This window comes from Eptesicus fuscus, chromosome 3 (genome assembly GCF_027574615.1).
Source record: "Eptesicus fuscus isolate TK198812 chromosome 3, DD_ASM_mEF_20220401, whole genome shotgun sequence".
Taxonomy (NCBI): Eukaryota; Metazoa; Chordata; class Mammalia; order Chiroptera; family Vespertilionidae; genus Eptesicus; species Eptesicus fuscus.
The window spans coordinates 47,300,803-47,589,160 of record NC_072475.1 but is presented as its reverse complement, the minus strand read 5'-3'; the positions used below and the strand labels follow the sequence as shown (position 1 = coordinate 47,589,160).

General features: G+C 39.4%; 1 protein-coding gene and 1 pseudogene across 6 annotated transcripts; both read right to left on the bottom strand.

Annotated features, from left to right (window-relative positions):
- Positions 1-147,805: 147,805 nt before the first annotated feature.
- TPRG1 (tumor protein p63 regulated 1) lies at positions 147,806-283,396 on the bottom strand. Of its 6 annotated transcripts, XM_054713825.1 has the most exons (8): positions 283,271-283,396; positions 279,107-279,290; positions 276,826-276,923; positions 240,005-240,228; positions 235,324-235,415; positions 213,688-213,864; positions 161,386-161,539; positions 147,806-148,052 (listed from the first exon to the last, which is right to left on the bottom strand). In XM_054713825.1, the coding sequence occupies exons 4-8, from the start codon at positions 240,224-240,226 to the stop codon at positions 147,858-147,860; spliced, it is 840 nt and encodes a 279-aa protein (XP_054569800.1). In that variant the 5' UTR covers positions 240,227-240,228; positions 276,826-276,923; positions 279,107-279,290; positions 283,271-283,396; the 3' UTR covers positions 147,806-147,857. The 6 variants fall into 6 exon arrangements, with proteins under 6 accessions (XP_054569800.1, XP_054569799.1, XP_054569801.1 ...); XM_054713824.1 differs by lacking the exon at positions 276,826-276,923; XM_054713826.1 differs by lacking the exons at positions 276,826-276,923; positions 279,107-279,290; positions 283,271-283,396 and adding exons at positions 267,312-267,364; positions 273,428-273,615.
- Positions 190,238-190,894, bottom strand: LOC114235159 (ORM1-like protein 2; annotated as a pseudogene).
- Positions 283,397-288,358: the final 4,962 nt, after the last annotated feature.

Sequence of the window (288,358 nt, the reverse complement as noted above, 5' to 3'; positions counted from 1 at the left end):
AGGAAACTAAACAATTCACCACATTTCTGTGTAGGTGAAAGTAAACAAAATTAATGTTCATTCCTAGACTATTAATGATGTCTGCTTGCATTCTCTGAAACTTATATTAATGGAGTAAAAAGAGTGCAATGGTCTAAGAATGAAGAACCTGGGTTTGAGTCTGCTCTGGCGCTTTGCATACTCTCTGATTCTTAGGTCACTACCAGTTTCTGAGTTCAGTTTCTTAATCTGTAAAATTAGGTAGAATCTACTAAATTATTCAACTCTCCCGATAAGTCACGGATCTTTCAATGAACACCAAAAGGTTTAGGAGATGGCACAATTAAATTCCTTCTACACTCCCACACACCTGTGAATGACTTAGCAGCAGAAAATAGACAAGTTCCTTTCCATGTGGATTTAGCTTCTTCCAGCTCCAAGCAGCTGGGCAAACAAGCAAATGTATCTGTGCTACTACAAAAGAAAATAATAAGTTTTCTGTATTTCTCCATGTTTCATGGAGAGATAACTTAAAATATTTCACTTCCATATTCGAGTATTCCCTAAACCCTGCCAATTTGCAAGTGCATTGCATTCTTGTGGCGGTCTACTTCCTCCTTCTTGCACTCAGCCAAAGCAGGATTCAAATCTTCAGTCTCTCTGACCTGAATCACTGCAATAGCCTTCTGATCCATGCTTAGCTTTCCTCTCCCTCTAGCTACTCCTTGTCCTAAGTTAATCTACCTAGAACAAAATCAGATCACATTTTTAATTATTTGAGGAAACTCCATACTGTTCTCCACAGTGGCTGCACCAGTCTGCATTCCCACCAGCAGTGCACGAGGGTTCCTTTTTTCTCCACATCCTCACCAACATTTGTCCTTTGTTAGTTTGTTGTTGATAACCATTCTGACAGGTGTGAGATGGTACCTCCTTATCATTTTGATTTGCATCTCTCAGATGATTAGTGGCTTTGAGCATGTTTTCATATGTCTCTTGGCCTTCTGTATGTCCTCTTTTGAAAAGTATCTATTTAGATCCTTTGCCCATTTTTTGATTGGATTGTTTATTTTCCGTTTGTTAAGTTGTATGAGTTCCCTATAAATTTTGGAGATTACTAGTAAACCCTTATCAGATATAACATTGGCAAATATGTTCTCCCATGCAATGGGCTTTCTTGTTGTTTTGATGATGGTTTCTTTGGCTGTGCAGAAGCTTTTTATTTTGATGTAGTCCCATTTGTTTATTTTCTCCTTAGTTTCCACTGTCCTAGGAGCTGTATCAGTAAAGATATTGCTATGACATATGTCTGATATTTTCTAAAAAACTACTGATTCTTCTAAGATTCTTATGGTTCTCTGTGTTACATTTAAGTCCATTTTGAGTTTATTTTTGTGTATGGTGTAAGTTCGTGGTCTAGTATGAAGTTTCCTCAAAAAAATTAAAAATGGAATTCCCATTTGACCCAGTAATCCCACTTCTAGGAATATATCCCAAGAAATCAGAAATACCATTCAGAAAGGATATATTCACCCCTATGTTCATAACAGTACAATTTACAATAGCTAACATTTGGAAACAGCCTAAGTGCCCATCAGCAGATGAGTGGATTAAAAAACAGTGGTACATCTACTATTACATAATGGAATACAATGCTGCTGTAAAAAAGAAGGAAATTTTATCATTTGCAACAGCATAAATGGACCTGGAGAGCATTATGCTAAGTGAAATAAACCAGTCAGAGAAAGATAAATATCACATGATCTCACTCATTTGTGGAATATAATGAACAACATAAACTGATGAACAAAAATAGAGCCAGAGACATAGAAGCATCGAATAGACTGTCCAACCTCAGAGGGAAGGCGGGGGATGAGGGTGGTAATAGATCAGCTAAAGGACTTGTGTGCATACATATAAGCATAACCCATGGACACATATAGTAGGGGGGTAAGGACATATGCTGGGGGTTGGGAACAGCTCCCTCTCCTCTCTCATTCACACACCCTATACTCTATCCCAAGAAAACATGTGTTTCTCTAGACTAGAACAACATCAGACAATATTTACTGAGCATTCTCAAAGTGCCAGGTGCTTTTATATACATTATTTTATTTAATTAAATAATACACTTCAAGATAAGTATTATCTTAATTTTCAAGAGAGGTTGAATAACTTGTGCAAGGTTTCTCAGCTATCAGAGGGTGAGCTGCTCAAACTCAGGTGTCTGCATCTTCATGTTCTTTCCACTTGCCTATACTGCTTTCCCAAAGACAGCTTATACTTTCTTTTCTTCACACATACTCTTTCCATTCTGAAATGTTCTTTCCATTTCTACCTGTTAGAAACACACTCATTCCTGAGACCCATCTAAAATGTCAGATCACCTATAAATATTTTTTATATTCGGCTAATGGAATATTCTCTTCTCTTTGCTACATAATTTTGCTTATAGACACATATAACATTATGGATAATAGTAGAGACATTTGTGTGCGTGCCTTACACTCCTAGAAAATGTAAGTTCCTGGAGGTCAAAGGCCATATTAACCCCATACCTGGCATTTAGTACAATGCCTGAATTTCAGTAGGTATTCATTAAATGTCTTTTGGAATAAATGAATACATAAATAAGCAAATAAAAAATTATTTTATCTGTATTATGCTCATTTGATATATTTAGATCTGATAGACGTATAGCAAAATCGACTAAACACTCCATGGTACTAGGCCGTGAAAGAACACTTACACAGAAAGAACACTTACAAAAGAGCAGAGCTCAGATTTTAAAAATAACTAATTTGTATTCAGAAATGTTATACTACTCATGACAAAACTGATTACTGCTAAAATAAAATGTAATCATTTTCTTGTAAGTTTCTAAAAAACTACTGATACTGTGGTTAAAAATAGCCATTGTGTCTAAATTGCTCAAACATGAGTCGGCTTCCAATCTTGGAGCAAAATGAAATTTCCAGTCTTTCTGTGAGGATAGGTGGTGATGATTTCTCACATAAACTCACAGCTAGGCAGAGGGTTGGGTGTGCTCCAGAGTGAGTGCCACATTTTTAGTTTATTACAACAAGGATGACAATTAGCAAGATACAAGCACATGGCCCATCTAAGGCTTTTGTGGAAAGCATTACTGCAGTCACACAACAAGACTTTCCAGATTTAGTCAGATGTGCTTACTTATCCATTGAGGAAAGGAAATGTCTGAGCAATTTAACATGCCAAGAAGATAAAATTTGTGCAGAACCTGCGAACTATTTTAAAGAAGGTAAATACCAGGGAATCAATGCTAGCAAACTGTGTTATACATCTTTGAGATGGCATTAGAGAAAGATAAGGCTTTCTCTTGGAGCATGTGTTAAATACAGAGAGCCACAAGTCTCATTTCCCCTCCACAATGTCACTCCTCTCTAATAGAGAGGGAACTGCTCCCATCATAATCTTCCAACCTATTCTTTGTCACTTTAGGGCCAAAATAACACTACTAAAACACAGTTTGTGTAATGCTATAAATTTTCATCTGAATCTGAAACACCTCTGCCATCTAGAATAGTGCAACAAGGGTTCAAGATTTACCTCACTTCAAGCTGGAATGCCCTCTCCTACCCACAAGAGCAGAAACTCTGTCTTACTTATTTCTGTATCTTGTAAAGCATTATGAAGTGGTTAATCAAATATAATTTTATGATTACTGAATTAGTGGCTAAAAAACAAATAAGATTTTTTGCAGTTAAACATAGGAAAGACTTAAGCATAACTGCCTTTTTCTCATAGAAAAATTTATGATCAAAAGTATAGTCTTAATAAAGAAAATTTTAGTCAGGTGGTAGAGAAATATCATGGAGCTACAAACATTAAGAAGAAAAAAATCATATCATTCCAATGGACCACCTTCATGGTTCCAAATGTAGTTTGTACTCTGCTGGTTCTTGGTGTCCTGTCCAAATCTAATTTTAGAAATTCAGCAGGCAAATCTTATAAAGATTAAAAAATAACAGGATATGAAGAAAAGATGAACTTGGGTAGTGATATCATTAAAAGTGGTTGCTGTTAAAATGCTTTTCAAAATGGTACTTTCTCTTCCTATTTCTCAAAATCTTTTGGAAGCATAGTATACTCAGTATTTCAGGTTATAGTTGAAGAAACAAGTGCATAGAAATTAGCTGACCCAAGTCCATGGGGCAGTAAGGGGTAGATAAACAATATGAAAACAGGAGTTTGACATTGGAGTTTGACATTGAATTTGTGTTATGATGCCTTGACTATGCCACTCTTCCAGTTGCCTCTTCTGTGAAACAAGATTATTTATCTGTTTTCTTTGCTCCTGTCATAAGTAATCTAAAAAGAAAGCTTAAGACTAGTCCCCAATCTTACAGCCTGTGCAAGGGCCTATAATTCTGAAATGTATTCTTGGGTTTTGAGATAACATTTCATATCTGTGAAATCTGCCTTCTTCAAGATGTATTTTAACTTGAGCTCATTTTTTTTTTACCAGTAAATAACAACATCCTAATTTTGCAATAGCTCATTATATTTATTTACTCTCCATCAAAGGAATTGAATATTTATAGGTTATTTTTAAAAATCACTGATATGAAAAATTAACAACTATCTTCCTCAAACTATTCCAAAAAAATCAAGAGGAAGGAATACTTCCATGCTCTTTTTATGAGGCTAGGATTAGCATAATTCCAAAATGAGATAAAGACACTACAAAGAAAGAGAATTTCAGTCCAATATCCCTAATGAACATAGATGCTAAAATCCTCAATAAAATATTATCAAATCAAATCCCGCAATAAAAAAGATCATACATCATGATCAAGTGGGATTTATTCCAGGGAATAAAGGCTGGTACAATATTTGCAAATCAATAAATGTGATACATCAAAAAAAACTGGAAGACAAAAATCACATGATCATATCAATTGACACAGAAAAAGCATTGGACAAAATCCAACACCATTTTTTTGATAAAAACTCTCAGCAAAATGGGACTAGAGGGATCATACCTCAACATATTAAAGGCCATATATGACAAACCTACAGCCAACATCATACTCAATGGGAAAACACTAAAACCATTTCCCCTAAGAACAGGAACATGACAGGGATGTCTGCTATTGTCACTATTATTCAATGTAATACTGGAACTACTATCCTCAGTGATCAGACAAGAAGAAAAAATAAAAGGCACCCAAAGTGGAAAGGAGGAAGTAAAACTGTCATTATACACAGATGACATAATATTGCACATAGAAAACCCTAAAGACTCCACCAAAAAACTACTAGATTTAATAAATGAATTTAGCAACATAGCAGGATACAAAATTAACACCCAAAAAATCAATGGCATTTTTATACACCAATAATTAACTCTCAGAGAGAGAAACTAAAAAAAAAAATTCCCATTTACCATTGCAACAAAATTTTTTTAAAAAATATTTAAGAATAAACTCAACCAAGGAGGCAAAATAACCTGTACTTGGAAAACTGTAGGACATTGAAAAAAAAAGGTAGAGGAAGATATAAAAGTAGAAGAAAATACTATGCTTATGGATTGAATTGATAGAATCAAAATCATGAAAATGTCTATACTACCCAAAGCAATCTATAGATGCAATGAAATCCCTGTTAAAATACAAGTGGCATATTTCACAGATCTAGAACAAACACTACAAAAATTTATGTGGGACCAAGAAAGACTCTGAATATCTGCAACAATCTTGAGAAAGAAGAACAAAATTGTAGAAATCACAATACCAGATATCAAGTTATACTGTAAAGCCACTGTATTGAAAACAGCCTGGTACTGGCACAAGAACAGGCATATAGGTCAATGGAACAGAACAGAGACCCCAGAAATTGACCCAAGCCATTATGTTCAATTAATATTGGACAAAGGAGGCAAGAGCATACAATGGAGTCAAGACAGTCCCCTCAATAAATGGTGCTGGAAAAACTGGACAGGTACATGAAAAAAAAAAAAAAGAAACTAGACCACCAACTAACTAGACCACCAACTTACACCATATACAAGAATAAACTCAAAATGGATAAAAGACCTACTTGTAAGTTGTGAAACCATAAAAATCTTAGAACTCATGGGCAGCGAAATCTCAGATGTCTCTCATTGCAATATGAGTAAACATATTTTCTTCTAGGGCAAAGGAAATGAAGGAGAAAATAAACAAATGGGACTACATCAAAATAAAAAGCATCTTCACAACAAAACAAACCATCAACCAAGTGAAAAGGAAGCCCATTACATGGGAAAACATATTTGCCAATGGTACATCTAATAAGAGTTAACTTCCAAAATATATAAGGAACTAATACAACTTAACAAAAGGAAGACAAACAATCCAATTAAAAAATGGGCAAAGGACCTAAATAGACACTTCTCCAAAGTGGATATATAGAAGTCCAAGAGGCATATGAAAAAATGCTCAAAGTCACTAATCATTCAAGAGCTGCAATGTAAATCGACAATGAGGTATCACCTCACACTTGTCAGAATGGCTATCATCAACAAACAAGTGTTGAAAAAGATGTGAGAAAAGGTAACCCTAGTACACTGCTGGTAGGAATGCAGACTGGTGCAATAACTACAGAAAACAGTATGGAGTTTCCTCAAAAAATTAAAAATGGAACTTCCATTTGATCCAACAATCCCACTTTTAGGAATATATCCTAAAAAATCTGAAACACCAATCAGAAAGAATATGTGCACCCCTGTGTTCATAGCAGTGCAATTTACAATAGCTAAGATTTGGAAACAGCTCAAGTGCCTGTCAGCAGATGAGTGGATAACAAAAGCTGTGGTACATTTATACAATAGAATACTACAGGGCTGTTAAAAATAAAAAGAACTCTTACAATTTGCAACAGCATGGATGGATCTGGAGAGTATTATGGTAAGCAAATATCATGATCTCACTCATATGTGGAATCTAATGAACAAAATAAACTGATGAGCAAAATTAAAAAAAAATCACTGATTTGAGAAGGAAAGGAAGCCAGAAGTTAGGCCTGACTGTGGATATTCCCCCAAGACAGTTTTCAGTGGAGCTAGAAGAATCCATGCCATTTAAGACTGAAGATCAAAAGCTATTAATTTCAAAGAGCAATGTTACCAATTCTATTTACTAAGTTGATTTTTTTCTCTGTTTCCCAATTCATTGGTATTTGATTTTATCTTTGTTTAATCCTTCCTAGTACTTTTTGAGTTCACTTTATAGATGTCCTTTTAATTTCTTATCTTTTATGCTTGGTTACTTTCTTGATTTACAATCAAACATTATAAATGATCTGCCTTTTAGTGTAATATTGGCTCTGAATCATGAATAAATTAATATAGTTATTGTCAGATATAAATAAATGATAATATATCTGCATGATGTAATATTATGCAACTCTTAAAATGCTTCTAAATGATTCTTATCACATGAAAAAGTTATACCATTTTATGCAGTATTATCTCAATGTTTAATGTGTTTTTATGCTTAAAATAGTTCAAGGAGACTTACTGGTATTTAGCTCTAAATGATGGTATTATACCTGTATTTTGTTTCTTCCTGTGTCTTTATACTTTTCTATTTTAAAAAAATTAAGACAATAATTAACATGCATAGAAAATGTAAGTATATAAAAGCCCAGTGACCAGAGCAGCAGAACCATCAGCACTGCAGCAGCCAACCAGCCTGATCTGGGCTCTGATCACCACCCTGCCCCCCTCCCTCGGCTGGCACCGGCCCAGCCCCCGAGGGGTCCCCAACACCCTAATCAGGGATAGGGCCAGCCAGCCAACTGCCCATTGCCCCTCCCCCTCCACTGGCCCGGTCCAATGGTCCCCCATCAGAGTGGGCTGGCCGGACCCCACCCATGCATGAATTCGTGCACTTGGCCTCTAGTGCTATGATATTAAGTTAAAAACACTATTAAATGTGTTATGATCATAAACCTAGAAAATTTAACTACACAGAAAAATAAACACATGAGTAAATGGACAGAAATATAAAGTACTTTGTTCTTAGCCCACATGACCTTTAGGCTGTTCAAAGAGAATTCCAACTGTTCTCCTGGACTCTTTTCTTGTGTGTCTTCCATTCTATTCTCCACAATGCTGACAGGTCCCTAAGAATCACTCGCTACCTATGAGATGGAGTTTGAAAATTTGACATCAGCAAGCAAGCTCTCCACTTCCTATTCTGTGAGTGTATGTCTATGCTTATACTATTTTTTTTTTCTCTAAACAAATTCTACATTCAGGTCAAACTGAATGACAAATTTGACTTCCTGCTTGTAAGGTCTTGAGTCCTTACAAGAATAATATGGTCTTGTGTATAATATCATTCCCCACATTTCATGTATCAAAATGTAATCAAAACTTCTCAGATCCTCCCTGATCACCTCAGCTGGAAAAATCAACTTGCTTTTACCTTTCATGGCCCCTACCTTATACTGTATATTGCCTTCAGTTATAGTCATTCTTGTTATTGGTACATACTGAGTGTCCATATAAACAGAATTCAGGACATGTATATGGCCCTATAAGTAATCTTCAAAGCCCTGTGTCTTTTAAAAATACATGTATTTTTATTGATTTCAAAGAGAAAGGGAGTGGGAGAGAGAGAGATAGAAACATCAATGATGGGAGATAATTGTTAATGGACTGCCTCCTGCATGCCCCACACTGGGTGATCGAGTCCACAACCCTGGCATGTGCCATGACCTCCTGGTTCATAGGTTGACACTCAACTACTGAGCCATGCCAGCTGGGCTAAAGTCCTGTGTCTTATTCAGCTCTTTCTGCTCTCTGTCTCCATTGCCTGGTGAGAGCTTGCATATAGTACGTTCTTAGCAAGAGAGGATTGAACAGATTTATTAGATAACGCTGTTCTTTCCTAAGATATGATGATCTGATATACCAGAAATCTAGGTTGTTAATTTTGTTTTCTGTATTTTTTGAACATATAAGCATCAGAAATATATAACACTCTTCCTTGTTTGACAGCTGTGAGGAATGAATCCATTCCACGAAGCCATAACTGATAGAAAAGTATGGGTGACAGTTGAGTGTGTGTTTGGGGGAAGGGTGTGTCTATTTAATGAATCACTCTGAGCAAATTAACACTATAAGGAAAGAGGACAGAGCCTAGTGGTAGAGACTAGAGAGAAATAGGCAGTAGGACACTGGTAAGTCTGAAGTCTAACCCTCAGCAAATACCCAAGAGAAGTGCTACTGCCCATGGCTGCTTTTCACATGTCCCCATGAAATGAGATGAAGAAGACTTAGCAACACTTAGAGGGCCAATGACAATGTGGTCCTTTCACATTTATTCTCTCTCTCTCTCTCTCTCTCTCTCTCTCTCTCTCTCTCTCTCTTGGATATTATTAATGAGAGGTATGTAGTTTTTAAGCTTAGTAGAATAGACAGAGGGGAGGGATGTGGGTGCACAGGAAAAGATTAACCAAAGATCATATATGCATACTAGAGGCGTGATGCACGAAAATTCATGCAATAGTAGGCTTTCTTTCCCCTGGCTGCCAGCACCAGCTTCCCTCCAGTCCCCGGGACCCGGGCTTCCCTCCTCTGGCCACTGGCAGGCACCTGGGACCTAGGCTGGCTTCCCTCCAGCTGCCCACAGGCACTCAGGACCCGGGCTGGGGCTGGCTTTCCTCTGGCCCTGGCTTCATCAGGAAGGACATCTGGAAGATGTCCAGTCTAATTAACATATTACCCTTTTATTATTATAGATATGCATAGCCTATGAATATAGACAATAATGTGGTGAAGGCCCTTGGGGGGAGGGTGCTGAGTACAGGGGGTTAAAAGGGAGAAAAATGGGGGGCATCTGTAATAGTGTCAACAATTAAAAAAAAAGTGTACTGGAACAGTTTTCAGTAAGACTCAGTTGAATTAAAGCAGTTCTGTTCTTGGAATTCAAATATATCTTATAAAATTTTGAAATCTTGAGAGTCAACACAAAAAATAAATTACAAAGGCATTTGATTAAAAATATCACACATCAAAATGGAAAGGAATAGCTGAGTAGCATACTGCATTGGTCATCCTGACCTGTCTCACAGTATCTGTTTGCAGATATTGAAGGAACATATTTCTCTAAAAGTCTGGGAACTTCTACATAGAAGCCAACATGAATTTAGTACAAGAGAACTCCAGACCCCTAAGTTCCATGGGATCGGTGATGGATAAGTGATGGCAGAGGGTAAGATGGATCCTAGGGAAACCCTAAGGGTCTCCAGAGACTGTGCAAAGGAATATATTAGCAGCTTCATAGGTAGTAACAACTTCAATGGTGCTAGAACAGGAAAAAAAAAACCAACAATGACAGGTATGTTGTGATGAAGGCCAGCCATGTTCATGAACACAAACAAGTAATTGTCCTGGGAGGTTCCCAGAAATAATGGGGGAGAACTCTGGAAAGATCATATATACTAGAGATAGCAAGAGTCAATGATTAGCGGTGGTATCATTAGGCATCTGTTAAAAGTTAATGATTTGGAGCCAAAGAGACTGACTTTGAAAAATGCTTCCTGGCCATGTGGTAATAGACTAGATATTTCACCTTATTAAGCTGTAGTTTTCTCCTCTGTGAAATAGGGAAAGGGGACACATACACTGTATATGTCTCTGTTCTCTGGGTTCACTAATTTGCCTGGCCCATAGTGTGGGCAGCTTCATTTCCACCCTTGCTTCACAGTTCATTGTCTGACCTCACTGGAGCCTTCCGAAGGAGCAGGGATTGTTCATCTAATTGCTCATAACCTGAGAGGGTCACTGGGAAGAACGACATCTTAAAGTCAGATTTCATGACCCTTTTTTCCACTCTTGGAATCCCTTTAGGAAGATGATCACACTCTGTGCTTTGTTCTAGCTTCTCGTCAAGCTGAAGGCTAGGTGAGTCGACATTGGGTGTGTTTCTCCTAAGCCTCAGGCATAGCTGTGTTCTGCATTTCTATTTCATAAGAGTTTTCCTTTGTGAGCTTTCCCAAACATTAATAAAATCAGCAGTTTCCTTCCCATTTGGCTGCTGATTCCTCAGTGAATATGCTGTTTGGCTGGGAACTATTGAGAAGAGAAGGGATAAAAGGTAAGATTTAGGCACCACACCAGCCGCACCCTAAACCACACCCAGAATGCATCGTGGTGCCATTTCATAGGATTTTGGAAGGATTAAATAAGAGAATGCATGTAAAATGCTAAGCACAGTCCCTGGCATATAGTACCAACTCAATAAATGTTAATTATTGTTAAAAATATGTATGGATCCAAAATATTTATTACTGGCTATCTGTACCTGAGCAGTTATCTCCCAGGTTTTGGGAAAATTGCTCTTTGGCTGGACACCTAAATATTTGATTGACAGAAACCAGATATAAGTTTACTGTGAATTTTCTCCTTGTGGTTCAATAAAGAAATACTGTGGGGGTTTTTGTTTGTTTGCTTGCTTGTTTGTTTGTTTTGTTTTTGTTTTGAGGCAGCAACTCTCTCTTCTGGGAGAGTTCACTCTGTGGAGTGTTCTGGTGATGCACATAAGTACCTACTCTTTCGTCTTTTCAATACTGGCAAAGGGATCTGAATGCAAATTTCTCAGACCTGCCTTTACAGGCTTAACTTAATGAATCATGAAAGGTGGGGGTGGTGTATCTTCTCAAAGATTTTTTCTTTACATTAACAATTCCTTTTATATTTCTTCTTGAAGGACTGAAGGCCAGAGTCGAAAGTAAGGGACTGATACCCAGGGAAAGGATCTGGTAGAAACAGCTCTGAAGAGTAGGTCCTCACAATGTGATGGAAGGCCAGGCGCTGAAGAGGGATACAGGCAGTCATAGCAAACCTTTGGTGTTATGGCAGGTAGGCTTCAGAAAGTATTGTTGTCTAATATCTAATATTTAGTTTTCCATCATGGCTTTCTAATTCCCTGTTGCTGTCTTCACCTCTTTGGTAAATATTTTGAGCCTCATGTTTAATGCTTGGGGACTGCCAGAAGAGGCACATCCATCATTAGGGGAATCAACAGAGGGAGAGGACAAGTTGTCCACCAAAGTGGCTAGGAGTCTGCATACATGAATCCAAGAGTTGGCTCTAGCCATCATTTGGATAATTACAACACATAATTTTTTCTAAACAATGCTCAGCAGTACTTCTAGAAGGGGAGACTTCCTCAACAATGTAGATTAGGGCATCCTTTATTACCTTTAGATATAACCAAACAGATGATTTAAAAGGATAGAGAACTTGAGCATTACAGTAGAAATCCAGAATTGAGCAGTGCAGACGAGCCTTTGGAGAACTGGTTCTGCTCCTGCATCTTACTTTTTCTGACCTTGAATATGTCCTCTTCACACTCTAAGCTTCAGTGCCTTCCTCAGTAAGATGAGGGTCAAGGTACATTATCTTTAGATAGCTTTGACTCTCAGTAACACTGACTACATTATTTTACATTCAATCAATCAAGCATCCAATCAAATATTTCTGTTTACCATGTTCAGGTACCAGAAAACATAAGGATGAGTAAGACATAATTCCTGAGTGATGCATAAATAGATTATTTAAATACAATGTAAATATGTGCAGAGGGTTCAGAGAACATATGGGGAAGAAGGAACAATCCCAGATCGAAGATGTTAGGTATAGTTTTCTAGAGATGACATGCAAACTGATTTTCAAAGCTACCTCCAATTGATTATTTGATCCATTCACCCCATTTCCTCATTTAATAGAGTATGTTGTGTACAAGAGAGAATTATTTTTGCTAAAGGCCTCTCTGGCACAACAACAAATTAGAAACGAACAGAATGTTAAGCAGTAGGAGCTGCAGAAATTTATCTGTGGAGTCCAAGAGATAGCATAGTGAAAGGCAATGGGCTGGTTTTCAGTAGACTTAAAGTCTAATTCTGACTTATTTTGCTGTGTAATCTTGGACAATTCAGGAAACTGCTCTAAACCTTATTTCCTTCATCAGTAAGAATAAAATAATGTCCTTGACTGCCTCCCTCAGAAGGCTGCCATGAGGAACCAATGAAGCTCTGGATAGGAAGGTGCTTTATAAGTGAGTTTCCTCATTGGTGGGAAATATACTCTGAAGAGCCTGGCCCTCCTTTAAAGGCACAAGGAGAATGGCAGGTATAGGTGGGCCTCTTGCAGAGAGGCAAGCAGTGTTTTACTGAATTCAGCATTTTACTGAACAGGTGGGACACTGCAGTCCTAGGACAAGGATCATAGAGAATGATTTCCCCTCAAGCAGTTCCAATGAACTGTATGCCATCAGTGTGTATGTGGAATGGGGACAGCAGTGGGTGAAAGACAAGAAGGAAGGACATTGTCAGCAAAGATCAGGGTGTCACACACCAGTCACAGTGACAGCTGCCAAGGCTCAGAGGGCTACAGTGCGTGATGGAAAGGCCACTGGATTGGATTCGGACACATTCCCCAGCCTTTGCATCACACACCCAGGAAGGTGGTCTTTGCTCATCTAAGCTCATTCTCAGCCTCCCGAACGTGTGCTTTCCAGGCTGCTGGATCTGCTTTCCTCCCAGAAAGGATGACTCATCTGTACTCTCAACACCAGGGAAAGCATCTGCCACCCTGTTGGACCACAGGATCTCCAGACCCACTGGTTATGAAACACAGAAACTCCACAGGCAGATTCCCTGGAAAGCAGACAGGGCCTGTGTGGCATGTCCCTCACACCCCCAGTGTACCTAACACTCATGTTTTTCTTATAGATATTTAGAGAAGCAGAAAACATGCTAGGAAGGGTGCTGGGTTTTGAACCATTCACCTCAAATCACCCGAATGGATGGGGTAGTAACTCATCTTGTAACTACAAGTTGCTGGGTGCTTCCAGATTTTTTAAATTGACCCTCAGAGCCATGCAGTTTAGATCATGGAACTGAGGTATTGAAAGGCCAGGCAACTTGCCCAGGGTCCCCCAGGGATTGAGTATTGAAACTAGAAATCGAACCCAAAGCAGGGCCACCACAAAGTGCATACTCTTGACCTCATCCTCATCTAAATAAGGAGAGTGACCATGGTGCCTGTGGTCCCTTCTATGTCCTAAATTCTATGATCCTTTTAAGCCACAGGCTCTGAGAGTAAATTGTTTCCTTTTTTTTTTTTTTGTAAGAACTTTTAATACCTTACTATATGGTGTGTCTTCTCTTCTTATGATACATTAGGTGCTTAAAAATATTAGTTGAAATTAATTGAGCGATTTTCAAAACCTCATTCACTTTTCTTCATTCTATAATGATAACGGTCTCTGAATCATTAGTCCCAATAGATTTTTATGAGGCTCAAATGAAATCCTGTGTTTGGAAGCACTTTTTTGAAATGTTTTATTATAGTATTGTATGAAATATATTATTGTATTATCTATAATAATAAAAGCGTAATATGTTAATTAGACCAGACAGCCGAACGACCTTCCAGACATCATTCTGCATGTCCTTCTGGACAAAACCACAGAGGCAGGGGCCGAGGCAGAAGCGGTTCGGGGTGATCGGCAGCAGGCAAAGTGGTTGGGGGTGATCAGGTAGGCAGGCAGGAGAGCAGTTAGGAGCCAGTGGTCCTGGGGGTGATCAGGTAAGCAGGCAGGAGAGCAGTTAGGAGCCAGTGGTCCTGGATTGTGAGAGGGATATCCAACTGCCCGTTTAGGCCTGATCCTGCAGAGATCCCTGTGGGATTGGGCCTAAACCAGCAGTGGGACATCCCTGAGAGGTCCCGGATTGCGAGAGGGTGCAGGCCGGCCTGAGGTCCCCTATCCCCATGCACAAATTTCATGTACTGGGCCTCCAGTACCACAATAAACATTCAGATACAGAACAAGAGACAGAATATTACCAAAATTCCAGAAATCTACTTTTTCCTTTCAGTCACTACCCTCTTAGCCCAATGATAACCACACCCTCACGATAAAGATAAATATTCTTGGCTTTTGTACTAAACTTAACCCTTTGCACTCACTGGCTTTTTTCTTGATTCCTTTATTCTACTCGGGATTTAATGCTAACCTTGTCGAGTCACACTCGACATCCAAGTGCAAAAGGTTAAAAAGAATACCATATATGCCTTCTTGTGTCTGGCTTTTTTCATTCAATAACCTGTTTGTGATTCACCCTTAGTTTTGGATGTAATTTTACATCATTATTTCCCATCCTACCTAATAAAAGGGTAATATGCAAATAACCATCACTCCGCTATGCCCACAATTGGGCCAGAGGGAGGCTGGGGGGCGGGACTCAGGGTGGCCTATCTGGCTGTTGAGAAGATCAAGATGGCGGTGCCCAGTCCTCTTAGTTCCGGGGGTCCCTGGGAAGATCGCCACCCCGGGGAGGTGAGGCCGGCTGCCCATCGGCTCCCGGGAGTCCCTGGGGAGATCAGCAACCCGGGGAGGTAAGGCAGGACCCGCCCAGCCACTCCCGGGGTCCCTGGAAACATTGCATGCAGGGGGTTGCTGAGACCCAGACCAGGCCTCTGGCCACAGATTCATAGCTTTGCAGAGAACTAAGGCAGGGATCCGCCTCATCTGCAGAGAGACAGAGGTTCTGCAGTGCCCCCAAGATGTGGGTGGGCCCAGCCAGGGACCAAGGGGCATGGAAGGACTCCTGGAAGAGGGGCAAGGATCCTCACCCCTGAGGCGGGGGTTGAGAGGTGGTGCCACCTCAGTGGAGTGGTGCTGCACTGCAGGGTACTGGACTGACTGATGTGATTCCGAGAAGTTCCCAGTGCTAACAGGCCTTGTTCAGGCGGCCTTCACACTTCAGAGGCAGTGGCTCCTGCTCCTGCCTTGACCCAAAAGCAAGCCTGGGGTGCCCTGCCCCATGGCAGAGCATGCCTAGGCAGTGAGTGCGAAGCCTTCCACCTGCTCTGGAGAAGCCGGGGCAGTAAAGAATGGGGGGCAAGGGACGGGGAGAGGAAAGAATGTGGAGCATCCGCAATGAAGAGGTGCTCGAGAAAGAGGCTCGGAAGCCTGACTGGAAGGTTTGTTCTGTTTGCCGGGCGACTGCCCCTTAGGAAGCGCAAAGAGCATGGCTCTGAGGGCTTCCTGTGTGCTGAGTCAAGTTCCACAGCCAACTGGAATTGGCCTCAGTTTCCTGGTCTATAAAATGGATTAAGCGTGTCCCAGTGCCTTCACTGAGCTTTGATGGCCAATTGAGATACTATATAAAGAAAATGAGGGAAGAAGTGAGAAAGAAAAGGAAGGACGAGCAACACAAAAGAAAGACTGAAAGGAACCTGTAAACTCATTGTCACTTAAATAGGGAATATAGTCAATAGTGTTGTAATGATGCCAGGTGGGTACTAGAAATATCGGGGAACACTTTGTAAAGTATATGATTTTCTAACCACTATTCTGTAACTAATATAAAACCTGAAACCAATACAAAATAATGTTGAATGTAAAGAAATGAAAATTGGAGTGAAATTTTTATAAATTTCAAATTTTAAATAAAAGCTGTAAAGGAAGGAAGGGGAGAATAAAAATAGTGTTTTTCATTTTGCCACTTCATTAAAAAGACAGTTGTCTTTATATGGTGCTTTTATATTTTACCAAGTCATTATCTCATTTTAATTTCCGGGCAACTTAAAGACAAGATAATTATTCCCTCCACTATTCAAAGAAAGGAAATCTTGGTGTCTGGTCCTAATGATTCAATCGTCAAGCCCTTATTGTAAAGCAGGGTTAGTAAAATTTTCTGTGCAGGGTCATATCTATACCAATAAAATCTTGGGGGTGACTAGGCCAGCAGGGAGGGTATTTGGGGGCAATCAGGCCTGCAGAGGAGCAGTTACGGGGCAATCAGGCCAGCAAGGGATCAGTTAGGGGGCAATCAGGCAGGTAGGTGAGCGGATAGGAGCCAGCGGTCCCGGATTGTGAGAGGGACGTCCAACTGCAGGTTTAGGCCTGATTCAACAGGTATCAGGCCTAAACTTGCAGTTGGACATCCCCCGAAGGGTCCCATATTAGAGAGGGCGCAAGCTGGGCTGAGGGTCACCCTCCCCAGTGCACGAATTTCGTGCATCAGGCCTCTAGTCCTCTCTAATAATAGACAAATATGCAAATTGACCATACCTCCGACACACCCGCAAGCCACGCCCACAAGCCACGCCCACCATCCAATCAGAGCGAGTATGCAAATTAACCCAAACCAAGATGGCTACAGCCACAGAGAGCAAGGTTTCCTAGGTAACAGAGGAAGCCAAGCTTTCTGCCAGCAGTTGCAGGCCTAAGCCTCCACTCAAGCTACAAAGTTTCAATTATAGAAGGTAAACAAATTCAAACAAACGGTGGCAGAATGGAGCTTGAGAGAACAGGCCAGGGTTGCCGTCGGCAACAGGGGAAGCAAAGCTTTCCGCACACCCTGGCCGGGCCCACCCGCTTAAGGCAACAAAGTTTCAATTATAACCCCAACACAAATGGCTTCAGGCCTCGGAGGGAGCCCCAGGCTTGGCTCCACTCCAGGCTACAAAGTTTCAATTGTAGAAGGTAAATAAATTCCAGATACCAGGGCCTCCGCTTGGGTTGCCAGGGGGCATGGCCGGCCTGCAAACCACCACAGGCCCCTCACTCAGGCCGCCCCACACCCCAAGGGAACCCCCACCTGATCCGGGACACCCTTCAGGGAAAACCAGCTGGCCCCCACCCCTGTACCAGGCCTCTATCCTATCTAATAAAAGAGTAATATGCAGATTGATCATCACTGCAACACACAATATAGCTGCCCCCATGTGGTCAAAGATCCTGCCCCCATGTGGACACAAGATGGCCACCACAAGATGGCCAGCAGGAGAGGGCCAGCAGTTGGGAGGCACCTGGCCTGCAAGGGAGGGCAGTTGGGAGGCACCAGGCCTGCAAGGGAGGGCAGTTGGAGGTGATCAACCCTGCAGGAGAGGGCAGTTAGGGGTAACCAGGCTGGCAGAGGAGGGAAGTCGGGGGCAAACAGGTTGGCAGCAGAGTGGTTAGGGGTGATCAGGCTGGCAGGCAGAAGTGGTTAGGGGCAATCAGGAAGGCAGGCAGGCAAGCAGTTGGGAGCCAGCAGTCCTGGATTGTGAGAGGGATGTCCGACTGCCCGTTTAGGCCCGATGGGATCGTTGGACATCCCTTGAGGGGTCCCATATTGGAGAGGGTACAGGCTGGGCTGAGGGACAACCCCCCTCCGTGCACGAATTTTGTGCACTGGGCCTCTAGTCTCTATATATAAAAGCCTAAGTGACCGTTACAACCAGATGATGGGCCAGTAGCTATGACATGCACTGACCACCAGGGGGCAGATGCTCAATGCAGGAGCTGCTCCCTGATGGTCAATGCACTCCCACAGCCAACCTCCTGCAGCCGGCCAACCTCCCACAGTCCCACCTCCCTGGCCAGCCTGCCCAATTGGGACTGGGCGAGAAGGCCCTGATCACCTGCCAGGCCAAGGGACCCCACCATGTACAAATTCGTGCACTGGTCCTCTAGTTGATATATAATATTCCATTGTGAGACTGTACCACAATTTATTTACACAGTCTACTGATAGGCATTTTCAATATTTGACTATTACAAATAGTGCCTCTACGAGGATTTTACTACCTGCCTTTCTTTTAGTGATGTATAAATGCATTTCAATTAAGTGAATCCCTAGAGAAATATCTATATCTATATCTATATCTAATCTATATCTATATCTATATCTATATCTATATCTATGTCTATGTCTATGTCTATGTCTATGTCTATGTCTATGTCTATATCTATGACTATATCTATATCTATATCTATATCTATATCTATATCTGTATCTATATCTATATCTATATCTATATCTATATCTATCTATCTCTATATATATGGTATATATATTTTCCAAAAAATCATCCAAAGTATTTGTAACAATAAGAATTTGTAGTCCAACTAGAAGTTTGATAATTGAACAATATTAAAATTAAGAACATTTATTCATCATAAGACACCACCAGGAGAATGAAAGCCTACTCACAAATGGGAGAAAATATTACAAATAAATATATTTGGCAAAAGACTCATATCCAGAATATATAGAGAACTTCTGCAATTCAATAAGAAAAAGGCAGAAAGCCTTTAGTCTCAGGACAGTCCCAGGAAGGTCTGAGCTGAGAGCATTTAGCTGCCAACACTCTCAGAACCCAGGGGATTGCGTGCTTTAGTCCTCAAGGGTGGCAGAAGGGCACAGTGAGAGACATCACAGCATCTGTGACAACTGTTAACTTTTATACAAATGAGTCTTCCACAGTAATCTTTACAAATGATTCAATCACTGGAGATTTCTGAAACTGGATTAGAAATGCAGGTCAAACTTGTGCCAGGTCCCTTGACGACCTTAACTTTCTCTGGCTATCTTTGCAGGTGACATCTCCAGCAGGTTCACTAGAGGCAGCTTGACCCCTCATCCCTGACACTGAGGGAAGAGTTAAAACTTTTGTAAAAGGAATAACAAAATCACAAACTCCCAGAACAAAATTCATAGTGACTTCCTTTGAAAATATCCTCCCTGATGCCTCTGTTGTGGTAGCCCAAGTTTTCAGAAAGAACAAGAGGGAATGCATTTCAGGATGGATTTTGAAATGGTGTGATTTCTTTCAACAAAACCAAAATTTAAAATTTAAATAAAAAAGACAAAAACTATATATTAAAAAAGTTGATTACATGGAGGTTTGATAGATTATTTCAGCTATTGCCCATTTTAGTTGTCTTAATCATCTCTTAAATCTGAGAAGGAATTTAACTCAGCTATTTTGCTGAAGATTGTTTTCTAGCTTCTATTTTTTTGATAAGGACACTAACGTTATGATACCACAGAAAGGCACATCTAGAAAGAAACTTAGATGTTATCAAGTTCCATCCCCCATGTGCAGATGAGGAAATTGTGACCTAGATGATGGCATCACTTGCCAATTCTAGTCCCAGAATCGAGAGCAGAAATTGGCACGCCCTTTCTTCCTGGAACTCTTGACTACTTTTATGTCAAAGGTATTCATAATACATACATATGCATAATATATATATTATGAATCAGCATTCTGAATCAGCATTAGGTATAGAAAGAAGTTTGTCATCTAAATAAAAGATTAAGAGTTTGTGTAAGAATACTTCAAATATATTAATGTGCTTCTATTTCTGTATTGATATTCTTTTAATTTTTAAAATTTGATTTTCTTTAATTTAAATTCTTTATGGTTTAAATTATTACACGTCTCCTTTTTCCCCCATTGACCTCTCTCCAGCCACTTCTACACGCCCCCCCGAGCACATGCCCTTCACCCCCTGCTGTCTGTGTTCATTGGTTATGCTTATATGCATGCATAGAAGTCCTTTGGTTGATCTCTTATACCCCTCCCCCCAGCCCACCCTCTGAGGTTTGGCAGTCTGTTCAATGCTTCTGTGTCACTGGATCTATTTTTGTTCATTATAGTCCACAAATGAGTGAGATCATGTGAGAGTTATCTTTCTCTGACTGGCTTATTTCGCTTAGCATAATGCTATCCAGGTCCATACATGCTGTTGCGAATAATAAGAGTTCTTTCTTTTTTACAGCAGCATAGTATTCCATTGTGTATAGATGTACCACTGTTTTTAATCCACTCATCTGCTAGTGGGCACTTAGGCTTTTTCCAAATCTTAGCTATTGTAAATTGTGCTGCTATGAACACAGGGGTACATCCTTTCTGATTTATTGGGTTATATTCCTAGAAGTGGGATTACTGGGTCAAATGGGAGTTCCATTTTTAGTTTGTTGAGGAAACTCCATATTGTTTTCCACAGTGGTTGCACTAGTCTGCACTCCCATCAGCAGTGCATTAGGGTTCCTTTTTCTCCACATCCTCACCAGCATTTGTCATTTGTTGATTTGTTGATGATAGGTATTCTGACAGGTGTGAGATGATACCTCATTGTTGTTTTGATTTGCATCTCTCAGGTGATTAGTGACTTTGAGCATGTTTTCATATGCCTCTTGGCCTTCTGTATATCCACTTTTGAAAAGTATCTATATAGGTCCTTTGCCCATTTTTTTTATTAGATTGTTTATCTTCCTTTTGTTAAGTTGTTTGAGTTCCCTATAAATGTTGGAGCTTAAACCCTTATCGGATGTAACATTGGTAAATATGTTCTCCCATGCAGTGGGCTCTCTTTTTGTTTTGTTGATGGTTTATTTTCCTATGCAGAAACTTTTTATTTTGATGTAGTCCAATTTGTTTATTTTCTCCTTAATTTCCATTGTCCTAGGAGCTGTATCAGTAAAGATATTGCTACTACATATATCTGATATTTTGCTGCCTATGGGTTCTTCTAAGATTTTTATAGTTTCCCATCTTATGTTTAAGTCATTTATCCACTTTGAGTTTATTTTTTTGTGTATGGTGTAAGTTGGTGATCTAGTTTCATTTTTTTGCATGCATCTGTTCAATTTTCCTGACACCATTTATTGAAGAGACTGTCTTGACTCCATTGTATGTTCATGCCTCCTTTGTCAAATATGAATTGATTATAATGACGCAGTCAATTTCTGGGTTTTCTGTTCTGTTCCATTGGTCTATATGTCTGCTCTTGTGCCAGTACCAGACAGTTTTGAGAACAGTGGCTTTGTAATATCTGATATTGTGATCCCTCCAACTTTGTTCTTCTTTCTCAGGATTGCTATGGCTATTCGGGATCTTTTTTTATTCCATATGAATTTATAGAGAGTTTGTTCTAGGTCTGTGAAATATGCTATTGGTATTTTAACGGGGATTGCATTGAATCTACAGATTGCTTTGGGTAGTATGGGCATTTTAATGATGCTGATTCTACCAATCCATGAACACGGTATATTCTTCCATTTGTTTATGTCTTCCTCTATCTCTTTTTTTAACATCCTGTAGTTTTCCGAGTACAGGTCTTTTACCTACTTAGTTGTTTATTCCTAGGTATCTTATTATTTTTGGTGCAATGGTAAATGGGACTGTTTTTTTAGTTTCTCTTTCTGTGAGCTTATTATTGGTGTATAAAAAAAGCCATAGATTTCTGGGTGTTAATTTTGTATCCTGCTACATTGCCAAATTCATTTAGTTTTTTGATACAGTCTTTAAGGTTTTCTATGTACAATATCATGTCATCTGTGAATAATGACAGTTTTACTTCTTCTTTTATAATTTGGATGCTTTTTATTTCTTTTTCTTGTCTGATTGCTATGGCTAGCACTTCCAGTACTATGTTGAACAGGAGTGGTGAAAGTGGTCATTCTTGTCTTGTTCCTGTTCTTACAGAAAATGATTTTAGTTTTTGCCCATTGAGTATGATGTTGGCTGTAGGTTTGTCATATAAGGTATTTATTGATTTTTTACCTATTTTTCTGAAGGCATTCACTTATCTCAGGGTGTTAGGGGAGATAAAGTGCTACTAGAAAACTAAAAGTAATTTTTTGTTGTTTCTGATTTCTAAAATTTAAACCAACATTATTAAGGTATACTTTGTTAACAATAAAATACATGCACTTTCACTATATAGCTCAATGAATTTTGACAAATGTATATCTCACAGGACCACAATCATTAAGATGTAGAATATTTCCAACATAACAGATAATTCCCTAGTGCCCAGTCAATGACCCTCACCACAACTTGGCCTCAAGCAATTATTGATTTGCTTTCTGTGACTAAAAATTTGCCTTTCATAGAATTATGTATAAAGGAGTCATAAAATACATAGCCTTATATATGACTTTTTTCATTTTACATAATGTCTTGAGATTCATTCTTCTTGTTGTGTGTATTAACATTTTGTTCTTTTTATTGCTGAGTAGTATTCCATAGTATAGGCTTACCATAATTTGTTTCCTGCCCATCAGTTGATGGATATTTAGGTTGTTCCCAGTTTGGTTGAGGCTATTACACTGTTAAGAGTATTTACATATGTGTATCTGTGTGAATTTATGTTTTACATATGTGTAGAATTATTGTACTATATATATATATATATATATATATATATATATATATATATATATAGAGAGAGAGAGAGAGAGAGAGAGAGAGAGAGAGAGAGAGAGAAAGAGAGGGGAGGGGAGAGGGGCCCGGTTCACGAATTCATGCACCAGTGAGGTCCCTTGGCCTGGCCTGTGGGATTGGGCCAAAACCAACTCTCCGACATCCCCCGAGGGGTCCCGGATTTGAGAGGGCACAGGCTAGGCTGAGGGTCCCCACCAGTGACAATCGGGGCTGGGAAGGGACCCAGGAGGTTGGCCAGCCGCGGAGGGACTGTGGGAGGGCTCCAGGGCATGTCTGGCCCATCTCGCTCAGTCCTGATTGGCCAGACCCCAGCAGTAAGCTAACCTACTAGGTGGAGCATCTTCCCCCCAGGTTGTCAGTGGGTCAGTGCACATCTTAGTGAGTGGTTGAGAGGCCTTAGCATATCATTAGCATATTACGCTTTGATTGGTTGAATGGATGACTGGGCAACTGGACAACCAGACACTTAGCATATTAGGCTTTTATTATATAAGATATATATAAAACTTTATAAGATACTACCATAAAGTGACTGCATCACTTTACATTCTCACTAGCGTATAAGAAAATTCCAGTTATTATTCTCACCAAGATAGTATGGTCAGTCATTTTACCTAGAATTTATTTATTTCATCAAAGTCAGTAAACTTATTGCCCTAAACTTGTTTCCAGTATTCCCTAGTATACTTTTGCCTTTAGTATTGAACCATATTTCATGTTGATATCTGTACACTATCACTTTTCCTTCTCTTTATTAGTAATGCTATAAATCAATTATTTTATTGGCATTTTTGCTTTATTTTTGTATTGTTTGTTTTTTACATCACTATTTTCCACTTTGTATATTTCCTTCTATCTATTTACTTTGGTTTCATTATTATGTTTCCAGTTTCTTGTGGACACTTATACAGTGCCTTTCTTCTTTTATAATTTAAGCATTTTGAGCAAGACATTTCCCTGTAATGCTGTTTTTATTAGATCCCACCCATTTTTACATTGTGTTTTTGTTTTCATGTTTAAAATATTTAAAAGTTTTCATTGTGATTTTTATGATTATAGTATGGTTTCACATGACTACAGGGTTATGAATCTTGGAGAAGAATACCACATAGGTGAAGTGTGCTTTTCAAGTATAGTACAATAGGAAGTAAATAATAGTAACATAACTTATCATTGGTGATACTAACATTGATAACTTGATTAAGTTGGAGTTTGCCAGGTATTCCCTGTAAAGTTACTATTTTTCTTTCCATACTCCATTATTTGGAAGCAAACTCCTCAATTCAGCCCACACTCATATCTTCACTACCCTATTGCCCCTGTCCAGGGGCTATGCCTATAAGCATATAAGTTCTTTGGTTTATCTCTTCTCGTCCCCCCTGACCCCACATTGAGGTATGTCAGTCAGTTCCATGTCTCCATGCTTCAGGTCTTATTTTGTTGGTCAATTCATTATGCTAATTAGATTCCACAAATAAGTGAGATCATGTTATATTTGTCTTTCTTAGATTGGCTTATTTCACTTAACATAATATTTTTCAGGTCCACCCATGCTGCCTTGTTCCTTGATAAAGGTTTTCCGCCACCACCTCCTTGTTCTTTCAAGACTTTCTCTTTTCCTTTGGTTTTCTGAATTTGAATATAATATGCTTAGAGATGTGTTTTGATATATGTTTGTGTGTTTCTTTATTTTTTATTCTGTTTGGGATTCTCTGAAGTTTCTTAGTCTATAGTTTGGTATGCCTGTCATTAATTTTAGAATGTTTTCAGTCATTATTATTACATCATGTTTTATTTTCTATTCTCTGTTATTTTTCTCTGGTATTTCAAATAGTATCCCACAGTTCGTGATTATTCAATTATTGTCTTCCTTCCTTCCTTCCTTCCTTCCTTCCTTCCTTCCTTCCTTCCTTCCTTCCTTCCTTCCTTCTTTCCTTCCCTCCTTCCTTCCATAATTTTCTTTCCCTTTGAATTTCAGTTTGGGAAGTTTTTATTATTGCCTGTCTTGAAGTTCATTGATTTGTGAGCAATGTCAATTTTACTAATAAGCCATCAAAGGCATTTTTTATTCCTGGTACAGTGTTATTTTATTTCTAGAAATTCCTTTTAATTCTTAATGTGCTCATCTCTCTGTTTGTATTTCCCATCTGTCCTTGCATGTTGTCTGCTTTTTCCTTAGAGCCCTTAGCATATTACTCATAATTATTTTATATTTCTTATGTGATAATGTCACTATCTGTGTCATATCTGAGGATGGTTCTGAGGATGATTTGTCTCTTCAGGTTGTGTTTTTTCTTGCCTTTTGGCATGCTTTGAAAGCTGAATATGTTTTATTGGGTAATAGAGACTGAGATAAATAGGCCTTTAGTATGAGGATTTATGTTAATCTGCCTAGGAGTTGGGCTGTGTTTAATGTTTGCAGTATCTATAAGTGCCAGAAGATTCAAATTCCATTAGTATCATTGTTTTTGTCTCCTTTCTTGATGTTGGGCTTCCTTAAGTATTCCTCTTAAGAGATTCTGTGTCTTACGGCTTTTTAAGTTGTAATCCACTGTTATTATACTGAGGCCTATGGTGTGGTGATACAGTATGTGGTTGGGGATGGGGGAGTGTTTGATAATTCTCTGATTAAAATCTTAGTCTTTTAGTGGGACTGTGACTTTCATAAAGGTTTCCCCAGTGGTATTGTTTTCCCCCTGTATCCCCTACTGCCATCCTTGACCACAGCATTTTCAAACTATTCTCTTAAAGCCATCCTCTTTACTGAACATGTTTTATTACTTACCTCTTAAGTGAGACAGAAGCCTAGAAAGGGATGGTGGAAGGAATTCCCTTATCTGAGTTAGAATAAGGCTCTGGAAAATTCCTTTCTTCTGAATAGTAAACTTTTGTTATGAGGGCTTGGGGCCTATTTCACAATTATTACTGTTACAAGTTGAATTGTGTTCCCCTAAAGGGATATGTTGACTTCCTAATATCTAGTACCTATTAATGGGGCCTTTTTGGAAAAATGGTCTTTGCGTATTTAATCAAGTTAAAATGAGATCATTAGGGTGGGTCTTAATCCATTAAGATTGGTATCCTTAAGAAAAGGAAAATTTAGACACAGACATGCAGACAGAATACCATGTGATGCCAGAGGCAGAGATCGGAGCAATGTAGCCACAAGTCAAGGAAACCAAGGATTGATGCCAGTACCAGAAGCTAGGAAGGGGCAAAAAAGTCTTCCCTATAGGTTTCAGGAAGAGAATGACCTTGTGGCCACCTAGTTTTATACACCTAGCCTCCATAATTCTGAGAGAATAATTTCTGTTGTTTTAAGCCATACTCACATGTGGTACTTTGTTATGGCAGCCCTAGAAAACTAATACAATTACTCTTTCCCTTCCCTTGACAAACCCATGAAAGGACCTTTCTTGAATCTTCACTATGAGTATCTGTTTGAGTTTTTGGATGTAAAGCTCACAAAAGTGTTTAGGTCCCCTTAGGATAGCAAGGCCCAAGAGTTTCTTACTTTAATGCTATTCCACAGTCAGCCTACAGAAGTCCATCAAAATGAACAGTTAATGGTTTCTACAAGTGTATGGCTCCATGGGCTTCTGCTCCAGGTAAATGGATCTTAGCTGCTTCTCTCTGGCATGTACCAGTCTCCAAATATCAGAGTGTACCATCAGAGTGGTACTTAGCATGTACCAGTCTCCAAATATCAGAGTGGTGGATTGTCCTGTTATCTTAGTTCTCTAATGGGTCCAAGAAAAGCTATTAAGTTTCAGTTTTCACAGTTTTTGTTGTTGCTGTGATGATGGAGTGATAACTTCTAAGCTCTTTACATGTCATAACTAAAATAGAAAGTTTATTTAGACCAGAATGCAAGATGTGCCTATTACTACTGGTTAACACTGGTTCTAGGACATCTCAATGGATATATAGCTAGAAAATATATGCATATATACTGCTCCCATGTATACATGCATGGGAGCAGTATATATAAGGTGTGTGTCTTATAGGCAGCATGTATTTGGTTCTCATTTTTTTAAATCTGGACAAATAGTCTTTGCTCTTTAATAGGAGTCTTTATACCATTTGTTTTAATATTATTATTAATTGATGGATTTTAAGTCTATTACCTTGCTATTTGTGGTGGTTTTTTTTTTCATATTTTGATTTCTCTACCTTCCTATAGATTAATTGTATTCCTTCTTATTTGTATTATTGATCTATTAGGTATACTTCTGTTTTGCTTGTTTGTTTATTTTAGTAGTTGCTCTTGGATTTCAACATACATTTTTTTAAGATGGATATTTTTTTTCTTTATTTATTAAGGTATTACATATGTGTCCTTATCCCCCCGTTGCCTCCCCCCCCCACCCCTGCTGGTGCCCTCACCCCCCTGGTGTCTGTGTCCATTGATTATGCTTATATGCATGCATACATTCCTTTGGTTGATCTCTCTCCCTTTACCCCACCCACCCCTGTCTTCCCTCTGAGGTTTGAAGGTCTGATCTATGCAATGCTTCTCTGTCTGTGGGTCTGTTTTTGTTCATCAGTTTAAGTTGTTCATTATATTCCACAAATGAATGAGATCATGTGATATTTATCTTTATCTGACTTATTTCGTTTAGCATAATGCTCTCTAGGTCCATTCATGCTGTTGCAAATGGTAGGAGTTCCTTCCTTTTTACAGCAGTGTAGTATGCATTGTGTAGATGTACCACAGTTTTTTAATCCACTCATCTGCTGATGGGCACTTAGGCTGTTTCCAAATCTTACCTATTGTAAATTGTGCTTCTATGAACATAGAGATGCATATATCCTTTATGATTGGTATTTCTAGTTTCTTGGAATATATTCATAGAAGTGGGATCACTGGGTCAAATGGGAGTTCTGTTTTTAGTTTTTAGTTCCATACTGTTCTCCACAGTGGCTGCACCAGTCTGCATTTCCACCAGCAGTGAACGAGGGTTCCTTTTTCTCTGCATCCTCGTCAGCACTTGTCATTTGCTGATTTGTTGATGATAGCCATTCTGACAAGTGTGAGATGGTATCTCATTGTCATTTTGTTTTGTATCTCTCAGATGATTAGTGACTTTAAGCATGTTTTCATATGTTTCTTGGCCTTCTGTATGTCCGCTTTCAAAAAGTATGTATTTAGGTCCATTGCCCATTTTTTTTATTGGATTGTTTAATTGTATGAGTTCCCTGTAAATGTTGGAGATTAAACACAATGTTATCAGAGATAACATTGGCAAATATGTTCTCCCATGTGGTGGGCTTTCTTATTTCCTTTGCTGTGCAGAAGCTTTATTAAAAAAAAGACCCCAAATAGCTGCAGCAATCCTGAGAAAGAAAAACAAAGTAGGAGGGATCTCAATACCAGATATCAAGCTATATTACAAAGCCACTGTTCTCAAAACTGTCTGGTACTGGCACAAGAGCAGACATATAGACCAATGGAATAGAATAGAGAACACAGAAATTGATCCGAACCACTATGCTCAATTAATATTTGACAAAGGAGGCAAGAGCATACAATGGAGTCAAGAGAGTCTCTTCAATAAATGGTGTAGGGAAAACTGGACAGATACATGCAAAAAAATGAAACTAGACCTTCAACTTACACCATACACAAAAACAAACTCAAAATGGATAAAGGACTTAAATATAAGATGGAAAACCATAAAAATCTTAGAGGAACCCATAGGCAGAAAAATCTCAGACATATGCTGAAGCAATATCTTCAGTGATACGGCTCCTAGGGCAATGGAAGCTAAAGAGAAAATAAACAAATGGGACTGCATCAATATACATTTTTAATACAATAGTCTATCCTTAACCAACAATATATATAATACATCCATTGTGTGGCCCTCGATATGTTATTCTTCTGTGTCATCCCATGCTATTGTTTTTAAACATTGTATTTCCACATGTTTTACAACTCTTCAATATATTGTTATTATATCCCCTTTAAAGAATAATTTTCTTTAGAATAATTTAGAAATTATAAAAATTATGTTTATCATGTTTATTATTTGTGGACTCTTTATTACTTTGTATGGATCCAAATGTCCATCTGTCTATAATTATTTTGCCTTCAGAATCTCCATTAATATTTCTTGTAGTACAGATCTGCTGACAATAAATTCTCTCATTTCTGTTTGGCTAAAAAATCAGTCATATTTCCCCTTTATTTTAAAGGATTTTGAAATAGATATAAAATTCTAGATTGAGTTTTTTAAATTCTGTTGCTCAGCACTTAAATGTAATTTTACTGTTCTCTAGTGTCAATTATTATTATTATTATTATTAATTATTATTATTATTTAAAATATATTTTAATGATTTCAGAGAGGAAGGAAGAGTGATAGAAAGATAGAAACATCAATGATGAGAGAGAATCATTGGCTGGCTGCCTCCTGCATGACCCAAACTGGGGGTCAAGCCCGCAACCCAGGCATGTGCCCTCCTGACCAGGAATCGAACCCTGACCTCGTGGTTCATAGGTCGATGCTCAACCACTGAGCCTCGCCAGGTGGGCTCTATTATTTTTGCAGAAATTTTTATCTTTGGTCTTTTGTATATAAATATATCTTTTCCTCTCACTTTTTGGAATTTTCCTTTTTATCATTGTTTTTTAGCAATTTAATTTTGATGTTTCTTGCTGTGGTTTTCTTTTGTTAATGATGCTTGGGTGCTTATTGATTTTATTAACTCTGTAGCTTTACGGATTTCATCAAATTTCAGAACGTTTTAGCCATTATTTCTTCAAGTATTTTGTGTACCACCTCCCCCCCACACACACACACATACACACTTGCTCATTTGGCATTGAAGTTACATGTGTTTTAGTTTTATTTACATGCCTCATAACTCACTAATGCCCTAATTTTCTTCAATCTATTTATTTTTATGCTCCAGCTTAGAAAATTTCTATTGCTTTGTCCTTAAGTTCATTGATCTTTTCTTCTAAAGTACCTAAACAGCTATTGTACTTTTCAGCTCTGCAATTTTAATTTGGCTCTTTGTTCTTCCATTTCTTTCTTCATTGTACTCATGTTTTTGTTTTATAAATTCTTGAATATTTATGATAAGTATCTTAAAACATCTCTTTTATATATATGTACATATACACATATATAAAGATATATACATATAAACAGGTATATACAGTATAACAGATGTTTTAAGATACTTACCTAATAATTCCATAATCTCTGTCATGTTGGTGTCTTTCTTATTGACTGATTTATTCATCTGGTGATTGCTTACATTCCTCTGCTTCTTTATGTGTCTATTAATTTCTATTTTAATCTCAAACATTATAAATACTATATGCATGAATGTTTGAATTTTGCCATCTTTAAAGAGCTAAAGTTTGTTTTGGAATGCAGTTAACTTATTTGTGAATCATTTTGATCCTTTTAAGAATTATTTTTAAGCATTTTTAGGACAATTCTAGAGTACCCTTTATTCTGGTACTAGTTTAATTTTACTACTAAGCCATGACATTTCTGTGATTTCTGATAAATGGGCAAAGTGTTCACTTTGGCTGGCTGGATATTGAACAACTCTTAGCTTTCCCTGATTTTTTCCCCACAGAGCCTGAATAAGCTTTTCAAGCCCCAAGGGGTTTCACCCTACAAATGTAAAGCTGCAGACTTAAGAAGATTCTGATGAATATTTCTAGAGTGCTTTTCCTTTTTTTTGTTTTTTTTTGTGTTTTGTTTTTTGTTAATTCTTTCTCTAGGATATTTTTCCATTGATTTTTAGGGAGAGTGGAAGAGAGAGGAAAGACAGAGAGAAACACATAGATGTGAGAGAAACACATCAATTGGTTGCTTCCTGAATGAGCCTCCACCAGGGCCCGGGCTGGGAAAGAGCCTGCAACCAAGGTATGTTGACTGGAATCAAACCTGAAACCCTTTGGTCCACAGGCCAACGCTCTATCCATTGAGCCAGAATGGCTAGGCTAGAGTGTTTTTCTTTGATAAATTTATCCTACCTAGTAATCTGATCCACAAATTCTAGATACCTCAGTGCTCCAGAACTCCAATGTTTTTCTCAACTCAGTAAGATTGCTCTCTATTTAGGTCTTCTCTCCTTTGCACCATGGTTTCATATGGCCTTACCATGGCTTACTATATTTGTTTTCTCTCTCTCAGAGTCACATTCCTATGATTTCTGTGATCTAAAGTCTGAAAATAATTGTTTCATGTATTTCATTTGGTTTTATAGTTGATTATGAAAAAAAGGCAAATATACTAGTTACTTCTTTGAAGCTGGAAAAAAAAATCTCCAAAATAGAATTTTCATGGCAAGAAAATAGTCATAAATTCAAGTGTTGAGAAAGTAACCTTTTGCATATGTCTTGAGGTTTAGTGCTCTATTTACAAAAAAAAAAAAAAAAAAGGAAAAGAAAGAGAAAAACTCTCAACCAAAGGAATTTTGTGAAGAAGAAAGGAGATAAGAGATATGAAGGCAAGTACCAATGTTCTTGTTTTATTTTGTTTTTGATATTACTGTAAGAACCTACAATTTAGTAGTAATCATTAAAAGTTTAGAAACATTCCAGGAAGATGGAGGAACCTAAGAACAGGGAAGCTTCTCAAATATGCCTTCAAAGAACATGGAGTGGGTAAAGACTCCTAAAAGGACTCAAGCCATCAGCTAAGCATCCCTTCAATATTGTACATGTAAGTATAGGACCAATGGCATGGAGGGACTATCCAATATTTTAAAGAAAAGAGATCTTGAGCAAGGTTCTTGCTTCTTCAATCTCTGAGGGAAGAGTTTTCCTACCTTGGGAATGAGACCCAGTGGTATCAAGAGGAAATTAAATAGATAGTGGCCTGATCCTTAGACACCATCATGTAACCCCATTGAAAAACAAAATAAACAGGACAAGTTATACTTCAAGTATCACCAGTCCAAAGAACAGTACAAACCATCTGACTTCATTGACCATGTCATGAATATAGAAAATGCCACATCTAGTTGTACCTCTTTTATAGCATGGGGTTATTTAAGTTACTATTTCCCCTCCACACCTCCAAATGTCTTTTTGGAGAGAAGCCAGGTGGGAGTCGCCTATCTTATCCACACTCAAGGAGTTGGGATTACCTAAGGGCATGAACACTAGGATCAGGGATCATGGTGGGATGTCTCAGAAACTGTCCATCACTCAAGGACACTGTTAAGAATCTTAAATATATTATTTAAATCAATCCTTACAAAAAAGCTATAATAAACAATAAAGGAGAATTATACTTCAAATAAATTTTATTGTATGCTTCATGCATAGATATTATCAATCATGTAAAACACATGATAGCTTTACATTTTAACTTATATTTTTGATAATTGATTAATAAATTTGATACTACATTCTGTTATTTCTATGTCAGTGAAGATGTGCATGGGTTGTCTAGCTTTTCTACAGTGTAATGCCCAGGGATAAAAAAAAAAAAATCCAGCTTTGTTTTTTTTTCTACTTATAATTATACCTCCATTAACTAAAATATTATTTTAATACTGAAAATTTTGAGATATGAAAATATTAAGTAAATTTTTCAAGGTCATTCAGTTAGCAAATAATGGAGTTGAAAGCCAAATGCAAGTCTGTCTGTTTTCAACCACTATGAACACAGCACCTCTAAATATTATATTTTTCAGTGAGAGATAATTATGCAACAATACCCTTTAGGAAGATTAACCTGGAAAGGTGTTTAAAAAAAGGCATTGGACATATGGAAGACAAAGACTATGAACTTCACAAAAGCAGAAACCATAAAGGTTTTGCTCACCACTGACTTCTATGTGCAATGTGTAGGCAGTATAGAATAGTTTTCAAAGAATACATATCAAAGAAAGTAAGAAAATAAGGGAAACAATTGAGAAGGAGAGAAGGTAATAGTTATGTGTGGCAGTGTGAGTTGTTTAGTAGGACATGCTGATACAGCTCTTTTGAGCAATCCTAGAAAGGAGAGTTAACCAAAACTTAAAATGCTAGTCTTGATTACCAAATAATATGCACAATATACTTTATTCCAGCCAAGCCCTGATAGTAGCCTAAGTATAATAACCAGAAAGGGAATAAGTCTGAGTTATGGAGGCAGGAGGTAATGGAGACAGCTATGTGCATTTCTAACTTACAATGCTTTCCTTTCTTAATGATATATCAAATACCCAGCCAGAAGACAAAACTTTTTTAATTTCTACAACAGCTATAGTGGTTATCTGAATAACTTTTAGCAATCTATAATAATAAAAGTGTAATATGCTAATTAGACCAGACATCATTCCGGATGTCCTTCCAGGACTAAGCCAGGGCTGCAGCTGCAGGATCCAGGCAGCCGCCCGTGCCTGCGAGGGAGAGATTGAGGCAGCCGCAGCTCCAAAGGCCTACTTTTTTACAAATTTCATGCATCGGGCCTCTAATGACATATAAGTAAGAGATGTTGAAAAGGATTTATTGGAAGTTTCCATAAAGGGAAGACAGACAGACATTTGGGAAAATACCCTATTTTTCCTTTTTTTTTTTTTTTTTTCTCAGCCTGCAATCTGGATAAAAGGTAGATAATCTAGCAGTTTCTATTCTGTTAATCTGTGAGATTTAGAGGTTGTTGTTACAGTACTTAGCCCACAATGACTAATTCAGCTGAATTCAAATAGTAGCATCAGAGTCAAACTACTGTGCAAACCAGAAGCATATCAAGTGCATTAGTGGGAAATCTAAACTCTGAAATTAATACTACAACCTAGGAGATAAAAACTTAATTTCTCTTATTTTTAATTTCATCCTTGGCAAAATGGGGGAAACATCACTTACACTAGAGGATTATTGAAAAGACTAATCATTTTTATGCAAACCTTAAGCAATTATAGAAAAATTTGCTGCTAACAGTATAAGAAGTGGAAATGAGAACCTGAGCAAAGGACAGTAGTCCAGGGAATGGAAAAGAGGTGGTGCACTGAAAACTTATTGCAAAGGCAGGTTGGCCTATTTAAACTACCCTAATGTAATTTACTCATGGGTTCATTCTGCTTGAATTCTATTAGAGAGAAAAAAAGTTTTCTGGCTGACAGCCTTTTACTTCTCTGGCTTTCTCTTAAAGACATTTAGGGAGTAATTAAATATGATCTCACATGATTTGGCTGTTCCAGGAAATGCTGCAGGTTGCAAGCATCAAAGCATCTTTTGGCACATGCATGCTCAGGTATAGACAATGCAGCCTAAAATGGATGTGCTGATTCCCCGGTAACTATGGCAAAGTCATATTGATTACTAAATATTGGCAATGGCCAGGGAAATGAATGAGAATATTCATCAAATTCAGAATACTGTCTCTTCTCTTTGGTGATACCTACCTGCAAACAATGTATCATTGCCCTCAGAATGTGAATGATGGCAAAGAGAGACATTTTAAGTGATATATTACTTGAAACCCAGGGTCTTTGGGTAATGAAAACAGGTTGAATAGCATATTATTTTCAACTCTATAAAATAGCAAAAAGGAGGTATATTAGTCAGGTTTCTCAATACAAACAGAATTAATTATATATACAAATAAAGACAGCAACAACAAAAGCCTAAAAAAGGAGAGGTCTGCTGGATTAGAGACTGGGGACCTTTTGTTTTCTGATAAAAGGGAACAAATCCAAGAGGAGAGTGTATGACCCATCTTCTTCTCTCCCCTTTTTTTCTAGTAAATATTTAAGTGATATAGTGACAGGCATTTTGCAACCATAAGATGATTAGAATAGGCAGAAAAGACAACATACCTAGGATAATACAACAGAAAAATGGCTGAATCTAAGTTTCTTGATTACATTGATGATTTGCAAAACCAATGCTAGAAACTACAACTCAAAACTTCACACTTCTCATGAGAAAAATAAGCCTCAATTATGTAATCACTGTTATCAATAATTCTTTTGATTTCCGTCAAACCAACATCATACTATTCTAATTTCTAAAAAAAGAACTGCAAATTAAACATCAATTACTTTTAATTCCCCTTCCAATATATTGACAAAATTAAAAAGTTGATAATGCCAAAAGTGAAGCAGAAAGGGCAAATGGATTCTTATGTTGCATAAGTGGGTTTGCAAATTGGCACAATCACTTTGAAGAATAACTTAACAACATTTAATAAAGTTTATAGTCATGTATGTCCTAAAATATAAAGGTTAATCCTCAGTTCTCTAAGGAAATATGTATATTTATGTAAGGATTTATGCAAAAGGATGTTTATTACAGTAATTTGCTTAAGATTAAAAAATTGGAAACCTTCTATATATCCGTAAGTAAAAGAAAAGTTTAAGTAAATTCTAGCATAGTCCTACAGTATGATAGCATTCAACAGTTAAAATAAATGAACTAGATCTATATGTGTCAGCATAGGTAAATCTTGAAAACTAATTTTGAGTAACAAAAAGTAATATCAGAAAGATGCATGTAGAAAGGTACCATGCTTGTAAATTCTTACAGCACATATTTATTATATACTAGAGGCCCGTTGCAGGAAGATTCCTGCAAGAAGAGGGCTCCCTTCTCCTCTGCCTCACTCCCATCCATCTCTGCTGCCTCACTCCCACCCATCTCCACTGCCTCATTCCCTCCCATCTCCACTGCCTTGCTCCTTCCCATCTCTGCTGCCTCGCTCCCTCCCTCCTCTTCTGCCTCACTCCCTTCTCTGCCGCTTCGCTCCCTTCTGCAGTGCTTGGCTTCCTTCTATGCTGTCTTCAGTCTTCACTCCGAGCCTGCATATGCAAATTAACCACCATCTTTGTTAGGTTAATTTGCATACTTGCTCCTGATTGGCTGGTGGGTGTAGCGGAGGGATGGTTAATTTGCATGTTTCTCTTTTATTAGTGTAGACTAGAGGCCTGGTGCATGAAAATTCATGCACTGGAGCGGGGGGTCCCTCAGCCCAGCTTACCCCCTCTCACAGTCTGGGAGCCCTCAGGGGTGGGAGGCGACCCAGGTATCAGGGGAAGGTTACGGCCCCATCATACCTCTGCTGCTGTCACTGCCAGCAGCGCAAGCCTCGGCCGGCCCTGGTTACCTGAGCCTCGGGTGGCCCTGGGCAGCTGGGCAGCTGCCATCCAAGGCTTGCCTGCACTTCTGGCTGGCCCTGGGTGGCTAGGGGGCTGAGGGGACTGGGGACTCCAGAGGCAGGCATCCAGGCGGGGCTGAGGGGACTGGGCGCCGCTATCTTGTGGCTGTGGGCGCTGTCATCTTTGAGGGCATGGCAGTCAATTAGCATATTCCCTCCTTATTGACTATGGGTGTCACCATCTTTGAGGGCGTGACAGTCAATTAGTATATTCCCTCCTTATTGGCTGTGGGCACCAACATCTTTGGAACGGTGTGAGGGTCAATTAGCATATTCCCTCTTTATTAAATTGGATAATTTATGGACACACAGATAACATTGAATTGCTAGTTTTTCCCCAAATTTATTCTTCCTACTTCACAGTAAAATTAATTTTAGCTGGTATGACCACCAATAGACACTAAATTTTTTTAATCTTTACTATTTAGAACCTCAAAGAGCTTTTATTTACATTGGAATACTTATTGATATTTATCATATTCAAAATTAAAACATCAAAATATATTTATTTCATTAAAGTATAATGTTTGATTAACATTATTTTATGAAAAATAACTTCAAAATAAATTTAGTAAAAGTGTAACATTATTATATTTAAAAATTTTTTTAATGTTTGATTTTATTCAAGACAAATAGAATCTTCTATTTCTGCTTTCAGTGTACATTAATTTTTGTTGGTGGTGTTCATGAAGAAAATTTGGCCTCACATAGATATATAGTTGGAAAAAGGGAGAGGCTAGCCTGGCTGGCATGGCTCAGTGGTTGAGTGTCCACCTATGAACCAGGAGGTCACTGTTCAAGTCTCAGTCAAGGCACATGCCCAGATTAAGGGCTTGATCCCACTGTGTGGTGTACAGGAGGCAGCCGATCAATAATTATCTCTCATCATTGATGTTTCTATCTCTCTACTTCTCTCTGTGAAATCAATAAAAATATATTTAAAAAGAAAGAAAGACAAAGGAGGAGGCTACAGGCACCTCGAAAGAATCTCAAGGCCTCCGGGAGCTCTCAGATCTTATGCTGAAAACTGCTGCCTTAAGAGATGGTGAAAGAACAAAATCTCATGGATCACAGAGATGGGCCCTCCATCTCCTTATGAACTGTTATGTGAGAGAGAAATAAACTCCAACTTCATTTGAGCCACTGTATTTTGACAACTCCTGGTTAGAGAAGCATAATTAATACTTTACATCATGCCAACTGAGATAAGCAAAGCATAAAATATGATCTGGAAATTTATACACCCAACACAAAATGTGAATTGGAAAATGTACAAAGGGACTTCAAATTTTTGTAATATTTTATTCTAAAAATTATAGTTAAAAATATGGAAAATAATCTTTGTTAAATAAGCACTGTTGGTGTTTGGTGATTATTATGTTACTTTGGGTAAATTTGAACATTTTTGTGAAATAAATAAATGTTTTATTGGGAGCCCAGAATAAAACATCCGAGTCTGTACTTACTGCATTTGTCATTATGCTCTCAAAGGGTAGAGATGAAGATCTCAAAATGTTTCTTTATAAACATGAGTTCACTGAGCCTTATTAAGTAATATAATTCTTAAAATTACACCTGGCTTTTGAGAGAAATTAATTAAGACAATGAAAATGAAGTAAGTACACATAAATAAAAGCATGGAAATAATTTTATACGTTATTATATTTATCTTAAGCTTCTTTAAATAAGAAGCATATTTTCCTAAGATTGTCATGTTAGTACATATTCTCATGGTACCACTGATTTAGTGCATATCTATTTTAATCTAAGTATTTTAGAGTAATTTTCAATTAATAGTAATCATGTACATATTATAGGCACTTACAATTTAGAAATCATATTAGCATCCATAATTCTATAATACTAACAATAATTCTGTTAATTAGACAGGGCAAGAATGATTAACACAATGGGAAAACAGACCTAGAAAGATAGATTCAATGACAAGCTCAAAGCTTACATAGCAAGTTATTTTCTCCATGTAGATGTCAAATTTATTTTTCATATTACATTAAGTCTCCAGCTCTTTCATCTGAAATTCCCCAACACATTTTCCTTCACTTTCCATTAGCCACAACAGGGTTGCATGCCAAAACAAAAAAAGAAATTATGTTAATAAAAAAAAAAAAAGGAAATGGCTGGTGGATGGGGAATCTAACAGTGTCTTCCACCACAACTGTAATGTGCCTCTACTTCATGTGAACCTTTCCTTTGCGCTAGATGATCTCAGGTAGAAGAATAGTCCTGTGATGCAGATGTTGCCTTCTAAATATGCTAATGAGAGGGTATCACTCTTCCCTCAACTGCTCGAATATTGTTCAACTTTCTTTAGCTCTTTTGAACACATATACCAGTTTGTATTTTATACATACTATTGTGGCTAGGATTGGCATGAAAATGGCAGATATACTCACCTTGTGCTCAGTTAAATTTTATCCCTTGATTGTAAATTCTTTGATGCCAGAAATTTAGTCTATTTTTTTCTTTTTTTTTTCTTTTTTTCCAATTTTTTTTATTAAGGTATTATATGTGTACATATTTTACCATTGCCACCCCCCACCCCATAGTCTATTTTTTTCATCATTTATTCCTAAAGTCACAGGCAGTACATTACACATAATATGTGGTCAACATGTCTTCTAAATTGTTAAACTTGCTATTTGTCATCTTCAATTAACCCCCACCCCAAGTGTGTCTCCTCTGAAATTATCTCTTTTAGACAGAAAGCTCTGTTTCTTCATAAAATGTCAAATAACCAATCCTTATCTAGCATTGATTTTGTGGCAAGCACACTTCCATTTTGTTAAATTTATCATAATAGTCATCCAGAAAAACCCTAGCCATGTCCAAGTTGGAAATCATGAAGTCTCTATATTCCTTGCATCCTTAAATTTGGAGCTAGCTATCAAAGAAGAAAACAAAACACCCTACTAAAAACCCTGCATACATATTCCTATCTTAGTGAGCAGACAATACAAAATAGAGATGAATATTATTAAGAAAGATTGGCACCTCAATCCATAAACCCTGGAACCTACCCCTTCACCAAATGATTTGTGTCCAGAGAACACAGTGGGCCAGGCAGAGTTACCTCACACCAGACACAGGACACCCATGGCTGTGGAAAGTCCCCTGAAGTCACTGGAACATACACAAGAGTATGTGTCTGTGGATATAAATATAAAATGCTTCATTCACCTCAGCCCCCAAATCTGACCTTATTTGTCGGTGCTACCTTGGCTGGGTTTGGAGGGCAAGGAGAGAACATCTTGACCAGCTGATGCTTTGACAGATGCAGAAGAAGCATATGCTGGAGATGTGGTGAGAACTGGCATGTTTTCCTGCATCTTGACCTTTGATGCCCTCTTAGTGTAGAAGCTGATGAAGCCTTCCTGGCTCATGTGGCATCTCTCTCCAGGTTGTCCCAAACACTTTCCGTTCTTGTCTTTTTCTCTAGCATAATTGTTCCTTGTAAAAATAACATGATCTCAATTTTTTAAATGGAAACTAGAGAAGAAAAAGGAAATACTAATCTTTACTACCTACCACAATTATTTTAGCACCTCAAAAATTATTTAAAGTATTTTCACTATACTTTTAAATATTCAATTATGTTTTGTCTCTGTTGCTTGTTCTGGACTTTAATATTTTTTAAATAATTTTTATTGACTTCTGAGCAGAAGGGAAAGGGAGAGAGAGATAGAAATATCAATGATGAGAGAGAATAATTGATCGGCTGCCTCCTGCATGCCCCCAAATGGGGATGGAGCCTGCAACCTGGGCATGTGCCCTTGACCAGAATCAAACCCAGGACCCATCAGTCCACAGGCTAATGCTCCTTCCACTGGGCCAAACCAGCTAGGACTCTTGTTCTGGACAATAAATAGCAATATGGAAAAATGCCCATGCTGTATCTAAGGGGATCATATAATATGTTCAATCCAGAATAATTTTGAGAATAAGAGGGAAGCAAAAGTTAACTATACAAAATTCTGAAAGTTTTATTTATTGACTGGTAAATTGTTTAGATGATACTGAGGCATATAATATTGATGTAAAATAGTACTCTTCAAAACCTATTTTTAAAAATAAAATTCACAAAAATTTAAGTAACTTATATCTACTTTCATTAAAACATTTAGTTACATTTGAAGTTTTTGTTTAATTTTTTATATTAATTATCTGAACTCAACAATCTACCTGAGTAATCAGTATGTAAGTTTATAAACTTTACTAATTTTAGAAGTTGCATTTCTTTCTAATATTATGACAAGTTTCTTTTAAATGCAGTTTTTTTTCAGATAGCTGACAAACTCTAAGTTGAATATTACAATTAATAAATTTGAAATTATTGACATTTTTAGTTGAATCTTCTCTATAGACTAATTTTATTGAGAAAATATTCTCTTCTTGGCAGTTGAAATATTTAATAAGCTCAGTGCAAAGTTTGTAAATATAAAATATTTTCTATTCTATTTCATATAAAAATGTGCAAATATCTCAGCTCAAATATTGCCAAGATACTGTCTTCTGCTTCTTTTTAGAATATCTTTCTTTAATAAATATTTTGATAAGTGAAAACTCATTTAAATAATTGTTTGGTTTTGTATTTATTTGAAAGTTTCACCAAACATAGGTACTACAAAATAAAAGGTCTTTTATATTTTCTATCATTCAAGAACAAAATATAAATTTATGCAACGTAGAGAAGAGTTTCACTAAAAATCTTTTCCACAAGTTTACATATTCCAAAACACAACTAAATTCTGACACAGTGAACTTTCTTCATTTAATTTATTTTGTTCCTCTTTTGTTTTTATAAGGAAAAAGTTAATATCTTCCTGTTTGTAAGCTTTATTTTCAATAATTGCATTTACCTAAAAATTTGAAGTTAAAAATTTTATTGTGCTATTTCCTGGATACTTAAATTAAAAATTTCCAACTTATTTGGAATGAAATGCAAACAAAGCCTCATTTACAAAAAGTTTAATGTAATTGCAGGACACAGGTTTGTTTGCAAAATAGATCTTAAAGATTCAAATTTCACAAAAATCAATGAATGATAGTAGCTCAGATTATCATGCTACTATATTTGTTATATTCAATGTCAATTTACTCACAAAATTCTCTGTCAGGAGTGGATACTTAAATTTATAAACATTCATTTGTTATTTGACCTGGAGGCTATGGGAACATTGTTGCAATGGACAGATCTGCGTTCCCCATTTCATCTTCATTGCTTGCACAGTCTTGAAGGTGGCACTGAGCTGAAGGCTGGAATTCTTTAGTACTTTAGGTTCCAGCATGCTATGAATATGAAAGCAGGCCATTGTCCCAGTAGTCTTTGGGCTTTCCCATGCTCATTTGGCTATTTCTAAAATATCCCATCTCTGCACACATCAATAGAGCTGGCACCAGGGGAAGTAAAACCTGGTACCTGATCTCAATTTCACTTCCTCTTCTCACAATCGTCATACTGACAAGAATGAGCTGTCAGCTTTTTCTTTCCACATGACCAGTACCCTCTTTAAAAAAATGAGCTATGACAGAGTCTTTCAGGCTTTAAAGTTAAATTAGGAGATGGGACATTCAGAAAAAAATCTTTCTCTTTGTTAACAAGCTTTGCTTTAAATCTCCTTATAATTCTGTGGACATACAATTCCTATGTTGGTTGCCAGAAACTAAATATTAACTTTTTCTCTTTGCATTCCTGTTATGCCAGTCCTGACTACTCTCTGTACTTCTCCACTTTGTATCCCCCTCCTAGAGCATAAATGAGTGCTTCAGGCTGATGTGGGTGGAAGTCAGGTATTATGAATGAGGATGCAAAAATGCATATGAGATATGTATATTAATATTTCCAAAATGACCACTTCCTCTTATAATACATAACTAAAGAAACAATTAGTGGATCAGAAGTATGTCTGGAAGAGCATTGTCATCTGCTAACATTGACAACTTGAATTACAAAGAACTTGCTACTGCCACAAGTGCTATATGAGAGCACAGGTTTCACTGTATCCTTGAAATGATTGCTAACTTAATAATCAAAGAATAATCAAGGAATAATTTTCAGATTTTTTTAGTTTTAATTTTTATTATAACTTCTCTAATTCCACATGGCAAGTAAACTTGAATTTATGAGAGAGGCAACTTAATAACTTGATCTAAGGCTGTCAAAGGGCAAGGCGTTGTACAAAATCAGGACGGAGAGATTTTTGTTACTGAGATCAACAACTTTCAAATTTCATTTTTATTTTAAAGCAGAATTTAGTTACCTTGGCCACTAGTCTGGCTATTTAGTAATTTAATAATAATTTAGATTTACTTAGCTCATTGTTCCACATTTCCAAAGCTGTTTTATATTTGTGAATTTAATTTTTCATGAATGCTATAAAGTATAATTAATTCCATTTTACAGCCAAACTGAGACCCAGAGATTTTAAATTATTTGCTCAAAGTGGATGGAAAGAGTAGAGAGGTGTAGTAGAAGGTCACTCTGTATTAGAATTCTGATTCTATCACTGACTGGTTCTGTTACGATGAAGAATTTCCTAACATCCCTAAGCTGTTTCCTTGTCTACCAATCAAAATTAGCAAAGTTCACTTCAGATATATAAGAAATTAGTCCTTGGCCTGGTAGCTCATTTGGTTAAAGCAATGCCCCTATACACCAAGGTTTTGGGTTCAGTCTCCAGTCAGGGTATATACAAGAAGCAACCAATGAATGCACAAATAAGTGGAACAATAAATTGATGTTTTGCTCACTCCCTCTCTTTCTCTACAATCAATCAATCAATTAATTAAATTAATATCTCAGTATTTATAAGGAACTTTTTCATTCAGAGCTTAGAAGGTAACAGCCAGTTAATAAATTATTATTCTCATTGAATAATCACTGCAGTGCTTTTTTTTCTCTTATATTCTACTGTTTTAAAAAGATAAATATAAGTTTAGAACAATAACTGCAGGACCAGCAGAGATTAAAAAAAGAGAGACATTAAATCAATAGATATTTTACATTTAAATTTACCCTATGAAATAATAGAATCATAAAAAGCAAGAACAACATATATTAACCCCTCTAACTGTCTACAGAAACACAAGTGTGGAAGGCGAAAGGCCTGATCAGAGTTCCACAGGGAGTAAATTGAAGGTCTGCATTTCTTTTAGAGCCCTGGTCTCTAAAATCAGATCCAAGGCTTTCAACACAATGTGTATTTTATCCTCCTCAAAGTGAGGAATAAGAACCATAGATTTAACCAATGAAAAATAAAGAGGCCTGCCAAAATTCCAGCCAGTCCTGCACACTTACTGGGCATCTACTGAGTGCCAGGGCCTGTGCCAAGTGCTCTGGGGGATAGGGTTGAGTAAGGCATGGTCATTGCTCTCTCGTCAAGTGGCGGAAGCAGGCACACACACACAAGTAACTTGACTCCAAGGCAGACTGTGGTAACTGTTATCTTAGATCAGTGGAGGAGACAGGTCACACGACTGGAATAGCATGAAGTCAGGCCTGAGGCTGAGGCCATGCTGTTATTTAAGAACCCTATCAGGTTCATCTCCCAGCTTGGCAATGCTCCAAAAGCCCTGTGGCCTTCTGTCCTGGGTGTGCTGGGTCGTAGGATGCTTCCACTGCCTCTCCCTGAGTCTACTGTTAAGGCTACTGAAGTCTGGGAGTGTATGAAGGCAGGTGAAGAGAGAGATTTATTTTACCTTTTAAACTAAATGTTCTGAGAATGCCTGGAACTATTCAAAAGTAGCCTGCTTCAAGATTTCCTCTTTCCTTCCCTAGAATGTTGGGAAGTACCAAACATCATAAATGTCAGTTTTCTATCCATTCAGGAAGTGAATAAAACAAAAAATATGAAATTTATTTATTTTCCTAGGACAATTCCATCTCATTCTGATGCTTAAGCTGTTTGCATGTCTGTCTCCCCCATAAGGATTGTGAGATGCTGGAGGACAGAGCCCCCCTGACTCTACTTTAACACCCATAGCACTGGGAAAGCTTTATTGTATTAAATAATCAAGTTCAGTTCAATTGAATTGAACCTGCTGATATTTCTTAAGCTCTTCCACATTTTCCAACTTCTAGGCCCTCAAACTCAGAATTACAATGGAAAGGAAAGAAATGAGATCTTTCTCAACTGAGTCTTGCATTGTGTTAAATAGATTGCAAAAAAAGCCAGGGTGGGGAGAATTAACTTGGATGAGACAACAAAAGAGGCCTTGACTAGAAGCCCAGAGGTCTGAGCTCTGCCTTTGGCTCTGTCTCACCTCAAGCAAGCTGTTCCCCCCTCTGAGCCTCAATGTCCTCGACGGACAAATAAGAAGGCTGAATAGATTTATTGCCAAGACTTTTTATTTTGAGTGATCTTCATTTTAATTATGGTTATTTCTTATACCATGAATAACGGTATAACTTACAATTTGAAAATCACTTATAGATGCATTATTCTCATATATGAAAGTGTGCTTTCAATATTACAACCTATAATTAGGACCTTCCTATAGTGAAGAGAGGGCAAGTTGAGCTGAGGAGTCCTTCACTCCATGCTCTCTCTGAAGCAGAGTTGACCTCTAGAGCTTACTCTGGCAGAGAGCAGATTCCTGTGGTCACACTCTGATCCAAACCAACTGTTGGGGCTTTGGAATGTCCTACTCACTTGTGTCACTGTATCCAGGAAACCCACAAATCTGTGCTTCTACACGTGCTGGCCAGACCACCAACCAGAGCTCAAGGAAGGCTTCAGGCAAGAGGAGTCTATCTCTCATGCACACTCAGAGTTTCAATCACCACCTAACAATGATAATTACCAACTCAGGAATTATAACCTGAACTAGGGTCTCAGCTTATAACCCACTTTTCTAACTAACTAACAAGGCCTGTACTATGTCCTTGAAGCCAGTGTAGTCTACCCTGCCTTTATTATCTTTCATCATGAATGCATGTCTTCCTGACCTCTCTGGCTCTTACAACATCTACTTGTTAACTTGACTCAGAATTTCCAATTTAGCTCTGATTTCTTTTCTTGGACATCTATTGCTAATCACTGACTGAGTCCAGCAGATTTTCCCCATTGTAATATCTACGGCTATGTTAATGGCTTATACTTAGACAAATACTTAACTGTTTAAAGTATTCTTCTGAGCTATTTCACTATGCCATGCCTATAATGAGAAACATTCAGAGGTTCTCTATTGCCTACTGTACAGGCCCTTTTTTTTTTAAACTCTGGTGTCCAAGGTCTTTCATGATCTGGCACAATCAGCAGCTCCTGTCACATGTCCTACCATTCAGTAAACTGCATGTCTCCGCACCCTACCCTCCCCACAGTGCATATACCTTTGTAATATTAAGTTGTTCAGTATGCCCTGCCCTATTTCTTCACTCCATTCTTATTAAAACATTATTCCATTGTCTAAAGTGAAGCTTGAATGAGCCCTCTCCCATTACACTGTTCTTAAGCTAGACTTTCAGTAACCAGCAGGCAAGGTTTGCACTTCACTCACTAGCACGTTCCAAGGTGAATGAGAGTGAATTGGGCTGGACCAGAAGCAAACCTAATAAATGGCACAGAGTCAAGAAGGAGGAAATGGGACAGAAAATCAAAGGGCAAATAGCTTTGTCAAGCCAGCTTCTGAGTTCTTGGTGTACTTGTGGGAGCACACTTCAAGAATTAATTTTGTTCTTCCAGGCTGCATGTCAGTGAGCATTGCTGGGGAACTTGACAAAGAAAAGAGCTTAATACAGCTTAGATTGAATGGAGTTGCAGTGAGGAATAAAAAAAAAAAAAAAAAAAAAGGAACAAGAAAGAGAGGAAAGAATTCAAGGGCCATCATGGTCTTTTATCTATGATTTATTCTATGATTTCAGCTGAGAAGACAGTTGTAACATGGCTACCTTTCACTGACTTTCACAAAAATGCTGCTTTCCTGACAATCAGAAAAAGGCAAGAACTGGTTAGAGCTTAAGAAAAAATGAAATTCAGTGCAAGGGAATATCAAACCACAGCACAAAACTTAGCAGCTAACCCAGAACTTGGACCATTTACCTTAGTATTTAGAGTAACATGTATCTATTTTTCTTTTAGTTACCTTCTTTTTTTAAAAAAAAATATTTATTGTTGAAAGTATTACATATGTCCCCTTTTCTATCTATCTTCTTACTGGTTATCTACATAAAAATGCAGAAGGCCAGAGTGTCTATATTAAGTAGTATATATTTGGAACAATGGGTGACTGATTGAATCCAGAAAGCTCACCCTAGCCTCCCTTCGCTGTTGTTAAATCATCTGAGGCTTAGCTATTTGTATGTCTAATTCCCAGGCAGCAACTGGAAGGTCCTGAAGGACAGAACCCCTCTGACTCACCTATTTTACCTTATAGTACCTAGAAGGTGCTTTGTCTTATTAAATACCCAATCAATGATCAATTGAACTGATATAAATAATCTTCTGCTATTCCATAGTTCTTTCCCATGCCCCAGTTTTTACTATATTCACTAAAAGGTCTCTGACTTGAACTTGCCAGGTGAAATTCCTCTTGCAAAATAGTTAATTTGCTCCACACATTCCTAATAGTTATTCAACCCTACAGCACAAGAATCTGGCTTTTCAACCTTAAAACTCTGGCTGGTAGACACAAAATGATCACACTGTGTATAGCCAGCCCTCTGCACAGGGACAGTGTGTGCCTTGGCCAGGGCCTGGCCTTCTACCCCAGCAGCTGCACCCTGAGCCGGAGGACCAGGCACATGGCCACCTGGTGCTGATCCCTTCATTCCACCTGACAGGAAGATGGTTTAAACTTTCTCTTGCACAATGCACTAGAGGCGGAGGAGGAAGGCAGACAAAAGGAATGGGTCAGGTTGATTTCATCAGCAGCTCCTCAATATTTCTTTGAGTAAAGATGTTGGCAGCTTAAGCACAGCATGCTCAGGCAGATTCCATTTAACAGGACATATGAGCGGTCCTCAGCCTCCTCCTTCCCTCTTTATCCTGGCCCTCGACAAGAATTGTTTTCTTTTCTTGCGGGGGGGGGGGGGTAGGGTTTATAAATCAGATGTTAACAGAGTCTCTAGATTTAAACTCAATTCACATACACTTCTCTTCAATACCGAGTTCTCAATAGTAGATCTTTAGAAATAGGTATTCTTTATATGCATCCCCCTCCCTTTAAAAAATGTTTGTGTGGTGTGTGTTTTTGTGATACAAAAGTAATATGCTCACTGTAGAAATTTCAGAAATTTTATTATGTATGTGTATACGTATGCATATACATAAATATACCTACATTTAATGGATCCTTGATATAAGCAATCTATTTAAGCAAATTTTTAAATAAATACACATTCAAATATTTTTTTCATGTTAGTAAATTTTCATTCACAGCATGATTACTTGGTCACATAGTACTATATTATAGAGCTATCACAAAATTTATTTAGTTCTATACTGTTGGATATTAGGGTTTGTTTCTTGATTACTATATACAGCACAGTGATACATGTCTTGTACAAAATCTTCTGTTGTGCATATTTCTATGATTTTCTTAGAATGAATTCTCTTTCTACTTTGTGAGATAAGGAACTGATCTGCTTTCTCACATTTAGCCAACAGATCCAATACTGGATTATGGAAGGTTTGGAAAGCACAGGGAGAGTGAAAAAGTAAAGAACTGAATCTGCAATTGTCAGTTCTCTGGGCTCATTACAGCCCACAGTTTTCTGTTGCCAAAATTCCTGCTTACTAAACAGCCTGCCCCAAGATTCTCTCAGACTTTAATTGATCTATAGTTTCACTCATCCCTTTAATTACCGTCCCGCAGCACATAGAGACCCAAGCAGCTCAGCACATGAGCCATGTGATGTTCAACCAGTAGAGTTCAACAGGTGAAAGTAATAAAAGGGATTTCAATCTTTACTTTTCACTGTATATGTATTGCTGGTGGAAATGATGTTCTTTTAGAGAATCATGAAAAAAGCATTTCAGGAGACTAATGCGTGAGAAGTTGAGGTTTCATGGTAAGATTCACTGTAGAAGCAAAATAAAAGGACTGGCCCTGGATTCCCAGTGTCTAATCTCTATCTGCCCCGCCATGGAAAAGGTCCAACTTTGTTTTCATCAGCCTCAGAAATAGGGCCAGTGGTGTCCTGACATTTTGCACCATTGGTCCAGTCCATGTTATAACTTAGTTCAATCTTTGTCTGTCCCCATCTGGCTGGCTATGTCTGTTCTCCGCTGCACTCTGGCTGGTGCAGTACCCAGGCCTTTGAGGTCTGCCTGGCCCAGATGGCTGCGAGGGCCTCATGGTAGCTGTGAAGAGAAAACAGGTAAACAAATGTGTGAGCATGTATTACCAGGTGAGATAGAGAGAGTGCTTTGTTAAGCTTGGCTTATATAATCTTGGACTTGGGAAAGACCAGGTACTCTTTCAAAATAACCAATCGCCCTAGTAGGTTTGGCTCAGTTGGTTGTAGCTCTGTTCAGTGCAGTGGAAGGTCATGGTTTTGATTTCCAGTCAGGGCACATACTTAGGTTGTGGGTTTGATCCCTGATTGGGCGCATGTGGGAGGCAGCCAGTCAATGTGTTTCTCTCACATGAATGTTTCTCCTTAACTTTCTCTCCTTTCCTCCCTCTCTAAAATCAAATAAAAAAAAATAACCAACCAACTTTCCAATCTTTTGGGGGCTTGCACTGGATCTTCCCCCTAATTAATTGATTTCCTAGATCTTTCTGGTTTTGTGTCCCTTATCCAATTAGATCCTTTGCCCAGACTAGACTAACAGGTCATTATGGTCACCATATTGGTTTCCATTCTGCATACCTCAGAGTAAAAGGACCTCCCTCTGCACCATCTTGACTTCTACTGGGCATGCACCAGCAGAGGAATTTCCCCTCCTCTTTCCCTCACCAGCCAGCAGTTCCTCTGGGGAGAGAGGAGTGTTAATCCCCTTTGCTGGGCAATGCTGCCATGGCCTGGGAAGTGGGGGAAGCTGTAGCTTCTTAGTGAAGCAGACTCAACATTGGATTCATTTTCCCAGTTCATTAGGCTCTTTAATGTCTAGTTCTCTTTACTGCCTTCTTTTATTAATATCTAGCTACCTATGCTAACATATGCACTTTTTAAAGGGGCCCAAATAACCTAGCTATATAAACATTTAACCAAAATTTGGTGACTTTCCTTAATCTTGCAATTAATATGACACCATTCTCTTTGGCCCTTTAACAACTTATGGTAATCTCCTTCTCAGCAAGAAGAATCTTTCCTCATAAGAACAGGAAAATGGGAAAGAAAGTAGAGGGTTCTATTTGGTGAACTAGGGTGAAAACTGAATGTTAGCAATTTTTGCTTGTTACATCATCATTCCTCAAATGTTTCCTAAAACTAGATGAACCAGAAACTGTATTAGTTCCTAGAGGGAATATGACTTGAAGAAAAAAAATCTTTACTATTCAGAAGTAGTACTAGTTGAGGAGGCTAGCAAATAGTGAACTGAACTATCTGACGTGAGGACTGGTCTTCCATTATATAAAGACAGGGAAGATTGGTTATTGGTTGTTTCTGTTGATTCAGATCAGTATGTGGATGAGTCCCAGATCTTGAATGTCATAAATATTAAGTTATTTAATAATATGAACAAGAAAATCCCTTTGGAGGGTGCAAACACATTTAAATTCCTAAGTCTAACCTTCAGGAATTTAAAATCTAGTTAGAGAAATGATAGACTTATACATGAAATGGTGAATAAGCAGTTATTAAAGGAATTAACATTTTAAAACAGAAAGAGGGATGGCCTAGGAGGATATCAGGAAGGCATATGGGAGTAAACTATACATTGAAGGATTTTTTCTTCCTTGTATGTAGTTCAAATAGATTTACTAGGGGATATAGAATTGGAGTTGCAAGAATAATCTTAAGGTAACACCACATAATACAATAAACTTAGACTTCACCTAGTCTTTTTACTTCATAAATATTTGGTGAGTATCTATGATGAGTAAGAAAATATGTCAAATTACAGTGATACAAAGATTCATAAGACATAGAATTATACTCAAGTTATAGTGAGAGAAAGATAACTACTTTTGCATTATACTTCAGATTCAAAAGTTTATTCACATTATTATTTCAGCTCAAAAAACTGTGTGGGGTTGATATTACTGTCTTTCTCTTACCCATAAATAGGAAGCATACCACACCAAAAAATATACAAAAACACAAAACAAACCAAAAAACTGAGTCAGAGTTTGTTGATTGCTCTAAATTACACAGGGCTGCAAACCACTTTATTTATTCTATACTACAACTCCTGCTGTGGAATGCTTTCTACAAATTAGTGTTAGGCCTGATCATCCATGACTAGTTCTTCAGCTTAGTAATTGCACTGATCATTTTCATAGTTGATTTCTTAGATATTTGTCTTTTCCATATTTTAGAAATGTATTGCTCCAACAGTTAGGTAACAGGGATCCCAGCATCTGGGAATAAATTATCTGTTTTCTGTGACATTTACTAAGAGTCAAGGATTTGGCCTAACTCATTAGTCAGCTCTGCATAATTTTCCATGTATTTTCATTACATTTTGTACTAAAACCTTCATTTTAATTTTTTCAACATTAATAACTTTAAATAAGCTTTAATCTATTATTTTGATATTATTAAAACATATAAAATGTATTATTATACAGTATTTATTAATATTATCTATAATAAAATATATTTATTAATATATTATAATATCCTATTGTTTGTTACAATGTTTCTGAGTTATTTAATTTTAAATATATACTTTTATTAATGTCTGATAGAAATTGAAAGACTATAAATACATTTTCCATCCTATATAATAAAAACCTAATATGCTAAGTGTTCAGTCATCTGGTCAGCCATTCAACCAATCAAAGCATAATATGCTAATGATATGCTAAGGCCACTCAACCACTCGCTATGAAGTGCACTGATCACCAGGGGGCAGACACTCCGATTGGTAGGTTAGCTTGCTGCTGGTGTCTGGCCAATCGGGACTGAGTGAGACAGGCCAGACATGCCCTGGAGCCCTTCCATAGTCCCTCCCCGGCTGGCCAACCTCCTGTGTCTCTCCCCGGCCCTGATTGTGCACCAGTGGGGTCCCTCACAATCCTGGCTTAGGGACCACCCCTTGAGTGCACGAATTTCATGGACCAGGCCTCTAGTATTTATATAAAAAGTTAATAAGATCTATGATCTCCAAAGATCTGGCAGTTGCTATAACATTTGAAAATGGACAGCAACACAACTTTTAGGAAATATTTTTGGAAAAAAACATTATATACCAGGTGTTGTATTGGGCACTTTTGCATATCTTTTTGCATATAATTTTCAAAACAAACCTCTAAGTTGAAGTACTTCTCCCTATTTTACAGATGAAGAAAAGTTCTCAGAAATATTTATAAGCTCAGCTAGTGTTATATCTGGCAAATGAGAGAACCAGGATGTGTCTAAAGGAATGACTTCTATCCCAGAATTGGGAGGTGGGAAAAAGGCATCCATGACATTATTTTTTTATGATGCTTAAGTTGCTCACTATGATCAGCCTAGCATTATGAATGACATGTTCACAAATCTGACGTCTTTTTTGCTTATTTGCTGATGGAGCTCAGATGTAGAAGAACATTATGGTAAAAGAATAAATCCATTGCCATTATAACAAACTTCATTTTTCTTCTTGATGGATTTGCCTTAACTTTGCAACTGATTTCAGCTGTTCTTATTCAAATGTGTAGTCTTATTTTGTCTCATTATCTAGACCACCAACCACCAGTAACCCTCTCCTCTCACTCTCTTACAATTTCCACCCCACACTGCATTTATTTTCCTTAAAAACAATTGTTTTAACAGAAGGTACTTTTGAGAACTCCATCCCAAATAATATTGCCATTTGAAAAAAAAAATGACATTGTTCTTCTAGTGAAAGTAAAGGATTCTTGCAAACATTGTTAATAACAGTACAACCTCACATACTACTTAGAACATAAACTAGAAGACATAACATCTACCACTTATTAAGCGTACCCTATACATTTCAGGCACTTCTCTTAATCCTCTCAACTGGGCATCTCCAAAAAGACAAGGAAAGGAAACTAAGTCTGGACTGAGAAGTAACTTGCCCAAAGTCATACAACTAATTAGTGGTAGAACCAGATGCAATGTCTGATGCTAAGTTAGAGAACCACCTGCTATTAGTAAGGGCTTAAGGTAAGGCTATTGCTTATTTTTACCCAAATTGCAACTTCTTCCCTTTAAATGAGGGCTTTTAATAGCTGTCCTGCCTACTCTGCAAGCTGTTTGAGGAGATCAAAGGAATTACTGGATGGAAGTGAGACTATTTTGCACAAAGTATAAAACTACAGAAATACAAGGTTTTGTCAGTCTGTCTAATGCATCTCCCTTTTTTATTGAATAGATGTTTATTAAGCACTTGTTTGCAGTAGGAATGTTCTAGACTTTGAAAGTTTGCTCAAAGATAATCAAATATATAATTATCGGTACAATTTATACAAAAACGTTTGAAATTTTCAAAGATGAACATGGAGGAGTATGATTGACATCTAACACAGTTATGAAGGTTTGTATGTATTCCAGTTGTCTTCCAGTGTGGCTTCCCTTTCTTGTGGAGAGAAGAAAACCAAAACAAGATGTCTCCAACTTATTTTCATCTGGTGATCCAAGTTAGATTCAAGTTCCACAGCAGATACAATTACATGAGACATGCAATTTGAACTGAGATAAGGGGATAATGGACGTAGAGTTTATCAATTTGGATTATAGCAAATTGGCATGGTTCTGGAAACAAACTCTCTGAGGCTTGCTGGTTTAGGAGAAATGGCTTCTTGATAGGAGAAAAGGTGGCATGATGTTGGACACTAAAGCTATCATGACCACTTCCTGAATTTACACATTAAGTTTTCTGATTGGAGGACAGTGATGCTGTTCTGGAACCAGTAACTGTATTTAGCAGATCAGACTGAGGCAGTCCTATATTCATATTGCGTAATAGGGGATGCCTCCTGATATGACAATCAGCTTTCTGATCATGGCAGGAGAAGCGACTCCATTGGCAGCCTGGTTCTTCAGTATAGACTTGAGAATAGATACTGGAATCTCATCCTATAGGTTTATATTTAACCTATTAATAATTCTGATATGTTCTAAAAGATCCTTTCATTCAAATTTTTTTCAGTGAAATCTGTTCTCTGCCTCAGAATCTTAAATCAATAAAAAACCCCAAAGAAAACATATAGAGCACAGAAAATAAATGGTTTTTGAAGGCTATTTTAAAAAGTAAATTCAGTGATTGATTAGAATAATAATTGACCCTGTTATATCTCCTATTGTGAGTTCTTCCTTTTTCACTCCTAGTTATTATCTTCTTTCTTATCTATTCCTCATGTGTTGTCTTGTCATTCAGAGGAAAAGTAAGAGTAGACTGTACATCCAGATATAACATCTGCAAGGAAATGTTCTTTTGAAATACAATGTCATATTTTAAAATTGAATTTTTTTAATTCTTCCTCAATATGGTGCAAATATTTTTATTCAAGTCAAAGTCATTTTTCACTTTAGCCTCAAATATACATTCTCTCTTTCTCTCTCTCTCTCTCTCTCTCTCTCTCTCTACTTAAAAATCATTACTGGTAGAGCATCTATCTTTTAATTGTATAGTGGCTTTACAAAGCAGTGGTTTTATTTTTCTTTGATACAGTCACATACCTTTCAAAACAACTCAAAACAGCATTGGGACTATCGACTAGTTTCTAGCTCAGAATAAGGGCAAACAACAATGTATAATTAGTCTTTGGTGTGTCTTATATACCTGTCCCATCCTACTCACAGTGGCCAATCTTGAATGAGGTGGTTATATTTTTCCAAACTAAGAACATTCAGTGTTTTCCACAATCTATATAATAAAAGCCTAAGCGACCTTTACTGCGAAACTACTGAATGACTGGTCGCTATGATGCGCACTGACCACCAGGGGCAGATGCTCAATGCAGGTGCTGCCCCCTGGTTGTCAGTGTGCTCCCACAGGGGGAGCACCACTGAGCCAGAAGCCAGGCTCACAGCTGGCAAGTGCAACAGCAGTGGTGGGAGCCCCTCCTGCCTCCGCAGCAGCGCTAAGGAACAATGAGCCAAGCAGTAAGGAGCAATCAGGTGGGCAGTAAGGAGTGAGAGATCCCAGATTGTGAGAGGGATGTCTGCTGAGGGGTCCTGGACTGTGAGAGGGTACCGGCCAGGCTGAGGGTCCCCCCCCCCCCAGTGCACATATTTTGTACACTGGGCCTCTAGTTTAATATAAGTATATACCACTAACCTCACTCTCATAGGAGATGGTGTTTTAGAGAAGCATTTCTTGTATAATTTGAAAATGGTATAAAGAGACTTGGACTATCAGAAAGTACACTGTAAGAGTCAAAACTTAAATTCTGTACATGGCTTTGCTACTAACTAGTTGTTAGAACAGAATTATCATCTTTCTGGGCCTCGTTTTTCTCATCTACAAAATGAGAAGCTTGGACTGGAAAATTCGTGTGCATGGTTATTTAACCACCATTTGTTGAAACCAACCAAATGCAAAGATATATGCTTACAGTTGCTGCTATAGAGATGGATGAGATGATGATCCCTGCTTTAAGAATTACAACATCTGTTTAATAATAATAACTCATAATGATCACTAATTACTCTCTCAATTATGAGTCAAATAAACATGTTCCTCTTTTCTTCATAATGTATGTTTGTGTGCATGCGTGTGCTTCTGCACACACACAACCATCCTCTTACAGGAGCAAGTTAATTGTAGAAAAGTTCAAACAAAGACAGACTTCACAGAGATAACTTTTAATTTAAAAAGGTCTATCACAGAAGATAAAAGATGATGATTTACTCATTGCATTTCATTTGCATTTACTTTGTCCTTTTGGAGAGAGGTTAACTGTGAGAAGCTTATGAAAGCCTTGATGAAACTGAGTAAATTATAGAGAAAAAATATTTCCACTTAGTTTTGTAGTTAATGGGTCATTACTGAAGTCAACTATATTCTCATGCAGAACTCTGCTCTGGGACATCTCCCACTTACACAGCAACCAAGGAGTTGACTTTCCTTGATGATTGATTTTCTGGGTTGCAGGAGAAAATTTGAGAATTCTTGGAAAAAACGTCACATAGGAGGATGTCAAAACCAAGGATTCAGACTCAGAATCTCTAAGCTGAGTGCTACCTCTGTAACTTACTAAGTACATGTTTGATCTAATAAATGACCCTAGGTAACTTAGTCCCTCTGGGCAACATTTTTTTTAAGTGGTGACCACTTTTGTCTACCTCATAGGAGGATTGAGAAATTCAAAATGGTTCTATTTGCAGTCTTTAAAGATGGTCACACATGTTAGATGGGAGGGTATATTTTTGTAGGTAAAATGGAAAGAGTGGTAATTGTTGGAAATGGGAAGTTACAATAGGTAACAGCCATTCAGTTCAGAATTCTATTGGCTTTAGAGATGACTTAGTTCCATATTCTTACTATATGAATGACAAAGAAAACCCATTAAAAAAACTATTAAGTAAGATGTGTGTCATATTAAACTTTCACATAGTTTAGCTAACTAAAAATTAGCAGTAACAATTAGTCATATAGGTATTTTATGAGTTCAGAAATCTTCAGGACAGTGACTTTTTAAATGATTTTTGTTTTGTGTTTTGATATTTCTACTGTGAATATGTACATATCAACTAAGTCACTAGACAATTCTAGATTTCTAGAGTTAGTTTTATGCTCTAAATGTATACTCTCTCAAGGCAAGCTATCTCTCAGAGAAAAAAGGCATAACATTAAAAAAAAATCTTTAAACTTTAAATCTGTAAATATATGTTTTAGAAATATCCAGGCTTCTGAATTCCGATTGCTGTAGATTGCCTCCCGCTTCCTCTAAGCTTTTGCCCTTGGAAGATGGATATCTTGGCTATGTTTAGGAAAAGAGCCTGCCTCTAAACCAAATGACGCATTTCCAACCTGCCCTCACTTGCTCTATTTATTCAGAGATAATTTCAAGATAGAAAAGTTGCAGTGGTTGTTAAAAGACAATTACCATGGGTCCCCCGCATTTCTGTACTTCCTCTGAGCTGAGACAGTAATTACCCTTTATTCCAGAATGTTCATGTGGTGAAGAGCCCTGGAAGATTGTGATAGTGTCTCTTTTTCAACAAAAAGATAGGCTTATGGTTATTATCAAATATCCAGATTTCCTTAGGGTTTCTTTCCTGTAATGTGTCAGAGTGTGTGCAGACGTCACTTGGCACTATTTTTGCTGTCCTTTGGGAATCAGGCCTTAGGGAACCAGTGCAAACTTGCTCACCCTCAGGTTGCTTCTTTTAGTTGCTGACCTACTAATAGTCTTGTGTCTTCTACCAACAGCCATACACTATGGCAGGCAAACATGTTATCTTGCAAGTAAATTCTCACTCTTCCTAGCTCTTGGCAGTGATTATGGTACCTTATTCACAAGACTCTTTCCATCAAAGAGAATTAATTTAATCCCATTCCTATTTGATAAAGATTGCTTTACAAATATGCATGTGATGCCAAACTAGCCAAGGCAATGTGAGGGTAAGTATGGGAGAAGGCTTCCTAGATCTTCATAAATCAAAGAGGAAGAGAAGCCATGTATGACCCTTGCAAGCATTTCATCCATCCTGCTTCAACCCTGGGGATGACAAAAAACACACATGGAAAAATAAGAGAACAAAACCAGAGAAAAAGACACAACCCTGTCTCTAGCTATAGCCAAGCCACTCAACTGCTACTTCATTGGAGAATGTACTTCCTTATTGTTTAAGGCAATTTGATTCAAGTTCTTTGGATTACTTTTATCCAAATTGACTCAGTTGATACTGTAGCCTATGAGCCATGTCACCATGTACTCCCTCTGGGACCCACTACAATGACATAGATCTCCAAACACTTATTTCATTTAGTTTTCTTTTTTATTATAATATACACACAGAAGACAGCATAAAAATTATAAGTACAATACAAATCATCACTTACATTAAGTAATAAAATATTGACAGTATCCCACACAAGGAACTCTTCATAACCACAACTCTCCCCTGTCCCTCTAGAGATAATTACTTTTCAGAATTTTGTCATAAACATTTTCCTGCCTTTTTAAAAACAGCTTCACCTCCTAAATATGCATCCCTAAAGAATATAATTTAGCTTTGCCTGCTTTTGAACTGTATATAAATGGAATCATACTCTATGTATTATTTTTTGTCTAGCTTCTTTGTTGATTTCTATGTGACTTCTATCAATTTGCAAAGCTTCCATTTTTTTCTTTTTGTTGCATACTATTGCATTGCATAAATATGTCAGTATTTATTTATACATGATACTGGCATTTGGTTGTTGTTTTTCTCTGGAACAAAGAACAAAAATTATGACATACACATCCTTATACTGATATCTTGGTACCTACCTCCAAGATATTATCTAGGTTATATACCTAAAGAAAAATTTTTGTATCATAGAATGTACATATTTTCAAATTTATCATGTAATGCCAATTTTTTTTTTTTTTTTTAGTATTTATATTCCCAGCAAAAGTATAGGAGATTACCCATGATAATAAATTCTGGTGTTATCCAACTTTTTAACTTTTGCTAAACAATTGAGAACTTAATCTCATTGTGTTTTTAATTTGCATTTTTTATGATTGCTAATTGAGGACCTTTTAATATGTTTGTTAGACCCCGTGGCTATGTTCTGCTGAGATTTACATGTACAGATATTTTGCCCATTTCTTTATTGTGTTGCCAGATTTTTAAAGTTTATTTGTTGGATTGCTTTATATATTCTAGGTACTAGTTTCAGATACTGTGGAACCAATATCTTCTTCCAACATCAGTAACTTCCTTTCATTTCTTTATAGTATTTGAATGACTTAAGTTTAAAATATTAAAACCATCAAATGCATCACTTTTTTTTTTTTTAAATATGTTTTATTGATTTTTCACAGAGAGGAAGGGAGAGGGATAGAGAGCCAGAAACATCGATGAGAGAGAGACATCGACCAGCCGCCTCCTGCACATCCCCCACGGGGGATGTGCCCGCAACCAATGTACATGCCCTTGACTGGAATCGAACCTGGGACCCTCCAGTCCGCAGACCGACGCTCTATCCACTGAGCCAAACCGGTTTCGGCTGCATCACTTTTTTTATGGTACTACTTTTAGGTCATGAAGATGTTCTACATTACCTTAGAAAAACTTTAAAACTTTGACTTTTACAAGTAAGATTTTAATTCACATGAAATTCATTTTTGCATGCTGTATAATAAAGGTCAGCCTTTTGCCTCAGCAAATTCATTCCTCACTCACCTATGATTCCATCACAATAATAAATCAAGTGTCCACTTCTGTGGCAACCTGTTTCTAAATTCATCACATATTTAATCAAAGGATAATGAGATGATCGCTCAGTATAAAATAAAAACACAAAGCTGTCCTTATTGTTTACCAGAGTAAGGGAGAGGTCTGCACACCAAGAACAGTCTCTGAGGAGAAAGACAGCTGACCATATTTGAGTTTCTGGGGAAGCATGCATTTTCAGAAATCTAATGGAACTGGCATAATCTAGACTTGTGGTTAACTCAGATAAGACTGTTACTGATTGACACTGGGAAGTGGGTTCATTGGTGTCGGTCTGTCACGGATTGGCTGATTTTCAGAAGAGAGGGGTGATACTGATTTTTTGGCTTACAAAAGTGTGTTCACTAAGACAAGTTATTGTTCTTTATTTAACAAGCTTACAACTGGTTCAGACAATGACTTGTGACTATGACTAACGAATAATCAATCTTTTCCTACCTTTGTGGGGACTTTTTAAAACATCAGTTTTTTTTTTGGTCTATTTGTCTAACCAGGTACCAATTTCATTCTGTTTTAATTACTATAACTTTATGATGAGTCTTAATATTTGGTACGATATGTTCGCCCACTTTATTTTTTCCCCCCAAGACAGTCTTAGGTATTCTCATCTATTTCACTTCTTTATAAATTTTAGAAACTGATTTTTAAATTATAAACACACAAACTTGTGATTTTGTTTGTATTGCATTGAATCATCAGATCAATATTAGAGAATTTATGTCTCTACTAGAGGCCCGGTTCATGAAATTCGTGCACGGGTGGGGGGGGGGGGGGGTGTCTCTCAGCCCAACTTGCACCCTCTCCAATCTGAGACCCCTTGGGGGATGTCTGACTGCCTGTTTAGGCCTGATGCATGGGCAAATTAACCCAAACCAAGATGGCTACAGCCACAGAGAGCAAGGTTTCCTAGGTAACAGAGGAAGCCAAGCTTTCTGCCTGCCCTTGCCAGGCCTAAGCCTCCACTCAAGCAACAAAGTTTCAATTATAGAAGGTAAACAAATTCAAACAAATGGGGGCAGAATGGAGCTTGAGAGAGCAGGCCAGGGTTGCTGCTGGCAACAGGGGAAGCAAAGCTTTCTGCACACCCTGGCCAGGCCCACCCGCTTAAGGCAACAAAGTTTCAATTATAACCCCAACACAAATGGCTGCCAGCCTCAGAGGGAGCCCCAGGCTTGGCTCCGCTCCAGGCTATAAAGTTTCAATTATAGAAGGAAAATAAATTCCAGATACCAGGGCCTCCACTTGGGTTGCCAGGGGGCATGGCCGGCCTGCAAACCACCACAGGCCCCTCGCTCAGGCCGCCCCACACCCCAAGGGAACCCCCACCTGATCCAGGACGCCCTTCAGGGCAAACCAGCTGGCCCCCACCCCTGTACCAGGCCTCTATCCTATCTAATAAAAGAGTAATATGCAGATTGACCATCACTGCAACACACAATATAGCTGCCCCCATGTGGACACCAGATGGCCACCACAAGATGGCCAGCAGGAGAGGGCAGTTGGGAGGCACCCGGCCTGCAAGGGAGGGCAGTTGAGAGGGACCAAACCTGCAAGGGAGGGCAGTTGGAGGTGATCAACCCTGCAGGAGAGGGCAGTTAGGGGTGACCAGGCTGGCAGAGGAGGGAAGTTGGGGGCAAACAGGCTGGCAGCAGAGTGGTTAGGGGGTGATCAGGCTGGCAGGCAGAAGTGGTTAGGGGCAATCAGGAAGGCAGGCAGGCAAGCAGCTGGGAGCCAGCAGTCCTGGATTGTGAGAGGGATGTCCGACTGCCCGTTTAGGCCCGATCCCACTGGGCAGTAGGACATGCCTCAAGGGGTCCCATATTGGAGAGGGTACAAGCTGGGCTGAGGGACAACGCCACTCCTTGTACGAATTTCGTGCACCGGGCCTCTAGTAAAATATGTATTATAAAAAAAGAAACATTTAAGATTCCTCCATATCTGCCTGGCTGGTGTGACTCAATGGTTGAGACCCCAGGCTGCCACTTCTGGAGGGGTTCAGGCCCTGGCCAGGCTGAGATCCCTGCCCAGACTGCCATCTTATCCTGGCTGCAGATAGCCCGGTGGGTGCCTTCCCTGGCCTGAAGATCGCGCATTGGGGGTGCACTGTGCTGCCGGCCCCAAGCCCCGCGGCCCGCTTCGCCCTGGATCGCGCACAGCTCGGGGGTGACCAGCCGGACACCCCGGACTGCCGCTGCTGGGCAGACTTGGGGACTCCGCTGGGGCTCAGGGCTAAGAGGACTGGGTGCCGCCATCTTGTGGCCATGGGCACCGCCATTTTGTTGTGGAGTGATGTTTAATTTGCATATTACCCTTTTATTAGATAGGATAATATTGACTCTTCTAATCTAAGAATATAGAGCACTCTTTTCACTTCTTCATGTTTTTTTCATGTCACTCAAAACATTTTAGCATTTTCTATATCTTGTACATCTTTTACTAGCTTTATTTCTAGGTACATCATATTATTTTATAGTATCATGAATGGCATATTTAATTTCTAACTACTTATTTCTTGTAGTGTTTAATTTTTTTCTGTATAATTAGTTTGTATCTATAACATTATTAAATTTTCTTACTTATTTTCCTCATTTATCAATATAATATTTTTGAATTTGCAATGTAGGCAATAATGCAATCTCTTTTGTTTCTTTCCTATTCTTTTACTTTTTATTTCTATCCCTTGTTGTTTACTTTACTAACTACACTTTTTGTAAAATATTGAATAGAAGTTTTGATATCTAGAATTCCTCTGGCCACATTTTAGACATTTTCAAGCTTCTTTTTGAAATTGCAGGTGGATATATGACTAAATCCTTATCAATGGAATTTGGGAGAAATGCATAATACTTCCAGCACTTATCTATCAAATAATTACACGTTATCCTTCATTTCTTTCCTCCCCTATACTATTTACCAAATGGAGAAGACTCTGAGAGCCTACAGGAGAGCAAACTACAAGATGAGGGAAGCCTAGTTAGCTAAATGCCATATTGTTTTCTACCACGTAAGAGCTACTCACACTGCGCTGTCACTTAAGTAAGGGTTGAATTTTATTAAGTTACTTAGCATTTGGATTTATCTGGTACATCAACTGGAAAGCATACATTTACTTCATTAATTTCAGTCTTTCTTCCTCTCTAATATAAGCATTTTAAGGATAAAAATTTATTTATAAATACTGCTTTAGCTGCATCCCACAAGTTTTGCTTTGTAATGTATTTATTTACTTAGGTCAAAATATTTTGTATTTTCCATTAAATTTCTTCTTTAATTTCTAATATATCTATGTCTTTTTTTCTCTTCAAACATGAGTATTCTCTAGAGAGAGAAGGGAGAGAGAGAGAGAAAGAGAAAGATCTACAAGAGAGAGGAACATTGATCAGTTGTCTCTCAATGGGCCTAACCCAGGCCCGCAACTCAGCTGACTGGGATGAGCAGTCCCACAGCGGGCTGATCCCCGCAGGCCACATCCCCCACCAGTGCACAAATCTGTGCACCGGCCTCTAGTTGAAGATAAAAGGAGTATCTGAGGAAGAAGCTGTGGCTGGACCTATGGGAAAGGACTTTACATTGCATATTAATGCCCACCAGAGAGCACCTATTATAGAACAGTCAGTAACAACCAAGTACTGTATTTTTCCTTGTATAAGATGCCCCCATGTATAAGATGCCCCCTACTTTTCCAACCCAAAATTAAGAAATCAATATTTTAAATATTTTGCTGATTTTCCTTTTAAGGCCTTTTTTTTTTTAATCTTAAGGAGTTGTTTTTCCTATTTTCTCCACTGTTTGATCATACACTCAGTGGGAGGAGGTCCAAATTGTCTCTCTGCAGCTCTGTTTCCATGCTCTTTTACATAGCTGATTACATCCAGTTTGAATTTTGCAGAGTAAGACTATCACTTACCGGTATTTATCTTTTTATTTTTTGACATCTTCATGGGCTCAGAACGCTCTGGTCCCTGTTGCATCTGTGCACTCTCCACCTCCAACTTCAATTACAGCATCAGCTGAGGTCAGTAACAATAAAGCTTGTGATTGATGGAAGCCTGTTTGACAAGGTATGGGCACCCACTTGGCTCCCTCCTCGATTGATTTCCATGTATAAGATACCCCTGAATTTTCAGTCTAATGATTTTAGAAAAAAATAGTGCCTTATACATGAAAAAATATGGTAGGTAAAAATCACCTGGCCAGTTGATGTCAGTCAGGGTCATTCATTGACCCTCCTGACCCTGCCCAGTTGCACAATGGGTTCTTAGAAAAAAAAATAAAAATGGAAGTAGGCTTGAAACCAATAGCTAGACAATATGTTCTTCCACTAGTATGGTCTCTTCTGCACCAAGGCCAATTAAAGCTGAACTCTAAATAGAACTGCATCCCTTCAGGAAGCCAAGTCATCACTTAGTGGTGATTCATTTGGAAAAGTCAATTTCATATTGGTTGGAATGGACATATGTGCAAGGATATGTTGTTTGTTTGTTTTCCACCAGCATCACTAACTAAGGGCTTACAGAGCATCCGATACACTGATACAGGATCCCTCAGAGCATCAAATTATTAAGGACCCAAGGATAAATATTTGTAACAAATGAAGTGCAGCAATGGGCACATGGTCAATGCTCCTGTGACATACTGCATGACCCAAACACTGATGGTATGATGGGATAATGAAACAGTGTTTTGAAGACATGGCTGATACATCAACTTAGAGATGGTTATCTCTAAAGTTGGGATGGCATCCTTCAGAAAGTAGTACACCTAAATAAATTACCATTATATGGTACTGTCTCCAGTAGGTAGAATACACAGTATAGGAACCAGGAGTAGAAATAAGAGTGATCTCATTCAGCATCACTGTCAGTAACACACTTGGGGAATTTGTGCTTTATGTTTCTGCAGCATTAATCTCTGTAAGTCTAAAGATTCTGTTTGGTGTCCAACAAGTTGCTATATGAAGGAAATGTTAGACACAGAAGATAGTATCTCTCACAGTATGTTAATAATAATAGCAGTATAGTTATGAAAGCATGAAGAGGCTCCTACATCAAATAGAAGTTTTATTTATTTATTTATTTATTTATTTATTTATTTATTTATTTATTTTTGTGGTCAAGGATGAGATAAGAATTCAAAGTGAATTAGGAATGACAGAGAATACTTTCAGGGAGTGGTAGTGATGGAATTGGATTTTACAGGAAAGAAAGCAGTTAATCAGGCATATGTGTGGGTGAAAGTCATTTAGGCAAAAGGCATAAAAATTTACATGAAGACTAGGTGATGTACAGACTTCTAATTCCAGTAAGTGGAATGGAGTTTCAGAGGGAAAGGAATGTGCCAGAAGGTCAGGCTGTAGTGGCAGACAGAAAACAAAGCAGAAGCCTTTAATGCCACAGATGCCTGGGGGCAGTAGGAAGTCATCAAAGGGTTTTAATCAGGAGAATGAGGCTATTCCATGTGTACTGAGCAAATTAAACTGAGGACATCCATTCTTGTGTACCTTGTCCTCCGCCCATTCAGAAAAGAAAAATCCTCCTTTTGGCAACAAGCTCATATCTTCAGAAGATTTATAGCCTTCTGGAGAAATTTCAGTGTAATATTCCAAGTTCAGCGCCAACTGTTCTTTTGGGAGAAAGAAAGAAAAAAAACAAACACACACACACACACACCGTCACTTTTTGAGTGTGTGTGTGTGTGTGTGTGTGTGTGTTTTACTTTTTTGTGGGGAAAGGAATAACTTTAGATTTTTGCAAAATCAGGCCCTGATTACAGAGACAGAGGGTATAATTTACTTCAATGATGAGTTGTCTTGGGAAACAGAATATCCATTTAGAAAAAGGGACAAAGAAGCACTCTAAGGAAATCCTCCTGAGCCGGAACACTGTGTTTCAGTTCTGTACAGAATCACATATTAGTTAAATCAGGGGCAACGTTTTGCTAAGAGATAACTCTCAGAAAAGTTGAAATAAATTGAATTGCTGAATGTACTTGGTAATTAGGCCTCAGTTAAAAGGACTCCATTTGGGCAGCCATTAAGAAAGATTTCAGATTTAAAGTCCAGGATGCATTAAAAACCTTGTTCCACTGAATATGTATTCTTCTCTACCTGCACCTACTTCCCTTTGGACTTGACTTTTATAGTTATCATAAATTGCTCCTGTCTTGGTGCTCACGTAACACCTTTTCACAGACAATTTGTGTGTGTGTCTTAATACAGGAAGTTGTGAATACACTAATCATTGACTCTTCTGTAAATTATACGAAACATGAAATTTTAGTCAGAGGGACTTTACAATGCCGGTGTCCAGAGGCAATGGAACCTCAATGGGTCTCAATTTTCTCATCTATGAATCTGTGATACAAGGCCTCTGATGAGGTGATTTGTGTTCCTTGAACAAATTATCTTTGGCCCATCCCAGACATTAGAATGACTTGGAGAAGCTTTTTTAAAAAAGATCTTTCACAGGTCCCCATCTTCAGAGATTCTGATTTAATGGACGAGGGCATTGGTATTTCCCTTAACCCTTTGCACTCGCTTGCTTTTTTCTCAATTCCTTTATTCTACTTGGGATTTAATTTTTTAAATACCCCAGATTTTACAAAGCGCAGCAGTAGAATAAAAAACTGGAGTTTCTTTTCATACAAACTTATTTATTTGGATTTTTTTTATATTTCAAATTATTGATACATTCAAAGAGTATAAAAAGAGCTGCTACCGATGCTAACCATGTCGAGTCACACTCGACATCCGAGCGCAAAAGTGATTCAACCTCCCCAAGTGATTCAAATATCTAAGCATAGCGGATAGCCACGGCCTTAAACCAAGCCACCCCAACTGCATCCGAGGGAAACAGTGCAGAATAAACCAGATATAAGGCTTCAGTGCACAGCTCTTCACACCGACCTGGCTCACAGCTCATCGAGTTAGGTGAGAGTCTCCTTAGTCAGCCTGTTGAAGGCATTAGAATGGGTGGAGAGGGGCATGTCCATCTCTGACTAGCAAAGCTTTATTAACCTGAGAAAAGACTATGAGAATCAGAGTAGGGAAGGAGCCTATCCTTCCCTTCATGTGTGGGGGTAAAACCCTGTGAAGAATAGCAAAAGGCTCAGAACTGCTACCCCACCCACCTTTCTTCAAAAACTGACCTCTGGCAAGAAGTGTTTCCTTTTCCCTGGAGGCCTGGAAAAGCATCCCATAGTCAGAAAAGGAACAAATGTCTTGTGAATGTTTATTAGGTGCTGAGAATTGTGCTAAACACATGACTGTGAGTAGGCCTCCCAGGTGGGCCAGTGAAAGGGACGCAGCCAACTCTCAATGGAATTGAGAGGATTTGAAGGTGAAGCAGGAGACTGGAAACAGACCTCTTCCAGTGCCACAGACTCTGTCTCCCAGCTGCCGGACCACTCTTGTCCAAGTGGTGCTCAGACTTAGTTTGCATCACAACTACATGGGAGACTGATAATTCCCCATAACCCACAGCAATAACTTGAATAAGTTTTAAAAGGCAGAAATAAAAAGAGATAATGTTAAACAACACAATGCAAAATATAAGCTTGTAGAAATGTAAAAATTCAAATTAATTATAGGCTCTGAATCTCACTTCAGAATTCCTGGTTCAGTAGGTCTGCGGAGGGCTCAATAATTTGTACTTCCGACAAGTCCATGTCCTCGGATGAGGCTGGTCTGCTGGTCTGAGGACCACACTTTGAGACCCGCTCTTCTAACACAGCAGAGTTCCCTCCACGGAACTATCAAGATAATGATGTTTGCTCCCAGATCTGTTTTTTATTCTCTTTAATGTAATTCAATAAAATATTAGGTACCTAACAATACTCAAATGCAAATAAGGGTTTGTTCTGTTTTCCTCTGATAGCTAAGTAGGGTATTTTGTAAAATCCCATAAGGAGTGTTGCTTTTTAAAATTGTCACCCTGCCGTTGGCTCAGTTGGTTGGAGTGTCATCCCATACACCAAAAACTTGTGGGTTCAATTCCCAGTCAGGGCACATACCTAGGTTGTGGATTCAGTCCCTGGTAGGGGTGCATACAGGAGGCAATTGATTGATATTTATCTCTCACATTGATGTTTCTCTCTCAAATAAATAAATATATCCTTGGGTAAGGATTAAGTAATTAAAAAATGTTGTCAAACTAATTGCGTTCAGTGAGAACATGAAAGATTGATGTTGGGGGTGGGAAGAGAAAATTATAAAACCTTTAACCTCTGTATTCAGTGTGTGAGAATAAACAAGTCATCTTTTCTGTCAAAGAACAGTTTAGACAGCCGCCATGCTGGCCACATGACTTGTAGCTCCCCTGGGGGCCACCATCTTGAAATGGCAAAGGCCAACCCCTCCCTTTGAATTAGCCAATCACAAAAGACTGTGAGCCTGAGCTCCAATCAAGAGTAAGGGACAGGTCACATGCATCAAGATTAAAAAGCTGAGCAGACCACCTGATTGGTGAGTGTATGCTCCCAGACCATGTGCTTGTGCACCCTTCTACAGAAGTAAAGATATTTGCCTTGTTGCCTGGCTCCCAAGTATGCTTTGCATTCTACCAGGACCCCTGAACTTGGGGGCTCACCTTATTTTTTTACAAGTGTGCTTTGCAAGTGTTTTATAATTTCTTTGCTTCACTTTAAAGATATTAAAACTGGAAATGGAATTGGAACTACATCAACATGCCAGAGCTAAAAATGAGTTAGAACATACTAAATTCCTAGGCCAGTGTCAGGACACCAGTAGGTCAGAGAAGTATAAGCATTAGCAAATCCATCAGGAATGCCAAAATAAGGTTTCACCCTGGAGCAGATGTTGTCTGCCCTTGCTCCATAGGTGGGCCATGGGTCTCAAACTAAAGGAGATTCAGCCTTCTCAGGGGCATCATACTCCTGCTCCTGAGGTAGTGTTCACAGTGGCATGGACCTTGTTCTGCAGATCCTTAGGCCGTGTTCTCAGTGGCATGGACCCTGTTCTGCAGATCCTTGGAAAGACATCTGGTGACCATGGGCCTGGGAAGACCAAGCACCCTGGTCCCTCCAGGGAACAAAATAAAGGTTATCTCTGATTGTAGCTGTCCAGGGAGTTTGGGTGTGAATTGACCCAAACTCCCTGAAGGTAAGATATTATTTACATAAATAAAGGTCTGTGGCTACAAATTGAGACAGGAATACAACTAAAATGAAACCTTAAGAGAACACCCCTATTGTCCAAAAGATATATTTGCCATGAAGTAATCAATATCTTTTTGAAAATGATTTATTTAATAACCATTTGTCCAGCATTTAGTATGCAAAAGGCATTGCTCTAAGAGAGCTATACACATTAATCCATTTAACCCTCATAACAAACAAGTGAGAGATATTCTGTTATTACCCACATTTCACTGATGTCCTTAGTACCTTTCCAGGGCCACTCAGATATAAGTGCTAAAACTCTAATTCAAACCCAGATAATCCAACTCTGAAATCTGTTGTTTGAGCTGCTAAGCTCACCTGACTCTCTCACCATACCAAAGGAGAGATGCCAAATCAATATTATATTTAATACAACTTTACATAAGTATAGCATCATTTTAAATTTACATAAAGCACTCACAGTGATTAGCCACAGATTTTCACCATAGTGCCAGGAAGCAGATAAAACTATTATTAATTCTCCTTTTACATAAGAAGAAATTGAGGCTCAGAGAATCAAAGTAACATATCTGAAGTTCAGATCCTAGTTATTTGACTACTGATCCATTATTCTTTCCTTCACTCCCCACTAGTTTTCTCAATTCTCTATTTTCCCTTAGGGAGAATTTAAAATAAGATTTTTTTCCCCTTTTCATTCCCTCCAAAGATTGGTAGGGTGATTAGGTGATTAAATCAAAGAGATGAACTTTTAGAAAGAAACAAACAACGCTGAACATTAAGCAATCCTCAAAATTACTAGGAATGTTTGATTTCAATCTTTTTAGGTAACCCATTTACTTATTAAGAAGCAGGAGGGCTTTTGAAGCTCGGCACACTGTACAGGATGACTGGGTAGAACATGGCAGTCCCTTTTCCCCCTTCATCTTCAGCCAAAACATTGGATTACTCCTTTGCCAGTTAGTGAGGCAGGCATGTTGAGACAGTGTAGAGGCAGGAACTAAAAGTTTGGTAGGGAAAACTCTGGGGATGCAAGATGGGGACCTGGGTTCAAGTCCCATATGAATTCAGGACACACTGGGGGAGCCTCAGGAAATCACTTACGACTTTAAGCCTCAGTTCTCTCATCTGTTGAACTTTGGACTAAGTAATTATTGAGGTGCCTTCAAACTTCCTACCTCCTTTAGTGGTCTGAGTTCTTCCTCTCTTTTCATGTGATTTTTAATATGTTGGGCTTTAATTGCCTCATCTGTAAACTAAGAGTAATAATATTTATCATGATTATCTTTCTAGATTGATAAATGCATCAAATGGAATTCTAAATACACACTATGCTTTCAAATAGGCAAAGAGTACCATTAACTAAGTCGGAAAAGTTAATATTTCAGCAAGTAAAAACATTGCTGCTTATCTTCCTAGAGGCCTTAGTGGGTTAAATGCTTGGACATCTGGTGAAATACTAGCCTCAGCTGTTTAGGTGACATCTTCTTGGGTCAAATTTCTCTTCTCTGTCCAGTCCATCTGCTCACAGCTTGTCATAATAAACACTTCTGAGTTACAAAGCAAAGAGTACACAGCAACAAGAGAGGGACAGCATCTTGGATCTTAACTACACAATATTATCCCAAGAAAGACAGCACCCAGTCATCTAACTTTTCACTCCCCCAACCACACCTCACATAGTCTACCCATCTCTGCTCCTATTGTTCTTTGCTTCATGTGTCATAGCCACCTGTTAGGTTGGGCACAAGCTGAAGGTAAGACATCAAAGCTGCCCAGCCCGCATGGCTCAGTGGTTGAGTGTCAACCTATGAACCAGGAGGTCATGGTTTGATTCTGGTCAAGGGTACATGCCCTGGTTGCTGGCTCAATACCCAGTGGGGGGCGAGCAGGAGGCAGTTGATCAATGATTCTCATCATTGATGTTTCTCTCTCTTTCACTCCCTTCCTCAACTTATTTATTTATATTTAATCTAAGCCATCCAGGAGGGACTGAAGAGAACAGACAAACTTAATGGGTAACAATAATCAATAATGCCAGGTAGAAACTCAGGGTGTCACTTGCCCTTGGTTCCATGAAACAGAATGTGATATGTGGTTGATACTGCCTAGAAGAGAATTAATCAAACATGTAGTGTTTTTTTCTGAGACTTTGGGAAAAAAAATAGCTGAATATTCAGCCTGTTTCCTCATTTGTAAAATAGGTTGTTATTTGGTGGCAGCAATAAACAACTACATCACAGTTGTCATTAGTAAAGTAAAAAAAGTTTCTGACAGAGCTTGGAACATAGTGAGTAGCAAACTTTCTTTAAATATATATTTTAATTGATTTCAGAGAGGAAGAGAGAGGGAGAGAGAGATAGAAACATCAATGATCATAAAGAATCATTGATCAGCTGCCTCCTGCACACCCCCCACTGAGGATCAAGGCCATAATCCAGACATGTGCCCTTGACTAAAATCGAACCCTGGACACTTCAGTCTGCAGGCCAATGCTCTAACCACTGAGCAAAACCAGCTAAGGTGAGTAGCAAACTTTTTATTGACTCTGAATCTGGTACACTGGAACAAACACTATACTAAGAAGTTCAAGCATGTCCAACTGAGGACTTGGCCCTTTCAACTCATTAGGAATGATCTGAGGTTTCAGAGCAAGGGAAGGCCATATCAGAGTTGGGGATCATATTCTTGGCTCTGTTTCCTCTTATAGAAAACTAGAGGCCCAGTGCACAAATTCGTGCACAGGTGGGGGTCTGTCGGCATGGCCTGTGGGGATTGGGTTGAAACCAGCAGTCCAACACTCCTGCCTGCCGCTCCTGTTCATCTCGGCCACATTGCACCTGCCACATCTAGCACCCAATCAGTCCTGATCAGGAGAGATGCACGCCACCGCAGTGGCAATTGCCAGCCATGAGCCCTAAATCTGACACCCATCTCAAGGGGGTTGAGGAGGGGGAGGATGAGATCAGCCCTCCTGGCAGGCAGTGGGATGCCCTAGCTGGCCTGGGATCTGGATCCATCCCGCTTATGTTTGAGTCAGTTGTCTGGAGCCATCTGGCGGCCAGTTTTATATCATTTCTTCCTTGTGGAGCATCTAAGGAGGGGGGAGGGGAAGCGGCCCAAGGCCAACTTCCAGGAGGCTGGCAGCACTGTCAGGTTCGTGCCGGCAGCGCCAGTCCATCAGTGCCTAGCCAATTCTCTGGAGATTTGACCTACAGGACTACTGAGGGAGTGAGTGGTTGCCACCAGGCTGGTGGGCCGCCTGGATGGGTCAGTCAGCTGAGCAGCACTCCCACTGTGGGAGTGCACTGACCACCAGGGACAGCTCCTGCATTAAGTATCTGCCCCCAGTGGTCAGTGCACTTCATAGTGACTGGTCGACTGGTTGTTTGGTCACTTAGGCTTTTACATATATAGACTAGAGGCCCGATGCACGAAATTTGAGCATGGGGAGGGTATTCCCTCAGCCCGGCCTGCACCCTCTCCAATCCAAGATCCCTCTTGCAATCCGGAACCACTGGCTCTTAACTGCTCACCTGCCTGCCTGCCTGATGCCGCCAACTGCTCTCCACTGCTGGCCTGATCCCACAAACTGCCTAACTGCTCTCCCCTGCCATCCTGATCCCCCTAACTGCCTAACTGCCACCTTCTCCCTTCTCCCTTCTCCCGCAGCGCTGGCCTTCTCCCTTCTGCCTTCTCGCATGGGTGCTGGCCTTCTCACCTTCTCCCTTCTCATGGGGTGCCAGCCTTCTCCCTTCTCCCTTCTCCCTTCTCCTGCGGCACCACCTTCTCCCTTCTGCCTTCTCCCTTCTGCCTTCTCCTGCAGCGCCTTCTCCAGCGGCCTCTGCAAAAGGGACCGTGACACTGGACCAGTTCTCACAGCTGCTGCAGCTGCATGCTCTCAGCCCTTGCAGTCACTGTGGCTTTGTCTGGAAGGATGTCCAGGAAGACTTCCGGAAGGATGTCTGGAAGACATCCTGTCTAATTAGCATATTACCCTTTTATTAGTATAGATGAGGGAATTGTTTAAATGTTCTGAAATTCTTTCCTTGAACTGATATTCTGAAAATCCATGCTGCTGCCTTGAATGTCTGATTAATTTTAAAACCAAAAAAGTTGTGTTATTACATATGCATTCTGTGTGAATAAGCACACTCCCAAAAGCTACTTCCTCCAACATTGATGTCAATAACATCAAAATGATCTCAGTAATAGACAGATTTTGGTACAGCCATACAATGCTTCTAGTGGTTATTTCATAATGGAACAAATTCAGATGATATTTTTTTTAATTTATTGGGGTGACATTTTAAATAAGATTATACAGGTTTGAAGTGTACATTTCTATGACACCTGACCTTCATATTGCATTGTGTTCCTACCACCCAAACTAAAATCACCTTCCTTCACCATATATTTGACACCTTTTACCCGTTAGTCCCCTCACCCCATTCCCTTTGATAACCACTATACTGTTGTCTATGTCCGAGCTTTTGTTTGTTTTTCTTGTTTGTTCATTTGTTGCTTTCAGTTTTCTATCCCAAATATGAGTGAAATCATATAGATCTTAACTTTTTATGTCTTACAATTAAAAAATATATATCATTTACTACAGTTTATTATTCATCTTTCAAAAACATAAATCCCTTATGTACTAATGATAAAAGAGAGAGTGTATTGTCCAAGCCAGGAGTAAAGGAAGGAATGATGATAGCAAGAGGCAGAGCACAAGCTGGAAATTGACTCAGCATTTATCATATTGGGTGTAAAATGTAATTTTGCCTTTGAAGGCATTCTTTATTAATAAGGTCATCAGTCTCCTCCCATTGAAAGAAAAAGTATGTGTATTCTATAGCAATCCCTAAAAAAATCTGCATCCTCTTTCTCTAGATTTGCTTCAGCATAAGATCTCCTCATTCATTCATCTGTCTGAATTATTGTTACAGAGTACCCACCATGTGTCAAGTGTTGTGTTATGGGATTAGGACACATAAATAAATAAAATGGCTTCTGTTTTCAAAGATATGAAGTAATGGACATTGTCACACACTGCTGTGGGAGAATAAGTTGGCATACCCATTTTGGAAAACAGTTCGCTTAGTTGGTACACTTAAGATGTGACTGCATTTTTTTAGGATTCAGCATTTTCACACCTAAATGAAGTTTTTAAACACATCTAAGTATTGCATGTATGCAACTAGCACTCACATACAAGCATGTTCATAGCAGTATTGTTTGTAATAGAAATGAATAGAAACACCCAAACATACATATGAATGAACTACAGCTGTGTAGATCAATACTAATTAATTTCAACATCATAATGTTGAGTGGAAAATAAGTCACAGGACCTGGAGATTATTATGCTAAGCAAAATAAGCCAGTCAGAGGAAGACAAATGATCTCACTTCTATGTGGAATCTAATGAACAAAAGAAACTGATGAACAAAATGGGTGCAGAGGCATGGATACTTGGAACAGACCGACAGATCTCAGAATGGAGGGGGGTGGGGGGACGGGAAGAGAATAACCAAAGAACATATATGCATATACGCATAGTCCATGGACATAGACAATAATAATGTGGTGAAGGTTTGGGGTGGGGTGGGGGCTAGTGAAGGGGGGCAAAGGGGAGAAAGTGGGGGACGTCTGTAATACTGTCAATAATAAAAATTTAAAAATAAAAAATAGAAATTGTAAAAACAAAAAAAGAAAAGCAGTCAAAGAAAACCATGTATAATGTGATTTCATTTATTTAAAGTCAAGAGTCAAAACTAAGCAATATATGATTAGGGATACATATATCTGTGGCAAACTATAAAAAAAGCCAGAGAATAAAGAATTTAATTAAAATTCAGGATACTGGTTACCTCTGAGAATGGGGGAATGAGATTATTTTATAGAGGAAGAATACTGGGGAAATTTCAAGGGAATTGAGTATATAATAGATAAATGAGTATTAGTTATACTGATATTCTTTAAGCTATAAAATGTTTATAGTCTTTGTATGTATAATAACATTTTAATTTAAAAAGTGTACACAAGTGTGACAAAATGCCCCCTCCCAAATTTCTCTTATCTGAAAAGCCCAAATTAATTATTTCCTGTTTCATTGAGTCCCTCCTTACTTCACTGATATTTCCCCTCTCTCTTTTGATTGCACTTCATATTTTTTTTATTATATTTGTATTTCTATAGGTTTTAATTTCTACTCTATGTGGCCATAGTTTAGGTCCAATCTTATCTTGCAGACATCTTGAGGATAAAATCTGTGTCTCACTATCTCTGCTTTATCACAGCAGCTATCTTAGGAGTCAGTTGTGGTATCGACCAAGAATACAGGGATTTCCCCTCAAGAGCTTTGACTTTAAATCCTGGTTTTATGATGTAAAACTTAGGAGATATTGCAAAAGAAGTATCCACCTTTGTGAAATGCTATTAACCTCCATCTATTAACATTTAGGATTTTTCTGAGTCTTTATTGAGATATTTTTTGCTACATTGCATTATGAAACATTACATAACTATTTATTGGGGGACCTTGAACATTGAAGGTTTTCAAGAAGTAGTTGTTAAATGATTTGCTACAGTCTGTCTTTATTATCTTTCAGGCTCCTAATCACTATATAGGGAAGAAACATGCCTTGCAAAGGGTGAACTGAGTCATTTAAGGAAAGGAAAGCACAGAGTCACTCAGAAAAGACCCGCCCAGGAATACCCTCTTCACTAAAAGAAGTGAGTGGAAATTTTTCAACATTGAACCTTATGAGCTAAAAGGGATTATTGACTACTTTGTTTCCAAATCCTTTATGAGAGGAGAACTGTCAAGGCCCACACTTTGGTGTTATATGTCAATGTAAAGTATACTTTAAGACATAAAGAACAACTATGATAAATATGTATAGCAATTAAAATAGCAGAAGTTGCTTTTACCTTGAAATGAAGTAATTAAGTGTCAACACTTTTCTTAACAAAATTGAACCTTTTTAGACTCATTCTACATAGCATTAGAAAAATTTGAAAGTTGCCTACCAGTTTGTTGAAAATATTTTAAAATATGTTCTAAAGGTATTTATGAATGATTTTCTGAAAAACAAAACTGTTGAAGAAAATCAGTGGAGTGGAGATGACTTGTATTTACTTTATTTGGGATCTATACATATTAATATGTCTATTTTAACATTTTCTTATTTCCAAAATGCTTTAAGATATTATTGTTTTATTTAAACAGTTTGAAGGAAATATTATAAATCCCATTTGACACAAGAAAGATCTGAGGTGTAGAAAATAATTGGCAGAGCCAGTTAAAAAACTAAGTTTGCTGACTCTAGATCCCAGGCATTTTCTGCATCACTACATTTGCTACACATTTGCCCTCAACATTTACCCTGGGTAGATCACTTTTGTCTTTGACATGCAAATATCTTCTTCAAATGTGAAAACTATGCATAACATAAGGTAGGCATGCAATACTTAATAATTGAATAAATAAACTGATTTCCCACTCAACATCTTCAAATACCTACAACACTGTGCTGGACACAAGCAGAAAAACAGACTGTCCTTACGCTCACAGATACAGCATCATTTTCACCTTTTGTGTTTATCCTCTATCAGCAACAAACTACTCAGCTAGGTAAGATTTCAAAGGTAAGATGTAAGTTTTAGTTTTCACCTAGAAGTTGGGCTGTTTCATTTATTCCATTCTGCAAAGGCAAGCCTACCAATTTAGCAGATGTAAATAGGAAATTATAAATGACTTTCTTGCCTTTTTAAAAATGTAACTATCTCTAAATGTAAATTAAAACATATTATTCTTCACATCCTCAAATATCTACTACCACGTCTGGATAGTAAATGCTTCACAAATATTTGTGGAAGGAGTTGACAATACTGATAAAATGGCCAAGCTCAAGGAATAAAACAAAGGAAATTGAAATGTGTGTGTGTGTGTGTGTGTGTGTGTGTGTGTGTGTGTGTGTGAAACTTTATGTTGAGGAAGTAATTTTAGATTTAAAGAGAAGTTGCAACAATAGTATACAGTTGCCATATACCTCTCACGTAGGTTCTCCTAATGTTGATATCTTACATATTTGTCAAAACTGAAAACCAACATTTAATACATTAATTACCATCAGCTATACTTATGACATTATTGGATTATACATTAATATCTGTGTTCTGTTCCAAGCCCAACTTAGGATACTACATTGTATTTAGGAATTTCTTATTTACAGGAATGACTTTATAATGTGAAGAAAGTTTCCATTATATGAAGCCTGTTGATGCACTGAGTAATGTTCATCAACCCCTAATATCAGACCCACACGAAGAGAAATTTCCATCAGGTTGGGGAAAGATGACAGTGGACTGGTCTCAACTGTAAGTGGCAAAGCTTAAAGGAAAAACACATGTCAATTAGTTTTCAACAAGACTGGAGAAAAAAAATAAAAATACTTGAACTATATATATGTTCTGAACCACATTTTCAGGCTCAATCTCAGTATAACTACACAAATATATGAGTGTGTAATTATTTATTAAACAGAAAAATTATTTTAAGTAGTCTGATTTTTTAATATAAAATATTACAAACATGAAATAGTACCTTCTCTACTCCTCACCCTACAAATAGCACCATAAAAGGATCCCGAAAGCCTCTGGTAGTTTCACTCAGCTTCCTGTTCAACAGTAACCAGGACACATGCACACCTTTCTTTCCATGGAGATTCTGTTCAATTATAGCACAGCAATGAAAACAAATGGCAAAGTCACAATAGCAAGACAAATGCTGAGGGATGGGTTATTTTAACAAATTTCTTATAAGTGGATGCATAAAAAGCAGACAAAACTCTGACCATGTGGGAGACTGTTTCCCTGGGAGAAGCTAGAAGGTTCTAGGCCAGAAGTTTCAGAGATGAAAACTCTCTTATTAACTACTTTGAGTATGAATCTTAGCCAAAAATTTGAGAGCAATTCTCCTAAGGAAAATGAATACCTGAAATAGCAACAGCCTCCAAAAATGAGTGCTATTTAACCCAGAGTAAGAGCCTCTTTATTCCTGCATTTGGAAATTCTCAGTTAAAAGGCACACTTCTGACCTACTACCTGAATGTAAGATTTGCAATTTATAAACATTTCCAAGTGCACTGAACTTTCTCTTGGTCTCCCATTTAGAGAGAAACCTGTCAGGAAAATAACCTATGTTCACAAAAGCAGGAGAATTCCATATACCTGAATAACCAAATGAATGCTAATTGAATCCTTCATGTTTATCTATGAAAAAAAAAAAAAAAAAAAAAAAGCACAAGACCTATGGGAAACACCATCAAATAAAAGTCAAAGATGAACAAAAATGACATAGGAAATAAGTGTAATCTTTATATTACAACTATATTGTCAGAGTGATCTGAGAAGATATTTTAATCTATAAAATAAGAATTAAGGCAAAAAAATAAGTCAACAATCAAACAAATTAAAAATTTATTTGTGGGAATCAAGCTTAATAAAAGTATTTGAAGAGTAGTTTGAGAAAAAAATATCAAGATGCAAAAGTAAAGAATTAGAGATAGAAAATACTAGTGACATAGCAAGACAATCAGAATGTATAATATCCTCCAAAGAATTTTCAGAAAGAGAAAATAAAGGACTTGTATGCATGCACATGAGCATAACCAATGGACACAGATGAGGGGATGGGGGTGAGGGCATGTGCTGGGGGTGGGGGAAGCCAGGGAGAGGTCAATGGGGGGAAAAATGAGACTTATGTAATACTTTAAATAATAAAGGCTTTAAATTAAAGAAAATAAATAATGGGAACAAAATATAAAATAAACTACAGAATTATAACTTCAAAGTTGTAAGGGAAGATTATTTTAACACTAGAGGCCTGGTGCATAAAATTAGTGCATGGGGGGGTCCCCTCAGCCCAGCCTGTACCCTATCCAATCCGGGAACCCTTGGGGGATGTCCGACTGCCAGTTTAGGCTCAATACCCAGGGAAATGGCCTAAACCGGCAGTCAGACATCCCTATCACAATCCTGGACTGCTGGCTCTTAATCGCTCACCTGCCTGCCAGCCTGGTCACCCCTAACTGCCCCCTCTGCCAGCCAGGTTGCCCCCAACTACCCCCTCCCCACTGGCCTGATTGCTCCTAACTCCCCACCCCCGCTGGCCTGGTCACCCCTTACTGCCCCCCCTGCTGGCCTGGTCACCCCAACTGCCCCTTCTGCCAGCCTGGTCACCCCTAACTGCCCCCCTCCTGATGGCCTGGTTGCCCCCAACTGTCCCCTGGGAGCCTAGTTGCTCATCACTGCCCCCCCCTGACAGTTTAATTGCCCCCAACTGCCCCCCTGCCAGCCTGGTTGCCTCTTACTGCCCCCCCTGCTGGCCTGGTCACCCCCAACTGCCCACCAGCCAGCCTGGTCACCCTAATGGCCCCCCTGCTGGCCTGGTCACTCCACGCAGCCTGCTGTTCAGTCATTTGGTTGTCCCTCACTAATCCCCCTGCCAGCCTGGTCATAGGCAGCCATCTTGTGAGGGTGTGAGAGTTAATTTGCATATTACCTCTTTATTATATAGGATTAACATAGAATTCTATATTCTGAGAAGCTGTTAGTTTACTGTTGCTACAAAATACATATATTTTTCACTGTTGAATTTGGGTCATAAAATATTTAAAATACACCAAAACAGTCAAGTCAAGGGCATGTACCTTGGTCACAAGCTTGATCCCCAGCCCCAGTTGGGGCGCTTGTGGAAGGCCACCAATTGATGTGTCTTTCTCACATCGATGTTTCTCTCTCTCCTCCCCTCCTCCCTCCCATTCACTTTCTCTCTTAAAAAAAAAAATTACAGACATTCATATAAATATATACCAACCAGATATATATGTTGTTTATATTTTTCCATGTTGGCTTCAGAATTTTAAAACACATACTTTTGGAGACAAGAGATAACAAATGCTGGCATGGATGTGGAGAAAAGAGAACACTTGTGTGCTGTTGGTGGGTATGTAAATTGGTGCAGCCACTATGGAAAACAGTATAGTATGGATGATCTTCAAAGAAATTAAAGATAGAAGTACCATATGACTTAGCAATTCCATTTCTGATATATTCCAAGGTACTGAAAACTTAAAAAGTCATCTACAACCCCATGTTCATCACAGCTTTATTTACAATAGACAAGCAAGAAAACAAATCAAGTTCCCACCGATGGATGAATAATATATATGTAATATTATTAAGCCATTAAAAATGAGGAAATCCTATCATTTGAAACAACATGGATGGACATTGAAGGGTTTATACTTCATAAAGTAAAATAAGTTGGAGAAAGACAAATACTATACTGTATGATCTCACTTATATATCAAATCTTTAAATATATATATATATATATAAACTGAAAAAGAAACCAGACTTGAGGGAGAGGGAACTGGAGGAAAGTGGTCCAAAGGTACAAATATCTAATTATAAGATGAATGAACAGTAGGGATATAATGTACAACATGGTGACTATAGCAAACACTGTTCATTGTATGATGTATAGGAAAGTTAAGAGAGTAGATCCAAAAAGATTTCTTCATAAAAATAAAATATTTTTACTTTATTTGTTCTTCTTCCTTTTCTATTTATTGTATCTATATGAGAAGATGGATATTACTGGATCTATTGTGGTAATTACTTCACAATATATATAAATCAAACCATCATGCTGTATGCCTTAAACTTTTACAGTGATGTATGTCAAGTATTTTTCAATAAAACTAGAAAACAACATATTTTGTGAGAAAATGTACAATCATTCTTTAGGAAATAAAACATATTTTCTAAAACATAAAAATACTGAAAAATGAAAAGTTCATGATACAAATGTACCCAATAGTTAGAGAACTAAACCAGTCAGAGAAGACAAGTATCCCACAGTATCACTCATATGTGGAATATAATGAACAAAATAAACTGATGAACAAAAAAGATCCAAGGACATAGAAGCATGGGACACACTGTTGAATCTCAGAGGAAAGATGGGGGTGGGTGGGTGGGAGGGAGGAGATTAACCAAATAACTTGTATGCATATATGCATAACCCATGGACACAGACAATAGGGTAGTGAAGGCCTGGGGTAGGAGTAGGAGGTGGGCTAGAAGGGATCAATGGGAGGAAAAGGGGGAACAAATGTAATACTTTTCAATAATAAATATTTTAAAAACACACATAAAATACTGAGAAATACAAAGTTCATGATACAATTGTATCCTATACCTTCATAAAATTCTATTCTCCTTCTCCCCAAAGATTATATCTGTTCTGTTGTCCACATATATCTTCCTTATTATATGCTCTATAAGTTTAATACATCCCTAAGCATTTAAAAACTAAAAAATAATAAAAATAAAAACATTATTTTGTTGTAATTATTTTTAAAATTTTAAATGATACTGTATTGTATAAATCCAATCCTACATAATAAAGAGGTAATATGCAAATTGACCATCATTCCAACACACAAGATGGCCGCCCCCATGTGGACACAAGATGACCATCAGGGGAGGGCAGTTGTGGGCAATCAAGCCAGCAGGAAAGGGCAGTTGGGAGGGACCAGGCCTGAAAGGGAGGGCAGTTGGAGGCAACCAGACCAGCAGGGTAGGGCAATTAGGGGTGACCGTGCCAGCAGGGGAGGGCAGTTGGGGGCAACCAGGCTTGCAGGGGGGGACAGTTAGGGGCAATCAGGCTGACAGGGGAGCAGTTAAGTGTCAATCAGGCTGGCAGAGGAGTGGTTAGGGGGTGATCAGGCTGGCAGGCAGAAGCAGTTAGGGGCAATCAGGCAGGAAAGCAGGCAAGAGGTTGGGAGCCAGCAGTCCTGGATTGTGAGAAGGATGTCAGTGGGATCGGGCCTAAACAGGCAGTTAGACATCCCTCGAGGGGTCCCAGATTGGAGAGGGTGCAGGCTGGGCTGAGGGACACACACACACACACACACACACACACACACACACACACACACACACACCGTGCACAAATTTCGTGCACCGGGCCTCTAGATATATATGTATTTTACCTTCAACATTATGTTTCTGATACTTACTTATCTTGATACATAAAGATTAAATTAATTTATTTTAATTGCTGCCTAGAACTTCACTGTGTTCATATACCAATTCTCCTGTTGATGGATGTTTAAGTTATCCCAACTTTCGTCTTATGAATTCTAGCAGAATGATCCTTCCTGAGCATATTTATTCATGTAGATATGAGAGTTACTCTAAGTAATATTCCTAAAAATTGATTTCTCAGTCATAAGGTATGGCCTTTTTAAATTTACTTGATGTCAAATTGTGCTCCTAAGTGATTTTCCCAGTTTACTCTCTACAGCCTTTTACTACATCCCCATCAAGCTTTGATATTTTCATAGTTTTTAATTTGCTAGTCCAGTGGTTGGCAAACCACGGGTCATGAGCCACATGAGGCTCTTTGGCCCCTTGAGTGTCCTAATGCCACTTCTTCAAAATAGACTCTCCCAGGCCGAAAACCGACTTCTGCACATGGGCCACAAAGTTTCAATCACACTGTACGTGCGTGCCCGAACATGGTATTTTGTGGAAGAGCCACACTCAAGGGACCAAAGAGCCGCATGTGGCTCGTGAGCCGCGGTTTGCTGACCACTGTGCTAGTCTGATGCCTGTGATTTTAATTACTATTTTTTTGATTGATTGAGGGGTTCATATAGTATTTATTGGCTTCTCAGATTTCCCTTTCTTCAAAATTCCAGTATTTAACATCTATTTAGGTTTCTATTGAGTTATATGAGATTTTCTCATAAATTTTAGGAGTTCTTTATAAATTCTGGACAAATTTTTATTATTAATTTTCATTTATTTGAGTTGCAAGAATCTTCTTCCAGGTTTTTACTTGCTCTTAAATTCACAGTGTCTTGTCATAAAGAGAGCATAATACCATGTGAAATAAGACAGAGAAAGTCTCATACAGATGTACTCATATATGGAATCTAAAAACAAACCAATTTTTTAAAGTCATGGGCATGGAGAAAAGTGTGGAGAGGGGTTGAAGGAAGGGGAAAATGGGTGAAGAGCATCAGGAGATAACAGACTTCCAATTGTGAAATGAATAAGGCATGTACATGTTGTGTGTGGCATAGTGACTAAAGTCAATGGTATTGTAGAGCACATTTGAAGGTTGCTGGGAGAGTAGATCTTGAAAGTTTTCATCACAAGAAAAATAAACTTTTTGTAATTTTGTATGATTATGGATGGTGATCATTTCACAGTGTATATGTGTGTCATATCATTACATTGTACACCTGAAACTAATATAGTATATGTCAATATACCTCAATTAAAAAAAAAGTTTTATGTAGTCAACGTTATCAATATTATTCTTTCACAGTTTATGCTTTTGGGGGGTTTATGATATCCTTCCGAATTCTCATATCATTAATATATTCTGTTTTTTCTAATTTTTTAAAGTTCTGAGTTTCATATTTGAATTTTTATAAAATATTTTTATTTCTTATTTCTATGATGAATACCACTTTCAAAGTGACAAAAAAGTAAAAATTATGCATCATTTTAGCCCCCAGAAACCAAGTACTATTAATATTTATTCTATTCTAGTTTTATTTCTGTATGCATATCCTTTTGTTATATAAGTGAGATGATACATGACCTATATTTTATACAAATTTTTTATTGAATATCACTTAATATTAAAAAAAAAAAACTATAGTAATTCACAAAAAGAGGGGTTGAGGCTGGGGAATCCAGAGATACAAAGTTTAGAGAGAGAATTTGTATGAAAATTTTTCTTTTGCAGTATGAATTTGTAAAATATGCAACCCAAAACAAGTAATCAATTAGCAATTTTTGGTTTTTTCATGGTCTCTATGTGCCCCTTCATTGTGGAAACTTATATAATCTTCCTAGCAATTGTTACTCATATGTCTATTTCCTTCACTGAACCATATATATAACCCTTTAGGTATGGACAGATCGCATTCATTTTTGTATCCCTATTTGGATCAAGCAAATAGTACATGCTTAAGAAATGTAAAAATGACAGTGGTGAAGTGAACATTAAATTAGGAGTGAGGACACCTAGGTTCTAATTCAGAAAGTAGCAAATTTGAATAAATTTCTTCTAAGACTCAGTCTTTTATTCTGCAAATGGAGAAAAGGGGATTAAATGACCTGTAAGTTTCCTACCTCTTCTGACATTCCAGACTCTCTGATTCTTAAAAAAAAAAGAAAGAAAGAAGAAAGAAAGAAAAATTATGGGGTCCATAAATATTATTTAAAATACTTGTATTACATGAGAATATTATGTAGCATAGTCTTTTAACAACCTATGACATCTAACACTAACAGGTGTTTACTCAAACACAGATGGAAATTGTGGTCTCTTAAGGCTGCCAAATTTTCAGTAGAGATGTCCTTGCAGGTTTGGATGGATGAGCTGTTTTCTGGTATCAAAATATCAGCGAGTGAGCTAAACATAAGATACCCATTGGTGCTCTCTTACCATCGAGATTTCTGGCAGAATATAGGACCATGTCATTTCCTGGCTACTTTGCCTTTCCATCTGTCCCATGGATTCCAACCGATTACACAGACTTTGTGATTACATCTCCCTCTAGTGACTACAACCTTTGCATAATGCAAAGCTTTTGGTGGCACATGAAAAAATAATATTTGACAACAAGATATAAATAAAATGATAATAGTCCTTTGATAATCCAAAGAACAGTCTCTCACTGTCTCTTTGTGGGAGTAGCAAAGTTTATCATGTACTCCACTTTGCATTGAGAGAACTAAAACTCAGGAGGAATTTTTCTGAGTGCATCTGAGGACCAAATATTCAGGAATTTGTCCCGTAAATATAATGCACTAGATTAACTGTCAACTGAAGTCTCACATAAATATATGATAGGATAATCTCCAGTGAAAATATACCAAAAAAATATATTCATTCTGTGTATGCTTACCACAAAACGGGTTCTGGTTGAAGCAGCTTTGAGTATTTTTAATACTAAGGAAATAAAAATACCAGGAATACAAATTTTAAGCCAATAACATACATTTATAAAAGAAATTAATAATAGCCAAGGTTAATTCCAAATCAATAGCTTGAGAAGTAAGATAAGCCATAGTGAAGACAATTCATCTTTGAGGACTATAAGTCACCCCAAGAACCCTGGTAGAAATGGCATCATTTGTATTTGTACCATTCCTTCTGCAATAGTTCAATGTGGTTCAAGGGAAAATATTAGGCAAACAAATAGCTGTTTGTTTTCTCCTTGTTTGGTTTTTTATAAGTACTGCTGTGATTGCCCAGTACTTATCACAAGCAAAATAAGGAGATCTCTGCATTGGCATAGAACTTGCTTGAAGTCTCATAAGTAAGAGGCCAAGCCAGTGATATCACCTTGGGACATCTCACCTTTCACACCAAATACCCTAATCCCCCTATTCAGTACAACTTCAGGTCAAGGGATTAGAATGTCCTGGACCTTAAAGAATGTATTTGTCATCACAAACAGGCTCATGTCAGGAGCCTACTATTCATTAAAACTGTTACATCTGAAATGGAAGCTAGAAACTGGGCTCTGGGAAAGAAGGGATTTTCACCCGCTCACTGGGAAGTCCCTCTGGTTTCTAAGTCCATTTTTTCAGTTCATTTTATGAAGCTCTTAATATAGCTGGCCCTGTCATTTTAAACCACCATAGTCAGTTTTGCTTTTTCATCATTGACCTTGAAGATAGACAATAGAGTAAGTCAAGTCTGTAATTTCTATACAGTTACAGTCACTGGATTGGCCTGGTCATTAGATCCTAATCTGTTAAACTTCTTAATTATACAGCACAGAAATCAAAGGCCTAGACTGGGTAAAAGCATTCCCAAAAATCACACAGAAACCAGATCTCAAGATTTCAAGGACAGTGTCTTTTGCATCATGCTACAGTTTTTTATATATTTTAAGCTAGAAATTACATATGCGAATAAATGTAGATTCACTTTTTGTCTATTCAGAATAGTCTCAGATATGCTACTATTAATCAAAATGTATTTAGAAATCCTCTTTGGGCATTATACCTAGTTTGGGCACATTATTAGTGATTTCTTTAACTACCAGATTGCTAGTTCATTAAGAGCTCAGTTTGTTTAATTTTGCCTGTCTCTCTAGCACTTAGCATAATACTTGGCACATGATAGGTCATCACAAATATTTTTTGAATACAACTTGTCAATATTCATCTTTTGTTAGAAGATTTTACTACTAGAAATATCCAGTATTATAAAAAAAAAATCAAGTACATAAAGTCACTTGTTGATTTGGATATTATGCATCATATTATTCAGAGTCCCTGACTCTCCCATAGTGTAATTCCAGCACAGAGACCATGTATTCACCTCAAAACCTCACAGCACTGGTCCTAATCCTACCTAATAAAATAGTAATATGCAAATTGACCGCACATTCGCTATGCCCAAGCCACGCCCACCAGCCACGCCCACCATCCAATCAGGGTGAGTATGCAAATTACCCAACAAAGATGGCTGGTTAATTTGCATACACTGAGGGAGGGAGGAGTGAAAACTGAAGATAACTTAGAAGGAAGAGGGAGGAAAAGTGGAAAGCAAGGTGGCTGCCAGAGGGAAAGCCCGGGTGGGGCGGGGCGGGGCAGAGTTGGGCGGAGCGGGGCAGGCGGCAGAGGCCCATGGGTGCAGGCGTGGCAGCCGCAGCAGCCGCATCGGCGGCTGCAGCGACAGCGGCAGCGCACACCCGCTTGCAGGATTCTTCCTGCAAATGGGCTACTAGTTATTGTATAAAAAGATAACTCTTCTAGATATTCAATAAATGATTGATGAATAATGGACCAATGGGTATGAATTTGTATGAAGATAGAGACCATTTGTTTACAGGTTACTGAAGCAAAAATATAATGGTAATATTTCTTCATTGGAAAATAAAAGTTAGTGTGGCTTATTGTCAAAACCCTCAGGTAGCCACTTGGAACAGTGACCTTAGATAAAAACTCATTGTATGTACAATAGATTGTACTAGGAGTTGGCATCCAAATATCTTTAAATGTCAACATACTAATCCAAAAGTATTAATAAAGACACTAAGTTTTTGCTAGTAAAAACATCTCTTCCTGTTCCTTCTAGGATAAAATAAGTACTCATTATCAGCAAGAATTATTCATTATATAAGGAGCACTTATAACTATAACTAAGTTCTCTGATACTTGTTGGTGCTGGTTGTGTTTAGTATACATATACTAGTATTTATGTTTACCTGGGATGTCAATCTATTAACAAATGGCACCGAGGAATAATGAACCATGGGATATTTCCAGGAAAAACAACAACATTCATACACTTAAGTAATCAAAGGCTGTTTAATAAATGTGCTTGGGTAAAACTATGACACCTAGCTACACATAGACATCTCTTTTTAAATCCATGGCAGAATGATGAAACTCATCCCATATTTCTATCTGATTATATCTTCTTATAGAAATAAGATTTAAAAACCTTATCTTTTAACCACACACTATCTTGGGTAGAGGTAGAAGTTAATTAATCCTGAGAATAAATAAATTTCAGGGTTTTGAGATTCCATGAAGCTTAATTAAAAGTATAAAAAATAACTTCAACTTGGATGTACCTATCAGGATAGTTAACAGTACCCTGGATGTTTTCTCACCATCCAAAATGTTTTTTTCTTAATGGAAGAATACACTTGTAATATTTTGTCTTGTTCCTTAAAAAGGATCTCTCCTATTTGAGATTCTTAATATAGTCTAGTTTAACATGCAGGACTTATTTTTTACAAGGTGTTTTTTTTCTATTGAACTAGTGTGTCAAGGAAACCAAGAGCTATTGTGTTCAATCCTACCCACATACAAATATGGATGTTTGGTTGGGGAGGGTAGGAATGTTGCCTTCCACATTGATTTTTTCTTTCTAGTTGTCCTGACTAACTCTCAATCAAGAGTGCTTATAAATATTCTGTCACGTTAAAATAAGTGTCCAAACATGGGGCAAGTCAGATAATGACTGAGCAAAATGTCAGCAAAATGTTGAATTGCCTGTGGGGCAACTTGCTGGCTGCTGTCTTGTCAGCTAGAAGCCAAGAAGAAAAACAGGTGAGAAAATTCTTCTATCTGGGCAATGTATGTTCTTCATTCTAACAAATATCTAGTGAGTAGCTGTGGCTCTGATTTTATTCCCATGTGGCTTCTGAGCCCAGGCCAGCAAAGGCCTTGTCTGGAATGTGTGTGAAGGTCTTTGGCTGCTGGTGCTGCTACTTTCTGTGCCACTCAAGAACAATCCCTCTCTCCCCAGGACCTACTAGCTCCCTGCTCACAACATCAACATAGTCTCTCTTTTTCTGCACCACTCAAGGGAGCTGTTCAAGTATCCAGAATGGAAAGCATTTGTCTTCCTTCTAGCCATGTTCTTTCTAATCTGATTTTAAGCACACAAATCTTACCCAACTCCTCTGAAATTAAGACTTTCAAAACTGAAAAGTCATAGAATAACTCTATTTTTTATTTTAATTCTGCAATGTCATCCCTTCTTTGAAGCAAAACAAAGAATGTCTACTTGGATTAATGGTGGAGTCGAAGAGAAAACATTAGGAGTAAACATCACATTGTAATAAGCCAAAATATTATCTCATGATAACTTGTACATGCACGGAAAGAGGAAAAAGAGATTGAGCTCAGAGAAGCCCATTAGTAGCTTGTTATTTTAAGACTATGGAGGCAAACAGAGATCACCTTGCTTATTGTTCCATTTATTGTGTGAGATAATTATGATCCAGAGAAAGAAAGTGACTTGCTCAAGTGACACTTTTAGTTATTGGGGAGAAATGGGATTTTTGGACACTTTTATCAATTCAGTTTACAGAAAAGAATACAGACTTTACTTCTAATTTATATTTTAATTCATAACTGAAAGGGATTTAAAAATTAGAATATTAAATTAATAAATTTTGTTATGTATTAACATGTGTGATCTTTGACAATTATCAAACATCTGTAAGGGTAATCTGTAAGTGAAGATAACATTAAACTTTGTAAATTGGTTATAATCAAACTATGTGAAGTATTGAAATTCTTGGCACATACTAGATGCTTAACAATTCATAGCTACAGTATGTAGCAAAATGTTATCATTTTATATTTATAGATATACTAGAGTAGAGGCCCAGTGCATGAAATCCATGCACTGGGTGGGCATGTCCCTCACTCCAGCCTGCACCCTCTCCAATCTGGGACATTCCTCTCACAATCCGGGACTGCTGGCTCTCAACTGCTCTCCTGCCTGCCTGATTGCCCCTTACTGCTTCTGCCTGCTAGCCTGATACCCCCTAACCACTCCCCTGACAGCCTGATCGATGCCTAACTGTTCCCCTGCCGGCCCGATTGCCCCCCAACTTCCCTTCCCTGCCAGCCCAGTCACTCCTAACTGCCCTCCCCTGCTGGCCTGATCGCCCACAACTGCCCTCCTCTGCTGGCCATCTTGTGACCACATGGGGGCGGCCATCTTGTGCGAGGGTGTGATGGTCAATTGCATATTACCGCTTTATTATATAGGATTATATAGGATATTATTATATAACTAAAGGCCTGGTGCATGAAATTCATGCATGGGGGGGGGGGGGTGTCTCTCAGCCCAACCTGCACCCTCTCCAATCTGGGACCCCTTGGGGGATGCCTTTCACAATCTAGGACTGCTGTCTCCCAACTACTTGCCTGCCTGCCTTCCTGATTGCCCCTAACCGCTCTGCCTGCCAGCCTGATCACGCCCTAACCACTCCCCTGCCAGCCCGATCAATGCCTAACTGCCCTCCCCTGATACCCCGGTCACCCCCAAATGCCCTCCCTTGTATATTCCCTCTTTATTAGATAGGGTTTTTTCTTGAGCATATTGGACAGTCCTAACTGGTTTGGCTCAGTGGATAGAGCATTGGCCTGCAGAATCAAGGGTCCTAGGTTCGATTCTGGTCAAGGGCATGTACCTTGGTTGGGGGCACATACCCAGTGGGGAGTGTGCAGGAGGCAGCTGATCGATGTTTCTCTCTCATAGATGTTTCTAGCTCTCTATCCCTTTCCCTTCCTCTCTGTAAAAAATCAATAAAATATATATTATTAAAAAAAAACACATTTAAGATTCCTCCATATCTGCCTGGCTAGTGTGACTCAATAGTTGAGACCCCAGGCTGCCACCACTGGAAGGGGATCGAGCCCTGGCCAGGCTGAGACCCCAGCCCAGGCTGCCACCTCAGCCAAGCCAGGCTGAGATCCCTGCCCAGGCTGCCATCTCAGCCTGGCTGGAGATAGCCTGGTGGGGGTGCACGGCTCCAGCCCAGGCTGCCTTCGCTGGCCTGAAGATAGCATGGTGGGGGTGCACCGCCCTCCCAGCCTGAGACCCCAGCCCAGGCTGCTGCCACTGGCTGGGTGATCATGCAGTGGGGGTGCCCGGCCCTGCAGGCATGAGACCCCAGCCCAGGCAGCCAGCCCGGCCAGGGGATCCTGCGGCTTGGGTGCCGGGCCCTGCAGGCCTGAGACCCCAGCCCAAGCTGTCCTTATAGCCAGGGGATCCTGCAGCTTGGGGGCAGCTGAGACCCCCATCCCCAAGCTGCCCCGGCTTGCCAGTGGATCCTGCGGCTTGCCAGGGGATCCTTCGGCTTGGGGGCGGCTGAGACCTCTGCCCCCAAGCTGCCCCGCTTTGCCAAGGGATCCTGCAGCTTGGGGGCGGGGGTCTCAGCCGGGCTTGCCAGGGGATCCTGCAGGTTGAGGGTGGCTGAGACCCCCACCCCAAACCTCCCCGGCTTGCCAGGGGATCCTGCGGCTTGGGGCAGCTGAGACCCCCGACCCCAAGCTGCCCCAACTTGCCAGGGGATCATGAGGATTTGGGGCGGGGGTTTCAGCTGGGCTTGCCAGGGGATCCTGCAGCTTAGGGGCAGCTGAGACCCCCAACCCCAAGCCACCCCAACTTGCCAGGGGATCCTGCTGCTTGGGGGCGGCTAAGACCCCCGCCCCCAAGCCGCCCTGGTTTGCCAGGGTATCCTGCGGCTTGGGGGTGGGGGTCTCAGCCCGGCTTGCCAGGGGATCCTGCAGCTTGGGGGCAGCTGAGACCCCCGCCCCCAAACCGCCGCCACTTGCCAGTGATCCCACGGTTCACGCTGGGCGCTGGTACCTCCCAGCTGGACACCCTGGACTGCTGCTACTGGGCGGACTCTGCTGGGGCTAAGAGGACTGGGCACCACCATCTTGATCTTCTCAACGGCCGATTGGCCACCCCAAGTCCCACCCCCCAGCCTCCCGCAGGCCCAATCGTGGGCATAGTGGAGTCATGGTTATTTGCATATTACCCTTTTATTAGGTAGGATTGTGTAGGCAAAAGATGATAGCTAGATTATAAATAACATTGAATAATATGCTATTTTGAAGGCTAGACTATCCCCTATCAGGCAAAATTGAATCGAAATACTTTTGAACCTCTATAATTCACTTCTAAAGTGTATGACAGAAATTAGAATCATTGAAACATTCCCATACAGGATTTTCTGACATTTAACTCAAACAATTCAGCTAATCAGAATAGTTGTCGGTTGAAAAGGAGAAGAATATAAAACATGGTTTAAATGTCTAGTATTTTTTTACACAAGAAAACAACCCTATAATGGGGAAAATTACTTTCTCAAGGTAACAGAGTTGGCCCTTACAGTGTTAGCTTTAGAATCCTAAACTCAGGTGTCTAAACTGTGTCCCATTACACTCTCCATCACATTTGTAATTTAACAGTTAGGAAACATAAATCTCAAACTTAAAAACTCAGCTCCTGACACTACAAGAGTTGTGATTAGGAAAAGAGAATACGTTTTGTTTTCTGAATAAGAATATGCCTTTATCAGAATCAAGACTCTTTCTCTGCCTTCATACTACATCCTATATCAACTATCAGATGCCCTGCAAGTGGCCTTGTATAACTCTTCAGACTTACTCCACATGAACAAAACACAGACTATAAGAGACAGATCTGACTGCCCCAAGCTTCTTGTCAATAGATTCCTTATTTCCATAAGCCCTTTTATAAAATCCCCAATGCCTTCTAAAACTACCTTGCTATTGACACATTATTTTAAAATCTCAAAGCAATGATTTTGCTTTACTGTACTCCCACAATTCTACTTATTTGGTATTTGCTCATTTTTATTTGTCCATATCCTAATTAAGAGAAAAAAAGGGGGGGGGGGGGAACTGGTTGCTTTCTCAGAATTTACTACCTATTACTAAAATAAAGAAGACTCATTTTCTGATCACTTCCTTTACTTACACAAATTGAAAAGCTAAAAATAAACAAATGCAGGAGTGATTCAGAGGTAATAATGGAATTTTTAACTAAACAATCTCAATCACAAAGACACCACAATACTAGTTAAACACACAGAACAGAAGAAGGACATTAAGAATGGCTTTTATCACAGACACACCTGAAACATATTCTCAAACCAGTCACATGGATTTTATAATAGCTTAAAAAAATACTGTGTTTGTTTTTTTATAAAGATTTCTTGAAAATTAAACCCCACCCATTTATAATTCATATAAACAGACTTAAGGACAAAACACAAAACTCTGAGTATCAGTATCCTGGTGAAAGTACAGTAACAGAACAAGTGAAATGCCAACAGTGAAACTCAGAAACAGGTTCAAGCACCATAAACTCAGCTCCTGACACTACAAGAGTTGTGATTAGGAAAAGAGAATACGTTTTGTTTTCTGAATAAGAATATGCCTTTATCAGAATGAAAAATAAACATTTTAATAAATGTTTTTGATATGACAACACAGCAGAGAATTTGCAGGGCGAGGAGGAACTGTGTGACTGACTATTTTCGTGTTTACATCTTCCAATTTTTCCAAATACATTTTTCTGTGTGAATTTGGTTTTATCACTTAACCTTCTTCATTCTACCCAATCTTAAAATAAAACTGAAACAATATCAACCTTTCTTGTCATTGGGTATACATTTAAAAAAAAGGTCAACTGAGTTTCTTAAAAGACCATACTTAAAGGTAAGAGAAAAAGAGGTGTCAGAAATAACTTCAAGATATTTAGGCTGAGGGTCTGGAAGAATGCCATTTTCATCATGTGAGTTGGGAAAGCCTGTGGGGGAAGCAGGTGTGCGATACACACTCCACCAGCAGACATTTGGCCCAGCTCATTGACCACCTTTAACAGAGAAAGCCTAGAAATTTGAAGGCGTTAGAATTCTGTGCAATCTATTATTTAGCTCAGGCCTAACACACATGAGTATGCTGCTCAAGATATATCAATATTATAGGAGCTTATTTATAAGAAAGTTCTTTATCTCCAAATAAGATTACCTGGAGAAAAGTGGGTCACAGTTATCTAAGTGATAGACTATTTCATGGGATACTTGCATTTCCTAACTATTTTATTATTTAATACCTTTTATACTTGTAGGGAGAGAAATTATTATTATATATTGGAAATCATATCTAAAATATTGGTGTGTTTTTTGAATGTCATAGACTTTTAGACATAATCAGAAGAAAAAAAAATCCAGCATTGAGGATTTAGTGATTAAATAACCAAGGTCAAAAACATTTTAACATGTTTAAAATTTCCAATCCTTCTAAAACTACCTAGCTATTGATATATTATTTTAAAATCTTCTTAAAGCAATTATTTTTCTATTAATAATTGTAAGAATTCACAGCCCTTTTCTGGCTGATAAATTCCTTTCCTTAGGAAATATAGGGGGGTTACATTATTCATCTTTCCTATTGGGACGTCAATTCAATGGATATATAAAATGTATAATAAAAGAAATAGGAATTGCAGTCTATTACTTAGAATTATAAAAGTATCTAGCAGAACAACAAAAATTATTATTCATAAATCTGTGAGACAGTGTTGACAGGAAGTATAATTTTTATAAGAGGAAGTCCTTAGGTACTATGTCAGTTGGACTCTGAGCAGAAAATAGATGGCACACTGTTGTTGAAGAGTGTTTAATAAAAAGTAATTTACAAAGCGGTGGACCATGTTTATGTAAAACTATATGAGATTAAAAAGTACTCAGATTCTATCAGGGGGTGGGGGAAAGAAGCAATTAGCAGTGCCAGGAGTGCCCTATAGCTGTATGGAAAGGTTACTCACAGGAATTGGGGCTGACAGGAGTTGTAGCCATAGATGGGAGCCATTGTGCAGCCATCACCCAACAGAAAGCTATCTAGTGGGACAAATACCGTCCCCTACTTTAATCTCCTATTGATACCATTGGTCAAACCCATTTGGAAGATACAGGGCATGGGACCTGGACAGTGACATCTAGCCTCCCAGGTCACAGTGCAGGGTGGAGAATGGTGGGTAGTGGAGTCAGCAGAGCACACAAAACTCTAGCACAGATATTCACTAATATGGGAATCTTGAACATATTAAAGTTGCATTGGACATCACATAGATGACTACAAAGAAACTCAATATTTTTTAACACAGAAAAGTTGGAAAATAAAGCTAAAAATAATTATTATTACTCAGAAATAACCATTGTTTATACATTATTTAAAATCATTTTGACCTCTCTAGATAGATAGATAATCAAGATCAATAAATATGTACATAGACTGATAGAAAACATTAAAATATTAATTATAATTTCTTATAAAGAGTACTTACTAAATAAATGGAGTTTAGATCAAAGATATTTAAAGTATAATTAAAGGGAATTCAATGATTTACCAATACATATTTCTTTACCACAACTTTGATAAGTATAACATTTATAACATGTGCCTTAGCACATTTTACCTTTTTAAAAATGTATACTTTATGTGACTTATTAAGCTTTCCATTTATGATTTATCTATGTATGTATGGAGTCATAGATTTTTATCTTATTCTATGGCTATAATATTATTTTATCAATATTTATTGGGGCACTTATAGAATCTCAGATTTGTCCAGAAGGGGCCCCTTTAAGCTGGTTTATTTGTCTTTTTGATGTGTCATGATAATTCTAAGAGTAGCTCCTTACTTTCCAGCATTACAAAATGTCCCAGGCTCTTCTTGTGCTTTCCCTGCCCAAGCCCTGAAAACAGCCATTTCCTCAAGAATCCCTGGCTCCTTTCAGTTGAGAATTTTATTTCAAAACCAAAATCTAAGTTATAATTATGCTTATTGATATGAATGTATCACTGCTCCCAAGCAATGAGATAGAGAATGCACTCAAACACACCTATTTAAACATATGTGTTTAAATCACTAACAGTGAAACACTTCTCTAACAGTGAAACACTTAACTACCATTAAACTTACTGGTTTTGCTAATTTGATTAACACCCCTGTATCCCACAACACAGAAAATCTCCACACTCCTCTTGGGCTCCAACACCCTGTTCTGGGCTCCAAAACATGAACTTGTACACCTCTCTTACATTAGCTGGGCTGTGAAATCTCACTCTGGACCACCATAATTTTCTCCTCTTTCCAAAATGGACAACAAACTTACCTTGCACTGAAACATTCTGGAAGAGAAAAAGGAAAAAGAGAACAATTTATTTACCATTTTAAATGCCTATAGTAGGGGGAAAAGGGTATAACATCAATGAGCTAACATTCCACCATAAAGAGAGATACAGCAACATCAATGATGAGAGAGATTCATTGATTGGCTGCCTCCTGCATGCCCCACATTGGGATTAAGCCTGCAACCCGGGCATGTGCCTTGACTGGGAATCAAACCTATGACCTCCTGGTTCATGGACAGTCTCAGTCTTTCATTCATTCCAGCAGTGTGGAGCTCTGAGTTAAAAATATTTTGAAGGAATAAGTCTTTCTTATTATACAAGGGTTATTCTTAGAAAATAAAATAATCAATAGTTAGGCTTTCCCTGTATTACTCAAAAAGAATTTTTAAAAAGAATACAAATGACTTCCCTGTTTGCAGTAAAAAAAAACAAACTAAAATATGTTATTAAATATTTATTCTAATAATATTTGTTGAGTCTTCCTATAGGAAGAAAAAGATTTATAAAAGCATAGCTATTACATTTGAAAAATTCAGCTTAGTGGAGTAAACAAATGCTTATGACAATAACTAAAAGTACAGTGATATCAGAATTGAGAATACTGTGTAAATTACCAGCGTATTAATGGATTACGGGGGCCCAGAGAAGAGAGCAAGCAATGAGTATGCAAGAAGAAGAAAGTTAGGAAGGATGTGTGATAAACTGGTAGTGGGGCAAGGAGAGGAAACACATTCTAAATAAAGGATCATCAAAATCAGAGACATAGTGGCTTAAAAGAGCATAGCATATTCAAGAAACTGCAAGCAATTCCATATGACTACATAAATATGTAGTAGATGGATAGGCAATAAGACTCAGGGGCAGGATTGCAGAATTTGGAAATTTATCCTGAGGTTACAGAGCGATGGGACATTTCACACATTAGGTAATGTCTTTGTAATGTATTGCTGATCTGGCTTAAGTAGGAGTTTGTCTGATGATTAAAAGGCTATTGTAATAGTTCACAGGAAATATGACATGAACCAAAACTAAAGACATAGAAGTAGGATTGAAAAGTGAATCTGAGAGCATTAGCAGGTAGAATTAATAGAAGTGAGCAAACTGTTGAATGAGCAGGGACTGCAAAAGAGAGACTGATTCAGAGAATGTGGAACAGATAGGGAGATAAACATACACATTGCTAAAGCATGACTTTGATCATCCTTCCAATTATAGTCTTCTAGAACTAAATTAAGAGAGACCAAAGCTATTGGTTGTATAAATACAACCAATAGTTTCCAAATGGGAATTTTACCCACATACCTTTTGTGAATTAAGCTTTGACAAAACAAGAATAACCTTGAATTTTCTAAGCTTTGACTTTCATCAAATGACAGAATGACCACCAAAAACTTTGTCTGGCAATTCTACTTTTACCTGGAAACAGAAAGTCAATTTTTCTGGTCATAAGGACTCAGACACATAGTAATTCCTTTCTAAATATTGTGCATGATTCACCCTGTCTGACTAATAACCTGACAGTAGGTAAAATAAAAGAAGAGAAGAAATTGCCACAGAACAGATAAAGGTGAGGTCAGCAAAATATGTTGACTGTAACACCTGCTATTCCACACATAATGAGTTACTTTAGAAGTTTCAAGTTGAATACACACCAAAAGCCCCAACGGAAACTAAAACATCTCCACCCAGAATGATCTCTCTTCTTACTACACTCTGGGATTTTATTTTGTGCTGTTGAATATGAGTTAAGCACAGATATGACTATACCCTGTTGACATTATTTGTATATGGCCCAAGCTACTATGAACAGAGAGATCATTCCTCCTTCCATATCTACATTTGTTCATACCTTGATCTCATCTACACTCTCAACTAAGCTCTGGAAATTCAGCTTCATACCCTATGTTTGAACTCAAGCCAGTTTTCCAAGAAACTCCCTGTCCCTTGGCCCCTCTTTATAGATTTGGAATTCCAGCACAAATTAGTGGTTTAATGAACTACCTTACCTCACCTCACTTCAAGTTTCTATTCCTTAAAGTAGAAACAGTCATGACTCAGCCACTACATCACAGGTAAAATCAAATAGAATGATGTAAAATATTCTTTGCAAGCTTGAAATGCTATGCAAATACCGACTGTCAGGGAATTTAATTGTCATCTAAATTTTCTCAGCCAGTTTATACATTTTGTCTGAATTGCATTAACAGTAAACTTCATTTTCTTCTTTTGTATTATGAGGATAAAAACAGTCCCTTAGCAGAATGGGTATAAGAACAAAATTAATAAACATGTGGACTTTATGACACAAGTCTTGGAAGTACTAAACACGGAGTAAAAGTGGTAGCCCTGGTAGAAGTATTGTTGTTGTTAGTACTACTTTTATTGATTAATTCCAAAGAAATCAGTATTTGATCCTTGTCTTTTTTACAGGGTACAAATGCAGTGCTTGTTGGGGACTATGCAAGCAGACTGTGCAGAGGGGATGGTGCAATCACACATGGTGTGCAGGATGTGTATTGCATTGCTTGTTTAAATAGTAGGTATAGCCCAGTCCATGGCCCTTGCTTGGTGTTAGTACAGCATTACAAATATCCACTGCTAATAAATAGGGCTTGATGATACAGTGAGTCTAAGTTTCCTTAAAAGCAATCCTCCTGAGTACATTTGACCCTTTATCAGCAGTGAGTCTGAGTTGTCATATAATTTCAGAGAGGGAGAGAGAGATAGAAACATCAATGATGATAGAGAATCATTGATCTGCTGCTTCCTTCACACTTCCTACTGGATGTGGAGCTTGAAACCCAGGCATATACCCTGACCAGGAATGGAAATGTGAATTCCTGATTCATAGGTCGATGCTCACCCTCTGAGCCACACCAGCCCAACGAGTTGTCCTTTTTGGACCTGCCCATGGAGATAGGGTTGCTGCAGACAAGTAGCAATATCTTTTCAGGTATTGTAAATGCTTAACTTGCCCTTTATTTCAGATCATAGAAACTGAGAATTGGATGAGAACCTAGACATCATTTAGCCCTAACCCATTTATTCCCCAGATGATGAGACTAGTGCCAGAGAGAGGTGACTTGCCAAAGGCTGTACAGCTTATGGGTGGAGAAACTCTGCAGGGTCTCCCGATTCTCAGTGAGGGCTTGCTTCCCGCTCTATTCTGCAATTAGTTAATTTGGTCTCTGTTAGCCTTCTGAGGCTGAGCACCTGGGTGGTTTCTTATCGGAGTCTTGGACAGTAGCCAGGCATGTGGATGGGCAGGGGTGGCTGACTCAGACATTGGAACACTTTGCGCCTAAGGGGTGAGCAGCAGTCTGAAAGAAGGGTGTGGGCTCTGGGCGCTTCCCCATAGCTCCCAAGTTCTGTCAACATGACTGCAGGGAGAGGCGGAGGGAGGAGTATCCTCTCACCCTGCAGGGCTCCTGCTAATGAGTTCTGGGACATGGAGCAGCTTTGATTACTCACCCAGCTCAAGGTATGCTTGGCCCAGGTAAGCTGAGCATCACTTTACATGAACAGGGTGAAAAAAGAGAGTTGTTTTTGCAGAAAAAAAATCCCAAATTTATTATTGTTTTTACATTTATTCATTTATGCAAGATATATTTATTGATACCACATACCATATGCCAGGAGGTGTAAAAATGTTCAAGTATACAACAGCAATTAACAAGACTCCTGTTCTCAGAAAGTGAGAGATGGCAAGTAAATTGGCACATGTTATGTAGTGAGTGAGATATGTGCTGTAATGGTGGTAAGGACAAAGCATGTGAAAGCTTCAGGGGGACTCTTGTGCATGTTACTTAGGAAGTTTTTCATGAAAATGGTGTTTGAGCTAAATCTTTAAAGATACAGAGGGAGTAAAACAACAGAGGTGTGAGACAGCATGACTCTCTTGGAGAATTGATATTTCAACATGGCCTGAGTTCAGAATCAAACATAAGAATTATTAGAAGATGTTTGGCATGTCCCTGTCAACTCATTGGAGAAATATTCCATCTCCCATTGCTTTGGGGCAAACTGAAGTTGGGGAGATTAAGCCATTAAGACTCAGGAGATATCAAGCACCAAACCAAGATTAGGTTGGACCTTCATTACTTGTCTGTCTCTTAACCTAGATTTAAAAAGGCATATTTGAAGAAAATTATTTTCAGGTCTTTCTGAATGGAGAGACTGAGCAGTAATTTGCAACTGAGATATCATTTTCTTAAGGAAACCATGGCATATATGTTGGTTAAGGACCCAGGTTTATCCCACAAAATGCTAATTTGTAATGCAACTATAAAACTGCATCAAAATAGTTCCAGTAACTACACAGCCTGTGTGGAACAGTAGTGGAACATCTACCCATGAACCAAGAGGTCACTGTTGGGTTCCCGATTAGGGCACATGCCAGGATTGCTGGTTCAATCCCCAGTGGGGCGTGTGCAGGAGTCAAACAATTGATGTTTCTCTATCCCTCTCTCTTCCCTCTAAAATCAATAAAAACATATTTAAAAAAAATAGTTACAGTAACAGACAGTCAAGTACAAACAAGTTTGTGTGGGGAAATGTGCTTAAATTTGGAATGCTTGGAAAAATCTCACCTTTACCCTCCTGATGTGGGAGATGGAGACTTTAAGACCCTACTGATAGGGTCAGGAGGACAGGGAGTAAGAATGCAAAGAATGTGGCCAAGAGGCATTGAGGACCCAGAAAGTGCAGAGCAGAGAATCACTTCTAGAACTAATTCTTCAGGGACACCTCTCAACCCTCAATCCGCATAGCCATCTATCCTTCCTTTTCTTCAGTAAACCCTTTCATATTCCTCAGGTGTATGGCCATGTTTCTCTCCTATCTAATGTCCCATAGATCTTCTCCTTCTCTCCTGAAACAAGCACCTCAACATTTGGAAGTTTAATAAAGGGCATTTGTTGCTAGAAACTATAAAACATTAAGAAATGAAAAGAGCCCTGGCTTGTGTTTCTCAATGGTTATCACATTGGCCAGAGCACCACAGGGTTACAGGTTCAATTCCTGGTCAAAGGGACATATGTTAACTCATTTATTGAAATTTTCATGATTTCTGATGATTTTACTTATTCTGGTATCCATATGCACAATGATATCTAATTAATTAACTCAATGACTATATATATATATATAGTATGTTTTTGAAGCAGAACCCTCCCTAAGGCTCCAGAAAGAGGAGACTAAAGGGCACAATTTTGTGACTTAAGAAGCTCACACTGAGGTAATGAAGACAAATAAGGATGATACAATGCGGAAAATGTTATGTGAGGAAATTGTAGTTAATTGTGCTAGGGTTTGTTAGGAGAGGGCTTTGTGTGAGAGAACTTCACAAATGAAATGTCACAGGAACCAAAGTTTAAAGAATGAGTACATTTCTGCCCTAGCCAGTTTGGCTCAGTGGATAGAGTGTCAGCCCATACACAGAAGGGTCCCAGGTTCTATTCCGTTCAAGGACAGGTACCTCAGTTTCATGCTCCATCCCAGCCCTAGTCAGAATGGGTGTGGGGGCAACCAATGGATGTGTCGCTCTCACATTAATGTTTTTTCTCTCTCTCTCTGTCTCTCCCCTGCCTTTTCACACTCTCTAAAAATCAATGGAAAATATCCTCAGGTGAGGATTAACAGAAAAATAAAAAAGAATGAAAACAGTTCAACAAGAGGTTAAATGAGGAAATTTTGTTTCATCAGAATAACCTATTCAAGCAGAAGAGATAGGAACATGCCTGGTTGATGTGGCTCAGTGGTTAAGCATCGACCCATGAACCAGGAAGCTCTGGTTCTAATCCTGGTCAGGGCACATGCACAGGGTTTTGGGCTTGATCAACAATAGGGGTCATGCAAAAGGCAGCTTATTAATGTTTCTCTCTCTCATCGATGTTTCTATCTCTCTATTCCTCTCCCTTCCTCTCTCTCTAAAATCAATAAGAACAGATTTTAAAGTATATATATATATATATATTTATAATATATATATATATATGATGGGAACATGCCTGGGTAGACTGGGAAAAACAGGAGGTGATAATCAGTGTAGTTGCAGTATGAGGGGCAGGGAGAAAAGCGTGTTTAATGCAAATACATTAATTAATAATTATTATATCGAATACGTATATAAGACACTAGGTGCTTGCTGTCAGTACCATTCTAAGTTATTTAATATAATAAATCATTTAAGCCTTAAAGCAACTTTATGATGTAGCTATTATTATCTCCATATCATAGATGAAGGAGCTAAATTCCAGAAAAGGTAAAAGTTTGCCAAGGTCTAGAAAGTAGTAGAAAAGAAACTAGCATCTAGGTATTAGGCTCCAGAGCGAGATCTCTTAAAAACTTAGTATTTCAAGTGACAGCATATGGAGGAAACTTTTACAGAATCAGCTGCTATCACCAGAAAGCGTACAGACTTCATTTATTTTTATATTTCCTTGACCTAAATGATTCCCCTAGGACAATAGTTATTTGTAAGTACCATCACATGTAAAGGCCAGGCAATCCAGATGGGAACTGACAAAAACCCTACAGCCTAGTGAACCTATTCTCCTTTTCTTTAGAATTGAGCATTGGTTTTCCTTATGAAAAGCTAAACTTTACAGGCTGTGAAAGTAAGACAGGTTTAAAATGAGCCCTCAGGAGAAAAAGCAGAATAGACAATGTCAGCTGCTTCTGTCACTGGAGAAATGCAAACCTGAGAATTATTTCAGGCCTTACAGAGCCCTGGAGCTCTTATGGGCAAGTGTTTTTATTTAAAACTATTTAAACCACTTTACGCTAATTTACCATCATATTTCTGAGTTCTGGCCTGAAGCCAGCATCTTCCCACTTCTAAATTGGTCCCCAGTTGAATTCAAATTTTAAACTTCATGTTTCCAATGAAGTTAAGCTAAATTTAGGGACTAGGAGAAAGCTCCTCCCTGTAACTTTCCCAGGCTTAGGTGTGCTGCACGGAAACATGCAAACAACATAAATGTTTTTCCAAACTGGGATCCAGTAAACTTTGTCCACTGCAAGTCTCTTTAAAACTACAAAATGGACTGTAAGAAACTGTGTCCACAGAGCTCACTTACATAATTGCCTGCTCCCTTTAGCCGTTTACTGATTACTCAGATTGCCTCTTCCATGGGCACGTCCAAACCCCAGGTCTAATCTCTAGACTTTCCATGGTTCTGGCTCTATTGGTAGAATGGAGATTTCCCTTCAAATACTCTACTTTTTTTTTTCTTTCAGATTTTCCTGATGCTTCCCTCCCTCTCCCCCGATGAATATCTCTCCCAATTCTTCCCACCCTGTTTCACAAATTTCTACCCAAACTGCAAGGCACAACTCAAATACCCTATTCTCCCAGAATTGTGTTATTTTTTTACTTTATGTCCAAACACTTTTTTAAGGCCTCTAAGAAAGCTCTCATCAAAACTCACTTGTAATTGCATTATCTGGTATAATTAACTAACATGGGTGTCCTTCCCTTCCCCCAAATAGGAACCCCACTCCCTTTTAGTAGCTCTCATAGTCTTTACAGAAGCTTTCATAGTGCTTCTATGAGGGGAAGGACTAGTGAAAAGATAACTGAACCACAAACCCAAAATCTTGGGTTTAAAGCCTGGATCTACCACTATCTCTTGTAAGACCAGACAAATAACTTTGTCTCTCTGAGTCAAAGGAGAATGTGTTAGATGAGATTCCTTCTAATATTTAAAATTTGTCACTCTATGGTTTTCCCAGTAAATTATAGACATAAAATACTGATAACTTCTGTCCCAACCCCTAATCCAACTTGAGAAATTCTGAGACTATGATCCATTCAACCACATTATATGTTGTCAACTAGTGAATCCATACTATACAGTCTGCCATTTTGGGCAACCTGGAGGACAAAAACAAACAAACAAACAAAAAAACACACAAAATAAGCAAACAACACCCCCCAAAAAACAAACAAACAAACAAAAAAACTGCAGTCTTAAAAAAATTTGAATGTAGATTTAGAGCCAAAGCCTCATTTCACTGAAAAAGTAACTTAGGTTAAGAGAGGTAAATTATTTCAGCCTGTCACACAAATTGTCATTAGCAGAACACAGAGTTAGTTCTCTGCTCCCAAGAAGAGCATTTTCCGTAGGAATTAAGAATTTCAATACTTAAGTGACTTAAATGGTTGAGTTGAAGGTAATGAAGAGGAAAAATAAAGAAACAAGGAGTGTGTTTAGAGTTTCATCTGGGGTATTTATATGTGGTGGAAGTAATCATTGGGTTTTTGGAAGGCACTATAATTGTAGTGCATGTAAATTGTAATTCAAACATGCAGATGGGCAGAATTTTCAGTTTTCTTTATTTTTATACTAGTGGCCTGGTGCATGAAATTTGTGCATGGGGGGAGGTGGGGTGTCCCTCAGCCAAGCCTGCACCCTCTCCAATCTGGGACCCCTCAGGTTTGGGACCGCTGGTTCCTAACTCAGAGCACCAGCAGGTCTTTCTTTATTTTTATTTATTTATTTTTTTTAGGGCAAAAGTCTATGATTTTTAATTAAAACTGAAAAACTGTCAGAGACAGGAATGACAGAGGACCCATCCTACGTGGATGGGATCCTGGGGGTGGGGAGTGGGGAACATTGTTGACACAGTTGTCAGAATTCAAATGGGGTCTGTGGATTGAGCCTTAATACCATTTGAATGGAGATTTCCTCACATGGTTGGGTAGAAAATTGTTATGTCTGCTTTTGAGAAATACACAGGCGAGTATCTGGGCATCCTGTCATGTGTAGAGCATGCTCTCAAACAGCTCAGAAAAAGACTGGGGAAAATGGGCATATATGTGTATAAATGCACACTCTCACAAACAGTTTAACCTTGCTATTTTCTTTTCCACCTTTGTGCACCTGCCTACTTGCTAAGATCCATAACTCCAGAATCAAGGCTTGCAGAGCTTCCTCAGCCATTGGGCCATGGCCAGGGTGCAGGAACCCTGCAGACAGATCCACAGGCACAGTCCCAGCTGAGGTCCAACAGGTGCCACTGTCTTCTTGTTTTCGCTCCAGTATGTGAACTGGGGTCTGTTTCGTGACAGGTTCCATTGGGGCTTCGGCATTTCTGTGCTTCCTGGTGGCTTCTGGCTGTGTGGGATGGCCAAGCTGGCGTTCCAGTGGCTGCCAGTTCCCTGAACCGGAGAAGACTGTGCGGTAAAATACGAAGAAAAGATGGCATCATAAGCAAGTTCAGGCTGCCCCATTTCAACCTTAAGGAATCAACAGCACCCATCACATACGGTGCCTTTCAACAGAAACACAGTGCGGTCTCACCGGGGCCCACAGACCAGCAGCGATGGCCACTTGCGGGTGACGTCGTGAAGTCGTGATGCTGAGACGATGCTGGGGGTGAGTCTGGCTGCCACGGCCATGTCCTGGCCCACGTCCGGGCCTATGCCCCACAGTGAAGCCTGCGGTCAGGCACCGACAGGCAGCTTGGGGAACTGTCATAGCCATGTTGGTACCGCTGCAGTTTCTCTATGCACATTTAAATTATCGGCATTTTTCTGGAATAAAGGGCTTTTTCTCCCACTCTGGATGGCCACGTTCCCCCAGTGACGCCCGAGGACCTGGGGCCTACCTGGCACCCCAGCCTCGCTGACCCCACGGGCCATTGCCCTAACAACTCCATACCTCTGCAGCCCTCCATGCAGCCCTCTGGCACCATCCAGCACAGTCCATCTAGCACGGACTGTCCATCTGCATAGCCCCTGAGGCCACCCAGCCACACACACTCCGGCTGCTCCTGCCTGGACTCCACTTTCCCGCACCTCGTGGTGGGCCCAGTGTGCCTGAGCAGAGCTCCCGCCTGGACCTGTCATCTGTCTGGTCATGACGGCCCTAGTCTATTATTAGTATAGATAATTTAACCTATTGTATATGTTGAATTCCTGTTCTACTAGTTGGTGGAAACTTAATCTTAGTCACTTTAGGGTGCCTCTTCTAATTCCTGGTTTTTATCTAAGTGCTAAAGATTGAATTTATGCTATGGTACCAAGAAGCATCTGGTCCTCTTCTGTCATTTGACCATTCACTGAGATACCCACATAAATTTGATTTATTTCCCTAGATCCACACAGGTCACTGCTCAATCATCCCTCATTCTCATAACCAAGAGGTCGGGTTCTCTCTGTGTGTCTCCTTTGTCCCCAGGCCACACAGGGACTCTGTGAGGACAAGGCCTTATTTGCATGCACCATGCAGTTATTTCCACAATGGATTTTGGTGTGTGATTTTTTGTTGTTGTTTTTGTTTTGTTTGTTTGTTTGTTTGTTTGTTTGTTTCCCCATACTTTCCTGGGAAGCAAGGCACAGGCCGCTCAGCTCTCCAATTCTATAAATCTACATGAGGATTTTATTATCTTCCCCAAGGTTCTGGTCTGGGGTAGAAAAAGTGGCAGCACAATTTTTTCAGGGTCTGATAATATCTACATATACATATATTGTTTTGTGACTCAGTTCTCTCCCCAACCTAGAAAATTGTTTCTTTAAAAACAAACAAACAACAACAACAAAAACTTTGAATTTATGCCCAGCCAGTGTGCTCAGTGGTTGAGCATCAACTTATGAACCTAGAGGTCACAGTTCAATTCCAGGTCAGGGCACATGCCCTGGTTGTGGGCTTGATCCCTAGGGTGGGGGTGGAGGGGGTAAAGCAGGAGACAGCTGCTGATCAATGATTCTCTCTCATCACTGATGTTTCTACCTCTCCCTTACTCTCTGAAATCAATAAAAAACATATTTTTAAAAATAAAAAATAAAACTTTTTAATTATAGAAAATTTTAAACATATGTATATAAAACTAAAGAAAGTTTAACTAATTCATATATCCACTACCTAACTTCAGCAATAAGCTACCCAAAACCAATTTTTTTTTAAGTTTATACTCCTGCCCATTCTCTACCAATGTTATTTTGAAGAAAATCCCAAAAATTATACCATTTCATTTGTGAATATTTAGGTGATCTCTAAATTATAAGAATTCTCTTAAAAAGCAGAATATAATAATACTGTAATGAGTATAAAAACCAAAATTTTCTAACACCTAAAGATCTACTTAGTATATACATATAGTACACTTGAAATGTCTAATAAATATTTTGCTTTTCAATAATTTGTTTGAATTGGGATCCAAACAGGAAGGATTCATTGTTATTGATTGATATGTATTATAAAGCCATGTTTATCTATAGATAATTGCTCCATCAATCTTCATAGGTCCCCACTACAAAATACAAAAATAAAAACAAAATAAAAACACCTTAACATCTTGAAGAAACCAGGTCATTTGTCATGCAGATTTTCAGGAAATCTTTATCTAAACCCCAGGTGGGGAAACTTCTTCCTTCCCTCCTCCTTTCCATACATATACACATACATCAGATATCCTCCTAAATCTATTGTTCAAACTCATTCTATTGTCCCCACATTAATTAATGCCTGACACATGAGACCCAAACAGGAGAAGCTTAACACAATCCTAATATATAGAAAGCCAGGGGCTGTCAAGACCTAAATGACCAGACTGACAACCAAACAGCAGGCTGTGTGGGGCGAACAGGCTGATAGGGGGGTTAGTGAGGGATGACCAAATGACTGAACAGCAGGCTGCGTGGGGTGACCAGATTGGGGAGGGGGGCAGTAAGGTGCAACCAGGTTGGCGGTGGGACAGTTGGGGGTGACCAGGCCAGAAGGGGGGCAGTAAGGGGTGACCAGGCAGGCAGGGGGGCAGTTGGGGATGACCAGGCTGGTGGGGGGGCAGTTAGGGATGATCAGGCAAGCAGGAAGGTGAGCAGTTAGGAGCCAGTAGTCCTGGATTGTGAGAAGGATGTCTGACGGCTGGTTTAGGTCTGATCCCAGGGATCGGACTTAAACTGGCAGTTGGACATCCCCCGAGGGGTCCCAGATTAGAGAGGTGCAGGCTGGGCTGAGGGGACCCCCCCACTCCCATGCACGAATTTCATGTACCGGGCCTCTAGTAGAAATATAATTCTTCAAGTAAAGTTTTAAATTGGTGTTTCTGGTCCTTTGAATAGTGGCTTTCCTCTATATAATGATTCAGAGACCTGCTCTGTTTCATGCAGTGAGACAGGTATAAGGATCTTTATCTTTGTGGCTCTGGTGTCTAACATATCCTGTACCTTTGAATTTGTCAAGCAAGTATACTCATTCCAGTCAGCCAGCCAGCTGGGAGGGAAATGGAGCATGGATTATCTCATGTGAGGTGTTTATTTCTTCAATGCCCCAGCCTGAATATGGTGCACATCACTTCCACTTACAGGCAACACCTAACTGCAAAGAAGTCTGGGAAGTAACATTGGGCTGTGTACTAGGAAGAAGAGGGAATGGGATTAGTACAATCAGCTAGTGTCTGCCACTCTTCAAGGACTATAATTTTGAAGTTCAAAAATCAAAATAATAGTATTTTTTTGCTCATGTTGTTCTGTTATCTCTTTCTTTAGTCAATAAATTAAGATGTGCCTACTTTGGCTGGGTAGCATCATAGTATTAGAGGAAGTACTGAGGTTGAGGAAGAAAAACATCAGCTATAATTTCAATTTATTTTTCTGCATGCAATTTTTTAAGACAGACTTATAGTATAGTTGGATTGAGTTTGGATCCTTGATCTACCACTATTTAGTTGTGTAAACTTAATTAATTTAAAGTTTCTGAGTTTTGCTTCCCACATTTATAAAATGACACTAATCCTGCCTTATTTCCATGCTTGTGGTAAAAAGGAAATAACATAAGCAAAGATTTTAGTACAATGTTTGATATAAAGTATAATCTTAATAAAAGGTAGGTACTGATAATAAAGAAAATGATGAACTTTTCCCTAACATAAGCCATTCCTCATTACATAAAGGCTGATATTTTGGACCAATCCTCTATAGCAATATATGTACCTAGTTCCTGAATATAGTCAACAAAATCTACCTGCAAAGTTTGCCTGCATGTCTCCTCATCCTGAATATAAAACACTATAAAAATCAGGAGCAGCAGAGTTGAATGAGCTATTAAAAAATTGTCATTTTTGAATAATAAAGATAGTACTATGTTATTACTCACACTTTTAAATGGATTATTTCCTTTACAAAATGAATCACGTTGGGATGATTTTTGTTATTACTGTTCTTATTCTTGTTCCTGTTTTGTTTTGTTTTGCTTTAAACTTGTCCGCTTTTTGCCTTCAGCAATGTACAAGATGAATCTTTAAACGCCTGGAAATGAGAATTTGTCATGGTAACTCTTGTTTTGCTCTTCCTCACTGCCAGGCTGAGAGATCCAGCTGGAAATAAGAGCAGCTGCTTTTGGTGCCCTAGTTTAGGACACTTAAAACACAGCTTTAGCTTTATCCTGTTTTAAGTACAGACATTTCAAGATCCCATGGAATGGGACACGACCCATCTACTTTATATTTGGATGCTACTTTTACTGAAGATAGACTGCAGGGGGAGGGGAAGGAAGGGATGGAGCAAGAGCCTCTTGATGCCAGGTCAGTGATATTTGTATTTTTAGAGTACCTTTCACTTCCAAGAATGTGTCCATTATATCTCAGTATTCGCATATCAGTCCCTCAACTATTTTATGATTTTTTTTTTTAAGTTAGATGGTGGTGTTTCACTTGGGTTGAAAAAAAGTAAATCCGGTTGGGAAATGGACCTGTCCAGCTTTGTGGGCTGTTCACCTCACAGAGAATCATCCTTCTTGTGGTGAAAGGGAGTCACCATTCCATGGTTCTGGTAGCAGCCTATTTTTATGTTCAGGAAGTAGAGTTATTGTACAATCATGAGAATTGGATATGGAAAGAATTCACAAAGCAATCCATTCCAGCTTCAGGCCACTTAAGAATTTTTAGTTTGTTCTCCAAGGTTGGTGTAGGCCACCACATTCCTCTCCCTTTGTGTTGAGCTGATTTTCTGGCAAGGCTAAATTTCTGTCAGTTTCATAAGCAAAAACATAGAGGTGTTAACAGTTTATTCACAGTTAGATTTAAATAGATTGGTTTCTCATTAAAAAGACTACTTTCTATTGCCATTTTCTTTCACAGGACAGTTATCTTTTGGTAAACAAAAATATTGTCACCATATATTCATGAGAATATATAAACAGTAGAGGTCTGATGCACAAAATTCGTGCAAGGGGTTCCAAGGACCGAAGCAGCAGCCCCGGGTGCCATCCCAGCCCTCGCAGCAGCAGCCCCGGAAGGACGTCCAGAAGGACGTCTGGTCTAATTAGTATATTACACTTTTACTATTATAGATGTTAAAACAAAACAATAATTCAATATAAAGCTCTTAAATCGATAAACAATGAGACACAACCATTTAAAATATGTATGACAGGAAATACCCTTTAACATAAATGTGATTCATCTTATCATTATTATCCTGAATATCTATACAATAGCCAAATTTGAACTATAGAATCAAAATATCAGGAATAATTGATTCTTAAACTAGTTTCATAATTTTACTAACGATAAAATGAGGATCTAGAGAAACTCAGGGACTTGCTTAAGGGTTCCTAGGAAAATTTTTGTAGGATTTTTCACTGATCTATAAATCAGGGATTTTTGTGCTATAGATATATATGTATAGAAGCTTGATCTACAGTATCAGCATCAAACTAATGGGGAATGACTTACAATTATAGAAAAATGTACTGCTTAGGAACTCTGCAAATAGCTGATTGAAGTTTATACGTATCATTGTTACCTAGTAGCTTCAGCATGACTTGGTACAACATCAGGTGAATTAGAAGTCTCTAAAAGCCCTATGACGCCTGGCTGGTGTAGCTCAGTTGGTTGAGCTTCATCTGATACACCAAGAGGTCACTGGTTCAATTCCCAATTAGATCACATTCCCAGGCTGTGGGCTCAATCTCCTATAAGGAGCATGCAGAAGGCAGTGGATCGATGTTTCTCTCTCAACGATGTTTCTATGTATTTCTCCCTCTCCTTTCTTCTCTTCAAAAAAATCAATAAAAACATATTTTTAAAAAAAAACACCAATGATTAAACTACATCTGTGGTAAAATGTTTGTATTTAGGAAAATCACCTGCTTGAAAATGCCATTGACCTTATGTCAGTTATAGAAAACTAGTCTCTAAGTAGGGAAATCATCAGTATATTAGTGCCATCTCTGCCTAGGAATTATAGGGTGAGTTATGGTAACTACTGAACTTCTCTAAAATGAAGGGATTTAATTAATCATTCCTGAGTCCTCTATGAGAGCTCCAGTAGTTTACCCAGCAGAGCTGTTTTTGCTCAATCAGTATTTATTAAAGGAATTTTACATATATGCTCGGTGAAAGATTCTCTCATCATATAAGGTTTAAAACAAATCTTTCATTGTAAGAAATTAATGAGGAAATGTTAGCCAGGCTTATTGATTTATTTTCCAAATAACTAGGCTCTATATAACCTTTGTGAGGTAATTCCCTAATGCTCTAGAATAACAATTACACACATTTAGTTCTGAAAGAAGTTAAAAACTTAAAAAAACAATATTAAAAGTAAGTAACCCCTATTGAAATGGTCTCTATTCACAGCAGAATTCTTAGGCTGGGATTTTACCAACATGGAAATCACAAAATGAAGGGTAAGCAATAAAAGAGAGATAATGACTAAACTGTTGTGAGAAACCCTTAAGTTGAAAAGTTTTTGTAATATAGTGAAGGTCCTGTGAAGGAAAGGTGACCTGCTTGCTGTAGACCAATAATCTTAATATTGCACAGATGCCTGAACAGGCAACACCCTTACTATTTCGTCAGCATAATGTTTTCAAAATCATATTTTAAGGTGTTTATCACTATGGAAATACCTTTGATTTATAACTCATGTGAAGTGATAAGTAGAATTTGTTTCACAAAAATGGGCAGCACAGTCAATATTTCTTGTGAGTATGTACCATAAATATTGAATTGTTTGATATTAAGAAATAGAATTATAATAAAATGTATTCTATATATCTGTCAGAAACCTTTCCTATTTAGAGATTAACATAATAAAATCTGACTTCCCCTCCTGAAGTTTCCAACTTTGTGCACCTATATTAAGTACCTTTATCGCAGCACCTGTAACTCATTATTGCACCCACTTGTTTACACACTTGACCTCCTCCATTGAATTTTTCTTTTAGGACTGAAATCATATCTTATGTATCTCACATACCCAGGTAAGTCTGTTTCCTAGACATATTAAGTGTTTTTAAATTAATTAATGAAAATTAAGGTCTGTATTTTGGTGACATCTCTCATTACAGTTGGGTGACACACATATGTATAAACTTAGCAAAATCCATTATCCAATCTGATTCCTTAAGTCTAATGTTAAGAATGAGAATAACAGTGATTACTTCCCCACCATCTAGGTTTATTGTATTAATCAAATGAAAAAGAGGGTGTGATTGTGTATTATAATTTTAATTGACTCTAAAAACGAATTATGATACAACACGATTTTTCATCTTTTTTAGTGTTATCGTTTATTAACAAAAAAATACTAAGGCACTAAGAACAAAAATAAATTAGGCTTACACAGGGTTGTATGTTGGACATAAGAAACTTATTTTGCTTTGGCCAGGTGGCTTAGTTGGTTGGAGCAAAGTCCCATGCACCAAAAGGTTGTGGATTCAATTCCTGGTCAGGGCACAGGTTGTAAGTTTAATCTCCTGTTGGTGTGCATATGGGAGGAAACCAATTGATGTTTCTCTCTCTCTCTCTCTCTCTCTCTCTCTCTCTCTCTCTCTCTCTCTCTCAAAATCAATTAAAAAAAACATATCCTCAGGTAAGGATTAATAATTTTTTTTCTTTAACCAATATGACACTCGCCACTTGCCAGAATAATTACCTAGTAAATCTGAGAAATCAGTGCAATTAAAGTAAAACTTTTACCAGACAGTTCATTCATTTCACACTTTAGATCATTCCCCACTGCTATTGACATTGACTCTGTACTACTTATTCTTCAGTCTGGTGTAGTTTGGAACATGGACATGAAGGATAGATGACAGCACAGACTCACAGAGTCTGGTCACTTTCATTCTGCATCACATAAATTCTTCTCTCATATCATTATCTTTATTCTTTTCCCTTAACTGGTGAAAGTAGTGGCTGTCAGGTTGCTTCTCTCAAGTTGCCTTTAAACATATTACTTGCTGAATAAATTCTCATTGGTAAATTTATTGATTTACATTGCTTCTAGTGTCCCAGTAACTGTGCCTTAAATCCTTATACTTTCTAGTTTTAGATTTAACTCAGTGAAAGATTGGAAACTCTCTAGAAACCAACCTGGGATCTCTTAGTATGTGGAACCACCATTTAGGAATTATTCAATGGAGTTGTCATATGTCTATAACTTATACCCCCTTGGGATGAGACTTTGGAAATTATTAAGTCCACTATTTTCAATTTAAGGATGGAGGGAGTTTTTTCACTCAACTTATTAGTGGAAGAACTAGAATTAGAACTTTAGTTTTTGGGCTCTTAATTTAGAGTTCTTTCCACTGAACAATTATATCTCCTTTTCTAGAGCTAAGGTTTGTTCAATACCTTTAAATGGCCTGGTGTAATCCCTAACCGGTTTGGCTCAGTGGATAGAGCGTCGACCTGCGGACTGAAGGGTCCCAGGTTCGATTCCGGTCAAGGGCATGTACCTTGGTTGCGGGCACATTCCCAGTAGGGAGTGTGCAGGAGGCAGCTGATCAATGTTTCTCTCTCTTCGATGTTTCTAACTCTCTATCCCTCTCCCTTCCACTGTGTAAAAAAAACGCAATAAAAATTAAAAAAAAATGGCCTGGTGTAGATTCCAAGCACCATGAGGCTTCATTTCTCCTGGGGTCACCCCAACACACAATCCTAAGCCAGCCATTTTCAGATCAGCCCAGGGCCTGAGGAAGGTGTCTGTTATTGAGTGTGTGTACATTGGTTACTACAAGTATCTGCAGTTTTAAGGACTCTCAATGGATCGCATTTCCTTGCAAGTTGCACTGCAGTGACCCAGACACAACACTGACAGCTGTGGTGTAAATAAATAAAAACAGAGTATTTTGATCCTAATGGGGGGAGGGGTAGTGAGAGGTTGAGGACAAGAAGAGAAAGAGGCAGACAGAATGAAACAGCCACAGCTGTGAAAAGAACAGATGCTGGACAGGAGAGAGGGAGAAGGGGAGGAGAGATTAGGGTTCTATCAATGTCAGAAATGTTGAGGCTCTTGGAAAAGGATACACATACTTGGGACAGGTGGGAAGTGTTTACATTAAAACCAGAATATCAAATGCTTTGCTAAATGCTAGCCAGCTCATGGAAGACCCAAGTTGACCCAAGGAAAAAAGCTGAAGTCCTTGCCCAAAGAGCCCATTACAGAGAGAGCCTCCAGGATTCTTTATATTCCATTGAAATTACTGGATATCAGCTGTGTGTTGCTGGGTATCAGCTGTGTGCATCCACACACTATGCAGTACACCAGTGGCTCTCAAAGTGTGGTCCCCAGACTAGTAGCATCAGCACCACTAAGGAAACTGATAGAAAGGCAAATTTTCTGGACCCAATCAGACCTACTAAATCAGAAATTCTAGGTGTAGGGACTGACAACTGTATTTTAACAAATCTTCCAGGTAACTTTGATATATGCTCAAGACTGAGAACCTGGGTTCTATGTGCATGACACTGCTCAGCTTCCTTAGGATTCTCCATAATCCTGTTACTTTCATTCAGTCAACGTGCCTCCTCTCAACCTTGTACCTTAGTCCCTATGGGTTCTTAAGGACACATTCCATGATATTACCAAGAACTAGTTTCCTCACAGGGACAACAAAGGCAAGAAACCGTACAGCATGCACTGCCAACACCTGGGGCAACAGACCAACTAAACACACAGGACAAAAATCCTGAAATCTATGCATTGAGATTCCAGTTAGTAAATGGTGTCCAACACCCCCCCAACTCCCAACCAGAGATTGACCCAGTGCAAGGACATTAGCCTCAGTCTCAAGGTCGTTTTCATTAGCTTTCTGCAGTGCCTTTCATTTAAGAAATGCAAGACATTTTTCATTAAATTCCTGAACTTCAGCACATCAATAAATAGAGGAGATTTTGAAAATTTGGTGGGAGAAAGTTTAGTTTATCATGAAGAAAAGCTTATTCTCTATCCTTTGACATTGTTTTTAGGTGTTGGTGATATAGTGTCTGGTAGCAGAGAGAGCTAGCTTCCAGTGCTACCTCTTCTAAGATTTCTGACCCTTGGTAATCACTCTTACTCTTTCATTCCGAGTTTTCCCTCCTGTATAATGAGGGTCTTGATTAGAGAGGATACTGAAGGTCCTTTTTCAGCTCTAAAAGATACCTGTGTAGTGGAGCTGTCTGGTTGTAGAGCCTATTACAGAGATTAATTAGGTGATGGTTGTAAGTTCAGTTCTCTACGTGGTTTGAAAGGCTGGATCAGTAAGAAGATCAATTCATCTTTAATACACATTGATTTCCGAAGGACTCTGATAGCTCACTCTGCATTACATGACACCAAGATATTGATCACTACTGTGGGGGAAATGACTCAAAGTACATACTCCTTTGTACGCAATAGTGTTTTGGCCTCCACTGGACGGAAGTCACAAAATTACTATCAAAGAAGCTATCTTAGAGGTAGCCTAGAAAAGAGTTTGTAAGTTCAAGAAACTTTCTCTGTATTTCCTGGGAACTTTTCTACTAGGTTCTGTCTTTGAATTAAACACCTCTAGGTTAAGTCTCACTTTGCCAAAAGACACAATTCTAAAATTACAGAATGTCAGAACTAGAAAGTCCTTAAAAGGGAAATTGGGAGATAATAATTATTTATTTAGCACTAATCCTGTGCCAGAAACTACATTAGATGCTTTAACATGACTACAATTCTATTTTACTCATAGAGGAAATCTAGTCCTACCTTCTCATTTTGCCAAATGGGGAACTGGAATCCTCAGTAAAGACATGTAAGGTGACAGGTGATACAATGACTTAGGAGTAGACCCAGGACTAGACAGACCCCCAATGTAGTGACATGTCCAATCTGTTCTGATCCCTCCAAAAGCTCATTACTCTCCCAGATAATTTTAGAGGTAACACAGAAGAAAATATTAAAAAAAAAACTAAAAAATTACCTTTTGACTATTTTTACTCTTACTGACCATTATAAAAATAACTGCATTTTAAACCTTGGGAATAATGAAATTTTCAAGAATAGTTAAGGATTGACTCAAAAGAACATCCAGGCAATTGTTTCAGTGACAGGAATTCTAGGGTGGACTTCCAAAAAAACCCCAGTTATTTCAGACTTTGAGAACAGTAGTCACAGTTAGTAAAATAACAGTAATAGAAAAATGTGTCAAGTACTGTGACACTGCCCATTTTAACTCTCAAAACAATCCATTAGGAAGGTAGGAAATAGTATTAATGCCATTTTAGAATGAGGAAACTGAAGCTTAGCAAGGTCACATAACAGGCCTGAATTCAAACAGCTTGTAAGTGTCAAAAGCAACATTTGAACAAGTTTAGTATAGTTTCAGATCCTGAGCTTCTAATCACTATTCTATACTCCCCTTCTGAACAGATGGTGATCATTAATACCTATGCTGTCCTTCAGGGTTTATAAATCTTAATACCCCCACCTTATTTAAACCTCATAAATGTGGGAAGGTGTCATGGTAGAAACTGTTAAACTCCATGTAAGGGTAAGGGAGGATAAAACTGAGACCATGTAAGGGTGAGGAACTGGCCTTATAGGTGAAAAGTATAGAAACAGAACTTCTGAGCCCTAATGCACTGCAGTTTCCCTTAGGGTCATGGAGATGTGTCACGATCAAGCCTCAGACCAAGTCATTACATAGAGAGTCATAGAAGAATCTCCTGTTCCTTGGGGAAAGGGATGGGGGTAATTCCTTATGCTCAGGGCTACAGAGTAATACCCAATGCTCTCTCTTCTCACCACTGCATCCCATATGTATTGTAACAGCCAGTGAGGCACTAGTTATTCCTGTAAATATGGGGGGAGGGTAAGAGTGGAAATCACAGAGTGACTGTTCTTCCTAACAATCTACAAGTATCTTTTTTTCTTGGGCTTTTTGTTTTTCTGTCTATATATGGCCCAGAGGGATCTTTAGCTCTGACATCTGCTAATTCCACTGGCCCTGGTTAGCCAGTTTAAGGGGTGAATGAGGATGCCTGTTTCTCCTTTATCACAGCTTCCTCAGTTATAGGGTCATGACTGCATTCACTGTTGATTCCCTGAATGCCACACTCCTTCTAGATTTTTTTGCTGAAGGCAAAGTAAAGCAAAAAGTACAGTAAGTCCATGTTACACATTAAAGTAAGTTTTAAAAACAGAATATAAATAATTATGTTAAATTTATCCTTAAATGACATTGACTTTTAAATCAATAAAAAGTCCCTTTTTTTGTAAGAAAATTTTACAGATGCTGAACTTCTATTTTCTGAAAATAAAACAAGCATAAAACAAACAAACACAAACCAAAAGAGAAAAGAAAGGTTTTTATGAACACAGTCCTTAAATTATTCAATTGATTTTTAATGGCAAGTAAAATTATTTTGCAATTATTCCACTACTGCTTTAAAATATCTGGAGTCTATCTTTTACTTTTTTCCCATCTGTCCATACTTATTGGCCACCAAAAGTGTACTTATACATTTGTAAGCAAACAATTTGACATGCAAACTGTCATAAAATGCTAAGCTAAACTATTTATGCATAAGCACTAATGAAAAGATACAAATGCAAGAGTTGATTATCAACCTCTTCTCTTTTTCATTTATATAACCTTGAGTAAGACTTTTAACATCTCTGGTCCTCAGTTTTTATGCCTGTAAAATGAAAATAATAGTCTCCATCCTGCCTCCCTCATCATACCACAGAATTTTTATAAAGATCAAAAGGAACCATTTATGTTTAACAGCTCTGTAAACTATTTGATACAGGGGAGGCATTTTTACCATGATTACACTTACCTCTCTTTTTAACTTTAAAGATGTTGCTCTCTTTAATTGGAATACATGACCTGATGATGCATAAATCTATTTATCATTATTATTGATTTTCTCGGTTTCCTGTAACTTGTTACCATTATGTCACTGGTTCAACAACTGAGCATTGCCAGGTGCCAAGCTTTATTAAGAAGATGTAGGTTTTAATGTTGCATTTATTTTTTTAATTATTGAAAAATATTTTTATTTATCTTTCTATTTTATGATTTTTGACTTTTATTGAAAATATCACATTCAAACTTCTAATCAGAATATTTGTTCAATCTATTTCATACTGCACACTCCAGAACCTGATAGTAATGTTGTTGCCACAACAAGAACAACAAAAAATATATATCTTCTGTAAAGAATATAGGGGGCAGGAATCACTAGGGTCCACTTTAGATTTCTGCCTGTCATAGCCATTCTAAACATACTGTATTAACAATTCATATATACATATATACAAGGTACAATAACACTTAATGACAACAAAAATTAAAATTGTGTTATTTATACAATGATAGCAGCTGTAAGATTTCAGGAAAGTTATTTTAGCTCCCTGAGTCTCCATTTCTTATCATTAAAATGAGGTTAATACCCACTTCATATGTCTTGTAGGTGACTGTAGAGAACAATGATAACAATGGATACAAGTGCAATTGTTGAACTGTAAAAAGTAATCCAGAATGAAGAGAATGTGGTGTCATGAAGCCATTGGCCCTGACGGTGTACGCAGGTAGACCTAAGCCAGGGACCAGGGCTGGCGTTCACAGTCCATGAGTCATCTCTCAAATTCTCTGCCATAAAATGAAAGGCTAGTCTGAGCTATTCTTTCATTTGTTGTGGTTTTATGCCCTTTTAAGCCATACTTACCTATATAAGAACCAAGAACTTTTGAGAAATTCATTTGAAATGCTTGTTCAATCAGGTATAGCAACTTTAGCAACTTTATCTTTCATGATAAGCTCAGGTTAATTTTGTCAACAACTGGCATCTGATTTTCAAACTTGCCCTCATATGACCCAAGTGAGTCCTAATTCAGCCTCAAACTTTAATTGTCAGAAAGCTTGCACATCAGGGCAAAGTGCCCTTGTGCTCACCAATCTCCAATCAGCACAGCTGGGGTATCCAAAGCTACACAAAAGAAGCTAGTGTTTCATCAGTTTAATGACCAGGCAGAGGCATAGAGATCTCACCCTGGGCTCATTACCACAACCCAGTTTAAGAGCACAAGAGACCACAGCACTATGGCTGCGTGTGTTGCAGCAGGTACTTCAATAACCCTCAGTTCCTGCATCCTCGAAGAGCCAAGGAAATGTTAAAAAGCACAAGCCCTCAGGCAGCCTCTAGGGGAACTACTGGAATGTTGTTTATCTTCAGACCGCAACAACTGGTCCAGTGTTTCACAACAAGAAGGTCTGTCCTGTAGTTCAGACACTGGAAGCTTAGAGAAGCAAATCCTGAAATAACCCCCGCTCTCTTCTACCTCCAGGACCCCGCTCCCATCCAACAATTCAGATTTAAAAAAAAAGAAAATGAAAAAAATAAAGCCACAACCAAGGCTGTGACCTTGAAATAGATACAGGTTTCTGAGCACCTTGCAGTTAACTTAATACTTTAGCTGGGATGGGACCCAGCCTGACCCAACAGGACTTTAGGTGATAGGGAAACCAGAAACGATGCCTTCTTTTATTGTCTTAACCCCTTGATTCATAAAAATTTCCCTTTATTCATTTTTAAAAGTTCGGATGCATTCTCTCAGATCTCTTGAGTGAGAAGAAAGGAGAAACTGATTATGATTGAAATTCTAAAATAATAGTCAATGCCTGATAACTTTACTTTAGCTCCATGTGATTTGAGGGAGTTAGTTTTAAATGTCCTAATAAGTAGCTCTGAGATCTTGAACGAATAGATTAACCTCTCTGAGATGGTGTGCAAACATCAGAAAAGAGCCTCATCCAGGCTCATGAGGTGGGGAGATTGTATAAGCCTTGCATGTTTCAACTCAAGGGATTTCTGAGTCTTCCTGACCAAGAACCCAGAGCTGAGAAGATTCTGGGTGGTTTTATTATTTAATGTAATGAGAGCAGGTTGTTGTTGAGAAAGGATCTTTTTATACCAGACCATGAGGAAGTTCCTGGGTTTTGGAAGTTACAATCGGGAAATGTTGTTTTGTGATGTTTATGACCGGGTCTGGTCACCTCAACTGCTTTTGCACAACCTGCTTCAACTTGGCTCTTCTGTGATGGAGTAAAGGACGAAAGCTGGATCCAAGAAAAATGTTCTTCTGGACATGCCAGGTTGGAGAAGCACTTGACCTGAAAACAGATGAGTAAATAGTAATTGTTTCAGAAAAATATAACTACTTCATGCCCAGCTCCTTCCTGGAAACCTTTAGCTTTTAGTACTTTGGCAGGCCGTTGCATACGAACTTCTGAACAAAATGATGAATGAATTCATTAATTTATTCAGTGAGCAACTACCATGCCCTGTCTTAAGCATAAGAGATGAACCATACATTTTGTACTAAAAATAAAACACATACACACAGAATAAATAGGTTAAAAAGTGAACTCTGATATTAGGCAAAACAAAATACAGATTACAAGGGGCAGATGATAAATGCAGAGAATACTCAAACAATTAATTCTGGCTGTAGGTTTCAGAAAGACCCTCATGAATTCAGTGCCATTACACTTAAACCTTAAAGGTCAGGCAGGTTTTGATAAGGTGAATATGGGGTGAAGTCATTTCAAGGTGAAGTCAAAGTAACGATGAAAGAAAACACAATGGAATACTATGCAGCTAGAAAAAAAAAGAAGGAACTCTCACCTTTTGTGACAGCATGGATGGACCTGGCGAGTATTATGCTGAGTGAAATAAGTCAGTCAGAGAAAGACAAATATCACACAATCTCACTTATAAGTGGAATCTAATGATAGATCCAGAGACATTGATACATAGATATGAGGCTTGGATGGGGTGGGGTGGAGTGGAGATTGGATAAATAAAGTTGGAGGGATTAGCTAAAGAACATATAAGCATAGCCCATGAATACAGACAATAGTGTGGTGAGGACCAAGGGAGAGGGGATGGGTGCTGGCTGGAGATGGGCAAAGGCAGGGAAGGAAGTGGGGGACATTTGCAATAATGTCAACAATAAAATATTTAAATTAAAAAAAGAGTGTGAGCCCTAGCTGGCGTGGCTCAGTTGGTTGGGACATCTTCCTACAGCCAAAGGTCATGGGTTTGATTCCCAGTCAGTGCATGTACCTAGGTTGTGGGTTTGGTATGCAGTTGGGGTGTATACGGGAAACAACCGATTGATATTTCTCTCACACCTCTCTCTCTCTTCCTCTCTCTGTCTCTCTCTGTCTCTCTTTCCATTCCTCTCTGTAAAAATAATAAACATATTTTTAAAGTTTGAAAATATGTGTGATGCATGTGGAAAAGTAAGAGCAGTTAATGAGACCATAAGGGTTGCTGACCTTCCTAGTGCCTCCAAAGAACTCCCACTTTCACATTGCCCTCTATAACACTTATGAATTTGAAACATGTGCACATGTATTATCTTATTTAATCTTCAATAACCCTGTAAAACTGGAATGTCTCCCATTACTTTTAGGATGAAATTCTATCTTTTTTGGTTAGCACACTAAATCCTTTAGGTTCTGGCTCCATTCTACCTGCAGGGACTATGGCCTCATCTCTAACCACAGATTCCCTACATCTACCCAAACTTTCCCCCAGCCAGTATAAGATACCAACCAGCATGGTTGGTACTCTGCCATGCTCCTAGAACTTAATACATGTTACTCTTTCTGCCAGACACAGTCTTTCTAATTATCTCTAAATGTTGGCCTGTATCAACTTTCTGAAGTCCACCACTACTACCATTTCCACCTCTATTGTAGCACATAGCATGGCACTCTTCTCATTGTTTTTCTGGATTTCCACTCCCATGAAGCTCCTTGAGGCCTGAACATTGCCCATATTAATTTCTAATCCCACAACAACTAACATATCAGCTGAAACATAGTAAATACTAAAATAGAACTTGCTGAATGAATAAATGTAATAAATGTGAAATTTCTGGACCAAAAAGATGATGCCCACTTCTAAACTCTGAGTTGCAGACGCAAAGGAGGATGCCATGCTGCTGAGATTATAGCCTGATTCTAAGTTCTACACATGCCCTAGTGGCATCACTGTAGTCTTTTTGTTTTTCAAAAAACATGAGGCCAACTTAAGGACAAAGAGACTATAATTTTGCTGTGTCGATCTCAGCTGAAACCAAGGTGTGTTTGCATGAGACAGTCATCACTTAGCTGCCTTGCTCCTAAGAACACTAACAATTTAGCCCTCCAGACGGCTTGGGAAGCTTGGGAATGTGATTAGGAACCATTTGAAAAGTGACACCCCACAGTAAAATGGAGCTTTGTGGCTCCTTCGTCAATTCCAGCTTCTGATCCTTTAAAACCTCCTTTAGAAACTTTCTTTTTCTTTTCTTACGAATGTTTACAAAAAAGTGAGAATAAGAATTCTCTTTTGAAATTAGCTTTACCAGCCAAATTATCCAGTATTTATTTAGGCAATAGTCAAGTCTCTGTGTTTAAAATAAACATAAATCCCTCCTATCAAATCAGCCAATGAAAGTGTATGGTAGACTGTGTGGCCAGTCACTATTCTTCTTTGCCAAATGCATATAAACAGAAAATGACTTCATGTATTTTGTTCTTATTTTTGGTCTTCCCATATCTTGCTGAGCCTTTATGGACAGCATTTGTTTCAGTTGACATTTTCACAGTGCCATTGTTGGTTAATAGAATTTCAGGTTTGGGTGGGACCTTGATGTTGTATCCTTGCTATAAAGTTCTCTGCCAAATGGCTGTGGAATTTCTGTTTGAAAACACCTTTAACAGAGAACTTACTAACTCCTAAAAGCAGCTCATCCTGTCTTTGAACAACACTGGCTTTCACCTTCTGAAATCATTTTGCCTAGAGTTCCCATAACATTAGTCCTAATCTATCATGTAGGGCCACAGACACAAGCGTAATCCATTCTGCATGCCATCTTTTCAGATATTTGAAGATGATAAGGTAATTCTATTGTTTTTTGCAAGTAACTCCCTCATAGGAACAAGTTTCAGTCAGGTCCCCTGGAGTGTCCTCTGATTATCAATAACACTCAAGAGTCTGGTCCCTAGATTCAAGAGCTGCCATCTAGATGTTTTCTGAAGAAACAGCAAGATCATGACCACTTTGTGCCTCCTTCATCAATTGACTTGAGCTCCACATCTCTTTTCTTGGTCTTGTAATTTCCATTCTGTTTCTAAATTTAACTTTCAGTGTATTCTTATATTAAGCTCATATACTCATTACATTACCTTTCCTTTCCCCATGCTATTAAAATGTGTAGCACACAGAATATCTCCAACACAGAAAACACAGATAACAGATAAGTAAAGTGTATTACATCCTACCTAATAAAAAGGTAATATGCAAATTAACTGTACCATCGACACACCCACAAGCCACACCCACCAGCCACACCCACCAGCCAATGAGAGCAAGTATGCAAATTAACCCAACCAAGATGGCTAAAGCCACAGAGAGCAAGGTTTCCCAGGTAACAGAGCAAGCCAAGCTTTCCACCTGCCCTTGCCAGGCCTAAGCCTCCACTCAAGCTACAAAGTTTCAATTATAGAAGGTAAACAAATTCAAACAGAAATGGCGGCAGAGCGGAGCTTGAGAGAGCAAGCCAGGGTTGCCAGTGGCAACAGGGGAAACAAAGCTTTCTGCACACCCTGTCCTGCCCAGCCTCCACTTAAGGCTACAAAGTTTCAATTATAGAAGGTGAATTAACTGCCACAGAAATGGCTGCCGGCCTTGGAGGGAGCAGCAGGCTTGGCTCCTCTCCAGGCTACAAAGTTTCAATTGTAGAAGGAAAATAAATTCCAGATAGCAGGGCCTCCACTTGGGTTGCCAGGGGGCGTGGCTGGCCTGCAAACCACCACAGGCCCCTCGCTCAGGTCGCCCCACACCCCAAGGGAACCCCCACCCTGATCTGGGACACCCTTCAGGGCAAACCAGCTGGCCCCCACTCCTGCACCAGGCCTATCTAATAAAAGAGTAATATGCAGATTGACCATCACTGCAACACACAATATAGCTGCCCCCATGTGGTCAAAGATCCTGCTCCCATGTGGACACAAGATGGCCACTACAAGATGGCCAGCAGGAGAGGGCAGTTGGGAGGCACCCAGCCTGCAAGGGAGGGCAGTTGAGAGGGACCAGACCTGCAAGGGAGGGCAGTTGGAGGTGATCAACTGTTGCAGGAGAGGGCAGTTAGGGGTGACCAGGCCGGCAGAGGAGGGAAGTTGGGGGCAAACAGGCTGGCAGGGGAACAGTTAAGCATCAACCAGGCTGGCAGTGGAGTGGTTAGGGGGCAATCAGGCTGGCAGGCAGAAGCAGTTAGGGGCAATCAGGAAGGCAGGCAGGCAAGCAGTTGGGAGCCAGCAGTCCTGGATTGTGAGAGGGATGTCCGACTGCCTGTTTCGGCCCAATCCCGGTGGGATCGGGCCAAAACGGGCAGTCGGACATCCCTCCAGGGGTCCCAGATTGGATAGGGTACAGGCTGGGCTGAGGGACAACCCCCCTCCATGCACGAATTTCATGCACCGGGCTTCTAGTTTGTATATAATATTTATTGATGCCCCCATTCAGCATGGTGGCTAAAAGAATACTTAATTTTTGTCATCCTGGGAACCTTGGTCATTTTGCATTTTAACCTTGCCAATTCACCTTTCGGTCTTCTTTGCAATAATGCATCTAAGCTCTGAGAAGGCTATGTCATGAGAAAACATCAGGCTGAATCTATCTCATTGCAAGATGTTTGTATTTCTATCTAACAATGTCAATTCCTTGTGTTCCATTGCCTTCTCTCCTCACCAACCCCTCCACTTGTACACTATATTCCACTTCCTCCTAAAAGTGAAAAGACATCCACCCTTAACCTATCCCAGATCAATTACTGATATCCATAACCCCGAACCTTCTCTTCTTTCAGCCTTCTGAAACTCAGGAAATGGCAACTCTATCCTTTTTAGTAATACAAGACAAAAACCAGGAACTTATCTTTGACTTTTTCTCTCTTTTTCTCATAGCAACATTTATTCTATTACAAAATGTTGTGTTTCTATCTTCCCAATAAATCAAGAATCCAACTACTTATATTAATATACACCGTCACTCCCTGATTCAAGCCACCATCATAGCTCACCTGGATTATTGCAAGAGTCTCCTTATTGCTGTCTCTGCTTCCCTCTGGGAACCTACAAACTATTTTACTCAGAACAGCTAAGGTGATCCTGTTAAAAATTAAGTCAGACCATGTAAACCCTCTGCACAAAATAGTGAAAGGCTTCCCATCTCACTAAAAGTAAGAGCTAAAACTTACATCAAAGAGAATAGCTCCACATGATCTGCCTGACCTTGACTTCCCCTGCCCACTGCTAACTCACCACACTGCAGGATGCTGGCCTTCTTGTTTCCTCAAACACTTTAAATATACTCCTGCCTTAAAGGCTTTGCACTGGATGTTTCCAGGTATTTCCATGGTTCTTTTTCTCACCATCTTCTGGTCTTTGATAAGTGACACCTTCCCTGATTTCCATATTCAAACTTGATCACTTCCCTCCAACACTCTCCACTCAATTTTATTTCCCCCCATGATTTTTTTTCAACTTCCTCAGTGTTTTTTCTTATTTTTCCTTCTTCTCTTTTCTGCCTTTCATCACCAAAATGCTTCATGAAGACAGGGATTTTTATTTTTATTTTTTCGTGTATTCCAAATTGCTAGAATACTATCTGGCACACGATTAGAACTCAATAGTCTGTCATTGAAATCCCACAAGTCTCTTACCAAATGTTCCACATCATATTCTGCTTTGACATTGCCTTTTTCTGACAATGAGGCTTTTTCAGTCCATAAGCTCTTGTCTCTGAGCTCTCCAAATAGTTACACGAGCATTTTGTGATACTGTCCATGCCATTCTGAAGCTGCAAACACTTCTGAGGCATGTCTTTGGTCTTTCCTGCCCAGACATGATGCAGTACCATTCTTTGTTCAGTGCTGCTCTCCTGTGCTGAATAAAGTACCTAGAACTTGACAGAATCCATCCTCTTGGTCATCATAATCTCAGATCACTTCTTTTCAGGGAATTGTAAAACTTAACCACTCACTTCTCAACTCTTTCAAGTTAACTACTGAATGGGGTGAGTCACTTCCTCAGAAACATTCTTCAGCTTCTCACAAGTTTGTTTACCTGTCATTTCCATCTCCAGAGTTTAATCTTATCATGCTCAATATGAAAACCATTCTAGGCTTATTGTGGCTATGCCAATACTAATTCATGCCAGAACCTTCATTATACATTTCTAAAAAACCCAGGCTCTTACAAGTCCCACAGCATTTTCTCTCAAGCTTTTCATCTCTGCCATGGTCTTTGAAAACCTATTTTGAAACTAAAAAGTTGAGCCTTCCCTCCTTTCTTGCACCGGAGTCTCTGTGGTAATAATTCATCCTGAGGGAATGAGGCTAAAGAAAATAGCCCCAGGGTCCAAGAAATTAGAAGGAGGTACATACATCAATTAATTTTTAAAATGTTATTCAGCTATTCATAAAATAAAATGGAATGAATTCCTTATCAGAAAGGAGGGGTTAAAAGCATTTACTAGTATAATCCAGAATTTCCATAACCTTGAAATCTTCCAGGTTCTTTTGCTGTAGGTTTCTAAGAAACATGGTCAGAAGACCCTGCAGGATACTTTATTCCTATATTATTAATTTCCCATCCAGGTGAAATAATAGGACCTGTTTCTATCTATCTCCTGCCCAATCATATGCAAGTCACAAGAACTCTTTTCGGCCCCTAGGTTTTCAGGTAGTGATTAGAGTGCCCTGCGCAGAATCATCTCACCATAAAGGACATCAAGCCTTCCCAGAGATGCACACTGGGAAAGAATACTGGCAGGCCCAGAAAGGTGAGGAAGGGGGCAGCTAGACAAATTCAGAATGCATTCATCTGTCATAGCACTCTGCCAAATTAGAGTGTTGATGTCCTCCTGGGTGAAAAATGGGATGCTATGAAAAAATGCATACCAGAATAGAAGGCTATTCCATCTCTATCATGTGTAAGCCAAGGAAGATCTCCATTATAAAAGTGACTTAAATAATAATAAAAAATATTAACATTGATACATAATTATTAATCATTTCCTTATGGATTGATAAACTATGCAAATTAGATTATGTTTTTTAGGTTCTTGTCTCAAACCGAGGTGAGCAAGAGAGTATGTTGCCACTGGTAAATGCCAAGGAAATTCCAGGACTGGGGTCAGGCAAAGGGTGCATGGTCAGAGTGGAAAAGACTGCATTACGGCTCTGATGAGAGGGTACAATGGAGGAACTGGTGAAAAAGAAAAATCTCAGTAACTGAGAAAGTTAAGAGAACATCAAGGAGGAAGATTTAACCTGGGGTATTGCTTTTATTGCATTTCTAGCACATCTCTCCTCTGAATCCATCCCAATTTTATCATAATCCACTGTGAGCTTAGGTAATACAAACTCATTTTCATATCAGCAAAAGGGATTAGAATGGTAAATCTTCAGAGGAAAAAAATATCCATGATGTATTTTAAAGCTGAATGCCGTATAAATGATTTTTTATCCACTCTTTTGTATTATTCATGCCTCAGCTCCCTGTCATGGCCATGAATAAATGAAATTTAACAAGTGTTGTGTGGTCCACAGTGGCCCAGAATCATCCTAGAAGCTGAAGATTAGCTGCTACTCATTCCAGAGTCTCACAGAGTGTGAAAGTGAAGGTTTTGGAGATAATCAAAATCAAAAGACTTTCTAGTCTTTTCAAACTCCCTTTGATTAAAAAAAAAATACACACATTTATTTGCATTTGAAATTAAAAGTAAATTAATACTAGTACGCAAAAGCAAATCAGATCAATCGAACAAGTGTGCTGCTGTGTATTTATACCATAGGTCTCCCTTTGACTTTTATAGACCCTCCTTTGAGAGCTAATGTGTTGGTCAGAAACTGGCAAAAGCCTTTGTATGGCAGGTTAGCTAAGAATGGTTTGTGATTCTTAAAAGGTTGAAAAAAATCAAAAGAAGAATAACACTTCATGATATGTTAAAATTATATAAAACTCCAATTTCAGTGTCTTCAAATGAAGTTTTATTGGAGCCCCACCACACTCATCCATATTGTCTGTGTCTTGCTTTTGCACTAAGCAGTAGAGTGTATACAACACAGATCAGATGGCCTACAAGGCCTGACATACGTATTATTTGACCTTTGGCAAAACATAAATTGTTTATTCCTGGTATAAACCAATTCCTTCTTTTTAAGATGAGGAAATTAAAACCCAAGAGGAAGTAACATCTCAATGCCACACAGCTGGTATGTGGCAGAGGCAACACTGAAACCCAGTCATCTGAACCCCACCTGGCATCTTTTCTCATTATACACATGGCCCAGGAGTTGCAGGGACTGTATGGTGCAAGCCAATGACTGAACAGGCCATCAGAACCAGATCCACTGTGTGAGGATCTTAGGAACATAAACAAATAATGTTTCCTAGGGAGAGAAGAAGAAAAATCAAAACTAACATGCAAATTGATTATGAAGGCATGTGTGGCAAACTCATTTTGGCTCAGCATGTGCCCTACTGTGTGTGATGGGACCATGTCACCTTCTGGTCTGAACTGAATGCTGCCTGATTTTTGGCCAGTGTACCCATAGGCTATTTGTAGTTTTTTTAAATTTTTATTCCTGCTGCAATTTAAGAGCCCACAGAAACAGGGATGTGGAACTCTTCAGATGAGGGTGGAAGCTGAGGTGGGAGAAATAATCTCAGAGTAAGGGATAGAGTTGAGTTTTCTGCTGGAGGCTACATTTTATTTTTATTTTTTTTTCTGACTAACACGTGTCTTCTTTGTTTTGGATAATGGAGATAATTATACATTAAAGGGATCACACTTTAAACCCCTTAAACGATTAAGAAATCTTATTGCAGGCAATCATGAGAAAATGTAAGGGAGGATTACCCAGAGAAACAATGGAAATCATACTTCTTCAAGTCCCTCACTAATCACCATTCTCCTCTCTTTCCCATGGCCTAATTGTTGATATTCTAGGCCTCTCTCAGGACAAAGCAATGTTCTCTCTTAAACCCTGTTCATGTGAAGTCAGAGGTTTGGATGGGTCCTTCTTGGGAAACTGCTACCTCAGTGATTTTGATGCTGACCTGTCAGCTCCCACTTATCGGCATCTATGAGTAGAACAAAAGTTTCATTATGTTCAGCCTTCAGTACTCTTTGTGTAGGGAGAAAGGAACCCAGTATTGAGCAGCTATCACATGGCAGACATTATTCTAGAATCTGGGGATTAAACAGTGAAAAAAACACATATAGTCTCTGATCTAAGGACTTATGTCTAGTCAAACCAGGTAGACAGAAAAAAAAAAAATTCAAATGTGTGTCATTTGGGATAGGACAAAAATAAGTACAGATTGTTCAGGGATATCTAGGTGCTAAGCAATTTGAAGGAAAAAAAATGGAATTAACAAAGAAAAGGGGCTAGAGGAGGCATTTGTCAGGCTAAAGGGACAAGTGTGCAGCCAGGTAGAGCAGAATTACAAGAAGTTGGCCCTGTAAAGGACTTGTTTATTTACAAGTCCTTTGTTTATTACTCTCAAAGATAATACCAAATCTCTCCTCCTTGCCCTCACCAACACAGTCTTCTTTCCTGAGGTTTGATCCATAGACACGTGTTGACTGTCAATAGATCAGAAAATACAATATCACCAGAATTTCCGCCAGCACATGTCACTCTCAGCAGGTTTTGTCTTCTTTATGGTCCATTGACAGTGACAATAATTCAGGCTCCATTTTCTATACATTACACTTTAAGCTAATCAAGGTGAGACTTTTCATTAAAGAAAAATCAACAGCTCTGAAAAGGCAAGTGTTAAAAGCTAACAAAAGGAGTCAATGTTGAAAATGGCTAAATTGTATTTACTGGATTTGGAGTGACCAAGACAGGCCTTTGAGTATACAATGCTATCCATAATATAGAATGGGAGTTGTGGCTGGCCAAAATCATGCAATAAACAAGGCATGTGGCCCGCCAGCCACAAGTTTGACATGCTTGAGAGAGAATGGTAGAGAACCATCCATTTTAGTGCCCTCAGGTTGCCAGGGGAGTATCAATGTCCAGTTGGCTTTTGATAGTGGAAACATAACTCAGTGGTCTCAGCTTCAGAATTCTTAGACTTCCTGGAACCAAAAGTTTAAAGTGTTGGCAAGCTTGAGTCATGGCTGTAAGTCTCTGTCTCCTTACAAAAAAATCTGAAGAGCAAGTGATTTATGGTATGTTCTTCTTCTGGAAGAGCCCTCCAACCCCTGGCCACTGAATGGACTTTGAAATATGCCCACAGGGTTCCTTTATCCAAGGACAATCTCTGAGTGCTTATTATTTACTTTACTGGTGTAGAAGCTCTTTAATCACTGTCTCTGCATTTGCTTTAATCTAGAAACTGTCAATTTATTAGCTCATAATGTGCCTGAAGCTTTTCACCATCTTACTGGAGAGAGAGTAGTATAAATTCAAAAGAGAATTCTAACAAAGTCAGATTGATGTGAGATTAAGATATGAAAAGACAAAGTGATATAACAACTATAGAACAGACTTGAAGTTTATTTCTGAAAAGAGACATTCCATATTTTGCTTTAAGTGGAGTAACACCATGTTAACTCCAGCCAACAATAACAATTGATGAGTTGAGTAAAAGAATTATTTCTGATAAACTTGAAGTTATCCATTCCAAAGGGTTTTCAGCACCAAAATTCTGGGAAGTTACTTAGAGTGCACATTTGAGAGATATTTCTGAAAACGAAGTGATTAAGAAACCAGACAAAAATCATGAAATACAAAAAAAGCAAGTAAGCAAATAAGTAAGTAAACAAATAAAATGAAAAAAAAAAATCCTGGAGAACAATCATAGCATCAAGAAAAAATAATGTTCAGGATACAGAGATATGGGAACCTATGATAGCAGGAGACCAAAATAGTATATAGGACACATGCTAAATAGAAAGTGGCATCAGAGTCCAGAGAGGAAGGACTAAAAGAATGACTCCACTTAAAATAAAACTATAGTATCCTTGGCTTGTAGATTACCTGAAGATTGGCCATAGCTAGTATAATCACTATAATCACTCTGAGATCTACCTATGACGTTCTTGATCTCTTGCTATTTGCCTCTGAGTTGTTTTAATAGCAAGTAAACATTTACTTTTTTTTTTTTCCTGAGAGAATATATTTTAAAGATTACCTGGTCCAACTCACTCACTGTACAAATGAAGAAATCAGAGCTCTTAGAGGTTAAAGTAAATTGCCCAAAGCCATCCAGGTAGAGAACACCGAGGCAGGACTAAAATCCTATATCTCCTCATTCCCAAATCATACTTCATTTCAAGAGTCCATTCTTCCTCTCAAATAATCAACACTTTCCTCTTAATCATAATGATAATTTCTGCAAAGATAGAGAAATGCTGGAGGTGATTCGCATGTTAGATTTTAAAATTAGCATTTGGGAACTATATATATTTATAAATAATTATTGGAAATTGGGAGGAAGAAAATATCATCACATTTCTTTTCAAAGGGGTCTCAATACAATCTTGCAGAATACTGGCTTAAAATAATAGGTTCTGTCTGCTCTGTCAATTAATAATCATGTAATTATTTTATTACCAGAAATAGAACTTAGGGATTCAAATGATGTTAGAGATCACCAAGACCTACTTTATTATCTTATAAATTAAAAAGCTGATGTTCAAAGAGATGTCTTTCGAAACTCACAAAATATTAGAATTTGAAGGGGCAACAGATAGTCAAATTTATTTTTAATTTAGAGAAGTAGAAGTACAAAAAAGTATTTAACTGTTATAATACCTGTGTTTCCCACCACCTATTGACAACTGCTCATATTTTGTCATGTTTACTTCAAACATATTTACATAAGAAATAAAACTATGCAGATGCAGATGAAATTAACCTTTTTGCCAACACTTAGTCTCACTTTCCTCCTTATCAACACAGGGACAGCTAGTATTAGAAATTTGTTTGTGAATCCTTGAAATGCACTTTGTATAATTTCATATACAAATACAGATATCAATCTATAATACATAACTTCTATTAGTGCTGGGGGTTAGGGACCTTTCAATCAAAACTATTCAGATTTTTATCTGATTGTATATTATTCTTTCTAGAAATATTTAGTAGACAATTACTATAAGAAAACAAAATTATAAACAATTGATCTAACACATCAGCTTAACAGACAGGTCAGAGAGGTTAAGTAACTTGCCTCAGTGGGTGTGGCATCAACATTCAACAAGAGCCCAAAGTCCTCTCTCCAACACCCATCTCGACATTGTCTTTTCACTAAAAAAATCCCACCTGATTGTCTTTCTTCTCCTATTTTAAGTGCTGTGGATGTTTTTCTTTATAATATTTAGAAAGCCACATGTCTCCCCTACACTTCGATTCAGAAAAGAAACAATTCTGGGGTTGGGAAATCTCATACCAGAAACAATATACGCTTTAACTTCACACTTTGTTCTGAACAGCAGGGCAGCCAGGCAGACACCAGGCTCACACACCATTATGAATCTGTCAGCAATTAGACTTCTAAACCCTATTCGGGTTTTACTTGCTTCAATCAACTTGTCACTGCAGTGAGGATTATCTACTTTCTCAGCATAAACATCAACAGAAGTGAGTGCAATGGCTTGTGTCTTTGGCTGAGGCACAGCCAGAGAGAATGTTAAATAGCACATTTTACAGACAGGAGGGAACTGGGGCCTTAATAGGACATAATTAGAGGGGGCAGAACTACAATAGCCTTTATGTGAGGCTTCAGAATTCTGCTCCTTAGGATTGGGAGACATTTTGGGAGATTCAAGAAAACTGTTGTCTGCTTCTCACATCTGTTTCCTGAGCTGGAGAGAAAGGAACAGGAAAGAAGAAACTGTGTCTGTGCAATGTTTCTACTCAGACTAGAAGAATCTTGGGGATCATGCCACCCAACACCCTCATTTAAAGGATTAGGAAACTGAGATCCCAAGAGAGGGGAAGGCCATGGCCAAACTCAAACCTATGACAGAGCCCAGTGTTCAGACTCCTAGCCCTTTGCTCTTCCCACCTGACCACACTGCCCCCTGCAGGGGAGGTGAAAAAGACCACCTGTGAAATAAACCACATCCTTCCTCCAAATTCTCTTCTTAGTTTTCCATGGCACCCAGAGATGCAAAAGACAAAGCCACATAGTGCAATAAGCGTGAGGACAGCACACGATGACAGGGGTACCTAGAGAAGGGTCTCATTCCACATCAAACCTCCTCTGAAGATAGAGAGTATGAAAGTACACAAGTAGAAATTAATTTGATTCCTTTCAACAAGCCATTCTATATAATAAAGAGATAATATGCAAATTGACCAGCCACACAAGATGGCTGCCCTCATGTGGTTAAAGATGGCCATGTCCATGTAGACACAAGATGGCTGCCACACGATGACCAGCAGGGGAGGGTAGTTGGGAGGGACCAGGCCTCCAGGGGAGGGCAGTTAGGGGTGACCAGGCCAGCAGGGGAGGGCAGTTAGGGGTGACCAGGCCAGCAGGGGAGGGCAGTTAGGGATGACCAGGCCAGCAGGGGAGGGCAGTTAAGGGCAATTGAGTTGACAGGGGAGCAGTTAGGCATCGATCAGGTTGGCAGGGGAGTGGTTAGGGGTTGATCAGGCTGTCAGGCAGAAGCAGTTAGGGGCAATCAGGAAGGCAGGCAGGTGAGCAGTTGGGAGCCAGCAGTCCTGGATTGTGAGAGGGATTTCTGACTGCCCTCAAGGGGTCCCAGATTGGAGAGGGTGCAGGCTGGGCTGAGGGACACACACCCCCACCCCCCAGGCACAAATTTTGTGAGCCGGGCCTCTAGTTTTTTAATAATTGTGTAAGGAAGTTAGAGTTGGGTGGGAAAAGACAGAGTTTGGTATCTTCTACTACTAGTAATAGATAACATTATATACTGACTTATTTAACCCTCATGACAACTTTATGAGGTTAGCATTATTATTTAGTCTTTATTTTACAAATGACAACTTTATGAGGTTAGCATTATTATTTAGTCTTTATTTTACTGAAACGAAAACACAGAGTATTGCATAACTTGCTCAAGGTTATGCACATGGTATGCAAACTAAGATTTGAACCTAGATTATTTGGCTCTAGAAACCTCACTCTTAACCAACAAGAGTAGGGGGACCAACCATCTTGATTTGCCTGGGACTGTTCCAGTTTTAGCAAAAATTTCCTGACCTGTGTAATTCATCAGTCCTGGACATATTGGATAGTTGATCACCCTATTACTGACTCTTTTGTTTGTCAACAATTAAACCCAGGCCCGAAGAGGTATGGTCATTTGGAATGCCATATCTGTCTTTGTCCCCCTCGGGAGACTGAACTCACAGGAAGAACTTAAATATCAATATGTTCCAAGTACTATACCAAGAAATCATACGGCTTTATGGTTTGTGTTTTTTTAATTCTCACACACACCCTGGCTGAGGTATACAGATAAGAAAACAGAGGCTCAGAGAAGAATGGGTCAGTTGCTTAACATCGCAGAGTCAGAAAGTGTAAAGCCAGGATTTGAAATTTCTTTGTAGGGAAATAGCTAAAATGAGGAAGTCTCAAAATATAAAAGCCTACCTGTTCAGTGTTTTGTTTTGTGTTGTTTTTGTTTTCAGATATGGGAACACACACCTAAATAAACTTAAGTATAACTATTTGAGAATTCCCTCTTCAATGCTCTCCCTATCTCCATGCTATGTCCACACTGTTTCTCCCACTTAGGTCAGCGATTTTTCAGTAAGTGTGCAGCAAGAATTTTTAAAACATGCAATACCTGACTATTTAGTCAGGGGCACTGACCTCTTTTCCCTTAGGTTGCCAAATTAAAAAAAAATGACAATAGCTGACACGATAATAGCCATCCATTGTGAATGAGTCAAAATTATACCTATTTTTGTCAGATAGCAAAAATATATTTTTTGGTGTGCCACATAATTTTAGTAATTAGTATATATGTGCCATGATATAAAAAAGGTTGGAAATCACTGACTTAGATCATTCCTCCCCAACAGTTTTGTGCATGTAAAACTCCTATCCATCCTTTAAGACCAGTTGAAATATTACTTCCCTAAAAGCCTTCCATGGACATCCTAGTTTAACTTACTCATACTCATCTTCTTTCCCTAAAAATAATTTACCTTTTTAAAATAGGTATCCTAATCTGCCTTATTCTAGAGTCACAGGTGCAGGAGTGGGAGGGGGATAATTCCTCAATATCTTGCTATTCTGTGAACCCAATTAGGCTTTACCTATTTCCTCCTGGCTTTACCAGAGGGGGCACTGTATATGCAATCAGTAATTCAGGTGGCTTGTTGAATGAATATGGGTATGTATCAATGTATTTCATTATGAACTATGCTGTTGGTACATGGAGATTTGGATGATGAAACAGATATCCAGAATGTTTGGTATGTCAGGGGATAATTTCTTTGGCACTTTTAGGCCAGGCTCTACTCTAAAACTAAAGCAAAAGATTAAGGCAATTGGCTAGAAGTTTGTTTTAGGTATCTACTTCTATAAAACTTATCTTAAGTATTTTCACAAAATTATTTGGTGCTAAGAATAATAATTTTAAAATGGTTTAATAGAAATAAATACGGGACAGGGAGTTAGTTTCCACTTTCTTAGTTATGACCCAAACTCACTGTGTGACCTTTGGTCCTCGTTTTGCTCAAACTGTAGCACGATGATAGTAGAATTACATGATTTCTAGGACCTCCTCCAACTCTATATGCCTATAGTCCAATACTTCTAATGATTAGAGCAATTTTTTTTTCTGCACAGGGACATTCTGTTCCCTACTATTATAGCCTTGGTGTTCGGAAAATTTTGGATGAATAGTATTATTAATAACAAATTGGTAAAGGACCAGTTGAAGCCACCTGAGGAAGAAGAGGGTGTTATGTTTGAAGGAAGGAAGCCAGAGATTCTGGAGGGACATGATGTGTGAAATAAAGGCTGGGGGTTTAATGAGTTTGAGGCGTGAAAAATTCAAGCTTCAGGGCAGCATTCCCTGGCAGCATGGAGCCCGGCATGCTTCCATGCCCTCTGTGGCCGAGAGCTATTTTAGAATGTACTTGGGCCTGGATCCTCTAACACAGCTGTGACTGTCTGTTAACTTTTATAATGGCTCTCCATTCAAACAAATGACTCTTGGTCTTATATTTACAGACCTAGGGGAATGGCAGCTAGAGGAGGACAGACCTAGAAACCGTCATAAAGTTTATCGGTGGCAAAAGAAGTGGACTTCATTAAAATTGAGATGTAGCAAACTTAGCCCAATGGACCAGAGAAAATAGAAGATTTCTCTATGAAGGTTACAAGCAAATGTTATGGGAAGTTTTACTGGACAGTCCCACCCAGCAAGACATGTTTCTTTCAGCATTTGAGAGCCCCTCAAAACTACTTTGCCATTAACCTTCTTTCTAGCTAGGCCATAACCTCTTGAGACCTTCACCCATGGAAAAAATGAGAGCACAGATGAGTGGTTTCACCATGCTCCCACCCTTCTCCCTTCTGGAATCCCTTCCAGGGTCCAAAGTGCAGAGCTGTCAAGTCCTGCCCCAAATGCTTCATTTAAGTGGATGCCCAGCCCAACTGAAGAAGCTGTGTCAGGGTCCGGTTAAGCTCCCCAGCTGCTGGGAAGGGCAGAAGTGGTCACCATAGAAACAAGCCCCTCATCAATCATGTAGTGACTCACAAGAAAATGACTGGGATGCAAAGGGGACTAGAGTCCCTGGAAAAACTACACTTTTTTTTTTTTTTTTTAAGCTGACTGACTGCATTCTTGAAAAACAAGGCAGCCACTTCCAAAAACGGAGTGAAAATGGCAAGGGTTGATTCTGTCTCCTGAATTTAGGCCCAGATGTGATGGTGCTCTGAGCCTGTGAAGGCCACCATCTGTGGATTTTGTTTTTGCAAACAGTTCTATTTGATACAACTCAATGTCAGAGGGAGAAACAACCTTGTAATTTGTCAAGTCCCATCTCCTGGATCAGTGAGAGAACCAGGGCTAGAATGAAGGTCTCTCACTCCAAATTTGTTACTCCTTCCACAATCCGGGGATCAGGGTGGATTTTACAGTGAACTAAAGAATATTACATTTTAAAATACCTCCTTTAATGGTTCCTTTCAAGGCTTTGAGGAGCCTTAGTAATGCATCCTCGTGATCTTTTTTTTTTTCTTTTTAACATTCAAAAGTAAAATATCTTAATGGCAATTTGTTAAGAATTATGTTTCTTTCCATCCTGTCCCCTCTCCTTCACTCTTCCCTTCAGGTTGGGAGTTGGAATGGCCTTGGGCATTTGTGAGATCTGGCTAAGGGGAATTTGAGGTAGGTTAACTATTAATTTAGTTGGGATTTAGTAAGATATACTTATTTGGTTCCCAGGCACTCTTTGGAAAAGTTAAATTATTGATTATCTTGTTGTTAGACTGAGTTCCAAGAACACTTCTACAACCAGCACCAAGATTCAAAGAAATGGCAGGGCCAAAGTTTATGTCCTATGGAGATATAGAAGGACCCTGAGGCACCTGCACAGGAAACATGAGGGTAGTAGAGAAGAACAAGGTTTAAAATATGCAGAGCCTGGAGGTAATCTGTCAAAATTCTTCCAAATCTCATATCTCATGTGTAGCAGAAACTTGATCAACATTTTCCATTATGGATAATGAATTGTGAAACTGAATAAAACTTTTCTAAACTATCAATAATAATTTTATAAAAACACATTTCAAGCAACTGAAGAAAAATTGAATTATCTATTCTTTCTACAGAAAATAATTTTAAAAATATATTATCATAAGCAGTGGTGGTCAGCCAATATACAGTACAGTCAATAATGGGTATAAAGTATTGTAAATGAATCTTAACAAAGGTATTATGGTGTGTTTTTTTCTGGATTTTAAAAAATTTTGTAGTATTAGTCTGATTTGTAAAACCTGTAATTTTTTGTAGTTGATGGAGATGTATTTTGTCATTCAAAAATATTGGTTTGTGTGTCTAATTTTGTTTTTATAATGTAATATTAATTTTTCATAAAGAGATCCCCATGTCATATAAGCCACATAAAAACTGGATCTGTCCCCTGCCTGAGATACCTCTTTAATGAATTTATATTAATCATATGATTACTGAGAATGATAAGATATGTTCTGGGTGTGTTTGGTGAATCAAGAATCCATCCTTACTGTATAATCACTCCAGCACTATCTTTATTGAAATTTAGCAATTTGAAAGAGTGTTCAGAGTCTTTTGTTTGGTACACAGGAAGAGTTCCCCAATGCCAAGCCATTTGGGTCATCTCCATTGCTGGTAACAGGAGCAAAGTCTTATATAATGCTTTGCTATTACTCATCAGTGTTATGTTTGTATAGTGCCTATTCCCAAAGCAACCACACCTTTAATCTCATTTGATTTTTCCAAATTCAGTTTTTCTTGAAAATATGCACATTTGTGAAATATGTCTGGAGGACTGGTTATTCTAACCCATTTACAGAAGGAGAGAACTCAATCATATTGATGAATTATAAAATTTGAACTATTCAATTTCATCTCTAATATATTCTCTACTTAGAGAATTGCTATGAGGATTAAATAAGATAATATATATTAAATACCCTAACCTACACACTAGCATATGAGTATTTGGCAAATGTTAGTTTAATGTTAGATGATTCTTTACCCGTGTTAAACATTTGCCAATTTGGTTCATGAAACATCCAGATGCCTGGAGGCATTTCTACAGTTCCTTGAAAGAAATGTGGTCTCAGTACACAAGCTTCAAATTTCTCTGTTCCAACATGAACCATGGATTGTAGACATGAAGCAAGAAACCCAACTTATAACATTTTTGCAAACTTCAGTGGTAAGGACACTTATTGAGAACAGATTTGTGAGATGATCTGTCATCAGAAAACCTGACTTTTAGCTTACCTACTTCCCAGTTACACGACATTGCTCAAGTATATATTTCTATATATTTCTATTTTGATTTATCTGCAAAACAATAATAGTAATAACTTATGGGCTTATAATAAAACAAAAGTAATAAAACATATGATAAGTATGAAGATGTGTAGACAATGAGTTATTATTTTGCACCAGGAAGTTAAGAGGGAGAACTAAAACAAACCAGCTGGTAATTTGTCTCACATTCCTTCTTCTACAATCCCATCACTACTCTCCTCAGAATTATTAAGTGAAAACAAGTGGGACACACTTAATTTGTAAATGTTTACAATCTGGATAATATAGAAGTAAATACATATTTGACAAAAGACAAAAAAATAAGAGTTGCTGGAGAAAAGCAAGGGTTATCTCATCAATATATTTATTGGTGTAGAGAGGAGATGAGCTAATAATCAAAGATGATTAAAAAACAGAAGTGTAACCCTAGCTGGTTTTGCTCAGTGGATAGAGCGTTGGCTTGTGGACTGAAGGGTCCCAGGTTTGATTCTGGTCAAGGGCACATGCTCCGGTTGTGGGCTCCATCCCCAGTGGGGGGCATGCAGGAGGCAGCAAATCAATAATTCCTTCTCATCATTGATGTTTCTATCTCTCTCTCCCTACCTATCTAAAATCAATAAAAATATATTAAAAATAGAAGTGTAACATATTATTTAAGAAACAAATATAATCAATAAACTTGTGAAAATAATGAACACTTAAGGAGGAAAGGGAAGTGGGAAGTATAGTGTATGTGAACTAAGTCTGGTTCTTTCATAAACATACTAGTATGTCGGTAGATGATATTTGATGATGGTAAATCAATACATACAAATGAAAATATATTTTTCGGAGTTATGAAGGTAACTACCAACAGAACCAGAAACAAAGACTCAAAATAAGATACCACTAAGTTGAAAATAGAAAGGAGTTGGGAAGCTGTTGGTGTCCATCACAAGTTCTTCTGTATCATTTGATTTTCTATACTATTTGATAAAATATGGAAGCAAAAATAAACTACTAAATAAGGTGTGATCTTGTTTATCTTTGGTGGCATCAAGATAACCTCAGATAGTATTTTTGTTACTAAGGATTTTATTTTTAGTCATATATTTTTTATTCTATAACTCTACTGTCTAGTAAGATAGCCACTAGACACGTGGCTCTATGAAATTACATTAATTAAAACAAAATTATATACAAATTTCAGTTCCTAAGTCTCATCTGCCATATTTCATAGTTAATGGCTACTGTGTTGGACAGCATAAAATTATGGAATTTTCCGTTATTGCAAAAAGTCATGTACCCTCTGGAATCTATACACAGTTGAGGTTTTGCCAATCACTCATTATTAGGTGACTACCTGACCTTTATCTCTAGACAAACATCCTATCTCTATATCAATAATGGTTGCTTCAGTTCATCACTTCTTTCTGACACACCACTTCTGGCCAGAGCACCTACCAGATCATCATGTTTGATATTTCTAGGTGTGGCCTACACTTCTGCTAACTGAACTCCATTATAAAACTGTCAAGCTTCTGACTGATGCTCTGGGCATCACTCAACTAGTCTTTTTTATTATTTTCTTTAACCCCAATAAAATGTCATTCCTCACTTTGTGTAACTATGGTATATTCTGAGTGTTGCTATGTGTTTTGATGTAACCACAACAAAGTCTGGAGAATAAAAAGGCTTTTGGTAAAATCAAAATACTATTTCTCTCTAAAGTTAGGGAGAAGGCTTAACTTGGTTTGCCACTTTGTAAAACCAGACCACAAAAAGGCAGTGGTTTCACAGAAGCTTAAACATATGCTACAAAATGGGTTGAAATAAAAATGACTATGACATCAGGTTCATAAAATACATTATGGATCAATTGCCTAAAATGTGTAAAGGTCTATGTTAGAGGAGAAATTGGAATACCTTAAAAAAGTTTATAGTCAATCAGGGGAGAAAAGAGCTTAACTATCTTTAATATAAGTCAAATTGTGGATCCAGTAGAATGATTGACTTAACATCTATTCTCATCTTGTTCTAGTAAGTCTTTGGTACTGCACAAATCAGAAAACTATTATAATTCTCAGATTTCTTTTTAACTAGGGTCTGGATGTGATTAAATTCTAACTTAATCCATGTCTTCCACCCATGAGTGCACAATCTTAGCCAAGTTTCATAGCCTCTTTGCACTTAGCTTTCCTTTGTTTCAATAGAGTTTGTGACAGTGACATTAATGTATTCTTCAGAGGTATCTGAGGATTAATTCATTGATATAGTGAATGCAAAGACCATAGCACACTGACTGGTACCTATAAACACTCAAAAAAATTTGCAGTTACTATTTAGAGGAAGAAATGGAATGTTCTTTCCACTTCAGAATAAATAACAAGGAAGGGGGCAGAATGTGTCACATTCAGTTTGCTCTTGTAGACCTAGCTGATGCAATGTGGCTCCAGAGCCAGTAGCTCCTGATACTTAGATTGTAGCTTAGGTGTGGTGTGATCCTGGTACCTGCTATGGGTATAGCAACTTTCTGATTGCCTAGCTTCCAATGTGTGGAAGAGATAACTAAACTTTTGGTGGGTCAATTTTGCAGTGCTGTCCAGGGAATTACTTCTGGAGTCACAGCCTCAAGCTTGTACTCCAGCCTTTCTAACAGCATTGTAAGTACTTCATTCCAAATGTTAAACACTTTCTGTTTAAAATAGTGGAGTGGTTTATATTATGTGAAACTGAACCCAACTTGACAGAGACAGAATGAAAGAAGTGGCATCATGTCTCTGCCACTAGCAAGCTGTGGTGTCTTCATGAGGTATGTGTGACAGTAACTGGGTCATATTACCACCCAGATCTGCTTTCTTATAAAATGAAAAGTAGTCTTGAGGCAGGATGTAGGAATGGCATTCCATTTATTCTGCCTACTAACAGGAATTTCCGTAACCAGTGTCTTTCAGGATAACCATGGAATAGGTGCCCTCACTCTCCACATTCAGGTGATGCAGCATATCACACAGAATCATTTGAAAATGAAGTTCAAAATTGTTTCCTCAATCCATTGAGTGTAGGGAACTCTCCATGAAACCCTAGGTATGGGCAGCATAGACTCTATTACTATGTGGTGGCTGAAAGTCAAGTGCTCAGTCTCTACTAGAGCCCAGTAGCAATCAAAAAGAAAAAACAAAACAAAAGTGTTATCTAAGAGAATAAAATGTATTTGCTTAAAATCCTAATGTCTACTCAGTGATTCACCTATAGTGGCCAAAGATTCCATGCAGGACCTCCATTTGCCACAGATATTCCAAGCACCATTGGGTCTGCTGGGTATATGTAGCCCAAGTGATAAAGCAGCTTGAACAGCAACACAAAACTGCTCCAGATCCTTCTCTTGTTATGTGTCTCACTCAAAATTAGCAATATTTTGAATTATTTGATCAATGGGTTGAAATAGCAAACTCAAGTAAGGAATATGTTGCTTCCAAAATCTAAAGAAGCTCGTTAGGCATTGTGGCTCTTTCTTAGTAACAGAAGAGCAGAAACTTTCCAGCTGCCTTAGAAGGTATATCTTGACATATTCCAGGCCACTGATACTCTAGAAAAGTCTCCAGTGTGACTTTTGGTGACACAAGCTCCAGAATTTTGGGGGATATATTTCCATGCTGGTGTCACACAATTGTTAGAATACCTCCTATTTCTTGTTCACGTGGTTAAATCAAAATGACATCATCAGTGAAATAGAACTGTGGATCAGAGAGTTGGTCCAATCCCTGTAGACTAGAATATGACATAGTTTTGGAAGGTTGATATAACTCTGAGTATACTACTGGTACCAATAGATAAAAGCAGTAGAATTAGTTGCTGTAGAAAGTAAGGGATTCTCTGATCTTGGAATGTTTTTGCATAAGCTGAGTCTGCCTTGGCTGTGTTTTGGTGGAGCAGATTCCTACAATAGGTAGGAGGCTGACCTAGATGTCCTTTAAGGTCCCTTCTAATCTCAATTTAAATGAAACCATGAAGAGTGAGCAGAGAATGTTAAAGGAAAGAAAAGGAATTTCTGTGACGCATGCAGTAAGCATTAGATGTCAGCAAGAAGGTGGTGTCTTAGAGAACTTGATCCCAATATATGTTCCATACATAGCGTAGCATCAGGATCTCTCATATATATCTAAACACACAAGAGTTAATTAAACTGGACCTATTATGTTCCCACCTCAAATTAACTCAACAGCTATGATACACTGATTCTGATGATGTGCCTTTCCCTGGGAATGGAGATATTTGGGAAGATCTGTGGACCAGAAATAGGAAATTGGGGGTTTTAGAATATAATCCCAGTATTTCCAGGTATTCACCATCGCTCTTTGAACAGTTTATTGCAAATTCTAGTTGGCTTCACTAAAAAAGAGACTTGCGAGATGTTTACTAAGAACATTTTATAATTGAGTATAAAATAGTTCATCAGGTAAAAGATCTAGACTCAGGAACAACCTCATGTATTTGCCTCTCAGATTTCACAATGGTTGAAGCCCTAAAATGGAATATAATTGACTTTTTTTTTTGTCTTGGGTTTTGATGCTAAAGCAAGGGTTTAGTGAAGGATATCATAATTCCTCTTTGTGGTGACAGAATTGTACTAAGGGACTGCTTCTACAATCGAGTGGAATAAGATAAGTATTGATTAAGTCTGTGACACTCCTCAGGCCACAAATGGAGTTCTTCCTGAACCTCTGAAGAACTGGTATCTCCAAGGAAATCAGAAGACCGGGCCCCCTACCTGCCTTAGGAGCACTTTGTGGGAGGTGCAGACCAAAGTTGAATTTACACATGAGTGAATAAAATTTCCTGCCACCAAGCATAAGAAGTCACTCAAGAGCAGCGTCCCTAAACCACAGCTACAGGATGTGGGCACAAGCCCTTGTATAATTGTTGGCCAAGAGCCAATAAGTATTCATCCCTGTGCAAATACTGGGGCTTTTTTTTGTTGTTGTTGCTGTTAACCTTTGAAAACCACAGGCATTAGCCTCTCTCTTTCTTCCCCTTGGCACAGTCATCTTCTTTTCTTCAACTTGGTCTCTTATGTGCAAAGAATTTCTGAGGAGCTTTTAAGGCTAAATTTAATACTTTTGCCCTCCCCTCTCCTGCCCCACAACATACCAGGCAGAGGTAAACCCTACTTAAAAAATATCTGCTGGCTGTGTTGGCTTCCGCAGTTTTGTTTGGGCTTTTTGATCAGAGAGGAAATCAGAGAGCTCTATGAGTGACCTTAGCCTTCAAGAAAAGTCAGGCAATTTCTGGAAGTTCCCTCTATACAACAGTGATCTATTTTTCCTCTCACCTCTGAATTAACCCAGCAACTACGATATACTGATTTAGATGACATGCCTTTCTCTGGGAATGGAGATATATGGAAAGATCAGGAATAGGAAACTGGAAACGTTACACTCTAATCCCAGTATTGCCCAAAATTCACCATCTGCTTTTTGAGCAATTTCTTTCCAAATTTCTAGGCCTTTGCTTTGTGAAATGAAAGCTTTGGATTAGGTGGTTCCTCTGCTCCTTCAGCTCCACAGCCCTGAGCACTGGATTCCTTAGTTATGCTTCAGTAGGCAATGAGAATGGGCCTTAAGGTAAAAGATCCCAACTCATAAATTGTCCCTTTTTTTTTCTACTTTTGAGGCTAGCCAAATGTCAGGCCTCCAAAGAGGCCCTATTGTCTACTGGGAAATAAGGGATAGTGATTCTTGACTATCCACTTTGTTATAAATAGCAGAGTATCCGTCAGCCCTGACTCTGCCCAATGTCCTGCATCCTGATATGGAAATCCAAGCTGAGCCTACTCCAGCATAAGAATATCCTATCTAATAATCCTATCTAATAATAGAGTAATATGCAAATTAACCATCACTCCGAGACAAAAATGGCGGCCCCCATAGCCACAAGATGGAGTCGCCCAGTCACCTCAGCCCCGCTGCTGGAGTATCTGGCCTGTCCGACCAACAAACAGAGCTGGGACAGGAGGGCATGGCGGCTTCCTGATCTTGGCAGCCGGGAGGCCCCAGGCCCTGCAGACAGATTGGGGAAAGCAGGCCATGGCGGCTTCCTGATCTCGGCTGCCGGCAAGCCCCAGGCCTACAGAAGAGTGAGGAGAGCAGGGCATGGCAGCTTCTTGATCGCGGCAGCCGGGAAGCCCCAGGCCCTGCAGACAGAGCAGGGAGAACAGGGCATGGCAGCTTCTTGATCGCGGCAGCCGGGAAGCCCCAGGCCCTGCAGACAGAGCGGGGAGAACAGGGCATGGCGACTTCCTGAGTGCAGCAGTGGGGAAGCCCCAGGCCCTGCAGACAGAGCCCAGACAGGAGGGCATGGCGGCTTCCTTAGCACTGCGGCAGTGGGGAAGCCCCAGGCCCTGCAAACAGAGCCCATAGAGCAGGGCATGGTGGCTTTCTTAGACCAGAGGTGGCGGGAACACCCCAGGTCTTTATGATGCGCACTGCGGTGGCCAACCCAATCGACCCCTCCCAACCTCTCATGGCCCCTCCCCCTGGCTGGCCCAGCCCCCAATTACCCCTCCCCTGATTGGGGGCGGGGCCAACTGGCCTACCTCCTACATCCCCTCCTGCCCACATGCCCAGCTCTGATCAGCTCCCATCGGGAAAAGTGGCTGGATCCCACCCATGCACAAATTCATGCACCAGGCCTCTAGTTTTTAAATAAAACAGATGGCAGATGGACATTACAGGATCTAAGTAAACAGAAAGAGAAATTTCTAACCATCAAAACTGGCCAAAATGTACTTGAAGACTGTAAGTTGTCAATAGAGATGCTCAAGTGGTTTTTTAAATGAGACTTTCTGGGATTTTCTAGTGGGAATTCCTGAATGGGATAAAGATCAGATAAAGAAGATGGCCAACTATGACATTTGAATGATCATATGCTTCATATTAAATTACTTTTGTCTAAACCTATTCCCAATCAAACCTATGATGTCCCTTTTGGAAACTTCATTGGTATAGTCCAGATGATAGTCTGAAGGAAAAGCCCAAATGTACATTAGGACCTATGATTTGGGGATGTTTGCTGAGGAGCCAAGTGAGAACATCAACTGTCACCAGAGAAAAAGATGTCCAGTGGGTCTACCGTGACCAAGAAACCATTCTAAGGGAGAACTGAATTTAGTGTTTTTGGATGTTACCCTACTTTCTGCTGCAAAAGTCACATCATTCTGCAGGCAAGTACTCAATGCCTTTTCTTTAATAAAATAACTTACCTCATTCCATTAAGTCCTCACAAGACCTTTATGAAAAAGGCAGAGAGGTATTATTGCCTCCACTTTGCAGATGAGAAAATTAAACCTTAGGAAAGTTAAAGTAATTTTCCAAGATCTCACCTGACTGATTTAACTCTTTTTAAACAAAAAGGAGTTTAATTATCTAATCAATAGCAACAATGATTTGCAGGATCATAAAAATCATAGCTTAAAGGATTACATCAATCTTCTCTTCAGCAATCCCTTTCACAATATCCACTTGATCTGTCTCTACTTGAACACATCAAGCGATAGGGGTCTCACTCATTCTAGGAGCAACCCATTCTATTTTTGGACATTTCTAACTTTAATAGTTTATTCTTATTTTACATTACTATCCAAGTTCTTATATTCTCTTATCCTCTGAACATAATCCTGCTTTCTAGGTCACATTTATTATTTTATAGCATATATCTCAGGAGAGTCTTTGTGAAATGTGAAGACAGTTATCCTGTTATCATCTCTGAGTTCTCCATACTGAACAGCTTCAGTGAGATTAAATGCATATTCTATTGTTACAGACTGGACCTTAGGGCTCAGAGACATCTACCTCCTCTCATGTTTTCTGATTTAATTCCATTGACGATGTTACAATGCGTCCTTTAGAAGGTCATTTGGGAACAGTCCAGCTTAGGTTACAAAGAGGACAACTATGCAGAGAGAAGTCAATTGTCAAGCTGATCCTTAAATGGTAACTGAAGAGAAAGGGCTGGACATTTCATATGCTTCTGCCAACAAATGCCACTATCTTGAGGCAAATGGGGATTTTCAGGCAACAGTGTTATAATAATTTGCCAATTATGAGGACTTCAGAACCACTGCCAAAACAATCCAACGACTTTTCTTTCCACTACTGTTGACAGGACAGCTAAAAATTTCAACATTTCCTTTTACAGTCTGAATAGAAGTTCCCTGCCTTGGGGATTGTAACAATATTTGCTATCATGGGGGAAAAGTGGATGCTGGGAAGGGGGAGAAGAGGGAGGGAAATACTAATGGAAGTTAACAAAGATAAAATAAAATGAGGTTTATTCAAGGTTTGGGTTCTGAATGCCTCCATCAGATTGATGTTTGTGAATTCATCAGAGGACAAATATTAGGAATTGAGGAAGTAAGTTTTTCAAAGACTTAAAAAATAGATATCACATAAGCAAAAAACACACACAAAATATGCCTGAATGTTTTTATTTGAATACCTACCAAGTTTTCTCAACTTTGAGTCTTGGGACAGGCAAAAAGCTGATTATAATAATGTATATGGTGTTCAACATTCAAAATAAATTAAAAATAAGGTAAAATTGGAATTTTGAAAAATACAAGAAACTTGAAGAATTGAGAAAAGATGAGATAATCTCTCAGATTGTTCAAAATGAGACATAAGTCAAGAAAATACAAAGAGGAAATAAAAGGAAGAACAACAATGGAAACAGAATGAGTTAGGATGCACCTCAAAACCCTTTGGGATCCATAAACATTCCACAGGGACCCCCCTCTGAGGCCCCAAAAGAAGGAGACCAGTGGCATTACCACTTCTAACTTTAATCATTGTGGCCCTACTTCTGTTTTACATATGGACACCCATTAGAACAAAAGGGCCTGCTATTAAAAAAAAAAAAGTTTGAACAAAAAACTGCAAACAGAAATGAGCCATTGAAAATTCTTGAACAGGGACTGCTATGATCAAATTGTGCTTTAGGAATCTGGCAACCAAGGGCAGATTGGATCAGAAGAAGCCTTGGAGTGAGGACCCCAATTAAAAGGCTATGACCTATAAAAAAAAAAAAAACAGACTATGGCCATTCTCCAAGTGAGCAGAATTTAAAATTGTAAAAATGTTGATCTAATAATATACCTGTGGGAATGGAAAGGAGAAGTGTATGTACAATTTTTAAAGAAGAATAAACAGTCTGACATCTGGGAATTGGGGTATAATGCTAAGCCACATACAGATGTGGTACTTTTATGGCCTGAATGTTTGTGTCCCATCCCCCACCCCAAATTTCATATGTTGAACTCTTAAAGCCTGATGTGGGGCCAGTAGGCAGTGATTAGGTCATGAGGGCAGAGCCCTTGTGAATGATATTAATGCTCTCATAAAAGAAGCACAAGAGGACACCTTTGCCCCTTTACCATGTGAGGATATATAATGAAGTCTGCAACCTCAGGAGAGTCACTCAACTGACCATGCTGGCATCTTCATCTCAGACTTCCAGCCTCCAGAACTGTGACAAATAAATTTTGGTTGTTTATAAGCCACCCAATTTGTGGTATTTTGTTATAGCGGCCCAAACTGACTAAGACAGATACTATACGGAATGTATTTGGCAAGGCGTTTAAAGAAATCAAAACTTATGGATTTCAAGAATAATGACTGGGTCCATGAAAATGCCACAGAGAAATCCAGGCATTTAAAGATATTGAATGTGAGAGGCCATTGGAACAGTGATACAGATATTCAGCAGACACAAATGCAAAACTGAATCTTGAAGAAATATCAGGGGTGCAAATGTGGATTCGGAAGTCACTCTCATAAGAAGGGTAGTTAATATAATACAGAGTACCCCAATGAGAGAGAAGATCAGGATCAGAGGGCTAAAGATCAAGGCCTAGAAAATGCCTTCATTTAGAGGATAGAGGAACAAGGACCCAGAGAGTCTGCCCTGAGTTTATTATCAGATATTCATTTGATAACATTATTTAATGGGTTTAGGAAAATTTATTTTCTGGTTTTAGGAAACTTGATTATCCTTACATAAGATCTGAAGGGCACCTCCATCAGTCTAATCAAGATTTTAGATTTTCTAAGGTTCTAAATATTTAAAATCATGTAATACTATTTAAAAGTAGTTAATTATTTCAGTCCAAAAATATGGTGGGCTGAACCAGAATCTTCAATAATGGTATATCTATGAATGATATACTTATACATCAAAAAGAGTTTCAAAAACCAATACTCCCACGGGCAAGGGAATAGCCAAGTTTGTTGCGGTTTCCAATGAATGACATCAGTCCCATGTAGGTCTCAATCAAAATGGGTTCAGTTAACACCATCAGTCCTTTTCCTCCTCCAGATCCACTTGAACTCTTCAGGGCATTCTGGATAGCTGGAACAAGCTTAGACATGAACCCAGACAGCTGAAGAGGAAAAGAAGGCACAAAGTTAGTGAGTGCAGATTAGGTCCAGACAAACCCCCACCCAAACAATTCTTATCAAAGTCGACAACTCTTGGGAGGTACAGTGATTATTACTTCTTAAACAAGAATCATTTCTCAGAATTGTTAATGGTGCTTCTGTTAGTCTTTTAGTAAATTAATCATTAATTTATCACTAAGTAATTAATCACTTAATAAATTATGTACATAAAATTATCTACCTTATCTTGTTTATTTTTATTATTCACTAGGGGCCCAGTACACAAATTCTTATACAGTGGGGTCCAGCAGGCCTGGCCCAATCAGGGCCAATTGGGCAGGGCCAGCTGGGGGGAGGGACTGTGGGAGGTTGGCAGGCTGGCCCTGACCCCTGGTCTAACTCCCGGTTGAACTCCTGGTTGAACTCCAAGTTGAGAGGACAATTTGCATATTAGCCTTTTATTATATAGGATAATTTGTGCAACATTAAGAAGTCAGTTTAACACATATTTGCTGATAGTCTATTATGAATCAGATACCTGTTGGGTGCTTCTCAAGATGTAAAAACAAAGAAGATATAGTCTCTGCCCTTAAACAAGTGATACAATAATAATCTAAAAAATAAACTTGCAATTATTATACAAGTTTCACAAAAACAAATAACAAAAGAGAAGCAGAATATGCTAAAGAAACACAAAAGAGGGAGAATTCATACATGGTTAGAGTCAGGAAAGACTGAAAAAAGTGATGCTTAAGACAATCCTTTAAGTGTTAATAGGATTTCAATTAGTGAAATAAGGTTAGGGAGGGCCTACTTGACAGCTGTTGTTTTTCCAACCCAGCATTCTTTCCACCATTTGAGATTCTTCTTCTAATACTAGTAAGAATATTTCAATTTTCCTTTGGTGAACCACTCTCTTCTCTTTAGTGCAAGTAGTTTAGGTGGGGCTGACTTTAGCAATGACAGGCCTAATCTCTCAGAGGAATCCATTCCTCTAGTTACAAAGATTAGTTCAGGTATGGCCACATGAGCAATGTGACTGAGAAACTGATAGAATACTAATCTGTTGGTATTGATGGCCGTTTTTCCCAGACATAGTGAGAACCTAACTAAGAATGAAGCAAACAGAGGTGAAAGAACTAAGACATCAAGCAAGATGAATTCTTAACAAAGACATTTGAATTACTAGATCAGCCTACCATTAACTTTTAGTAAAGTGAGTGTGAAAAGAAATTATTTCTTTGATCAAGCCACGTCCAGTTGAGTGAATAGGAGGGTTATTCAGGAAGCATTCTAAACAGAAATACAAAGAAAATGGATTGAGAAAGCTTTTATATTTGTATTTCCGATAAGCTTTTTTATATCCAGCATGTGATTCCAATATAAAGCTGTCAGATACATAAGAGAAGATATCATCATTTCCATGTTAGAAACCAATTCTTATATAGGAAAATGGCTTAGCCAAAGTCACTCACTTTCTGGATCATAGTTAAATAAATACATATTTGGAATATGGCCTACTCACAATGAAACCCAAATCTATTTCCTAGGTAACTGGATCACTAATCTATATTAAAATTCTTATTCTTAGAGTATATTCTAATATCAATTCAAATGATTAAGCATACTATATAAATTGTTCTTCCCATTTCTCCATCAGGAGGTCAATCTTTGCTTTAAAGAACTAAAATAGGAGTGATGATGAAATAAAAAAGGATATGCCTATAGTCTCACCATAACCTAATTTTCTATATGGTTTTATCCAAATTTCTTAATTTTATAACAAATTGCTCTTGGACAAACCATTTCTCCATATTAGATTTAGTTTCCTTACAAAAAACAATCAATCAAACAAACAAACAAACAAAAAACACTAAAATTTAGGATGTACCTATTATTACTAGTTGACCTCACACCTGAGTGAGGAAAAAAGCTATGCAAATGAAACTTGTAATTTGCTAGCTGTGTGACAGATTGTAATTTCACTTTCCTTTTTAGAGCCTCAGTTTGAATTAAGTTCCGTTTTTATAAGATAATATCAGAAAAAAAGTTAGTCACTGATGATAAGACAATATAGAGTTTGCTAGAGTAAACCAATTTCTGTGGATTTTCAGAATAAACCCAGACAATTGAAATGAGTTCACTGAATAATTTTCCATCCAGATCAGTGAAACACTTTCTAGATTTTTTTTTCCATTTCAATTTCTACTTTTCATCTAAAAATTTCCTCTGAATGAATTATTTTCTTTGTAACTTTTACAAGATCTTTATTTTTGTCCATTTCAAATTTAGTCACTATAAGTTTTCTTCTGATATTATTTTTAATATTACTTTCCTGAGTTTGATTTTAGCTATCTTACTTTTGCATTCAACTCTATTAGAACTAACTTTCCTCAGGCAAAACTTTGCTTCTTAATGTCAAAAATAATATGTAATTTTTCAGTTTACTTACCAGCTATGTAAGTTTAGCCAGTGTCATTTTGTTTTAGTTGCTTTAATTTTGTGTGTACATTAATTATTTCCATCCGTGCTGTAAACTAACTCTGTGTGTCACTACAAGTTGAAAGGGTATCTAAAATTATTTTAAAAATATTGATGAAGCACCTACACTATTCTCCAGGCATGTTCTCTGTGCTGTGAGTAGACAACCAAGAGTCCTGCTCTCATGGGACTTATATTCTTGTGGTATGAGACAAAAAAATAAAAGTAGATACAAGTGATTTTCATAAATTTTAGGAAGAAAATAAAATGTGATAAGAGATAAGTAGCAATGTGACTGAGGAAAACTTTACATATTATGTTCAGGGCAAGTCTTTCTGAGGCAGCAAAACTTAAACTGAGGTCCAAATGATAAAAAAAAAAAAAAGAGGTGATTATTTAGAGAAGGTGTTCTAGGAAGAAAATAACAACACTGCAAAGGCTGTGAGGTAGCAATGAGTTTAGTTCACTTAAGGAACACAGAAAAGTCCTGTAAGACTAGGTTACAATGACCAAAAGAAGGGGTAAGAGCACTGGGCATGAACAATCTTGTGGGCCATATTAAGGACTTCAGATTGAAGTGATTTTAAGGACAAGTTTAATGTTGCATGTATGTGTGTTCTTTAAAAATAATTCTGGCTGCTGTTTGAAGAAATTGCTATTAGGGTAAAGAATGGAAGCAGAAATATGAGTTTGGAGGTCACTTCGGTAGTCCAGGCAAGAGATGATAGTGGGTTGGACCAGATAACAGTTGAGAACATGATATCTGGTTGAATTGGGAATATTCTTCAAGGTAGAGCCATAGTACTTGCTGATATCATTGAATATAGGAGGTGAAGGGAGAACAGAGGAATCAAAGATGACATCTGGCATTTTGGTCTGATCTATTGTGTAGGTGGTATTATCATTACTGAGTTGGAGAAGCCTGTGGGAGTAGGGGTTAGAGGTGGTGAGTGCTCAAGGATTCTGTTTTAGATGTGTTTTTGAAGTGTTTAACAAGTAAGCCTTTTAGAGATTTACGATAGCCAACTGGATACTTGAGCCTAGAGCATGAAGACATATGCAGATGAAACATCCATGTCTATAGTTAAAAATTCCATAGTAATAATTATAGATCCAGAAGTCAAGAACAATATATTCATAAGTGAAGTTAATAGCCTAAACAAGATAGGATAAAGGGTAGGGGTTAGAAATAAACAAATTCAATGAAATTTTGTTGGAAAATATGCTCAGCACTGGGGACAGTGCAAAGGAATCTAATAGGTAAACTGAGGGCCCAAGAGTTCTAGAGATTCATCTAATGCCAAATAGTTAGAAAGCAGCTGAGCAAGGTCTTGGACTCAGGTAACCTAACTTAAGTCCTAAAGTCCTCTCTGCTATAAAACACTGTTATTAATAGTAATAAAATTCTAATGTTTAGGCAAGAATTTATGTTCCTTATTTTCTAAAGGTAGAGAGAGAAAAAATCAGACTCAATAATTTTCAAACCACATTCCTTAGAAACTCATAGAGTGGATGACAATATAGTTTATCATAAGACCAGGATTATTTTTAGAAGAAAGTAAGTTCTCTTATTAATAATGTTAGGACAGAAATTCCTGAGGGTTTGGGGAGAGGGTGTGGAAGAAAAGAAGCCAAGCAGGTAACCTGCTTAAGTTCCTACAATAAAATCAATTAGACCTGCTCTATTTTCATTAGTTTTACATATTTGGGGTCTAAATAAGATTTTATTTTAAAATGGCTTTTGTCTCTTAAGAAAATAGAATACTAAGCTTGCCTAGGAACCTCTAGCTCTGATTATTCCATCTACAACATCTATAGTGCCAACATTTCTATTCATCATAAAAACCAAGCTTAAATGCTATCTTGCCCACAATGCCTTCCCACATAGTCAAGACAAAAGTTATTTTTTATTCTATTATATTCCACTTATACCTCCACTCAAATATTTAATTCCGTTTTCTAAGAACTAGAATAACAATGATGTCTGTCTGTCTATACAACTAAACCAAGGTTTCTCTACTTTGAGACCATTGCTATTTAGGGCCAGATAACTCTTTGCTTAAGGAGAGGATACTATATTTTAGAAAGTTAAGAAGCATCCTTAGTCTCCACTCACTAGATCCCAATAGCACCCCACCCCAGGTATGACAACCAAAATTGTCTACACACATTGTCCAATGTTCCCTGGGGGCAAAATCATCCCCTGTTGAGAACCACTAAACTAAAGAAAGTATAGCATGATGTAATGTGAGTATTTGAAATCAAATAGATCTGGTCTTAAGTTGCAAATATGACAATAACTAGCTGTGTTAATTTTTATAGCCCCTCTCTGAATTTTATAGTATCTTTTCTATAAAATAAGGCTACTAATAGGATCAAACTCATAATTTGTAAGGATTAAACTAACTTAAATAAAGGGTTTGTATATAATCTCTTTGTGTGTGTACACACATGCTCATGCATTTCAAGAAGGGTTGGGGAAGTAAAATGCGATGAGGCTGGAATTTGGAATCATATTGCAAAGGGCGGCCATAAAGGAAGCCTACAGCTAATAACCAATAAACATTGTCAATAAACCATTCTCGGCATCATTATCATCATCATCATCATCATCAAATTATGATTTCCTAAATACCACAGTACAATTCACCTCAACATTTCCATTGCCAGCACCCTCTGGATAGTCAAGATGCCTTTTTATACATTAAGAAATGTTTTTCAAATGAGATTACTAAGTGCCTCCCCAGTCCTCATCATAAGCTTCATTGCATGAGAATCCTTTGTGGCCTCAGAATCTAAGTGCTGTAAAGAAAAAGATGACACTATTTTATACTCAGTGAACTTGACAAAGAGCCAGATGCACTTTATTTGTAGTCATTTCTATGAACCCTCTAAAAGAAGGAGGGGCCTGGAAGACAGAACAAGCAGTACATTGAAGGAGAGGCAGATAAAAGGCCAAGTCCCCAAGCTGGCTTTTGAGTGTTTCAAGCACCCGAACTCAATCTGTGTGACAAAAACACAGTGTCATCTGATATGAGTGCCACCAGCCACATACTTTTCTCTAAAAGCTTTTATACACCCACCCCTGCCTCCTTCTTTCATTCCAATCTCAAAAACATGGGGTCAAATTTTAACAACTCCGATTACATAGGAACTGTGTGTTGGTAGAATAAGGTATAGCAGTGCGTGTGTGTGTGCGCGCGTGTGTGTGAGTGTGTGTGTGTGTGTTGTGTGTGTATGTGTGTGTGTGTGTGTTGTGTGTGTATGTGTGTGTGTGTGTGTGTGTGTGTGTGTGTGTGTGTTGGGTGGGGATTGCTGAATGTTTTTGACTTTACAACTATTATTTACCAGCTGAGTGACTGGGCACCTGGTTTGCTTCAGGTGTTGTCTGCCAGCAGTCCACTGCCCAGAGTCTCAGTTTTCCTTATTACAACCATCCCTTGCTTCCTGTTTACACTGGGTAAAGAGACCTGGTTTCATGCCTGCACTGCCACATTCCTCAGCTGAGCAGGTTTTCCAAGCCTGCAGGCTATAAGTTTCAGTCTCCCTATGTAGAAAGTGAAGCATTCTGGGAAACAGAGTAAGTCCATCCAATACCCAACACTGGAAACCACTTGGGAAGTTACACAGCTGGACAAAATGTCTATATCTCCCTTGCACGTTTTACTTGGAGCTATCTTTATGGAGATACTGTGGCTATGAGTATGTCCACGTATGTAGAGAGAAAAGGAGGATGAGGCAGAAGTTCCTTTCCTAAAAAAGTGAGCTCTGTACACATTCTAATTTGCATACTCATCCTATTCCATTCCTTCAACCTTCCCATCAACACACACACTTTAAACTCTAGCTAAAACAAAGTACTCTTTAACAAAGTACTCTTTATCCAAGAACATTTCATATACCTTTCTAATTTTCAGCTTCTAACCATGTTTCTTTCACTTAAAATGTATTTTCCCACCTTCTTTGATGCTTAAATCACTCACCTTGAGATGTATATCAAATGTTATGTTACCTGTTAACTTTTGGATTTACCTGTTCCCTCTTCTGGGCTCCTATAAAACCTTGGGAATCCCTTTATGAACAGTCTTAGCACATTCAGTTATAATTTGTTAATTCCTTTTTTTTTTTTTTTTTACCTTCTCCCTTTCTACTATAAGTATCGGGAGGGCAAAATCTGTTTTGTTCTTATTGGGGCTAAGGATATAAAGTCACATTTAATTGCTAACATATTAATTCACTTTCATAATTTCCTTACAATGAAAGGTAAAGATTTCAGAAAAGAATAAAAAGAGAATGCAATCACTTTAATTTGGCTGTAGAGCTTCCCTGATCCATTCACTATTATTCACCAGCACTGGGCTCTCACTAGTCACTCAGAGCAAGACTCTTCACACACTAGAAAAACCCAGCAAGGCAATAGTTAAAAGAGGGGAGATAACACTACAAGTTACAAATGATAAGTTAATAAAACAACGGAGGATAGTTTAGCCTGGTTATAATGTATAATGTCATATTATATTATAGTATACTAGAGGCCTGGTGCATGAAATTCGTGCATGGGGGTGTGTGTCCCTCAGCCCAGCCTGCACCCTCTCCAATCTGGGACCCCTCGAGGGATGTCCGACTGCCCATTTAGACCCGATCCTGGTAGGATCAGGCCTAAAAGGAGAATCGGACATTCCTCTCACAATCCAGGACTGCTGGCTCCCAACTGCTCACCTGCCTGCCTTCCTGATTGCCCCTAACCACTTCTGCCTGCCAGCCTGATCACCACCTAACCACTCCCCTACCAGCCTGATTGATGCCTAATTGCTCCTCTGCCAGCCTGATTGCCCCTAACTACCCTCCCCTGCAGGCCTAGTCACCCCTAACTGCCCTCCCCTGCAGGCTTGATCGCCCCCAACTGTCCTCCCTTACAGGCCTGGTCCCTCCCAACTGCTCTCCCCTGCTGGCCATCTTGTGGCCACCATCGTGTGTCCACATGGGGGCAGCCATCTTGTGTGTTGGAGTGATGGACAATTTGCATATTACTCTTTTATTAAATAGGATAGAGGCCTGATGCATGGGTGGGGTCTGGCTGGTTTACCCTGAAGTGTGTCCCGGATCATGGTGGGGGTTCCCTTGCAGTGTGGGGCAGCCTGGGCGAAGGCCCTGTGGTGGTTTGCAGGCCGGCCATGCCCCCCGGCGACCCAAGTGGAGGCCCTGGTATCTGGGATTTATTTATCTTCTATAATTGAAATTTATCTTCTATAATTGAGTGGAGGCCAGGGCCGGCCAGGGAGGGTGGGAAGCTTGTCTTTATACATCGCCAGGGGCAACCCAAGCCTCCTGCTCGCTCCATGGCCACAGCCATCTTGGTTGGGTTAATTTGCAAACTAGCTCCTGATTGGCTGGTGGGAGTGGCTTGTGGGCGTAGCAGAGGTACGGTCAATTTTCATGTTTCTCTTTTATTAGTGTAGATTATATCATATCAATAAATATGAATACACATACACAGAGTTCCTTCAAATTTAAACACATTTCCCTGCATATTAGAAAATTGTTTTGGTGTAGAAATATAACTATTTTATTGTAATACCTTGGTCAACTCAATCACTCTAAGTACCCTTGTTTTTAAAACCGAGTTCCCTATCCTGACCACTCAGGGTTTTTGTTAATGAATTACATGAAAACATGCAAACTGTAATCAATAAATATAAAAGATATAATTATATAATACTAGAGGTCCGGTGCACAAAATTCATACATGGGTAGGTTCTCTAGGCCTGGCTGGTGATCAGGGCTGATCGGGGCCTTCTGGCTGCTGGCTGGGGCCTTTCTTCATTCCATGCCACCCCTGGTAATCAGCTAGCAAGTGATCAAACTCCCAGTCTCCCAGTCGAAATCCCGCAGGGACAATGTGCATATTAGCCTTTTATATATATAGATTGCATGATATTATGTTTATATCTTATAATAATGTAATCAATGCCTAAAACTATTATTTCTTATTTTTGCAACTGTTTTATATGAATAATACAAAGTATCTTCACAGATTGGAAAATATTGGTGAGGTTCTGAGATAAGCAAGAATGTCTGCAAAGAGACCATTTGACCATCATATTTGCCAGATGTAGAGTGCTGTAGTGAGATGGAATTTAGAAAATGTATTTTGACATAGTATTGCATAAATGTGATTGTGATTTTTTGATCAGTGAGACTAAGAGGTAATTTAAATTGTGTCTATTAATGTTCTTTGCTAGGGTAACTTCCTAACCAAGTATCCCCAAGACTCAGCTTTGACCCAATGCTGTATGATATGAAACTTCTGTTACCAGTTCAGCTTTTTCTCCTGAGCTTCAGACCTAAATTTCTAACTGATTGACAACCAATTCTACCCCATTTTCCATGGACATTTCAAATTCATGTCCTAAAGTGAACCTCCAAACCTACTCTTCTTTTAGATTTCCCCATTTAAATTAATGGAATCATCATCTACCCAGCCAGAAATCTTTGAAATCTTCTTTTTCACCTATTATTTCCTGCCAGTTATCTTCTTCCATTGATTTTATATTCTGAACTACTCAAAATGTCTTCATCTGCCCTAGCTGGCTTGGCTCAGTGGATAGAGCGTCAGCCTGCAGACTCAAGAGTCCCAGGTTCGATTCCGGCCAAGGGCACATGCCTGGGTTGTGGGCTCAATCCTCAGTGGGGGTTGTGCAGGAGGCAGCCGATCAATGATTCTCTCTCATCATTGATGTTTCTATCTCTCCTTCTCCCTTCCTCTCTGAAATCAATAAAGAAATATATATTTTTTTAAAAAAATGTCTTCATCTTCTCTTCATTCCTACTACTTCTACCTTAGTTTAAACACACATACCTATAGGATGAGGCAAAAGTAGGTTTATAGTTGTGAGTACTCAAAATAGAGTTTATTCCTGTATTTATTATTTATTAAATATTGTATTATTTTCCATATTAACAATTACAAACTTGCTTTGACCCTACCCTGTATTTCTTAAGCTATGTAAATTATGGTGGCAAATATATAAGATTAAACTACAGCTCAACTGAATTATCCTGTGTCTAAGAACACTCTTTGTACCTTTATGTGCCTCCACTCTTCATTTGATACAAACTTCTGTTTAAGTCAGTTAGTATTCATTTAAAAGTCTTTGTATTTTTATCTGCCTCCTCTATTAAGCAATGAATTCCTCAAAGGGAAGAATCTTATCTCATTGATTTTTGTATTCTTAACAATAATCACAATGCCTGTGCTTTGTAGGTGTGAGAAAATAATCGTTGAATAAAGAGAACCTAGAAGAAAAGATTCTGAGTAAAAGTAAATTTGGATTTTTAAGAATAATAAGTTATTCCATTAGAGTGTAAATAACTTAAAAAAATTACTGCATGTAACTCAGCTCTTTATGATTCCCTTTCCTGTGCCATAGTAGTTTTTTTCTTCATTATTTTAGCTATTTGATTTAGTTAGGCAATTTCCCTCATATTCTTCTACTTTTTACTGTTTCATTCATAAGGAAAATGGAAAAATTAGTTTATATTATCCTTTTAATATCTTATGTTATGCCAAAATATTCATATAAAAGGTATTCTATATCCCCAGAATTATCTTTATCTTATTTATTCTTTTATGTTAAGATAATTGGGTCTTAATCAAAGCCAGACTTGGAAAATGTCCTAAACATTAATATTGTGACATAAAAACCAACAACAAAAGAAAAACTAAAATTCTAAGAACTGGATCAGAATGCTCATCATCACACATCCCAGATGGAGATCACTTGTTTTACTACAGAGTTGGGAGTTGGGTGGTCTTTAAATTAAGAAATGGGTTGGCAAAAGAGAGAACCAGACTGTTGCCAAGAATTAAAAAAAAAAAGAGTTTGGAAGAATAATGAAGAAAAGCCTTAAAAGCAACGCACCTAACAGATCCACAAAGTAGTTAGGTCGACTGAAAACCAACAAACCAACTAGCCAATCATTCCTTATGCTCAAGCCCACACATGTAGGGGACTGTGCATGCATGCATACATAGACACACACACACATACTACTGTTCTTACTTCTATCCAACAAGAGCTATATCAACATCAAATTTCCCTTTTAGCTTTGGCGAATAGAAAGGCCTGAGGAAAATTTAATGTTCCAGTTTACTAATTACATTCATGGATATTTAGGAAATAATTATTCTATGCTCCTCTCAATATTTTAGTTTTAAACTTACTTCTTATATTATTTGATTGTGTTTATACATTAACAGAATAAAACAAAGCACTAACAGGAATTAGAGTAATGCAGTGGCATTTCTCTATAGTTAATAGAGCTTGTTTTTTAATTCCTCACCCAAAATTTCTTCTACCAAAGGACACTCAAAGAATATGTACTTGATGCACAAAGTATGAGGAATAAAAGAAGACTTGGTCCAGGAAGTGATGAATATAATAACAAAGGCTATTGCTGTTATTTATTTATTAAGTTGGTATTTATTTTGACATACAATAAAATTATAATTACTATTCATTCAAAAATATATATTATTTTAATGGCTAGAACTAGATTCCCTTTAAAGGTAGGGAATGGCTTTGGAAAGTTACATTATTAAGTTCTTGAGTTGGAATAGCTAGTGTTAAAAAAGAAACAGCCCTAGCTGGTTTGGCTCAGTGGATAGAGCATCAGCCCACACACTGAAGAGTCCAGGGTTCAATTCCAGTCAAAGACAGGTCCCTCATTTGCAGGTTCGATCAGGCCCTGGCAGGGGCATGCATGAGGAGCAACCAATCAATGTGTGTCTCTCACATTGATGTCTTTCTCTCTCTTTGTCCCTCCCTCTGCATTCCACTCTCTTTAAAAATCAATGGGAAAATATCCTTGGGTGAGGGTTTACAAAAAGAAAAAAAAAAAAAAAGAAAGAAACAGTTAAACTACTCTTTGCTGTTAATAAGAAAAAGTAAAACAAGATTTGGGGGTGTGGCAAGAGCAAGAGAGAGAAAAGAGGAAAGAGGATTATGGAGCAATTCATTAGGGTGTTATTATTCATAAAGTCTTTTAAAAATATGGATATCTGATATTCCATTTGAAGTTTGGGGCATTATAATGATGTAAACTCCCACACTCTCTCCCTGATGCCCTCAGTGAGTCTACTTTCATATAAATGTCTTTGCATAAGTGCTATGTTGTTCTTATTGGTTTTCATTTTGTTTTGTTTTGTTGATGTTGGGTGGTAAAGAGTCAGGTTAGGGAATTCTGTTGATGCTTGGGTTGAGGTATTGAAATAGGATTATAGCAGAAAGAGTAGAAACATTATCCATACAATGAACTAATTTAGTGCCTGCAATAGCTTGGAGCCAGAATAAACCTAAAACCATAAATCCCTGAGGATGATTTTCTAAATCTGGAGAGGACCATTGACTTTTCCTGAGAGCAGAATGAAATTTAATCTACTTAAAGGATGCTAAAGACCCCATCCAGTCTCTAATCACATACATTTTGCCTCACATCCTTTTTAGGATAGGGGACATCGATTTAAAATATTTGTTTTTGATATACATATAAACTTGTTTGAATAAGTGGGTTTAAAATAATGCAAGAAATGCAATGGGTACCATCCATCCACAGAAGACTTTACATGCAGGTTGTCATGTTCTGAATTTATATAAAATGAGTTGTGATATTTAAAGTGAATGCCAGCACATGAAGGTAAACATAGAAAGGACAGGGAAGGCAAGAATGTCAAGGCATATAATAAACTTGTATGTGTCTATCTGGTTTTGTTGAAAATGTAAAGTTTAATCTTCACTGCATGTGTAGTTCCAATTGTTTTATTTAAAGTATTTTAGCTTATGTTTCCCTGGGAAGAAAGAAAGAATAGTAACAGTGATTCTACCTGCCACCAATAAATTTATAATCTACTTGGTGAGATGAGATTTACGGACATAAAATACTGTGAATTGCTTTACAGCTTGTAGAACATTTTTTTTACACATTATCTCATTTAACCTTACAATGATCCAATGATTTTGGGAAGAAGGTCAGTGTTCATTATTGCCACTTAGAGATAAGACAACCAAAGTGCAGAGAAAAAACTGATTTAAATATGACTACAGAAGCATACTTCATACTGCACACTATCCACACTCCTCTGAATAAAATAATTAGAATTTAATTATATATAGAATATTATATGCACCCTATGGGTAATAAGCATAGTTAGACAAACACAACTATTGCAATTTTTAAACAATATTACACTATGATTTTCTGCTAAGAAATTAGCAAGACAGAAATAGCATGGTATAAATAATATAAATATTATATATTTTTAAAATATATAAAACAGCTCCATTTACTAAAAAACTTATATAAACCTCTTTGAGTTTTTACCTATATAAACCTCAGGTAATCTTACCTAATAATAGACAAACATGTAAATTGACTGTACCTCCGCTACACCACCAGCCAATCAGGAGTGATATGAAAATTAACCCAACAAAGATGGCAGTTAATTTGTATACACAGGCACCAAGTGAAGAGGGCGTTCTGACCCACCCCTGTCTCTCAGGGCCTCTGGGCAGCGTGGGAAGGCGGGACTGGAGTGGAAAGAGGTGGCTCCCAGAGTAGAAAGAGGTGGCTCCCGGGCCTGAGTGGAAAGGGGCTGGGCCAGAGTGGAAAGGCGGTGCCGGCAGCCAGGGAAAGGAAAGCTCATTCTAGCATGAATCTTCATGCATCTGGCTACTAGTATCTTATCTTTTTTTATTTTTTTACTGTACATACTTTAGAAACTGTACATTTGTATACACAGGCACCAAGTGAAGAGGGTTAACAAGCAACAAAGCTAACCCAAGAGTGAATTCCTACCTTGCAAATTTCAAGGAACTGTTCACTGGTATATCTCATAGGATGCTCAGTGAAGGTAGCATAAGGTACCTCAGTGGACCATGGGTTCCAACGGGACAATAGAGACTGCTGCTCCAGACTCCCCCAGTAGATCCTAAGGCCTTCTCCTTGTCTCCTACAAAAAAAAAAAAAAAAAGAAGAAGAAGAAGAAGAAGAAACAAAAAGGAGTTTCCCTTTAAATTAGCCATTCCATTAGATTAAAACAAAAAATAAAGGGTGGAAAAAGGTTGTACTATCTCAGTCAGCCTTTATATTGTTGCTGAGATAAGTGACTTAACTATCAAACAGTTGAATTGTTCCAAAAATATAGAAGAATAAAAGGATGAATTTGCTTTCAAACATGATGAGTTCAAAGTGTGGTTGAGAATTCTATGTGGAAATGCCTGGTTGGACAGATGTCAGGGATGGACATTTGAACACTGACCTCATACCAACATGTTAAGACTTAAAAGAGAAAGGAAGAAGGAAAAGTTAAGGTAGTGGGACAGAAACTGAAACAGTGAAGGTGGGAGATGATTTCAAAGAAAAAAGGAAATGGCAAAGATTTCCACAGAGCCATAAATATAAACAAGAACTGAGAGGGAAAAAATGGGGACTTCCCAAATATGAAGATATATATGAGCTATAAGAAGCAAAATGTCAGTAATAAACATGTCAAAGCTCGCAGGGACACTGTCCCTCTCCTTTTCCACCAAATTCACAATTCTAGCTCACAGTATACAGGAGGCAGCCAGTCTCTGATATAGCCCAGGCCTAGTCATCTAGTAAACCCAAGTGCAGAGCAATAAAAAGCCATCTTGGGAGTGGTGGGAAGAAAGTTGCGGCAGGGGTGTATGGCCAAAATGATTGACAAATTTGTAATTTCTGTGGCCTCTACCTTTCCATATGCCCATCAGAGTTCATGGTTTGTGGTTTTAGGCATCTCTGATTGCAAAGAGATCCCTAGAGGTTAAGCCAAGCTCTGGAGCTTGGCATTCAACAAGCTAAGTTATCTGTAATTCTAAACAGCCCCATGGAATATCTCAGAGGTCTTGTTTCTTCTAGAAATTAAATCCTGGGATCTAGAATGAAAAACTGGAGCTTAATTGTGGCCCCTTCACAAATCTGTGACTTCCCGTATTAAGAAAGAATTCCTTTGGGAATGCTATTGTGGTTTCTGAATATTTATTCATGTAGAGATGTGTATAAACACCATCTCACACATAAACATATAGCACCCTTTGTTCAGTTGGCTGGTTCTTCAACTGCTTCTTACAAAAGGGAAGTTAGAAGAGAGCCTGGCACATTCTGCTGTCCAGTTTTCAGAATTTTGATGATTTGAAAGCTGACACCAACCTTTTCTTATACTTACTTCTTTGCCCAGAAAGAAAAGCAAAGGAAAAGAAAAAGGAAGATGAAGAAGAAAAAAAAAAAAAAGAAAGAAAAATATTGTACGTACCTCTAAAGTTCCCTTCCTAACCCCTCACCTTCTCAGGTGCCATACTGACTTTTATCACCCCCCCCCCTTGTATTTCCCTTCATTTGTTTCCTCTTGCCTGGTAATAAACCCAAAGCTCAGTGAATATCCTATACATCCTGGTTAATGGAATATTCTGGCTTGAGTCCATTAAAACAACTTGCACAATGGAATTATTTACTGCTTCATATGTTAATTTATGTACTGGGTGCAATTTTGCTTTTATCCAAAAGGAATGAAAATCTGCCAAGATAGCTTATCTAATCTAATACACTTTGTATTCCTTCACCTTAGGGAAACCCCTTAAGCATGAAACTCATGAGAGACCCTATTTCTAAAAAGTCAATCAATTTGAGTATGGCAATGACCTTTTTCAGAGATGTAGCATACTTATAAACATGTAAGTTCAGCCAACCTTCTCACCTGAGCTCCAGAGGTGATAGATGGAAAGATAAATCTAGAACTAAATAGTCTCTCCAAAGGTAAAACTAAGGTGTTACTTCTTAGAAAAGCCAGTGTACTATGAAAATCTATCATCTCCTCTTCTGACAAATGTCAGTAGGGCAATTGTTGTGAATATGATATCTTTATGACCAGGAATGCTTTATTAAAGAATTACTTGTGCTTACCATGAGAGAAGTCATATAAGATAGAGTAAAAAGTTCAGTGAACAGGATGGCAGGTAGTCCAGTGTTAGAGTCTTGTTCTTGACACTTAATGCTGTGTAACCATGGGAAAGATTATTTCTTTTTATGAATCTGTTTCCCCATATGTTCTTTAAAGTGTCTCCATATGGTGATATTCTAAGGCTTCACTAACTCTGGGTGAACAATGTAGATAGCTATGGACATGATGCTACTAGCATTCACAAAGTCAAGGATATTGGATCCATAAGAAGCCGCTGAGTTGTGGCTTCTTCAATTTAGAGGCATCAAATTAGCCCTCCCTTTCCTTCCCCAGCAGAACATATCCTCTACTGCAAAGACTACACCAAGTGTTGTCTCATGACTCCTAGGCAACTTTAGCATCTACCATGTTATTTCACAAACATGTAAAAACAACAATCAGCCAGTATAGAGGAATAGTAGTTTAAGGCTTATAAACTATAGAATGTCAGAACTAGAAAGGTTCTTGGAAGCGATAACCCAGTCTCTTTTTTCTGGAGATGGGAAAACTGAGACTCAGAAAGGACCAGGGCTTTTCCCAAAGCATCACTATATACAGGCCTAGTTGGTGAGAGCCATAGTTTCCTAAAACCTTGTTTAGGTGTATTTTCACCATTCTGGGCTATAGTTACTAAATACATTCCAAGTTAAGGTTCTGCCATTACACAACATAGCTTTGTTTCCAATTAGACACAGAGTTAGAAGAATTGCCCCAAGGAGCCTGCCATCTTTTGTGGGCAAAAAGCCTGCTCAGGAATTCTAGTTAAAGGTCAGGAAGAAAATCTCTATCTCAAATGGAACTGTAGATTTTTATATATATTCAATATTACCAATTCTGAGATTGTAGGAAAACAAGGTATTACTAGAAATAAGAGGAGAATTACAAAAACTTTATGTCATCAGGGTAAGAAGACTGTATATCTCTCACTGAGCTATTATGGTTAAATTTTCAAAGTGGGGGTACAATCCCAGGTATAGAATGTGTCAAAATTTAAGCAAAGAAAGATTTGGTAGCTTTCTTCTCAAAATCACACTCTGAGTATAAACCATGGATTTCACTAGCTCTTTGTCTTTGAGCGTTTCACACCAAGTTTCTGATCTTTAGATAGCAGTAATTTCATAAGAAGCAAGAGGATAACTAATAAAAATGTAAAGCACTGTCCAACTAGCAAATATTGAGTGGTAGTATGTATTATAAAGCATATTGTGAACTGTTAGAGACTTTATATTTTTTAAATGGTATTTAACCCTCATAACAATTTTTTAAAGCTTCTTTTGTAGAAATAGGTGAAGTTAATAGGAAATAAGATAAAGACTTTAACCTGGTGTCATCAGATCATCGAGTCAAGAACTATTAGTGGAATAAAATAAAAAGGGGGAAGAGAAATAGCATTATCCCTACATTACTGGTCCAAAGTTCATGTACCCCATGCTTCAAAGGCTAACCTCAAAATGTCAGAGTTTGGAGTAAGAAAAGGCTTATTTATTGAGACAGCATCAATCAAGAAAATGGGAGACTTAGTGGTGCCTCAAATCCATCTTAAGAAAGTACAGAGTTCAGGCTTCTTTTATGTCAAGGGGAAAGCAAATGGAAGGGGAAAGAGTTGATTGATGACTGTCGATATCTGGGTGCCAACAGGGGTTCAAGAAAGATTGTGTTTAGTTTGTTGACCCTGGTTGGTATAAGTATGGTCAAGAGGTACCTGCAAATCTTTGATAAACAATACATATTTCCTTTATCTCCTTAGGAGAGACACTTTCTGGTAAGAGGTTATTTTTTTAAAACTCAAGCAGCAAGCACAGTTCCCCCAATGATTAGCAGTTCTACATGCAAGAAGTTATTTACCTGAAGGCCATGGGAGTAAAGCAGGTTTGAACAAGATGGAGTCAGAGAGGTTGAGCATTTCACTCTCTTCCAATTATAACCTGTTTGTTCCCACTTTCTAAACTCAAGGAAACCAACTGTATTTGGCCTCCATTCCCACTTCTTATTCTTCACTTTCAGTAAACATCCAAATCTCACAGAATGTTATAGAAGTAGAGGAAGGGGTCTATAAAGACAAATCAGAACTTGATGGAAGAAGGGGGTTTATAATAGACATTTTTAGTATCCTAGGCTTCTGATGGGTTTGGAACAGCCTAGGGACATGGAGAGAATGTAAACACATTCTGCAAATCTTAATGTATGACTTTCTGCCAGCCTCTTTTGGATTCTTGTCATGGACAAGTTGGAAGGCCCCTTAGAGGTGTGTTTCCAATTCTTTCATTTTATAGATATATAAACTGAAGACCAGAATTTTCACAGATCAGAGTTCTTCCTTTAGTCACATTAATTATATATTCTACTTAGTGACTACGACTCAGAATTCTACTCAAATACAATTGTTGGCAGGGTGGAAGGCCTAAGCAATTACTACTTTAAATCATCATAAAGACGATTTGCCTTTTTCACCATACATAAATGAATAAATAAATAAATAAATAAATGGAAAGGCATGTTGAAAAGATAAGGTTTACACAGAAGAAACTATCACAGAAGTGCTGAAGAACCAATCATGAAAAATAAATGCAGTTTAATAACACAGAGAGGAGCTGCAAGTTGAACAGAGGTGAGACTTTCTTCAATAACAAGTTTTGTAATACAAGAAATTATTTCTATCAGGAAAGACTCCTCTCCTTGAAGTATTTTTCTGGCTGAACTAGAAAAATATGACAGCTAGTCACCAGTCTGGGTTAATTTGCTCATTCCACACATTCTTCTTTCTTTGGAGAGAAGCCACACATCCTTTTTCATAGCACAATATAGCCAACTTCCTTCCCTTTGACTTTCTACTCCTGGCCTTCACAGATACTGGGCTGAGGTATTAAACTACCCATTAGAAGAACTGAATGAAGAGCCCAGGCTCCTCTGGAGGAAAAATGGCAGCTTCCATTATTACCTCCGTCAGCTGCCCCCTCCTTTCTACACGTCTCAAATCTCAAAGCTCCACCACAGAATTAAAAACATAGCTCAAGGCCCCAAAGCAAGATTTATGAGGAAGCACAGACATTAACTCTTGCTCTAAATGCAGGGCGTGTGCTTGTAAGTATGGGTGAGCAAACAGAGGGAGGCGGTGCAGGAGGAGGGCGGGCAGGGAAGGGGAGACAGCAGTTCAGAACAGCACAATATATTTTCTTAATGTCTCCTTTCAGGCTGTATTGTTGAAAGGTGGGCCTTCTAGGCCCATGAAACGTTAGTCCCTTGCTTATTTAATCTTTACAAAAGGGGGGACTGAGTTGGCACCCTGGAAGGGATTCAATGCTCCTTTGCTCATTGAATGACCTCAGACAAAATATTTTCCATGACAGGAACCCAAAAGACGCTGGCACAGAGTCAGACAATAAGATTTGCAGAATGTGTTTACATTCTCTCCATGTCCCCAGGCTGTTCCAAACCCATCGGCAGGTGCTGCCTTTATCTGTTCTCTTTGCTCACCTGGCTCCCTCCCAGAAGTTTCCAGGGCCTTGGGCTCAGTGAGATTAACCGTTTACTGACATGAGTAACCAAGAAATTCTATGGGTATATTACTTGAGGGAAAGGTAAGTGATTAAGTAAACCTTGATCAGCAGTGTTCATAAAGAGAGAATCCAGGGGCATTTGGTGCCATGGTAAGACTCTTGAGTAACAGTGAGAAGGTGTGAGTTCAATGGCTACATTTGCTACTAGCTTGATGGATAATTTGAACCATTTACTTATCTCTGGGTTCTTGCAGTTCATCAGTAAAACCAGGTAGTTAAACTAGATCACCTCTAAGGTCCTTTTCTATCCCAATAAATTAATGTCTGTGGTGAAAGACCAAAATAATGTGTTATTATACTGGTTATACCTAAAGCCTTAGGATAACTTAATGAATATGGGAAATTCTCAGAGGGTGGCTGACTTTATTATTTTCTAATAGAAGAATGAATAACTTAAATTAAAGAATAAAAGACCTAGGGTTAAGCCAAAAGCAAAATGCAGAAAAAGTGGGGGTGGAAAATTATGAAAAGGATTATAGAAAACGGTATGGAATCACCCAATCTAAAGCAGATGCTTATCTTCTTGAAAAACTTCAGTTGTGCTTGTCCTAGAAATAAGTGGTCATATTTAGGGCTGAGGTAAAGACTAAGACCCAAACCAAAGACACAACCTAAGATTTTGTGATTCACAGTGTTAGGATATGTATGTGTATGTGCATCACACAGCAAATACTTAGACTAAAATATGGCTCTTATACTGCTAGGTACATAGTAATCACTTCATGAATCCTTGTTTTATGACAGTGAGTGAATAAATAAATTCACAGAATAAGTTAGAATGCCTGTGAGATTGGATGCCACATTATTTCATTCTTAAAATGTTACATGTTATGGTAGTACAATCCCTGAACTGAAAGTTCAAAAATAAAAGTTGGATCTAATCCTAGCATTGATACTAACTTTCTGTATGGCTTACAGCTAGGCACAGCATCTCTAGGATTTCCTTTCCTTTTGCTATGGTCTAAATGGTGTGTACCCCAAAATTTATATGCTGAAATCTCAATAACCCAGGTGATGGAATTAGGAAGTGAAGCTTTTGGGAAGTGATTTGGTCATGAGGGCAGAGTCCTCATGATGAAGTTAGTGCTTTTTTAAAAGAGACTCCAGCCCTGGTTTGTGTGGTTCAGTTGGTAAGAGCAGCAGAACCCTGTACACAGAAGGGTCATAGGTTTGGTTCCTGGTCAGGGCACATAACCAGGTTGCGGGTTTGATCCCTGATAAGGATGTGGATTAGAGGCACCCTATAGATATTTCTTTCTCACATTGAAGTTTCTCTCTCTCCCTCTCCTTTCCTCTCTCTGTGAAATCGATGAAAACATATCCTCCAGCGAGGATTAAAAATAATAAAAATAAAATGAATAAATAAACAAAGAAACTCCAGAAACCATCACCCCTCTTACTATGTGAGGACACGGCAAGAAGGTGCCATATGTGAACCAGAAATCGGGTCTTCACTAGAAACTGAATCTGTCAGCACTTTGATCTTGGACTTCGCAGAGTCTCCGGAACTGTAAGAAATGAGTATTTGTTGCTTATAAGCTACGAGGTCTCTAGTATTTTGTTATAGCAGCCCAAATGGACTAGGACACCATTTTTATAAAATAATGGAGGCATTGGATTAATTATTCTCTAGAAGACACTCCAACTAGGCACAAATCTAACCCTTATGACTCATCAGAGCCAAGGAAATATTCTTGACTGCTAAATGCATTAGTTCTTATATCAGCTGCTTCTTTTCTCACCATCATTCTGTCATTGCTTGCTGTTATCAACATTTCATTACAACACTCCAGTAGCTCTTCTTCTCATTTGCTTTTTTTTTTTTCTGAATTCTTATTGACAGGGAGAGTAGGAATAAGTTACTCTTAGAATCATAGGAAAATAATTAAATAACAACAACAATAAACATTCTTGCTCATACCCTTTCCTGTAAGGGAAATGTATCCATTTTACAGAAAAAAGCTTTGGTTGCACAGATGCTATTTAAATGAAGAGCTAAATCCAATGAGGTTGATAGTAAACAATTTTTAGATAAAAGAGAAGAATCTCTTTTAGCTTGAAGCATGTAAATGCTCATATTTTAGAAGATTCATTTGGAACTACATATTTGAAACTACACCTGACAAAGTGAAACAACCATGATCCTAAGATGAAAAATAATAACCTTCTCTCTATTGATGGGGATGACATAAAATTATGTCATCCTTAGAATCATACTCCAGTAGACTGGCATTGTCAAATTTTGTACAAGAAGCCTCATATTCTCATCCCCCTTCAAACCTTTCAGCATGTAACTCCCACTTATGTGCAACAATTGCTCTGAGTAGCAAAATTATCAGCAAATCTTCCTTAGCATTCCTTCATGAAGTCCAGAGAAATTTCTCGGATAAAATTGTAATGAGGGTTCACAGGCAGGAACAATCCCTTAAAGTTGAGGGTATCAAAGAGGGCTTCATTCATTCAATACATGTTTACTTGTACCAAGTATCTTGCATTGAAGACAGAAGAAATCATGAGAACAAAGACCTAGCTGGGGAGAGGGAGGGGAGAGACAGAGAAAATATATTGTATGTGCCATGATTTATATTTTTATGATGATCTTATTCATTCTCAGTTGGGCTACATGTGAGTAGGCAGGATGATGGGAGATAGATCAGAAGAAAGCTATAGAACTTGGTGGGGGTTCAGGTGGTTTGGTAGTACAATAAAAGGTCTAGAGCAGCCTACCCCTAACATGGAAGCTAGTGAAAAGTCACTGGTAAATCAGTGGGAAGCAGTTTAATTACCTAAGTAAATTTGTTTCTGACTGCCATACTCAAAACTACAGAAATAAGGGGAACTGTGTATAGAGGTGAGTAGGGCATATGGCTAAGGCAAATGTTCCCCCTTGATTCCCAGGCCATAAATGGGCTGAATCTTGACCATGTGTGGGCTTCCTACTAGGTATCATGAAGAAGCCTAGAGGCAAACAAAAAAGAGGATAATATCAAAAGTTGGGTGCAGTGTTGACAACAGTAGAAGAAAGGGGAAGGTGAAACTTTAAATGGACTATACACTATACCTTCAACAGCTTCAAAGTGTAGCTGCTATTTAAATTATCAGGCTTTCTAATCTTACAGCACCTCAATTTTCTCTTCTGTTAAATAAAACTAGTGACATTGTCTTAAAAGGGCATTATAAAGGTTAAGGAAAATTTAAAATGTAAAGTCTCTAACAGTGTCTGATAAATAGTAGATACTCTATATGTGCTAGTTGGACAGTGCCTTACAGCATACAAAACAATTTCTCATCCATCGGCCCATTGTTACTCATAAAATTGTTGTTTTCATGAAAATTAGAAAGGTGGTATGAAATATCCATAGACACAAAGCTAGTGAAAGCCAAGGTTTATACCTAGATATTTCTGGTCCAGATGTAGGACTCTGACCTAGGTCTCCTAGTCCGAAGCCCTAAATGCTACTCAAACAATATGAATGTATAGGAGACCTGAGGGCTGGTTAACAAAGGGGGCATTTAGCAGCATTGATGGTGGATGTTGCTCAGAGTAGAGGTCTGGAGCAGGACTGTGTCTGCAATGATGGGAGAGAAAGGAAAGATCGAGCACCAGTTTTTCTCCTTACAAATATCAAAGAAAATCTGGCAATAGGAAAAAAGTTGTCTGAAGAAAAGTAACAGTAAGCCTATTGCTCTTTGCCAGTTCACTTACACTAGCACTAAACCTGTGTGGAAATCATACAAACAGATTGAAAGAAATACACTAGGATACAATATTGAAACAATAAGATTACTTTTGTTTTCAACATTCTTGCTTTCTGTAATAAGCATGTATTATTTTGACATGGAAACGATAAACCATATATTTAAGGTATTATAATCCATCATAATCTTAGCAGTGTGCTAAGACCTCCACATTTGTTATCTCCTGTCTTTACCATAAACACATGTCTTAGATTTATAGTCTCTGTTTTATAGATGAGGAAACCAAGGTCTGAAGCGAAGAAGTAGTAAGTGGTGGAGCTGGGATTAAGATTTAGGTCTCTCCAGTTCCACAGCCCCTCCTAATTCCATCATACCCTATGGATGGACAGGACAAGGAAGAAAAGGAACATTTATATCAACCACTTGTCTGTTTCCCAGTGAGCCTATGTAGAGACAACAATTCTAGAGTTCACATTTGTATTTGTAGTCTCTCTCTTCACCTGAACTAATTTACCCTCTGCCTTTCTCCATAGTGCTGATCCAAGAGCTCAGAAACCTTTGTGGCTTCCAGTTGCTTATAAAACTCAGAAGCTTTCCTGGCCTGACATTCCAGGCTTTTCATGTGCAGTTCTAGCATTCACTTCCAATATTCAAAACCATGACTCCTCAGGGCTCCAAACAAACAACTCAATTTGCTGAGTCTGTCTGACAGCATTAGTGATAATTTCCCCAACAAGAAATAATTCTGTATACTTGTTATATATCACCAAATGAACAGTGAGTTGTTCAAGAATAGGGTTCACGTCTAAATCATATTAATTTCCCCCACAATATCTATTTTGTAGTACATGGTCAAACAATTTTCCCAGGTTCTTTACTATAAAAAATAAAGTCAAACAAAATAACTCAGTCCTCAGACCAGATTGATCTGGCTGCTGCATTTGTTTTTTCATTAGTCTGCATTTCTGAATTGCACTGTTTACAACTGAGCTCTTAAAATGTTGGTTTGAGGTAGATGGGGAATCCTTGATCAACTTTGAGGTGTGCACGAGATTTTTAGAGAAACACCCAGGGCAGTGGAGCTGTACTTTTGCCTGCAGGATGTCTGTAGTTCTGCTCTGAAAGCATTGTGCTGAAGATGTTCGCCTAACAGGTCTACATCAGGGCCCTTCAGTGCCAAGAAGCAGCTACGTGTAGAGAGAAGAGGGCAGCTCTTGCAAAGCTACCAGGGAAAATGTCACACTACAAAGGAAACAATTTTGAGGCAACTCCCTCTATTATCAATTAGGATATTTGGCAAACCATATTGGCCTAGAATTTGTGAAAGTTTTAATGTCCTCTCTTAAAAGGAAGTTACTTTTAAGCATTCCAAATAACCAAGTCTCAACAGGCAGAGAGTAACTGAGTTTAAAAAAAAAAAAAGAAAGAAAAAAAGCTTCTGAGAAAAACATTTTTCTGAATCTCATCTCTTTCTATTTCTTCTCAAGGGAGACTGAGAGTAGAAGGTCTGGAATACATACATGGGCAATTAGAGAGACCAGTTACCACAAACATTTAGCCCAACTCTCTATGATTCGTTGGTAAACAGCCTGAGCTGCCCAGGAAGGCAAAGGGCATAGAGGGCTCTCTGATTGACAGAGCACGAACCCAGCTATTTTTACCTAATACTCCCCTTGGGTCATACTCCTAAGACTGTGATCATTTTTCTTTCTCTACTTTGGAAAAATTTTAAATGAAAAAAACTCAAAAGATAAAACATGATGCACATTTTTCTCTTTATGTTTTATGAAAGCATTTTCTGGGGAAATTTATTTATGTATTTCATATAATACATTATGTGGACAAGCAAAAATTTCCATCTAACTTCCACACACAGATGTAGTCTACAAACTAACATCATTTTCGCTCTTGGCCATAATCTGTGTGGGCATTCAGTGTTCAGCAAGATTGCATGTTTAGTGATCCTCTCCATCTCTGCCCAAAGTGGTAATATTCTACCTATCACAAGTAAAATTCAGACAACAAAAAACCATATTATTTTTCGGGCACTTGGATATTATGAAAGAAGCAATAGAGTTTAGAGGATGCAGACCTGGGTTCAAACCTCAGTGCCTTTATTTACTACATGATCTTGAGGAAGGCACTTTAACCCTCATAGTCTGTTTCCTCATTTGCAAAATGGAGGTAAGGATGCCTAATTAGAGGAACTATTGTAGGACTGTATGCAGAGTGCCTGGTGCGTCTCATCAGAGGTTTAAAGCAGAGCTCTGAAAAGTAAATCATAAGAGAAGAAATTTCTGAATTATCTTGCATTCCTGCTAGTTTCTTTTGCATTCACCCAAAACTGCCAAATCATAAATTTGGTGGAGTGGTGAGGAGGTGGGGGACACAAAGAAAGAAGATGGTGTGAAATACTAAACTATCTACAAAGTTAAGATATTCCAAACATTTCCTGAAATGCTACTAATTTACCTGCATTCCACCGTATATTTACTTTGGGGTAAGTGAGCTAGAGTTTACTTGGGGATATTTTTATCTTCATGTTGCAATAGTACTGTTTTGCATACATATGAGCTTGGACTTTTATGATTACATTTTTACTTAAGATTTGCTTCAACTGCAGAGCTTTCTATTTCTACCTAGGTCCAGAGCAATAGTAAAGATAGAGACCTAGGATCCTCCCTCTTATTTCACAGTTCTAGTGCTCAGTTCCTTAGTGGGACAGCTTTGTATACATAAGTGCGAACAAGCAGCCCACATATGCAAGTTCCATCTATAGGGCCACTCTCCAAATGGTAACTTCTTGGTCACCCTTCAGGCCTAAGTGTATGTCCATTGGCATCATGGCATGCTCTTGGAAGGACAGTCCCTGAAAGCAAAAACAAGGCCACTTGGACAGAGAAATCTAGGGTCTCAGGTACCCAGAGGGTGGACTAGAACAGTGTAAAACTTTATGTGTATTTGAATTACCTGGGGTAATTATTTAAAATCAGATTCTGATTCAGTTGGTGGAGTGGGTCCTAAGGTTCTGGACTCTGTACTTCTAACAAGAAATCAGATGAGTCTGCCACTGGTCCTATTAACAAGTAGCCTGGAAAGGGGCATGGGCTGTGGTTGGGCACATGCCTTGGCCCTGAGGGATCCTCACCCTGTGGGGATGGACATAGTTAGATAAGGATCAAAGCAGGGTTGTCTACATTGTGAGCCTAGGACAGGGGTCTTGGTTGCTGAGTGGAAGGCACAATGGTTTGTACCTGCTTCAAGGTAGGAAGCTAGGAAAGAGGGTTCTATCAGGACAATTAAAGGAAAAATCCAAAGGATTCCATTCAAACAGTTTTTCTATTATATGGTTGAATTACCAAAAAGCAGTTACCAAGAAAATTTATTTTTTATTAAGAAAATATAGACCGTTAAGTTTGATTAAAAGTATTCAAATGTTTGCAGTGATAATTTTTTTATCATAGAATATCTCTTTCAATCTCTTTCTCTCTCTTTATTCAAACAACAACAACAAACACCTAGTTTCTTCAACCATTCCTCATTGGATTAGGTTAAAGCCCCTGAAAAGCCAGGTTATCATATTCTGAATATGTTCCAGTTTTCCAATGTCCTCATTGGAAAAGAAAACAATACTCCAGCAGTTCCAATCACTGTGGAATATGCCGTGTAAACACCCTTCTTCCTTCCAGAGGATGCATATCTGCTAATTTACCCCAAAACACTAGTTGTATTGATGACTTACCACACTGCTGACTCACCTGGAGTTTACCTGCATATACAGTTTCTAATTTCTAAGTCTTTTTCACTCCTCTCACTGCTTGAATACATTGTGAGGAGTTGATTTTCCAATTGATTTTTGAAGAGAATAGACATGAAAAATGTAGCTCAGTGTTAAATTCCACCTTTGGCACCTGATCTTTCATAAAGAAGTGTTTGATCAGAAACTATAAGGCAGGAGAATAAAAAAAAATAAAATAAAATAAAACAACCACACCCTCCTGATGCCTTTTTTAGGCTAAATGCTCAAGGCAAAAACAATTAAATGTGTTATATCCTGGTAAGACAGGCATTAAATTACCAGCTCATCTTAAAATGTGTCCATTTTAGAAATAGTTTCTGAGTCAAGGGAGGGAGAGCCCAAGCATATAATAAATAAATGAATGGATAGATAATAGGGAGATAGATAGATAATCTCCTATCCTGACCAAAGCTAAAGGAATTGCTTATGCAAATATATATATATATATCATCTATACTAATAAAAGGGTAATATGCTAATTAGACTGAATGTCTTCTGGACATCCTTCTGGACAAAGCCAAAGTGGCGGGGGCCAAGGCAGAGGTGGTTAGGGGAGAGCAGTTAGGGGTGATCAGGCAGGCAGGCAGGTGAGCAGTTAGGAGCCAGCAGTCCCAGATTTTGAGAGGGATGTCCCTGATTGGAGAGATTGCAGGCCAAGCTGAGGGACTCCCCACTCCATGCACGAATTTCGTGCACCAGGCCTCTAGTCTAAAAATAAAACCAAATAAATTATCTTTCCACAACATAATTAAGAGGTGGCAGAACACTTCTGTGTCTGGCAAAATTAATTCTATTTGCGTTATAAGATTATCCAAAAGGCTGTAAGAGCTAGATTTTGAACATGGTCTTTAATTAATCCTGTACCATGCTTAGTACAGCAGTGTTCACCCTTGGGAACTTTTGATCATTATAATTAAAATTTGTACTTATATACAATCCTCTGAAGATGCTTTGGGTACAACTTCAGTCTCCTTCTACCATATCACCATACATTTCTATAGAGAGTGAGAAGAAATTCCTCTGTATTTCAAATTCTACCAGGAAATAATAAGTGTTCAAAAAAAGTAGTAGGAGAAAACCACGAAAAGAGAAGCTATAATTACAGAGAGGGAGACTCCATTTCTGACTCAAGGATCAGTGAATCCTGAAAGAAGTGGCAATTGGAACATAAAAGTATAATAAGAAGTGCACATTCAAAGATTAAAAGTAAGGTTATTCCAAATAGAAGGACATAATACAAAGGCATGCATCATGAGTGTGGGAAAGTATTGGAGTGCCTCTATATCTCATCCTAAATGAGGTAGATACTGAATATTATCCTTGAGCTTAAAGTCTTTAACTAGTTCCTTTCCACTCTAGAATGAGGAACACATTTTTCCCCACCTCCCCGTGTGTGTGTGTGTGTGTGTGTGTGTGTGTGTGTGTGTGTGTTGAGTGATTGGAGGTGGCCTAGAAAAGGGAGCATTCATATCTGCATGGAAGCACACAGTTTGCATATAGCAAACTCTCTCTGATAATTTATGGCCCGGTATGATAAGAAATGTAGCTGCTATTTATTAATAGATACTTTGTATGTATTATCTAAATATCTATATCATATAGCAAGCTTCCAAAGCAGATATAATTTTCTATATTTATGAGGAAATGGAAACCAAACTATTCAAAGAACCTATTTAACAGTAGTGAAGTATTCTCTTTGGTTTGCTTGACCTCAAGGCCTATATATTCCTTTCTGTGATATACAGTCCACTCTCATGTCTCCAAAGGATTTAGAGGCAAGTAGTATGTTTTTCCCAGCCAAACTCCTTACAAAAGTTTTGTAGGGTAAGAGTATTTCAATCATGGTAGCTTATCATTCCAATTCTGCCTTTGTTCATTCTCTTACCCCAAAGAAGCAAAGTGGGCTCCAAGAACAAATTTTACTATCATATATGGTGATATTATGCCATCAATATGATTATTACATAATTTAGAACTGCTTCTAAGAAAGAACTTGGTTTTACTTTTTCTTTTTTCCCTCGCCTATAATATCTTAAATGTCACTGCAGAGGTAGCACAGTATCTAAATACTGGATTTCAAGTCTGCTTTACTTTGCTCATTGTCTAAAAACTTAAACTCCAGTCTTCAAAACCAGCAGTCAGTCCCCCAGGCACAGAATCATCTGGTAGGAAGGTTAAACTGGTAAAGAGACATGTATTAGATATCCAGCCACCTTTTTATTCTTATAACTTCATATAGTAGTTCCATAAAAAATTATAAAGAATTGTACAGAAACTGCTGAATGTTTCTGTGTGACTTAAGCCTACTACACAAGGAAGAAGTCAGCAAAAAGGTTGACTTCCTCAATAAGTAGATTGGGGTCAAGTACTAGAAGATATTGAAAACTAGGCTAAAGAGTTTATCCTTATCCGAAAAGGGATTATCCTATAAACAATTGGGGGCTGAGGAAAACTTTTAATAAGAGGAGAAATATGGACTTGACTACAGCTTTGAATTAAGAAGCTTAAGTGGTCAGAACTTGAAGGGCAGGATGGATTTTGGAAAGTACAAAATAAGGGAGACTAGTGAAGAGCCTCTATATGGAGAATGAGGTAGACTTCAGAGTCAAAGATAATAGTACCTTGACCTCAAGTTGTAAACATCCTTGAAAAACTGCTTAGTAAATTCTTGTTTAGTAAATCCTTCTCTCAACTATTCTATAGTCCTGAGGTTTGTATCCTCAGTGAGTGAGAAGACCACAATTCCCTTAACCAGAGCAGTCGATGTAGGTCTGGGAGGGAGATGAGCTTATTCCTGGACTTGCTGAGTTTGAGGAGTCTAAGGCATAGCAAACCATCCCGGATGTTTCTTTGTTCCTCTTCCTGCCACATTTCCCCCCACCTCCCCTCTAGCAAACCCTCTCCAGGAGTGAACGAACTCTTTAATTGTCCACACCCCAGAGCAGGAGGAAAGAAGGAAGTGGCTGGCTCCCACAGGGTCATTGCCTCCAGTGCCCTTAGAAGTATGTGAAGGTGGAGGTGGAAGGGGAGGGCCTACCATCCAAACACACAAGGCCTCCAACTCTGTAGACACTGAGAGCCAAGCAAAGGACATTGCCAGAGGAGGCCTATGTCCCCTCATTTATAACCTGGGGAATAACAAAACAGATAGGGGTGTGTGGGAACCATGCCAGAGTTGCCAGATAGCCAAGGCTAGAGTGTGGAGGCCTTGTTGATAGTACACCAGATAGCCAAGGCCACTCTGAACATGGGAATTTTAATCACGGTGCCCAAGCACTATGCACAGCTGCAAGGCCACAGTAATCTCACCTTACACTGTGCCCTTCTATAACCCAAATATGATGTCACTGTTGGCTAGAGTCCTCTTTTGTCGAAGTGGTATGATATATGTTGTTAACCAGCCAGTATACTGGAGACAGGAGAGAGGCTGGGGAGAAAAGGCAGGCTCAGAGGATGTAGCTACTATGTGTCCAGGAAAGGCTGGAGAGATTGGGGAAGCTGCTGAGGCAGAGTTCAGGTGCCGCTACTATGTGAGGTGGTGAGTCTAGGGGCAGCGTGTGGCTGCACAGATAATAGCTGGGGTACAGAGACTAATGCTGCTTTTGTGGGAAAGATGTATTTGTTCACCAGTCGGTGTGTGGCTGCCTGTATAGAACTTTGCTGTGAAGAACTGTTTTGTCTGATGGCTATATGGCTACAGGTTTCTATAATACAGACTCATTCTTATACACCCATGTTCATGGCTTCTCCATCTAAGACTGGGCATCCAAGAAGGTCCAGCCCCTGGCAGAGAGGCTCAGACCCAACAGTTAGTATAGCAAGCAAGGTTCAAGAAGGAACCTACAATGACCCTTGGCTTAGTCGAGCAGAATTCAGAAGGATATACAGACTCAGAGCAACAGTGCTCTTGTTGTTCTGACTGGGTGGCATTGACTCTCTCCTCAAAATCTGGCTTTAAGTCCCCAACTTTAAAGAAAAGAAATCCTTAATGAATGACATAAACCAATTAGAGAGCTGCCTAAACTGAGCCCAAGCTCTAAAACAGAGGTTACAGGTTCCTATTAGATGGAGTGATCTGCATAAGGGCCAAAACAAGCAGATGTGTGACCTGGAATGCCTGAATCCTGGCCTGTCCCAGAAGACAGGCAGTCCTCCACCCTGCAGAGGCCACTCTCATCCATCTCTTCACATCTAAAGATGTCTTTGCAAATAGTGCTTTCCAACCTTCTTTCTCTGAGAATCTGGCCCCTGCTTCCCTGCACATTGATATGTAGCATTTAATTATCTTATAAGAACCTATCACCAAATACATGTAAGAAAGAACTGAGATTTGGAATAACTTGTCACTATAAAGCTTTGCTTAGTTGTTTTTTCAATATGTATGTTTAGTTCTATATAAAATGCAGAGTTATGACAAAAATTTTTTCTAGCCCTGAAACCATTATATGTTTGAAGAATAGGGAAGAAGAATAAGGGTGGTGGCAGACATAGAGTAATTGATCACCTAACATATGCCAGGATATTTACATTATGTATTTTCTTTTAATCCCGCCACAATCCTATGTGTTATTATTATTATTATTATTATTATTATTATTATTTATTATCTCTATTTTATAGAGAATCAGGTAGGTGAAGGACATTTACAAGAAGCAAGTGGAGGAGAAATATACCAGCTCCAAAATGCGGCACTGTTGTCAGTCTAATATAATCACTATCTATAATAATAAAAGGGTAATATGCTACTTAGACCAGATGTCTTCTGGATGTCATTCTGGATGTCCTTCCTGACAAAGCCGGGGCCCGAGGGAAGCCAGCCTGGGTCCCAGGTTCCTGCGGGTGGCCAGAGGAGGGAAGCCCAGGTCCCAGGTGCCAGAAGGAAGCCTGTGCCAGCAGCCGGGGGAAGGAAGGCCTACTCTTGCATGAATTTTTGTTAATCGGGTCTCTAGTTTTTACGTAAAATGTAATGGGAGGAAAACTGGTGGCAAGTATATTGAAGTAGAAAAAACCCCAAATAAGGAAAATTACATCTAATACCACCACCCAGAGATAATCACCCTTAATATTCTGTTGCAAATCCTGCAATTACAGAAGTTTAACTCCCTTTTTGAAGCTCCTACACTGATGCTGCAGAAAACTTTCGGACAAATTACATCTCCTTGTTATATTCAGAATTATGAAGAAAAAAAGCAGGAAAGATATTTTAAAACATGAATTTGAGAAGTAGTCATCAAGGTCTACTATGTGTTTGAACACTGTTTGGTGTCTGGAGAATTAGAAGCCATCTGTGTTCTTTTAATATCTGCCTTCCAGAAGCTCACCCGGAATGGCAGCCATGGAATAGCAGAGGCATAACCAGAGGTCTGGGAGGTCTCTACAGTAGCAGCCAGATGGATCCACCGTATCCATTGTAAGCTTATTTTGTGACCACAGCCTAAAACCATGGCTTCAATGTGTCTACCTCCCAATTCATGTTTATCATTCTGATTCTGCTTAATTATCGGGGTTTTATCCAGGACTAATGATATACATATTTATGAACCCCCTTTAAAATAAACAAAGCACTATGCCAACACAATATAATTTTCAAAATTTCTTGTAATTAAGGACTCAATTTCTGAGATGAAGATTTTTCCAAGGGGTTAAAGGAATCATGAATAGGGATTAGTAAATCCTTCTCTCAATCCTTCTCTCCCTTTGCAACCCTAACAATAAGTTAGTAGCAAAATCATAATGAAAATGCTACCATAATAAAGTCATACCTTTTATAGGTGTAGAATATGAATAGTAATAATGATGATGATGATGCCAAATACTTATTTCCTTTGGTATCATATTTTCAAACACTTTGTAAATTATTTGCATATATTTTTTATATAATCCCCAGAATAACCTTATGCAGGGATATATTACCTCAATTTCACAGATAAGGAAACTCCACGAAAATTTACAAAGTGTTTTTACATATAAACCAATCATCTCATTTGACTCATACTAGTTATATTCCCATTATGATTTCTATTTTGTTGGATGAAGGAACTATGACCTAGAAAATCAATTTGCCTAAGTTCACAAAATTTTTAGATCTTGGTCTAAAACTGGGACTACTTAGGGGTTTTCCAACTAAAATACAACTGTCTTGGTGTCCAGTCACACAATCGGAGAAAAATTCCCCAGATTCATCCAGTTAACTCCTCAGATAGCCCAAGATTGGCACATGTGCTCTCTATTTTAAGAGGTGGTTTATCTGACTTAGTTTCATCCTCTGGAACTCAAAAGACATCTGCAAAGGTTCTCCAAAGTGGCTTCATCTCAAACCTCTTCTATAATCCAATTCGTGAAAGACAAGGTGATAATGGGGCATCACTAATGAAATTTTGAACAGAGAGAAGAATTGATCAGAATGGTATTTTAAGATAATCTTACAGTGTTACATTGAATGGATCTGTGGACTGGTGAACACTGGAGGCAGTAAGATCTAGTAATCTCATAGTACTTAATATTTATTTAGGGTTTTATTAGATACTAAATAGTCTCAATCCTCACAATCCTATGAAAGTACAGCAAGTATTCACTTAACATTGTCAATAGGTTCTGCAACTTCAAGTAAGACAAGGTGTAATGAACTTAATTTTACCATAGGCTAATTGATATAAACAAGAGTTAAGTTCCTAAGGCACCTCATCAATGTTATAATGAAATGACATTACACAAAATGGCAGTATTTGAGGACCTGCTGTACAGATGATCATCATCTTCATTTTATAGATTTAAAAAAAAACAAACAAACAAAGGAAAGAGAATATAAGAGACATTCCAAAGATTATACAGTAACTAAGTGGCTGAACGTGACCTTAAACCAACATAGAAGGTCTGGATAGTCCACACTCTTAACCATTACATTTAAGCAAATTTCAGGAAACCATCATAATCATTGAAGTGAGAGGTATTAAAAAACCAAAGTAAACACAACAATAGAAATGGAAAGGGTTAGTGAGAAATGTGACAAAAATAGACTTATAGACCTGGCCAGTATTCTCAGTGGTTGAGCATCAACCCATGAACCAGGAGTTGACGGGTTCCATTCCTGGTCAAGTCAGGGCACATTAAAGCGTTGTGGGCTCTATCCCCAGTATGGGGGTATGCAGGGGGAAGCCGATGGATGATTCTCTCTCTCATCATTGATGTTTCTATCGCTCCCTTTCCCTTCCTCTCTCTGAAATCAATAAGAACATATTTTTAAAAAACTTGACAGAATTTAACAACCTGATTAGATTTGGGGGGGGGGGGGGGTTGAATAAGAAGAATGAGACAAAAATGACAGAATTTTCAAGCCTGAATAATTATGAGGACAAAAAGGCCATCCTCATAAATAAAGGCCTGCAGAAGAGAAGCAGGTTTGTTGGGGAACATGAGATAGGAGGAAGATGACAGGTTGAGTTTGAGATGCCTGTGGGGTATACAGGTGGAGACAGCCAAAGGGAAGAAATGCAGGTGTGGAGTGTTTCCCGTCATGAGCCCCCAGACTTGCTACGGGTCCAATCAGCTATCTTAAGCCTAGATTTTCAGTCTTAGACTTTCCCTGCACATTGCTGAGTGACACAGGATAGAATTTTCCATAAATGCTTGGATTTGGAAAATAAATGCTCACCCACAGGCCTAAGCACTCATAAACTCAGCCACCTCTTAACATGTTGGATTCTAGTGCAAAACCATCTTAAGCTGCTTATTTTCCCAACTTAAGGTATTAGGCACACAAATCAGAGGCTAGAGGATAGACGCAGTAACAGCTGAGTAATTCTTTCCTTTCCACAGCACACCGCCCTTGTGAAGGTGAATTTGCTTCTGTATGATAATGAAGTCTACTCAGGATTTATGAAAGTGAAGGTTGGCTTGAAATGTTTTCCTCTGCCCAAGTTAGGCCTACAAGGATCCTCAACTTGGCTGAGGTGGAAGGAGACAAGAAAGACAGAAGGGGACAATGAAGAAAAGTTCAAGGTTGGTGGAGGAAAAAAGAGGTGGAGTACAGAGTCCCAAGTTCCTTTATACAGCTGATGCTGTGTCTGTTACTTGGGATTTATGATCGTGACATTGAGTGGGTTTGCCCCTTCTAAAAAATGAGCAAATCATCCCAAAATGATATGGTGAATATATATAACTTTTTATGTTAGTCCTGTATGGTATATTAGTCATTTCTTTTCTTTTGCACTACATGTTGACCTTTGGAGTTTTGCTCTGACTTCCAGCTGCAATGTCACTACAGATTCCAGAAAGGATTAACCAGAATATATAGGCTTTGCTGTCTCAGTTTATCACAAATAGCAGGGTCTGCTCCTTACATATAATATATTACTCATTTTAAAAGGGAAGCGGATACATTATTGGTCCAAATTTAAAAATTTTGAAACTTAATTTTATTTAACTGAACTTTTAGTGAGTACACACATATGCACACACACCCAGAGATATCTCTCTGTCTCCTCTCTCTCTCTCTCTCTCTCTTTCTCTCTCTCTCTCTCTCTCTCTCTCTCTCTCTCTCTCTCTCTCTCTCTCTCTTTCTCTTTCTTCCCACCCCTTTGACACTGTTTCTGATATAAACTTTTTGTTAAAAAATAAAAATGCGAATTTACATGATTCCATAGTTGGGTGATAAAGTCATATTTCATCATTGTGGACTCCATTTCTCTAAATTTTCTCCCACACTCCCACCTGAAAAACTTACCCCTTTAAAAATTATACCATAAATTTATGGTGGGGGGAAATATCAAAGATAAACACATTTGAGTTATATTTGTGCTTCAAGAATTGAATCCTTATTGAAAATGCTGATATTTAAGCAGTCATTACAAAAGCCCAATGGTTTTTCTGGGCAACATCAACTGAGCATCTTCAATCAAAATAGCATTTGTAATGATAGATATTGTGATGCTTTCAGCACTTAGAACAGTCAAGCAGCACCAGCAGCAGCTCTGACTACTTCCTCTCTGAAATCAACAGTAACCAGAGCAAAGTACTCAGATATTAGAAACACTTCTCCAGAAAAATCATTGCCCTTTGAACTGGCAGGGACTCTAAGGTATTTCTTGTTTCCTTTCTCATCCCATCTAATGGCTTCCACTTTCCCTCTCATTCCTGTTCATGGTGGTCTATTATCACAACAGCATTTGCAGATTACTACTAAAACAAGCATTTTAACAACATTCAGCAAAGTATTGTCTTGTTCTTTTAGAGAATCTTAAGTGGTTGGGACATATATAGAAAAATAATAGATAGTAATTTTATTTGAAATCTAGAAAAATATGCAAACAAATTGATTTTTTTTTTGATAAGTTAGAAAAACCCTATCCTTTGACACAGAGAGTTCTGAGATCTAGTATTCAGCGACATATCTATTCACCATAGATTCATTGTGCCCTGACTGTGAAGGTAGCCTTGTGTTAGGAGCAAAGTGTTTACAATGGTATTAGGACACAAAGTTAGACAACAAATGCTATTAGAGTCAAAGAAGATAACAATTAATAATGTACCCCTATGTTCATAGCAGCATTATTTACAATAGCTAAGATTTGGAAATAGCCCAAGTGCCCATCAGTAGATGAGTGGATAAAAAAGAGTGGTACATTTACAAAATGGAATACTGTGCAGTTGTAAAAAAGAAGGATCTCTTACCCTTTGAGACAACATGGATGGGACTAGAGATTATTATGCTAAGTGAAATAAGCCAATCATAGAAAGACAAATATCACATAATCTCACTTATTTGTGGTATCTAATGAATAAAATTAATTTATAAAAAAATAAATCCCTAGGCATGGAGGCATGGAACAGACTGACATATCTCAGGGGTGGGGGATGAGAAGAGATAAACCAAAGAACTTATATGCTTACATGCATAGCCCATGGACACAGACAATAGTGTGTCCATGGGCTAGGCCTGGGTGATATAAAGGCTGGGCAGAGGGGGGGAGTAAGGAGGGTAATTTATATCTGTTATGCTGTCAACAATAAAAACATTAAAATTTTTAAAAAGTTAAATTCATCAGGAAATGAAGAAAAATGAGTTAGAGTTGAGTTTTCCTTTATAAGAAATAAGATTTTTAGACCAAATTAAGATCCGTAATCACATTTGTATATGCATACTGTAATCTAGAACTTTGGGAAACACTTTCTTTTAGACGTTCTCAATGCACATTAGTCTAAAGCATTCTGGAAGTGCATGAGTAATAAATCTATTTGACTCTATGCAATCGAATATTTCTTCATGTACTTGGAGCACTGAATGTCCTTCTGATGTGTATGATATTCCAAGAACACTTTGGGCCTGATGTTGTCAAAGGGTCCTGCCCTCTCTGACACAGAAAGGCTTTCACACTATCATTAAGTGGAACCCTGCAGCACTCAGCACTGCGGGTCCACCTTTCACAGGTCTGGCAGATCTTGAAAAGAAAGATTCATAAGACAAAGTGCACAAAACTTTCCAAGCTGCTTGCAGCACCTGTCTTCTTCCAACAGTGTGGCAAGCAGTATTGTAGAAAAATAACCAAGATCATCTTAAGAAAAAGTGAGGAACTTAAAAGAGAAAGAAAATTTGGGGTTGGGTAACAGGCCGGAAGCTGTCCTCCAGAAGTTAATGGAGAAACATTGACCAAGAGTTAGGGAACATGAGTGGGACTACACAGATGCCTGTCCTTATAATATCTGTGCATCCATATTTTGTTAAATATCATTGGTCTGCCCTTGCTTTTAATACAATTCTGATTATAGAAGTAGGGAAGTGTTCAATCTCCTATTTGTTGCAAACATGAAAATAGCAAAGTAAATTTAAAGTGTTAATCCCTTGGTCCATATCTTTGCTTTATGTAACTCAAGGTTTAGCTTTGGATCTTGGCTCTGCAACTTACTAAATTTACTATGTGATCTGGACAAATAATTTCATCTCCTCATGCCTTACTTTTTGTTTCTTTAAAAGAAAAAAATAATTTTTACTTCCCAGGATTCTCATGAGGATTAAATGAAACAATGAGTGTGAAGTTCCCATGTCTCACTCAGTTTAACAAACATTTGTGAAATGAGTGCTTGACTGGTGGCCGCTGACCATTCCCTGTCATGAAAACACCTTCTCTCTAGGCTTCCATGACTTTATCCAATATTATTGTTAAGAAAATGGTTAAAGATACCAGTTTCATGGTCAGTCACCTCTAACTGCATTCAGTTACTCTATTAAAACACATTCGTTAAAAAATATAAAGTACTCTAATTTTATAGCATCAAAATTTCCAACAAATCATATTATTAAAAAACCTTATTTTGTTTATTTATTTCCATTATTGCTATAAAGTAAATTATTAATTGGCTATTTTGAAGAAAAACAACAGAATAAAACCAGGATATTACCTTGGAGACATTCCCAGTCCTAAATTCTGAAGGAAGCAGAATACCTATTTAATGGATCTGAAAGATTATTACCAGCCCATTAGATTAATTTGTCCCATTACATTAAAAGATAAGCACAAACATGAGGCACAAATAAGTGAGGTATGATAGAGAAATGAAAATGAATGGTCGAGGAACTCCAAAACCTTTAATAATTAATACATAAACCTTCTGATAATTTAAATTATGGGCGAGGTAACTCAGACCGAATACATTAATTCACCTAGAGAGTGGGTTGACTTAAAGTTTCCTTTTTAGATATGCATGGTTTACTCAGTAATAATAATAAAAGAGAACCACAGAATTCCACATATATAGGATCACTCCCTCTAAACCAGCCCCAGCATGCCAGGTTGCAGAGCACTTAAACCCACACACCAAGAGTTTAACTTGAGCTTGGCTGGGGGACTTGGATGAGACTTTCACTATTCAAAGACAGAAAATATTAATTATCATCAAATCTGTCATTATCTCCCCATCCCCCCTCCACATTCTCATCCCGCCTATCTCATCCTTTCTCCCTCCAGCCAGCAAAATGAAAAGCAGTGATTTGCCGAGTAGATTGTGGTTTACTAAAAAAAAAAAAAAAAAGGGGGGGGGGGGGCAGGCAGCTGTGTATGCCTACTCGAAGTAATCAAAACAAGGAGATGGGAGATGTATTCTTTGAAGTGCCCCCCAGACAGTTTTGTAGAAAATCCAGAACATATGATTTCATTAAAACACCTACAAAAGAAAGGCAAAGAGAAAGAGGGGAAAAGGAAAGAGGAAGACAGAGACTGAGACAGACAGACAGACAGATAGGCTAGATAAGAAAGAGAGGGAGAGAGAGAACTAATGAGAGAGAGGAGAGATATAGGAAAAGCAAGACAAAAACAAAATGAGGCACAAAACCACATGTTGAATGCCCTCTCCTCCACTCTCTCTGCCTTTTGAGCTGCATGTCCAGGCAGATAAAGGTGTTAGGAGAGTGTGTAGAAGCAGCAAGCAGAGCTGGCCTGGCATGCTGAAAAAACATACAACCTCCTACAAGATATGATTTCAGGAGCGCCTGGATCACCTACTGCCCAAAATAATACCAACTTCACCCACTGGCTGATGCCGAAAATTCCACTGTTTGTGCTTCATTTATTTTGGAAAGGGTTATGATACCTACTGACTTTGCCCTGAGTTAGGGAACTCTTTCAGCCTCTTTGCAACCATTTATAATCTGTGTGATCTTTAAGGTCTCTCCTGGGTACTGGTTTGTATCCTGGGGTAAGAGGAAAAAATACAAAGACAGTAGTAGTTTCCTGAGCAGAAACAAGAGTCAAACCAGAAAGCTAAAGTCACTGAGAAAAAATTTACCTATTCAGCTAGCCCTCAGTCCATGTGAAACCCAAGCATAATTTAATTTGTATTAGAAATTACGGAAGATGAAAAAATGCCAATTCCATTTTGATTTTATATTTATAAAATTATATGTGTTGCATAATTTATATAATTATGCAGTGTCCCAATAACATACATACAGACACACACACAAGCATGCACACACAATAACAACTCTAGGGTTGTTTGGCTCAGGAACTAAGTGTCATTTTTAAAAACCAAGTTCTTTCAATCTCTCTGTTTTGCTGTCTTCCACATTTCACCTTAGTTCTTTTCATGGTAACAAGATAGCTAAAGCTGTACCAGGTTTTAGATGTAGACTCAACAACATAGAGCTTTTTCTTTCCATTAAAAAAAAAGTAACAAAGAAAACTTTCCCTGGGCCTAGAGGATCTTCACTTATAAAAGAGGCACCATTACTTTAATGGTTAGGAGCACAGACTATGGGGCCAGACTCCTGAGTTTGAATCCAGCTTTATCACTTATTAGCTGTGCTTCTTTGGACCAGTTACTTAACCTCTCTGTTCATTAGTTTCCTCGTTTATAAACTGAAGTTAATAATAATATTTACATCATAGGATGATGAATTATAACAGCATCTGGATCATAGTAAGTTCCATTACATGTTAGCTATGGGGCCTGAATTGGGTTAACTCGTGCCTAAAGCATTAGCTCATGGGGGTGGGGGGGGTGTTACCAATCGCTCACATCTATTGAATCTGAAGATCACCTTCCCTGAATCACATGACTTTTCAGAAGAGAGTTGATACATAAATAAAACTAGTTCTAACTAGAATGGAAGAAGGGGGTAAGTTGTTGTTGGGTAGGTAATCAGCATTGTCTGCTGCATGTACCCTATCCATTAGTCTTTATTACAACCCTATCACCCTCATATTACAGAGAAAATCTAAGATTCAAAAGAGTTAACTTGCCTACATGTAATGGAAACAGCAATGGTAAGTGCTTTAAACCAGGCTGTTTGCAAGTCCTGTGTTCTTCCTATTAGGGCAATCAGCTTCATTTAATGGAAGAGCCAAGGCTTCTCCATGTCTCCATCTGCACAGCTTTCCTTTAGCCTTATAGAGTTGCAGGTGGGAGAGATTTAGGAGCTTGTCTCTATACCACAGCTCAGGGGAGTGGAAAAATGGAAGATGTGGGTGAGAAAGACAAGAGGAGCTACAAGTTCTTCAGTTCTTACTAGTAATACATGTATTAAAGGAATTGTCTGAGTCTCTTCTTACGCATGACGCTCATGCTCGTTTTTCTAATAGTTTAAAGGACATGAAAAAATCCTAGTTGCTTACAAATAAGAAAGTAATGATATGGATTTGGATGCACTTTTGGTACATCTTTACTCATTTTTCTAATACATTCTATGAAAATATGTCTTATCAAGTTTTCTTCTTTCTGTATTAGTGTTTAAATTTTGTATTTTACCAAGAAATCATCTGTTTCCTCTCAGATGTCAAATATTTTCACACAAAATTATATGTGGTATTCTTTTGTTATTATTTTAAATTCTTCTCAAACTGTGGTTTTACCTTTTCCTCATTCCTAATTTTACCTACTTCTGTGTAATATTAGTGATATAAGTGACTAATAATATTCTGCTATTTGTAGTAAAAATAGCTTTATCTTCCTTGTTTTGTCTTAAAATGAATCAGGTTTTAGATGATTTTTTTATTGCGCTAACCTTTACCTTTATTATTTTTACTCATTTCTATTTCCTCATTTTTCATTTTATTTTAATGTTCTTTCTCTATTTTATAAATATGAGTACTAGGTAGTTTTAAAATAGTTTCTCTTTTGTAATGAACATATAAAAACCTCTGCTGACTAGACCACAGTCCTTTTAATATTTACTCTATCCCATGGGCTATTATATACCTTTTCTTAGCTAATCTATTATTTCAAGTATGACACTCATACTTTTAAAAACCTTTTACTCCTAGGCTAGGGCACAAAACTAAGTAAGACCTAGTTCATCATATGAAATATCTTCTAGTCTAGCATGGAGACAGTCTTGTACATAAATGTGGGATTTACATTAACAGCAAAATCCCTACGTAGCAAGAGACAAGGTGTAATAATATCACTACTCTCTCGCCTTCTCTACAATAGGAATCAAATTCAACCAAAGAGATACTAGTAAGAGGAAGTGGTTATAGATCCAGCTCAAATATCTTCTGGATAAAGATCTGTGATCTACCAGAGTATTCTTACTCTTTGTTTGAGACCTCGTCCTCTAATTCATCTGCCTATCTGAAGGGCTAAATACTGTTTAATTTCTCATTCAGATGTCCTCCTTTGTAACTTTCCATAAATGCCTCATTAGAGAGGGAATCACCTCTCTGCACTGTTCTATCCAAAGTCATAATCTACACTTGATAACGAGTCTCTAACAACCTGCAGTAGTAATCTGGGAAGTCTGCCTCTGTGTGATGAATCAGCTTGTGTATTTCTCTTCCAAACCAGATGGCTTCCTTTGTTTTTGTTCTTGATTCAGTGAAGTTTTTCTTTTTCTTTGGAAAAAAAATTACCTTTGTTATAAGGAAAATACACAGCAAAACAGAACTGGAAGGTAATGGGGATGGAAGATATAGAAAAAAATCACCAAACATGGCCTCTTTCTGTGGTTTATCCCTTACCTCACCTGCCTTTTCTGATTCATAGAAGCCTGCTCCTGACAGGGCTAGGCCCAGGGAGCCACATTTCTAACCAGTTTTCTTCTTGAAATTTGGGAGCAATTATATAGTTCTCAGGCTTTTAAGATATAGAAGACAGTATGGAAAAGGGAAAGACGTTTTGTTTCAACGCCATCCCCAGCCCCATCCCTCAGTATGTATTGATGCCTAAGAGACGAACCCCTTGAAATTGGATCAACTTGGGCAGCAATATGCTGAGCAATGAGGCTATGTTGATGAGGAAGTGAGCAGCATCCTTGGCATATAAGCTGGCTAGGAGGTAGAGTGCAATAGAAGAGATGCTGAGGAATTTGAAGAAAGAAGTAAATTGGAGCCCGTAGTCCATCTGTTCCCAGTGTGTTAGTAGCTGAGCCTTTTCTTGATCAGTGATCTCTAAGGGTGTTCTTTTCACCATATGTTGAAAGACATACATAGCCAAATTATGGATGATGTCAATGAATGCTGATGGGTTAAATTATGCAAGTTCCTGTATTCAAATAATTACTTTGCAAGACTGTTTTGATAAATGCTTTTTATTATTATGTAATATTTAGCAGCCATGCTCAATCAACAGGGTCAACAGAAACTTGTGTTCTGCTAAATAACACACTATAATACTTCTTTTTCAGTGTAGTAACATTAAAATAATCCTTGTTTCCAGACAACAGGAATGCTGATGAAGGGGATGAAAGTAGAACAACAGGCAGCAGTCCTACCAAGATGACATGGCCAGCCGGAGGCCCAAGCTATTCATCATTCCAGGGTTGGGGTTTACTTCACTGTGTGCCACCCCCATATTCATCCTGCAAGCGTCAATAGCTGGCTGGCTAGGAGCACAGCACTCCAGTCAGGTTTTTTATATTACCTTTCACTGAGAGCTTACTATGTGTCAGAGATTGCATTAAATACTTTATATACATCATATAATTTAATCCTTGCAACAACTCTTGACACAAGTAAAATTATGCCCATTTTATAGGTGAAAAATATAAAACTTAGAGAGGTACAGAGGCTAAATAACTTACTCATGTTAGGAAGAATTCCCCCAAGTAGAAAGTGGCAAACCTAGAATTTTAAGTAGGTTCATCTAACTCAGAAGGCAATGCTCTTTGCCAATAAGCTATAGCTGCCGCTTTCTGCACTGTAATCACATTGCAAAATGTATTACAGAACATCGATTTCCTGAAACTTGCAGATTTACCAGGTGTGTCCTCTGCCATCAACTGAATCATACATAGGAATGTTGAACAGGTCAGAACAGGGCCTCATCATAGGTGGTCATAGACTGTTCTCCACTATGCTAACTGTCCATCCTCTGGGGCAGTGATTGGCAAACTAGGGCCTGTGGCCAAACCTGGCCCACTGCCTGTTGTTTTTTAAAAAGCTATATTGGAACACAACCCCATCCATTCATTTATGTATTGTCTATTGTTGTTTTCATTCTATAATAGCCCGAGTTGAATAGTTGTAATAGATACTGGGTGGTCCCAAGAGTCTAATATGTTTACTATCTATTCCTTCAGAGAAAAAGTTTGCTGACTTCCAGCCTAAAATATATCTAACTTCAAATAGATTTTGAAAAGTGTGACTTGTGAAATTTTATTATTTTATACTCTGTACATACTTCCTAAGAACACAGAGAGCATAGGTGCTTGGCACTTGTCTCTTTCCATGATACCACATCCAGCCTTATTTAGTGAGCACATGGACTGTAACAGATGGATAGAAACAGGCATTGTTCATAGCATCATTTACCATGTTACTAAAGTATGACATTATGGATCTGGATGAGTGATCTGCTTTTCAGCACCAGCTTCCACACCTCATACTGGGCTAGAAGACTAAGGGCTATGACAGTGCAAACTTCTACCAACTTCTGGACCCCTGAGGCTCTCTCCTAATACAAGGGAGCAGCAGCCACTACCCAAATGTTCACCCTAGGAACTAGACCTAATGGTCCAGGCAGCAGGTTATCCAGGCCCTTCACTGCTCCTGAGCCTTGGGGTCATAGCACTATTTCAACTCCACAAAGACAAGGTGTCATGAAAAGAAGAGTCTCCGACTCTAAATCAAGCAACCAAGGGTACAAGGAAGGGCATGGTGATAGAGATCTTGGATATAAGTGAATGCCCTCTGTGAAGAGGGTCAATCAGCCTGAAGACACACATCTGAGAAAGCACATGATTTAAAGTTCATAAGTCTGAAACATATTTATGGATGTGAAGAATTAGGCTCTATGTGGCTACAGTGAGCTCCCCATTTCTGAGCATGTTGGGGCACACACCAGCCACCCAGTTACAAGCTAATATATTAGTGATTCCAATGTAGAATGTGGGATTGAACTAGTAAAACTGTGAAGTACATTCTAGTTCATAGATCAATGCTATCCATGCTCCTTAATATGTGTGTGTTTTTTTAAACTTTCCTATACATTCAATTGTTTTCTAACAATTGATCTCCTTAAGTAATTGGCTTTTAGCACTTTAAGCCCATACACTTTCATTTATTTAGTCTCCTATATTCTGTGTACTGGTTTACCCACTACAAAGTCCTAATGAGGGACACATTTTGATTTTGGGAGGTTTCAGTCACAAATAAAAAAAGACATTTTTTTAAAAAGCTCTTGCTTCTAATAGAATTGAGCTCTCTTCTTTTCCCATTCTTACCTTCATCCTACTATTTGCATTTTTTTCTCCACCAAACCATCAGACCACTCAAATCAAGTCCTCTCTTCTTATTTTGTATTTACCATTTTCTGAAACATATGTGTAGTTTTAAGTTTCCCCTGAGATCTTAGGGTAATAGCTCTGTGAATGTGTGTGTGCTTAAAGTGCCTCTGCATAACCAGATAATCATGTTTGGGGCAAATGCCTCATGTAGACTTACTTCTACCTTGCACTCAATGCCTTGAAAGCCCTAGGAGGGCGGGAAACTGTAGTGGAAGCTGCCTTGGTTGGGCAGAAAGCCACAAGGCTACATGTTTCACACAAACCTCTTGCTCCATGTTATTTCCTCTCTATCCTTCTGCTGCCAAACCACCACAGTTAATTCCTCCTCGAACAGCGTCTCACCCAGTGCTGCAATTATAGTGGAGACAGAAATGGAGTTGGAAATGAAGTAATGAGGAAGCACAGAGAGGAGGCCACCATGATTCATCCCAAAAGCATGTGGGGTCATTAAATCTATACATGTGGTCCACTAGTCCCTAATTTTACCCACTAACTGAAAGAAAGAAGAAATGAAAATTAGGTGTTTTGAGAAAACCCTGTATCTGTTGGTCCCTTTCTGAGAAAGCAGCTTGCTGAAAAGTGCCAACCTATCATCATAAATAATCCCATGTTATTATTTAGAATATCCATAAGCCAAGACCAGAAAGAGTACAATGTTCCCTACTTAGCATAGTTCAACTGTACAATGGTGCAAAGGCAATACTCTTTCAGTAGAAACCATAGTTCAGATTTTGAATTTTGACCTTTTTCTGGGCTAGTGACATGAGGTGTGATAGCAGCAGGGAGTCACGGGTAGTAGCAGCTCCTAGTCAGCTTGCAACCATGAGGGTAAATAACCATACTCCGCAGTGTACTGTGCTGCCAGCATTTTTGTGTTGTGTGTGTTTTGTTTTTGTTTTTTTTTTTATATTCTTATGTGTTTGTCTCATCTACAAAATGTCCATCTGAGTATGTCTCCTGCCCCTGGTGAGAAGAGGAAGGTGATTATTCTCTTAGATAAAACTCAAGAAAATTGCCCAACTGAAGGCAATGTATGTGTTCTGAGCACACTTAAGGTCAGCTAGGCTAAGCTCTGATGCTCAGTAGATTAGATGTATCAAATGTACTTTTGACTGATGATATTTTTCAACTTGAGATGGTTTTATCAGGACATAACCCCACCATAATTCCAGGAGCATCTATATAGGAACTGATAACTGGTTTGCACAGTTTGTAGTTAATGCACATGGTCATTTTTGCCTTAGACATCAATACTTTATTTAACATGAGTTTGAGGCAATATTTCAGCACTTGTCATATGGCCTGAAATTTTCCAAAAGATAAAAGGTAGAAACTATTACATCAAGAAATGTTGCTCCTGGCCTGGTTTTATGGAAATTTGGCTTTCTAGTAGTGACCCAACACTGAATTCCACACATTTCCCCTGAAACATTTTTCTCCTGACTGCTGTATTCCTCTTAATAGCAGCACCATTCTCCTTGCCTCCCAGACTTCCAATTATAGCCATTTTTAACTCCTTTTCTCATGCTCCTCCCCCTCTGCAATTCTCACCCTAGTCCCCAGTTATAGCATCAAATCAACATCTGCTGCTACTGCTTCTTCTGTAGGAGTAACTATCTCTACATCCTCATAGACATCTGAATAGTTCAGGTTCTCACTGTCTTCCCTGTTCTATTGCAGCAGCTTCCTATCGGGTCTCCCTTCCTCCCTCATTGTCCTGCTCCCATCCTTCAGCAGGAATCTCTCCTCCCAGGGTTCCTTGTATTAGTAATCACACAAACTATTTTCAGGGTCTTATTGGAGCAGCATCTCTCATTTCTTCCACCTCGAAAATCCTCATTCAATTCTTAAGGCTCAATTCCTTTAAAGAACTTTCCATGATTCCCGTAACTTTTGGAACAAGATGCATCTTTCAGGACACATAACTATATTAAAATAATCATATTTGACTCTTTGTCCCACAGAAGATTTTAAAGTATGAGGTTTTCTGTTTTTCTTTGAATTCTCAATAGTTTACATAATACCTGATCTAGGGAAATCATGTCGTGTGTGTGTGTGTGTGTGTGTGTGTGTGTGTGTGTGTGTTCTATCTAATAAGAGTAATATGCAAATTAACCATCACTCTGCTACACCCACAAGCCATGCCCACCAGCCACGCCCACCAGCCAATCAGGAGCGAATATGCAAATAAACCCAACCAAGATGGCTACGGCCACAGAGAGCAGGAGGGAGGCTTGGGTTTCCCTGGCAATGGAGGAAGCCAAGCTTTCCGCCTGCCCTTGCCGGCCTAGGACTCCAGTCAAGGCTACAAAGTTTCAATGATAGAAGATAAATAAATTCCAACAGAAATGGCAGCAGCCATGAAGCTGGAAGAGCAGGAGGGAGGCTTGGGTTGCCCCCGGTGATGGAGGAAGCCAAGCTTTCCACACATCTTGGCTGGCCCAGGCCTCCACTTAAGGCTACAAAGTTTCAATTATAGAAGATAAATAAATCCCAACAGAAATGGCTGCCACCATAGAGCAAGCAGAGGTCTTGGCTCTGCTCCAGGCTACAAAGTTTCATTTGTAGAAGATAAATAAACCCCAGATACCAGTGTCTCCGCTTGGGCCACCAGGGGGCGTGGCCAGCCTGCAAACCACCACAGGCCCCTCGCCCAGGCCGCTCCATGCCCCAATGGAACCCCCACCCTGATCTGGGACATCTTTCAGGGCAAACCAGCCAGCCCCCACCCATGCACCAGCCCTCTATCCTATCTAATAAGAGAGTAATATGCAGATTGACCATCACTCTAACACACAAGATGGCTGCCCCCATGTGGTCAAAGATCCTGTCCCCATGTGGACACAAGATGGCTGCCATAAGATGGCCAGCAGGGGAGGGCACTTGGGAGGGACCAGGCCTGCAAGGGAGGGCAGTTGTGGGCGATCAGGCCAGCAGGGGAGGGCAGTTAGGGGTGACCAGGCCAGCAGAGGAGGGAAGTTGGGGGCGACCAGGCCTGCAGGGAAGGGCAGTTTTGAGGGACCCAGGCCTTCAGGGGAGAGCAGTTGGGGGGCACCAGGCCTGCAGAGGAGGGCAGTTAGGGGTGACCAGGCCTGCAGGGGAGGGCAGTTAGGGGCAATTGGGCTGGCAGGGGAGCAGTTAGGCATCAATCAGGCTGGCAGGGGAGTGGTTAGGGGGTGATCAGGCTGGCAGGCAGAAGCAGTTAGGGGCAATCAGGAAGGCAGGCAGGCGAGCAGTTGGGAGCCAGCAGTCCTGGATTGTGAGAGGGATGTCCGACTGCCTGTTTAGGCCTGATCCCAGTGAGATCGGGCCTAAACGGGCAGTCAGACATCCCTTGAGGGCTCCCAGATTGGAGAGGGTGCAGGCTGGGCTGAGGGACACCCACCCCCCATGCACGAATTTCGTGCACCAGGCCTCTAGTATGTGTGTGTGTATGTGTGTGTATATATATATATAATGGATTCACTTCCTCATTTAAAATTCAACTGTAGCTTCCATGCTATCAAGAATGTACAAACATTTCTCCATCCTTCATCTGGCCCTATTTCTAGCCTTATCATTAACTATGCATTCATTACACTCAAGCAAAACGGCACCCACTCACTATCCTCTGCATTTTCCTGGTATTTCTTGACCACATGACTCTATTCTTGCTACACCTTCTACCTAGACCAGGTTTTTTCCCTGGCCCTCTCTTTAGATACCTACTCCTTACCATATCCTGGTATCCCTTCTTTAAAGGTCGTGTCATATACCACTTCCTTATATTTCCCAGATACAGCCACAGCTATATGAATTCACTATAGTGTCAACTCCTCTGCAATGACATAAGCTTATTGCACTTTAAAGCATAGCTGTTCATAATCTCTGCTAATGAAATATGCACTGTTTCTAGTGCTGACTATGATGCTTAGTTCTATATCATAACACCTAACACAGTGATGTACATGTATTCACACCCAATGCATGCTTATTCTATTTGAACAGATTGTTTGAACCTGACTTGAAATGTTACTTTTATATGTGTACTGCTTGGTGTCTGAACCAAGTTGTCAAGCAGAAGCTTGATTTAGAGGCATTCAGTCAAAAAGGAAAAGGCCTCAGACCTCCCTAGAGGGGATACATTTTTTATTCTGTTCTTCTGAGAGCAATCAAAAAGCATAAATGCATGCAGTACCTTAACCTCAATAAATATTTGATAAGAAGGTTTGTGTATTATAATTATTGCAGTCAATAACGAACTTTTATTTTTATACATGTATCAAAATTCACTGAACTCCCAAGATATGCTCTTGGAAAAACTTAAGAGGTTCTTATTTGTTTTAGAAAAAGAATAGATCAAAATTAAATTTAAGGTAAAAAATTGATAACTATTTGCATGCTTTCAAATATGGCAAAAATCAGTCAACTCTCTCTAAATGTTTTTAAACTGATGAGAAATACCTATTGTCAAGTTGAAGAACAAGCCTAATTCCCTTTAGTTCAGAAAAAAAAAAAAAAACAGCATGCAAAACACCAGAAAGTGGAGATTCTTTTGCAAAAAAATTAAATCATTGCTTAAAGTTTACTGAAATTATGTTTACATTAGGAAATTGATACTCTGATATCATGGTCTTAGAGAATTCTCAGTGCTACTCCCTAGGTCACATGCTTCAATTCCCACTCTCCTCATTACACACATGAGAATCAGTGAGTTTACTGTCCCTTTAAATAGATGTTCTGATTTAAGTTCTACATAATATAAAATACTCCCAAGAAAGGTTGACACTAACATTGAAATTTTTCTAGACAGGCTGTACAAATGGCAATGAGATTTTTTCCTATTCCAGAGAAAATATTTTATGTAATGGGACTTAGAGACTGGATTTCATATCCCATCATTAAGGAATTCCCCTCCAGTGATTCTGAGATGCCCCATTCCTTCAATATTTTCATTTCACTTTAGCTGGGGGGAAAATAAATGATGAGAGTGTGACAGAAGTAGGTGGGAATAATGCCCATCTCAGTTCTAACAGACTCCTGAGTCTGGCTCATTCACCCTTTTACTGAAAATCCCTAAGGGATCAGTGAAAAATATCGGAGTGCAAAAATTTTATAAACAAATGATGTGAAGTATCAAGGCATTTGGGGTTCAAAATAACCTGTCATAAGGCCATTTTTTCAACACACATTTTTTTTTTTTTTTACTGGCTTCCAGACAAATGCATTATTTCCTCATAGGAGTGGGCAGACACTATCTTAGTCATCTTTTTTGTGCTGGTCAATGCAAAGATCCCAGGGGCAACTTTCAATTTGCCCAGGCATGCTCAACATTTCTGTGGGTTTTCTCTGTGTGTGCTTTTAATTCAATGATTGTTAAGAACATTGCAGGCAAAAGCTAAAGGTGACCACAATGCAGGCCCATAGTATGGAAGCAGGGGCTCAGTGGGACTTGACAAGGCTCAGGTGCAAGGAGAATTAAGTACTGATTTTCTTCTGTAGGCTGATCAGTGAGGAGCAGAGATAAAGAAGGGAAGGTGGAAATATTGGGCCAGATTCATCAGATGAGTGTATCAACTATTTATTTTAAAATGTGAAGGAGAAATAACATAAAAGGATGCTACCTTCAGCCTCTGCTATGGGAAATGGATTGAATTGTTCATTAGGGACAATGGGAACAAAACTAGGATTAGAGCTCAAGTCTCCTGAGGCTTGCTATGGCTTCCAGAATTACAGATGAAGGAGGGCATGAATACTTGGATTTTCAAATACTGTAGGATATCCTTCCTGATCGTCTCCTCCCCTGAGTACCCCAAGTCTACTTCCAGCAGAACTGGCCACACCATTCTGCAACTGACATTTCACTTTTCTGTGTCTCCAACAACACTGAACTCTCCAGAGCTCAGCACAGCATTTGGCATATAAGAGGAACTAAATAGTTGTTGAATTATTGAACTGACTCTTGATTCTGTGAAGCAACAGAGAAAAATACTAGAACCAAGATGTGACAGATTCAAGAGGAGCTTATTTTAACTCAATACAGGAAAAAACATTCTAACCACAAACTCCCTGAGTGGGACAGGCAAGGTGAGAAGTAGTGAATTCTCTTTTACCAGAAGCTTTTTAACAGAGGCTGGATAGTCACCATCAGGGTTACTGGAGAGAAGAAGCTTCTTGGTGGTCTCCAATTAAAGATCTATGACTATTCCATTCCAGACCCCAGGCCTCATTTATCTGAGAGAAGAGTCTCTAGTGCCACCTTCCTGTAACCTGGGGTAATTTATAAAGGTCTATCCTTGTCAGAGTTGACAAATCAACTTGCTGATACTATTTAGTATTGAGCCCTTGCAGTGTAAAAACAAACAAACAAACAAACAAACAAACAAACAACACCAAACTTAGCGGGAGAGGTCTATGGTTAGGAATTCAGCTTCATCTTCCACTATTGAATTGACTTGACTTAGAAGAATAACAGTTTACCCTACACTAGAAGCATGATACAGACATAATAAACTGGGATCTCAATATATACTAAAAGAAAAAAATCAAATCTTAAAACTAATCAGGACTTATAGATTATATGAACTAAAATGTTCACATTTAGGCCTCAAAAGGATGCATCTATAATCACACAGCTGGTGCCAGGCATAGTTGGCACAAAATTCCCCTGATTACAAGGCCAGAATTCTTTTCATTACTCAATGCTGTGAAGCCCACTATAATATAACACTTAATTATACAGGTTCAGGAATACAAGTCAAAGCAGATCCCAAATGTAATAATAGATGCTAAAACTACATATGGCAAAAGTGTGCTATAATGTGGTTAACTTATGACGTGAATAAATTATAAAGGGATTGATTGCACAGTATTTTCCCATTGAGGACTGAGTTGTACTTCTATATCATGTGAGTAAGCTGTGCTGTAAACTCTGTAACACATGATCTCATTAAAATTCAAACCAAATGAGGGACATCAGGGCATCGGTGTATAAGAAAGGCAAAGTATACAAGCAATACATTAGGCTTTTGAGTATACTAGCTCTTTTAGACTGACCCATTGCCCATCAAAGTATGTATTATTATGTCCATTTTGAAGATGAGAGTAGAGCTCAGAGACATCAAGTGTTTAACCTGCTGTTATCTACTAGTAAATGACAGTCCAGATTCAAATCCACATATATTTGGTTCCCAAGGCCAAGCTTCTTCCTGGGAGATCAGGACATACCAGTCATCCATGCCTCTGTAAATAAGTTTGACTTTACATAAGTAACTCTTCCTATTTGGGTCTTAGATAATTTCTAAGGTCTATTCTAGTTCCAGATGTTCTATTACACAACTTCAGATATTCAAGATTTGAAAAGAATTTCTTATCTATATTCTATCCAAAAACAAATAGTGTAAAACATAAGCATGCACAATACCTGAGATTTCTAGATTACTTTCTTTTCTATTTCCTACTAGGGATCATTTAGCAAGGTTTGTCTGAACATTGGCACCCATGGAGGGCCTTTAGTGAAGAAGCAGCAGATTCACAGTTTCATTATGTACATGATGGGCCAGCTTCAGGAGGTATCTTCCATATGCAGGACTCTGTAAACAGCTGCAGCTTAAACAGGCATTATCCTAAGTGTAAGCAGGAATTAGCCAGTGCTGAAAGATGAGGGCCATCAAGTCAATGAGGACTGTCTCAACTCTGTGCACTAAGGCCTAAGGGAACTGCCTATGTAGAGAAAACAACCCATATCTTTAAGGCTGCATGATATAGTGGGAATGTCTTAGTGGGGGTAATCTGGAAACCCAATTTTACACTATTTACCAAGGACTTTAAAATGACTTCACCTTCAATCGAGCTTCGGTTTCTTCATTTGTAAAATTCAAAATTAATCAGCCTCCTGTATTTACTAGGGAAGTGTGTGTGTGTGTGTGTGTGTGTGTGTGTGTGTGTGTGAATTTAATCAAAATATGGAGTGTGCAACGGCTTTGTAGATTCCAGGACACTAAGAACTAAGAGCTGACATTATTATTCTCTCTCTAGCCTAAATGTGCCTGACACTTTCACTCGCATTGATTTATTCCCCTCAAAAACAGAGATGAGATTTTTGTCATAGGCTTTATCTTTACTTATTTAGCAGTTCTATGATAGGAAAAGAACGGGTTTGGTGTTATAAGGATCTATGTTTCTTCCCAGGTAAAGCACTGGCTGGCTTTGTGCTCTGGAGTCTGTTGATCTTTCTCTTCGTCAGTGTCCTCATCTGTGAAATGGGGATAATAACACCTCACTAGTGGTGATATTTGAATTCACAGTAACATATTTAAAGAGTGTCTGTTTCATAAATTGGAATAGCTACCATAATTATTTACCACCCTTTTAAAATGACCAGTGACAGACAACGGGAAAAGTAAGATTTCCCCCACTACCCACTACCGCCAATCCAAACCCAATCCCAGTTGCGTCACTTGTGGGGACTAGGACACACTTTCAGTGCTGATTGAACATGGGCCACCACTTTAACACATCTGCTGCCACCCAGCAACTTCCCAGGGGAACTGCATGGATTTCAGATGAGTAGAATTTTATTTTTTTAAATATATATATTTTTATTGATTTTTTACAGAGAGGGAGAGGGATAGAGAGTTAGAAACATCGATGAGAGAGCAACATCAATCAGCTGCCTCCTGTACACCTCCTACTGGGGATGTGCCCGCAACCAAGGTACATGCCCTTGACCGGAATCAAACCTGGGACCCTTCAGTCCACAGGCCGACACTCTATCCACTGAGCCAAACAGGTCAGGGCAGAATTTTAAAGGATAGTTGTTTAAAAATTCTAAGAAGCAATGAGAGAAACCTTTCTTGAAAATCTCTTCCCCAACAATGACAATATACAAACATATGAGGGGTTAAATGCTTGGACTGGGTCCAGTTCAAAACTCCTGACACTGATATTCAGGCATGTTTTCTTTCATATGATATAATTTCTGTAAAAACCACCTAGCCGAAACCGGTTTGGCTCAGTGGATAGAGCATCGGCCTGGGGACTGAAGGGTCCCGGGTTCGATTCCGGTCAAGGGCATGTACATTGGTTGCGGGCACATCCCCGGTGGGGGGTGTGCAGGAGGCAGCTGGTCGATGTTTCTCTCACATCGATGTTTCTAACTCTCTCTTCCTCTCCCTTCCTCTCTGTAAAAAATCAATAAAATATATTAAAAAAAAAACACCTATACTCCTCTTTTCTCCTCATGATATCATTTATTATTATTTTTAAGAGTACCCAGATAAAAAGTTCATATTATTTTGAAGGACACCAGAAGATCATAAACTTTGTTTTCATTGCTCTGCAAATGTTTTAAAAATGTACAGAGAAGAAAGAAGACAGTCAATAGCCAATTTGGAGGGAGCTCATTTATGGAAAATCAAAACCCTAATTCCACATCTGCTATCTTCCTAACCAATGCTCCATTCCCTAGATGAGTCTAAAGAGCAGATTCCCAGTACTCTGATGACATGAGAAGAAAACCCAAACATGCTAGAACATAAATATTTAGGTCAATGAACAACCTCCTTAGTTATTTACCCATCTTTAAGTTCTACTCTCAGCTTTGTCCTTGGGTGTCTTGAACAGAGTCCCACAAGACCACATTTTTAAAAATATATATATATTTTATTGATTTTTTACAGAGAGGAAAGAAGAGAGATAGAGAGTTAGAAACATCGATCAGCTGTCTTCTGCACATACTGGGGATGTGCCTGCAACCAAAGTACATGCCCTTGACCGGAATCGAACCTGGGACCCTTCAGTCCATAAGCTGATGCTCTATCCACTGAGCCAAACCAGTTAGGGCAAGACCACCTTTTATATCTACAAAACCAGGGAGATTGGATCAGACACTAAGATCCCTTCCAGCTTCTGTTTCTTATAATATACTCTCATTTGTTAAAGTATAATAACAGCACCTTAGAAGAATTCAAACACATCACAACTAACAGGGTTTTTTCCTGCAATAAATTAGCAGAAACAAATCCTGAACTTAGACTCTCTGTCAAGTGTCCCCCAGTCCCCATGCCATTCCTCCAGATGGCTTCTCACTGAAACATGTCCTACACAGCCCCTGGGCTCAACCCAATCTGTTGAACAAGCCTCTTATCACTTGAATTTAAGCTGCTGCACATGGGTAAGGTCTCCCCTTTCTGAGACAACCTATGTCAGTGGATAATAATACAATCCCTAAGGAAAAGGGGTCCAAAGAGTTAAAAACAAAACCAAAATAATGTATAGCTGGTGATTAAGAGATGATTCAGAAAACCATGGGGATAGTCACAGCATGGGACTTCAATGCCACATGTTGTTATGGAAAATTATTAGAATGGATCTTAATAAGAGGATCAAAAACACTGAACTTTGACCCAGAAAGTTAGGTTAGTCTTTTTACTTGTCTTATGACCTATCTTTTTGTGTTTGTTTGTTGTCTTTTTTTTGCTGTGTTTTTTTGTTTGTTTGTTTTTGTTTTTGTCCTCTATTCTTTTCTTAAGAAACAAACTGAGGATGTTGGGTTAATTCTTTTTTTTTTTAAATATATTTTATTAATTTTTTACAGAGAGGAAGAGAGAGGGATAGAGAGTTAGAAACATCGATGAGAGAGAAACATCGATCAGCTGCCTCTTGCACACCCCCTACTGGGAATGTGCCTGCAACCAAGGTACATGCCCTTGACCGGAATCGAACCTGGGACCCTTGAGTCCACAGGCAGACGCTCTATCCACTGAGCCAAACTGGTTTCGGCTTTGTTGGGTTATTTCTAAAGACCGAGGACTCAAAAATCAGTTATAAGATTAAATTGCTAAATCCTAATAATCTTATTCAGTGAAAATATAGAAAGAAAATATGTAAGAGGATTCTCTCCAAAGAGAGAACAGAAAAGTTAAATTGATTGGGCCCTAAAAGCTAACATCTAAATATTAATTACAAGTAGAAAGGGCAAAGTTAAGATGCCCTATGTCTAAAATATCCAAATTCCTTAGCTTCCCAGACACTGTGCTTAGATTCCAGAAAGGATTAGCTCTTTTTTAGAGAACCAATTTCTCTCTTTAAAGCCAAATCCCTGACTTGGATTCCATTTGTGCTTCAGAATCTGCCATAAGACACTAAAGACTCTGGTACTTCCCTTAAGAGATGCAGTATATCTAACACTGGCGGGTTTTCTTGTTATTCAGAGCAATAGATTTTTGTAGAACCTCAAACTGGATGCCCTCACACTAAGTCCATAGTGAGCAGTGTCAGTTTGGGGGTGATTCTCAAGCATTTCCCAGCTGGGATGGGATAGTGCCCTCTGCAGGAATTCTTAGGCAATAACTTCCTAAGGAGGTATTTCTCATTTAAATGTAACCTCCTGGCAACCAAATATTTATCTAGAAGAAATTGGGAGTGGCCCTGTCCAATCAGGCACCTGGGTTCAGTCCATTACTCAAAAATAACAGGATTGAGGCATTTGGGGAACGCCTCCTCCCAGAGATTTGCCAAGAAATAGCTCAGTAATTCCCCACCATCGACCTATCCCTGTCAACACGCCTCCCTGGGCATTATGAATGAGTGGACAGCACCACACCCTAGATCAAATCCAGGGCATTCTTGGCACAGATCCCCAAAGGCAAAGTCAAGAGCATACATGACAAAATCCTTGCCTGCTGCCCAGTTCATCAGAGTCTATGATATAACTTGATCCTTGCTAAGGATGGTAGGGCCATAAACCCCAAGGCAATTCTGTTTTCAGACTTTATCTCCATCCAAGCAAATCTGAAGTGACTTTGCACTATTGGAGTTTGGGGGCATTAGTCAGTATTGCACACAAGAGGTTGATTCTCAGAATCTCATATATTACCTCTCCTTTCCACACTCAGGTCAAGCATCCAATACCTCTCACCAGCACTGACTCAAAGATCTGATCAAACTATTCTGTGCTCCAACCCATCTCACACACCACTACCTGCTTTAATCATTTACTCACCATTTATTGTGTACACAGCAGTGTGCCTTTCACACATAAGTGTTGTGCTACCAGCTGTAAGGACACAAAGATGCACAAAGCCGCAATGCTCTAAAACCTTTATGATTCTCATTAGCCAATGAAAATATATAAAACTGCCATTTAACACTGCCTGTGAACAGGTTACCCTCCCTCCCGTCTCTCTCCCTGCATTCTCCCTATTTCCCAGTCAAGCAGGAGACTCCTCATAGTTTCTGGGGAAAAAAAAGAAAAAAGAAAAAAAAAGAAAAAAAACTTTTTATACTTTGGTATTAACACCTATTTTGAAAATACTCTTCCCCAAACCTATAAATTATCTTACCATTTTCTACCAAAGTTTATCAGTCTATTGTCTCTTTAGCAACAATTCCCACCCTTAAAAAATAATTGGCTCATCTGTACTCTTCTATTATGTTGTTTATATACTTCATTTAGGGTTTGTCATGCTATGTGTTATATGATCTCAGGCTACTTGAGGGCAAGACCAATATATAATTCACTTATCTTTCCCTACAGAGGTTATGAGACCATTGTCCTCCGTTTGTTGAATCACCTCACTGAAACTATTAGAATTAAAACTTGTTTCCAGAATCTGGATGCAGCAATTTCAAATTTACCCCAAAGGAGAAAAAAATGCAACAAAAACACACAATGACTGTAACTACATAAAATAGCTAAAACAACTTTTTAATTTAAAAAGTCAATAAATATTAATTACCTGATGCTCTTAATTATACATTAGGTTTTGCATTAGAACTAACTTCCTCTGCCTGCTGGCCCATCTAAAATGGTACAAAATATAACCCTAGGTGTTTAAGGTCACTTCTCTATGCATACCTGTAGAGTCATCCCTTTTGACTCTATACGCTTTGTGCTTGGTCTGATTGATGGATACCATCTTGTTCCTAGAAGCATTTTACCATGTGCATTCTCTGCTCACAGAACAGATCCTCTATCTCCAATTAATTAGGGTTTAGGATCTCCCAAACCAATTCATCAAATCCCTATTTCCAGAAAACAGGCTCTAGCTCTCTGTTAGGTTGTCTCTGAATAACAGCCCTTGAGTTAAGTGAATGATTAACACTCCTTCCCTGTTGAACTTACAGCACAAAGTCCTATGCAGTGTAATAATGCTTAATTTAGGGAGACAGGTACTGTGCCATATTATCTTATTTACTGAGAGAGCATTTGGGGAAGGAAGGATGAGAAGCTAGGAAGTTACTCCTCAAGAAAGACAACACACTGGACTCTTAATAACCTCTCACCTCAGTTCCACCTAATGAAAATGTTTTCCTTGTGTGTTTAAAACTATACTTTATTTGATGAGGTAAACACTCTGTTGGCTGGATAATCTAGTAATCTGGCACACCTAAATGAAGAATAATTTAACCCACTTCATAACTGATTGAATATTTTTAACAGGGAAATAAAGAATTATATGATATAAAATATGAAATATATGGCTAAGTCAAGAGAGTTTGGAATAATAGAAGAGCAAGGGGGTGTGAGAAAGGAGAAGAATATGTCAGTTGAAATTGGAAAAAAGTGAATCGAACACTAACTGGCCTATTTTCTCTTCTCTTGTTCTATCTTTCTATTAGTCTGCAAAATAAATGCACAACAGTTCTAGGTCTGCTGCCAATGTTAAACATTTCCAAAACAAAAACTGTCATTGCTTATAGTGTCCTTTGACTGCTGACAAGGAGTTCTGTGGTTCTTATTTCATGGGAGCAAAACTGGAAAGAACATTATAAAATTGTCATGAATCATTGGCCTAGAGATCTTGAAGGTCACTTATTTTAACCCCTTTCATGTTACATGGGGTCAACTGAGGCTTTGAGAGGGGAAACACCTTTCTTTTAAGGATGCACAGAAAACAGAAGCCAGGATAAAGGGTAGAATTCAGATTTTTCCATTACTAGCTCAGAAGTAGTCTTCATGTTGCATTTTTAAGGAGTCATATTCACTTACCCAGGATTACCAAGGGCCAGTGCTCTTCTTTATTAGAGTGAATGAACTAAAAAAAGAGTTTTCCCATCCCACCCTGCCTCTCCATTCCCATACCCATTCCAATCACCTCCCAGAACCCTGCTGCCTCCACTTCTTAACCTAAAATATTTCTCAAGAACTCAGGTGAACTTAGCAGGTCTCTTAGTTTGGAGTAAAATGCTTTAGCATCAAGATGCACATCTGATTTTAATCCCCTAGAGCTATTTCCATCATCACTGACAAAACCTTGTGTTTATATAATACCTTTCCCCAATAAGCAAAGGGTGATTTATGAACATTATCTCATTACACAATAAGTAATTATCCTAAGAGATAAGTGGGCAATTTTATTTGCTTTATACACTGAATCAGACTCATTTCCCAGCAATTTCAGAGACAGTCTTATAGTTTAGAGTAAAAGCTTTCAAACTTATTTTAACTGTGAACTCCTTCATTCTCTAGTGAATGCCAGTGCAGTGACAGGTAACTCTAACTTCTCCAAAATGCTATAACTCATCCACATCTAAATACAGAATTAACCTCCATGTCAGTGGCTCAGGCTGTGTTAGCTTGTTTATAGTTCCTCAGAGGTACCAGGTTCCTTCCTTTGTGCATATCCCTCCTCTACCCAAAATATTCTCTCCATAACCTCCTTCACTTTGTAGGTGCTTACTCAATTCCAGCTCCAGATTCCCTTCTTCACAGAAAACTGCCTTGATCTTTACCCTCCAATTTGGGTCTAAATCCTGTAATAAATATTCTGATGTCTTTCATGTGGTAGGCTACCTCTCAGATGACCTCCAATAATGTCTACTTTCGGACAGCCATGCCCTTTTGTGATAGCCTACCTTAGTGTAAGTCACATCTAGTGAAAAGAGGTGGCAGAGGTGATGAGCTGTCACTTCCACAATTAGGTTACCTGAAGACTGTGGCTTCTACCTTTCTCAACTTCTCTTGCTATCTCTTAATTTCTCCCTTGCTCTCTCTTAGAGAAGCCAGTAGCCATATTGTCAGTAGCCTTAGGGAAGGGTTCACATGGTGGGAATGGATATGTTTGGCCAAACTCCATTGAGGACCTGAGCCTGCCCACAACTATACCAGTGAGCTTAAAAGCGGTCCTCCCTTGGTTGAGCTTTGAGATGCCACGGCCCCAGTGACATCTTCATTGAAGTTTTGGAGAGATCCTGAACCAAAGGATGCAGCTAAGTCATACCCATCCATATTCCTGACTCCGAAACAGAAACAATAAATATCTTGTTACATGGCAATAGATAACTCACACACTTCCTATATCTCTTCTTCAAAACACCACCATTGTTGTAATATTATACTTACTAGTATGATTATTTTATTACTGTCTTTGCCCTCCTGACTGTGAGCTCCATGATGGAATAAACTCTCTTTAGCACAATTGTATCACAATATTCAGCACAGCAACTGGTGACTCAAGTGCTGAATAAATGTTGGTTGTATGAGTAGTTTCTCCCAACCATCATCTTTTCCCATAGCCTATCAAGCACACTACACAATAAAACAAAGTTCACCTTCCACTTGGAGGCTCCCTATCCATCCCTCCCTCTCCCATACTAGAAAACCCAATCCAGTCATCACATGCCAGAAATTCTACTTCAGCCAAGTCTCACACCCATGCCTTCCTTATTTCACCCATTGGCCCCATTCAGGTCCTTCTGATTTCCCAACTCTACTATTAGAGAATCTCTCCCATGGTCAGCTCCTTCCTACAGTTTCTGTTTTCTCCACCCATTTCTTAAAGTGTTGCTACCCTTATCTTCCTGAAGCAAAATGCTAATCCTTTTAGGCAACTCCCCCCAAACCTTCAATATCTCATGTGCTAGTATATAACTAAAACCCAAAATCCTCATATTATTATTGTTCAAACCCATTCAGAAACATCCATCATACTTTCCCAGCAACTAGGACCCAGCCCCTTGGAAACCTGGCATGATCACACTGGCTGGGCATTTGTCTACTTATGTATGGACCTCACTGCTCCTTCCTATCTCTCTGCCCAAATTCTGCTCATCCTTTGAAAACCTGCTCAGATCACCCCTCCTTCATTATATCTTCCAACACCTCTCAGTATAAATTATTTCTTCCTCTCCTGTGCCCATGACACTGTTGGCTTTCCACTGAAGCACTAACCAAATCCTGGTCAAAGCATGAGTGTGTGTATGTGTGTGTGTGATCCCTTGAGCTTGTGAACATCTCAGGAATAGAAACCATGTCTCCTGGCCTTGTCGTGAATTAATCAGATCACTACTTGGAAAGAACATACCTTTAGGGAGCCAGTTTTCATTTTCAGAATGGTGCTGGGAGGGTGGATTATTAAATCAGTGGCTTTTCTTTTTTAAGCAAAGACCACAAACCACTTTTGAAGCCAAGAAAAAGATGTGATTGGAGGCAAATAAATCAGTACCTTTAATCCTCCACTGAGTTTGAAAAACAACAAAATGCCAGCTTCCACCAGATCATTTCTTTTTAATTAAAAGTTAGCCGAATTCTTTTATAGGGCTCAATTTTCTGGTCAAGTCAACAACAAGGAACCAATGCTATCCACCCCCCTCCCCTGTCTGCCCATCCCCACTCATGGAGTTAGGCAACCCTTGGGGGCGGCATACATTTCAGCTGTTTTCTCTGCGCTCATAATTAGATTGTCTAGACAGGAGATGTTGCTGGAGAGATAGAAAATATTTTACAAGGTGTTCCGCAGAACCACTCTTATAACAGTGATTAGAACACACTGACAGACGCGAAGCCAGCAGAATCAACCTGGGCCACGAGCCGATTTCACCAGAGCAAAGCAGAGGCCCTTTGAAGCTCTTGTTTGAGGATCAGAGGCCAAATTAGAACGCTGGGGGCACAAAGAAGCTTCCTGGCCTTTGGACCCCAGGGAGCAAGGCTGAGACTATGGAGTAATGTCTGGAATGCCCTCCTTCACACCTCCAGGTGTCAACAGAGGGGTGGGGGGAGGGGGGCGGTGCACCTAGCTGCTGTTTTCGCCAGCATCTCTACAGAGAGGCTGGTGGTGACCACCACAAGCAGTTTCTGAGGCCTCACTTTTGCAGCATTGCCTGTCCCTTAAATTTGCAGAATGCAAACTTTAACAGCAAATTTGAAATGGAAAGATAAGTGTGTGACGCCTACTCTCACAGGAAGACATTTCTCGGCCTGACCTTCGCTCTCAGCTTTTGTTAGCTAATCAATGTGCAAATAGCAATATTTTCCAGCAGAAAACCTCTTTAGAAACATTTTTTTTTCCATAGGAGTAATTGATTAGGTAAATCATTTAGCCCTCTAAGATGAATGACTTTTGGAAAATTGCTACACCAATAGAGGAGTAGCACAAAAGCACAGAGTTTGAAGACCAAAACAAAAAACAAACAAAACAAACAACAACAAAAAAACCCTTAGAGATTTTTAAAATGAGGAAGCTGAGAGATTCAGCAAGGAGAGGAGAATTATATTAAGAAAGTGGATGAGGCTCTAGGTCCCTGATGCTTACACCAGTAAACCAGTGTCTTTCTATCAAACCTACTATAAAACCTTGCCTCCTCTAAATACTTACTACATACCAGACACTTTTCTAAGCATTTTATATTATCTCCTTTAATTCTCAACACAGACTGAGATAGATACCATTACCCTCTCCAGTTTACAGAGGGGACTGAGGCCAGGACTGTGGTCTGACTATTCTAGGTCACTAGAAGCAAATGTAGGACTGGCTCCCAGGCGGCCTTCAAACCTGCTCTCTAACAAGACTCGACCTCTTCATCACAGAGTTCAGATGGGAACAGAGCTAAAGAGAGGGGGCCCATTTACTCTGAAAAACTACAATGCATTTGAGGATTTGTGAATCAGGTGCATGACAAAGGGAGGATTTGAAATCAGATAATCTCCTGTTTCAGACCCCACCACCCCCTATTTACATGATTACTGACAAATCATCTGATTACTCAGAGTCAGTTTTCTCATCATTATCTAGTGTGGGCATATTCAAAAATAGGGGACAGGGGTGATTTGACAAGTAAATAGAAATTTTTAGAACTCTTTAAGTGAAACTTAAACTTACTTTATTTTTTACACTTTGCAATTTATAAAACACTTTCACATCCATCATTTAAATCTACAATGAACTGAATGATAGCCCTGGCAGAGATGTTCTATTATTGACATTTTATAGATTGAATATTGAGAGCTCAAGTAAAGTGACTTGTCCAAATTTAAACAGCAAGAAATTTACCTGGTTACAATTAGTAATAGCTCTACCCTTATGCTTAATTCTCATAGAAGCCTCATCTTCTTCTCTGTCCCACAGTTTGGATTATGAAATTAATTTTTAATTAAAATCTGGGAATGAGTTTAATTATAATAGAAATAAGATTTAGGGTTTGCATCTCAGAAAAGGAGAGATAACAAAAGATAGGTACCAGCAACTAGTTACACTGGTGGATAAAACAGGCCTTTTACCATTTCCTGGTTTTGTCTCTAGGGAATGTTCTAATCCTAGGAGAATCTGCCTTCATCGCACAAATAAATGATCCACAGCCTTTAGTTGTCTCTCTTCATTGTCTCTCTCCCTTTACACTGAGCCAAAGGCAAACAGTGAATAAAATAAAACAACTCTGTTTTGTAAGCACCAGTACGTGGGATGTGCTGGCACATGTTCTGCTAAGTTCCAATAGTCCTCTTTGTGAATTCTTAAGAGAAGCAGAAGCTACATTAACAGTAGTTATCTTCACCCAGAGAGACAGAGAAGAGGAAAGAGGATGACAAAACAGGCAGGATCATAGAGCAAAGGAGAGAAGGGAAAGGAAAAGAGAGGAAGGGAGGATAAGGGAAGGGGAGAGAGAGAGATAACATATTATTTATTCAAAAGAAAGAATACTGAACAAAGAATTGGAAAAACTGATTTTAAAACCCAGCTTCAATACTAATTAGCTGATGGTTCTGAATCCCTGAACCCCTTTTGGTCTCACATGTCTCATCTCTAACATGTAGTCAATCAGCCCTACTAATTCTTGCATGTTGAAGATCAATGGCACAGGGGAGGTAAAAAGCTCTTGGCAAACACTGCCAATATCACCACCTGCAAGCTAGTGGGTGCTAATGTTAAATCATTGCATTTTCTCATAACAAGGGGATTTGCTCAGACTGCGTCCAGGCTTTCCTCTGAAGTCAGTTTACGATTATTTAGATGATTTTCCCTTGCCTCTTCCTCCTTTTTCTGACCTTTGACCTTATAACAGTGACTTAATATGCAACCAAGAAGGGCCAACTGACTTGGAAGTATAGATAACAATCAAATTAATCTACTTAGTTTCATGTTAACAAAAGCTTTTATCTGGGAGAAAATCAGAACTTGTTAACACCTGATATCTTTGAGGCATATTACAAAGTGCTTTCAAGCTATCTCATTAGAGCCTTACAATAAGACTGTTAATGAAGCAGAATGACAACTAATATGAATGACTCTTTGATAGATGAGGAAGCAAAGTTAACAGTTGTAAAATTGTGACTGAAATCCAGGACTCCTAGTCCAAAACTCTACTATGAAAGTTTGCTAAAAAACTGAGCAGAACGTAAAAAAACACCCCTTCACCACACTGTGTTCCTACCTCCAGGGGCTCAGAGACAGCCTTTAACATTTAACAGCATGCCAGCTGCTGGCACAGGCTTTCTCATTCTAACCCCAGAATGCAAATCTGGATAAAGCTGCACAAGTTAATTAGGAGGGCTGGAATTACATCAACTCTCTGTGGTAATAATTGGGTGCCTCATGGGAAATAAAATAAAATATACCATAAAAATGAAATTTGTCTGGCAAAACTAATGAAGAAAGGGAAGTGAAGGATTTGAGAATGTGGGAATAATGTGAAGAGGCACATTTCCTACTTTTTAGAGTGGAGGCTATTTAAGAAAAAACATCAGAGGAAGCATATTATTTAAATAAGTAACCATTGAAGTAACTATAATGATAATTATAAACAACTTTAAAAAATGAGTGATGTAGAAGTTTTCATCTTTTTTTCAAGAAGATGGAAGAAGTGGGTTGTCATCAATGTAAATAGGTTTATATTAGGGAGTCAGTAGATAATATTCAAAAAAGATAGGAATAAGAATGCTATGTTAAGACTTCCAATCAAGATGGCTGTATAGTTTAGACACAAAACTTGCATCTTCCCACAACCATATCAAAATTACAACTAAACTACAGAACAATCATCATTCAGAACTGCCTGAAATCTGGCTGAATGGAAGTTCTACAACTAGGGATTTAAAAAAGAAGCCACATGGAGACTGGTAGGAGAAGAAAGACAGGAACAGACTGGTCCCACACTGATGTGTGGTGGATAAAAATCAAGAGGGATATCTCTGGCTGCAGAGGTCCCTCTTGAGGAGTAATGGGTCCCAGCCCCACACCAGGCTCCCAAGCCTAGGGTCTCAGTGCTGGGAAGAGAAGTTCCTATAGCTCTGGCTGTAAAAACCAGTAGAAATTGAGTCTGAGTAAGATGGAGGGTTATTAGAGTCCCAGGCAGTTCCTCTTAGAGGGCACATGCTGATTCTCAGCCAAACAAATTGGTTGAAAAGCTCTCCTATCATGCTCCCATGGCTTTTTCCACCTCATATTTAACTATTTACTTGTCAGTTTTTCATAAATAAGTAAAAATTTACTCAAAAATGTATCCCTGACTGACATAGATTAGGAATTCAATGATTGTTTGATGAATTCAACTCTAGAGCTTCACTGTTCTCCCCTGGATTCTTCCAGCTTACAGAGCTGAATTAAACTTTGTAATTGTTTTCCCTAAATGTCCCACCCCCACTGCACCACTTTCCCAAGTTTTAAGACATCATACTCACTTGTCCAGGGACATCCCAGGGAAGGCAAACTTGCCCAAGCAGATGCGGTAGACAGCACTCAGGGGAATTCGCTGCAACTGCACACAGCTGAGCATGATGAAGTCATACTTGCAAATCAAGAGAGTCTTATCTGTGATCACCAAAATCCTCTCCTTCTCATTGTTCCAGTGATCTATCCTGTAAGTGTCATCACAGAGAGTATAGTTGATTGCATAAATTTTTCAAGTTAAATATACTGGCATTAACTGAAACATCTTTAGTAACACAGAAGATGGTAAGGTTTAATCATTCAGTAAAAAAAAAGAATACCATCTCCTCTCTCCCTCAGTCTGGCTCCATGGCCAAGGTAGGAGGAAGGGTGGAAGACCTCAGGGAGGTCTTTATGGCCAGGGAGCTTAGAGTTGGTTACCAATGATGGGATCCATTAGAAGAATAATAGTTTGTATCATGTTGGCAGTCAACTGATTCATGCTCCTCCTTATCTTTCCAGTTCTGTAGGAAACCTTCATTAAAGCACATCTTCCTTCAAGGACACCAAACACATCTCTTTGTTCTAACACAATCTTCACTACAAATATTACTCACCAGGTACTAGTTTATGCTAATCTCCAAAGATCATATTGCTGACTAGCGATAAAATGGGAACTTGAACATAGGTCCACTGATCCCCATCACTATTTTAAGCTCATCCATCCTATCATATCTTGTAGTAGAAACAGAGTGAAATGAGTGAAGTGGGATACTTATGAGCCAAGGACAAACTAGACACTAGATAACTATGTATTGAGTTGATTTGCTTCAAACTTAAAAGCCTTTCAGGGCATGCATGGAAAATTCTGAGTGTTAAAAATCTGTCCAAAAGAGAACAAGAAATAATCAGAGAAATGGCATCTGGTTAAAAGAAAATGAACATGGTCAAAAATTTCTCTCACTCACAGCCCCTTTGCTGTCTGTTTACTATAGCTTTTAATATATAGCACTTTATGACTTTTATTAGAATTGTTTTAGCACATGTCTTGTCTTCCTTAAGATACTAAAAAAAAGTGATTTGTGATTGATTTATATCTAAATCCCCACTACACAGAATCAATCTAATGTAAAGATAGTATGGGCACCTCACTCCTATCCACAGTAACCACAGTGCTATGCTTAAAATACAAAAGGAAAAATATCACTCTCTGTTCACCTTATTAAATAGCCTCTTTTCTATCCTAGGATGAAATCCAAGTTATCTCATTGGACTGCAGATCCCTGAATGGTCTGGCCCCTGCCCAGCATCATCTCACAGCAGGATGAGAAAATTCTTTGTCCAAGTCATGGTTCACATGCCTCATCCAAAGATGATTTCACAAACTCCTATATAAACTTGGCCCCCTATTACACTCTCTTAAAGCATCCTGATCTTTTCTCCTTTATAGTTCTTATCACCATTTGTAAGAAGGAATTCTGTCTAAAAATTTTAGTAACAGGTACCACATGGACACTGACAAATCAGAATGGACACCATAGTACAAAAGGTAGAGCAATGGCTGTGAGAAGGATTGAGTATCACCTGTGTGTGTGTGTGTGTGTGTGTGTACTTTCCATGAGGGCAAATGGAGACATGACTAGTATTAATCTCATTAGTGTGGGGAGATAATTAAGGGACCTGATTCTCAATTAGTGTCCTACAAGTTAACTTTTATCAGTGGCAGGGAACTAAGTCACTAAATAATTTTGGGTAACCAAAATATATTGTCATTCCTTGGTATATTCTAAAGAAAGATGAGCAGGAAAAAATTGAGGAGCTAAGTCAATGGGGGGAGTAATAGGAGGAGATATGAAAGAGAGAAAAAGGGAGAAGGATAAAGAAAAAGGAAAAGAAGAAGCAGAAGAAGAAAGGTAAGAAGGATAAGATCATTGATAGAGGTCATATCATATGTTGGCTGTTATGTACGTACTAGGAGCCCAGCACGCGATTCAAAATCATGCAGCACTGCCCACCCTCGAGTCACCGGTCTGGCCCTGCCTCCCTCTCTGACCCTTGAAGCAGCCGGGGCCACTGCTGATCAGGCCCTCCCCCAACACAGGCACGTGGAGGCCCCTGCCACCCCGCCCCCGACACTGCACATGCAACCTCCTCCTGTCCTGTCGACCCATTAATTAGCATATTTCTCTATTTTTTATATATACATAGATATAGATAGATAGATAGATAGATAGATAGATAGATGATAGATAGATAGATAAGTATTACCTCTACACCTCCCTATAACCCTTTGAAAAAAATATTATCTAAAGTCACATAGCTAGAACAGGCTAGTAGACTTAGTGGTGCAGTCTGAGAGATCTGGTTTAAATCTTGGTTCAAAAGTTTCCATCCACTCCAACAACACTACAATATTCAACCCCTATTCACTGAGTGAAGGAGAGAATTCTTAATGATCTTTTTAACACTTTCATCTTAGTCAGAAGGAGAAGGGGACTCTGAAATGTCTTATCAGATATCTACATAAAGTTCTCTAAATAAATTGCATCTATTTAGCAGTAAGTTATGAGCTGCTACCTAATAAACCAGACTTGTTTTTAGTCTAAAAAACCACAGCTTTTGGTTGAATGGTTTTATTGAAAATGTCAGCACTCCATAATGAGATTTATTTTAAAAGGTAAAGGATTTAGGGGAAAAAAGAGAATTCTTTTTAGGAACACAGAGTGTTCTGCTTTGACACAGACTCTGCATAATTTACATGTCGGGAAAGTCTGAATTCAAGTAAACATGCAGGCTTATAAATAGTTTGGGGCCACCATCTCTTGCTCCTAGGTGGTGTACTTATTTATTTATACTTCAACACACCAGTTTTTTCCAAAGAACTCATGAGGAAAACATTGAATTTCATATTCCTAATATTAACATAATTGAAGTTTTGCTGGTGATAATATCCAGCACAAATATAGTAGAAATAATAATATATTGTGTTTGTATAGCGTCTGGGATTTACAAAGTCCTTGAATATCAGTGCTCTCATTTAATTCCCACAACAACCCTTTGGACTAGATGTTATAACCCTCATTTTAAACACAATGAAACTAATGTCCAAAGTGACTTGCCCAATGTTTTACACCTAGCAACCAGTAGTGCAGGGACCTTAAATAGGTATTGAGATACCAAATTTAGCCATAGTGTTGGCTTTCTCCCCAGTATCATTCACCTCCAACTAGACCAGTAGTTCTCAACCTTTCTAATGCTGCAACCCTTTAATACAGTTCCTCATGTTGTGGTGACCCCCAACCATAAAATTATTTTCGTTGCTACTTCATAACTGTAATTTTGCTACTGTTATGAATCGTAATGTAAATATCTGTGTTTTCCGATGGTCTTAGGCAACCCTGCTAGCGGTTCTCAACCTGTTGAAACCCACAGGTTGAGAACCGCTGCTATCGAGCCTAAGAAGACCATCCGATGGTCTTAGGCAACCCTGCTAGCGGTTCTCAACCTGTTGAAACCCACAGGTTGAGAACCGCTGCTATAGAGCCTAAGAAGACCATCGGAAAACACAGATATTTGCGTTACGATTCATTAACAGCAGCAAAATTGCAGTTATGAAGTAGCAACGAAAATAATTTTATGGTTGGGGGTCACCACAACATGAGGAACTGTATTAAAGGGTCACGCATTAGAAAGGTTGAGAACCACTGAACTAGATGACCCTTTATTATGATGTGAAAATGCAGGAAAATCCACCTCTGAAAAGAGCTGGTGTGATATGTTTCACTCCTAGAATTGTTCTCTCTGGGAAACTTCTCCCCAGGACAACACTCATGACTGTCCTTCCCAAACCTTGTCCTCATCCAATGTTTTCTGTCTTGGGGAAGAACCCTCCTTCCATTCAGTTATGCAAGCTGGAGATGTAGGAGTCATTCTGGATTGATCCCATTTCCTCACCTCACATGCCAAGTCATAAACATTTTACTCCTAAAATATCTCTCAAAACCACATACTTATCTCCTCTGCCTTCACCAGCCTGATCTAGTCTTCCCTCACCCCCTGTCTGGACTATTGCAATCACCCTCTCTCTAGGCTTGGGCCACCAAGCTCCTAGACCTGGTTTACCTGCCTCTGCTCTTGTTCCCTTCCAACCTCTTCAGCATACTGCAATGAGGCGGACCTTTTGAAAAGCCACATCTGGTCTTTACCTCCCCATTCTGGCTTCAACACTTCAACAGCTATGCAAACACACTTCAACTCATCCCCAGGATTCTTACGGGGAAAAAAAAAAAAATCTTCTCCTGGTCTAAGAGGCTCTGCTGGGTCAGGCCCTACCTACTTCTACAACCTCATTAGAGGCCAAGTCTCTTCACTCCATTCTTCTTGATTTTGTTTCAGTCTTTTATTTCACATGCCCACTCCTGCTAAAGGGCTTTGGAACAAGATGTTCCCTCTGCTAGCAATAAGTTTACTTCTGGTCTTTACCTAGCTAACTCCTGTAGTGGTGAGCTCAATTATCACTTACTCAGGCAAGTGTTCCCAGACCTCTGTGACTACCTCTCTTCTTTCTAATGTACACCTTCATGCCACCTCACAGTTCTTCTTCATAGTACTTATCCCAGATTCAGTTTTATAGTTATTTATATGATTACATAAGTAATGTCTATGTCCTCTTCTATACTGTAAACTCCACAAAGACAGAATCATCTCTTAGCATTGTGTATCCAAAGTAGTAGGTGTTCAAAAATATTTCTAAAATGAACCAAAAAAGAATGAACAATCCCTGTGCTGTGCAACCTATAAGCCTTGGCTCATAGGGGAATCTTATCCTGAGGATTACACACTAAAATACTCCCCCATAAAATAGCACATTTAAAAATTCAGTAACATTGGGGAAATGCTCAGTCCCTAATAATGAGAAACAGGATACAAAATGTTACCTTCAGCATATTTTCAATTTTGTAACAACAACAACCACGAAATACATAGATCAAAATTTCTGTGTGATGAGATTTCAAATTATTTATTTATTTTCATGATTTTATGATCCAGTTTAGTTTTTACAATAAACATATACTACTTTTATGATTAAAAAATATTTTTAAAAATAATAAATTTCACCTAACTTTCAAGTTCTCAGCTTAAATAATGGCTCTTTCATGGAACCTCACCCTCACCTCCTCCCCATATCCCTACCAACTAGATGTAACCTTTCTTTTCCTTTAAATATACATGCTTTCATCAGTGTCTCAGTTGTGATTCTAATCACAATCTTGTCTATATTATAGTGATTTCTGTGCTTGTCCTATCATTCAACCCACACTTGATATTCATATGGTGCCTTAGTCTTATTTGGGTCCTCTCACCGTGCTCAGTATAGAGCAAAAATGAGAGCAGAGTCTTAGCAAGTGAACAGAGCATGGAATTAAAAAACTAGAACTATAAGATTCAGTCCCTCTGTTGTGAGAGCCAGTCTCTACTGGCACAGAGCTTGCTACATCTCCTCTCCCCACAGGTGTTCCTCAGCACTAGTGTCATTTCCCTTCTTGACAAGAAAGGGCCCCTGTTTCCTTTATATACAAGGAACCTAGGATTTCTGTGAAATTTGTAGCTTCCTGGGATGACACCAGTTTCGCCAGCAGAGGGCAACAGCGAACTAACAATGACAGGAAGGACTTGTGAGCAAGTTTCCAGAACCTCCACCCAGTTACTCTAACCATCCCAGATGCCTTCCCAGAGGTTCCAGCCTTACACTTACCAATACTTTCAGTTGCTCTTTTAAGGCTGTGTCAAATCAATTTGTGGTTTGGAAATTATTTTCTTCCAAAAAATATTTTTTTCTAGTATTATTCTCCTGCACACATACACACATGCACACACATACACATGGGTGCACACAAACATACACACACCACTCAATAGAGACATCTTCCCTGATATTGACTGGAGGGACTACCCAACTGGCAAATCAACCTCCATTTGTGTGCCCCTCCAGTCTCTTAGCAAAGCCTAGCTCTTGATAGAGGAAGACAGTATCTTGGCTAGCTAGGAATCAGCAACCCAGGAGAAAAACACTGAATCATTCATTCCACACATATTCCCTGACTACCCATTGGGTTCCAGGCCCTGAAGAGAATCCAATTTGGGTTTGCTCTTCAAACACTAACTAATGAAAAATGCATGGTATTAAAGCAAAGCAATTGCCCTCCCCCTGTCTGTGTTAAGCAAAGACTTATAAAACTCTTGGCTAAATAATCCACATGCAATTCTTTCAGTCATTTGGTTACTCTTTCCCTAGGCCGCTCTGATTTATTTAAAATAGAGGACCTCCAAGTAAACAGTATTCTAATAAAAACCTGATGTCCATAAACCTTCCCTTTTCCCAGGTCCCCTGACTTGACTTCCTATGGTTTATTTTTGCTCCCTGCTCCCCCAAGCAGCCAGTCATGTGCCAGATTCTGTGCTAGGTACTGAGGATACTGAGAAGAACATTCTGCACTTAAGGGATACACAGTTCTCTAAGACAAGAAGTGAAATCCCATAGGGAAGAGCTAATGTGGCACCCAAAGGTGAGATGAGACTTGATAATGGTAACACAAGTCCACAGACTCAGGTCTCCAGGTTTCCAGTCCATTGTTCACAGAGCTGAAGCAAAGGAACCCCAGGCACCTATCTAGTTGATGCCCTTGAAGAAAGTGCTCATCAACACTTCATTTCCTGCTGTTTGGTGAACATGTCAGTGTTGGAAAAACACAAATTACAAAGTACAAATGATTCTTTGGAATGTACACCAAAAATAAGTTTCAAAATTATTTATTCATTTCTTCAACACTTCTTTAACGTGTACCTCTATAGGACAGACAGAATGTTCCCATAAAACATAGATAGGGTGAACCTGGAAACATCCATTTATATATCCATAAAAACTATTTTTTCAGGTAAAAGAAATGCTATCATGGAATTTCATATTGTTGCAGTTGATTGCAAATTTTTAAAAAATGGTCAATTTTCTCTCAAAGGGGTTTATGAATTTATATGTGTGTGTGTGTGTGTGTGTGTGTGTGTGTGTGTGTGTGTACTAGAGGCCCAGTGCACAGATTCGTGCACCAGTGGGATCCCTCAGCCTGGCCTGAGCCCTCTCGCAATCCTGGACCCCTCGGGGAATTTCAGACTGCCAGTTTTGGTCCGATTCCCACAGGCTTCCAGAAAGGGAAGGGATGTAGATTTGGCCTGTGGGAATCGGGCTAAAACTGGCAGTCCGACATCCCCTGAGGGATGTAGTAGTGTGTGAAGTGGCAGGTGGCCTGGAGGAGCCTGCACATCACTCCACTCATCCCAGCCCCGCTGCACCTGCTGCTGCCACCGCTGCTGTTCAGTAAGCTCGCTGAGCAGCGCTCCTGCTGTGGGAGCGCAATGACCACCAGGGGGCAGCTCCTACATTGAGCATCTGCCACCTGGTGGTCAGTGTGCATCAAAGCAACCAGTCGACCCATCGTTTGGTCATTCATTCGCTTTGGCTTTTATATATATATAGATATATATGTATTTAAAGTTACCCTTTAAAGGGAGGGTAGCACCCAGGAAGATTCTGATTCAGGATTGCTAAGATGGGGTACCAGACATCTATATCCTCTTAAAAGCTATCCATGTGATGGTACTAAGAGGTGGGGCCTTTTGGAGGTGATTAGGTTTAAATGATGGGATTAGTACCCTTATAAGAAAAAAAAAAAGAGACATCAGAGCTTCCTCTCTTCAGGATGTGAGGACACAATAAGAAGACAAACTAGGAAGAGAGCCCTCATTAAGATCCAATCTATAGGCATCTTGATCTTGGACTTCCCAGCCTCAAGAACTGTGAGAAATAACTATATCTTGCTTAAGCCACCAAGTCTATGGTATTTTGTTATAGCAACATCATCTGACTGATATCAGACATAAATTATTCTAAATAACTTAGCCAGAAGTCATCCAAGGTAAATTTCACGTTACTAAACTGCCATCTATTAGTAAGGTAATGAATTCTCTTCAAGTCATCAATAAATATTGCTGAGTACCTATTAAAGATATTATTTAGGTTCTCATACTATGAAATTATCTACAATTGTCCCTGTCTTTTAGAAACTTATAGTCTAATATAGGAGAATATAAGTAAACTACAGGCCCAGTACACGAATTCATGCACATGTGGGGTCCAGACAGCTCACCCCCATAGGGACCAATCAGGCCAGGCAGGCCAGGGGGAGGGAACATGGGAGGTTGGCCGGCCGGCCTCATCTGCTGGTTGAACTCCCAGTTGAACTCCGGGTCGAAGGGACAATTTGCATATTAGCCTTTTATTATATAGGATTGAAGATTATGGTATAGCATGATAAATAATAAGTAGAAATTTATACACAGTGCTATGGAAGTCACAATTAATGGCTAACATTTAATGCTTACTTTGTATGAGTTTTTTCTCTAAATGCTTCATATCGATTACTTCATTTATGTTCACAGCATTTTCCAGTGAAACCATCTGGGCCTGGAGAATTCTTCTGGGCATAGGTTTTAATTACAAGTTCAAGTTCAGAATAGTTATAGGGCTATTCAAATTATCTATTTCATGTTAGGTGTGTTGTGGTAGTTTTGTGTTTTGAGAAATTGGTCCATTACATCTAAATTGTCCACTTTATGTGTGTAGAGTTGTTAGCTATAATCACTTATTATCTCTTTGTTGTTTGTGAGGACTGTGGTGATACTCCTGTTCATTTTTAATATTGGGAATTTGTATGTTCCCTTGTCCTTTTTGGCAACCTTGATAAAAGCTTATCAATTTTATTAAACTTTTTAGAGAAACAGCTTTTTGCTTCATTAGTTTTCTGTATTGTTTTTTCATTAATTTCTACTCTTATTTTTATTATTTCCTTTCTTCTTATCACTTTGGGTTTGTTATTCTTTTTCTAATTTATTGAAGCAAGAGCTTAGATTGTTGTTTTATGACTTTTCCTTGATTGATTTGAGCACTTTTCCTTTAGTGCTATAAATTTATCACTCAGTACTGCTTTAGCTATATCCCACACATTATAATATTTTGCACTTTTATTTGGTTTATTTAGCTCAGTGTACTTTTTATTTTCTTTAAAACTCCTTCTTTGACCCCTGGGTTATTTAAGAGTATGCCACTTTGTTTCTAAGTGTTTGGAGATTTTCCCTTTATCTTTCTGTTATTAATTTCCTGTTTGCTCCCAGTATAGTCAGAGAACACATTCTGTATGATTTCAGTTTGTTCCAATTTGATGAGGTTTGTTTTGTGGCTCAGGATGTGTTGGATCTTGGTTTATGTTCTGTGGGTGCTTGAAAAGAACATATATTCTGCTGATATAAGATGAAGTTCCCTGTGAATGTTAATTGTGTCCTGTTGAGTTCTTTTAAATCCTTGCTCACTTTCTTCCTATTTGTCGTATCGACAGAATGGTGTTGAAGTTTCCAACTATAATCATGGATGTGTCTATTTCTCCTTTCAGTTCAGTTTTTATTTTACAATTTTATAGCTCTGTTATTTGGTGCCTACACTTTCAGAATGGCTCATCTTTATGGTGGATTGATCGCTTTGTTAGTATATAATTCCCCCTCTTTGTCTGGTAATTTTCTTGGCTTGGGAGTCTACATTTTTATTAATTCACATAGCATACCATTTCAGAAGCTGCAGCAATTCCTAGACTTTGTAATTCTTTCTACTAAACAGGCCAGAGGCACCCTCTTTTTCACATCCATTACTCCTTCTAGACCCACCCTACTTTCCCCACAACAGGTTACTTTGAGACAGCATGAAAAGCCCATGGAATTGAGACAGATTACTGATTGTGAATCAGGCAGCGTGTTTATTCATAAGAGTTTATAATAGTCATTTGTATATTAGCTGTAGTGGCTAAAATGTGTTGATAGCCTCAATATTAAGATCGGGGTCTTATTTGTTTTCTTTAATAAAACATACATTGGCAGATCCCTAAATAATCAAGATTAAGTTTAAACTATTGCAAATTATTTCCAGAATTGACTGATTTTCTAAAAATATCAATATCCTATTTGATACCTTTCAATAACTCAAGAAAAAAGTGCCTATAATGGTCATAAAGATAACATAAAGGCAGTGATGTGCTATAAATGGTAAACACATTCTAAAATAATGATAAGATGACAATGCCCTGATTTCATTTCTTTGGCATAAAGTTCCCTACCATAACTGAATTCAATATACCAGTGTGAGGTCATTGGACATGTGGTTGGAAGAGATGTATATAGTTAGCTCTTATGTGCAGGTGAGCTCACCATATAGCACTGCATCATGGGAGTGAAGAGGGGCCCATACAAGGCAATAAGAACTTGCAAGATATTGGCAAAACAGGAAGATACACCCTATCTAAAAGTATTCTAATGGCCTATAGATCTCCAATTTGTGATTCCGGGGAAAAAAAAAAAAAAAGATCTAAATTATTGAGCCTGGAATTCAAAATTCTTATCTTTCTGGCTCCTTTCTACCTTTCTAGCTTGTTGCTAGGCCTCTCATTTAAAAACAAGATGTTTTTATTGATTTTAGAGAGAGGAGAGAGAGAGAAAGAAACATTGATGTGAGAGAGAAACCTGGATCAACTGCCTCCTGCACGCCCCCTAAAGGATCAAGCCTACAACCCAGACATGTGCCCTGACAGAGAATGGAACCAGAAACATTTTGGTGGATGGAAAGACAATCAACTTAGCCACACAGGGCAGGGCTAGGTCTCTCACTCTTGATTACCATAATCTAGCCACACTGAACGACTTATGGTTCCCTCAGCCTATGTCCATTACTCTGCACAATATATTCTTCCCTCTGCATGGAATGTTCTTTCTCATATTTTTTTAGAAATTTCTCTTCTACCTGTAAATCTGTCTATACCCTTTGTCTAACTCAACAGTACAGACCCAGCGAGTTCTGTGTTCCCATAGAGTCATTCACAGGACTGTTTATCAGCATGTATTATATTATGTTGTGATTTCATTTACATGTCCTCCTTCCCACAAGATTGAGCACTCTATGAAGACAGAAATCTTATCATATTTGCATCTGTATTCTCATCAGTGAGGGTGGAGTCTGGCTTATGCAAGGAGCTTGGCAAATATTTAAATGAATGTATGATGAGTAAATGTGAATAAATAATAGTAATAAAAGCCAACTCTTATGTGGCACGTACAATGTGGCAAAAGCTGTTTTACCGGTAAGTATTTTACATATATATTAAATTTAATTTTTAAATTAATAAACCTCTTTATATCCCCATTTAATAAATGACAAAATGGAGGCCCAGAGGATATAAGATATTTACACAATCAAGGTTACATAGCTAATAATTGATGGAACTGGGCATGTAGCTACATTAGACTTTTTTCATGTCTTGGATCTTTCTAACTCCTCCCTAATTGGTAGCAGTCTTGGGAAAACAAACACTTCCAAGTACATTTGTGACTGCAGTAACTAAATGCCCTCACTGTCCTATAACTCAGGTCACTCAGGGACCATTAGCTATCTGGATGAAGCTGCTGCCATGGGGAATTTATAGAGAAAAGCAATGTGTTTAATTAAGTGGTTGTTGAAAACACCCACCCAGTATAAATGGATTCTGGCAACGAAGGTGCTTTTCTTGCTGCCAGAGTCCTGCCACAGGTCATTAACATCTTGATAGATCTGAGGCACTTCTCAGCCTGAGTGCTTTCACCCAAGGACAGAGGAAGTCTCTTTGGGCTTTGCGCTGCTTGGAGGTTCAGGGAAATGGAGGAAGAACTCGATGGATGGACGCTGCTCATGTCAGTGAAGGGCTTCAAACAATAGATGACTCTATCAGAATTAAATTCAAGTCAAGTCTGTGATAGGTTCTGAGAACTACCACTGTATACGCACTGGGAGGTGGGCACAGATGGGCCTGGACAAAGGTGAGTCAGAATCAGGCCCTGTCTCAAGAAATACCTTCCTCACAATGTGCATATGAACCATACTATAAAGTAAAACAGGAGCACAAAGAAGGGAGATACAATTATTTTGGTTGAATTATTATTGAAAGGCTTTCTGGATATAACATTCCTGAAGGACAGTCTGGATGAACAGAAAGGAGAGAAAGGCATATAAAATAAAGCAAACTGAGCAAGTGCAGTGATGGGACCAAGAAATTGTGTCAGGAACTTCTGGGGAACAGCAGGCAGTTCAATTGTCAGTCCATGACATACAGGGTCTTAAGGATGAAGCAAAAGAGTATGCAGGCAATGAGAACCCACTGAAGTCCTCGACACATGAGAGTGATCTGGAAAGTGCTTCTCACATTTTAATGCACATAGGAATCAACTGGAGATTTTGTGAAAATTCAGCTTCAGGGGAGAGAGAGCCAAGATGGCGGCGGAGTTGAATGGCTGATCGGTTGCCTCGCATGGCAGTTTCGGAAATACAACTAAAAGATGGACTGGTGAGCAAGGTGACTCCTGCTTGCGTCTCCCCAGGCCTGGCGGCTGCTCCTCTCAGTCAGCACCTCAGCCGGGGCCATGGGCTCTTCGGCAGCCGTGGCAGCTGCTGTGGCAGTGGCCTCCGACTCGGCGCAGCGGCTCTCGGTGAAGGAAGAGACCATCTTTCTGCAGGAGGGGCCAATCCGCGTCACCGACCTGGCCGAGCTGCCCAGTGAGATCCTCGGGGCCTGGGTGGCCGCCGACACCGACTTGGAGGATTTTTATGATTTCCCGTCTTACATTCAAGTCCTTTAGCCATTTTGAGAGAGGAGAACCAAGAAGGCGGCAAAGTTAAACAAATGAACTGCGCCGTGCACAGCAACTTCAAAAATACAACTGGAGGACAGAGCGTCTGCCACCCAGAACCACAGGAGAGCTGGCTGAATGGTGGATTTACAACTAAGAGGGAAGAGGAAAGAGCGAACTCGGAGGGGCTGAGGTGCGGAGGTGCGTGGGTCGGGCTGGTGGCAGGGGAAGGGACTTGCGGCTTTTTTTCCAACCCTAGGGGAGATTAGCTCCCCATCACCCTGAAATCCAGCTTCTGGGGACTCGCGGGAGACCTAGAGGCCTGCGGGGAGAGGCTGGACTCTCGGCCTTCATGTCGGAGAGTGGGAGTAACTTCCTTGCGGAGGTGTGCCCAGCAATCAGTGTTTGCTGTGCTGGAGTGTGGGACAAAGGGGCTTAGAAACGTGGAAAGCAGAAAAAGCAGACTTGCAGCCATTGCGGTTCACCATGCCATGGCCTGGTGGCGCCCTGAGGCCCCACCCCGCCCTGAGACCCGTCCCGCCCTGGGACCCACCCCGCAAGTTTCGCAGGCCCACCCAGGCTCCAAGCAGCGGCTTTTGCATGTGGGTGGCCTGCCCGGTGGCAGCTTGACCAGATGAACTGCGGTTCTAGTCGGACTGCTCCAGGGCCGCTCAGGCAGGAGGAGGAAACTGCAGTTTTTGCTGTAACTCCTGCTGAGTGGCCTCAGGCAGTAGCTGACCTACACTCCATTGGAGACCCAGAAACAAGGGCATCTAGTGGTCGGTGTGAGATGACACCAGATTTCAACCACTCGCATAAGGGACACATTCAAGAGGCAGACTCAGTGAGCGCCAAAGCCTTGCTGCAACAAGACCCGGCCCATAAACGAGTCTCCTGCACAGCAACTCTTCCTTTATAGACACAGAGGGTCCTCACGGCCAATTGGCCTGGAGGACAATTCCTCCCAGTGACACCAACAACAATCAAGACTTAACTACACAAAGGAGGACCAAGATGGAGGCATAGGGCGGACGCCAGATTGTTGCCTACCACAACAATTTTGAGACTACGACGGGAGAGCAGAACAGACACCATCCAGAACCACCGGAGGGCTGGCTGAGCAGATGCTCTACAACTAGAATAAAAGAGAGGGGTACGCGGGATGATGCTGATGCCAGTGAGCCAAAGATCACACTTTAAGAACAACGGCTCAGGCGACACAATGGCGGCCTGGAACGTGCTCGGCGCAGTTCCCCCAGCGGTCTCCGGCTGAGGGGACGGCTCCACTCGCTGCCGAGCACGGACAGACGAGCCCCTGGGAGACATGGGGCGGGAGACTCCGTGCTTACTGACCTCCGAGTCCTTCAAGAATCTCAACGCCCCGGAAGCGGCCAGGTGCGCACCCTTGGCGACCGGCCACCGCTGCAGACCCAAGGGCCGACGCAGTGACCCCGGACCAGCCCGCCACCGCGCACCGGGCACACCAGAGCTTTGCCGAGCCCGCTGCCCAACGAGTTCTGCGGCAGCCGCCCTGGAGCTCTGAGAAAATGGCCGAAGGAATTGCTGAGAGGGAATTTACCAACAAAAATTGGGATCAAGAAGACAAAGCCCCGCTGGGTCCCGGGTCCAGGTGAGGCCACATGCCCCTGGGTCCGGGTGAGGCTGGGAACTGGGTCAGGGTGAGGCTGGGTCCTGGGTCCAGGTGAGGCCACATGCCCCTGGATCCGGGTAAGGCCTCACGCCCCTGGGTCCGGGTGAAGCTGGGTCCCGGGTCCAGGTGAGGCTGTGTGCCCCTGGATCCGGGTGAGGCTGGGTCCCGGGTCCGGGTGAGGCCACGCGCCCCTGGGTCCGGGTGAGGCCACACGCCCTTGGGTCCAGGTGAAGCTGGATCCCAGGTCCAGGTGAGGCCGGGTGCCCCTGGATCCAGGTGAGGCTGGGTCCCGGGTCTGGGTGAGGCCGCCCCCCTGGGTCCGGGGGAGGCTGCGCGCCCCTGGGTCTGGGTGAGGCCAAGCGCCCCTAGGTCCGGGTGAAGCTGGATCCTGGGTCCGGGTGAGGCCGTGCGCCCCTGGGTCCGGGTGAAGCTAGATCCCGGGTCCGGGTGAGGCCGTGTGCCCCTGGATCCGGGTGAGGCTGGGTCCCGGGCCCGGGTGAGGCCACGCGCCCCTGGGTCTGGGAGAGGCCGCGCGCCCCTGGGTCCGGGTGAGGCCACGCGCCCTTGGGTCCAGGTGAAGCTGGATCCCGAGTCCGGGTGAGGCCGTGTGCCCCTGGATCCGGGTGAGGCTGGGTCCCGGTCCAGGTGAGGCCACGCGCCCCCTGGGTCTGGGTGAGGCCACGCGTCCCTGAGCCCGGGTGAAGCCGTGCCCCTGGGTCCGGCCGAGACCAAACCAGAGGGAGTCGGACCTGCATTACCACCATTTGTCCACCATCCAGAGCTGAGGAGTCAGTGCCGACATGTACACATAAGGAACTGGTGGACATTGATATTGGGTCTCAAAAGAACTGTTGGTCCAGAAAGAAACTCACTACAGACTGATTCATCTGCCTGTCAGCATAACTATTATTGCTAGTCTCACATTCAGTTCTTATAAGTATATCTCTAGTGACACATGATCTCGCTCATCTAGGGGAAATGATGAACAACATAGACTGATGAACAAGAACAGAACCAGAAACAAGGAGGCATCGATCGGACTGTCGGGCCTCAGAGGGAGGGTAGGGGTGGGTGGGGGTAGGGGGGAGAGATAAACCAAAGGACTTGTGTGCATGCATACAAGCCTAACCAATGGTTAAGGTCAACAGGGGGTTGGGGCATCTTTGCGGAGGGGTGTGGGATGGGAATGGGGGGATGAGGACAAATATGTGACACCTTAATCAATAAAGAAATTTAAAAAAAAAAAGAAAATTCAGCTTCAGGCTCAGTATGTCTGGGTGGGTCCTGAGGGTCAGCATTGCTAACAGGTTCCTAGGTGCTGCTAGTGCTGCTGATCCCAAGACCACAAGTTGAGTTACAAGCATCTACAATACGTAAACAAAAGTATGCAAAAAGTATGGAAAAACAAGTTAGCGTGTTAACTTAATTTTCATAGATGTTTATTATTCATGACTAAAAAGATAAAAATCCCTGATTTCTGTTTTTTTAATATTTTTTAATTTTTTAATTATAAGTAGTAATATTTTTCATTACAAATATAGGTCAGTGTTCCTTATAACAGAATTGGACTATGACAAGATAAATGTGATTGGCCTTACCCATTAGTGACATCCACCATCCCTTACAGATATCTGACTTTTTAGTTAATTCTAGAAAAAAAACGAATAAAGTCAAATAAACAGCCAAAGGCAGAGCATGCTCTGGAGAGGAAAAGGTGTCTGAACCTGTCCAATGAATCTCTGATCCTCCTTCCTGCAAACAATAGACAATCAACAAAGAAACCAGACACAGGCACAAAGATCATTTAACCAATTCAAACTACCCTGATTACTATGTCGGGGGATGAAATCATCACAAAAGGCAGCAAGAACAGTGCTATGAGATGACAACTAGACTGGGTGGGAGGTCACAGGAGTCAAGCCCTCCTGCGACCCTTAAGAAGTGGTTGCCCTTACACAGGTCATTTTGTCTCTGGGTTTCTTCATCCATAAAATGAAGCCAATAATTTCTCCTTGCCTTCTCCTGGGGGTCTGTCTAAGGATCACATGTGAGAGCAGGTGTGAAAGCAATCACATGCAGTGCTGCTTTGGAGATCACTGTACTCCAAAGAGGCCTCTCCCCATACCTGGAAAATAGTTCACAGTCACCTGTTCCTCAATGTCCCTTTGTCTCCCAGGATGCCTTTCTTTTTATTTAAACATCTAAGATGGAACTTTTTTCTGTGGAATCCTTATAAATTAAGCAGAGATGCTCAGCATACTGCTCCTTACCACAACAAGCCCAAGAAACAGAATTCTGAGCTTATCCAACATGTTTCTGTCAGAGGAACCACACACTACAATTTAATAGGAGGCACACATGGAATCTTTGCACAATCGCTAAAGGACTATTTTAGCAAAAGTCGGGCCAGCATAATGCATTGGAGCCCTGTGCTACCTAAAAGCTGTGTCACTCTTCTGAGTCTTGATTTCCTCATGTGTAAACTGTAGGTAATATTTCCTACCTCAGATGATTGCTATGAAGATCGACTTGAATGAAGAAGAGCACTTTTTAAACTATAAAGTGCAATAGAAACATGATTTATTATGTTTCTCAAAAATAAATGGTCAATGCCTTATATATTTTTATTTCTCTTTCTAATCATAAAGATTTATTCTACCCCACTTGTAAATATCCCTCACTTAGTGCTTCAAGTTTAAAAGAATAACATAAACCCTTAAATGTGTGTAGCCATTGACAATGGGGAAGTAATTGTCCAATAATATGTGAATGATTGACTCACTTTACAAAAACTACATGATAACCAGGAACAATACCAGGAAAAACCTGAGAGAAGTGCCATTTAGAGATAATCACAATTATATGTATTAAACTAATATAATGGCAAATGCACAGAAGGCACTTATCCCAATACTTGGTACAATTTAAGTGCTCAATAAATGTTATCTATTATATTATAACAATCTCTGACAAAGTGCATAAAGAAAACCTGCAAAAAGATGTAGCAAAAATTATCAGTGGGTTTACTTTTTTAAAGAATAGTTAATTTCTAAACAAATTCACTAATTAAAAAAAAAAAAAGACAAAGCCCACTCAAATTCACCCAGCTGCACTGCTGGTAAGTAGGGGAGCAAGGTTTCAAATCCAAGTTTCCTGATTCCAAATTCAGTATTATTTGTATGACATCAGGCTGCCTCCTTGACTTCACTTTTATTTACTGTCTATATGCTTAATGTAGATACTTAATTCAATTTCATGTATTTATTATACCAAAGTCCTCAGATAGAAACATCGGTGGATTTAGAGGAAAGTAGGCAATGAAGCATGTTGTAAGTATTTTCCACAAAGATGAAGAGCTGGAGTTACCTGACCCCAGACACTAGAGGCAAGTCTTCCTGTTTATGAATAAGAGGAATAAATACAACAATCCCCATTAACATGTATGGAAGGAAGATCCCATCTCCACCTACCCTCTTAACCACTATTAACAAAGACATTTTGAGTACATTCCACTAAGGAGACACTTCATTGTCATCATAGCATACTTTTGTTGAGACTCCACAGAGTGTCAAGATGTTCTCCTTGGTTCTGGCTTAATGGATTGCTTCTAAAAGGGTACATACAATTGCTTTAAAAAGTCCTTTCCCAGAAGGGTCAGGAAAGAAAGACAGTGAGAAGAGACAAAATTAAGCTAAACATAATCCTGTGTTTATAGCTGTTGAGACAAATAAAGCTCCTGGATAAGCTGGAATGGAGGCCTGCGTCTTAACTGGGTCTCTTTAGGGTATTCTTAATGTTTTCAGCTATCTGGGACTCAGCTGCCGTTAATGGTTGAATCTTTCTCTTTTTGGCCTCTCTATTCATATTCTCCAGGTCCTCTGACCAAGTGCCTTCAAACTCATTTTTCTAACTTTATTGAATAATATATCTGATCAATTTAGACCATCACAAAGCAGCTCACCTGAACTAATTCACATGCCATTCCGTGAAAAAAAAAAAAAATGTCTTTGCTGGCTTAATGTTATTTAAGCTTCTATAAAAGGCAAGACTATAGGAAACAAGCATGTCAGGATTGCTCTCCTTTTTGAAAAGTTACTTATGAAGATAGTATCTGGACCCATATCTAAAACAATCTATTCAACATCTCTGTGGATGTTCTAATGGATACCACAGACACATTTTTCCCAAAATTGTACTTAACAAGTTCTGTAAAAAGTGAATGACAAGATTATTGGCAGGATAAAGTGAAATTGTGTACACCAAGTTCCTTTTATAATGTTTGGCATATGGTGGTTTCTCAACAAAGTAGAATTATTTTATTCTACACCTGGGAATGGTGGCCCAGTCAACACATAAATTCCCTAGGACAAAGCCCAGAGTTGCCCTGAATTCCTTCCTCCTCTATGATTAAATTCAAAGATCCACCAAGCCCAGCTATGTCAGTTATCAGCTTATTGCCTCTCAGTTCTAAATGCATCCATTAGTACATGCTCTGTGATAAACCATATAATTCTTTTAAGCATGTTTCCTTTAAAAAGTGAACCATGTCATGCTTTTTTAGTAAAGAGTGCTAGACAGATGGAGAAGGAAGAAGAGACTTTTGTCATTTCCAGCTTGGGTTGGGTGTCCACAGTCAATAGCTTCTGCCCCAGCCAAGGGCTCAGACTACTGCCCCTCTACAACCTCGCCGCCTCTGCTTGGACTCTGCTTTTCTCAGCCACCTGCCCAGTCTTCGTCCATGCATCAATGAAAAAGGTGATTTTTTTTTCTGAATTGGATAATAGTTGATAATTATTTTTGAATGGTGGGGGAATATTTCCTTAATATATTTTGTGCTGCTATAATATCATAACCACAGACATGACACACTTGTAAATTTAATCTGCATTCTTAATATATTCTCATTACTCTCTTAAGTTTAGACAATCAAAAAAATAAATCAAGCTCTGATTTATGGAATTTGCTGATTCCCATTGTGTAATCACTGCCACCAGGTTTAATTCCAAGCTGCCAATGTGACATTACTATATTTGCAGTTGGGAAGAGATGTGCAGTTGTACACCATCATATAGTATTTCCATAACACAAATGTTACAGGCAGAAATAACACAAAGCGTGTATGTAACAGTAAAATGAAGTAAAATAATCAGAAAGTGAGGAGTTTTGAGTATATTACCTTTGTTTTAAATTTATTTGGTTAGAAACTTTATATAATTTATTATTAATAATTAACAACTGACTCTCAAAATTTCTGAAATTGTACCATTCACCTCTCGTAAGCTGCTGTGAACCAGCCATGGAATGCCACTGGATCAGACCCTTTTCACTCCAGGTACAGGGATTACTGAGCTATTCTACTGGAATTGCCAGTGATCATGATACCAAGACAGGAAACTCATTGAACCAATTAAGCATCTGAAATGGAGTTCTGATTTCATTCTCCGTTTAATATTATGGATTCTGCAGCAGAAAAGAGGTGCCTCTTCCCTTTATTATATGAATATTTTACATATCATTGTTAAGACAATGGTGTTCCTAATATTTTCCTGGTGGATGAAGAAAAAGTCACTCAGACACTAGAGTTCCAGGGCAGCACAGCGAGGTAACCACCTTCATGGTGTCATCTGCAATGAATGTCCTTACAGATACTTTAAGATTTGTGAGCAAATGGAGCAGTTATTAAAGTGATAGGGACTTAAGTTTTAACCGTAGTTTTTGTTTTGTTTTAATATATTTTTTACTAGAGGCCCAGTGCACAAAATTCGTGCATGGGAGGGATGTCCTCCAGCCCAGCCTGTACCCTCTCCAATCTGAGACCCCTCGAGGGATGTCTGACTGCACGTTTAGGCCTGTCAGATATCCCTCTCACAATCCAGGACTGCTGGCTCCCAACCGCTCGCCTGCCTGCCTGCCTGATTGCCCCTAACTGCTTCTGCCTGCCAGCCTGATCACCCCCTAACCACTCCCCTGCCAGCCTGATCAATGGCTAACTGCATGCTGCTGGTCCGATTGCCCTTAACTGCCCTCCCTGCTAGCCTGGTCGCCCCCAACTGCCCTCTCCTGCAGGCCTGGTCCCTCCCAATTGCCCTCCCCTGCAGGCCTGGTCACTACCAACTGCCCTCTCATGAAGGCTTGGTCACCCCCAACTGCCCTCCCCTGCAGGCCTTGTCCCTCCCAACTGCCCTCCCCTGCAGGTCTGTTCCCCCCCTCCCTCAACTGCCCTCCCCTGCAGGCCTGGGTCCCTCCCAACTGTCATCCCCTGCAGGCCAGGTTGCCCTCAACTGCCCTCCCCTGCTGGCCTGGTCATCCATAACTGCCCTCCCCTGCAGGCCTGATCGCCCCCAACTTCTCTCCCTTGCAGGCCTGGTCCCTCCCAACTACCCTCCTTTGCTGGCCTGATTGCCCACAACTGACCCTTCCCTGCTTGCCATCTTGTGGTGGCCATCTTGTGTCCACATGGGGGCAGCCATCTTTGTCTACATGGGGGTGGCCATCTTGTATGTTGGAGTGATGGTCAATTTGAATATTACCTCTTTCTTATATAGGATTGATTTCAGAGAGGAAGGGAGAGGGAGAGAGAGAGAGACATCAATGATGAGAGAGAATCATTGATTGACTGCCTCCTGCATGGCCCCTAATGGTGATCGAGCCCGCAACCCAGGCATGTTCCCTTGACCAGAATCAAACCTGGACCCTTTGGTCCTCAGGCTGATGCTCTATCCACTGAGCTAAACCAACTAGGGTAAACTTAGGTGTTGTGTTGTGTTTTTTTTTGTAATCCTAATTGGACAGTTGGCCTGTCTTTTCTATTCTGCATCATTTTCCTGTTGATATTATTGTACACAAGATAAAATTCAAATTGTATATGTTGACTTCATTTATCCTCTTTCCTAATCTTCCTTTATGTTCTACCCAGAGTGGGATGGTTAGCAGCCTTATGTGGTTGAAGAGAGATTGCCTGTAAGAGCCAGAGATTGGAACCAGAGAGTTCAGTTAGGAAGCAAATGCAATAGTCCTTGAGATCAATTATGAGAGCCTGACCTAAGGTAGCCATAGTGATGGCTGAGTGAAGTGATGAGCCTGGGAAACAGTTGTCATACCATCATCCATGGGGCACTATGAAACTTTACTTTCTAACTGGATATGTCAATTATCTTGCATGACAACCAGAAGAAATTCTTCCACAGATCCATCTCCTATTCTGTTATAGAGGTGTCAAGGAAAATGCTAGATTTCCACTTTCCTTCACTGAGTCATAACTACTCACTCTGTCAAGAGCCAGAAGCCTTGAATTTTCTCTCCAGAAGTCTTGGCTATGTGGCCTTTCAAGTCTTCCATGGCAGTCTCAATGGTCCCCGGCTGAGTGGGAAAAGAAAATACCTAGTTTAGAGAAGACTGAATCCTCTTTGTGCTTGTGATTAGTTACTATGTTGCTGCAGCTTCTCCAAAAAGCTGAGCAGGAAAGATAGTTTTTATATTTGCCTATTTGTTCTAGGCACTTCCTGCTGGAGAGCTTAGCCTTGAACTCTATACTTACTAAGCTGCTTTCCTTGGGTGAGATCAAAGTGATCCAATTCTTATCTTCCATAACCTTACTCACACTTTCTCATAGAAATAAAGACCGCCATTTTCAGAGGACCAGTTTTTCTGAACAAATATATTTATCAGGAAGTTCAAAGCATTTAGTAATGTATGTATTTTTTAAATCAAACCTTTCTCTCTTCAAAGAGCACATGGCAATAAAACACCAGAGAGAAACCTTCCAAAATTCTGACCATAATTTTACGTCTCTAGGAAATAAACTCTTTTGTCTCCTTACATCACATTCTTCACCCTTCTCCAAGCAGGTGTTCCTACTTATGCGCCTACCTCTAACTTGGAAATTGATGAATCCCTGTCCTAATTGGAAATGTGTAGACCCTCCAGCTCAGTCATTTTTTAAACAGCAGTGCACATCAGAACTACCTGAAATGTGTTTTAAAACACAGATGCCTGGGCACTGTCCCCCGGGTTTCTGATTCATTGGGTCTGAAGTGGGCTTGATATCTGGCATTTTTGTCAAGTTCCCAGGTGATACGGTTGATGTGGGACACTACTATGAGAGCCATTGGTCTCTAGACAGTTATTCTAAACATAGGCTGCACATCAGAAAAACCAGGGAAGCTTTGAAAAAGTCCTAATGCCCATGTTGTGCATCAAGCCAATTATATCAGACACTCAGTGAATTGGACTCACATATCAGTATATCAGTATTTTTTAAAGCATTCCAGATGACTCCAATGTGTAGCCAAGGTTGAGACTGACTATAGCCTAGGGCTTATTTAGTCTAAACCATTTCATTTTATAGGTGTAGAAATAGGGTCCAGTGTGGGCAAGTAACTTGTCAAGTTCACTCAGCTAGGAAGTGGCAGATATAAGAAACCCAGACCTTCAATTTCTGGGCCTACAAGGTAGTACTGACCTCATTCTCAATTCTGGGCTACTGACAAGTAGCTTGCAAATTTCATATATTCTCTATATAATATGGCTTTAATGCCTTATTTTGTCTATGCATTAACATTCCTAGTATTTCCAGCCTGAGACCCTTCTCTCACAAAAGAAAACAGGGACACTGGCCTGGCTATCGAATATCTTTTCCTCTTAGAGACAGGGTGGTAGTAGGATTTTGGTTTGCGTGTCTTCTCAGTCTATGATCAAAGGCTTTCCAACATTTTGGCCACAGAATCCATTGGTCAAGAAAAAATTTTATATAAGAATCCATATATGACAAATGGGAACAGAATGGAGCTGCCTCAGATAAGTGGGAGTAAAGGTATAGAGCTTCACATACTTGGCTCCACAGCAGCACTACTGAGAGACGGCAGCAGGCACAGTGGGCCAGGATGAGCATGAGCAGCATGGCAACCGGCCCCAGTTCTGGCTATTCCCTGGCTGCCTACAGCTTGGTGCACTGCTATATCCCTCTCACAATTCAGGACCCCTCGGGGGCTTAAACTGGCAGTTGGACATCCCCTGAGGGGTCCCGGATTTTGAGAGGGCACAGGCCAGGCTGAGGGATAGCCCCAGTGCACTGGTTTTGTGCACCAAGCCTCTAGTTGGTACTATAATAAACTTCAGTCACTTAGTGTTGGAAATGAAATAAAAATGTGTCCACACTGTGACTTGTGTTGAGGACATGGTATAAATCTCAGCCTTTCCACTTGCTGTGAGACCTGTGTCAAGTCATTTTGTCATTCTATATATCAGTTTACTCATTTGTTGGGTGGATAATATTAGTTATAACAGAGCTGTTGGGAGAGGCCAAGAACATTTGGTAATTTGGTAACACTGAATAATGAAAGACTTTATTACCATACTTATTGATAATATAAGTAGAATGTAAATAGTTATGTCAGGATATGGGGATTAAATGGTTACTGCAACAGAACAAGTCACTCTGAGATTCCTTATAGCCTAATAGAAAATAGTGACAAAATAATATGTCCTCATCATCTGGTGAAAGAAATCTTATCAAGGCAATTCACATATAATTATAATTCTAAATTTTAACGAACAACTCACTGGAGGGGATCCTTATTTTTAAGTCACAAATAGCATAATGGACAATATCTTCTCTAATAGTCTAGCACTAATATCTCCAGTCAAAACAAATCTACTAAGAGAATTTCAAAGACCTATGTATTTTGTGTCCTTGCTTTTTCTTGATCTGGACTAGCCTGGGGTCAGTTGTCACACAAACAATACTCATGTCTGCTGTTAAATTTTCCCTATGTACTCAACTAGACAGTGAGAGGAAGGAATAGAAGGGAATGCTCCTAGAGACTCAGATACAAGAACATTTGTCCTGTCGCTGTCATCATGTCCAGATAGGATTGCTTTGTGGTCAATATATAAGACAAGAAAGCCATCTCTAAATTGTAATATGATTTGTAAATTCTGAGAAAATGTGTCTTTCCCTGAAAATGAAGGAAATGCATCTTATTTTATTACTGTGAAGTATCTGCCCTTAGAAACATCATCTTTATTATAATCTTCAAGGCATTTTATTGTAAGGAGGGGAGTTGAGAAACCTTTTTTTCAGTGAGATATATAATTTCCAGACCAGAAAAAAAGCTAACACAGGCAATAACAATACAACTAATATATTTAGCTTTTCCCGATGCAAGAGCAAGACACGGGGAACCCTATAGTAAGAACAGAAGGAAAGAGAGAGAGTATGAAAGCCAAATTAGTATCATGAAAGCAACGACATCTTGCTACACAATGGGAAGTCCCAAACCTGCTTATTAAAGTCTCCTTGCTTACAATAGAACACAGGCTATAAAAAGGCCATGGGGAACCATTAATTAAATATTAAAAGATCAAATAGTTTTAGTCCCAGTAGTTTATATTTAATTTACATTCTCAAGTATAAATTTAGAGATAATTTCCCATCCCTAATCGCTTCAACTTTCTGATAAGATATCTGCAAATATAGAGTCCTACAGGGAGCTTAAAAATATCTTTCCTCAAGTGGGTCAAGTATTGTTTCTTTCATAAGAAGTTGCCTTTGAATATATCTCCACAATAAAGTGATTATCATAATATACCTCCAGTTATTAGTCTTGAGGAGTACTTTTGTTAGCCTTGAGGCCTTTTTTTTAGACATGGCTGAGCAATAATAGCAGATGAACTACCATAGGAGGAAAAGGTTATCCAAGCTGATGAGAGTCTCAGTGTACACTTAAAAAATGAGATGGTCTCTTTTGCCACCAGTTGTTGTAGCCTATGAGCTATCTAGGACTGTGTTGACAAGCATGTTAAAAAAAATGGAAAAGATCTCTAAGTAGGAAGGAGAGTTCAAGACAGAGATGAGTGCTAGAAATCAATGACATAGTCTCTATTGATTCAAATGCTAGGAGTTTAAAATATCATTTTTATCACCTGTGTATACAAACTCCATCCTCATTACCCACCCATCCATTTACTTTCCCAACTCCAATGCATAGGAATGAGAGCTCAGCTCCAGACTGCAGCGATAGGGTTAAGATTTAAAAGTTCCTGCTCCCACACTATAATACCAGCACCTCTGTGTAGACACTTGAATTTCACAATATTCTCACCATGCCTTTCCACTCTGCCACCCATGTTTACAGAATATAACAAATATCCACTCTGGGCTCACAGCTTTAAATTCTAGCTGCTCTGGTTCTCTCTCCATAGGACATTAATTCCCTGACGTCAGGTTAATTAATTCCTTGAGGTCATTAATTCCTTGAATTCATGTTATGATATGTTATAACATGCAGTCCTAAACACAAGACTGAGGAGGCAAAGATCCATGGAGAATGGAGGACCTGCTTCTCCTTAGTCCTACCTGTTGATCAAAAATAAACTCTCTTAATTTATCTGGAATTCAGATCCTTCATCTGAAAAATGGGGATTAAGATATCTCCTTCTCAAACATCATAAAATAGGTACCAGTGATTTGAGGATGGTAACAGAGTGAACAACGAGCCATCTGTGAATTAAAAGGAAAAGAATGAATGCTATTGAGGTGTTGTAATAACTATTACAATAAAGTTACTTGGCAAAGTCTAAAAAACAAAAGATATTTCCTTCACAATTTTATTTTATTTATTTATTTTTAATATATTTTTATTGATTTTAGAGAGGGAGTGAGAGGGAGAGAATGATAGAAACATCAACTGATTGGCTGCCTCTTGCACACCCCTTACTGGGGATCAAGCCTGCAACCTGGGCATGTGCCCTGACTGGGAATCAAACCCCATGACCTCTTGGTTCATAGATTGATGCTCAACCACTGAGCCATGCCAGCTGGGCTCTTTTACATTTTTTAGATGAGATAACAAATGTGAAAACACTTGGTAAAATACGTGGTATACAGAAAGACATTAGGATTTTTTAAAGAAGTCTTATGTAGCATTTAAGAGTACCAATGACTTTACCCGTGTAACGAAGTACTTCCGGGAGACATTAGCCCCATGATAAGGATTGGGGTAGAGTGTTGATTCGGTGACACTTGGCTGCTTTGAAATCTGCTTTGGTACTGGGTCCTTGCCTGGATCTCCCTCCTCCATGGACAGTCGATCAGTCTCTGAGGGTTGGTCATCTCCCTCTTGTTTCAGAGACACGGGTTGAAATCCTTCAAAATTCCCAATCGTTGACATTTCTTTAGTTTAAAATAAAGGAAAAAACAATCTTGTCAATAAAAAAACAAGTCACCTAGGTACATGAGCATATGATGTTCCTGAAACTGACAATTCCCACTTCCCTACCTCCACCCATACACACATTAACTAAACAGAGGCATTGATCAATAAAATTCAAAGACTAAGACTCCACAATCCTGGAGGGCTATTCTTTGGACAGAGAAATGGAGGTTGTGCCCAGGTAGTGTGGCTCAGCAGTTGAGTTTCAACCTGTGAACCAGAAGGTCTTGGCTCGATTCCCAATCAGGGCACATGCCTGGGTTGTGGGCTCAATCCCCAGTGTGGGATGTACAGGAGGCAGCCAATCAATTATTTGCGCTCATCATTGATGTTCCCATCTCTCTCTCCCTCTCCCTTCCTCTCTGATATCAATAAAAAAATTTTTTTAAAGAAGGAAATGGAGGTTGCAAGTACTTTTGTTTTTTATCTTTAATCCCTCCCCCCCCCCCCATACAGGCAGCTGAATAAGGGAAGAGCTGTGTGAAATAATTATCAAACATTTTTGTTCAAGATTTCATAGCATTTCTACCAAACAATCCACCAGCCTGCAAGCTTATTTAAGAGTTAAAAGCAAGGATAATGCAACTTCTTTTGTGACTTTTGGGTAGCAATAAGGCACACAAGCACTTAAAACTGAGCACATTTTTCAGCTGAAACATTGCAATTCTAAAAATGAGTCCTAAGAAAATAATTTAGATAAATGCTCAAAGTCATAAATATAGAAGGTTCATCACAATATCTATTATGTCTAATAGTAGACAAATATACAACTTTAGGTCTAGCAGCAAAACATTGGATATAATAGCAACATCATATACTCACACAACATTTTATCTAATACCAAAAAGAAACTAAGTACTATCTGTTGGAAATTTGCTAAATAAGATATCCTGGAGGGTTATAACATGCAGTGAAATATAATGTAGTCACTGAAAGTGTAAGTGTATATTTTTATTGTGGGAAGATGTTCAAAATATATTGTAAATGCAAAAAGTAGGTTATAAAATATTATGAATAAGCATAAAAGAATACTTGGGCTTGTGTATAGGCATGTATTGTATGAGAGGGGCTGGAAAAAGTCTAAAAAGATGTAAAAATTAAACATTAATAATGATTATCTCTGGATGATAAGGCTTTAAATAATTTTTATTTTTTTGTTTTGAGAAGTCTCTAGGTACTTAAAATGATTTTACAGGAATGGGCAAAAGCAGGTTTATAGTTGTTCATATTAAAAAGGCAAATAATACAGATAAATAATATAACAATCTTAGATAATAAAGAGGTAATATGCAAATTGACTGCCATGCCCTCACACAAGATGACCGCCCCCATGTGGTCCAAGATGGCCACCACAAGATGGCTGGCAGGGGAGGGCAGTTGTAGGTGACCAGGCCAGCAGGGGAGGGCAGTTAGCAGTGACAAGGACAGCAGGGGTGAGCAGTTGTGGGGGGGACCAGGCCTGCAGGGGATGGCAGTTAGGGTCAACCAGGTTGGCAGGGGAGGGCAGTTAGGGGCAACCAGGCCTGCAGGGAAGGGCAGTTGGCGGGGAGACCAGGTTGGCAGGGTAGGGCAGTAAGGGAGACCTGGCCGACATGGGAGGGCAGTTAGGGGTGACCAGGTTGGCAGGAGAGGGCAGTTAGGGGCGACCAGGCTGGCAGGGGAGGGCAGTTAGGGGTGACCAAGCTAACAGGGGAGGGCAGTTAGGGGCTACCGGGCCTGCAGGGGAGTGTAGTTGGGGGCAACCAGGCCAGCAAGGGAGGGCAGTTAGGGGCCACCAGTCCAGCAGGGGAGGGCAGTTGGGAGCTATTGGGCTGGCAGAGGGGAGCAGTTAGGCATCAATCAGGTTGGCAGGGGAGTGGTTAAGGGGTGATCAGGCTGGCAGGCAAAAGTGGTTAGGGTAATCAGGCAGGCTGACAGGCAAGTGTTTGGGAGCCAGCAGTCCTGGATTGTGAGAGGGATGTCCGACTGCCAATTTAGGCCCGATCCCTTTGGGACAGTCGGACATCCCCCGAGGGGTCCCAGATTGGAGAGGGTGCAGGCTGGGCTGAGCTGAGGGACACCCTCCCCACCCCAGTGCACAAATTTTGTGCACCAGGCCTCTAGTTAATAGATAAAAATACAAAAATAAACTGTAAAGCTACTTTTGCCCACCCCTGTATATGGTCTTATATAAATAAAAACACAATAAATTTATTTCTATTTTGTAAATAAAAAAAAAAACAACACAACACAAAACAAAAGGCACATGCTAACCTAGTAATAAGTGCCCCTAAATAAGGTCTCCATTTTCAGTCTGAGGCCACACAGTCATCCATATAGTAAGCACACTACCAGTGCCATATGGAAGGAGGGTCTCACACTCTGCTTCACCATATAACCAGAAGTGCCATCTTATTCTCAGGGCTGCCACAGTGTTCTTAGTCAGACAAACTTATTTTCTTCAGTTCTTGTGAAATGCCAGTAAGTGAGAAACAGCCCCTATTCCCAGCAACTTTACCTTCTTGAAAGAGGGATTAATTAGAGTATTCAATAGAGGTAAAAATACTATGAACATATCATTTGTTGCCTAAACCTGGACACTTTTGAAGGTGAAAGTGTGCTATAAATAATTATGCCAGGATGATGGAAGTAACTGGGATTGTCTCAGGCAAATATGGACATAGAGTCATCCTGAGAGGGTTTGAATGTAGGAGAAAACACAGAACTCATGAATGAAAAGCCCTCTGCAGATCACATTACAGGTTATTTCACCTGATCCACCCAGCAAGCATTGGAGGATGATTTCATCTCCATGTGAAAAGCACAGAGTTGGATTATTTCAGAAACACTTGTAAAATTGTGGCAGCGCTTACACTCCCACCCAGGACTCCCAAACATGCTTTGATTTCAGCATACCCACCATGATACACACTATTTTACATCAGGAGGGGATTTGCTGGATTTTCAGGTAATTTTTTTAAAAGTGGGGTATACAAAAGGCAAAGAGAGATTGGCTTTTGGGAAATACAAAACACACAGGAAGAAGCAGAAAAAAAAGTTAGTGTGCATGTGTGTATGTGTGTGTGTGAGAAAGAGAGAGAGAGAGAGAGAGAGAGAGAGAGAGAGAGAGAGAGAGAGAGAATCAGTGAGACATTGGCCTCCCTGGCAGTTACAGGCTCTATCATGCGGGTCTGCCACCTCTGCCAGAGTAGGTGTTGGAAGGAAGTGCATTTCTAGAGTTCCCTGTGAAGGAAAGTTTGTGCCTTTGGGGAAGGAAAGCCTGCTTCTGTATTTGCTGCACTCTGTGAACAAGCTCCTAACAACAGACATCTGCTCAAGACTCCTGTGCCTGGAAAACAGAGGGAGGATTTAATTAGCACCACTTCCTCTCCCTCAGGCTGTCTCCTCTGGAAACACTTGAAGAGAAGCAGAGCACTTTGGAGACTGAGAAGTTTGAGATCCAGGAAAGAAGGAAACTGAGCTTTAGTTAAATTCGAATAGCCATGACTAATGGGAAAGTTGAACCCAACCACCTCAATTCAAAATGATTCCAGCTCTCTTCCAGCCATGGGGACATCTTTGTAAGGACATGTAACTTCTTCAACAACTTCCCCCATAGCAGAGGAGCAACATGCATCTAAGCAGCCCACTCCATTCTTCATCACCACCTGCCCAGATAATGTTTATTCCCAATTCAATAATATGTGCCCTTCTACTGCTATGTAAATAGATCATATACATTCAAGTACTAAAAGCATATTAATACTGGTAACAAATCCAGACAAATCCAAATGTTTCTACTGCTTTATGTGAATAATTACTAGTATGCCTCACAACAGACCTATCTAGAGTCATTTACAATTGAAAATCATTGTTCTCTAAGATTGCCCAGTAAATTTACCCTAGCAGTTAGTGCTAAAGAGAGTACAATTTCTAACAGAAGCAAAGGGTCAAAGCTTAGAAAGATAATTATGTTCATACTTTTTTACCTTATTTTCTCATTCCAGGGAATTAATGTAATGAAAATTATCCTAAAAAAGGAAAAGACTACAATATTGCTTATTATATGTGTTAATAAAAAATTGAAGACCAGTTAATACCTAATGGCCAAGACATTTCTAATTCTATCTAATCGATATTGTGCAAATACTTAAAATAATGTGAGTGGGATAATCCAAGATGGCAGCAGATTAGGTAGAAGCTACACTCACCTCCTTTCAGGACCAAACTGAAATTACAACTAGATTATAGTGCAATCATCCTGAATCACCAACTGAAGACCAGCTGAAGAGAAGTCTTATAAGCAAGGATTTACAGAAGAAGCCAAATTGAGATTGTAGGAAGGGCAGAGACACAAAAAGGGCTGGGCTCACTCTCATTGTGGCTGAGGTTCTCAGGGTATAACTCAGCTGCAGGGGGTTCCCCCTGAGAAGTGGGGGGCTTAAACCCCAAGCTGGGCTCCCCAGCCCAGAGCACCAGAACCAGGAAAATTTGCCCACATAACATCTGGTTGTGAAAAGCAGCAGGGTTTTGGTCCATCAGGGAGAGATAGATGTCTGCTAGAGACCCGTCTTAAAAAGTCAATGCACAAGATTTTGTTTGCAGTCACCCACCCTGGACTCTGGCAGAGGGAAGGTGGAGAGGACTAGAGTCCTGTGAAGAGTCTGGTGCTTGTGGCTCTGGGGAGGGAGCTTGGGGGACAGCTGCTAGGATCCCTGTGCTGAATCATTCTTCCATACAACAGATGCCATTTTTCCTGAGTGGAGCACTCCCCTCTGTGTGGCATTAGCCTATGAGAATACAATAGACCCACTATCTGGACTACCTCTCACCCTACCTTGTGGAGCTTACACCCTGCTGAGGAGTCAGTTGCCTTGGCCAGAGTGTAGAGATTAGGGCAGACTGAGGAGGTGTCTCCCTGAGTTTAGTGGTTTTCAGGTGGGGACCATTCCCCTCCTTTCCTAAGAACCTGACTAGTGCTTCCTTCTTATGGGAGATCCAATAGAAACACCCTCCAGGCTTCCTGGCAGACCAACCCTCCAGTCTCCAGAGGCCCCACCCACCTGACTCCTACTGGCTCCACCCTCCCAAGGGCTGTGCAAAATCCAGGACAGACTGAGTGGTGTAGCTCTGGGGTAGGGACCACAAACCCCACCTTCTCTGAAACCAGACCAAAACCTCCCACTAATGGGTCAGCCACTCACTTCTATTTGGTGACTCACTGTGAACCTACCTCATGAAACTCAAGTCCCACTGGCTCTTCCAGTGACTGAGCCTAATAGGCAGCCAGCAGATGGAGGAAGACAGGTGGATCTTGGGTGTTTTGGAACTTTTGCCAACCTGCCCTGGTTCTGGTACTGGTAAAAATGGGCCTTGGTGCAGAGCTTGGTATTTCCCTAACACATCCAGGCCTAGCCAAGGCAACCACAAACTGTGGATCACTTGTAGCTTCAAACAAGTTTCCCAAGACCAGTCACTGGCAGTGTCTGACATTGGCCTGCACCATAGTCCCTCCCAAGAGACCCAGAACCAACACAACTAGTGGCCAACTTCAGACAACATCAGAGCAGGATCCAACAAGCTTCACAAGCAAGCATAGCCAAAGGAAGATCTCAGAAGGCACCAACCCCTCATAAGGCAAATTTTGTTTTGTGTAGTCAGCACCTGCACAGCAGCTCACATGCCATGATTAGGGTTGAACCTCAAAGTGAGTCAAACTGGTCAATCCCAGATACCAATAAGCCAATAGCAATCAAGACTCAAATACCATAGGAGGGTCCACATAACCCACACAAGGGACATTCCAGGAGCATCCAGATCAGGTGACCAAGGAGATTGCACCACTGCATCACAGGTGACCTTCTACATAGGCCACCCTACAAAGACTGATAGTCATAGCAGATCTATCTAACACATAGAAACAAACACAAAGAGGTGAACAAAATGGAGAGACAAAGAAACATACCCCAAATGAAAGAACAGGAAAGAAATATCCCCCCAAAAGTGCTAAGTGAAATGGAGGCAAGCAATTTATCAGATATAGAGTTCAAAGTAGTGGTTATAAGGATGCTCAATAGCATGAAAAAGGACATAGAAAGCATTAAAAAGAGTCATAAATAAGAATACAATATCTGAAATGAAGAATAGACTGGAAGATTGGATGAAGCAGAGGATCAAATCAGCTATTTGGAAGACAAAGTAGAAAAAAACAAACAAACAACCAGAGCAGCAGAAAGAAAATATAACTTTAAAAATGAGGAGGACAGTTTAAAGGACCTTCAGGACAACTTGAAGCATAACAACATCTACATCATAGGGGTACCAGAAAGAGAAGAAATAATGCAAGGGATTGAGAACCTATATGAAGGGATTGCGAACCTGTATGAATAAATACTTACTGAAGGATAAAGATGCCTAAGTCCAGGAAATGTAGAGTCCCAAACAAGAGGCCCCACTAATACACATCATAATTAAAATGGCAAAGGTTAAAGACAAAGAGAGAATCTTAAAAGTTGCAAGAGAAAAACTATTACCTACAAGGTAGCTTACATGAGACTGTCAGCTGATTTCTCAATAGAAACTTTGCTTTCTTAAAAATAAAAAAGAGATCCAGCGTAATTGATCCCCAGGTGGATAAATAACAACCTTGAGATCTAATGAGCTTAAAAGGAGTAGCTGGCTTCACTAAGTGGCCACAATTCCAGCCAGGGGCAAAGAAAGGGGGAGGTAGGGGATGTTTTTTTTCCCTCTCCCAGGAGTAAAAAATAAAGAACAGTTTGGACATAACAAAAAGTTTCATAGTTTTGAACAAGAAAACAGGATTGACATTAAGCAGAGACACTGGTGAAACTCAGGGCTATTTCATGATGAACCTCTTCTCAAGGGCCATGCCATTCTTCATTTCTTCAGCACTGCTTCCTCCTTTCCCATCTAGCTTTAAGAAGTCCTTCTTGGATTCTTGCTCTGTCTGCCTCCCTGGCAACCTTGCACAGCTAGGCTCTCCTTTGCTTTCTTCACTTGCCAAGTTTGTCTCCTGATGTCTCCATAAGTCTCCATGAAATTGTTTTAAACCTCTGCAATCCTGTTGTGGGGTCTGTGACTGGCACAGAGCTTTTAGAGTATTAAAAACTCCTTCAGGGTCCTCATTACTACCTATCTGGCTCCTTAGGAAGACAAAATTTCTAGTTAGAAAACACTCATATATTCTAACTTCCACATTGTATAAATGAAGAAATTGAGGCCCAGATGGGTTATGTGTCTCCCTTGAACTCTCAGTTTAGCCACTTAAAATTTAATTAAAGATAATAAGAAGTTATGGTTACTGCAGGATTAAAAATATTGTCTCCAGAGAAACACTTGTGGGCAGACTAGGAGCTTAGGAAAGTCTATGGTTTGTTAACAAGAACTGCTACCTTCTTGCAGGTGGGGCAGTGCTGGGCGGGGGGGAGGGAGTGTGGGAGTTAATTCCCGTGGTTTGTGTTATATTCAAAGCTGGCAACTGTGTTTTTCAGATGATGACATCTCCATCCACCTGAAGGGGTTAACATTCTCCAGGCATATCCCCAAAATAAAAATCCACTTTTAATTTTGACATTTTGTAAAGGTAATTTATGTGAATTTATGTGTGCAGCCTTTCCCGAGTCTCTGTGCGAACAGTTACGGGATGTGCAGTGGATAAACAACAATACTCTAACGCCTTGAAACTCTCCAACAAGCCCTCCTCTGTGCCAGCTCAGATAAGAAAATTGGCAAACAATTCATCACCATTTCACATTTTGTACATTAGTGATAACAAGCTGGCAGGGCTGCTCTGTGTCCAGGGGAAAGTGGAATTGATGGATAGTCTCTTTGCTTCCAGCTTCTCCCCTGCCATGCAGGACCCTCAGGTCTGCTATAAGTGCTTTCACTCAGCAGGGAGTGGGGGAGAATACAGGACCAGGATAAATAAATGTGGATCTCCACTCTCTCCCTCACTCACTGGGTCACCCTGGGCAATGGCCTCCCCTCTCGGCACCTCAGGTTCCGAATCTACAAAATGAGAAGCCAGACTTTACAGTTAGCAAATTATACTCCTAGGAATGACTAACCCTTTTTAATTAATAGAGATCCATTTATCTGTTTCTGGACATCTTCTGAAGCTTTCATGGGGGGTGAGGGTGAAATGTATTAACGTTTGAAAACTGTTGGACTAAATTATTCCTAAGTTTCCTTCCAACTCAATCCTCACTCCATAAGATTTAAAAAAAAATAGTTTTATTGATTTTTAGAGAAAGAGGAAGGGAGAGGGAGAGAGAAAGAGAAACATCCATGTGAAGGCACAACATTGATTGGCTACCTCCTCCATGGCCCATACCCTTACCAAAAGGTGTAGGAGAAGGCACCCAACCAACTAAACCACACCAGCCAGAGCATTCCAAAAATGTTTATTTTTTCTTCAGTGCCCAGAATATTCTAGATCTAAGCCTATAGAGGTTGTTCATATATGGGTTCCCTCATCTTATCTTCATTAAGCGGCCCCAATTGACAAAAAGTGGCTCCCTTGTGATTAAAATTCTGTGGGGTCAGAGGAGGAGATTTATAATGGTAGTCACAAATTTGAGCACCTATCACTAAGATTCTGGGACATTTGGCTTCTGACTTTTGCTAACATAAATGCTTATCCACCTTGATGAGAACTGCTAGGGACATCAATAGCAGAGCAGTGAGCACCTCACGCAGGTGAGGCCAGGGCCAGAGAGATGCTAGAGCCTCAGTAACTATTCTGGCATTGAAAAAGGGAAAAAAATTAGAGATTAGCTGAGCTCCTCACACAAGATGTTAATTTTTAGAGTAGTTTCATGAAAATGTATATGAAAAATAATCCTATATAATAAAAGGCTAATATGCAAATTGACCAAACAGCAGAATGCAGAAGCTGCCCCCTGGTGGTCAGTGTGCTCCCATAGGGGGAGCACCGCTCAGCCAGTAGCCCTGAACTAGGCTTACAGCTGGTGAGTGCAGCAGCAGTGGTGGGAGCCTCTCCCGTCTCCGTGTCAGCACTAAGGATGTCTGACTGATGGCTTAAGCCTGCTTCTCCCCAGGCATCTCTCAAGGGCTCCCAGACTGCAAGAGGGTACAGGTCAGGCTGAGGGAATCCCCCCGAGTGCACACATTTCATGCACCGGGCCTCTAGTTAATAAAAATAAGAATATTAACTAGAGTACCTTGTGAGACTACAGAAATCTTGTGACTCCTGGAGATTAATTCTCTTACACATTTCCAAGCACAATTCCACTGCTCACCCTGTAGGAACTATGGTAGCACTTGAGTCCATGACTCCTGTAGTTCTGTCACATTGTTCTGTGTTTATTTCCCTATCTTTACTCCCAGGCCATGAGCAACTCCAGAGCAGAAACTGTGCTGTATTTATCTTTAGCCAGTACTTGGCATGGGCCTGGTACAGAGTAGGCACTCAGTACAAGTTCTCGAACAGATGAATGGATGTCCTGCTGTCTCTGTTAAGTCTGAGATCTGAAGGCCAAGGCTTATGGCTGACCCACTCTTATTTGCACATTACCTCATTCCTCAGACATGAGTGCTCAGTAAAAGTTTGTGGACTGAGTAATGAAGCTCTGTGTGAGAAATGAAGGGAAACATCTTCTGTACACACCCACACATACCCTCACACAGACACACACAGAAACACATGCCACAATCTTTCATTTATTCAAGTGCAAAGTCTAGTGAAGGTGATGGAAACATGAGCAGATAATTACAGGCTTACGTGATGGAGACATAGCAGGAGAACGTGCACAAAACACGGTGGAAACAGGAGATGGGAATAACAGGCTGGAGAGAGGGCACTGAGAGTGTGGAGAGGTAGAGGTGTGAATAAAGGCACCTCAGATCTGACTGCATATTAGAGGATGGGCAAGGACATTCCAGACAAAGGTGTGAAATGTGAAGAGGAGGGTGTGTTCAAAAGATAGCAGGTAATATGGTGTGCATAACTGAGATGCCCCCTGCCCAACTCCAGCCTCCATCCCTTGAAGACTTGGTAACACTTGCTCAAAACTATCACTATCCAACACAGTGAAAGTCTGAAATCCTACTCTCACCTCCACTGTATTCCCTTCAGTCACACCTCCTTCCCTGCTGGGACAGTTCTCTCCGATGCAGAGTATGGGCTCACACTGTACAGGTTCCACTTGCCTCAAGAATGTCCTGAGATCAACAACTTCATTAATGATTTAGAAATGTCATGGAGAGGTGAGTCACACTGTGTGTAGTCCAGCTTGGCACCATCCATCTGCTTCTCTCTTTCCAAGGTAATAATTTCTTTTTTCCTTGTGTCTGTGGTTATTATTTTAAATAATATATAATTTTACTCATATATTCAGGTCTCACAGGTTCTCTCCTTAAACTTCCCAAATTAATGGAGTTCCCCCTCAAAGATAAACCCTGGAGGTAGCTATTAATGTGAACTTGTACCAGGATGTGTGAGTCAGGGGAGCTCTGGCTGGAGATGTATTTAAAAGTAGAAAGAAGCCAACCTGTAAGGCTGCATCCATGCAGTGACTTATCTCAGGCAGTAGCAAATTGGCAGGGAGGAAACAGAAAAGTGGTGGCATTTGAGGGAAGACAATAATGAGGTTAAATCACCATCCTCTCCACTACCTTCCAAAAGACAGAATGAAAGGAAAGAGGGAAGGAAGGAAGGAAGGAAGGAAGGAAGGAAGGAAGGAAGGAAGGAAGGAAGGAAGGAAGGAAGGAAGGAAGGAAGGAAGGAAGGAAGGAAGGAAGGAAGGAAGGAAGGAAGGAAAAGGAAGAGAGAAGAAAGGAAGAAAGAAAGAAAAAAAGAAAGAAAGAAAGAAAGAAAGAAAGAGAGAGAGAAGGAAGGAAGGAAGAAAGGAATGAAGGAAGGAAGGAAGGAAGGAAGAAGGAAGAAGGAAGGAAGGAAGGAAGGAAGGAAGGAAGGAAGGAAGGAAGGAAGAAGGAAGGGAAAGGAAGAGAGAGAAAGAAGAAAGAGAGAGAGAAGGAAGGAAGGAAGGAAGGAAGGAAGGAAGGAAGGAAGGAAGGAAGGAAGGAAGGAAGGAAGGGGCAACATGCAAGGAACTGCCCAGGATAAAGAGGTTAGTCCTGAAGAAGTACTTTGGAGTGGGGGGCGGGGGGGCTATAAGCCCTCAAATATTTTTTCCATGTACAAGTGAAAAAAAAAAGAACAGAGAAATCAAAGAATCAACTCAGGCCAACAATCCTTACTGCAGCTCTCACCTTTCTTCTCTCTCTGAGATAAACAGATCCTTGAGTTTGAATCTGCTAAACCAGATGGTGACAATGGTGAGGCATTAGAACAAGCCCCTTTCCCGGGTATTGGGACAGCCCAGGGGAGTGTGTGGATTCTGTCCAGCAGGGATTACTGCCTACCTACTGAGCATTACTCCTGGTGCTGGGCAGGAACACTTTCATACACTCCACAACCAGAAGTTCCTGCTGGGAGCTTTGTTTAAGGAAGTCACACCAGAGCCTGGGTTTCCTGCTGCACCAACTGTGACTCTCACGTACAGATTTCATGACATTCAGGGGAAGACTTCCAAATGCTGACAACAGCATTCCCCATCCCCCCTCAGAAAATTAAAATAAAACTATATCCTTTATTATTTTAATGGAATTTTTATTATAAACATTTTATTGAAGTATGACATATACTCAAAAATTATAAATGTGTAGACCAATGAAGTATAAAATAAGCACGCCCATGTAATGATCACATAGGTCCAGAAATATGTTACTGGCACCCTGACAAGATTATTTTTCTCAAAGTGAATGTTCAGTTGGTTTCACATGATAGGATCTGCGAGTTCTGCCAGGCATTTTGGATATCATCTAACGCAACACCCTCACTTTACAAATAAGAAACCAGATGTTCAGATGGGTGCAGGGAAATGACTTAGACTTACCTCAGGTCACAAAGCAAGTCAAAGGAAGTGCCAGTGTTTTAGGCTTCTCTTTCTTCTGTTTCTTGTTGCCCCAAAGTCCTAGGAAGGCTTAGCTGGCCTATGAACCAAAAGAAACCAGCTCTTCATGGGGACTTCTTTCTACTGGAGTCTGAGGTTACCTCTCTCTTGTCTCCATAAAGCCAGGCTCTCAGAAGCTGTCCCAAAGACACAGCTCTGAAGCTCACACAAACAATCACCTTCCCTCTGTATCATGGTATCAACAGATGCTTTTCAAATCCCACCCCCCTCTTTTCTTTCCATTATTTGACTGGTCTTTTTGACTTGGGGCCTGTGAGATGACTGTGCTCTTCTAAAGAGGTCATCACTTGGATGGTGAGTGACTGCCAACTGTGTCACAAGAGGAACAGTACAGAAAACTGGAGAAATTCAGTTGAAGAGAGAAAATGTGGAGAACACTGATCACTCTTTTCAGATATTTAAAATTTCCATAAGGAAAAGGGCACATTTATTCCATTTGATTTTAGAAAGCACAAGGGGATGGATGATTGGATATCTTGTTTTTCATGACCAAGCTTCTCAAAAAAGGGTCCACCCTTGCTGTCTCAATTTACTTTTAACTCTCACACCTTAATCCAAAGAAATATTATTTTTAGTATCAACATATCTTTGAAATATCAAAAAAGCTCTCATGACTGAATCTAATAGACACTTTTCACTCTTTTCTTCCTTGATCTTTTTGGCACTGCTGATTGCTGACATTATCCTTCTTGAAATTCTCATTTCCTTATTTTCCTTGGAGTTACAGATTCTGTTTCTACTTCCATGTTCATGGCTTATAGTTTCCTCACAGAGGCTCTCAATTTCTCATATACTGATGTGTTTTTTTTTAATTTAAATTCTTTATTGTTTAAAGTATTACATAAGTCTACTTTATCCTCCATTGACCTAACCCAGCCACCCCCAGATCCCTCTCCCAAGCCACAGATTCACCTACTCAACTGTCTGCTAGACATGCCATCTTAGTTTAACATAATTTATTTCCAGCTCATCATATCCAATGATGAACTTACCATCTTCTTACTACCACCGTCCGCCCCCCGCCCAAACTTGCTCCTCTTGTTTATTCCAATCTCAGTAAATGAGACCACAGCTATTTGGTTCCCAGGCCTGATTCCCTCTTCTTGCCCAATACTATCAAATTAGGCACCTAATCCTATAACTCTTAAGTCCTTAATATCTACTAGAGTCTCTACTTTGCTCCACTCTTATTGCCACAGCCTTAACAGATGTCTTGAGGATTATTATAAAGACCTTCTAACTGGTCTCTCTTTAATATATTCAGCACATCGCAGAAACACTAATCTTCCTAAAATACAAATTGAATTGTGTCACTGATCACTTAAACTTCAATAAATCCTCATTGCACTCTAAATAAAATCTGAACTCCTGAGCATGGCAGGCAAGACCTTCATGGTTTGAAGTCCTACTGACCTATAAAGGTTCATGTCTCACCTTCTCTTCCCTCCCTCTTCTTCTCTCATCTATGCTTCAGCAATACTACTCTACCTGTAGTCCCCAAAATTCACCAAGCCCCTTCTTATTTCCTTTACCTGGTAACTCGCACTGCTCACAATTTAGAAAAAAGCTTCAGGCTTCCCTGACTAACTTTATCTCGTGAATTAAATGGCTCCTACTCTTTGTCCCTGTAGACTTTGCTTATCCTTATGACAGTGTTTATCATACTATATTGTAGCTACTTATTAGCTTGCCTTACCTTTCACATTCTCCCCACTAGTACATAAGATCTGGTGACAGAGACTGTGTAATGTTTACTGTGGTATCCTCAGTACCAAGGATAGCACATAGAAAGCATTAATTATATATATTAGCTAGACAAATGGATTGGTAAAAAATATACTCACTCCATGGAGTACTCATGACAGAAGTGCAAAGGAGATATAGCTGAGTGAATCTCTCTCCTAGGGTCTGATGGAATCAGACCTGACAAGAGATTTGAAACACTTTCTTATAAATCAGGCTCCACACTCACCAGTTTCCACAAACTAATATGGATGGCAACTTAAAAATGCAATTTTTCTATGTTCTCAAGCACCATGATATTTATTCAACCAGTTCTTTAGTCATTGCCTGTGATTGATCTCCATGAGTAGATTGTGAGCTTTGTGAGGGAAGGAACTGTGCCCTCATTTGTCCTCTCAGATGCCCATAGAATACTAAAACCTTTGTGCAGCACAATGAGCTCGGTCACAGCCAATGTCACAGAAGGTGTCTGTACCACTGGAGACGGGCAGAAGAAGGAAAAACTCACTTCTGCCTAACACTTCCCTGAGGAGTAAGTAACAAATATGAGACCCTTTCCTGATACCAGGTCTAGGAATCAAGGGGAGAGTGGAGAGGCTTATCCTGAAACCAAAGGGCAGTATTCAGTAGCAGGCACTTGAAAAGGATGAAACAAGATCAGAAAGGGAAACAAGAATCTTAAAAGCAGGCCAACTTCTCATCAGGTCACCATAACTAAAGGGCAATTTGTGTTTTAACAATGAATTATACATTGAGCTCCTAAAATAATGATTGCTAAACAAGATACTGAATTGGACAAAACAATTAAATATGAGACAGTGTTGGACTAATATCATTCTAACATAACTTTGATTCATTTCCACTCCACGTAGGTTAGAATGTTAACACCTGGAATTCAGCCTGTTCTACAAGATGCTTAGAGGATTTAAATAGGTCCGGAGAGCTTCACTCAGAGAGAGAGCCAAGGCAAAGGATATTTCACATGAAATAATGGAGACCAGAGTAGAAGTATGGAGAAATAAAAGCAGTTTTGTTTTAAGAATGATATTCAAATTCATCTGAGATGATATAAGAAAAATGGAGAGTTCAGATTGCCAAAGAATGAAAACTTTAAAAAAATGTTTATATTAGCTTGTGAAGGTTGTTAGATAAGAGACACAGATAAGAAACAATAACATCTGTAACAAAAGGCCCTTTCTTTTTCCGTATTTCAGTAAGAGAACAAAACAAAAAATTTATGTGTTTAAGAAAATGTAATTATATATGCACATAGGTACATAAATCAGTCCAGAATCCTACATAATAAAAGCCTAATATGCTAAGTGTCCAGTTGACTGGTTGGCCATTCAACTATCAAAGCATAATATGCTAAGGCCTTTTAACCACTCACTATGACATGCACTGACCACCAGGGGGCAAATGCTCTGACCAGTAGGTTAGCTTGCTGCTGGGGTCTGGCTGATCGGGACTGAGCGAGATGAGCCAGACATGCCCTGGAGCCCTCCAGTGGTCCCTCCTCAGCTGGCCAACCTCCAGCGTCTCTCTCCAGCCCTGATCCAGAAGCCAGGCTCATGGCTGGCGAGTGAAGTGGCAGTGGCAGGAGCTTCTCCCGCCTCCGCAGCAGCACTAAGGATGTCTGACTGCTGGCTTAGGCCTGCTCCCTTAGAGGGGAGCGGGCCTAAGCCCTCAGTCAGACATCCCCCAAGGGCTCCTGAACTGGGAGAGGGCACAGGCCAGGCTGAGGGACTCCCCTAAGTGCATGAATTTCGTGCACCAGTCCTCTAGTATAAAAATAAGAATAAATGTATATATATATTTATGTGTGACTCACTACAGCTACTGTTAAAGCATTAAATAACGGTACAAAAATAAATAGTAAGTACACTGAGGAAATAAAAATGCTGCCTGTGATATTAATCTTTTCTTGTTCTATGAATGTGTATCTCAAGGCTGGCTTCCTGGGGGAGGTATAATGTTGGTCTTGATCAATAAATGTACAGTTTCACTCATAAAGCAATCCAGAGGAAGTATGGTGTAGAACAGAGAAAGATCAATCAAAACAGGCATCATTAAGTATGGTCAGTAATTTCATCTTCATATATTAAGTGTACATACATATGTGTAATAATACCTCTCAACTTCTTTATCTGTGAAAATGTACATGTTGATGCCTGCTCTGCTTATTCTATTAGATATTTTGTGAAGATCAAATGAAAATGTTGTGAAAGTACTTTGTAAATGATGGAGTGCTTTGATCCTGCATCTTTAGAAGAACTATTCGTATATTATCATAGAAGAAGGAGCAGGCAATAAAATAATATTGGAGCAGAGGTTCTTAGCAGTCCTTGAAGGATGCCAAAGGGAAATTGCCACTGCCCAAAGCTTTTAGGAAGGCTGATTCCTATCTCGATGAAGTCACAACTACTGGGAAGATGTGGGAGTGGCAGTGAGGAGAGGAAATGTGTCTGGGCCAGGGGTGTGTCAAATCTTCCTGGAGGCAATTGTTCTGCCTAGCTCAGGGGAACAGATAGAGGAAACTGTAGCCCACAGGGCCAGAATTTGATGCTCCCCTAGTCACCTGTATACACACTTCCTGTGTCATTCCTGTCTCTCAAGTATCCTTTCACAATATAAAGGCAGTGAAAGAACATCTGTGGCTTATATAATATGTCCTATGAATGGAGAAATTCAAGTGAATGGGTAAATCTGACCACTCCTTAGAGCTTCTCTTTTGAGATAAGTGTCACCAAAAGTAGGTTAGCCCAGACTAATACTGTTTGGCAGTATCTCTGCATCTAAGAACTTCAGCTGTGACACTTTGTTGTATTTAAAGAAATCACTGAAATCTTTGATATGTCCCCAAAATACATTCCCTGCTAACTATCTTTCCTTCTTAATGTGCTGGCACCAGTCTATACTACCCAATACTATTTCTAGTTAATATGATCCCACCTAAATAGGCAATGTCAGGCTCCAAATGCCAGTAATGTTTGATCATGGAGCATCTGTAATTCTTCCACCAAAGACCAGTGACTGTCTTTGGGAGATCTGTTGGGAGTGACTGAACACAGAATCTTCAATTTAGAGGGGATCTTACTTATGCTAGTTCAACATCATATCCAGTATAGGTATCTCTAAGATTGCTACTTTAGCTCACTGGTAATGTTACCTATCTATAGATTTAGGTCTAATGATAAAGAAAGTGGGATTAACCAGTACATCATTAGAAATGCATTGGTATATTTTAACATAAGAAATAAAGAGATCATTTAAAATAAGTGATATTGCTAGCTATTATTTTAACTCATCTTCTAGTAGAAAATCCAAGTGCATCTCTTATGCCAATGCCCCTTTAAAAATAGCAAAACTGTTTTTTAACTAAACTACCTAAGTATAGTTTAGATAGAATATTATGTAGACATTGCAATTAATATTGTACAAATATAATAGAAATACATCCATGGTATGTGTGTATATACATACAAAATAAGACATAGCATGACCTTAGTTTTCCTACAAATAAAATATAGATATCCTATCTAATAAAAAAGTAATATGCAAATTGACCGTCACTCCAACACACAAGATGGCCGTCCCCATGTGGTCAAAGATGGCTGCCACAAGATGGCCAGTAGGGGAGGGCAGTTGTGGGCAATCAGACCAGCAGGGGAAGGCAGTTGGGAGGGATCAGTCCTGCAAGGGAGGGCAGTTGGGGGCGTTCAGGCCTGCAGGGCAGGGCAGTTAGGGGTGACTGGGCTGGCAGGGGCGGGCAGTTGGAGGGAACCAGGCCTGCAGGGGAAGGAAGTTGGGGGAATCAGGCCTGTAGGGGAGGGCAGTTAGGGGCAATAGGGCCAGCAGGGGAGCAGTTAGGTATCAATCAGGCTGGCAGGAGAGTGGTTAGGGGGTGATCAGGCTGGCAAGGTAGGGCAGTTAGGGGTGACCAGGCCAGCAGGGGAGGGCAGTTGGGGGCAACCAGGCCAGCAAAGGAGAGCAGTTAGGGGCAATCGGGCCAGCAGAGGAGCAGTTAGACATCAATCAGGCTGGCAGGGGAGTGGTTAGGGGGTGATCAGGCTGGCAGGCAGAAGCAATTAGGGGCAATCAGGCAGGCAGGCAGGCAAGTGGTTGGGAGCCAGCAGTCCTGGATTGTGAGAGGGATGTACGACTGCCTGAGATCGGGCCTAAACGGGCAGTGGGACATCCCTTGAGGGGTCCCAGATTGGACAGGGTGCAGGCTGGGCTGAGGGACACACTCTCCCCCACTCCTATTGAAAATGTAAAGATTTTTATTTTAGCACTTACATTTTCACCACTGATTCCTCATTTTCCAGCTCCCATTATCAAAGGGGAAAAAAAAGATTCTGTTTCACACAAAAAACATACCAAAATTTGGCCTTCAGAAATTCTCCAATAATTAGAGTCAGAAGAAAACTAAAATGTGTACCAAATGGAGACTATTCCTACACACAGATGATAGTTAGGCTATTGGGCAATGACTTTTATCTCCCCACTGATGTGCAAAGACTGCATGCAGGAAACAAAATCAAATGAAGCTTTGAGAGATGGAGAAAGATAGTGTCTCTTGAGCAAGTTTTATCACAAGAAGTTATGAAACTGCTATATTGGCCAAGAAGTTACAAACTTGTTATGTAAATTACATAAGGAATAAAGATGGATGAAATATTTGTCTTAGAGAGATGCATCCAATGTACTTCCAATGTTTAGATCTTCTGAAGACAAAGCCCTTAGTTACAGATGGACTGAACAGAGTCATTTGACAGAAGTTCTACTTTCCTCCACAAATGTTCACATCAAGTGATGTGAAATTGGAGAAGGAAGAGGTAGCAATGACCCTGTTTTAAAGGGGGAAGGGTAGTGAGGGGGGACTGTCAACAGGAGCCACTCCATACCAGCCTGACCTTGGCATAGGCCAGATTAAAAAACATTGGTCTAACTAGAGTAAAATACTTTCCTTCTTCCCTCTTGTATTATGCTAAGTCCAAAGTCATAATATAGCCCATCTCTTTTTGAGAAGTAATAAAGAGGAAAGGCCTGGCCAAGCAAATTCATATCCTATGGTCCTAAATATCCTTCATGCCTGTAAACTCTTGAATAATTTTTCTGACCTCAGTGCTTCAGTCTGAAATGTATTTTCCTTTCATGCATTTTTCAATTTTCGCAAAACTTTAATTTTTGTTTGTTTTCAGTTGTGAAACTTCAACCCTATTTGGGACCTTAGCCAAATAGTAGAACTAGCTAAGCCATGCAATTTAGTTTCCTCCATTAGAGCCGGAAATATGTCCTTTTGATTTAAACACAACTTTGTGGGTGATGTATCACGATCACTCACTACAACTCAAGAGGCACACATGTTTGAAGAATTAAGCCAAGCCTTCCACAAGATGATGGACAGGAACGGTAAAGACATAGATTGATTCATTTCATGTAATCAATTCCTGTATCAGGAATAAGACTGACACAGTAGAGGAACATTGGAGTCAGAGAGGCCTGGGCTTTGATCCAGATTCCACAAGTCACCAGCTGCCTGAGGTTGGGTAGCAATTTAAAAATCCTTAGCCTCAGTTTCCTCCAATGTGTAGTGGATGCAATATTTACCTTCAGGACAGTATAAGAATAAGAGGAGCCAATGAATCTAAGGGCCTAGCAAAGTACCTAAAATATAATAGAATTTCAAAACATAATTTTAAAGGTTGGAGCAAAAGGAAGGCTAGAGAAGGCTAATACTCTACTGAATCTTTTTAAGATGAACTTACATAATTAGGAATAGAATATACACTGAGTGGCCAGATTATTATGACCACCCCATCAGTACTTCATTGGGCCACCTTTTGCCTTCAATACTGCGGCGATTCTTCTTGGCATTGACTCCACGAGATGTTGAAAGGTGATGCAAGGAATCTGACACCATGCCTGATGAATAGCACTGTCCAGTTCTGTGAGATTTGATGGCTGTGGAACCGGCTGCCTGATGGCTCTTTTAACTTTGTCCCACAAATGCTCAATTGGATTGAGATCTGCTGATTGTGGGGGCCACCTAAGCAAGGTAAAGTCTCCCTCATGTTCTTGAAACCACTCCTGCACAATACGAGCACAATGGCATGGTGTATTGTCTTGTTGGAAGAAGCCATCTCCATTGGGATATGCCATCAACATGATAAGATGAACTTGATCAGCAACAATACTTAGGTATGTTGTGCTATTCAGATGTTGTTCCACATGAATTAAAGGGCCCAAATCATGCCAGGAAAACATGCCCCAAACCATAACACTGCCCCCACCAGCTTGAAGGGTTGTACTCAGGCATGTGGGGTGCATGCTTTCATGCTGTTTCCGCGAAATTCTCACTCTGCCATCTGCATGATGCAACTGGAAATGTGATTCATCGGACCACATGACTTTTTTCCAGTGCTTGACTGTCCAATCCTTGTGTTCCTATGCAAATTGGAGACGTTTTATCTTGGTAACTGCAGACAGCAAAGGTGTTCAAACAGGCCTTTGGCTTCCATCATATTCCATAAGATGCAGTGTACGGCTAATTTGTCTACAAAAGTCAGGTGGTCCAAATAATCTGGCCACTCAGTGTATGACAACTAGAGATGGTGGAGAAAGCCTTGAGGTAGTTGGAGTCAGGAAATCTGGGTTCAGATGTAAGTCATTTTTTTCTTTTTGGGTATTTTTATTTTTTACTGATCTAGGAGGGTATTGGGCCACTTGGTCCCCAAATTTCCTTTCAGCTCTACTAGTCTGGGACTCCTCATGAGCCTGGTGTGGAGCTCCCATTCTATATCAAAGTGGAGAGTTTTACTGTCCCCAGTTTTAATAAATGTTCTCTAAAATGAGAGAAAAAAAAAAAGGTTGTGGTTTGATCCCTGGTTGGGGTGTGTACAAGAGGCAACCAATCGATGTTTCTCTCTCACATGGATGTCTTTCTCCCTTTTTATCACTCTAAAATTGATAAAAACATGTCCTTAGGTGAGGATTAAAAAATAATTTTAAACCTTTTAAAATTACATCTTTAAGAGCATCAGGGATAACAAAAATCAGCAAGAATAAGTCATTAGCTTGTTTTTGTTTTTTAATTCAACAAGCAAGAAAGCACTGAATGGTAGCAACTTCTCCTCTGTTATTAGCTGTTCCCATCAAACAATGAGAGCTTCACTTCAGGGAGCACTGACCTACGTAACATGAGGCTCCATCCAGCTAGACCTGGTCCATGCAAAGTGAAATTCTCTCTTCCACCTGGACCAACCATAACATTGTGGACCAAGGCTTCTTCTCCAGCCTCTGAAACAACCCAGCCATAGCTTTCCAGATTCCTTCACTCGTGAAAGCAACCTCTTAGAGTTCATCTCACCTAGAATTAATGATTTTGTTAATTGACTATGCAACTACAACTCAAAGATGAGTCAAAAATAGACCTTCTTGCATGAAGGTTATAAACAAGTAGAGGGGATAATAATTTAAGCATCAATCTTACATTAGAGATATTTAAACTTAAAGGTACTTATTGTGCCCTAGCTGGTTTGGCTCAGTGGATAGAGTGTTGGCCTATGGAATGAAGGGGCCTGGGTTTGATTCCAAGTCAGGGCACATGCCTGGGTTGCACCTCAGTCCATAGTGTGGGGCGTGCAGGAGGCAGCCAATCAATGAGTCTCTCTCATCATTGATATTTCTATCTCTCTCCCTCTCTCTTCCTGGAGGTAATTAGCCTAGCACTGCCAGCCACTGGATGTACAGTCTTGAGAGACAATGGTACAGTGAGATTTTCGTGACTTGACAATGAGGAAAACAGTGATAACAGGCAAAGAACTACTGTATCGACAGATGTTCATTTATTGGGATTGAGGTTAATGATTATTTGGACACATTTAACTTTCCCAACTATGTTGTAGACCACACATTAAAAGCAAAAGAAGGAAAAGAAAGTAAAAAATTTTGATGTATATCCTTTCAGACTTCTACATTTATCTATTGACTAAAGGCCCGGTGCACAAAATTCATGCAGGGGGTGTGGGAGTCCCTCAGCTCGGCCTGCACCCTCTCCAATCCGAGACCTTTTAGGGAATGTCCGACTGCCAGTTTAGGCCCGATCTGCTATGGGATCAGGCCTAAACTGGCAGTAGGACATCCCTCTTGCAATCCGGGACTGCTGGATCTTAAGTGTTCGCCTGCCTGATTGCCCCAACCACTTGCCTGCCTGCCTGATCACCCCTAACTGCCTCGGCCTGCCTGCCTGATTACTCCTAATCACTCACCTGCCTGCCTCATTGCCCCTAACCACTCGTCTGCCTGCCTAATTGCCCTTGTCTCTGCTCGTTCTGGTCGTTCCACCATTTTTGTCGCTGGGTTTTTATTATATAAAATAATATAATTTTTCTACTTCAAAAATGGAGTTATGCTGTAAATATTATTTCAAAAGCTCCTCTTTACAATTAACATATTCAAAGGATACTGATACTGACAATGGTGGCCAATGCTTATTAATAACTTACTGTTTGACAAATACTTGGCTTTAACTGCTTTGGCTAATTTCAAACCTACCACAGGCCTATGGTCTATGTGTTATAATTTGCCTCATTTTACAGATTAGGACACTGAAGCTTGTAAAGGTTAAGAAATTTGCTCAAGATCACATAGTTAGTAAGTGATAAGAGTTCTACATTGATCAAAGGTCTCTCGGACCTCAAGCCTGTTTCCACCACTGTGCTATACTGTACAGTACATAAATAATTTCCTACAACAGCATATTAGTGGCTGAGTAGGGATCCATTATACAATAAGTCATATTTATTTAACTCAGCCCCTATTCATGTTGCTTCCTTTTTACTTCGCTTTTATATCGACTATGCCCTGAAGATACACGTAGGAAAAATTTTTCATAAACCTTATTTCTTTTCTTAGTACAAACTCCTAAAATGGAAATGTTGGGTCAAAGAGTTTGCAAATTTAAGGTTCTTGGTACATATGGCCAAATTTGTACATATGGTCCTCCCAGAAATGTAGCAATTTAAGTCTCAGTAAAATATGAAGCTCATTTATATGTAAAATCTAAAACAAACAAACACAAAACCCCAAGCTCATAGGTACAGAGAACAGATTGGTGGTTGCCAGAGGCAGGGAATAAGGGGAGGGGAAATGGGTGAAGGGAGTCAAAAGGTATAAATTTCCAGTTATAAAATAAGTAAGTCATGGAATGGAATGTACAGCATGACAATCATAGTTAATAATACTTTTTTGCATATTTTAAAGTTGCTAATAGAGTAGATCATAAAAGTTCTCATCACACTCAAAAATAAAATGGTGTAACTATGGTAATGATGGGTATCAACTAGACTTACTGTGGTGTATTGTAGTGATCATTTTGCAATATATACATATAACAAATCATTGCATCATGTGCTCCCAAAAATATATCCATGGTTTTACTTTCTGCAGTTTTAGTTATGCAGTCAACCACAGTCCAAAAATATTAAATAGAAAATTCCATAAGTAAATATAAAGTTTAAATTGTGTGCTATTCTGAGTAGCATGATGAAATATTGTGTATTCCTGCTCTGTCCTGCCCAGGACATGAGTCATTCCTTTGTCCAGGGATTACTTAATAAAAGCTGCAAAGCCATTCACAAAACTCTTATTACAGTATATTATTATAATTGTTTTATTTTATTATTGGTTATTATTGTTTATATTATCCTTAATCTCTTATTATGCCTAATTAAAAATTAAAATTTATAGGCATGTATGTTTAGGAAAAACACACATACCTATGTGGTTCAGTACTATCTGTGATTTCAGACATCCACTGAGGGCCTAGAGTTCTTAAAACATATTCCCCCTGGATCAATGGGGAATACTATATGCCAATTATAATTCAATAAAAAATTAAAATATATGTATATAAAGCTCATTTTTCTTTAGGTCAGAAGAGGATTTTATAATTTTAAAAAATCATAGTTAATTGTTTAAATGAGTCCAATATATGTTTTAATTTGTAATATTTTTTAGTTGTAAAATTGAAAGGTTGGGGTGTGCGTGTCTGTTTGGGTAATTTTATTACTTGCATCTTCTTTGTCTTACTGATTCACAAGAGTTCTTCATTTATTAAAACATCAACAATTAAACCAATGTTTACTATATCAACAGCTGTTAATTATACCGACACCACTGAGGGATTATAGGCATGAGTAATGCTGGTGTGAAATTTTCAAAATGGACATATCCACTACATGGGCTTGTATATCTCTGATTATAGAGCAAAATGAGCCACACCAGGTGTCTTCTGTGGTTATGAATTTGATTTGCCTAATTCGTTAATTCTACATCTAAGAATATCTTGAACTTGAGTACTCCACTTTTGCTCCTGTGACAGATTAACTCTACATGGTGCAAAACGATCAATTTGATTTAATGATTCAAACACATTTTTTGGGGAACCCTCTCTGTGCCAAGCGCTATGCTAGGGAAAAGGAAGAGGTAGAGAGTAGGAGAAAACCAGCAATACAATTTCTGCCCTTAAGAAGTACATTGTCTGTGAAAGAATCCATTCTGCAAATAGGTAATTACAGAAGGCTGGATAAAGCCCTAGATAGGAATCTGTACAAAGAGAAATAGGAGCATTATAAGGACACCATAGGGACAGACGGAGCTGTCTGGATACATATGCATCTAAGAGCTCTTGCACAAAACCAAACACTACACAGTCACAGTGTGATCTTCTGTTGAAAAATAATGGTAATATTTTACTCCAGGAGTTGCCTTTCTATGGTGACCATGATGGAAGAGAACAGCTGCCATAGGGATAGGTTGGAGGGAGGGTTGACAAATGGTGTTCAAAGCTTTTTATCCTGCACATATTGTCCAGGACTGGATTAAATAATATTTATTTCAATGTACCCTTGCTTAAAAAGTAGCAATGTCTCAATTCAGAACAAGGTAGGGTTGAAGACCCAGAAATGTAGTTTTGGAGCTCCATGTAAATGGAAAGAACTTGGACAGAAAGCAGCAGACAGTATTGAAGGTGTAGCATGATGTCAGTAATAGATACAAATCCACCACTAGAGGAAGAGATTAATATGAAACTCAGTCCGTGATTATAGACCTAAGAAATTGCATTCCTATCCTCTGGCCTACAGAGGTTCCACCTGAAGCCTGTATTGGCCATACTTGTAAGTTTTCATTGATGCAGATGCTGAGTTCTATTTTCCTCCTAAGACCTCAAACATCTTCATCTAGTAAATAGTACTTGATTCAGGAGACATTGCTGATAACTGTGAATGCCCGTGGGTGTATTAAAAATCCTTAATGACAAAATGAATGTTTTAGAGAGCTTTATAGAGAGTTCTAAAGCTGTAAATGATCTCTAAAAGTGACTAAGACAGTGGTAGTGAAGAGAAAATGAACTTGACCTCTAGAACCCAGGTTTGAATCCCATCTATTATTAATATGTTATGTGATTTGGGGCAGATATCTCCAACCTCTTGAGACTTATTTTCCTTCCCTGGAGGGAAAAAAAAGTAAGAGTGTAACTCTTAGCAGGACAACTTCACAGGGGTAGAACAGATAAAATATCTATGTGTATCAAGCAAGTTACAATTTCTACAAAAGTTTGTTCTATTCTCTTTCTCCTATCTTAAGAAAAAAAAAAGCCAGCTTGCACCCATTTCTCTGGATCCCATCCTATCTAGTAAAAGAGTAATATGCAAATTAAACATACCTCTGGTACACCACAAGCCACGCCCATCAGCCAATCAGGAGCGAGTATGCAAATTAACCCAACCAAGATGGCTGCAGCCATGGAGAGAGCAGGAGGCTTGGGTTTCCCCTGGCAATGGAGGAAGCCAAGCTTTCTGCACACCCTGGCCGGCCCTGGACTCCACTCAAGGCTACAAAGTTTCAATTATAGAAGATAAATAAATCCAAACAAAAATCGCAGCAGCCACGGAGCTGGAGAGAGCAAGAGGCTTGAGTTGACCCTGGCGATGGAGGAAGCCAAGCTTCCTGCAGCTCTGGCCTGCCTTGGCCTCCGCTCAAGGCTACAAAGTTTCAATTATAGAAGATAAATAAATCCCAGATACTAGGGCCTCTGCTTGGGTCGCTGGGAGGCGTGGCCGGCCTGCTAACCACCATAGGCCCCTTGCCCAGGTCGCCCCATGCCTCAAGGGAACCCCCATCCTGATCCAGGACACCCTTCAGGGCAAACCAGCTGGCCCCCACCTGTGCACCAGGCCTCTATCCTATTTAATCCTATCTAATGAAAGAGTGATATGCAAATTGACCATCACTCCAACACACAAGATGGCTGTCCCAATGTGGTCAAAGATGGCTGCCCACATGTGGACACAAGATGGCTGCCATATGATGGCCAGCAGGGGAGGGCAGTTGGGAGGGATCAGGCCAGCAGGGGAGGGCAGTTGAGGGTGATCAGGCCAGCAGGGGAGGGCAGTTGGGAGGGACCAGGCCTGCAGGGGAGGGCAAGACAGCAGAGGAGGGAAGTTAGGGGCGACTGGGCCTGCAGGGAAGGGCATTTGGGGTGGACCCAGGCATGCAGGGGAGAGCAGTTGGGGGGGACCAGGCCTGCAGGGGGGGGGGCAGTTAGGGGTGACCAGACCTTCAGGGGAGGGCAAGACAGCAGAGGAGGGAAGTTAGGGGCGACTGGGCCTGCAGGGAAAGGCAGTTGGGGTGGACCCAGGCATGCAGGGGAGAGCAGTTGGGGGGGACCAGGCCTGCAGGAGGGGGGGCAGTTAGGGGTGACCAGACCTGCAGGGGAGGGCAGTTAGGGGCAATCAGGCTGGCAAGGGAGCAGTTAGACATCAATCAGGCTGGCAGGGGAGTGTTTAGGGGTGATCAGGCTGGCAGGCAGAAGTGTTTAGGGGCAATCAGGAAGGCAGGCAGGTGGGCAGTTAGGAGCCAGCAGTCCTAGATTGTGAGAGGGATGTCCGACTGACCATTTAGGCCTGATCCTACCTGGATCTGGCCTAAACGGGCAGTCAGACATCCCTTGAGGGGTCCCAGATTGGAGAGGGTACAGGCTGGGCTGAGGGACACACACCCCCTTGCACGAATTTCATGCACTGGGCCTCTAGTTACAAATAATCTCATTAAAAGGAACATGTACAATCACCAGCTCCAATTCCTTTTCTCCTTTTCTCTGTTGAACCCACACCATCTTTGCTGCATTCAGATCTCTGACAATATCTCATTCTACCACTCAGTGCATCTGTGCTGCCTGACCACTCTCTCCTCCTTAAAGATTTATTCACTTGGATACCAGAACACACCATGCTCACCTGGAGTTCGCCCACCACTCCAGCTGCTCCTTCTCCATCTCCTTTTGTGGTTCCTGTGGAACCAGAAAGAGACAGAGAGGGTGGTGGGAGTAGTAGTTGTGTCCTGATCCAGGATGCAGTTAATGATTAAGGGGCACATTGTTTATAGAAAATGCAAATGAAAAATGCTTTTCATTATACCATGTGTTGGGAATTCTAAACAATTTTAGTGATAAAATCCTCCTCTCTGCTCCATGGACCACTTCCACTCACCATGCCTCTTCCTCTTTGGTACACTATTAACTAAATTCTCCTTGCCTTCCTAACCCAAAATCTTAGAGAACCTCATGTCGGTCATTGCCTCTTAACTTTTCTGTCTATAATAACTTCTTTGGTGATCTAATTTAATGTCATTGATGTAAATATCATGTATATTGATGACTCCCATTTTTTATCTTCAGCTCAGAAACCTTCACTGGATCCCAGATTTATGTATTAGCTCACTACTGGACATCTCCAATTTAACCTGTGCAAAAGTAAGCTCCTGCTGTTCCCATAAAACCTTTTCTCTCATAGTCTTCTCTATCTCAGATAAATGCCACTCTTTTATACTTGTTGCTCAGCAAATATATTGGAGTCATCCTTAGCTGTCTTCCCCATTCAATTAGTCAATCACAAGATCCAATCACTTGTCATCACTTCCACCACTACCTGCTTGTCCAAGCTTCCACATCACTCATCTGTTCTATAGCAATAACTCCCTAATGAACTTCCTGCTTCTGCCTGCTTTCTCCCCACCCCACACTTATCTATTCTTAACACACAAACTGAGGGATCCCTTTGAAATGTAAGTCAGACTATGTCATTTTAAAATGGTTCTTATTTTATTCAGAGTGACATATGTACTACTATTTGTAATACTTTAAACAATAAAAAGAGAAAGTCAAAATTCTTACTATGTCTTTCAGAGTCCTTCATTATTGTTTCCCCCATCCCTCTCCACCATCATTTATTCTAACTTTATTTCCAAAGAGTTTTCCACTCAATTCAATCTATTCCTTATTCCTTAAAGGTGCCAATAAGCCATGCTCCTAGCCTCAGGACCTCTGCACTAGCTGTTGCAACTGTCTGGGATGCTTTTTTTCTAGGTATTTACCTGGCTCACTTCCTCTTATCATTAGGATCTTTACTCAGATAACAATTCATTCCTCCCTAAGCACCCTCTCTAAAATCTCAACTCTCTAAGACTTCCTATCCCCTTTTCTGTTCTATTTCTTTCTATATCTCATATATTATATACTAGAGGCCCAGTGCACCAATTCGTGCTCTGGTGGGGTCCAGCTGGCCCGCCCCTGATGGGGGCCATCAGGAGCAGGCCAGGTGGGGCAGGGGGCTGATCAGGGGCAGGGCTGGCCAGTGCGAGGGGCAGAGGGCATTCTGGTCATTCTGCTGTTGGGTCAATTTGCATATTACCCTTTAATTGTATAGGATTTAACTGACTAGTTTTGTTTATTTTCTTTTTTTTAATATAGTTTTATTGATTTTTACAGAGAGGAAGGGAGAGGGATAGAGAGTTAGAAACATCGATGAGAGAGAAACATCGATCAGCTGCCTCCTGCACACTCCCTACTTGGGATGTGCCCACAACCAAGGTACATGCCCTTGACTGGAATCGAACCTGGGATCCTTCAGTCCACAGGCCGACACTCTATCCACTGAGCAAAACCAGCTAGGGCTAGTTTTGTTTATTTTCCATCTGTCTAATTAGAAATGTAAACTGCTTGATGGCAGAAATTATTTCTTTTTGTTCACTGATGTTGTTTTTCCAAACCTTAGAACACATATTTAATAATTTGAATGAATAATTCTTGAACAGATGTTTGTATTGAATAGATGTAAAATAGTTTTAAATGAATGAATCTTGTTCACATACCTCATTTTACTCTGTGGCACATCACCTACCTATATCCCTTGAAGCAAAGGTCTTTGAGATATATGTATAATTCAGAACTAATCTCATACACAACAATGTGCATAAAAATGAGAGAAGTTTGGTTAATTACACAAGCATCTTGGGGTATGTGTGAAACATTTTGGGGGTGACTGACATAGCCCTTCACAAGACCAGAACCTTCTGTTCAACCCATGAGGAATTCTATAAGCTACAGTGGAATTCTATCAGATACTTGTGGAATTCTCCAGCTGTGTTTATTATGGAAGAGTCTAGGGCCAGGACATTCAAGGACCTTCTATACCTATTTCACAAGGATGACTGATTCCCAGACCAAAGGACAAAGCTTATCAATTAAACATAACCCTCTACATCCCACAAGTTAGAATTTATATAACATCACTTTTGTAACCAAAGGAATAGACTTTATTTTTAAAAATATTGACCATATTTGTATCCAAAATATTTCTTACATTTGCTCAATGTATTTTAAAAATATTTTCATCTTTCTTTCTTTCTTTCTTTCTTTCTTTCTTTCTTTCTTTCTTTCTTTTTCTTTCTTTCTTTTTAAATCCTCACTGGATGATATTTTTCCATTGACTTTTAGAGAGAGTAGAAGAGAGAGGAAAAGACAGAGAGAAATATTGATGTGTTTTTCTCACATCATTTGGTTGCCTCCTGCAGGAGCCCCAACCAGGACCCTGGCTGGGGAGGAGCTTGTAACAACCAGCTAGGGCTCATCCATCTTTTTATTTATTTTTATTTTTTAAATATATTTTATTGATTTAAATAAATACAGAGAGGAAGGGAGAGGGATAGAGAGTCACAAACATCAATGAGAGAGAAACATCGATCAGCTGCCTCCTGCATACCTCCCACTGAGGATGTGCCCCCAACCAAGGTACATGCCCTTGACCAGAATCGAACCTGGGACCCTTCAGTCCATAGGCCGATGTTCTATCCACTGAGCCAAACCGGTCAGGGCTCATCCATCTTTTTAATTCCATTGTATATTACCACCTTATCTCCCTCACTAAGCATCTGATACTGTCCTCTGTGTTTAGAATTGTTTTCTTCTCTCTTAATTCTTCTGAAAAACTTAAAGCAGAGCTAAGTGATATCTACACAGATTTTCTATCACTGCCACATTGTAGATTTGGATGGTCATGAGCTTGGACAAAATGTTCAGTGAATAGTTGTAATGCTCTTCAGGTTCGCAATGCTGTGCCTGATCTGAAACTCAGTCTATCACTCAACATCCAGGATCTGCTGCAGACCCAAATTGCCAGCCTCATTCCCCCTTCAGTCCCACTGGTCCCATAAATAGCCTGAGAATTCTTTCTATCATGCAAGTACTGTCTTATGAGTTTGCTTAAATTATTCTTTTGCTGTAAACTCATTTCACCTCTATCTGTCCAAAGCCCAGGTCAAACATCCTTTCTTCCTTACAACCATCCCTGATGGCAACCTATCTAGTTGCCATGAATATATCCTTACTCAGTAAAACCAACAATATTTGCTTTTAACGTCATGCATTATTTATCATATTTTGCCCTGTGTTGAAACTATTTGTGTACACATTTTCAATACTAATAAGCCCCTTTGGAGAAGGGTCATTGCTCTTCATCCCTAAATCCTCAAGGTTAGGGTGGTATACACCACAAGTGATCAAGAGGTAATTATCTTATTAGTGAATTGATTATAGAAAACACATTATTGGGCTAGTTTCCAGGATTTGACCACTTTTTTTTTCTGAATTCAGGGCATTGTGGTGTTATTCATGTGTCAGACATCATCATTTCTGTTCTTATATTTATGTCATTTATATATTTAGTAAAAGATGTTACCCTGTATTTGTCAATTTTCCTTTCTTTTATCTTGGTAGGCACCTGAAGATGATGCTGAAGCTGTATCAGCTTGCTTAATACTTTAACTTTCAAGTCTCTGAGACTCAGTACCTGGATTAATATCCTGAATAAGTATCAAGACAAATGATATATCCTGCTGAAGTTATTTCTTGTCCTGACTCTTAAATAATGAGAGGTTAATGCCAAAGAATTAATTTCATCTACTCCCTCGTACCATTTATATGTGGCATGGCCTAGCATTATATAGACCTAGGATTCCCTTGAAAGAGAATGGTTTGAACACATATGAGATTAAAAGTGATCAGTATTGACAAACTCCATGCTCCATCTAGAGGAAATGCATGCTGCCCAAACCTAGTGTTTGTTTTCCATGTGGGAATGTGGATCTATTATTACCAGATCTCATTTTCCTGAAAAAATGAGATAACTGATTTTTATAAGAAATTTCCTGAATGTTAAATATTTGCAACTATCTCAGTTTTATTTACCACTGCAGAACAATACAACAACAACAAAAACAACACATCTGCATGCTGTATTAACCTGTGGCTGCTGGTCTGCAGCCCCTGGATTAAAGGAACTCTCAAGTTCAACCATGCCATTAGATTCTACAACTCTGAATAAAAGACCAACTAGAATTACAAGTTCTAAAATGAGTGAAACCTCCTTAGAAGGATCCTAGAAGATACAAGGAAAGATCTAGATTGGTTGAATAAAAGGAAGACATCACCACTGCTTGTTCATCTCCCAACATTCCATCTAAGGAGAAGTTCAAAAATTTGACTGAAACAAATATTCCACAAGAACCAAGTTAGTAAGGAAAGATGCTTTTGTGGATAACACCCCTATTCTACAGGGTATAATATTTCCACTAGATGCCAAGAAAAGGCCAAAGTGCCCCCAAACTTTTAATTGAAAGGACTCTTAAAGGATAGTCAGTACAATCCTTAAAATGACACAGTTAATGCTTCTGTCCAAGGATGCCTGCACCATTTTCTCCATGCCATTAGCAGTAAAGGAATCAGAGACTTGCATTTGACCTACAGATCTAATGATCACTGGCTGGTGGCCTTGTTCACATTATGTCATCTTTCTGGGCTTCATTTTCTCTATTTTGAATAAGGTAATTGAGTATGTGATTCCTGTAGGTTCATTAGAGCTAGACAGACACTAAGAATATCCAGAAGTCTGCCAAAGATTGTGTAACATTTCAACCCATGGGATGAATATTAGCACTGTCATAACTCAAACACACACACACACACACACACACACACACAAAACATTTCCTTCCACAACTAAGAATGATACAACCTTTTGAGAATGAAGGAAAAAATGATTGCTAAAATTATTACTTAAAAAATAAACTACATAATCACTGAAGATGAGATTTTCTTGTTATATAGTAGAACAATACTATATAATGATAGCTGTCATAAGAGGGGAAATTGCCGGAGTCAATTTGAAGAGATTTAGGAAGTGTTTTGTTCCCTCCTGTTGAGATTTGCTTTTCCACATATCACAGTAAGACTGAAAAGCTAAATATTTCCTCAGGGCCTTTGTGATCTATGCCTCATAATGCAGCTGCTGACATTAGGAGAGTGTCATTCAGTCCAAATGAAAGCCATCTTACACAGAGAGCCAGAGCATGTTTCAGGCTCCATGGAGTCATCTTCCTACATTTGCATATCACTTTTTAGTTTACAGGGCCCCTTTACATACATATTCTCATTTGTTCTCTAAAAATAGCCCTATTTGATGGAGACTATATATCATCATAAAATCTCAGATGAATTCAAAAATATCCATCCCAACCTGCCTGCAAGGAAATATTACCTTATGTTTGTCATTTGACAGTTCAGGAAGCCCTTTTCCCTTCTTTTGGCTTTTTGAAATAAAGATACCACTGTTGGGAGGTATAGTAGAGATAGAAGGAAGAATCAAACCTAATCTTGGCCTTAGCTTGCTAATCAAACTTGGAAAAAAAAAATCACTCTAAGTCACCAAGCCTCAGTTCAGTAAGCCACTGAATAGAGAAAATTATACTGATTGCACTGCTTTTAAGATTAAAAATCAACTTATAGATAAGTGTGCCAAGTGATTGAATAGGCTTAGAAATGCTGGTCTACAAATCTCATCAGCTGTGGGCAGTGAGAAAGAGTGGATGGTCCTATGGTCATGGAAAACTATAGGCCTACTTGGAACTGCAAGGAAATGGCAGAGGTGATAAGAAATGCAGGCAAAGAGGCAGGAGCAGTCAGTTTATAGAGAGAAACCTGATCTCTTTGCAGAACTGGTGACAAGCCATCTGGCCTTACCTGACTAGGTTGTAGCTGGTGCTCAAGACTCTTCTTTCTCTTCTTGGACAAAGGGGCTCTGACAACAGGCAGTGGCTGGTAGAGGTGTGGTTGGCAGAGATGAAGCCAAACAGGAGAGTGCTCTGGTGCTGTCACCCACTCAGAGTGAATCTCACCTCACCGAGTGGGCTGAGTGTGAAGTGCTCAGTCACAAAGAGTCAATGAAAGGACTGAGGATGTTTACAGGGTGGAACTCAACCTGTCAGAGACAAGGAACTGGGTTTGTGGGTGGGGCCTTTCTCGTTCTACAGTGACACACCTCTCTCTCCTGTCCTCTCCTTCAAGAAGTCCTGGATTTTTTCTGCCAGCTTCCTCTTTCATTAAAATATTTTGATGGGGTAAGCAGGATTAGCCTTCTGTCCATTACTCCATGGAATGTGTATGCCCCCAGTTAACTGTAAGAAAGTTTAAATCTGAAGCTTAAAATCCTATTATTAAAACTATAGGCCCAGTGCACAAAATTTGTGCACTTTGTGGGGCGGGGGGGGGGGAGGCCTCAGCCTAGTCTGCACCCTCTCGCAGTCCAGGATACCTTGGGAGATGTCTGCCTGCTGGAATCGGGCCTAAGCTGACAGTCAGACATCCCTCTCACAGTCTGGGGCTCTCGCAGTCCGGGATCCCTTGCTCCTTACTGCCTGCCTGTAGTAGAGGTGGTGGGAGAGGTTCCTGCCACTGCTGCTGTGGTGGCCTGCCATGAGCCCGGCTTCTGACTGAGTGGTGCTCCCCCTATGGGAGCGCACTGACCATCAGGGGGCAGCTCCTGTGTTGAGTGTCTGTCCCCTGGTGGTCAGTGTGCATCATACAAACGGGTCATTCCACCATCCAGTCAATTTACATATTATGGTTTTATTATATAGGATTAAAATTCTTTGATGATGATTTGACTTATGGGATATTTGTGATTTTCAGCATCATCACCACTTTTGTATCAGGTATAGAGGACATGTAGAGTAGTATATCTCTGAGACAAACAGAAACACTACACAAATACTTGGAATCTCTGGGCAGTGATCCTATTAGAGTACTTGACACATGCTATTGTTTTCCATTTAAGTGTATGTGTCTCTCACTATGCTTTGAGCCCCTTGAAGTTAATGACTACATCATATTCTCCCATAAAGATTAACATATAGTAAGTACTAAATAAGTACATATTGAATTAATGATGATTAATTAATATCTACTTAATGAATCCCGATCTGCCATTTAATGGCTTTGCACCCTGTGGCGAATCATATTTTGATGATTTTGAGCTGATATTTTGGTCATCTGTAAATTGGGGGTATCATCACTCTTTTAGGTATGTTGAATTTGAAAGGAAGCATTTGAGAATGAACCTAGAATAACACTTGGCATAGCAACAATTGCTATAAAATGTAATTGAATCTTAATGGATTGATTTCAAAACCCAAATAAGAGTTTTCTACATAGAGAGTCAGTATAAACTATGAAAGGGCATCCACCTGTCTTTTACTACCTCCACAATGTCTAGAACATAATCAGTTGATGCTTTCATTCAAGTGAGCAACTATCTGGGCCATTCTCAGTTTTCAAAATTGATAAGGATTTAACAAAATGAATGAGACATAGTCTCTGGTAGAGGGCTGATTTTTGGAAGAAAGGAGAAGACAAAATATAAAGTGTTGGATATTTATGACTGAGTTTTTAAATGTTTCATCCCAAATTCTCTATTCTATTCAGCAGACTCTGGACAAGTCAGATTGTATTTATGTGATGACTGAAGAAACTGAGGTGTACTAGGGAACTATTCTGGTTGGATTTCAGGTTGTTATTTTCCTTAAAAAAAAATATATGACACTCACCTCTCAAAAAAAAAAAATGGTGTGCACAGTTCCAGGCACAATGAGGTCATAAAGATATTCCACAGGAAATAAGGTTAAACTGGTAAATCACCTCAGCCCACCTTGAAGAGGTCCTAGTGAATAAATGATCTATTTACATGCCTCTACAATGTCTAGAATATAATCAGTTTATGCTTTCATTTCACAGTACTTAATTGAGCAACTACTTTGGCTATTCTCAGTTCTCAGAGTAGACAAGAAGAGAAAAATTAATTAGACACTGCTGCTGACATGAGAAGTTCAGGAAGATGAAATATGTAGAAAATGATGAGTGCCAACCCTGGCCGGAGTGGTTCAGTTCATTGAGCATCACCCTTGTACCTGAAGGTCGCCAGTTTGATTTCCAGTCAAGGCGCCTACCTAGGTTGCAGGATCCATCACCAGTTGGGGCACATATGGAGGCAACCAGTCGATGTATCACTTTCACATCTATGTTTCTTTCTCTCTCCCCCTTCCTCCCTCTCTAACGTCAATTTTTTTTTTTTTAAAGGAAAATGATGCGCACCAAAGATAGGATCAGAAAATTGCTGTGGGAATCTAGAGACTGGAGTAATCCAGAGAGGCCTTATAGTGAAAGAGGCAGCCTTAGATCTGGCCTGTTAAGGAGACCTGGCCATTTGACAAGTGAAGATGTGGAGTTACGTATAAATGTTAACTGGGAGATGCACTGAGCCACTGTGCCCTGATATACCTCCTCCTTAATACAGACCCAAGCATGAAAAGAGAGTTTCACATAACTGGTATCTAGGTCACTCCACTTATGCACCACAAAACTACAGTGCAATTAGAAGTAATTGCGAGACAAATACTGTTCCCGCTCAGCTCCAAGTGTCTTTATGATGGCTCAGGATGGGGGCAAAAAGGTGGGGGAGAGCTGTGAGATGCTGGATCCCAGCCTATTCTCTTAAGAGTGGGACCGACGGATGCATTGCTCTTTGAAGTGTGTTATTTTAAAGGGCAAGAGGCTCTGTGAAAAGACATCACATGTCCACGTAGCAGCTATCTCATTATCGCTATATCTCCAGGGGCCGCTGAATGCTTCTCCCCGCTCATGCTGTGCTCCTGTCATACTGTACCCAGCAATAACTGGAGCAAGGAACAATGCATCCAGGAGAGGACCAGTGATAGAATGAATGTCATACAGAAAACCTAGCCCTAGGCTCTCGACTGCCACTCACTGGGATCTGCAGCTAGTAGCTTAGTCTTTTCCAAACCTCAGTTGCTTCTTCTGTGCAGTGAGAGTTATAATAAAGACTCCACCCACCTTCCTGGGCTACTGAGGGAGCAAATAAGATACTGGATGTGCTATGAGCTTTGTAAATGTTAAGTATTAGCATGAATGTGCAACACTGTTCTGATGAGACCAATGCTAACACATGAGACTCACCTTCTGTCTATTATTTCCAGTCATTATATAGACTATGTATACATCTCCTGGTGAGTGACATGTTCAAGAGGTAAGGAGCAGGAAATCTTGGAAAATTATTACATGGGTACCTTAAGATTATTTCTCTTGTTGTCTTGTACCTCCTCTCTTTTCTGTGACAGCCTTTGCAATATATTTCACTTCCTCTTCTACTTCAATCCTGCTGTCACTAAGAGAGAATGGAGGTGGTACTTATTTGAATTAGAATGCACTGTTTATGAGACCTACTTCTATCCTGACATTTTTCACATGGGTACTGAGTAACACCCCAATGATCACATAGCTGGCCCTCTTCCTGTCTTGAGCAGAACTCTTTTCTTACCCATATGCCTAGGGCAGCAGATGGGGATGAGAAAGTGCCAGTAGGCACAGATCCTCACCAGGTCTGAACCCAAACCATCTTCAACCCAGGTTTTCCCCCTAGAGGATCATGCAAAGAAGAACTGGTTCATAAACATGCCTAATTAAGGGTAAATGGACACTGTCTATAAGAACCCCACATCCTGACTCACCAGCTATGCCCCCTCCCCTGGAGTCTTTAAGAAAAAGGAGCACAGTGATGATGAATAAATACTGACAACCATTTGGGAGCAAATAGGAACCTGTAGGCAGGTTATCAACTGAGAGATGTAAGCAGTGTGAATAGCCTTCACAAACTATGTAGCCAATCCAGTCCTTCTTTTGAACACAGCATGCATCACTAGTATTATATTTATTGTGATTTGTTTTCTCCCCTGATACATATCTGTCTACTCTCCTTAAATGCAGGGGCCATGTTTTAAACATTCTTTTTAGGATCTAGTACAGAACAATGCTAATAGAGGTGCTCAAGAAATGTTGAATGGATGGATGAATGAACAAACACACAAATATATGAACTATGCTGTCTCCCTTCACAGACCCTCAGGCCTGGCTACTGAAGAGATGACAAGCAGGAGAAGAAGCAATTAGTTTCTCTGTGGTTTTGACAGGGGACTAAATTCAGCCCAGAGCATCTTTCTTTTCTCTCTCTATTTACTCTGGACAATCTGTCCCTTATCAGATGAGCTCAAGGCTGGTTGGAAATATGCGTATTTTATTTGAAAATATCTTCTTCATGCAGTTTTGTTTTGCTGTCGAGACATTTGTCTGCTTTGCTTTATGTTGTATATCAGATTGGACTCCGACAAACTGCTTTGGCTTTCTAAGCTGTTTTGTTTTCTCCATTCAATTATCATTTATCTCATTTCCCTTCCTGCATTTTACTCTTATTCCCAAGTTCCAATTTAATCCACAATGACAGAGAACAATTTCATTGTTACTTAGCTTGACTGAGGGCTAGCAGAGGCATGGCAGTTAGAAGGCCTGATATTTAATCCTCATCTGACACTAAGAAGTTGTGTGATGGTCTGCTGATCACCTTTTCCTACCCTTGTCTGCTTCTTCTTTGCAAAATACGCAGTCTGCTCTTTACTACCACCAAATCTAAGTGCAATATCTTGAAACTGTCTGGGCACCAAGCTTCAATAACACATGCATCATTTTTCACATTCAGTGCATCTGGAGAAGAATTTTCATCATTTCTGTCTTTGGTTAAAAGCAATGTCTGGTATCCATTGGCCAAGTGAAGCCCACCTCACTTTCCATACCAGATTTTCTAATGCACCACCACCAGGCTGGCTTTATGGGTGTGCAATGTGTGCAGTGGCACAGGACCCTGAATACCGAAAGTCCCCGTGCTTTGGCTTTGCTGATACTATCTTGATACTCTTAATAATTATTAATAAGCAACTAATAAAGGGCTGCCCCATGGCAGAGCCTTGTCATGCAACACCCTTCCTTATAAATATAAAACTAAAGAAAGGGCAAGGTGGGAGAATACGAAATTTGACACAGTCCCACCCCTATCAGCCTCCTCCATTTTGGATGGATTAGAGGCCTGACTCACATCCAGGGTGTGGCTCATTCCTGCTAAGCACTGGGCGTGTCCTTGCTCATAGAGCTGAGGAGAAAATGTGGGTTGCCCTGGAGTGGATGTGGAAACCATCACAGAGCTGGACAGGTTCTTCAAGCAGACCTCAGGCAGCCATCACAGTCCACCTTCCTTATTAGTCAAGCCATTTTTCCAGATAGAGAATGGCCTAATCCAAGTTCACGGTGAGCCAGTTTCCCATGCTCCTCTCGGCATGAATTCCCTTTCCCTTTTTATATATTTGGGGTCCACAAGGGAAGGACCTACAAGTAACATTGTCCCACACTCAGTGCCATAACCAGTGCCAAGACAAGCTTTTGAAACATTGAGACCCCAAGCAAATATGAAGAGCACTAGTTAGGATGAAAGGTATTACCCATCTGGTAGGTATGGGGACTTACTTCTAAGCCTTCATTCACTAACTCTCCGGGTGTAGTTGGACAAGTAGACATTTGGGGAAGCTTTCCTCTTTGGCCTTTGGCTTCCTCGAAGTAGTTTGGATGTGTTCAAAGTGAGGTCCTTTCCGGGGCTGGCATTCTGTGCTTCTAGTACCAAATTGTTATTGTCTTCAGATCAGCGTCATGACTAAAAGACCAATTTTCAGGGTAAAATTATATTTTAGAACCTAAGCTGGCATGACAAAATAATGAATGCAAGAAAATAATTCAATTAATTGTTAGTTCTAAATAGGAGGTGACCCAAAGAGGAAGCTACTATAGAATTTTTCTCATGCCAGGTAGACAAGGCTATATATAACACTGAGGAGCCAGAAACACATCAGGGTGGGTATGTCCTAGGTATCCAAGAAGGGGCACTGGAACAATGAGTTTCTAAGGACTCAATTTAGACTGAACCCCACCCCTAAGCACAGTCACTTGAACAGTCATTCCGCTCTGTTGGGATGTGTGAAGCAGGGGATGGTGGACTGAAGGTGAAGGCCATATTACTGAGGGTCTTAAAAACTAAGCCACGAAGTTTATACTTCATTTTCAGCTTTATTATATGCTGGGGACTGTGCTTGGTGATTCTGTTTTGACATCCGATGAGTTCCTGTGTGCTGTAATCAGATTGCAGACAGACAGCCTCAGATAGTTGCCCAGAACACATGGGAGAGGGTGGGAGTATTTTTTTTTTATTTATTTTTTTGTCTGTCTTACTTCCTAACCCAGCCACACTCCTGCCTTTGCTGTTGCAACATAAGGAGTTTTGCACATCGCTGGCATTCTGGGGCCCTCTGAACCAAAGCCCTGCCTATAGCTTGGGCTTTGTGACTCCACTCTCAGCCCGGCCTTCATGCCAGGGCATCCTTTAGTACAGTGTCCAGAAAAGACAACCTGAAGACAGTATTTGGATGTGTTCATGTGCGGGCACTACCTGGCATGAGAACCTCTTGTTTAAAATGCATATTCCCAGGCCACATTATTTTTTTAAAATATAATTTTATTGAATTCAGAGAGGAAGGGAGAAGGAGAGAGAGATAGCAACATCAATGATGAGAAAGAAATCATTAATCGGCTACCTCCTGCACACCCCACACTGGGGATGGAGCCTGGAACCAGGCCCCATTCTTTATTTACTAGGTTAGAATCTCTGGGGAAAGTTCAGGAATCTCCATATTAAGAAGTCCTTCCATATGACTTTTATGAACATAAAAGTTTGAAAACTGGGTGTCACACTTTTTCAATCTACTGTCAATGTGGAAAAGGCTGTATAAAACCCAGGGGCAGGAGCTTGTTGGATGAGTCAGCCCGGCCACAGGGAAGCAGTAGTGAAACCTGTATGTCTGGAACACTGGGTGGCAGACAGAGTGGAGTGTGTGATAAAGTTAGAAGACATAATTTGCACATATGTGACCCTTTTATTGCTGCCTTGCTCCTGATTGTAGGATATGAGAGTTCCTAGGTTAACTCTGAGTTTTAATAGTTTCCATCCCAAATGCCAAGAACTGTATCCCTGTACTCTCACTGACTTACATATGCATAAGCAAGATACTCACTTAACAACAATGGTGGGGAGGGGGGAAATATGCACAGGGACAGGGGCCCACAAAAGAGAAAACATTAAGGTTTTTATGAAGAGAAGGGGTTGGCAAAGGCCATCCTCACTCCCAAAGGAGATCCCGTGTCATGTGAAGGACAAGCCCCACTCCCTAGAGCAGGAGTGGGGAACATTTGGCCTGTGGGCCACAAATAAGGCCCTCAAAATCATTTTGTCTGGCCCTGCCAATGCATTAGGGGTGAATTAATTAAACGTTTAACCTAATATAGCAGGCTGATTTTTAAGTTGATAATTTTATATGGCCTGCAAATTATGTTATAAATATACAAATAGCCCTTGGCAGAGAAAAGGTTCCCCATCCCTGCCTTAGAGTTTTCTTAAAGCATGTTTGGGACCCCAGGTGATGTGGGAACTGCACAGGGAACCTGCCACACAACATGCCATATCCGTTTTCAGAGGGTGTCAACACCCTCCTTCCCACACCTGCTGTTGCCAAATATCACAACCTGATTTTTTCTCATACCTCCTGTCTTGAAGATTATGATTAAACATGCATGGAATGCTGTGATGCCAGCATACTTTGTGAAATTTCAGATACCTTTAAAAAAAAAAAAAGGAGCTTTTTCTTTTCTTTCTGATTATCCCAATTTTGAAGAGAGGTAAAAGAGTGACAAATGCCAGTGACTCAAAAAGTAGAAACTGAACAAAAAGCTAGCATCCTAAGTTTTCACAATTGTGCCTCAAGTCCAAAGTGTCCCTCACGTTAAGAAGAGTAAAGCACAGAATTTAGAAAACATTCTAAATGTTGTTGTTTACACAGCAAAATAACTTTTCATTTTATACCAGGGTCCATTTGAATAGCAGAGTCTCTAACTCTGGTGAAATACAAGTAAGTGTATGTAGGTAGATAGGGTTTACTTATTTTTATGCTAGAAGAAATTCACTTTATTTGAAAAAAAGTATTTTTAGAAATACTTAGAATCACAGACTATTAGCTAAGAGTTAATAGTCTAATCTTACCCAGTTGCTTTCAGAATGAGCTTTAGGGAGCCCTGAGGCTCCCACAGAGATGCCTGAGGGGTTACCATGTGAGACAGGCTGAGTCCAAGAGAATATAGTGAACAGGCACTTACCCCAATTCAACCAGAACAACTCTCCTGCTACCTGGGGACATATTAGAGGTTCCCATAATATCTCATTTATAAGAAGTTGGTAAGGGGAGGCCCCAGTAGAAAACACAGAAGTCTGTTTCCTTAACTTTACATTTTAGAGGGGAAAAAAAAAAAAAACAAGACACAGGAAAGAGTAAATCTCCCAAAGTCATGTAATGAGTTTTATCTTGAGTCCAGTATTTACTTTCTCATTGACCTTGGTGCCTCACAGAACTCTCATAATTGTATTAAAGAATCTTGTTTATCTACTAGAAATGTTATGGCTTGAGCCTAGAACTGGTAAATCATGAAAATAACCAGGACAACTGTTTATGAAATAATCATAAACTAAAGGTAAGATGCCAACCTTTGTGCTTCATCAACAGGTCTGACATTCTCAAAGGTCTCCAGATTCACTGAAAAAATGTCATTGTTGATCACAGGTCCATCTTGAATCATTACACAGTTAAGTTGTGCTAGCACATTCTAAAATTCTATTTAAAATACCAACTAAAGCAAGGTGTCATCAAGCTGAATCAATGTTTCAGTGAGAAGTAGTCACTTGGAGGAAAAAGGATCCATAAGAAGTCTATGCTGGATCAACTTGTGTTTTAATATTTATTTTTTTCTAATTATCTATGTAATCCTTACTGTGTGCCAGGAGGTGTTGTAAAGTGTCATACACATATTAATTATTTAATACCCAAACAACCATGTGGGGAAGGTACTATATATTACTACCATTTTATAGGTAGGAAAACAGCACAAGGAGATTAAATAACTTGATGACTATCACAAAGCTATTTCGTGTAATAAATTTCAAAGACACTACCCTAGATCATATTCAACATAAAGCGTATTGAATCACTATCAGGATTATTTCACCAAACTCCTCTGAAATTACTCCAAGATCTCCAGGAAGGAAAACCACTTAGAAACTGTGCTATTAATTTCATTATTAACAATCTGATAACATTACCTAATGTTATCTAGTACTAGAGGCCCAGTGCACAAAATTCGTGCACAGGTAGGGTCCCTAGGCCTGGCCAGCGATCAGGGCCAATCTGGGCCTTCCTTCCCCTGGCCGCTGGCTGCTGGCCAGGGCCTTCCTTTGTTCCACACTGTCCCCTGGTGGTTAATGCATGTCATAGTAAGCAGTCAAACTCCTGGTCAGTCGAACTCCTGAGGGGAAAATTTGCACATTAGCCTTTTATTAAATAGGACTAGAGGTCTGATACACAAAATTTGTGCATGGGGGATGGGGGGATGGCAGGGGTCCCTCAGCCTGGCCTGCACCCTCTCGCAATCCAGGACCCTTCACTCCTAACTGCCCATCTGCTCACTCCTAACTGCCCACTTGCTCACTCCTTACCACCCATCTGCTCACTCTTAACTGCCCACCTGTTCGTTCCTTACCATTTGGCTCACCACTCCTTAGCACTGCCTTGGAGGCAGGAGAGGCTCCTGCCACCACTGCTGTGCTCGCCAGCCATGAGCTCGGCTTCTGGCTGAGTGGCGCTCCCACTGTGGGAGCACACTGACCACCAGGGGGCAGCTTCTGCATTGAGCATCTGCCTCCTGGTGGTCAATGCATGTCATAATGACCACTCGTTCTATCATTCCATCATAATGGTCACTGAGGCTTTTATATATATAGACTAGAGTCTGGGTGCACAAAATTTGTGCATGGGTAGGGTCAGTAGGCCTGGCTGGCAATCAGGGTCAATCTGCGGGGAGACCAGCAGGGCAATTGGGGGGCCTCCTCTGGCAACCGCCTTGTCTGGCCTGGGGCCTGTGGGCTAGGGGCAGCTCCTGCATTGAGTGTCTGCACTCTGGTGGTCAGTGTGGTCATAGTGACTAGTCATTCCACTGGTCATTCCACCATTCGGTCGATTTGCATATTAGGTTTTTATTATATAGGATTATTGCCTGTACTCTTTCAACGCTGTATTAACACTTTACATACATGACAATTCTATTAGGGAAAGACTGTCATTAGACACATTTTGTAGATGAGAGAAGAGATTCCGAGAGATGACAGAACATGCTGAAAATTATGGAATCTAAAGGGTTGAGTTGAGCCCTGGCCAGTGTACCTCAGTTCTTTGGAGTGTTGTCCCATGCACCAAAGGGTTGCAGGTTCAATTTTTGGTTAGAGCACATACCCAGGTTTCAGGTATGATCCCTGTCAGGACACATACAGGAGGCAACTGACTGAGGTTTCTCTCTCACATAAATCTCTCTCTCTCTCTCTCTCTCTCTCTCTCTCTCTCTCTCTCTCTCTCTCTCTCCCCTTTTCCTTTCACTTCCTCTAAAATCAATAAAAACATATCCTTGGGTGAGGATTTTTAAAAAAGAATCTTGTGCAAAGGGTGGAGTTGGCAGTCAAACAAACACCATGCATATTCTTTAATTGATGGAAGTCTTTAATCACTCCTGCAGATTTGTTTGTTTTGTCCACAATGTTTTACCATTTTTTAACAAGATGCTAAAAACTAATAATTGAGAGATTTCAATGAAAAATCTAGAGTTTGGTTTTTTCCTTCTTTACATGAGGCATGCACTTTTCCAAGGTGCCAGAGTTCCTACCTCTCCCCATTATTTCACACTCAGCCACATCATGGGTTTATGTTACTAGGCTGGCTCCTCAAAGCACTTGAGGTGTTGAGCAGGATATTCCATGAGTATCTTGCAACAGCAAGTGATCCTGGCAGTAGGCTGAGAGTTTTTCAAACATGAGAAATTTGTGGATACCTTTTACATGACAAAAATAGTTTAACAAACCTCTGAAATAGGTCAAAAACCTCTGAGATTTTGCAGAGCCCTATTCAAGAATCATTAAGTTAAAATGTAATTGTTGTGACCTATGAATATTTTTAACTACAAGTTATCATTGCTTATACAAAAAATGAGATATCAACTGGTAATTTTTTATTGACATTGAGATAAAAACAAAATTAAAAACTTAAATAGCATGATGCTTTCAAGGTTCATCCAGTTGTAGCATGTATCAGTACATCACTTCTTTTTATGGCCAAATAATATTCCATTGTATGGCTACATTACAAATTGTTTATCCATTCATCTGTGGTTGCCATGGGCTGGGAAAGGGAAGAGTGGGGAATGACTGCTTACCAGTTACAGGTTTCCTTTGGAGGTGATGAAAAGGTTCTGGAACTACAGAGTGGTGATGATTGCCCAACATGTGAATGTACTTAGTAGTTAAAATGGTATTTTTATGTTACATGTATTTACCACAATAAAAAAGTACTTTAATAGCACACAAACCTTCTAAGAAACTAGACTTCAGAGAAACAGTAATCAGAGGAAACTCATTTAAACTGTTTGATAGCTTTACAAGTACTCTGATCTCTTTACAAATGGAAACCAGCATCCCTGATATAAACTTTGGGATCCTGCCATGATGTTTCCTTTAAAATAATCTCCCCCAAATTTCCTACTTGTATATAATGCTCATAGCAGCCTACAATATTATGTTTTCAAATTATTTTTGAGACTTTTCTACCTCTGTGTCCTTATATTTCTCTCGACTTAGAACTTGGAACGCTGCCCTCCTCTCCCATATCAGCCACCAAAGACCCAGCCCATGCCGTCATCTGTCCATTGAAGAGCCAGATGTAAACACCACTTCTGATACAACTTGTAGTATCTTCCTTGTCATATTACTTACCCTCATGCTCAAAAAAAGCTCACAATGTTTCTTCATTGCAAATCAAACTAAGTATAAAATCATCCCATCATTAAAGACTCTGAACAATAATGCCTCACCCATATTCCTCACTATTTCCTTCACAGTTAAACTAAATGTCTCCATTCCCTGACCTGTCTCACACACTTCTATATCCATGACTTTTCTCAGGATGTTTCCTCTGCCTGGAGTCCCTCCCCATCAAGTCCACCTCGATAGTCTTCACAGCCCCGAGACTCTGTTCCAAACTTACCTTCCCTATGGAGCTTCCTCCAGTTGTTACCATCCTTCCACTGTTCAAATGATACCTGTCTTGTTTTTTTTCTCTTTACATCCTTTAGCCTCTTTTACAGTACATACAGTATTTGTCTTATAATATCAAACTATCTAGACTGAGACATTCCCTGACTAATCTGTTAAGTCTTTGAGAGCAAGAATTGTTACATTAATCATTGCACATCCTATTGTTCCTGACATTTAACAGGTACTCAATTAATATTTACCTCATGGAATAAAAATGGTATAAAATAAGTCTATAAAAGGGGACAAAATGGAGAAAGCAGCTAGGCACAATCATTGCATTTAGACCTGGTGCCAGGCTTTTGGATCTAGAGCATGGAATATTGTGTACAGTCATGGCATCTGAAAAAAAAGCATTTGGTGAGGGCAGTAGGCAGATGTGGATAAGAAAAACAATGGGAAGAAGGTACTACTTACTAAGCTGGGGGGCAGGGCAAACATTCTGTTAGGCACTTAATATATTTGTATCATTTGGCTCTCACAATATCCCTCCACTTAATGGCCAAAGCAGTTGAGAAGAAACAAGAGTGAATAACTTTGCCAAAGTTGCACAGGTAGTCTGATTCTAAAGGCTATGCACACTGCTTCTATAACAAAAGAAAAGTGAGATGTCTGAGGTATATTGGCAAACATATTGCTATGAGAGAAGTGAGAGAGGTCAAACCCATTTCCTCTATCCCTACCCCATGATGATTTTACACTAAATCACCTCAGCAGTTATAAGTAACTAGAGGCCCAATGCATGAAATTCGTGCAAGAGTAGGCCTTCCTTCCCCCGGCTGCCTGCACCGGCTTCCCTCCGGCACCTGGGACCCAGGCTTCCCTCCAGCCACCAGCAGGCACCAGGAACCTGGGCTCCCCTCACAGCCCCGGCTTCATCCAGAAGGTCTTCTGGAAGGACATCTGGTCTAATTAGCATATTAAGCTTTTATTATTATAGATATAAAGCAATAACAATAAGAACTAAGCCCTGGTTGGATAGTTCAGTTGGTTAGAGCATCATCCTGATATGCCAAGGATGCAGGTTCAATTTCCAGTGAGGGCACATATAAGGATCAACTAATGAATGTATAAATAAGTGGAAAAACAAAAATATATATCTCTCTTTACCCCCACTACTCTCTTAACTCAATAAATAACATTTAAAAAATTATATATATCTCTCTCTCAAAATAAATAAGTAAATATTAGCTTTCTAAATGCCTATCATATACCAGTTTATTATTAGTTACTTTACACACATTGCCCCAAATTCTGCCAATCATCCCATGAGGTGAGCATTACAAATCTCATGACAGGGAATGAAAATGAAGTTGAGTGATTGTCCAAGTTTATACCACAGTGCAAAGCCAAAATCCAACCTAGATATCTGTTGAGGTGCCCTTTCAATTATACCACATTGGCTCTTCTCCACAGATCCTAGCCATAAGTGGTATATTTAAATGAGTCTCAAAAATGCCTCACCTTGAAAGGAAGAACTACCTTTGAAGAGCATGATAAGAATTTTCCATTTGGTTATCTAAAATTTCATCCCCCAGAGAATGTACTTGGTAACAGGTCTAGCAGGTGAAGAGGGCGGGGCAGCACCAGCATCCCAACATTTTTCCTGAGTGTTACCTTTCCCTGGAGTTCTTTTATTTTGTCTTCTGTTGCCACCACTAAGCTATATCTTTGTCTCCCAGGGCTGAGGAGTAAGGGAGGATAAGAGAGAAGTACTTTGTTTCTTTTCTTCTCCATTTAAAGTTAACATAATGGTTCTTTTTGTTTTCCTTAGCACAACCGAGACAGGCAGGCATATTCAAGATGAAATTTACCAAACACGGAGAAAAAAATCTAAATGAAAATAAAGAAAATAACAAGAGAACAAAATGGAAGACTGACCCCAAGACTTTTATTTAGAGAAGGGAATTCCTGAGCACCAAATTCTATCACATTTCCGTAGTCAGAGGTTATCTTAAACAATTTACAAGCACCTTGCAGGGGGCCATCTTGACTCCAGTGTGGGATTATCTTTCCACCATGAAAAATAAATCACCCAGTCAACTTGCAGACTGCCTGGGTTCCTTCCACTCAATTACACTTTACTTTCAGAAAATTCAACTCATAGGTCATTTGCCAAGAGTTGCTAACTGACATCCATAAGTCCCAGTGAGGTCTGCAGCCCATCTCAGCTCAGGTTCACAACTCTGCCCACTTCCTCCTGAGCATTCAGTTGACCCCCACAACCATCCACCCATCATCCAGCAAAAGGTATTCCTTTGGAGTTTGAACTTTAGTATTAATTTTGACACTAAACATAGAGTGGCAATCCATGAGAAGGCCACATTCTATATTCTTCTACAAGCCTAGGCTGAGGAGAGGAGACCTTTGCAGCTCATGAAACCCACAGTAAAACACTCTGTCAAACATCACCTGCCCTTAAGAGAGCATGTGGGTATGAGTGGGTAGGACCAGAGTAAAATAGATGTCCTATTTCTCATTTCTCATCCCACACT

Bases quoted from the DNA above. Each gene is read 5' to 3' on its own strand.
- TPRG1 (XM_054713825.1), bottom strand. From the start codon at position 240,226: ATGTCAACGATTGGGAATTTTGAAGGATTTCAACCCGTGTCTCTGAAA. The intron at 213,865-235,323 runs GTGAGTAGTTAT...TGACACTTACAG, and splicing joins GGCTTCTGGCTCTTGACAGA to GATAGATCACTGGAACAATG. The intron at 148,053-161,385 runs GTAGGAATTCAC...TTTCCTCTTCAG, and splicing joins AGTTCCTTGAAATTTGCAAG to CTGTCTGGGTTCATGTCTAA.